Here is a 288,358-nt window from a genome sequence, read left to right on the forward strand (position 1 = left end):
CCTGCTGAAAGGGAAGCGTGTGGCCCTGGCTTTGCTCCTCCACCTTTTCCTGCAATCAGAGGTCCATTGTTTCCAGTGGATAGTAGGGGTCCATTCATGAGAAGAGAACGTCCTTTTCCTCCACCTCCTCCAGGAAGCATGTATGGAGCTCCTCAAAATTATTATCTCCCAAGGGATTTCCCTGTGCAGCCACCACCTCCATCTGGGTTCCTGTCACCTCCGTGGGAACAACACCGAAGGATGATGATTCCCCCACCAGGCCACCCATGTTCTGATCCAGCTCTTCTTCCACAAAGGCAAGACGGATTTGATCCTGATCCTGGTGGACCGTCTGGCCCAGCAGAGCTCAGAAGTTTTAACCTGGCTTCTTTGGATAAAGTGGATGGGCCAAAGCCCTCACAAACGGAATCCAGCAGAAATGATACCAAAGACGACCTTGGTGATGTAAATGTGCCTCATTCATCTGTGCCTGCTGAAAGGGAAGCAAGTGGCCCTGGCTTTGCTCCTCCACCTTTTCCTGCAATCAGAGGTCCATTGTTTCCAGTGGATAGGAGGGGTCCATTCATGAGAAGAGAACCTCCTTTTCCTCCACCTCCTCCAGGAAGCATGTATGCAGCTCCTCAAAATTATTTTCTACCAAGGGATTTCTCTGTCCAGCCACCACCTCCATTTGCAATGAGAAATGTCTATTCACTGAGGGGATTTCCTCCTTATGTTCCTCTAGGAGCTGGATTGTCACCTCCACCCCCACATTCTGAAAGTAGGGGTGAGTTCCCTTCAGGGTCGATTCCGTGCTCAAATGAGCCTGCTCCTGAAATCCAGAAGCACAGCAAGAAACCTGATGATATTTTTGGTCTCTCTTCATAAATAGTTTTGACTTATCTTTCATTTTCAGTTTAAGTAACTACAATTTTTGCTCAAATTGAAGCTTAATGGAATTATAATTCTCAGGATACTATTTTGTAAATAAAGATGATTTAAATATGAATTTCGTGAGTAAATTATTTCCATTTTATTTTATCCTAGATTGTATAATTATTTTAATTTGATTAACTAACCCATTATTACATAAACAATAATGGGAAATTTATTTAGGTAATCTTGCAGTTGGGGATGTTTTAAACTCCAAGGGCTGTGTCTTTATGCCAAGAACTGTATTTACTACGGTTGTAGACAAATGTGAAAGTAACTTTATGCTTAATTAAATTTTCATTGATTTAAAGACTTGCTTGGTATTGATAATAATAATAAAATCAGCTAGGTTTTTAATTAAAAAAATCACAATGTACCCCATAAATATGTACAGTTATTAGGTGTCCGTTAAAAATAATAATAATCTTTTAAAATTACCAAAAGAAATTGTGGATCTAAGACCCTTCAAGACCCTCTATTTATAAAAACTTGCTGTCGATGGATATTTTTATGCTCTTAAAACATGAAATCTAAGCCTCTGTCCATGCTGCAATGAAAAAGTCTGTGGTGAGAAGATATGATAAGAAGATGAAGCATATTATTAACCAGTGTTTATGTGTTTCATAGACCTTTACTATCTAGAAAGAAACCTGTAAGGAGGGTATAATGATGCTTCTATGGTTCTAATTTAAATTTTTTATGAATAGAAAACAGTGAGCACTGTATACAGGTAAAAAGCCATATAACATCCTGCATATATGGGTATCTGAGAACTTCAAAATGTTTGTGGAAAAATAGAATTGAAAGATAATATGAATCTTCCCTGAGCTTTGTGAAGTGCCGCCGTACATGGAGATGTGTGTATTATATAATTATGCATGTGTGTGTGTAATTGACAGTTAACGTCTTTCTGATGATAAAAATAATACATTACTGCTAAGTTTTGCTTGAAATATCTGAAGAATATGCACCAGTCAATCTTTAGGTTAAAATTAAGGATGATTTCCATGTGACCGCAACGTTAAGAACTTTAATCCTTGGGGAAAAAAAAATCATTCAACTCTATAGCGCCTATATGGGTGGTATGCATTAACAAAATAAATGAGATTTTCTTCTCAGTTTTTGCAAAAAAAAAAAATTTTTTTTTTTTGTAAAATAGGGGAAATTCTCTAGAAAATTCTTTGATATTTCTTATCTAGAAAATAATTTGGTAAGTCTCCTATTTATGCCTTAGAAAAAAGACAGTATGTGGCATTACACTCTGGTGCTTTGTACTCTGTCAGTGCAGCTAAGCTGGGAATTAATTACATTTTCCACAGTTTCCTTCCGTCTCTTCTTCCAGATTAGAATTGGCCAAGAAAGAAACTTGCAGAATATTGGAAACTGGAAATGAGGCAGTGGCCATAACCATCTGCAGATCTTTTCTCAGGCAGATTCAGAGACAGACAGAAGAAGAGGCCGGGCCCATGTGGGTAAAAACCTCCAGCCGAGTCTGTGAAGTGACGTATCCCGAGGTTGTCCTGAGGGGAGTGCTTCCGTTTTTCTTTGTTCACGGGTGTTCTCCTCAAACCAAAGCCATTTTTCTGGAAATTTTCTTCTCTAAAGCTTCTTGGCCTTTAAAAAGCTAGTATTTGTCAGTTGAGTTTTGGTGCAGCACCAAAGACCCTCCACAGTCATCTGAAGTGGCTGCTGAAGCACTTCTTCTGCAGTTAGTGTCTCTGTGAAGCTCAACTTGCTTCACATCCTTCCACCAAAGCAACGTGTTGCCACAGATTCCTGCAGCAGCAGGTAGGAGAGTCCAGCTGCTTCTGAGGAGCGTCAGCGCTGCAGCGGCCTCCTCAGCGCTCCAGCGCTCCCGCTCCGCTGCAGCCTCTGCCCCGCTAGAGCCGCTGCCCGCGTGCTCCCGATCCCACTGCAGCGTCGGCCCATTGGAGCTGCTGCCGCCAGCTCCCGCTCCCTATGCAGCCCCCCTTTCCAGCCTCTGCCCCTTTCCAGCCGCTGCCCCGCTGCAGCCGCTGCATGCACGCTCCCGCTCCTGCTCCCGCTGCAGCCTCTGCCCCGTTCGAGCTGCTGCCGTGCGCTCCCGATCGCGCTGCAGCCTCTGCCTGGCTCGAGCCGCTGCCCTGGCGCTCCCGATCCCGCTGCAGCCTCTGCCCTGTTTGAGCCGCTGCCCGCGCCCTCCCGATCCCGCTGCAGCCCGTGCCCCTCTCGAGCTTCTGCCCCTCTCGAGCAGCTTCCCCCACGCTCACGCGCCCGCTCCCGCCTCCGCCTTTGCCCAGCTCCAGCTATTGCCCGCGCCCTCCTGCTCCGGCTCCAGCCTCTGCTCCGCTACAGCTGCTGCCCGCTTGCTTCCGATCCCGCTGCAGCGTTTGCCCTGCTGGAGCCGCTGCCCGCGCTCACGATCCCGCTGCAGCCTCTGCCTCTCTAGAGCGGCTGCCCGCGCGCTCCCGCTCAGGCTGCAGCCTCTGCCCAGCTGGAGCCACTGCCCGCGCGTTCCCGATCCCGCTGCAGCCTCTGCCCCGCTCGAGCAGCTGCCCGCACGCTCCCGATCTGGCTGCAGCCTCTGCACCGCTTGAGCCGCTGCCCCCGCGCTCCCGATCTGGCTGCAGCCTCTGCCCTGCTCGAGCCGCTGCCTGCGCGCTCCCGATCCCGCTGCAGCCTCTGCCTGGCTGGAGCCGCCGCCCGTGCGCTCCCGCTCCCCCTGCAGGCTCTGCCTGGCTAGAGCCGCTGCCCAACCGCTCCTGATCCCGCAGCAGCCTCTGCCCCGCTCGAGCCGCTGCCGCTGCCTGCGCGCTCCCGATCGCGCTGCAGCCTCTGCACCGCTCGAGCTTCTGCCCGCACGCTAGCGCTCCAGCTCCCGCTGCAGTCTTTGCCCAGCTCGAGCTGTTTCCCACCCCCTCCTGCTCCCGCCCCACCGCAGCCTTGGCCCAGCTCCAGCTGTTGCCCACGCCCTCCCGCTCCCGCTGCAGCCTCTGCCCTGCTGCAGCCGCTGCCCTGGCTCTCCCGATCACGCTGCAGCCTCTGCCCCTCTCGAGCCTCTGCCCCTCTCCCGCCGCTGCCCCCACACTCACGCTCCCGCTCCCGCCTCCGCCTTGGCCCAGCTCCAGCTGTTGCCCGAGCCCTACTGCTCCCGCTCCAGCCTCTGCTCCGCTAGAGCTGCTGCCCGCTTGCTCCCGATCCCGCTGCAGCTTTTGCCCTGCTGGAGCCGCTGCCCGTGCTCACGATCCCGCTGCAGCCCCTGCCTCGCTCCAGCGGCTGCCCGCACGCTCCCGATCTCGCTGCAGCCTCTCCCCGCCTGGAGCCGCTGCCCGCGCGCTCCAGAACCCGCTGCAGCCTCTGCCTCACTGGAGCCACTGCCCGCGCGCTCCCGATCTCGCTGCAGCCTCTGCCCTGCTCGAGCCGCTGCCTGCGCGCTCCCGATCCTGCTGCAGCCTCTGCCCGGCTGGAGCCGCTGCCCGTGTGCTCCTGCTCCCCCTGCAGGCTCTGCCCGGCTCGAGCTGCTCCCCACCCGCTCCTGATCCCACAGCAGCCTCTGCCCCGCTTGAGCCGCTGCCTGCGCGCTCCCGATCGCGCTGCAGCCTCTGCACCGCTCGAGGCGCTGCGTGCGCGTTCCCGATCCCGCCGCAACCTCTGCCCCGCTCGAGCTTCTGCCCGCACGCTAGCGCTCCAGCTCACGCAGCAGTCTTTGCCCAGCTCGAGCTGTTTCCCACTCCCTCCTGCTCCCGCCCCACCGCAGCCTTTGCCCCGCTCCAGCTGTTGCCCACGCCCTCCCGCTCCCGCTGCAGCCTCTGCCCTGCTGCAGCCGCTGCCCTGGCTCTCCCGATCACGCTGCAGCCTCTGCCCCTCTCGAGCCTCTGCCCCTCTCCCGCCGCTGCCCCCACACTCACGCTCCCGCTCCCGCCTCCGCCTTGGCCCAGCTCCAGCTGTTGCCCGAGCCCTCCTGCTCCCGCTCCAGCCTCTGCTCCGCTAGAGCTGCTGCCCGCTTGCTCCCGATCCCGCTGCAGCTTTTGCCTTGCTGGAGCCGCTGTCCGTGCTCACGATCCCGCTGCAGCCCCTGCCTCGCTCCAGCGGCTGCCCGCACGCTCCCGATCTCGCTGCAGCCTCTGCCCGCCTGGAGCCGCTGCCCGCGCGCTCCAGAACCCGCTGCAGCCTCTGCCTCACTGGAGCCACTGCCCCTGTGCTGCCGCTCCCCCTGCAGGCTCTACCCGGCTCGAGCCGCTCCCCACCCGCTCCTGATCCCACAGCAGCCTCTGCCCCGCTCGAGCGGCTGCCTGCGCGCTCCCGATCGCGCTGCAGCCTCTGCACCGCTCGAGGCACTGCCTGCGCGTTCCCGATCCCGCCGCAACCTCTGCCCTGCTCGAGCTTCTGCCCGCACGCTAGCGCTCCAGCTCACGCAGCAGTCTTTGCCCAGCTCCAGCTGTTGCCCACGCCCTCCCGCTCCCGCTGCAGCCTCTGCCCCGCTAGAGCCGCTGCCCGCCCACTCCCGATCTAGCTGCAGCCTCTGCCCCTCTCGAGCCTCTGCCCCTCTCCCGCCGCTGCCCCGACGCTCACGCTCCCGCTCCCGCCTCCGCCTTTGCTCAGCTCCAGCTGTTGCCTGCACCCTCCTGCTCCCGCTCCAGCCTCTGTCCCGCTCGATCCGCTGCCTGCGCACTCCCGATCGCGCTGCAGCCTCTGCACCGCTCAGCCGCTGTCCCCGCTCTCCCGATCTGGCCGCAGCCTCTGGCCTGCTCGAGCCGCTGCCTGCGCGCTCCCGATCCCCCTGCAGGCTCTGCCCGGCTCCGGCCGCTGCCCGCCCGCTCCTGATCCCGCTGCAGCCTCTGCCCCGCTTGAGCCGCTGCCCGCGTGCTCCCGCTCCCGCCACAGCCTCTCCCCAGCCAGTGCACCTAAAAGGAGGGCGGAGGTTCTGGATCCCAGGGAAAGAGAGCGAGAAAGCGGAATGACACGGGGTCTTGAGGCTGCACTTTCCTGTCCCTCAGCTCAGGTCCCGTTGCGCTGTCCGAACACCTGTGTTTAAATCTGCTCTGCTATCTAGAAACCTGCAGACCTCTATTTCCATGTCAGGGTAGAGAGGACCGTCTCATTCTTTTTTTAAAGCTGCATCAATTATGATTTTACCATCATGTATTTACCCCGTGCCCCACGGGTGGACACTCAGGTTGTGTCCAGGTTGTGCTGTCCTACACAATGCTGCAGTGAGCATCCTGGTGTCCTTCAGAGATTTCTCTGGGTTTGGGCCTAGAGGTGACACTGATGGGACAAAGAATATCCACATGGAAAATACTGAAAGATAGGACCAGATTATCTTCCAAAGGCTGCAGTTTTATTGCTACCAAGAGTATGTGAGGCAATTTTAAATTGAGTTGAATTGTGGATGTGTTGAGTCTAATCAAAATTCTAGTGTTGGTCTCTTCATTGTCTGAGGTATTGCGTCAGGCCTCTGGAGACAGGTGCGTGCATGAGATGACTCCTGGCTTCCAGCTGTCTACACCATGTGTAACATGGCTGTCGGATGACTCTGGCGGCCTGCGGTCCCACAGTCAACTTTGTCATTCTCTTCTCCCCATTAAAATACAGATTGAGTACCCCTTATCCAAAATGCTTGGAAAGTATTTTGGATTTAGGATGTTTTCAGATTTGGGAATATTTGGAGAATACACTTGCAGAATGCTCCAATGAGCATTTCCTTTGAGTGTCATGTTAGCATTCAAAAAGTTTAGGAGTTTGGATTTTTGGATTAGAGACTCTTAACCTGTATATAAATATCCCAGACATTCTGTTTTCTACTATTCTTGGAGTTTCAGGTCCTCAAAGGAGCACAAAAATATTTTGCCAAACCACAGTTCTAATTTGTGATGTTTAAGATGTGGCTTTTGTATTTGCAAACTCGAATTGTTGTGCCAGACGCTCCAGCCTTGCCACCCAGCAAAAGGCCCCATGGAAGATTCTGCCAAAGAAATGCCAGATGGGCCAAGGCATCCAAGGTCTCAGGTGACTGGCCAGGGCAGCTCCAGTTGGCCGAGTTGTGCTAAGAGAGGGTCGCCTGGTGGGCGAGAGCCTGCCCATGCTACCCGAAGGGACAAGCAGTGTGAGTTAACATTTATTTATCGAGCTATGAGTATCAACGGGGAAGCGTGTTATACGCTTTACAAGGATCAACCAAGAGACAGGACTTGTTGCTTATCTACCTGAGGGCTGAGAAACTAGGATGCAGAGACTGGATGTGGGCTGCATAGCAAAGGCAATACTTACCCAAAGGAGTCAACGTATGATGGTGGCATTTCAGGACATAACTGAGTTCTCTGGAGTCAGCCTGAGGCCCTGCTCTGGGTGGTGGTGGCCAGTGTCCCTCCCCACCCTCTGGGCCTCCCATCTTACCTCCTAGCACCTTGTCTCTCTGAGCCTAAATGCCAGGGACCAAACCAGGAGGCTGGCAGCCAGCCTGGTCCACACCATGGGCCCCTCCTCCATGGTCCCAAATCCTTCCTTGCACTTTCTGGACAAAGCATGGAGCAGTTAGCTTCCAACCCTCGTACAAACACTGATGATCACAGCCCCATGTGGGGAGGGAGGCCGGTGTGTGCCGTGAGATGACCCCGCCCAGCCCCTGACCCCTGCCCACATTGATGCTGCATTTAGAGAAGAGATGGCCTGACCCCTCACCCACACCAAGGGTACCAAGGAGTCAAGTGTTGAGGTTAGAGGCGGGGATATCAGGGAGGTGAGCTGAGACCAGAGGGTGAGGTGAGATGCCCTCGTTCACATCAAGCCAGAGGAAGAGGGCTTTAAAGAGAGCTTTAGGCTTTGAGGTGTCCTCCGCAGGTGGAGAAATCCAGTGGACTGATGCCTCACCCCCACCCCCACCCCAAAGTCTAGAGGGCAAGAGACAGGCTGGCTGCTTTGATGGCGGAGCTGAGGAGAGGGCCGACGGCCCAGGTGAGGGCCTCGTGTGAGAGAGTCGGCGTGGAATCTCACAGGCCCAGTCCCAGGAGGCAGCCTGGGCAGTGAACAGATGCAGGCCAAGAGAAGGTGGGGCTGCCGCTACCCGTCAGGGGCTCCTTGGTTCTCTGAGGCCCACACAAAATATTCTAGTCAGGGGGACAGTGGGGACCATGTCCGGGCTCTGAAGACCCTTGGAGATGCCGATGAGAGAAAGAGGCGTAGCTTTCAACCTCCGCCAAGCCCAGAGCACAGTTCAGCTGGAGGCTGACCACGCCTGCTGCCCGGCCGAGGCTTCCCACCCCACCAGGCCGGGGCAGCAGGAGCGGCCTCCACTTCAAAGCAGGGGACTTGACGATGACGTCAGGCCCTTTTTATTGTTGGGCCTGGACGTGAGCCGAGCGGTGCTGTGTGACGTGAAGTGGTGGAGACCACGGGTATTTCCCTACCAAGAAGCAGCCTGGTCCTGTCAGGTTTCCATCTGGCCGTGGGAGGACTGGCCAGCAGAAGAGGTTTCAAGGGCCAGAGGTGGACACAAATAAAGCTGCTTTAAGTGGTTTCCAGTTCCACAGCTGTGCTGGCTCAGTGTCCTGGTGACATCCCTGAGTTCTGTGGCATCCAGAGGAGGGCTTTGGGGGGGCAACAGGTGTTTATTGACCTTCTTTAAAGAGCGGGCACCACGTGCATGGTGAGACGCACCCCCCTCCCAGAGGGGCCTTGGTCTCAGGCAGGGGCTCTTGGTGGGGCAGGGCCCAAACCCCGAGGGGGAATTTCTCTGTCTCTGCCCCTCAGCCAGGCCCAACAGTAGAAAGGGCCTGAGGGAAAGGTACGGAAGAGCTCCACCTGCCGGCTTGGGGTCCTGGGGAGGAGGGATTGAACTTGGGCCTGGAGTGGAGGGGGTCATGAGGAAGGTCCAGGAGACCCCAAGACTTGTGGGTGGGGCTTGCCAAGCCCCTCTCCTGCCTGGGATGAGAGTATAAGACCCTGGTAAGTTAACGCGTCTCATCACCGCCGCCTCCAGTGTGAAGTGCTCAGTAACTGCAACATAAGGAAACGCAGCCTTCATCCAGACTTGAAACGATTCCTTCCCTTTCCACTTCCAAACTGCCCTGCCCTCGGGCTCCTGCCACCGTGGGAGGAAAAGCACAGTTCCAACCCATCAGGCTCAAGCTCGTAGCTAACAGGGCAGGCACTCCTGCAGCCTTCCGCCCCTTTTCTGGGTCTGATAGCTGCCAGAGACTCTTGCAAAACTGACTCTCTCTTGGGGAGTTTGCTAATGGCCACGTGCCCACAGCACGGCCACCGCTGAGGCCCATGCAAGGAGCCTACTCAGGCGTCCTCGGTCCCCATTCCCTCCTGCCTGGGAAAGGACCCAGTGGCAGAGGGGGGTCATGGCAGGGGGCAGGAACATTCACATCTGTGTTGCATGAGGGGAACCCTCCAGGTTGGCTGCTGCAGTGGGAGGTTCCCAAGGCCCCGGGGCCTGGGGGGCCCAGTGGGCAGGGCAGTCGTCCTGACCTGTTTGGTTGCACAGCTTGTTAACTTCGAAGAAAGCACCTCTGAGCAGTGGGAGGGTGACTCACCAGAGGGCAGCACTGGTTTGGGGGTGGGCTTCTCTGGTCCTACCTTTTCAGTTCACACAGTAAGGAAGGCCAGGCCTGTCCTGGGCAGTGTGATCAGCAAGTCTCCAAGCTGACGTATGAAACATGGGTGTGTCATCGGTTGGGGTGCATCTTGACCGCCATGCTCGCTTTGGGATGAAAGGAACAGGCTTTATGTCCCGGCTTTGTCACTTTCTAGCCTGTGACTTGGGCAAACCCTTTTACTTTTCTGGGTCTCACTGTCATCATCCATAGAGTGAGATAAAGACACCTTCCTCCCAAGTCCACCGTGAAGACTCAAAACGCTCAGCGCGTCCCCGCTCCTGGAAGTGTGCTGGGAGCCAAAGGAGCAGGGCTGTCCTGGCCTTGAAAGGCCGAGGGGCTCCTGGGGAGCTGTGCCCTGACCTGAGGCTTGCCCCCCCTTTCCCCAGGGGGCAGGGTGGGCTGGGAGCTTGGGCCAGACACCTGGGCAGCTGCCTCCCCTCTGGAACAGTCCTCATTTTATTCCCCTGGGGTCCTGAAAGTTGGAACTAACTGGCTGGCTAAAAAAACAAAAAAGAAAAGGCAAAGGGCGAGCAAGCGCTTTGTGCGTGCTGCAAGGCAGGGTGTGTCTCAGGGATCTGTTTCCATGGGAACCAGCGGCACAGGCTGGCTCCTATGGGCACCAAAAAGAGAAACTTGGCAGAGGTTTCAGGCACCTGAAGTGGGATTCATGCCAGGGATACAAGGATGGTTCAACATATGAAAGTCAATAAAGGTGATACAATAAATGTAACGGTCATGTGGCCAGTATGAATCTGGCCATCACAGCTTGGGTATGAACGGTGACAATCAGCCTTGCATCCCGTGAATATTCATAACCAATAAAACTGGGGGGAAAAAAGAATAAATGGGTACAGGAGATCTTATTGGTGTGGTGAAAATGTTCTAAAACTGATTTGTGGTGATGGCTGCACAACTTGATGAACTTACTAGAACTCATTGAATTGCATACCTGAAATGGGTGGATTACAAGGTATATAAAATATTCCTCAATAAAGTGTTTTTTAAACAAAGAGCATTTCACTGACATCCAGCAGATCCTGAAATACAACACACTTCTGCCACTAAATAGCTAAACAGCCCTGGACAAGTAGTGCACTTACTGTAGACCTTTGCTTCATTACCTATAAAGAAAGCGTTGGGCCAGCTGAAGCCCAGAGTGTCTCAGGCCTCTTCCCATTGCCACATTCTACGGCTATTTTGGCAAAGTTAGTCCAAAGAAAACACTTTTGTTCCTTGGCAGATATCTAAGGAAGGATGCTCCTCTGAAAGAAATTAAAATCGCAAAATTTCCTTTAAAAAATTGCCAAAGGAAAAGTTGATCTCCTAGAAGTAGCAGAATAGTGGTCACTAGAGGCTGGGAAGGGTAGGGCGAGGAGGGGAAAGGCAGAGGTTACAGATACAAAGTTGCAGCTGGACAGGAGGAACTATTTGTACTGATCTACAGCTTTGTAAGGTGGCTAGAGTCAGCACGCATTTATTAGATAATTTCAAATAGCTAAAAGAGAGGATTTTGAATTTTCCCAGCACAAAGAAATGACAAATATTTGAGTGATGAGTATGCTGATTACCCAGATTTCATCATTATAAACATGGATTCAAATCCAGCGGTGGCCCGGCCAAAACCAAGCCGAGGTGGGGGTGGCTAGGACAGCGTGTGTCACAGGCTCGCGCGGGGCAGGCTCCGGAACCGCGTGGCGGAAGTGACGTCACAAAGGGGCCTGGTTACCATGGTGCGCGTGGGGGACGCCTGAGGCCGGTGGGCGCCAGTGCTCCCCGGCTCCCCTCAAGGCCGGCTGCGCTGTGTCTGCTGCTGTCGCCGGGGCCGGTTCGCGTTCCCGACAGAACGCAGAGCTGTCTCAGCTGCTGGTGGTGGCCCGGCCAGGCCGTGGCTACTGTGGCCACAGCCGGAGCAGCCTCGGGGGCGCCATGGAGGTGCCCGGGGCTGCCCCTCAGCCGTACTTGGGGCTGGTCCTGGGAAAGCTGTGCAGGACTGTGGCAGCATTGCCTGAAGACCTGAGACCGGGCCCTGGTTTTCCGTGGGAACTGGTGACATGTGCGGCTCTTACTGGATTTTTGATTCTCTTGTTTTTGTGGAGAAGTGTTCGATCGGTGAGAAGCCGGCTTTATGTAAGAAGAGAGAAAAAGCTTGCTGAAAAGCTTTCTGGACTAATTGAAGAAAAATGTAAACTACTTGACAAACTTTGCGTTGTTCAAGAGGAGTATGAAGGCTTGGAGTCAGCTGTGAAGGATGCCAGCTTTGAGAAGGGGTCAACAGAAGCACAAAGCTTGGAGGCAACCTATGAAAAGCTGAGCAGCTCCAAATCTAAACTTGAGGATGAAATAGTCTTTCTAGCAAAAGAATTAAAGGAACAGAAATCTAAACATTGTGAGCAAGATGAATTGATGGCGGATATTTCAAAAAGGATACAGTCCCTAGAAGATGAATCGAAATCCATCCAGTCACAAGTAGCTGAAGCCAAACTAATCTGCAAAATATTTCAAATGAATGAAGAACGTCTGAAGGTGGCAATAAAAGACGCCTTGAATGAAAATTCCCAACTTCAGGAAAGCCAGAAACAGCTTTTACAAGAAGCGGAAGTATTGAAAGAACAAGTGAGTGAACTTAATAAACAGAAAATAATATTTGAAAACTCCAAAGTCCAGGCAGAACGAGTTCTGAGTGATAAAGAAAATCACATCAAGTCTCTGGCTGAACGCTTGCTCAAGATGACAGACTGGGCTGCTGTGCTTGGAGAAGACATGATGGCTGATGACTTGGAATTGCAGATGAAGAGTGAATCACAAAAGGGTGCTCGCTTAGATGATCTGCCAAAAGGAGCTTTGAAGAAACTGATTCACACTGCTAAGTTAAATGCTTCTTTCAAAACCCTAGAAGGAGAAAGAAACCAAATTTACACTGAGTTGTCTGAAGTAGATAAAACAAAGGAAGAGCTTATAGAGCATATTACAAATCTCCAGACTGAACAAGCATCTTTACAGTCAGAAAACACACAGTTGGAAAGTGAAAATCAGAAGCTTCGGCAGAAACTTAAAGGAATGACTGAACTGTATCAAGAAAATGGAATGAAACTCCACAGGAAGTTAATAGCAGAGGAAAAGGACCGGTTAGAGAAGGAGGAGAAACTTTCCAAAGTAGAAGAGAAGATGAGCCATGCAGCTGAGGAACTGGAGACCTACAGAAGGAGAGCCAGAGATGCAGAAGAAGAATTGGAGAGAAGCGTTCGTTCTTATCAAGGGCAGATGACTTCCTATGAGAAAGAAGCGCACGGCAGCTGGGTGGCAGCTGAGACTGCTGAAAGACACCTCAGGTATTTAAGGAAAGTAAATGTTTCCAAGAGACAAAAATTAGCTGAAAAAGAGTTTAAATTTGAACTTTTCAAAAAAGATCCATATGTAGTTGATGTTCCAAAGACAGCATTTGGCGGAGAGCATTCCCCATGTGGTGCCTCACCAGTGGGTCGACCTTCATCCGAAACGAGAGCTTTTCTCTCTCCACTCAGACTCGCACCTTTGACTCCAGGGCGAGGAGGAGGAAGAGGCTCAAGAGGCCCAGAGAATACTCTGGATCACCAGATGACCAATGAAAGAGGAGAATCGGGCTGTGATAGGTTAACCGATTCTCATGGAGCACCATGTGGGTACCTGTCACCTCCGTGGGAACAGCACCGGAGGATGAGGATCCCTCCACCAGGCCACCCATGTTCTGATCCAGCTCTTCTTCCACGAAGGCAAGACGGATTTGATTCTAATCCTGGTGGACCGTCTGGCCCAGCAGAACTCAGAAGTTTTAACCTGGCTTCTTTGGATAAAGTGGATGGGCCAAAGCCCTCACAAACGGAATCCAGCAGAAATGATACCAAAGACGACCTTGGTAATGTAAATGTGCCTCATTCATCTGTGCCTGCTGAAAGGGAAGCGTGTGGCCCTGGCTTTGCTCCTCCACCTTTTCCTGCAATCAGAGGTCCATTGTTTCCAGTGGATAGTAGGGGTCCATTCATGAGAAGAGAACGTCCTTTTCCTCCACCTCCTCCAGGAAGCATGTATGGAGCTCCTCAAAATTATTATCTCCCAAGGGATTTCCCTGTGCAGCCACCACCTCCATCTGGGTTCCTGTCACCTCCGTGGGAACAACACCGAAGGATGATGATTCCCCCACCAGGCCACCCATGTTCTGATCCAGCTCTTCTTCCACAAAGGCAAGACGGATTTGATCCTGATCCTGGTGGACCGTCTGGCCCAGCAGAGCTCAGAAGTTTTAACCTGGCTTCTTTGGATAAAGTGGATGGGCCAAAGCCCTCACAAACGGAATCCAGCAGAAATGATACCAAAGACGACCTTGGTGATGTAAATGTGCCTCATTCATCTGTGCCTGCTGAAAGGGAAGCAAGTGGCCCTGGCTTTGCTCCTCCACCTTTTCCTGCAATCAGAGGTCCATTGTTTCCAGTGGATAGGAGGGGTCCATTCATGAGAAGAGAACCTCCTTTTCCTCCACCTCCTCCAGGAAGCATGTATGCAGCTCCTCAAAATTATTTTCTACCAAGGGATTTCTCTGTCCAGCCACCACCTCCATTTGCAATGAGAAATGTCTATTCACTGAGGGGATTTCCTCCTTATGTTCCTCTAGGAGCTGGATTGTCACCTCCACCCCCACATTCTGAAAGTAGGGGTGAGTTCCCTTCAGGGTCGATTCCGTGCTCAAATGAGCCTGCTCCTGAAATCCAGAAGCACAGCAAGAAACCTGATGATATTTTTGGTCTCTCTTCATAAATAGTTTTGACTTATCTTTCATTTTCAGTTTAAGTAACTACAATTTTTGCTCAAATTGAAGCTTAATGGAATTATAATTCTCAGGATACTATTTTGTAAATAAAGATGATTTAAATATGAATTTCGTGAGTAAATTATTTCCATTTTATTTTATCCTAGATTGTATAATTATTTTAATTTGATTAACTAACCCATTATTACATAAACAATAATGGGAAATTTATTTAGGTAATCTTGCAGTTGGGGATGTTTTAAACTCCAAGGGCTGTGTCTTTATGCCAAGAACTGTATTTACTACGGTTGTAGACAAATGTGAAAGTAACTTTATGCTTAATTAAATTTTCATTGATTTAAAGACTTGCTTGGTATTGATAATAATAATAAAATCAGCTAGGTTTTTAATTAAAAAAATCACAATGTACCCCATAAATATGTACAGTTATTAGGTGTCCGTTAAAAATAATAATAATCTTTTAAAATTACCAAAAGAAATTGTGGATCTAAGACCCTTCAAGACCCTCTATTTATAAAAACTTGCTGTCGATGGATATTTTTATGCTCTTAAAACATGAAATCTAAGCCTCTGTCCATGCTGCAATGAAAAAGTCTGTGGTGAGAAGATATGATAAGAAGATGAAGCATATTATTAACCAGTGTTTATGTGTTTCATAGACCTTTACTATCTAGAAAGAAACCTGTAAGGAGGGTATAATGATGCTTCTATGGTTCTAATTTAAATTTTTTATGAATAGAAAACAGTGAGCACTGTATACAGGTAAAAAGCCATATAACATCCTGCATATATGGGTATCTGAGAACTTCAAAATGTTTGTGGAAAAATAGAATTGAAAGATAATATGAATCTTCCCTGAGCTTTGTGAAGTGCCGCCGTACATGGAGATGTGTGTATTATATAATTATGCATGTGTGTGTGTAATTGACAGTTAACGTCTTTCTGATGATAAAAATAATACATTACTGCTAAGTTTTGCTTGAAATATCTGAAGAATATGCACCAGTCAATCTTTAGGTTAAAATTAAGGATGATTTCCATGTGACCGCAACGTTAAGAACTTTAATCCTTGGGGAAAAAAAAATCATTCAACTCTATAGCGCCTATATGGGTGGTATGCATTAACAAAATAAATGAGATTTTCTTCTCAGTTTTTGCAAAAAAAAAAAATTTTTTTTTTTTGTAAAATAGGGGAAATTCTCTAGAAAATTCTTTGATATTTCTTATCTAGAAAATAATTTGGTAAGTCTCCTATTTATGCCTTAGAAAAAAGACAGTATGTGGCATTACACTCTGGTGCTTTGTACTCTGTCAGTGCAGCTAAGCTGGGAATTAATTACATTTTCCACAGTTTCCTTCCGTCTCTTCTTCCAGATTAGAATTGGCCAAGAAAGAAACTTGCAGAATATTGGAAACTGGAAATGAGGCAGTGGCCATAACCATCTGCAGATCTTTTCTCAGGCAGATTCAGAGACAGACAGAAGAAGAGGCCGGGCCCATGTGGGTAAAAACCTCCAGCCGAGTCTGTGAAGTGACGTATCCCGAGGTTGTCCTGAGGGGAGTGCTTCCGTTTTTCTTTGTTCACGGGTGTTCTCCTCAAACCAAAGCCATTTTTCTGGAAATTTTCTTCTCTAAAGCTTCTTGGCCTTTAAAAAGCTAGTATTTGTCAGTTGAGTTTTGGTGCAGCACCAAAGACCCTCCACAGTCATCTGAAGTGGCTGCTGAAGCACTTCTTCTGCAGTTAGTGTCTCTGTGAAGCTCAACTTGCTTCACATCCTTCCACCAAAGCAACGTGTTGCCACAGATTCCTGCAGCAGCAGGTAGGAGAGTCCAGCTGCTTCTGAGGAGCGTCAGCGCTGCAGCGGCCTCCTCAGCGCTCCAGCGCTCCCGCTCCGCTGCAGCCTCTGCCCCGCTAGAGCCGCTGCCCGCGTGCTCCCGATCCCACTGCAGCGTCGGCCCATTGGAGCTGCTGCCGCCAGCTCCCGCTCCCTATGCAGCCCCCCTTTCCAGCCTCTGCCCCTTTCCAGCCGCTGCCCCGCTGCAGCCGCTGCATGCACGCTCCCGCTCCTGCTCCCGCTGCAGCCTCTGCCCCGTTCGAGCTGCTGCCGTGCGCTCCCGATCGCGCTGCAGCCTCTGCCTGGCTCGAGCCGCTGCCCTGGCGCTCCCGATCCCGCTGCAGCCTCTGCCCTGTTTGAGCCGCTGCCCGCGCCCTCCCGATCCCGCTGCAGCCCGTGCCCCTCTCGAGCTTCTGCCCCTCTCGAGCAGCTTCCCCCCCGCTCACGCGCCCGCTCCCGCCTCCGCCTTTGCCCAGCTCCAGCTATTGCCCGCGCCCTCCTGCTCCGGCTCCAGCCTCTGCTCCGCTACAGCTGCTGCCCGCTTGCTTCCGATCCCGCTGCAGCGTTTGCCCTGCTGGAGCCGCTGCCCGCGCTCACGATCCCGCTGCAGCCTCTGCCTCTCTAGAGCGGCTGCCCGCGCGCTCCCGCTCAGGCTGCAGCCTCTGCCCAGCTGGAGCCACTGCCCGCGCGTTCCCGATCCCGCTGCAGCCTCTGCCCCGCTCGAGCAGCTGCCCGCACGCTCCCGATCTGGCTGCAGCCTCTGCACCGCTTGAGCCGCTGCCCCCGCGCTCCCGATCTGGCTGCAGCCTCTGCCCTGCTCGAGCCGCTGCCTGCGCGCTCCCGATCCCGCTGCAGCCTCTGCCTGGCTGGAGCCGCCGCCCGTGCGCTCCCGCTCCCCCTGCAGGCTCTGCCTGGCTAGAGCCGCTGCCCAACCGCTCCTGATCCCGCAGCAGCCTCTGCCCCGCTCGAGCCGCTGCCGCTGCCTGCGCGCTCCCGATCGCGCTGCAGCCTCTGCACCGCTCGAGCTTCTGCCCGCACGCTAGCGCTCCAGCTCCCGCTGCAGTCTTTGCCCAGCTCGAGCTGTTTCCCACCCCCTCCTGCTCCCGCCCCACCGCAGCCTTTGCCCAGCTCCAGCTGTTGCCCACGCCCTCCCGCTCCCGCTGCAGCCTCTGCCCCGCTAGAGCCGCTGCCCGCTCACTCCCGATCACGCTGCAGCCTCTGCCCCTCTCGAGCCTCTGCCCCTCTCCCGCCGCTGCCCCCACACTCACGCTCCCGCTCCCGCCTCCGCCTTGGCCCAGCTCCAGCTGTTGCCCGAGCCCTCCTGCTCCCGCTCCAGCCTCTGCTCCGCTAGAGCTGCTGCCCGCTTGCTCCCGATCCCGCTGCAGCTTTTGCCCTGCTGGAGCCGCTGCCCGTGCTCACGATCCCGCTGCAGCCCCTGCCTCGCTCCAGCGGCTGCCCGCACGCTCCCGATCTCGCTGCAGCCTCTGCCCGCCTGGAGCCGCTGCCCGCGCGCTCCAGAACCCGCTGCAGCCTCTGCCTCACTGGAGCCACTGCCCGCGCGCTCCCGATCTCGCTGCAGCCTCTGCCCTGCTCGAGCCGCTGCCTGCGCGCTCCCGATCCTGCTGCAGCCTCTGCCCGGCTGGAGCCGCTGCCCGTGTGCTCCCGCTCCCCCTGCAGGCTCTGCCCGGCTCGAGCCGCTCCCCACCCGCTCCTGATCCCACAGCAGCCTCTGCCCCGCTCGAGCCGCTGCCCGCGCGCTCCCGATCGCGCTGCAGCCCCTGCACCGCTCGAGGCGCTGCCTGCGCGTTCCCGATCCCGCCGCAACCTCTGCCCTGCTCGAGCTTCTGCCCGCACGCTAGCGCTCCAGCTCACGCAGCAGTCTTTGCCCAGCTCGAGCTGTTTCCCACTCCCTCCTGCTCCCGCCCCACCGCAGCCTTTGCCCAGCTCCAGCTGTTGCCCACGCCCTCCCGCTCCCGCTGCAGCCTCTGCCCCGCTAGAGCCGCTGCCCGCTCACTCCCGATCTAGCTGCAGCCTCTGCCCCTCTCGAGCCTCTGCCCCTCTCCCGCCGCTGCCCCGACGCTCACGCTCCCGCTCCCGCCTCCGCCTTTGCCCAGCTCCAGCTGTTGCCTGCGCCCTCCTGCTCCGGCTCCAGCCTCTGTCCCGCTCGATCCGCTGCCTGCGCACTCCCGATCGCGCTGCAGCCTCTGCACCGCTCAGCCGCTGTCCCCGCTCTCCCGATCTGGCCGCAGCCTCTGGCCTGCTCGAGCCGCTGCCTGCGCGCTCCGGATCCCCCTGCAGGCTCTGCCCGGCTCCGGCCGCTGCCCGCCCGCTCCTGATCCCGCTGCAGCCTCTGCCCCGCTTGAGCCGCTGCCCGCGTGCTCCCGCTCCCGCCACAGCCTCTCCCCAGCCAGTGCACCTAAAAGGAGGGCGGAGGTTCTGGATCCCAGGGAAAGAGAGCGAGAAAGCGGAATGACACGGGGTCTTGAGGCTGCACTTTCCTGTCCCTCAGCTCAGGTCCCGTTGCGCTGTCCGAACACCTGTGTTTAAATCTGCTCTGCTATCTAGAAACCTGCAGACCTCTATTTCCATGTCAGGGTAGAGAGGACCGTCTCATTCTTTTTTAAAGCTGCATCAATTATGATTTTACCATCATGTATTTACCCCGTGCCCCACGGGTGGACACTCAGGTTGTGTCCAGGTTGTGCTGTCCTACACAATGCTGCAGTGAGCATCCTGGTGTCCTTCAGAGATTTCTCTGGGTTTGGGCCTAGAGGTGACACTGATGGGACAAAGAATATCCACATGGAAAATACTGAAAGATAGGACCAGATTATCTTCCAAAGGCTGCAGTTTTATTGCTACCAAGAGTATGTGAGGCAATTTTAAATTGAGTTGAATTGTGGATGTGTTGAGTCTAATCAAAATTCTAGTGTTGGTCTCTTCATTGTCTGAGGTATTGCGTCAGGCCTCTGGAGACAGGTGCGTGCATGAGATGACTCCTGGCTTCCAGCTGTCTACACCATGTGTAACATGGCTGTCGGATGACTCTGGCGGCCTGCGGTCCCACAGTCAACTTTGTCATTCTCTTCTCCCCATTAAAATACAGATTGAGTACCCCTTATCCAAAATGCTTGGAAAGTATTTTGGATTTAGGATGTTTTCAGATTTGGGAATATTTGGAGAATACATTTGCAGAATGCTCCAATGAGCATTTCCTTTGAGTGTCATGTTAGCACTCAAAAAGTTTAGGAGTTTGGATTTTTGGATTAGAGACTCTTAACCTGTATATAAATATCCCAGACATTCTGTTTTCTACTATTCTTGGAGTTTCAGGTCCTCAAAGGAGCACAAAAATATTTTGCCAAACCACAGTTCTAATTTGTGATGTTTAAGATGTGGCTTTTGTATTTGCAAACTCGAATTGTTGTGCCAGACGCTCCAGCCTTGCCACCCAGCAAAAGGCCCCATGGAAGATTCTGCCAAAGAAATGCCAGATGGGCCAAGGCATCCAAGGTCTCAGGTGACTGGCCAGGGCAGCTCCAGTTGGCCGAGTTGTGCTAAGAGAGGGTCGCCTGGTGGGCGAGAGCCTGCCCATGCTACCCGAAGGGACAAGCAGTGTGAGTTAACATTTATTTATCGAGCTATGAGTATCAACGGGGAAGCGTGTTATACGCTTTACAAGGATCAACCAAGAGACAGGACTTGTTGCTTATCTACCTGAGGGCTGAGAAACTAGGATGCAGAGACTGGATGTGGGCTGCATAGCAAAGGCAATACTTACCCAAAGGAGTCAACGTATGATGGTGGCATTTCAGGACATAACTGAGTTCTCTGGAGTCAGCCTGAGGCCCTGCTCTGGGTGGTGGTGGCCAGTGTCCCTCCCCACCCTCTGGGCCTCCCATCTTACCTCCTAGCACCCTGTCTCTCTGAGCCTAAATGCTAGGGACCAAACCAGGAGGCTGGCAGCCAGCCTGGTCCACACCATGGGCCCCTCCTCCATGGTTCCAAATCCTTCCTTGCACTTTCTGGACAAAGCATGGAGCAGTTAGCTTCCAACCCTCGTACAAACACTGATGATCACAGCCCCATGTGGGGAGGGAGGCCGGTGTGTGCCGTGAGATGACCCCGCCCAGCCCCTGACCCCTGCCCACATTGATGCCGCATTTAGAGAAGAGATGGCCTGACCCCTCACCCACACCAAGGGTACCAAGGAGTCAAGTGTTGAGGTTAGAGGCGGGGATATCAGGGAGGTGAGCTGAGACCAGAGGGTGAGGTGAGATGCCCTCGTTCACATCAAGCCAGAGGAAGAGGGCTTTAAAGAGAGCTTTAGGCTTTGAGGTGTCCTCCGCAGGTGGAGAAATCCAGTGGACTGATGCCTCACCCCCACCCCCACCCCAAAGTCTAGAGGGCAAGAGACAGGCTGGCTGCTTTGATGGCGGAGCTGAGGAGAGGGCCGACGGCCCAGGTGAGGGCCTCGTGTGAGAGAGTCGGCGTGGAATCTCACAGGCCCAGTCCCAGGAGGCAGCCTGGGCAGTGAACAGATGCAGGCCAAGAGAAGGTGGGGCTGCCGCTACCCGTCAGGGGCTCCTTGGTTCTCTGAGGCCCACACAAAATATTCTAGTCAGGGGGACAGTGGGGACCATGTCCGGGCTCTGAAGACCCTTGGAGATGCCGATGAGAGAAAGAGGCGTAGCTTTCAACCTCCGCCAAGCCCAGAGCACAGTTCAGCTGGAGGCTGACCACGCCTGCTGCCCGGCCGAGGCTTCCCACCCCACCAGGCCGGGGCAGCAGGAGCGGCCTCCACTTCAAAGCAGGGGACTTGACGATGACGTCAGGCCCTTTTTATTGTTGGGCCTGGACGTGAGCCGAGCGGTGCTGTGTGACGTGAAGTGGTGGAGACCACGGGTATTTCCCTACCAAGAAGCAGCCTGGGCCTGTCAGGTTTCCATCTGGCCGTGGGAGGACTGGCCAGCAGAAGAGGTTTCAAGGGCCAGAGGTGGACACAAATAAAGCTGCTTTAAGTGGTTTCCAGTTCCACAGCTGTGCTGGCTCAGTGTCCTGGTGACATCCCTGAGTTCTGTGGCATCCAGAGGAGGGCTTTGGGGGGGCAACAGGTGTTTATTGACCTTCTTTAAAGAGCGGGCACCACGTGCATGGTGAGACGCACCCCCCTCCCAGAGGGGCCTTGGTCTCAGGCAGGGGCTCTTGGTGGGGCAGGGCCCAAACCCCGAGGGGGAATTTCTCTGTCTCTGCCCCTCAGCCAGGCCCAACAGTAGAAAGGGCCTGAGGGAAAGGTACGGAAGAGCTCCACCTGCCGGCTTGGGGTCCTGGGGAGGAGGGATTGAACTTGGGCCTGGAGTGGAGGGGGTCATGAGGAAGGTCCAGGAGACCCCAAGACTTGTGGGTGGGGCTTGCCAAGCCCCTCTCCTGCCTGGGATGAGAGTATGAGACCCTGGTCAGCTAACGCGTCTCATCACCGCCGCCTCCAGTGTGAAGTGCTCAGTAACTGCAACATAAGGAAACGCAGCCTTCATCCAGACTTGAAACGATTCCTTCCCTTTCCACTTCCAAACTGCCCTGCCCTCGGGCTCCTGCCACCGTGGGAGGAAAAGCACAGTTCCAACCCATCAGGCTCAAGCTCGTAGCTAACAGGGCAGGCACTCCTGCAGCCTTCCGCCCCTTTTCTGGGTCTGATAGCTGCCAGAGACTCTTGCAAAACTGACTCTCTCTTGGGGAGTTTGCTAATGGCCACGTGCCCACAGCACGGCCACCGCTGAGGCCCATGCAAGGAGCCTACTCAGGCGTCCTCGGTCCCCATTCCCTCCTGCCTGGGAAAGGACCCAGTGGCAGAGGGGGGTCATGGCAGGGGGCAGGAACATTCACATCTGTGTTGCATGAGGGGAACCCTCCAGGTTGGCTGCTGCAGTGGGAGGTTCCCAAGGCCCCGGGGCCTGGGGGGCCCAGTGGGCAGGGCAGTCGTCCTGACCTGTTTGGTTGCACAGCTTGTTAACTTCGAAGAAAGCACCTCTGAGCAGTGGGAGGGTGACTCACCAGAGGGCAGCACTGGTTTGGGGGTGGGCTTCTCTGGTCCTACCTTTTCAGTTCACACAGTAAGGAAGGCCAGGCCTGTCCTGGGCAGTGTGATCAGCAAGTCTCCAAGCTGACGTATGAAACATGGGTGTGTCATCGGTTGGGGTGCATCTTGACCGCCATGCTCGCTTTGGGATGAAAGGAACAGGCTTTATGTCCCGGCTTTGTCACTTTCTAGCCTGTGACTTGGGCAAACCCTTTTACTTTTCTGGGTCTCACTGTCATCATCCATAGAGTGAGATAAAGACACCTTCCTCCCAAGTCCACCGTGAAGACTCAAAACGCTCAGCGCGTCCCTGCTCCTGGAAGTGTGCTGGGAGCCAAAGGAGCAGGGCTGTCCTGGCCTTGAAAGGCCGAGGGGCTCCTGGGGAGCTGTGCCCTGACCTGAGGCTTGCCCCCCCTTTCCCCAGGGGGCAGGGTGGGCTGGGAGCTTGGGCCAGACACCTGGGCAGCTGCCTCCCCTCTGGAACAGTCCTCATTTTATTCCCCTGGGGTCCTGAAAGTTGGAACTAACTGGCTGGCTAAAAAAACAAAAAAGAAAAGGCAAAGGGCGAGCAAGCGCTTTGTGCGTGCTGCAAGGCAGGGTGTGTCTCAGGGATCTGTTTCCATGGGAACCAGCGGCACAGGCTGGCTCCTATGGGCACCAAAAAGAGAAACTTGGCAGAGGTTTCAGGCACCTGAAGTGGGATTCATGCCAGGGATACAAGGATGGTTCAACATATGAAAGTCAATAAAGGTGATACAATAAATGTAACGGTCATGTGGCCAGTATGAATCTGGCCATCACAGCTTGGGTATGAACGGTGACAATCAGCCTTGCATCCCGTGAATATTCATAACCAATAAAACTGGGGGGAAAAAAGAATAAATGGGTACAGGAGATCTTATTGGTGTGGTGAAAATGTTCTAAAACTGATTTGTGGTGATGGCTGCACAACTTGATGAACTTACTAGAACTCATTGAATTGCATACCTGAAATGGGTGGATTACAAGGTATATAAAATATTCCTCAATAAAGTGTTTTTTAAACAAAGAGCATTTCACTGACATCCAGCAGATCCCGAAATACAACACACTTCTGCCACTAAATAGCTAAACAGCCCTGGACAAGTAGTGCACTTACTGTAGACCTTTGCTTCATTACCTATAAAGAAAGCGTTGGGCCAGCTGAAGCCCAGAGTGTCTCAGGCCTCTTCCCATTGCCACATTCTACGGCTATTTTGGCAAAGTTAGTCCAAAGAAAACACTTTTGTTCCTTGGCAGATATCTAAGGAAGGATGCTCCTCTGAAAGAAATTAAAATCGCAAAATTTCCTTTAAAAAACTGCCAAAGGAAAAGTTGATCTCCTAGAAGTAGCAGAATAGTGGTCACTAGAGGCTGGGAAGGGTAGGGCGAGGAGGGGAAAGGCAGAGGTTACAGATACAAAGTTGCAGCTGGACAGGAGGAACTATTTGTACTGATCTACAGCTTTGTAAGGTGGCTAGAGTCAGCACGCATTTATTAGATAATTTCAAATAGCTAAAAGAGAGGATTTTGAATTTTCCCAGCACAAAGAAATGACAAATATTTGAGTGATGAGTATGCTGATTACCCAGATTTCATCATTATAAACATGGATTCAAATCCAGCGGTGGCCCGGCCAAAACCAAGCCGAGGTGGGGGTGGCTAGGACAACGTGTGCCACAGGCTCGCGGGGGGGCAGGCTCCGGAACCGCGTGGCGGAAGTGACGTCACAAAGGGGCCTGGTTACCATGGTGCGCGTGGGGGACGCCTGAGGCCGGTGGGCGCCAGTGCTCCCCGGCTCCCCTCAAGGCCGGCTGCGCTGTGTCTGCTGCTGTCGCCGGGGCCGGTTCGCGTTCCCGACAGAACGCAGAGCTGTCTCAGCTGCTGGTGGTGGCCCGGCCAGGCCGTGGCTACTGTGGCCACAGCCGGAGCAGCCTCGGGGGCGCCATGGAGGTGCCCGGGGCTGCCCCTCAGCCGTACTTGGGGCTGGTCCTGGGAAAGCTGTGCAGGACTGTGGCAGCATTGCCTGAAGACCTGAGACCGGGCCCTGGTTTTCCGTGGGAACTGGTGACATGTGCGGCTCTTACTGGATTTTTGATTCTCTTGTTTTTGTGGAGAAGTGTTCGATCGGTGAGAAGCCGGCTTTATGTAAGAAGAGAGAAAAAGCTTGCTGAAAAGCTTTCTGGACTAATTGAAGAAAAATGTAAACTACTTGACAAACTTTGCGTTGTTCAAGAGGAGTATGAAGGCTTGGAGTCAGCTGTGAAGGATGCCAGCTTTGAGAAGGGGTCAACAGAAGCACAAAGCTTGGAGGCAACCTATGAAAAGCTGAGCAGCTCCAAATCTAAACTTGAGGATGAAATAGTCTTTCTAGCAAAAGAATTAAAGGAACAGAAATCTAAACATTGTGAGCAAGATGAATTGATGGCGGATATTTCAAAAAGGATACAGTCCCTAGAAGATGAATCGAAATCCATCCAGTCACAAGTAGCTGAAGCCAAACTAATCTGCAAAATATTTCAAATGAATGAAGAACGTCTGAAGGTGGCAATAAAAGACGCCTTGAATGAAAATTCCCAACTTCAGGAAAGCCAGAAACAGCTTTTACAAGAAGCGGAAGTATTGAAAGAACAAGTGAGTGAACTTAATAAACAGAAAATAATATTTGAAAACTCCAAAGTCCAGGCAGAACGAGTTCTGAGTGATAAAGAAAATCACATCAAGTCTCTGGCTGAACGCTTGCTCAAGATGACAGACTGGGCTGCTGTGCTTGGAGAAGACATGATGGCTGATGACTTGGAATTGCAGATGAAGAGTGAATCACAAAAGGGTGCTCGCTTAGATGATCTGCCAAAAGGAGCTTTGAAGAAACTGATTCACACTGCTAAGTTAAATGCTTCTTTCAAAACCCTAGAAGGAGAAAGAAACCAAATTTACACTGAGTTGTCTGAAGTAGATAAAACAAAGGAAGAGCTTATAGAGCATATTACAAATCTCCAGACTGAACAAGCATCTTTACAGTCAGAAAACACACAGTTGGAAAGTGAAAATCAGAAGCTTCGGCAGAAACTTAAAGGAATGACTGAACTGTATCAAGAAAATGGAATGAAACTCCACAGGAAGTTAATAGCAGAGGAAAAGGACCGGTTAGAGAAGGAGGAGAAACTTTCCAAAGTAGAAGAGAAGATGAGCCATGCAGCTGAGGAACTGGAGACCTACAGAAGGAGAGCCAGAGATGCAGAAGAAGAATTGGAGAGAAGCGTTCGTTCTTATCAAGGGCAGATGACTTCCTATGAGAAAGAAGCGCACGGCAGCTGGGTGGCAGCTGAGACTGCTGAAAGACACCTCAGGTATTTAAGGAAAGTAAATGTTTCCAAGAGACAAAAATTAGCTGAAAAAGAGTTTAAATTTGAACTTTTCAAAAAAGATCCATATGTAGTTGATGTTCCAAAGACAGCATTTGGCGGAGAGCATTCCCCATGTGGTGCCTCACCAGTGGGTCGACCTTCATCCGAAACGAGAGCTTTTCTCTCTCCACTCAGACTCGCACCTTTGACTCCAGGGCGAGGAGGAGGAAGAGGCTCAAGAGGCCCAGAGAATACTCTGGATCACCAGATGACCAATGAAAGAGGAGAATCGGGCTGTGATAGGTTAACCGATTCTCATGGAGCACCATCTGGGTACCTGTCACCTCCGTGGGAACAGCACCGGAGGATGAGGATCCCTCCACCAGGCCACCCATGTTCTGATCCAGCTCTTCTTCCACGAAGGCAAGACGGATTTGATTCTAATCCTGGTGGACCGTCTGGCCCAGCAGAACTCAGAAGTTTTAACCTGGCTTCTTTGGATAAAGTGGATGGGCCAAAGCCCTCACAAACGGAATCCAGCAGAAATGATACCAAAGACGACCTTGGTAATGTAAATGTGCCTCATTCATCTGTGCCTGCTGAAAGGGAAGCGTGTGGCCCTGGCTTTGCTCCTCCACCTTTTCCTGCAATCAGAGGTCCATTGTTTCCAGTGGATAGTAGGGGTCCATTCATGAGAAGAGAACGTCCTTTTCCTCCACCTCCTCCAGGAAGCATGTATGGAGCTCCTCAAAATTATTATCTCCCAAGGGATTTCCCTGTGCAGCCACCACCTCCATCTGGGTTCCTGTCACCTCCGTGGGAACAACACCGAAGGATGATGATTCCCCCACCAGGCCACCCATGTTCTGATCCAGCTCTTCTTCCACAAAGGCAAGACGGATTTGATCCTGATCCTGGTGGACCGTCTGGCCCAGCAGAGCTCAGAAGTTTTAACCTGGCTTCTTTGGATAAAGTGGATGGGCCAAAGCCCTCACAAACGGAATCCAGCAGAAATGATACCAAAGACGACCTTGGTGATGTAAATGTGCCTCATTCATCTGTGCCTGCTGAAAGGGAAGCAAGTGGCCCTGGCTTTGCTCCTCCACCTTTTCCTGCAATCAGAGGTCCATTGTTTCCAGTGGATAGGAGGGGTCCATTCATGAGAAGAGAACCTCCTTTTCCTCCACCTCCTCCAGGAAGCATGTATGCAGCTCCTCAAAATTATTTTCTACCAAGGGATTTCTCTGTCCAGCCACCACCTCCATTTGCAATGAGAAATGTCTATTCACTGAGGGGATTTCCTCCTTATGTTCCTCTAGGAGCTGGATTGTCACCTCCACCCCCACATTCTGAAAGTAGGGGTGAGTTCCCTTCAGGGTCGATTCCGTGCTCAAATGAGCCTGCTCCTGAAATCCAGAAGCACAGCAAGAAACCTGATGATATTTTTGGTCTCTCTTCATAAATAGTTTTGACTTATCTTTCATTTTCAGTTTAAGTAACTACAATTTTTGCTCAAATTGAAGCTTAATGGAATTATAATTCTCAGGATACTATTTTGTAAATAAAGATGATTTAAATATGAATTTCGTGAGTAAATTATTTCCATTTTATTTTATCCTAGATTGTATAATTATTTTAATTTGATTAACTAACCCATTATTACATAAACAATAATGGGAAATTTATTTAGGTAATCTTGCAGTTGGGGATGTTTTAAACTCCAAGGGCTGTGTCTTTATGCCAAGAACTGTATTTACTACGGTTGTAGACAAATGTGAAAGTAACTTTATGCTTAATTAAATTTTCATTGATTTAAAGACTTGCTTGGTATTGATAATAATAATAAAATCAGCTAGGTTTTTAATTAAAAAAATCACAATGTACCCCATAAATATGTACAGTTATTAGGTGTCCGTTAAAAATAATAATAATCTTTTAAAATTACCAAAAGAAATTGTGGATCTAAGACCCTTCAAGACCCTCTATTTATAAAAACTTGCTGTCGATGGATATTTTTATGCTCTTAAAACATGAAATCTAAGCCTCTGTCCATGCTGCAATGAAAAAGTCTGTGGTGAGAAGATATGATAAGAAGATGAAGCATATTATTAACCAGTGTTTATGTGTTTCATAGACCTTTACTATCTAGAAAGAAACCTGTAAGGAGGGTATAATGATGCTTCTATGGTTCTAATTTAAATTTTTTATGAATAGAAAACAGTGAGCACTGTATACAGGTAAAAAGCCATATAACATCCTGCATATATGGGTATCTGAGAACTTCAAAATGTTTGTGGAAAAATAGAATTGAAAGATAATATGAATCTTCCCTGAGCTTTGTGAAGTGCCGCCGTACATGGAGATGTGTGTATTATATAATTATGCATGTGTGTGTGTAATTGACAGTTAACGTCTTTCTGATGATAAAAATAATACATTACTGCTAAGTTTTGCTTGAAATATCTGAAGAATATGCACCAGTCAATCTTTAGGTTAAAATTAAGGATGATTTCCATGTGACCGCAACGTTAAGAACTTTAATCCTTGGGGAAAAAAAAATCATTCAACTCTATAGCGCCTATATGGGTGGTATGCATTAACAAAATAAATGAGATTTTCTTCTCAGTTTTTGCAAAAAAAAAAAATTTTTTTTTTTTGTAAAATAGGGGAAATTCTCTAGAAAATTCTTTGATATTTCTTATCTAGAAAATAATTTGGTAAGTCTCCTATTTATGCCTTAGAAAAAAGACAGTATGTGGCATTACACTCTGGTGCTTTGTACTCTGTCAGTGCAGCTAAGCTGGGAATTAATTACATTTTCCACAGTTTCCTTCCGTCTCTTCTTCCAGATTAGAATTGGCCAAGAAAGAAACTTGCAGAATATTGGAAACTGGAAATGAGGCAGTGGCCATAACCATCTGCAGATCTTTTCTCAGGCAGATTCAGAGACAGACAGAAGAAGAGGCCGGGCCCATGTGGGTAAAAACCTCCAGCCGAGTCTGTGAAGTGACGTATCCCGAGGTTGTCCTGAGGGGAGTGCTTCCGTTTTTCTTTGTTCACGGGTGTTCTCCTCAAACCAAAGCCATTTTTCTGGAAATTTTCTTCTCTAAAGCTTCTTGGCCTTTAAAAAGCTAGTATTTGTCAGTTGAGTTTTGGTGCAGCACCAAAGACCCTCCACAGTCATCTGAAGTGGCTGCTGAAGCACTTCTTCTGCAGTTAGTGTCTCTGTGAAGCTCAACTTGCTTCACATCCTTCCACCAAAGCAACGTGTTGCCACAGATTCCTGCAGCAGCAGGTAGGAGAGTCCAGCTGCTTCTGAGGAGCGTCAGCGCTGCAGCGGCCTCCTCAGCGCTCCAGCGCTCCCGCTCCGCTGCAGCCTCTGCCCCGCTAGAGCCGCTGCCCGCGTGCTCCCGATCCCACTGCAGCGTCGGCCCATTGGAGCTGCTGCCGCCAGCTCCCGCTCCCTATGCAGCCCCCCTTTCCAGCCTCTGCCCCTTTCCAGCCGCTGCCCCGCTGCAGCCGCTGCATGCACGCTCCCGCTCCTGCTCCCGCTGCAGCCTCTGCCCCGTTCGAGCTGCTGCCGTGCGCTCCCGATCGCGCTGCAGCCTCTGCCTGGCTCGAGCCGCTGCCCTGGCGCTCCCGATCCCGCTGCAGCCTCTGCCCTGTTTGAGCCGCTGCCCGCGCCCTCCCGATCCCGCTGCAGCCCGTGCCCCTCTCGAGCTTCTGCCCCTCTCGAGCAGCTTCCCCCCCGCTCACGCGCCCGCTCCCGCCTCCGCCTTTGCCCAGCTCCAGCTATTGCCCGCGCCCTCCTGCTCCGGCTCCAGCCTCTGCTCCGCTACAGCTGCTGCCCGCTTGCTTCCGATCCCGCTGCAGCGTTTGCCCTGCTGGAGCCGCTGCCCGCGCTCACGATCCCGCTGCAGCCTCTGCCTCTCTAGAGCGGCTGCCCGCGCGCTCCCGCTCAGGCTGCAGCCTCTGCCCAGCTGGAGCCACTGCCCGCGCGTTCCCGATCCCGCTGCAGCCTCTGCCCCGCTCGAGCAGCTGCCCGCACGCTCCCGATCTGGCTGCAGCCTCTGCACCGCTTGAGCCGCTGCCCCCGCGCTCCCGATCTGGCTGCAGCCTCTGCCCTGCTCGAGCCGCTGCCTGCGCGCTCCCGATCCCGCTGCAGCCTCTGCCTGGCTGGAGCCGCCGCCCGTGCGCTCCCGCTCCCCCTGCAGGCTCTGCCTGGCTAGAGCCGCTGCCCAACCGCTCCTGATCCCGCAGCAGCCTCTGCCCCGCTCGAGCCGCTGCCGCTGCCTGCGCGCTCCCGATCGCGCTGCAGCCTCTGCACCGCTCGAGCTTCTGCCCGCACGCTAGCGCTCCAGCTCCCGCTGCAGTCTTTGCCCAGCTCGAGCTGTTTCCCACCCCCTCCTGCTCCCGCCCCACCGCAGCCTTTGCCCAGCTCCAGCTGTTGCCCACGCCCTCCCGCTCCCGCTGCAGCCTCTGCCCCGCTAGAGCCGCTGCCCGCTCACTCCCGATCACGCTGCAGCCTCTGCCCCTCTCGAGCCTCTGCCCCTCTCCCGCCGCTGCCCCCACACTCACGCTCCCGCTCCCGCCTCCGCCTTGGCCCAGCTCCAGCTGTTGCCCGAGCCCTCCTGCTCCCGCTCCAGCCTCTGCTCCGCTAGAGCTGCTGCCCGCTTGCTCCCGATCCCGCTGCAGCTTTTGCCCTGCTGGAGCCGCTGCCCGTGCTCAGGATCCCGCTGCAGCCCCTGCCTCGCTCCAGCGGCTGCCCGCACGCTCCCGATCTCGCTGCAGCCTCTGCCCGCCTGGAGCCGCTGCCCGCGCGCTCCAGAACCCGCTGCAGCCTCTGCCTCACTGGAGCCACTGCCCGCGCGCTCCCGATCTCGCTGCAGCCTCTGCCCTGCTCGAGCCGCTGCCTGCGCGCTCCCGATCCTGCTGCAGCCTCTGCCCGGCTGGAGCCGCTGCCCGTGTGCTCCCGCTCCCCCTGCAGGCTCTGCCCGGCTCGAGCCGCTCCCCACCCGCTCCTGATCCCACAGCAGCCTCTGCCCCGCTCGAGCCGCTGCCCGCGCGCTCCCGATCGCGCTGCAGCCCCTGCACCGCTCGAGGCGCTGCCTGCGCGTTCCCGATCCCGCCGCAACCTCTGCCCTGCTCGAGCTTCTGCCCGCACGCTAGCGCTCCAGCTCACGCAGCAGTCTTTGCCCAGCTCGAGCTGTTTCCCACTCCCTCCTGCTCCCGCCCCACCGCAGCCTTTGCCCAGCTCCAGCTGTTGCCCACGCCCTCCCGCTCCCGCTGCAGCCTCTGCCCCGCTAGAGCCGCTGCCCGCTCACTCCCGATCTAGCTGCAGCCTCTGCCCCTCTCGAGCCTCTGCCCCTCTCCCGCCGCTGCCCCGACGCTCACGCTCCCGCTCCCGCCTCCGCCTTTGCCCAGCTCCAGCTGTTGCCTGCGCCCTCCTGCTCCGGCTCCAGCCTCTGTCCCGCTCGATCCGCTGCCTGCGCACTCCCGATCGCGCTGCAGCCTCTGCACCGCTCAGCCGCTGTCCCCGCTCTCCCGATCTGGCCGCAGCCTCTGGCCTGCTCGAGCCGCTGCCTGCGCGCTCCCGATCCCCCTGCAGGCTCTGCCCGGCTCCGGCCGCTGCCCGCCCGCTCCTGATCCCGCTGCAGCCTCTGCCCCGCTTGAGCCGCTGCCCGCGTGCTCCCGCTCCCGCCACAGCCTCTCCCCAGCCAGTGCACCTAAAAGGAGGGCGGAGGTTCTGGATCCCAGGGAAAGAGAGCGAGAAAGCGGAATGACACGGGGTCTTGAGGCTGCACTTTCCTGTCCCTCAGCTCAGGTCCCGTTGCGCTGTCCGAACACCTGTGTTTAAATCTGCTCTGCTATCTAGAAACCTGCAGACCTCTATTTCCATGTCAGGGTAGAGAGGACCGTCTCATTCTTTTTTAAAGCTGCATCAATTATGATTTTACCATCATGTATTTACCCCGTGCCCCACGGGTGGACACTCAGGTTGTGTCCAGGTTGTGCTGTCCTACACAATGCTGCAGTGAGCATCCTGGTGTCCTTCAGAGATTTCTCTGGGTTTGGGCCTAGAGGTGACACTGATGGGACAAAGAATATCCACATGGAAAATACTGAAAGATAGGACCAGATTATCTTCCAAAGGCTGCAGTTTTATTGCTACCAAGAGTATGTGAGGCAATTTTAAATTGAGTTGAATTGTGGATGTGTTGAGTCTAATCAAAATTCTAGTGTTGGTCTCTTCATTGTCTGAGGTATTGCGTCAGGCCTCTGGAGACAGGTGCGTGCATGAGATGACTCCTGGCTTCCAGCTGTCTACACCATGTGTAACATGGCTGTCGGATGACTCTGGCGGCCTGCGGTCCCACAGTCAACTTTGTCATTCTCTTCTCCCCATTAAAATACAGATTGAGTACCCCTTATCCAAAATGCTTGGAAAGTATTTTGGATTTAGGATGTTTTCAGATTTGGGAATATTTGGAGAATACATTTGCAGAATGCTCCAATGAGCATTTCCTTTGAGTGTCATGTTAGCACTCAAAAAGTTTAGGAGTTTGGATTTTTGGATTAGAGACTCTTAACCTGTATATAAATATCCCAGACATTCTGTTTTCTACTATTCTTGGAGTTTCAGGTCCTCAAAGGAGCACAAAAATATTTTGCCAAACCACAGTTCTAATTTGTGATGTTTAAGATGTGGCTTTTGTATTTGCAAACTCGAATTGTTGTGCCAGACGCTCCAGCCTTGCCACCCAGCAAAAGGCCCCATGGAAGATTCTGCCAAAGAAATGCCAGATGGGCCAAGGCATCCAAGGTCTCAGGTGACTGGCCAGGGCAGCTCCAGTTGGCCGAGTTGTGCTAAGAGAGGGTCGCCTGGTGGGCGAGAGCCTGCCCATGCTACCCGAAGGGACAAGCAGTGTGAGTTAACATTTATTTATCGAGCTATGAGTATCAACGGGGAAGCGTGTTATACGCTTTACAAGGATCAACCAAGAGACAGGACTTGTTGCTTATCTACCTGAGGGCTGAGAAACTAGGATGCAGAGACTGGATGTGGGCTGCATAGCAAAGGCAATACTTACCCAAAGGAGTCAACGTATGATGGTGGCATTTCAGGACATAACTGAGTTCTCTGGAGTCAGCCTGAGGCCCTGCTCTGGGTGGTGGTGGCCAGTGTCCCTCCCCACCCTCTGGGCCTCCCATCTTACCTCCTAGCACCCTGTCTCTCTGAGCCTAAATGCCAGGGACCAAACCAGGAGGCTGGCAGCCAGCCTGGTCCACACCATGGGCCCCTCCTCCATGGTTCCAAATCCTTCCTTGCACTTTCTGGACAAAGCATGGAGCAGTTAGCTTCCAACCCTCGTACAAACACTGATGATCACAGCCCCATGTGGGGAGGGAGGCCGGTGTGTGCCGTGAGATGACCCCGCCCAGCCCCTGACCCCTGCCCACATTGATGCCGCATTTAGAGAAGAGATGGCCTGACCCCTCACCCACACCAAGGGTACCAAGGAGTCAAGTGTTGAGGTTAGAGGCGGGGATATCAGGGAGGTGAGCTGAGACCAGAGGGTGAGGTGAGATGCCCTCGTTCACATCAAGCCAGAGGAAGAGGGCTTTAAAGAGAGCTTTAGGCTTTGAGGTGTCCTCCGCAGGTGGAGAAATCCAGTGGACTGATGCCTCACCCCCACCCCCACCCCAAAGTCTAGAGGGCAAGAGACAGGCTGGCTGCTTTGATGGCGGAGCTGAGGAGAGGGCCGACGGCCCAGGTGAGGGCCTCGTGTGAGAGAGTCGGCGTGGAATCTCACAGGCCCAGTCCCAGGAGGCAGCCTGGGCAGTGAACAGATGCAGGCCAAGAGAAGGTGGGGCTGCCGCTACCCGTCAGGGGCTCCTTGGTTCTCTGAGGCCCACACAAAATATTCTAGTCAGGGGGACAGTGGGGACCATGTCCGGGCTCTGAAGACCCTTGGAGATGCCGATGAGAGAAAGAGGCGTAGCTTTCAACCTCCGCCAAGCCCAGAGCACAGTTCAGCTGGAGGCTGACCACGCCTGCTGCCCGGCCGAGGCTTCCCACCCCACCAGGCCGGGGCAGCAGGAGCGGCCTCCACTTCAAAGCAGGGGACTTGACGATGACGTCAGGCCCTTTTTATTGTTGGGCCTGGACGTGAGCCGAGCGGTGCTGTGTGACGTGAAGTGGTGGAGACCACGGGTATTTCCCTACCAAGAAGCAGCCTGGGCCTGTCAGGTTTCCATCTGGCCGTGGGAGGACTGGCCAGCAGAAGAGGTTTCAAGGGCCAGAGGTGGACACAAATAAAGCTGCTTTAAGTGGTTTCCAGTTCCACAGCTGTGCTGGCTCAGTGTCCTGGTGACATCCCTGAGTTCTGTGGCATCCAGAGGAGGGCTTTGGGGGGGCAACAGGTGTTTATTGACCTTCTTTAAAGAGCGGGCACCACGTGCATGGTGAGACGCACCCCCCTCCCAGAGGGGCCTTGGTCTCAGGCAGGGGCTCTTGGTGGGGCAGGGCCCAAACCCCGAGGGGGAATTTCTCTGTCTCTGCCCCTCAGCCAGGCCCAACAGTAGAAAGGGCCTGAGGGAAAGGTACGGAAGAGCTCCACCTGCCGGCTTGGGGTCCTGGGGAGGAGGGATTGAACTTGGGCCTGGAGTGGAGGGGGTCATGAGGAAGGTCCAGGAGACCCCAAGACTTGTGGGTGGGGCTTGCCAAGCCCCTCTCCTGCCTGGGATGAGAGTATGAGACCCTGGTCAGCTAACGCGTCTCATCACCGCCGCCTCCAGTGTGAAGTGCTCAGTAACTGCAACATAAGGAAACGCAGCCTTCATCCAGACTTGAAACGATTCCTTCCCTTTCCACTTCCAAACTGCCCTGCCCTCGGGCTCCTGCCACCGTGGGAGGAAAAGCACAGTTCCAACCCATCAGGCTCAAGCTCGTAGCTAACAGGGCAGGCACTCCTGCAGCCTTCCGCCCCTTTTCTGGGTCTGATAGCTGCCAGAGACTCTTGCAAAACTGACTCTCTCTTGGGGAGTTTGCTAATGGCCACGTGCCCACAGCACGGCCACCGCTGAGGCCCATGCAAGGAGCCTACTCAGGCGTCCTCGGTCCCCATTCCCTCCTGCCTGGGAAAGGACCCAGTGGCAGAGGGGGGTCATGGCAGGGGGCAGGAACATTCACATCTGTGTTGCATGAGGGGAACCCTCCAGGTTGGCTGCTGCAGTGGGAGGTTCCCAAGGCCCCGGGGCCTGGGGGGCCCAGTGGGCAGGGCAGTCGTCCTGACCTGTTTGGTTGCACAGCTTGTTAACTTCGAAGAAAGCACCTCTGAGCAGTGGGAGGGTGACTCACCAGAGGGCAGCACTGGTTTGGGGGTGGGCTTCTCTGGTCCTACCTTTTCAGTTCACACAGTAAGGAAGGCCAGGCCTGTCCTGGGCAGTGTGATCAGCAAGTCTCCAAGCTGACGTATGAAACATGGGTGTGTCATCGGTTGGGGTGCATCTTGACCGCCATGCTCGCTTTGGGATGAAAGGAACAGGCTTTATGTCCCGGCTTTGTCACTTTCTAGCCTGTGACTTGGGCAAACCCTTTTACTTTTCTGGGTCTCACTGTCATCATCCATAGAGTGAGATAAAGACACCTTCCTCCCAAGTCCACCGTGAAGACTCAAAACGCTCAGCGCGTCCCTGCTCCTGGAAGTGTGCTGGGAGCCAAAGGAGCAGGGCTGTCCTGGCCTTGAAAGGCCGAGGGGCTCCTGGGGAGCTGTGCCCTGACCTGAGGCTTGCCCCCCCTTTCCCCAGGGGGCAGGGTGGGCTGGGAGCTTGGGCCAGACACCTGGGCAGCTGCCTCCCCTCTGGAACAGTCCTCATTTTATTCCCCTGGGGTCCTGAAAGTTGGAACTAACTGGCTGGCTAAAAAAACAAAAAAGAAAAGGCAAAGGGCGAGCAAGCGCTTTGTGCGTGCTGCAAGGCAGGGTGTGTCTCAGGGATCTGTTTCCATGGGAACCAGCGGCACAGGCTGGCTCCTATGGGCACCAAAAAGAGAAACTTGGCAGAGGTTTCAGGCACCTGAAGTGGGATTCATGCCAGGGATACAAGGATGGTTCAACATATGAAAGTCAATAAAGGTGATACAATAAATGTAACGGTCATGTGGCCAGTATGAATCTGGCCATCACAGCTTGGGTATGAACGGTGACAATCAGCCTTGCATCCCGTGAATATTCATAACCAATAAAACTGGGGGGAAAAAAGAATAAATGGGTACAGGAGATCTTATTGGTGTGGTGAAAATGTTCTAAAACTGATTTGTGGTGATGGCTGCACAACTTGATGAACTTACTAGAACTCATTGAATTGCATACCTGAAATGGGTGGATTACAAGGTATCTAAAATATTCCTCAATAAAGTGTTTTTTAAACAAAGAGCATTTCACTGACATCCAGCAGATCCCGAAATACAACACACTTCTGCCACTAAATAGCTAAACAGCCCTGGACAAGTAGTGCACTTACTGTAGACCTTTGCTTCATTACCTATAAAGAAAGCGTTGGGCCAGCTGAAGCCCAGAGTGTCTCAGGCCTCTTCCCATTGCCACATTCTACGGCTATTTTGGCAAAGTTAGTCCAAAGAAAACACTTTTGTTCCTTGGCAGATATCTAAGGAAGGATGCTCCTCTGAAAGAAATTAAAATCGCAAAATTTCCTTTAAAAAACTGCCAAAGGAAAAGTTGATCTCCTAGAAGTAGCAGAATAGTGGTCACTAGAGGCTGGGAAGGGTAGGGCGAGGAGGGGAAAGGCAGAGGTTACAGATACAAAGTTGCAGCTGGACAGGAGGAACTATTTGTACTGATCTACAGCTTTGTAAGGTGGCTAGAGTCAGCACACATTTATTAGATAATTTCAAATAGCTAAAAGAGAGGATTTTGAATTTTCCCAGCACAAAGAAATGACAAATATTTGAGTGATGAGTATGCTGATTACCCAGATTTCATCATTATAAACATGGATTCAAATCCAGCGGTGGCCCGGCCAAAACCAAGCCGAGGTGGGGGTGGCTAGGACAACGTGTGCCACAGGCTCGCGGGGGGGCAGGCTCCGGAACCGCGTGGCGGAAGTGACGTCACAAAGGGGCCTGGTTACCATGGTGCGCGTGGGGGACGCCTGAGGCCGGTGGGCGCCAGTGCTCCCCGGCTCCCCTCAAGGCCGGCTGCGCTGTGTCTGCTGCTGTCGCCGGGGCCGGTTCGCGTTCCCGACAGAACGCAGAGCTGTCTCAGCTGCTGGTGGTGGCCCGGCCAGGCCGTGGCTACTGTGGCCACAGCCGGAGCAGCCTCGGGGGCGCCATGGAGGTGCCCGGGGCTGCCCCTCAGCCGTACTTGGGGCTGGTCCTGGGAAAGCTGTGCAGGACTGTGGCAGCATTGCCTGAAGACCTGAGACCGGGCCCTGGTTTTCCGTGGGAACTGGTGACATGTGCGGCTCTTACTGGATTTTTGATTCTCTTGTTTTTGTGGAGAAGTGTTCGATCGGTGAGAAGCCGGCTTTATGTAAGAAGAGAGAAAAAGCTTGCTGAAAAGCTTTCTGGACTAATTGAAGAAAAATGTAAACTACTTGACAAACTTTGCGTTGTTCAAGAGGAGTATGAAGGCTTGGAGTCAGCTGTGAAGGATGCCAGCTTTGAGAAGGGGTCAACAGAAGCACAAAGCTTGGAGGCAACCTATGAAAAGCTGAGCAGCTCCAAATCTAAACTTGAGGATGAAATAGTCTTTCTAGCAAAAGAATTAAAGGAACAGAAATCTAAACATTGTGAGCAAGATGAATTGATGGCGGATATTTCAAAAAGGATACAGTCCCTAGAAGATGAATCGAAATCCATCCAGTCACAAGTAGCTGAAGCCAAACTAATCTGCAAAATATTTCAAATGAATGAAGAACGTCTGAAGGTGGCAATAAAAGACGCCTTGAATGAAAATTCCCAACTTCAGGAAAGCCAGAAACAGCTTTTACAAGAAGCGGAAGTATTGAAAGAACAAGTGAGTGAACTTAATAAACAGAAAATAATATTTGAAAACTCCAAAGTCCAGGCAGAACGAGTTCTGAGTGATAAAGAAAATCACATCAAGTCTCTGGCTGAACGCTTGCTCAAGATGACAGACTGGGCTGCTGTGCTTGGAGAAGACATGATGGCTGATGACTTGGAATTGCAGATGAAGAGTGAATCACAAAAGGGTGCTCGCTTAGATGATCTGCCAAAAGGAGCTTTGAAGAAAATGATTCACACTGCTAAGTTAAATGCTTCTTTCAAAACCCTAGAAGGAGAAAGAAACCAAATTTACACTGAGTTGTCTGAAGTAGATAAAACAAAGGAAGAGCTTATAGAGCATATTACAAATCTCCAGACTGAACAAGCATCTTTACAGTCAGAAAACACACAGTTGGAAAGTGAAAATCAGAAGCTTCGGCAGAAACTTAAAGGAATGACTGAACTGTATCAAGAAAATGGAATGAAACTCCACAGGAAGTTAATAGCAGAGGAAAAGGACCGGTTAGAGAAGGAGGAGAAACTTTCCAAAGTAGAGAGAAGATGAGCCATGCAGCTGAGGAACTGGAGACCTACAGAAGGAGAGCCAGAGATGCAGAAGAAGAATTGGAGAGAAGCGTTCGTTCTTATCAAGGGCAGATGACTTCCTATGAGAAAGAAGCGCATGGCAGCTGGGTGGCAGCTGAGACTGCTGAAAGACACCTCAGGTATTTAAGGAAAGTAAATGTTTCCAAGAGACAAAAATTAGCTGAAAAAGAGTTTAAATTTGAACTTTTCAAAAAAGATCCATATGTAGTTGATGTTCCAAAGACAGCATTTGGCGGAGAGCATTCCCCATGTGGTGCCTCACCAGTGGGTCGACCTTCATCCGAAACGAGAGCTTTTCTCTCTCCACTCAGACTCGCACCTTTGACTCCAGGGCGAGGAGGAGGAAGAGGCTCAAGAGGCCCAGAGAATACTCTGGATCACCAGATGACCAATGAAAGAGGAGAATCGGGCTGTGATAGGTTAACCGATTCTCATGGAGCACCATCTGGGTACCTGTCACCTCCGTGGGAACAGCACCGGAGGATGAGGATCCCTCCACCAGGCCACCCATGTTCTGATCCAGCTCTTCTTCCACGAAGGCAAGACGGATTTGATTCTAATCCTGGTGGACCGTCTGGCCCAGCAGAACTCAGAAGTTTTAACCTGGCTTCTTTGGATAAAGTGGATGGGCCAAAGCCCTCACAAACGGAATCCAGCAGAAATGATACCAAAGACGACCTTGGTAATGTAAATGTGCCTCATTCATCGGTGCCTGCTGAAAGGGAAGCCTGTGGCCCTGGCTTTGCTCCTCCACCTTTTCCTGCAATCAGAGGTCCATTGTTTCCAGTGGATAGGAGGGGTCCATTCATGAGAAGAGAACCTCCTTTTCCTCCACCTCCTCCAGGAAGCATGTATGGAGCTCCTCAAAATTATTATCTCCCAAGGGATTTCCCTGTGTAGCCACCACCTCCGTCTGGGTTCCTGTCACCTCCGTGGGAACAACACCGAAGGATGATGATTCCCCCACCAGGCCACCCATGTTCTGATCCAGCTCTTCTTCCACAAAGGCAAGACGGATTTGATCCTGATCCTGGTGGACCGTCTGGCCCAGCAGAACTCAGAAGTTTTAACCTGGCTTCTTTGGACAAAGTGGATGGGCCAAAGCCCTCACAAACGGAATCCAGCAGAAATGAAACCAAAGACGACCTTGGTAATGTAAATGTGCCTCATTCATCTGTGCCTGCTGAAAGGGAAGCAAGTGGCCCTGGCTTTGCTCCTCCACCTTTTCCTGCAATCAGAGGTCCATTGTTTCCAGTGGATAGGAGGGGTCCATTCATGAGAAGAGAACCTCTTTTTCCTCCACCTCCTCCAGGAAGCATGTATGGAGCTCCTCAAAATTATTTTCTACCAAGGGATTTCTCTGTCCAGCCACCACCTCCATTTGCAATGAGAAATGTCTATTCACTGAGGGGATTTCCTCCTTATGTTCCTCTAGGAGCTGGATTGTCACCTCCACCCCCACATTCTGAAAGTAGGGGTGAGTTCCCTTCAGGGTCGATTCCGTGCTCAAATGAGCCTGCTCCTGAAATCCAGAAGCACAGCAAGAAACCTGATGATATTTTTGGTCTCTCTTCATAAATAGTTTTGACTTATCTTTCATTTTCAGTTTAAGTAACTACAATTTTTGCTCAAATTGAAGCTTAATGGAATTATAATTCTCAGGATACTATTTTGTAAATAAAGATGATTTAAATATGAATTTCGTGAGTAAATTATTTCCATTTTATTTTATCCTAGATTGTATAATTATTTTAATTTGATTGACTAACCCACTATTACATAAACAATAATGGGAAATTTATTTAGGTTATCTTGCAGTTGGGGATGTTTTAAACTCCAAGGGCTGTGTCTTTATGCCAAGGACTGTATTTACTACGGTTGTAGACAAATGTGAAAGTAACTTTATGCTTAATTAAATTTTCATTGATTTAAAGACTTGCTTGGTATTGATAATAATAATAAAATCAGCTAGGTTTTTAATTAAAAAAATCACAATGTACCCCATAAATATGTACAGTTATTAGGTGTCCGTTAAAAATAATAATAATCTTTTAAAATTACCAAAGGAAATTGTGGATCTAAGACCCTTCAAGACCCTCTATTCATAAAAACTTGCTGTCGATGGATATTTTTATGCTCTTAAAACATGAAATCTAAGCCTCTGTCCATGCTGCAATGAAAAAGTCTGTGGTGAGAAGATATGATAAGAAGATGAAGCATATTATTAACCAGTGTTTATGTGTTTCATAGACCTTTACTATCTAGAAAGAAACCTGTAAGGAGGGTATAATGATGCTTCTATGGTTCTAATTTAAATTTTTTATGAATAGAAAACAGTGAGCACTGTATACAGGTAAAAAGCCATATAACATCCTGCATATATGGGTATCTGAGAACTTCAAAATGTTTGTGGAAAAATAGAATTGAAAGATAATATGAATCTTCCCTGAGCTTTGTGAAGTGCCGCCGTACATGGAGATGTGTGTATTATATAATTATGCATGTGTGTGTGTAATTGACAGTTAACGTCTTTCTGATGATAAAAATAATACATTACTGCTAAGTTTTGCTTGAAATATCTGAAGAATATGCACCAGTCAATCTTTAGGTTAAAATTAAGGATGATTTCCATGTGACCGCAACGTTAAGAACTTTAATCCTTGGGGAAAAAAAAATCATTCAACTCTATAGCGCCTATATGGGTGGTATGCATTAACAAAATAAATGAGATTTTCTTCTCAGTTTTTGCAAAAAAAAAAAAATTTTTTTTGTAAAATAGGGGAAATTCTCTAGAAAATTCTTTGATATTTCTTATCTAGAAAATAATTTGGTAAGTCTCCTATTTATGCCTTAGAAAAAAGACAGTATGTGGCATTACACTCTGGTGCTTTGTACTCTGTCAGTGCAGCTAAGCTGGGAATTAATTACATTTTCCACAGTTTCCTTCCGTCTCTTCTTCCAGATTAGAATTGGCCAAGAAAGAAACTTGCAGAATATTGGAAACTGGAAATGAGGCAGTGGCCATAACCATCTGCAGATCTTTTCTCAGGCAGATTCAGAGACAGACAGAAGAAGAGGCCGGGCCCATGTGGGTAAAAACCTCCAGCCGAGTCTGTGAAGTGACGTATCCCGAGGTTGTCCTGAGGGGAGTGCTTCCGTTTTTCTTTGTTCACGGATGTTCTCCTCAAACCAAAGCCATTTTTCTGGAAATTTTCTTCTCTAAAGCTTCTTGGCCTTTAAAAACCTAGTATTTGTCAGTTGAGTTTTGGTGCAGCATCAAAGACCCTCCACAGTCATCTGAAGTGGCTGCTGAAGCACTTCTTCTGCAGTTAGTGTCTCTGTGACGCTCAACTTGCTTCACGTTCTTCCACCAAAGCAACGTGTTGCCACAGATTCCTGCAGCAGCAGGTAGGAGAGTCCAGCTGCTTCTGAGGAGCGTCAGCGCTGCAGCGGCCTCCTCAGCGCTCCAGCGCTCCCGCTCCGCTGCAGCCTCTGCCCCGCTAGAGCCGCTGCCCGCGTGCTCCCGATCCCACTGCAGCGTCGGCCCATTGGAGCTGCTGCCGCCAGCTCCCGCTCCCTATGCAGCCCCCCTTTCCAGCCTCTGCCCCTTTCCAGCCGCTGCCCCGCTGCAGCCGCTGCATGCACGCTCCCGCTCCTGCTCCCGCTGCAGCCTCCGCCCCGTTCGAGCTGCTGCCGTGCGCTCCCAATCGCGCTGCAGCCTCTGCCTGGCTTGAGCCGCTGCCCTGGCGCTCCCGATCCCGCTGCAGCCCGTGCCCCTCTCGAGCTTCTGCCCCTCTCGAGCAGCTTCCCCCCCCCCACTCACGCGCCCGCTCCCGCCTCCGCCTTTGCCCAGCTCCAGCTATTGCCCGCGCCCTCCTGCTCCGGCTCCAGCCTCTGCTCCGATACAGCTGCTGCCCGCTTGCTTCCGATCCCGCTGCAGCGTTTGCCCTGCTGGAGCCGCTGCCCGCGCTCACGATCCCGCTGCAGCCTCTGCCTCTCTAGAGCGGCTGCCCGCGCGCTCCCGCTCAGGCTGCAGCCTCTGCCCAGCTGGAGCCACTGCCCGCGCGTTCCCGATCCCGCTGCAGCCTTTGCCCCGCTCGAGCAGCTGCCCGCACGCTCCCGATCTGGCTGCAGCCTCTGCACCGCTTGAGCCGCTGCCCCCGCGCTCCCGATCTGGCTGCAGCCTCTGCCCTGCTCGAGCCGCTGCCTGCGCGCTCCCGATCCCGCTGCAGCCTCTGCCTGGCTGGAGCCGCCGCCCGTGCGCTCCCGCTCCCCCTGCAGGCTCTGCCCGGCTCGAGCCGCTGCCCACCCGCTCCTGATCCCGCAGCAGCCTCTGCCCCGCTCGAGCTTCTGCCCGCACGCTAGCGCTCCAGCTCCCGCTGCAGTCTTTGCTCAGCTTGAGCTGTTTCCTACCCCTTCCTGCTCCCGCCCCACCGCAGCCTTTGCCCAGCTCCAGCTGTTGCCCACGCCCTCCCGCTCCCGCTGCAGCCGCTGCCCTGCTGCAGCCGCTGCCCTGGCTCTCCCGATCACGCTGCAGCCTCTGCCCCTCTCGAGCCTCTGCCCCTCTCCCGCCGCTGCCCCCACACTCACGCTCCCGCTCCCGCCTCCGCCTTGGCCCAGCTCCAGCTGTTGCCCGAGCCCTCCTGCTCCCGCTCCAGCCTCTGCTCCGCTAGAGCTGCTGCCCGCTTGCTCCCGATCCCGCTGCAGCTTTTGCCCTGCTGGAGCCGCTGCCCGTGCTCACGATCCCGCTGCAGCCCCTGCCTCGCTCCAGCGGCTGCCCGCACGCTCCGGATCTCGCTGCAGCCTCAGCCCGGCTGGAGCCGCTCCCCGCGCGCTCCGGAACCCGCTTCAGCCTCTGTCCTGCTGGAGCCACTGCCCCCGCGTTCCCGATCCCGCTGCAGCCTCTGCACCGCTCAGCCGCTGCCCCTGCTCTCCCTATCTGGCTTAAGCCTCTGCCCCACTGGAGCCACTGCCCGCGCGCTCCCGATCTCACTGCAGCCTCTGCCCTGCTCGAGCCTCTCCCTGCGCGCTCCTGATCCCCCTGCAGCCTATGCCCGGCTGGAGCTGATGCCCGTGCTCTCCCGCTCCCCCTGCAGGCTCTGCCCACTCCAGCCGCTGCCCGCCGACTCCTGATCCCGCTGCAGCCTCTGCCCCGCTCCAGTCACTGCATGCGCGCTGCGGATCCCACTGCAACCTCTGTCCCTCTGGAGCCGCTGCTCGCGCGCTGCCGATCCCACTGCAGCGTCTGCACCGTTCGAGCCGCTGCCCGCGCCCTCCCGATCCCGCTGCAGCCTCTGCTCCTCTGGAGCCTGTGCCCCTCTCGAGCCGCTTCCCCCACGCTTACGCTCCCGCTCCCGCCTCCGCCTTTTCCCAGCTCCAGCTGTTGCCCGCGCCCTCCTGCTCCCGCTCCAGCCTCTGCTCCGCTACAGCTGCTGCCCGCTTGCTCCGGATCCCGCTGCAGCTTTTGCCCTGCTGAAGCCGCTGCCCGCGCTCACGGTCCCGCTGCAGCCTCTGCCTCTCTCGAGCGGCTGCCTGCGCGCTCCCGCTCAGGCTGCAGCCTCTGCCCAGCTGGAGCCACTGCCCGCGCGTTCCCGATCCCGCTGCAGCCTCTGCCCCACTCGAGCAGCTGCCCACATGCTCCCAATCGCGCTGCAGCCTCTGCCCGGCTGGAGCCGCTGCCCGCGCTCTCCGGAACGCGCTGCTGCCTGAGCCCTACTGGTGCCGCTGCCCGCGCGCTCCCGATCCCTCTGCAGCCTCTGTCCCGTTTAAGCAGCTGCCTGCACTCTCCCGATCCCGCTGCAGCCTCTGCCCCACTCCAGCCACTGCATGCGCGCTCCCGATCCCACTGCTACCTCTGTCCCTCTAGAGCCGCTCCCGCGCGCTCCTGATCCCACTGCAGCCTCTCCCCCGTTGGAGCCACTGCACGCACGCTCCTGCTCCTGCTCCCGCTGCAGCCTCTGCCCCGTTCAAGCTGCTGCCCGCGCGCTCCCGCTCCCGCCGCAGTCTTTGCCCAGCTCCAGCTGTTGCCCAAGCTCTCATGCTCCCGCTCCCCACCGCCGCCTTTGAACAGCTACAGCTGTTGCCCGCGCCCTCCCGCTCCTGCTGCAGCCTCTGCCCTGCTAGACCCGCTGCCCGCGCACTCCCCATCCCGCTGCAGCCTCTGCCCCGTTCCAGCTGCTGCCCGCCCGCTCCCTATCCCACAGCTGCCTCTGCCCTACTCAAACTGCTGCCCGCACGCTTCCGCTCCCGCTCCTGCGCAGCCACTGCCCGTTGCGCTCCCGCTCCCGCTGCCGCGGCAGCCTCTGCCCAGCTCCATGCGCTGCCCGCGCGTTCCCGCACCCTCTCCCGCCGCAGCCTCTGCCCCGTTCGAGCCGCTGTTCGAGCGCTCCCGATCCCGCTGCAGCCTCTGCCCGGCTGGAGCCTCTGTCCACGCCCTCACTCTCCCGCTGCAGCCTCTGCCTGACTCAAGCCGCTGTCCGCGAGCTCCCGGTCCCGCCGTAGCCTCTGCCCCGCTCGAGCTGCGGCCCGCACGCTCACGCTCCCGCTCCCGCCGCAGCCTTTGCCCAGCTCCAGGTGTTGCCTGCGCCCTCGCGCTCCCACTCCCTCGCAGCCTCTGCCCCGCTGGAGCCGGTGCCAGCGCGCTCCCGCTCCCGATGCAGCCGCTGCCCCGTTCCACTCGCTGCCCGGGCGGTCTGGATCCCGCTGCAGCCTATGTCCCGCTCGAGCCGCTGCCCCCACGCTCGTGCTCCGGCTCCTGCCTCCGCCTTTGCCCAGCTCCAGCTGTTGCCTGCGCCCTCCCGCTCCGGGTCTAGCCTCTGTCCCGCTAGAGCTGCTACCCGCTTGCTCCCGATCCCGCTGCAGCCTCTGCCCTGCTCCAGTCACTGCCCGCGCGCTCCTGATTCCGCTGCAGCCTCTGGCTCACTGGAGCGGCTGCCCGAGTGCTAGCGCTCCCGCCACAGCTTCTCCCCAGCCAGTGCGCCTAAAAGGAGGGCGGAGGTTCTGGATCCCAGGGAAAGAGAGCGAGAAAGCGGAATGACACGGGGTCTTGAGGCTGCACTTTCCTGTCCCTCAGCTCAGGTCCCGTCACGCTGTCCGAACACCTGTGTTTAAATCTGCTCTGATATCCAGAAACCTGCAGACCTCTATTTCCATGTCAGGGTAGAGAGGACCGTCTCATTCTTTTTTAAAGCTGCATCAATTATGATTTTACCATCATGTATTTACCCCGTGCCCCACGGGTGGACACTCAGGTTGTGTCCAGGTTGTGCTGTCCTACACAATGCTGCAGTGAGCATCCTGGTGTCCTTCAGAGATTTCTCTGGGTTTGGGCCTAGAGGTGACACTGATGGGACAAAGAATATCCACATGGAAAATACTGAAAGATAGGACCAGATTATCTTCCAAAGGCTGCGGTTTTATTGCTACCAAGACTATGTGAGGCAATTTTAAATTGAGGTGAATTGTGGATGTGTTGAGTCTAATCTAAATTCTAGTGTTCATCTCTTCATTGTCTGAGGTATTGCGTCAGGCCTCTGGAGACAGGTGCGTGCATGAGATGACTCCTGGCTTCCAGCTGTCTACACCATGTGTAACATGGCTGTCGGATGACTCTGGCAGCCTGCGGTCCCACTGTCAACTTTGTCATTCTCTTCTCCCCATTAAAATACAGATTGAGTACCCCTTATCCAAAATGCTTGGAAAGTATTTTGGATTTAGGATGTTTTCAGATTTGGGAATATTTGGAGAATACATTTGCAGAATGCTCCAATGAGCATTTCCTTTGAGTGTCATGTTAGCACTCAAAAAGTTTAGGAGTTTGGATTTTTGGATTAGAGACTCTTAACCTGTATATAAATATCCCAGACATTCTGTTTTCTACTATTCTTGGAGTTTCAGGTCCTCAAAGGAGCACAAAAATATTTTGCCAAACCACAGTTCTAATTTGTGATGTTTAAGATGTGGCTTTTGTATTTGCAAACTCTAATGCCAAGTTTTATGATGTTTCTTGGGTCTAGGGTCCAGACCTCTGGACAAGCAGTTGAGAGCGTTAAGAATGCTCCAAGAAGAAGCTTGTGTCAGGGCCTCTGTCAGCCGGCACTGAGGACTTGAGAGTGGGGGATCCACTGGCCCTGTTCTTTGGAAAGTCACAGTCTAATGTGGCTAGGGCCAGAGGAATACTGGGGATGTCCATTTGTTTCGATGCTGGAACTTGGGAATTTCTCAGAGTCAGAACATTGTTAGATTGTAGCTGACGTGGCAGTTAGTTCTTGGCCCAGTCCAGGGGGGCCATGGAATCATCGGTTGTTCATGTTGGAGGGGACTCTTGGGGTCAACTTGCCCATTTGTAAAGGAGGAAACAAAGGCTCAGGGAAAAGTGGCTTGCTTGGGTTCACCAGGCTTGGAGTGGTAAAGCTAAGATGAGACCTCTGGTCTTCAGATCCCCAGAGCAGTCATTTCCAATGTGTGACTTTGGAGTAAATGACGTAAATTTATTGTCTAAGAGTTCTGGAGACCAGAAGTTCAAGATCATGGTGTTGGTAGGATGAGTTTCTTCTGAGGGCTGTGAGGGAAGGATCTGTTCTGGGCTTCCCTTCTTGGCTTGTAGATGGTGTCCTGTGTCCTCACCTACTGTTCACTCTGTACCTGTTTGTCTCCAAATTCCCACTTTTTATAAGGAGGCCAAGCTGTAATGAATTAGGGCCCCCATTTTAACTAAATTATCCTTGTAAAGCCCTTATCTCCAAATCCAGTCACATTCTGAGGTACTAGGGATGGGGGTGACACAATTCACCCCAAGTGGAGAATGTTACAGAGTAAGAGTAAGAACAAGAACTTGCATGTGTGTTAAATTTAAATAGAAGTCTCTACCTCTGCCCTCAATTGGAAAGTCATTTCTCGAGAAGTGCTGGATCTCCAAGCCCAGCATGGTGGGTTGTCATCCAGTAGGATCTCAGAGAGTTTGTGCTGAATACATGGGCAGAAATGAAGAGACATGAAATCAAAACCCTTGGGACTGGAAGAGACCCCTAAGGCATTTGGTCTAACCACCTTCTTATATGTGGCTTCCTTCCACGTTGTTGCATTCAAGTGCTCAGAGAAAGTGTAAACCGAAGGAATGCAAGGGATCGGTGGGCTTGTGGTTTTTCTTGTGTATGTCACCAGCAGTGGGAAAGGAGAGGGCAGAAAGATTTTTGCACATTCTCTTGTTAATTAGTCCCACAAACCTGCAAGGGACAGCATATTTCAAGGGCCTTGTCAGACTCCGTGCCCCTGCCTGTGTAATAACCATCTAGCAGGGCTTTCACTCCTAGAAGGAAACACAGCACGGTGGGCAGAGAGTCCCAGGGCCCTCCACGACAGCTGTTCCTGTCTTCTCTTATGCGTATCCACCAGCTAAAATCATGACAGTATGTTGATTTTTTTTTAAAAAAATCACATGAGAACAAAGCATGTTTTTGATATGGGCAATTCTGTAAAGGCTCTTTAATTATTTTGAGAACATTTAAATATTTCAAGAGCATCTCTTCCCAGGTCTAGGCATTAAGACAATTATAGTACTGCTTTGTGCTATGTCCACCATGTGACATTATTAAGGGGCACTGTCAACCTCTTAGATTAGTTTCCTCAACCTTAAAAAAAATTGTATATTGGAAAAAGGATTGTTGACTATGCATGTAGAAAGTTTCCTTCTTTCCCTCTTCCCTTGGGACGTTCTGGGGTGATGTGTTATGACCATTTGCTTTGAGGGATGGGCGGAAAGTTTTGATGCCTCTTGATGCCTTGAGTCCTGATGCCCTTGGGTGGCAGAGCTCCTGGGAGCCCTTCCTCACCCCACTTGCATGCTCCAACCACTTCTAGAACATGGGCAGTGAAAAGTAAAAGATGAAAGGTAGGTGAGTTTTGCGAATGCTCCCAGTTACTTTTGTATCACAAAGAGGTTTAGGGCTTTCCTGTACTCTCAATAATAATAATACCATCGCTAAATTTATTGAGCACATACGAAGATCAACTCACAGTGAATTGAAGACTTATACAGAAGACAGAAAACTTAAGTCTACGAGAAGAAAACATAGGGAAAAGCTTCTTGGCATTGGTTTGACCAAAGATTTTTTTGGAAATGACCCCAAAACACAGGCAACAAAAACAAAAATAGGCAAATGAGATTGCATCAAATGAAAAAGCTTCTGCAGAGCAAAGGAAATAATCAACAGAGTGAAGAGACAACCTGTGGAACAGGAGAAAATACTTGTGAACCATACATCTGACAAGGGGTTACTACTCAAAATATATAAGGAGCTCAAACAACTCAATAGTAAGAAAATAAATAACCCAATTAAAAAATAGACAAAGGGCCTGAACAGACATTTCTTAAAAGAAGACGTACATATGGCCAACAGGTATATGAAAAACTGCTCAACATCATTAATCATTTGGGAAATGCAAATTAAAACCACAATGAGATATCACCTCACACCTGTTGGAATGGCTATTATCAAAAAGACAAGAGATAGCAAGTGTTGGTGAGGATATGGAAGAAAGGGAATGCTTGTGCATTGTGGGTGGGACTCTAACTAGCACAGCCACTATAAGCAGCAGTGTGGAGATTCCTCAAAAACTTGAAATAGAACTATCGTATGATCCAGTAATTTCACTTTTGGTTGTATATCCAAAGAAAATGAAATCAGTATATTGAAGAGGTATTTGTACTTCCATGTTCATTGCAGCATTATTCACAGTAGCCAAGATATGGAAGCAACCTAAGTGTCCATTGACAGATGAATATATAGGGAAATGTGGTATATACACAAAGGATTACTAGTCAGCCTTTAAAAAGAAGGAAATCCTGTTGTTGGTGACACCGTGGATAACTATAGAGGACATTTTGCTAAATGAAATAAGCCAGGCACAAAAAGACAAATACTGCACAATCTTACTTACATGTGGAATCTGAAAAAGTTGGCCTTGTAGGAGCAGAGAGAAGAAAGTGGTCTTGGAAGGCTGGGGGTTGGGGGCAGAGTAGCGAGATGTTAGTCAGAGGATACTGTTGGGAAAATAGAATAGTTTGGTCAGGGCCCTTGCCTCGGGTCCAGCTGGGTGTGGTTCAGCATCCTTTGTAAGCAAATTGTGTGTGTGTGTGTGTGTGTGGAGTTAGTGCGCATGTGCACCAATGAATCCTTTTAGTTTTGTTGCTATTCTTGTGTTCTTGAGACAGAGAGAGAGAGACAGAGACAGAGAGAGTTAGTTTTGTGAAGCAGGTGGGCGGGCATCGGCCTTGGGCATCTGCCCCGCACAGCCATGCTTTCCAACCTATGGCTCCAAGGACCTTTTGGCTGGTTACCTAGCTCATAGACCTGCGTGAAGGTGTCTGGTGACCCAGCCCGGCATATGAAGGATTTGTGACCCAGTCTGGACAATGGGCTTGAGGGGTCTGTGAGCTCCAGACCCAGCCCTAGCTCAACAATCGGCCCAGTCGGCAGGATTACCGGCAGGTAAAAGAGCACGACAACTAGCGTGGTCGCCTAGCTTTACAATTGGCATCACGAACAGGATTAAGAGCTAGACAATGGATGCTGTGAGGATTCCAGGCCACAGCCGTGGCACAACAGATACCAAATTTCAGTTAGGAGAAATAAGATCAGGAACTCTATTGTACAATATGGTGACTATAGTTAACAACAATGTATGGTGTTCTTGAAAATTGCAAGTAGATTTTAAGTGTTCTCGCCACACACACAAAAAGGTAAGTATGTGAGGAAATGATATGTTAAGTAGCTTGATTTAGCATTTCATAATATACACATATATCAAAACATAGTGTTGTATACCATAAATATATGCAATTTTTTTATTAGCTAAAAAATGTATTGAGCATGTACTCTGTGCCAGATCTTCTTTTTAGTGTATTAACTATCTTGTTCTTAATGATATCCCCACTATTTGGCACTATTATTTTCCCACTTCTCCATATGAAGAAATGGGGGCATACAGATGTCAAGTAACTTGCCCAAAGTCACCAGAAGAGGGGTGGGAGAGATGAGATTCAAAGGGGGTGTCCTGGACCCAGAGTTTGTGCTCTGACCACTTGGCTGTCCGTCCTTTGAGGGGCCATGTTTTGATGAAGTCAGTGCTTCCTCCCAGGGCAGCAGGGAATGTGTGGGTGTGTTTGGGTTTTCATTGTGAATGAGGGTGCTGCTGGCATTTGCTGCTTCTCATGGGCATGAGGTGGTCACCCAGTGAATACTGTCCTGCCCCAAATGCCAATGGCCTGGCTGAGAAACACCGGTCGTGTCTTATCCTGTCTCAGGTGGCCTGTGTATGGGGGAGCTCCCATAATGACATCCCTGCAATACATGTTCACGCAGATAGTTTCTTTTTCTCTCTCTCTTCTTTCCCTCCCTCTCTTTCTCCGTATTTCTTTCCTTTTTCTCTCTTCTCTGAGAGAAGAGGTGAAACGCACATAACATACAGTTAGCCACTTCGTACAATTCAGTGACATTTAGTGTATACACCATGTTGTGGAGCCATCACTTCTATCTAGTCCAAAACTTTTTTCATCACCCCAGAAAAACACCCTGTGCCCATGAACTAATCACTCTCTAGTCCCCTTCACTTAATCCCCTGGCAACCACTGATCTGCTTTCAGTCTCAATGGCTTTGCCTATTCTGGACATTTCATATAGAATGTTACAATAGGTGACCTTTTGTGTCTGGCTTCTTTCACTTGGGGTAATGTTTGTGAGGTTCATTCAAGTTGTAGCAATTCGACAACTACCAACTACCATGTAATATCAGTACTTTGTTTCTTTTTGTGGTTGGATGACATTACATGTATGCATATATCAGGCAGATAATTTCCTATTTTGTAAATATAGGTGTTGTCCTGCTAAATTCATGCAGTCCCATCTAGTTTGTTTTCTACCTGGCCATGTGGGGAGGTGGCAGTGGGCCTGGGCATTTTGGCTGCAGAACCCTACTTTTTCTTCTGGAAGATGTTCCTTTTTCTTAAGCAGTCAGTCACAATGACCACTCTGATTTATTGTCCAAAACTGTGCTACTTTTCCACTAACTTCCATTATGAAGTAAGAATGCAAGTGTTGGAAAAAACCCCAAGTTCAGAGACTTGGTGAGGAAGGCTGGACGGTGGTCAGCGGGTGCTGCTGGGCCTCTAGGGGTCACAGAACCCCATTTTACCAGGACAGAAGCGTAGCGGTAGGACAGATGCGCCACTCACAGCACTTTGCCCCCTTCTTTTAAAATCACCCACAGTTTCTGTGTCCCCTCCCAAGGCTTTAGGAATTTTTCCTAGCCCTTAGGATTTCACCCACCTGCTTTCCCATGTAGTTAGTGGCTTCTGCAGCAGCTGTGTCACTCTGAGGATGACTCACGCTCTCTGAACGCATCCTCAGTGGGTACTCAGGGACCTGTTGCAGCACCTTTATCACTTCCAGGATTTGGTGAGTCCAATTCGGGGAGAACAAGTAATGCCCAGACTTTGGATTTTTTTCTTTATGTCCGTGTAGCAGCAAACTACAAATGAGCATGTGTGATTCCCCCTTGTGAAGACCTTTAATAATTTAGCAGTCGAGAATGATTATGGGGAACATTAGCTCAAAGAGAAAATAAATATATAATTGCTCTCTTAGTTTGGAGATAAAACGGTACTTCAGAAAGTTTGTGGAAAAATAGAGTTAAAAGATAATATGAATCTTTCCATGAAATTTTTGAAGTATCCTGATATAAGGACGTTTTGTTTGGGATGTATATGCTCTTTCAAACAAATGTGAAGGAGAAACATTGAAGATAGAACACTTAAACCTTCGGAAGCACTGGAAGGGTTTGAGAGAGAGGGGCGAGATTCCGGTTAATGCTGGGTAGTGCATGGCCGTCAGGTAGAAAAGAGGTCTTTACAGTCCCGTTCTTCCACGTTCCTTCGAAAAGCCAGGTCTTTGGGGAGAAGGAAGTGGGGACCTCCGATGTTGATGCATTGTGACAGTGCCCTTCCCCCTCCCACGTGGCTGTCCTACTTGGCTGGCATCAGTGAAGTCCCATGTAGGGCAGCAGATGGGCACCCCCTAGCTTACTCCATGGTGTCCTCTTGGGGGTAATAGCACCCAGTAGTTTTAGGAGACTCTCCTTCCCCTGGGTATGGTTGGGTGCTGCCTCTGGGGTCCCTCAGGTGCTGACCTTGTCATGAACGTGACCCCATTCCAACCCCCATCCTGCTTCCTGCCCCTGCTCAGCCTGCAGCCCATGAACCAACTGGTACCTGCTCAGGGTACACACACACACACAGACAGAGACAGACAGACAGACACACACACAAAGACAGACAGACACACACAGAGAGAGAGAGAGAGACAGACAGACAGACACACACACAAATACAGACAGACACACAGATAGAGACAGACAGAAACACACACAGAGAGAGAGAGAGAGACACACACACAGATCTCAAGTGAAATGAGTAAAACACTTGCTTGTAAGAAGCAGAGACCCTGTGTTCCTTGTTCACCGTCATGGGACTCTAGGTCCCAGAAATGTTATTGGTGGCATGATTTTTAATTCATTTAACAGTTAAAGATGGTAACAGTGAAGTTTAAGAAAAGAATCATTCTGGTGAAAACTGTAGAGAGGACAGGTGGTTAAGAGGTGGGATCTGCAGGTTTTGATAATGCTGAATTCTGTTTACTAATGTAATGTGAGAAGTCCACTTAGAGAAGATGGTGGAGTGGTCACACTTGCCTTGACTTCCTCATCAGGAGCAGTTGTAGTGAAGGAGGTCCTGGCCTCATATCGTGCCCCCCTCCCAGCATTACCTAGCTTTCCACTTGGACACACGCCCCTCTCTCACAGGTTGTGTGATTTGGGGAAAGCCAGCCAGTCACCTCGCCATAGGGGTTGTCTCATAACCCCTAGAGGAAGCCACTCCAGGCATGGCAGCCCTCTGGCCATGGGAGTTGGTTCAGGAATAGTCAAGGAGATGTGAGGGGTTTTTGGGTACTCCTGGGAAAGATGCTTTCTTGCTTATTTGAGAGATCTGTCGGAGGGGCACACCTCTCATTTTGGACAGGGTGGAGTTTGAATGTGAAGCTAGCCCTGGTGTCACCATGAAGGAAGCCAGCCCGAGGATGAATTGACCCACAGAGGCAGAGCAGAGAGCCACTAAGCTTTGAGGACATCCTTGAGCCACAGAGTCAAACCTTTCCTGAAGCCTGCCCCAAATCTGGCCTCCCCAACTCCTTAAGGTAGTACGTCTCCTTTACCATTCAGGTAAATGGAACTTGGTTTTCTGTTGCTTGCAACCAAAAGCACCCAGTTAGCATAAGTAGCCACTCCTGTTTCAGTTGCAGAGTCAAAAATGCTCACACTGGCTTCAGGTGCAGAGGCTGGAATCCAGGTGCTGGGGTGACGCTGTCAGGAATCCCCAGCTCTGCTCTCCTCATGCTCAGACAGCTCCTGTCCCTCTCATGGCCTTCAGAGCTCCAGGTGCATGTCCAACAGCTCAGAAACCATGTAGGAGGAGTGTGACCCTCTTTGCTTTCCAGCCTGGCCCAGGCCACCCTCACTGACCCAGCTGGCCATTGCCCTTCCTTGAAGTGGTCACTGGGGCCAGGGACAAGGATTGGCCCTGTCCAGTTGGTGTCTTCTGAGGCAGGGTCACCAACCAGAACCACGTGGTTTGGGGTGAGGGAGTGGGTGACTGCTGAAGAATAACTGGGGTGATGTAGCTCAGAGAAGGGACAACAGAGGCTGGGCAGACAAAAGCTTTGCCTAATGTTCTGGATCAGTGCAGTGACTGAAGGGGAGGAGAACCCAGGAAGCACAGGTCGGGCATTTCTGCCTTAAGTGGGAAGTTGGGTGAGTTCCTTCCCTTGCTGTGAGTTTGATCGGAAGATTGGCAATACCTTTGCATTTCTGCGTAGAGACTTGCTGCCTGATTCCAAAAGAAAATGTTACCTATGTAAGGGACCAATGTCTGGGTAAAGAGATTAGGGGTCATTGACGCCTATTCCTCACTGCTTCTGGAGATGGCTGCAAGTCTGAGAAATCTGGGCCTGTTTTCTAACTAAGGCTAGTCTCAGAAAATTGAGCAACTGTTGGGCATCTGCCTCGCAGTTGGAGCTGTGCAGTCACCTCTGCCCCCTTCTCTCTCCTCAGGGGTCAAGAGTCTCCTGCAACCTCCTGTTAGTGCGCATAATTTTTATTTACCTTTTTGCACTGAGTTTTGATAGTACCTCTTCTTACAAGTTACTTCTCTGCATACTCTACCTTACAACATCAAGGCTGACCACATTTGCACCCCATTCTCTCTCTCGAGTTGAGAAAGGTTCCTGACAAGATTGTGACTGTGGCCGTAAACAAATAGTGCAGGAGACTCTGATGGCCACCCTTTGCTTCATAATCATGCCCGTGTGTAACACATGCAAACCTCTCTCTTTCTTCTGACACTGTCTGTGGACTTACTGTGAGTGTTCGGACATCATGGGAGACCCAGGCCCTCAGTTTCTCTCCCCACCCACTCTTGGCAGCCGTGGGAGGGTACTTGACTCAATCTTTTCTTGGCCCTTCAGTGATCTCAGGCCCCATAGTCCAGATTGTAATTGGCCCCTGAGGAATTCACCATATCCATCTTCCCATTTACTTGGAAATGGAGAAGTAAGTGGACAAGTGGCTCTCAGGACCCACTGTGGGACCCTGGTTCCTGACACACTGCCTGACTCACAGAGGGGTCTTCCTCTACATACAGTACCTGTCAAATGGCTCTCTTCTAAAAGATGACGATCTGGCACCGTAGACCCCTGCAGAATTTGTGCACCCTAATCTTCCACCAAGGACATCCTTTGGGTGACTGACCATGTCACACTTATACTACAGTGGGAAGCAAGGAGTCCCACAAGCCAGCAGACTCAGCCATCCCATGGGCAGAGCACAGGCATAGGGGGAGTCAAGGCCTGGTTACATCCATTGCCACAGGACTGGGCGACCCGCCCACACATTTAACTGTTGGAGCTACACCCCCATTTCTGCTTTCTCAGCTAACTTCTTGTGTGCCATTCCAGCTGCAGCACCTCCTAAATGCACCCCACAAGAGATAACCTTCCTTGTTTTGAGCACTGTCTCATTTCTTAGCTAATCACTGTCCTGGAGGTTGGACCACTGTGATGGCCTGAGTTCATCAGGAGTCGCCCCTGGGGTGGCAGTGGAGCAACTCAGAATCCTGGCAGAGGAGGAGCAGCCACTAGAAGTCTCTGCCCTGCACACCTTTACCTAGGAAGAAACATTTTTGCACTTGCTTACAGTTTGTATTTTTGTCTTAGGAGATTGTCTGTGTTCATATCCTCTGCTCATTTGGCCCTATTCCTCCCTTCGTTTCCTGCCTTCTCCCTTCCAACCTTTTCCACCTTACATTCCCCCGCCCCTCATCCCTCCCATCCTGGGACATCTTCTCTGCCCACAGACACCTGCTTCTTAGCATGTCCTTGTGCAGAGCAATTAGGTTCTCACTCTGCCTTCTTGCCACCCTGCAGCTCATCCTGAGAGAACCAAGTAAAGGTAGTTGGTAAGCCAAAGGCTTTCCATTGCAGAAAACCACCATGTCATTCCCCGGGGAAGCGACAACAGCCCTGGCCCCTTGAGCTTTAATGGTGATGTGTAACATTTTTCCATGTGCCACTATGCACTGGGACCCTCCTGCCCTTCTGTCTTCTATGGCACACTCTGAGCTCTTTGAGAACAGGAATGGCCCAGCTTATGTTGAATTCTTAGTGCTTAGCCACGGGGTCGGCCCCTTTTGACCCTATTTTAACATGTGGTTGAAAAGCAGAATCTGGGTGCATCACAGGAATTCCTATTCCATCTAGCTTTGGGGCATCGAAGGTTCCTGGGATGGGGACAGCAGGTGACAACTCGCTTCCTCCCGCCCTGCGCTGAGCTGACTCCTGGAACCCTGCGCTCGGGTCCTGACCCCGCGTGTTGAGAGGGGCGGGGCGGGGGCCGCAGCCGACGTGGGGCCGCAGCCGACGTGGGGCCGCAGCCGACGTGGGGCCGCAGCCGACGTGGGGCCGCAGCCGACGTGGGGCCGCGCGCGCGCGCGCGCGGACGGACGGGCAGAGGCGGCGGCGGCTCCCGGAGGTGGTGGCTTCACTTTCCAGGACTCAGGAGCGGCCAGGGCGGTAGCCGCGGGCAGCGGGCTCGGGAGTCGGAGCTACAAGGCCGGGCGCGGCAGCGGCGGCTCTGAGGGTGAGTCCGGGCGGGCGTGGCGGGGCGCTCGGGTGCGGTGTGCGTGGGTCCGGCTTTCGGTGACGAGACGGTCGGCGGGGACGTTCTGTTTCGGGGCCCCTCGCGCTTCAGCCGCCGTCTCTGCCCTGGCGACGTGTGGAGCCCGCGACATGCGCGGACACCCGTCCCTCCCTCAGGAGCGCGCTCGGCCGCACCCGCGCCCCGGCCGCGGGCGTCCTCCTCGCAGGCGTCCCTCGCACCCCGACCTGCTCTCCCCGCCGCCGGCTCTGCCGACACCGCAGGCGCCGGCTTCTCCCCTTGCAGGCCCCTCGGCGCCGGCTTCCCCGCGCCGCCTCCCGCGAGCCTCCTGCCCCCGGTTCTCGCCCTTTCTATCCCTCCCCCTCCCGTCCCCTGCTGCCTGCTCCCTCCCGGCCTCCTTCCCTCTCCTACCCCTTCCGCTCTCAGTTCCCCATCCTTCTCTTCCCTCCAGCCCCTTCCCTCTCCCAGCCGCATCCTGGAACTCAGTCTCTGCAAAAGTGCGGGATAAATGTCGCCGTGGAAAGTGCCCGGCTGGCTCTGTCGCTGCTCTCCCGACGGCGTGGTTGCTGCACATGGAGTCTCTCCTGGAGAGCGCCGGGTCCGGCTGCGCCGCGTCCCAGTGGCGGCCCGGGGAAGACCTTGCGGGGTCTATTTATATATGTCCTGGTGTGTGTGTGGGGGGGGGGGTTGTGTTGGTCTTTTGTGATGCCTGGCGCTTGTGACAGTTGGGAACCGAAGCCCATTTCTCTCTGGTCTCTTCCCTGCAGCCCCCACCGGCCTGGTTTGGAACTGGATTCTGTCTGTTCTCTGCCTCCCCCGCCCCCCTCCTCTCCTAACGTTTTGATCCCTTTGACCGTTACTATTTCTAACGAAGATAAAGCGCGGCTTCGCGTGTGGGTGTGGGTGTGGGTGTGGGTGTTCGTGTTCTCCCCACGACCAGCCACAAATGTCCGATTCATCTTCTCTCGATGAAGCTAAGCCCGCCTTAGAAAGACCATCCCGTGGTCGCTGGCTGTTGTTCCTAGTTGCATGTTTTCAGGATTCTTCGTTTTGTGCTGTGTTTCCTGGAGAGTTTACTCAGATGTTTTTATACGAAAGGAAGTGCTAGGAGTTACCCCCACATGATCTCGCGGTTCGGAAAGATTTTTTAGCTCTTCTTAGTTTTAATCCCTGACCCTTTAAAACGTATGTTTCTGAGTATGTGATGATTCAGCCTGGACCTTGGGAATCTAAATATTTGTCTTTCCTCAGACGGTTTGGATACTCCGTGGCTCTGGAGCTTTGTATGCGGGAGGATGCAGAAGATGAAGGCTTTCATATGTAATGCGTATCCCATGCTGTCTCCCCCAGGACACAGCGCCCTTTCCTCCCAAATCTGGTGTTTCACTGTTATTTCCCGCATAAATAGCTTTACAGTTAAAAGCTGAATATTGCTGGATGTTGTGCACATAAGTTGTTTTGCTTTACGTTTTAGAGATTAGAAAAGTGAGGAGGAAGACAGCAAGATACAGATGACAGAGTCAAAAGTTTTCCTGTTATAAAAGCCCAAACGAGCACTTCCTTTTGCAGTTTTATACGATCTAAGGCTTATCTGCATCGTAATCTGGATTTATGGAGTGACTATATTTGCTTTTATGTCATCAGTGATATTTATGGCCAGGGCATTTCATTTTTATGGAACATGTGAGTTTCATTCATTCTGTGTGGCTGATTTCTGGGACTGTAATTACAACATAGAGCACATAGCTAATACAGCTTAGACAATTCGTGTTGAAGGAACAGTATTTGAACTCATACCTTACTATTTTATGTTTAGAAACTAGGTTTTACTTTGAATATGAAGTAAAAACATTAATTTATATATCTCAGTATCTTTCAAACTATCATTGGAGAGTGGCCCTGTGTTTATAATCCTGAGATTTGTTTATCTTCCCTCTATATTAGATAATTACTGTTTAGAAATTAATTTTAAAATGTTAATTTAGAAGATAATGTTTAAAGAGTTTTAATTCAGGAACTTTTCTTCATTTATATTTTCGAGAAAACACCAGTTTGTACTTATAACTAATTAAAATTATTTATAGGCTACTTTTTCTTCATAATAATCTGTCGCTCTGGAGTGGAACAATCATTTTTTTTCACACTTTTTCTGTAATTGGGCATTCAAAAAACAAAACCAGCACAAATTCCCTTTGTTTTTGATATTTGAAAAATACATATGAAAACTTTATTTCTAAAAGCTTCTATAGTGGTTATCAGCGGCCTCAGATGAATTTATCATTTGTAGTTGAAGATTTGGATGAGATAAGTCATCTTAGGTTAAGAGTGGTAATACGTTTTTCTTGATTTTGAAACTATCGAAATTATGCTTCCATGTGGGCATTTTTAATAGTATTTTTAGTAGTTCTGTAGTGAGACTAATTTTTACTTTATTCTTCCTCTGGTGCTCTGGAGTAGTTTATGAAATTGGGTTTCAGATTATGGTTCACATTACATCATTGGGTAGTCTTTTAAGTAATTGTGTCATCACAGCGTTTTTAGATTGTATGAGGATGTAAGTGCACATTTATAATGAGAAGAATGTGTAACTTTATAACTAATGGGACACAAAGCTGAAGCTCTAGGCATAGTTTATTAAATTATGGTGTATTAAACTGAAGCTGCAACCTCAGTATAAAAAAACTTTATTTCATTTAAGCTCCTATATATTTGTCATGTAATGGATTGCTTCTGGTTTAAGATGTACACAATGATTCCTCAGTCATTTCACATTTCTTAAACTATTGCTGGCAGCATTTTGCTGTATATGAAAACCTTTCCCTGAGAATTGTTCTTTCTCACTCTCACGCACATGTGCTTTAACACATTTTGAGGTACATACCTACATGGTTTTAAACCTCTGATAAATTTTAACTGAAAGGAGTAAGGTGAGAAAAGCCAATGTTGCATCCTGGAATGAGAATTTAAAGTGAAATAGAAATGAAAAAAAAGCAAAAAATATGTTAGGACTTTTAGAGCTAAATGTGAAACATACCGATATTAAATTTCAGTATTCTATGAAGTGACTTTCGTGCTCATAAAAGATGTCGCAGCTGTGGAGACTGATGCTGTCCATTCGCAGCATAGGTAGAAACGTCTTCAGATTTCCCATCAGTGTGTTTCAGAGCTGTTTGGGGCCGACCTATTTTTGTCTGGCATGGGGGAAGGGAGCCGTAGGGGTTTAGAGGGTGTTGGTATGCGTGGTGTCTCGGTGAAGGCATTCAGTATTTGCTGTTGACTCTTCACCTCTCTTCACCTCTCTTCACTGCCTTGTGTCTGAAACTCTTTCGTATGTTTTGTCTAGTTTTATTTGTTTAGGTGGGAGGGTAAATCATCTGGCTGTTGATACTTTATCTTGGCTGGAAGCAGACGTTTCCTTCATCCTTTTTTACTGAAGACTTTTTTCAAAGCCTGCGCTTTATCTGCCTTGCCATGTCAGATGTGTCAGCAGGCGCTCCGGTGCGTGTGCAGATGGAGCCAGTACAGAATGTGGAAACATGTATGACTTACCACGCCTTTGTTCAGAGCTGTGCTCCTTGTTGCCATTGCCAACTTGAACCTGTTTTTAGGGTTTTAAGTAATGCTCTGTTTGGGGTACGTAGTATTCTTTTCCTGCTTGTACTATGGGAAGCTTCACACTGGCTTAGGGAAGGGTGTGAGTGGACTGAAGCAAGATTCTCCTTAAGGGACCCTCTGGCAAGTCAGAAAATGAAGACAGAGCGTGATGCCTGCCCTACTTACCTTCTCCCTTTGCTCCAGGAATGACTTAAGCTTGGAAAGAGCCAATCTTAGAAAGTCATGGGTCTGGATTGGTATGTAGCAAACAGGAGGAAACGACCATGATGCCAAGGTCAGTGCTTTGTGGTGCCTCTGACCCAGGAGAAGGCAGTTGAACCAGGAAGGCTTTAGTTCTTCAGGCACTCACTCGTAGGCCTTCCTGCACAACTTCCATTGGTGGAAGCAGCCTGAGCAGGAGATTGGCAGTGACCGTAGAGCAGCAAGGAGGGGAGCCGCAAGCAGGGACAGAGGGAGGTGGAGCATGTGTGTTTCCAGGAAGGTCATTTTGAATTCTTTTTTTCCCCCAAATTAATTTATTATTATTATTACATTCTAAGATGTTGTGGAGCAGTTGGGGGAGATTGGGAGAGGGGAAAGGGAAAGGGATAGGATGGGAGGAGGAGGAGGGAGGGAGGGGGCGTGGTCAAGGCCCATGGCACCCACCTCATTCTAGCAGGGGAGCTCAGGGGGCCTCTGGTGGCAGCATGGTCCTGGCTGGACTGGATGTGGACTTTGGGGGAAACATGGTGTGGCTGAGGCCCCCCCACCCCAGCTTGGGAGCCTGGGCACATCCGGTGTTGCTGGGCTGGATGAGGGCTTGAGGGGACAGTGCTCAGGCCCTGGGCCCTCCCCTTCCTGGCTTGGGAACCCTTGGGAGTTGGGGGTTTCTGGTCCTTCTAGGTTTTCTAGGTGTTCTTTGGTGGTGGTAGACTGTTACTGGTTAATATCAGAACTTTGGTGTGTGGGTTTTTTGTGTTTTCTTTCAGTTCTGTGTTGGATTATTAGCTGCCCCCACCACTTAAACTCTGAACTGGAAATTTTGGTTGTCCTTTAGTTACTTCTAAAATGGGGGAACTTCCTGTGAGAACCAGCACTTGAGCCCTGTGGTTGAGCTAAATTGCTGCTTTGCTGCTGGTTCTCTGGGGAAGGCTTTCTGTGCAGCTCACCTTTTTTTTTTTTTTTTTTTAAACTTTTATTTTGTCGATATACATTGTGGTTGATTATTGTTGCCCCTTACCAAAACCTGCCTCCCTCCTCCCTCTCCTCCCTCCCCCCTAACAATGTCCTTTCTGTTTGCTTGTCATATCAACTTCAAGTAATTGTGGTTGTTATATCCCCCCCCCCCCGGGTTTTTTTTGTGTGTGTGTGTGTGTGAATTTATGTATTAATTTTTAGCTCCCACCAATAAGTGAGAACATGTGGTATTTCTCTTTCTGTGCCTGACTCATTTCACTTAATATAATTCTCTCCAGGTCCATCCATGTTGTTGCAAACGGCAGTATTTCATTCGTTTTTATAGCTGAGTAGTATTCCATTGTGTAGATGTACCACATTTTCCGTATCCACTCATCCGATGATGGACATTTGGGTTGGTTCCAACTCTTGGCTATTGTAAAGAGTGCTGCAGTGAACATTGGGGAACAGGTATACCTTTGACTTGATGATTTCCATTTCTCTGGGTATATTCCCAACAGTGGGATAGCTGAGTCATATGGTAGATCTATCTGCAATTGTTTGAGGAACCTCCATACCATTTTCCATAGAGGCTGCACCATTTTGCAGTCCCACCAACAATGTATGAGAGTTCCTTTTTCTCCACAACCTCGCCAGCATTTATCGTTCAGAGTCTTTTGGATTTTAGCCATCCTAACTGGGGTTAGATGGTATCTCAGTGTGGTTTTGATTTGCATTTCCCGGATGCTGAGTGATGTTGAGCATTTTTTCATATGTCTGTTGGCCATTTGTATGTCTTCCTTAGAGAAATGCCTACTTAGCTCTTTTGCCCATTTTTTAATTGAGTTGCTTGTTTTTTTCTTGTAAAGTTGCTTGAGTTCCTTATATATTCTGGATATTAATCCTTTGTCAGATGTATATTTTGCAAATATTTTCTCCCACTCTGTTGGTTGTCTTTTAACTCTGTTAATTGTTTTTTTTGCTGTGCAGACGCTCTTTAGTTTGATATAATCCCATTTGTTTATTTTTCCTTTGGTTGCCCGTGCTTTTGCGGTCATATTCATGAAGTCTGTGTCCAGTTCTATTTCCTGAAGTGTTTCTCCTATGTTTTCTTTAAGAAGTTTTATTGTTTCAGGGTGTATATTTAAATCCTTAATCCATTTTGAGTTGATTTTAGTATATGGTGAGAGGTATGGAGCTAGTTTCATTCTCCTGCATATGGATATCCAGTTATCCCAGCACCATTTGCTGAAGAGGCAGTCTCTTCCCCAGTGAATAGGCTTGGTGCCTTTATCAAAGATTAGATGGCTGTAGGTGTGTGGGTTGATTTCTGGATTCTCTATTCTATTCCATTGATCAGTGTGTCTGTTTTTATGCCAGTACCATACTGTTTTGGTTATTATAGCTTTGTAGTATAGCTTAAAGTCGGGTAATGTTATGCCTCCAGCTTTATTTTTTTTGCTCAGAATTGCTTTGGCTACGCGTGGTCTTTTATTATTCCATATAAATGTCTGGATAGTTCTTTCCATTTCTGAGAAAAATATCTTTGGAATTTTGATGGGGATTGCATTGAATTTGTATATCACTTTGGGTAGTATGGACATTTTCACTATGTTGATTCTTCCAATCCAAGAGCATGGGATATCTTTCCATCTTCTTGTAGCCTCTCTAATTTCTCTCAGCAGTGGTTTGTAGTTCTTATTATAGAGATTTTTCACCTCCTTGGTTAACTCAATTCCTAAGTATTTCATTTTTTTGGTGGCTATTGTAAATGGGCAGGCTTTCTTGATTTCTCGTTCGTGCAGCTCAACTTTTAATGGTTGACCTTGTATGTACTTTCAGGTCTTGTGAGGTATCCAGTACACTTGGGTTGTGTGGAAACTCTGGTCTGGGCCTGAGACTGTTCAGCACCCCCTGCAGTTCTGTATTCCTGACCAGTCTCCACTGGGTGGTCTTGCAGTGATTGGAGGGTAGATCAGCTGTCCTTGTTTTCTCCCAGTGTTCCCGAAGTGGGCCTGTCTCCCCCACTGTCCGCACTCCAAACACTTCCCATGGGGCGGGCCACGCATTGGTCCCTCTGGCGTGGCGGTAACTCACCAGCCTCTGAGTGGCTCCTTTTTTCAGTTGTCTGTGGCCCCTCACTCCTATATGGGTCCAAGGGAACCCTGTCAGTGGTCTTGCTGTCCTGGGGGCCACCAAAGCCCTCTTCTCCCCTGCTGCCTCCAAGCAACTTCATCCAAAGGGCATAGCTGCAGCTTTGTGTGGTCCCCAGGGCCTGCCTCATAATGTTCGGCGCAGTCCTTTCTTTCTCTCATCGTGGCTTCTGCCACCTTCGTGGTCTCTCCTCCTCTTCCCCTGAGCTCTCACGGTCCCAGGTTGGCAGTCATTGCTTCTTAATAGTTGTAAATTGGTGGACTGTGAGAGGGTGATGCTGGGGACCATCTATTCTGCCATCTTGATCAGAAGTCTCATTTTGAATTCTTATAGGGCTAACTCCTCTATTCTAAACTTTTGTCTTGCTCCCTCTGGGGTTGTGGGCCCAGGGCCAGTTTGAGAGGTGTGACCTGTGCTACTTCAGTGAGAACCTCCCTGTTGCACAAAGCATGGGTCTCACACACCCGGTGATGTAGGCACTCAGGCAGCATCTGAGTCATCAGATTTTTCTCAGAGATCTTACACTTTGCTTTTCTAACCAATGTTGATTTTCTCTTTTCCTGGACATCCTCTCTTCTTTCTCAGTTTAATCCTGCTTTCCTCTCATTCTCATGCTACCTGGAAATCTTCTTTAACCAGACTCTTTGCAGGCAGTTTGTCATGCGTGTGCCACAAGGAATGGAATGCCGTTGCTGGCTGGTGGTTTCTTTCCTGGGTGTGTGTGAAAGAAAGGTGGAGACTGGTCAGCCCTCGTCATTTCAGCAGACCTGTGTCACCATCTCCTTCCTTAACTGACCCCCCATCCGCCCCTCACACAAACTGTGTTTCTTCCTCTGCTCGTCTTATTTTAATAAAGGAAATGGCTAGGGGAGGAGCTGAGTCTGAAATAACCTGCTGAGTGATGTTTTGTTACTGGGGTCTGTTGGACTCCCCTTAACCTCTTTGGGTTAGTGGATTCTCACTAAGTGCCATCTCAGAGCAGCACTGCTGGCCTGTATTCCTGTATTTAGTAATGTGTCCATGGCCGCGCAGAGCTGTGGGGTTGTTCGACGTAAACCTTTTCTGGCCTTCAGTGGGCCAGATAATTTGTATTTGCAAATGTTTTCTAGAAAGGAAACAGCCTTTCCTAGTAATTAGTTGAAGTGTGAGTATCAGTCAATTCCATTTTTTTGTCCCACTTTTACAGATGAGCACATTGAGGCTGAAGGAAGTGGAGTGAATTGCCCAAGGTCACAGTGGGGGAGTGGAGCTGGGCTGCGCCCTCTGCTTGCTGCACTCTCTGTGCTGCCTCCCACATTCATCTTCACCTTTTATATTTCATGTAGTTCTTGCATAGCCATGAGTCCCCTTAAAGTCTCCAGATCTTGGCACGAGGATAAAGTGACCATGTATATCCTCCTGCTCCTGGAGGGACTGGGGACTTGTATTCCTCGTGTTATTGTGTGTGTGTGTGTGTGTGGAAAGTGAATTCATGCATGTCATTCAAAAGCCACACATTTTATTTTTATTTTTTCTTAAGGATGAAGAGTGAGGAAGAAATCAAACTGGAGATAAATATGCTGAAGAAATATTCTCATCATAGGAATATTGCAACATCTTATGGTGCTTTCATTAAAAAGAGCCCCCCAGAACATGATGACCAACTCTGGGTAGGTGGGTATTTTCTGAGCATTTTTTGGGCTTTCCTCTGGGGTTGCACTATAAGGACTTTCTAAGTGGTGGGAGAGAAAAGCAAAGAGGGGTCAGTAGCTGGTAGATTCTAAAGGCTTCCTTGGCCTTTATCTCTCAGTTGAAAATACATCAAATGTTTATTTTAATGTTGATTTTGCGTTGCATGGATAAAAGGTTAACTTAATGTTTCAGGAATAAAATGGCATCTTGTAGAAGGAATATGACCTAACTGTAAGGTAATTAGGAACTGGAAAGCAATACAATAAAAACATTATTTATGGGAACTAATTAATATGAAAGCTCAGTAAATTTAATTTTTCTCTACTACCTGGAAGTGAGAGATAGATGTTATTAAGAAAACAGACTTCTGTCAGTAATTTGTTAATAATATTAATAATACTAGTTAATTAAAAATAGTATATTCCGGGGAAATTTCTGGAATTGACATGTTCAACCTTATGGTTTTTTGAACATATTTATATTCGAGGTGATGACACTTAGATACTGTCAGATCTGTGGTTATTACATTAGTTATGCTCAATGTATTGGATTTATAAAGCAGGAAGATAGATACTTTTCTAATGGTTTTCTTTTAAAGGCCCTTCCAGAAAATGTTTGCAAAATTGAGAAAGTAGAAGGGAAAAAAAGTTACCCTTATTTCTATTGCCCAAATCCAATCATAGTTAAAATTTTAGAATAGTTCAATTCAGTTCATTTTCTAGGTAATTTATAAATACAACGATGCTTCAAAAAGTTCGTGGAAAGATTCATATTATTTTTTAAGTCTGTTTTTCCATGAAGTTTTGAAGTACCCTCACTGAGTCGTGATCATATTGTTCAAACATTTAGATATTGTCAATATTGCATTTTAAAAAATGCGTAACTGCTTACAAATAGCGTTCTTTCTTTTGCGTTAAACCCAGTCAATGTATAATAGTTTGAGGATCATAATATGTGAAAAATAGAACATCCCTGAGGCAAAGTCAGAAAGAATGGTAGGGTGTATTTGAGTCAGATTTCTCATTATCGGGCAGTGACGAGGTACACATGGTCCTCCCTTGCCCGTCTGCTTGTGAAAGAGCGCGAGCACTCAGGAACCGCCGCACTGGGAGCTTCTGCAGAACTTCAGACACTCTGAATCTCCTGGGCCAAATGTGCACTGTGAATACAATGGACTGGGAAATGAGCTTCAGTAATTTGGATGCCTCCCAAATGATCACATGCCCAGGCCTTTAGGAAAGGGGAAGGTGGGGGATTAGACTGTTTTTTCCTAACTTTTCTTGGATGTACACTGAAATCTGGGATGTGTTAGTCACAACGTGTCTTGTCTCCCTGTAGCTTGTTATGGAGTTCTGTGGAATGGGATCGACCACAGACTTTGTGAAGAACACCAGGGGGCACACGTTCAGAGAAGACTGGATCGCACCCATCTCCAGGGAGATCCTGAGGGTAAGGAGAGTGCACAGCTGCACTGTGCCTGCCTGTGTTTTGTGCTTCCGTTTTCATTTTCCTACCCCCAGTATTTCTGTGCATCAGTTACACCTGTACAGATATTTTCTTTTTGACAGTTGTGGGCTCTGTGTAGCTAGGCAAGTTGTTAAGCTACATCATGGTTTGACTCTGGTGGATATCTAAAGGTAGATTTGAACAAGAATACTTTTTCTGTGTTTCCATGAATTTATCTTCCAGGTCATCATGACATACCTAATGACAACTTTTCTTTGGAATTAAAAAGTGTAAAAGAGTAGAGGGGAAGAGAAATAATCTCTAACTACTGTTTTAATAGGAATCCTGTGTATAAGCTTATAAATCAATACTAATGGTGCCAAATACTGATTTTCAAAATTAACTTCTGGACTTTCGCATTAGGTGTTAGAATCTGTTGCAGTGTTTATGAAGAAAAGTTTTAATGTTTAATGTTGTTGACAGCCAATTGAAAAGCTAGCTAACTATCCTAGAGTAAGTTTCTGAACTGCTGTTTTAGCGCCTTTCTAATAAATAGTTCCTTTCAGTAGTGAAGCCATCCTGACAGTTCAGGCGGAACGTTTTTCGGGTTTCGTATTTCAAAGGTGCATGTGAGTTTCCGGTTGTTCTGTTTCTTTTGTTCTGCCATCACAGTTTTTCTTTCTACTTCAGCCCGAAATTACACACTTAAATTGCTTGATTGCATTTTATTTACCTAGCACATTTTATAAATAAAGACTACGGAATTAAACTGAAGTCCAATTCTTATGCTTCTCTCACTAATATAAAAAATCTTGTGAGTCATTTTATTTTTTATTTATAGGTAAAGTTACCCCACTTTTTATATTTAAAACTCATAGAGGGCTGCGGGTTTTAAAATTGCCATCTAGAATTCCTAGAGAAATGTTTAATTTCTTTTTATTTAGATATTTTAAAGAGACACTTCCCTTTAAAAGACTAGTTGTGGGGCGGGGTATAGGGTGGTGGGAGAACATCTTTTTATAATCACACGCAAGCATCATTATTAAAATATCAGGTTCTCATCTTTTATGCTTATTATTGGAAGCAGAGCCTGAAAGTGGGAAACTAAGCATCCTTCCCTGTACTACTACAAAGGAAGAATTCAGTAAATGGGCACATGTATTTATCATGTTAGTAACTAAAACAGCCTGGCAGGCAGGATAGAACAGTGGTTAAGAGGTTCCGCACTTTATTAAGCCAGACTTAGGTGTGAGTCCTGCCTCTGCCACTTATCTGCTGCCCACCCTGTAGTGTTTACCTTTTTCTTAGGACTTATTTTTCTCATCACATTTTAGATACTACTCCTGTGAAATTACTGTTGTCAGAAGAGTTAAGTGAGCTTAGTGTACACGAATCATTTAATGTAATGAGGGTACAGAGCTAGCTCTCAGTAACTATTAGTTGTCATTATTCTGTTTTAACACACACACACAGACACACACACACACACACACACACACATGCTTTTCTTGTATATAATTTCAGTATCTGATTTTTCATGAAGAGAACTAGCTTTTTAACATAATGTCCTAGATTTTAAATGGATTTCGGCTTTCAAAGGCATTAAAGATAATTTCCATGTTTTTGTATACCCAGGCAAGGATTATTAACTTATTATTAATATCATATGCAATATGTATATTTAAACCTTTTGCTATCATTGATGTTGGGCAAGATTTATAAGAAGCCTGGGTGGTTGAGGCCCTGAGTCAACTTGAGTATGGTAGGTGAATGGACATCTTTTTGAGATGTAGCAAATCTTTTTGAGATGCAGCAAATCTTTTCCACCTCAGTAGCATCTGGATCAAGAGCTTCCTTCACCTACGTTTCATGTAAAATGGGACTTTTTCCTATAACTAAAGATTAAATTAACTAGAAACAAACAGATGCCTCAGAGAGAGTTAAGTATTTTTCACTAGTGTGTGTTTATTATTGGAGTTACTAAGAGTTGGTTTTGGTAAAGGGAAAGCAAGATGGTAAGATGGAAGTGAGGTCTCACAGGAAGGGAAGGCAGCCGCCCCCACGAGGATTACCTGGGGCATCAAAAACAGTTGTGGGTGGCTCTTTCGGTAGCAGTAAAACCTTTGCTCATTTCTCAGTAGATGTTAGATTTAGACACTATGTTAAGATCCTCAAAAGGGTGAGGGTTGTGAGCACGTAAGCCTCAGATCAGTAGAAATGCTGTCTTGGGCCAGGACACTGAAATCCTCTGGACCAAAAGGTTTACCAGCAAAGCCAGCCTGTTCCTTCCGGCGCACTTCCCTGTTCACATTCTACAGAGCAGTTTTCTCGTTGTGGTAGAAGCCAACATTTCATATTGAGTACGGGAACTTAGAGCTTGCCACAACCAATAGTGGGAGACAGTCTTGACTGCTCCTTTGCTCTGTCTACAAATGAAAGAGTTCCAGGAAACAATTCTTGAGCTTTTCAGCATTGACTCTTTTGTCCTAGGATGAGGTATTTACTGAGTATTTGGACTTGACATTCCTGCTAAGGAGGCATAATTGTGGCCTAACTTCTGGCATGGGAGTAGTGGAGCACACACACACTACCAGGCACTTCTTACAGGAAAACGTATGCACCTTTTAGAATAATCATAACTCGAGCTAACATTGTTGTAGAGCTGTTAGACACACTTAAGAGGGTTTCTGTAGTGATCCTTTAGAAGTATGGACAGGGAAATTGACATCGTTTCATACATTTACTGCTGGTAATGAGCAACACTGCATGTGGGCCACATTTGTTTGAGAAGATGTGGGTGCTCATGTTTGTTGCTAAGATAATCCTGTAAAAGTGTAAGAAGGTTTGTGCAAGTTAGAGAACAAAAATGAAATGAAGTAATAGAAGTAGGAATGACAAAAGAATTAGGGAAGGTCCATTTTTTTGTCTTTTCTTTTGCTGTTTGAACTTATGCCATGCTGAAAGGAAGGACCTTCTTCTCAACTGTAGCACTTCCTAACTACAGCACCGTGTGTTTTTAGTGCTTTTCCCCCTAGTCAGTGCTTTGTGGTATAACACTGCATGTCCTGTGTTGTGAAAAATAGCCATCCAATAAGCTCTACTCTTTTACAGGCAGACTAGTAAATGAATATCAGAAACCTCCTGTGTTAGAAAAATTAGTGTTGTAGAGCAGCTACTGTATTTAACTCATATCCTACAAAGTAATGATAACAACAGTAAAACTCCACAAGAAAAGTTAAGCAGGAAAATCAAATAAACCCTTCCTTCTAATCTGCCCTTTTTGGATTGAGACATTTCAGAGTAAGCAGGTTGCTGTGTCTTAAGGAGGCACGCTATAGATTTGGCTTCTCTAGCTAAGAATAGAACAAGTAAATGAGTTGTGAAAATGAGGAATTGCTGTCTTTTGGACCATATTTGGATGCAACATGTGTTTTTCTTCTTCCACCACCTCTCAGGAGAGACAGGCTCTTGGGCCTCATTCCAGATAGAAGGTCATCACAACGTGCTATATGCCCAGTAGGGTTTGTTTCCTTGGGAAAGAAAGATAGTTTATTTGAACACAAGGCTCTTTTGACAGCAGAATCCTTTTACGCTTTGGTGGAGGCGGGATTGATCAGCACTTAGCAGTTTGTCGCTATGCAGTGGGAAGACTAGCCAGTGTTGCAGAGGCAGATTTTAAACCCCTCTCTAGCCCTTTGCTTTCCCCCTGAGATGTGTCTAATTCAAATATGCCCACGGGGTCACCCACTGAAAGATAGATGTTTAGCGTGGGAAAGGAACCACCCTGTGTAGAAATAGCACAAATTATAGCAGAGGAACTGCAGGTGGTAATCTAAAGTGTCATAAGGCACAGCTAGAAAGTGGTAATGTTGCTCACACGGGGAACCTAACCCTGTTGGAATTATGGGGAGTTGGGGTGGGGGGGCTTCTTTCATTGTGCGTGGTTAATATTGGTGATGTCTCGCTGGGAATGTACTAAGAATAAATTTTATGTTCTAAATGTGAATTCACAGAAACTTTTGGCCCATGTATGCACTCTGTTATAAAAGGTGTGTTCCTGGCTGTTTACCCTTACAGCAACAAAGAACTAAAGTTTAGATCTGTCTTTCCTATTCAGGGACTGACACATCCTCACATTCATCATGTGATTCTCCGGGATATCAAGGGCCAGAATGTACTGCTGACCGAGAATGCAGAGGTGAAACTTGGTATGTGACAGACTTGCAGCATGATCTCATACTTGCCCTGGCACAAACCATTGACACTCAGTGCACCCACCTTTTCTATTTCTACTCCACGCAGGAATGTGGGAAGTGGGCTAATTGCTTAGCCTGGCTCCAACTTCCCTTCTCCCGTGCTTCTGTCTGTTGCTCTGTTCTCTGTATAGCCGCCAGACTGATTTTAAAAATCAGACGATATCACTTTCCTGCTTAACAACACTTACTGGCTTTTTATTTTACTTTGGATAAAATCTACAGTTCATACCCTGGCCCATAAAAAGCCAGATAGGATCTGGCCCCTGTTGACTTTCCTACCTCATTTTGTGTCCCTCTTCCTGTCTTTGTCATGTCTTTTTTTTTTTTTTTTAACTTCTTGGAACTTGCTTCAGGGCCTTTGTATGTACTGTTCCCCATTGGGGAACACTTGGCCTGTTTTGAAGTTCCAGTTTTTTCGTCATTTTCGGGGGCCTTCTCTGACCCTCTGATCTGTCTTGGAACCCCTGCTTGTTTCTTACGTAGAATCGTTCACAACTTACCATTATATGGTTATTTATTGACTTGTATTTCTGTCTCCTTTAACAGAATATAACTTCTAGAAGTGCACTGACCAGAATTCTTATCCAGCACTACACTACTAGTGTAGTGCCTTGAGTTCAGTAGGTGCTCGATAAATTTCTGTGTGGGTAGGTCATTGCAGCCCATTGTGTCTTCCCAAAGATGATTTTATGATGGTTATTTTGTATTTCCCATTTCCCTTAGCTGAGTTTTGTTCCCATTTCACTTTCATGTAATGATTCTGTCAAAATTTTAAACAGAATTATGGTCAAAGGGGGTCATGAATTTGAACTACAATGTATATTGAGAAGTTAAAATAAAAAAACAAAATTTTAAACAGAATTAGCGTTTATTTTTTTTCCAGTAAGCCATCACACACAAAATATTTCTTTATACTTGTTCTTAAAAGGATCTGGTCCATCTTTCTTTCAAAAACCTTAGGTATAGTAATTGTACTTTAAACATAAAATCTTCATCATTTCCTTCTTACATACTGTCTGCATTGATTGGTCATTTGTGGAGGAATAGTCTGCCCAGTTGGAAACTTCCAAAGCACTAAAGTTGTTCTCATACCTAACGACTCAGTGTGTTCCCTGCACTGACCTCACGGTGCTGGTCCTGTGATAGTCCCTGTCATCACTTAGCGATTGGTTGCTGTTGTCATCCATGTTGCTGGTAAGCTTGCTTAGGTTTTATCGGCTGACTGCATGGCCTGTGCATCTCTGTCTCAAGAGGACCATTCAATGAGCTCACCCCCAGCAGGTTGTGTGCTGCGCATGTTCTATGCACAGAAACAGAGTCTGTGACCCCTGTGAATCATCTCAGCAGTTCACGAGTCCTTTTGCCTGACCTCTTCCACCTTTGTAATTTTCTGCTGGGGTAATGCCAGTGTGTGCAGTGCTGATGTTGGCAGGTACTGAACTGGCAAACATTCCGTTAGAGATCGTGGGTTTCCTGACAACTCTGCTGCCCATCCTTGAACTTTCCTCAAGACCACCACCACCATTAAATTTGGTTGGGTGTAGAAGTTCTGAAAAATCGGCAGAAGTTCCAATTGCTTCTGGGGTACTCTTTGTGTATTTGCAATTTAGCATGATTCTGTTTATTTAACGTAGTACCATGTTCTCTCCCAGAAAACCTTTGTGGGTTTCTTTGTATGGTTAATAGGCTGCTTAAGTAGCCAAGTCCAGCGGGTCTCAGTCAGTTCTCCTGAACTACAGGCTTTTTAGGACTTGATCTTGTTTGTGGCAGGTGTGTTCTCTGAGAGCACTGAAGATCTCCATTCATTGAAAAGGCCTTCTGCTGCTGGTCACTGTTTGGGGAGCTCAGGGAGGCAGCTGGGTCCAGGCCTCCCAGGAGCTTCCAGACTGGTAGAGGGTTTTGCAGTCTTGGTGGCTCTGCTCTGGAAGGGGCACTCCTTTCCTGTGTTGCCTGCCTTGAGGAGAATCACATATTCATGAAGCACTGCTGTTTCCGTTTACTATGAAGACACCTCCTCCTCACATTTTTTTCTTTTATATCTGGTTTGTTAATTAATTGCATTCCACTTTTCTTTCTCTTTCTCCTGCAGTTGATTTTGGTGTGAGCGCTCAGCTAGACAGGACAGTTGGGCAGAGAAATACATTCAGAAGCACCCCCTTCTGGATGGCTCCTGAGGTCATTGCCTGTGACGAGAACCCAGATGCCACCTATGACTACAGAGTAAGAGGGACCTGCCGGTGGGCCTTTGCTGAGACACTGACTTCCGAGGGACGCGGGCTTTGTTTACAAATCGCACACTTTTTATCCATACTTACTTTCTCAGTGAGGAAGACATGGGCACCCTATTGTGGGTGCAAATTATGCAGGACAGTGTTTAGATGCCGTCTTTTTTGTCTGTTTGCATCAGCTTTGTTCTCATCTCTAAAGAATACTCTGGTTTCAGGGCAGTCTGGGCCACTTTGTTGTGCTTAGATCTTTTCATCATGAGTAAAATGCTTCTGCATATGTTTGCTGTCCTTTTTAACTTGAAGAATATATTAGAATCAATTATTTGTTCTTTTAAAAATATTGTCAGAACGTATAGTAGTAGCTCCATCTATGTGGAATTTTTGAGTATTCTTGTTAAAGGGCTTTATAGCTTTGATTCTGTACACGAATATGTTTAAATTATTAGAGTGACCTCTAGGGACTTGAATCAGTAATGCACTTTTTTGATCCAGATGTAAAAACCATGTTCGATAATCGGACTCAGGTTGACTATGCTTACAAAAAACTGTTTAAAAAATAATTAAACCCTTACTTGTAATTAAATGAGCCAGAGTGGTTAGTGTACCTGTTAATGATTTTCAGAATTGAGTTCATGTCTCAACAGTCTCCCAGTGTATTTATTAGAAGTATGTGATTAATGAGGCTTAATTTAAGGCTATAGTGCAGAGAAATTTTTATTTTTTGTTTTTATATGCTGAAGTGTTTAAAAATAGATTATAGACTTTGTGACTTTCCATTCTTTAATATAACATTACATATCTCTAAAATTTGAAAACATTTTCCAACACACTCAAAATATTATCATACCTCAATAAATAAGAATATTTCCTTAATACAACGTCCGTAATGAGACCTTGCTGTTTTGTTTAAGCTAATATCCAGTACAGGAAAAAGCAATGTATTTGGTTGTTTGGCCAATCAGTCTCTTTTAATCTAGAACCTCCCACTCACAACACCCCCCCCCCCCCCGTTTGTTTTCATGAGGCTGACTTGCTGAAGAGGCTGGGCCTGTTGTAAAATGTTCTACCCTCTACATTTGTCTGAGTACTTCTCTGTAGTGTCATTTAGCTTGTTTCCTGTGAACTGGGAAGGCTCAGTTAGTATTAAGGGAAACCTTCTCAGCAAGATCCCCTCACAGGAAATGGGGGTGTCTCGTGTTGCCTTACACCCCAGGGTATGTGCAGCCCTGATTATGCCACCACTGCCACTGCCACTTTGGGTTGCTGGGTTAAGGTGGTAAACACCTTTGCACTTGTATAGCATAGAAAATTTCAGAAAAATAAGGGAGATATTTGTAGGCCTGTTCTTATTCTTGTATTCAAACATGTGTCTGAACTTTGTAACCTAATTATAGGTTATTTAGAAAATACTTACACTGAGCAACTTTAAGTCTTAGCAGTTGGAACTTCTAAAATTAAAAGAGAAAAATATCTACATAGCCTGCTTTTTAAAAAGCCATTAGTTTTAAATTTGGACTTTTATATGAAAATGTGGAGTATAAGTAATAGTCACTCTTGAAAATTATGTTCTGTGAATTGACTGAGTCTTAAAGTATCTCAGTATCGAAGAGTAAAGGGAAATGGAACCTTTTAACGTAAATTCTGCTGTGGATTCTTTTCTGTCTGATGTTGACGTTCATTGGCACTGGTGTGGAGACGTGGATAAGGCTCAAAGGGAGCAGTAGGGAAGCCCACCTTGCCTTCTGCCCGCAGTGTACACGGGGTCACCACTTTCTTTATATGTCATGAACTTTTTTTATGCATATGGCAGGTTGTGTACAGTTGGTGAGGCTCACTTCACTGTTCTTTCTCTTTTCTGTAGGTTTGAAATTTCTAATGAAAGTTTGAGAAAAAATAAATACTTTAAATTAGGCATATTTAGCTAGAAGCTTGCTTTCTACATAGTTCCCTTAAAAGAAGACTTTGTCATATAGACAGGTGTCTTTCCAACAAAGCCCAAGCATCTGTCTCTATACAATTGTTGTTCTAGAATTTTACCTTACATTTGAAAAAATGCTCATCATAAGCAGACTGTTATGTTTTTTACTGTTGTGGGATTTGATCTATATACAACATTTTTGACTTTTTTGGTCTTTTCTATCAAAAACTGACCTTCCTATGAAACTTGAAAGTACTCTACCAAACCGTTTTATAAAACTGATATTGTGGCTATTTGTTGATAGTTAAAATAAAGAACTCGTCATTCTTTCCTGTTTCCTTCCCATCTTCCTTTTTTCCTTTTTTGCCTTACTCTCTTTTCTCTATTCATGCACTAGGATTTGACTGCACTGGCCAAAGAGCTTCGAGCAGTGGAAGATGTGCGGCCACCTCAGAGCATGACGGATTACTCCTCGTCCAGTGAGGAGTCGGGGATGACAGACGAGGAGGACGAAGCTGTGGAACAGGAAGGGGCTGGTGAGTCCACCTCTGGACCCGAGGACACCAGAGCAACGTCAGTCCAGGGCGTATCTTAGAGAGGGTGTAACCCACTGAGCCTTCTTTCCACTGGGAGCCAGAACGTTTTCTCTAAGCCTGTCACTTGACTCCACAAGCATTTACGATTTAGTTGTCACATATTCAGCAGCAGACAGTCCTTGTGTTGTCCCCTTCTCTTCATTTGTGTGTGTGCATATCAGTGTCTTCCTCAGCAGCCCACTGCTTGCTTTACTTTTTCCCTTTGCTTTGAGAATATGCTAAAAGGATATTTCACTTTGGTATAACTACTTGAATTAACCATAAACATTTATTCTTTTTGCTCAAAAACAGACTGCACTGGAAGGCAATTATTTGTTGAAGGGAAAAAGCTGAGCACTTGCTTTCCTTGAGAAATCTTTATACCTGTAGCCTCATCTCATGACTTCGTTAAGGTGAAAAGTCTAAACGATATTCTCAGCTCATGGATTAGGGTCCTTTACTTCTGGATTTTGTCTCCATAGGTCATCTCTGAATTGGAGCAATGAAAACGGAGCCTGTGAAAACCATGATCGTCCATGACAATGTAGAGAGTGAACTGGCCATGACCCCATCCAAGGAGGGCACTCTGATCGTCCGCCAGGTACCTTTGTCTTTTCTCTGTTGTCAGAGGCTGAGCTTCTCCTGTAGTCATTAACCCACTTGCTCATTCACTCACTCATGCTGTGTCTACATCACCATCTGTTTTCGTGTTAACAGGAGCCGAGGGGCGAGTGCCCAGGGACAGGGAGGCAGGTGTGTGCTGCATGCCCAGAAGGTAGCGCCAAGTCTTCCACCCCACATTGCTGCTCCTCTGCATGTCTGCGGCAGCCCTCACGCAAGCACCACGCTGAGTCTCACGGTCTCTGTCTGAGTGGTAGACGAGCCACAGGGCATCCTTAAACAGCCATGTGAGGGTGGAAGCAGGCATGAAGGCTGTGGCAGAGTGGCCACAGTGGCCCTGCTGGGAGTGCTCAGCTGTGAGCATCTGCAGTGCTACATCAGGAGTAGATGGGCAGACAGGACAAGACTCGTCACAGCCCCGCAGACTCGGAGAGCATTAGTCTCTCTTCTGTGTTCCAAAATGCTAGTCTCCTCACTTGTTGAATAATTAAATGTATGCCACCCAGATGTGCTTAGTCTGGATTGCTAAGTTTTATGACTGTCTGTTCATTTCTTATCTTACGCTTCATTAAAAGATACGGTTCTTATTTCAGTAGAACAGGGCACCAGCTAGTGTTTTGGCCTTTGCCCGGAGTGTATTTCATGCCATGGCAATGCATTCAGATGGAAAGTAAGAACATGGAAAAGACTGGGATTCAAAGAAGCCACAGGGTACTTTCCAGAGCTCTAGACAGAAAGAAAAGAAAAAGAGTAGTGGTTTTGGTCACAGAAGTTAGTGTGATAGATAAACCGATTAAACTCTCAGTGCTTCAGTCATGCAGCTACCAAACTTTGAATTCTGTTGGCTCAACTTAGATGTTTGGCAAGGAAGCGTGAGCAATTCAGGCTATTTTTTTTGGTTTTTCCTTGGTAATTTAACAGAGTTTGAAAAGTCACACAGCGCCTTAAACAAAAGCAGTTATCAGCAGATCGTAGGCAATTTCAGCAGTGCTTGAGCGAGGCAAGTGTGCCTGTTTTTTCTGCAGAGTACAGTTGACCAAAAGCGTTCCAGCCATCATGACAGCAATGGCTTTGCTGGTCGCATTCACCTCTTGCCATATCTGTTACAGCAAAACCATTCCTCCTCCACTTCCTCCACTTCCTCCTCCTCATTCTCCAGCCAGCTGACACCCCCCATGTCCCCACAGACACCCCAGGACAAGCTCACTGCTAATGAGGTATGTCTCGCACCACAGCTGGCTGCTTTCCTGGGGTTAGACCAGCACTGCCTAGGAGCTAGTTTGCAAAAGAGACCTTTCCAACACCCTCACCCCTTTCCTACCCACCCTGCTGTCTTCTGTCACTTCCCCTTCTCCCCAATCCCCAAGTAACATGTTTCAGATCTGCATACAAATCCCCTAACCCTAGGTCAATTTCCCTCCAACTAGCCAGTTCATTGTTTACTTTTCTGTAGATGAGTGTAGTTGCACGGCTTTCTTCAGTTTATTTTTTAAAATCCTAAGTAAAATGATTGCTCTGTTCTCAGACCCATTTGGCATGAAATTCTTGAAATCATTTGTGGAATTTGCCTTTTTCATTCTTTTTATCCAATAAATAAAATGTAGGAAAATTTATTTAAGCAGACTTTGCCTTTGTGGGCATACTTGTTATCCTGTACAGGAATCTCTTTCAATCAGGGCTGGATTTTTATTTCCCTTCTTTTTGGGGGGGCGGTTGTTGGTTGGTTGGTTACTCTTACTTGTTTTTCACCAAGGCTGTCAAAATAATTTCTTTCCTTGAAATTTGCAATCACTCAGAGTTAGAGGAGCAGCCAAATGCTTTTTGGGGAGACCTAGAAAATCAGGATGTTGAGCAAGAAGGACAAAGGTCTGAGCCTGCTTTTAATTTAAAATTTCCTGTGGGAAATTCTATGTGCTTGTTCAAAGGCTTGGCTGTGGTGCTCTGTCAGGGCCTGGCTGGGTGATTGTTTGCTCAAGTTCGGTGACAGAGCACACCATGAACACCCTGTACTTAATTAAGCAGGGGTTTGACTTCACAGGAAGCTTGGTTTAAATGCCTCTAACAGTTGAGGGAGGTTGACATGCAGCTTCAGCCAATCTTGTTAATATAAGTACTTAGTTGACTGCGCACTCCTACTTTAGTTCTCTTGTTAGGAAGAATCAGAAAAATCCTCTCCTGAGGAGCAGGAGCAAGTCAGCTGCATCCTGGGTAGGCTTGGCATAGGATTGCCAGCGGCTAGGTTGGCCACTGGCTCATAGGACAGGGAGGGGATCCTGCCAAGTGGCAGATGTGTCAGGCAGGGAGCTGAGGAGGGTGTGGGCTTTACGGCATGGTGACTTTCAGGTGTGTATGGAGGGAGTGAAATGGTACAGGACAAAAGCACTTGATTGGACTTGTTCTTTTTTTCTTCTGAGATTTATATATCTGCCTACACTCACATTCCTCTTTAAATTCATAATTTAAATTTTGCTCCATTTTGCTGTAATGTACAGTATTTTACTATAACCTGTTACTCACTAAAATGGAAATTTTATTTACTTTTCTGTTTGTTTTGTTTTTATTTTTTTTATTTTTCATGTTTACAACAAAACATTTATTTTATATAACTGAATCATCAGATATGCAACATCCTGCAATAAAAACTTAATGGACCCAACTCTACCTTCTGAATGGACCAATTTTATGATCCTCCTGGAAAGCTTTGTGTTGGGTTTAGTTTTTTTTTTCTTTTCACACTGATTTTATTTTATTTATTTTAATTTTTTTTAACTTTTATTGTTTTGTTTTTAATTGTCATTACATTTCCACTTAACAATTTGTTTCACTTCCTTCATGTTTTTTTGTCTTAAGTTACATTAGTAACCAAACACTAGTGATCCTAAAAGATCAAAAGGGTACACCTTAGTTTGTCATTTGCACCTTTCACTAATGAACCCCTGTGTGGTACGGGATTAATGGTGATGCACCTAAAACAATGGCAGCCAAAGCTTCTGTAGCTTTCTGGCAAGAGGCTTAATTTAAAATAAATAAAATTAAATTAAGATTTCCCAATATCCAACATAGATTAATTGGGCTATTTTGGGTAGGACATCAAATTCAGAAATTGGTGAATTGGGACCAAGACATTTGAGACCTCCTTTAGGAGTTTTTATTCTGATTATTTATTTCATTAAATCTAAGAGCTTGAAGTGTAGATTTTATTGGGAGCTCGCAGCATCGCTGTCCTAGGTGAGCGACATCTCTGAAGGAGGTGTGGCTCCTGCAGTGTTCCAAGTGGGGCAACCTGCCAGGGGAGTGCTGGGCCCATGTGGAGGCCCCCTGCAGGGCATTTTTAGGGAGTGATGCAGGAGGGCTTTGTACTGGGAAGTAGTGCAGTATAGAAGTGGATTGAAATGTTTTTTTATGTTCATGTTTAAAATGTCATTTGTATTAATGAAATTGAAATTTACGTTGCAGACTCAGTCCGCTAGTAGCACACTCCAGAAACACAAATCTTCCTCCTCCTTTGATCTTGTATAGACCCCAGATTCCTGTAGATTTCTCCATCTAGTGGGAAAACAGTGACTTCTGTGGGTAAGTACAGTAGCAACAGGAAATCAGGGGCCGTCCCCTGGTTTACTTGGGAGAGTATGGTGTTGGTAACACCAAGGCCGTGGGTTCGGATCCCATATAGAGATGGCCGGTTCCCTCACTTCAGAGAGTGTGGTGCCGACAACACCAAGTCAAGGGTCAAGATCCCCTTACTGGTCATCTTTTTTAAAAAAAAAAAAAGAAAGAAAGCAGCTGACAAACAGGACTCAGTCACGTTGCATTGCTCTTTCAATGGCTTAGGCACGGCATGATGGTTGTTCACAGGTGCAGGCCTTGGCTAGAGAAACCTTACATCCCACTGGCATTGCCTAACTTGCAATGAGCTGCATCGTCAATGACCTATTTCCATATACATCTCTTACAGATTTCTTCTCCTTGACAAAGTGTCAGTTATGGCATATGAGTATTTACCTGAGGAATAGTGGGGAGGGGGACAGGCATGGTATGTGTGTGTACAGAAAATAATTTCAAGTGTACTGTGTTTCAATAGGATTTTCCTGTGTTGGAATTAGACTGGAAGCCATAAAGCAAGAACCTACCCAGAAGGGCTCAGTGGTCAGTGTGAATCCAACCAACACAAGGCCACAGAGTGACACCGCAGAGATTCATAAATAGAAGAAGAGGTTTAACTCTGAGATTCTGTGTGCTGCCTTTTGGGGTAGGTGTCTTGCTGCTACTCTGACTCTTTTCATTTTTATTCTGAAGTGTGGGTTAGTCTTTTAGAGAAGTACTACCTTGAATAGTTGGGGGATTTTGTGAAGGGTTGGTGAGAGACAGGATGGGAGACTTCTGTGATGCCCACCCTCATGCCTCTTGCTGTCGGCTCAGCGGTGCATGAATAGAATGGTGTGGTACGTGTGTGTGCTTGCACCTGTGTCTGTAGTCAGATGTTGGAGGAGGAGAGTAAAAAGATGGGTCAGAGAGTTGGTCCATACAGGGAGAATGAAGAAGTACACTGAGATGCTTTTCTTTAAATGTTTCCATTTCACTTTTTCTTGCCTTTTGTGACTTTGGCATAACATCTAAATTAAAAGCTGTCTGCAGTTGACCAAAGAATCGGCAGAAAGGGACAGTTGAGCTGACTTTGCCTGTTGAAGACCTGTGGTTTTTGTGTAGCATCTTCCAAACTTAAGACACCATGGGAGGGTGTTGATAGAATTCTGCCTTCTTGCATCCTGAAGCTTGCCTTTCTGTCTTCCCTGCCCTTTGCCTTCCTCGCTCCCAGACAGACCCTGCTCCTTTCTTCGTATATTTTGGATACAAGGCTTTGATCAGATACATGTTTTGCAAATATTTTCTCCCAATCTGTGGCTTATCTGTTTATTTTCTTTAACAGTGAGTGTCTCTTGCAGAACAGAAGTTTAAAATTTTAAAGAAGTCCAACTTACCAGTTTTTTATTTCATGGATTGTGCTTTTGGTGTAGTATCTAAAATGTCATTGCCAAATCTGAGGTCGCATAGATTTCCTCCCGTGTTGTATCCCAGAAACTTTATAGATTTGCATTCTACATTTAGGTCTACAGTCTGTTTGAGTTGATTTTTGTGAGTTTAGAAGTCTGTATATAAATTCATTTTCTTTTGCATGTGGATATCTAATTGTTCTAGCAGCATTTCTTGAAAAGATTGTCCTTTCTCCATTGAATTGCCTTTGCTCCCTTGTCAAAGATTAGTTCACTGCATTTGTGTGGGTCTCTCTCTGGTCTCTCTGTTTTGATACATTGATCTGTTTGTCTGTTCTTTTGAAGTCAGGTCCTATCAATCTTCCAACTTTTTTTTTTTTTTTTCAATATTGTATTGTCTATGTTGAGTCTTTGGCCTCTTTACATAAACTTTAGAGTCAGTTTATTGATATGAAAGAAAATAACTTGCTGCAATTTTGATTGGAAGTGCATTGATCACGTTGGGAAGAAATGATAATCTTGAGTCTTCCTCTCTGCGAACATGGAATATCTTTCTGTTTATTTAATTCTTTGTTTTCTTTCATCAGAGTTTTGTAGTTTTCAAGTAGATCTTGAAAGGGCTTTTTTTGTTAAACTTATACTGATTTTGGCTTTTTTAGTGCTAATGTAAATAGCATTGTGTTTTTAATTTCAAATTCTAACTGTTTGTTCCTGGTATATAGGAAAGGGATTGACTTTTATATATTAGGCTTGCGTCCGGCAGCTTCATTATAATTGCTTATTAGTTCCAGGAGTTTTATTGCTCATTCTTTGAGATTTTCTGCCAAGGCAATCATGTCTTCTGCGAACAGAGATAGTTTTATTTTTTTCCTCTCAGTCCTTCTACCTTTTATTTATTTGTTTATTTTCTTGTCTTATGCATTAGCTTAGGAGACCCAGTATGATCTTTCATAGGAGTTGTGAGAGGGGACATCTTTCCCTTATTTCCAATCTTAGGGGAAAATCATTTTGATTCTCACCATTAGGTATGGTGTTAGCTAGCTGTAAGTTTTTTGTAGATGTTCTTTATCACATTGGGGCAATTCCTCTCTATTCCTATTTTCCTGGGAGTTTTTATCATGACTGGGTGTTGGGTTTTGTCAGACACTTTTTCTGCATCTGTTGATATGATTGTAGGATTTTTCTTCTCTGTCTTGTTGATGTGAGTGTCTGGCTGCTTTTGCTCAGTATCATTTTGTTGTTGCTTGTAGCCATAGTTTGCTCTTCATTCCTATTAATGAGGACAGCACAGTTATTCATTCATTCTACTGTTGACATAGACATTTATGTTGTTTCCCTTTTGGGGCTGTTATGAATAATGCTGCTGTGAACATTCCCATTCATGGATTTGGGGGCTCATACACATTCATTTGTATTAGGAGAGAAATTGCAGGATCATATGTAGGGTACGCACGTGTCCTAGAAATGTTCTAACAGTTTATCACACTAGCTTACAAAGTTTCTAGTTGCTCCACATCTTGCCTACCTTTGATATGGTCAGTATTTTAGGTATTCTAACAGGTGCATGAAATTGTATCTCTTTATGGTTTTAGTATGCATTCACTGTTCAGTATGCAAAGCAAGCACTTTTTAAAAATGTATCTGTGAGATCACTTCTTTTGTGAAGTGCCTGTTCCAGTGACTTGCCACTTTTTCTATTGGGTTATCTCTCTATTTGATTTATAGGCATTATTTCATATTCTAGATGTGAATCCTTTGTCAGCTTTTTAAGTGCCACACATCTCCAGTTTGTGACTGGCCTTTCTCTAGATTCCTGCATTGGGTGATTAATGTAACCCTTCTGTGCTTATCTTTCTAATGGGATATAGCAGCTACTCTAGAGGGTTTTGAGAAGGTGGCATGATACATGTGAAAGCATCTTATAAGCTCTCTTGCTTGTATTGTTGTGCAGGTTTTTGTATTTCTTTCTGGATTATCGATCCTATCCATCTACATAAGTGTGAGTTCATTATTCTTTTAAAACCTTTCCTTCTAGCCTGGGCCAGCACTCAGTGATAATTTTGTAGGGGTTTCAATAGTCCACATGAATAGCCTGAATTGATTTTCCATTAAAACTTTGATACTAAATGGTTGCCTCAGGGGAAATAATATTTACCATTGTAGAAGTTTCTTTTGGTTACTGTTGTTATGAATGATGATATCTGCTTTTGAATCTGCATGTAACATATATGTATTTATTTGATAGGCGTAAAGGATAAGTTATGTGTCTACTATTTGTCCTGGTTAAGAAATAAAATACTTCACCATGATCTAGAAGTTGAGAAGAAGCAGGGATGGACAACTGTAGGGGATTTGGAAGGATGTGTACACTATAAAGTTGGTAAGTTCAAGGAGGGTCCTAAGTGTTTGTTTTTCCAGTGTCTAATTAGGGTAGTTTAAAATCCATGTGTTCTTTGACGCTTATATTAGTAAACTTGTTTCTGAAACATGTGACTCTTTTCTGGTATTCTGTTTCTAAGGCATCTTCTATTCTTAAGGTCTCATCTAGACATTGCCTGTGTGCACGTATAAGCATAACATCGTTGTTCCTGCAGCTTCCTCTGTCTTCAGTCTCCCTGACACCATTCATCTTGCAAAAGAGTCTTTTCACCCTTCTCTTTTGACAGTCCACTCTCTTCTCCTCTGTAAAATGTGGTGCAAAGTAATCTCTCTTTAAGGAAGCCTTGTCAAATGAAAGCCAGCTGACCTGAACTCCTTGTTTACACACCAGGCTTATTCTCCATTTAGAGGACTGTGGGTCCTTGGCAATCACTGATAGAACATTTGAGAGTTCGACCCAAAGCATTACATAGCTTGTCATTTTGAATTAGGTGCACTCTGCAAAGCTACTGTGCTCTTACTAGTAAATGACTGCAGCTGGCCAGTCAGTGTTTCCTGGCAACTATCTATCTATCTATCTATCTATCTATCTATCTATCTATCTATTTTTTCTTTTGGCATGCATGCAGTGATTCTCATGAACAATCTTACAGAAACAAAATCAAAACAAATTTCCTATTGAAAAAATCAAAATACTGGTTCTAATGTTGGAAATAAAGGGGAAATAATGGACCTTAGCCAAATAAAAGCTTTATGGGAAAGATGTTGTATCGTAGTTGAATTTGTAAGAGCTACTGAATGTTGATTTCTGCATGCATGTTTTCCTTTTTCTGTGTTTATGAAGTATGTACTATAGTTAGTTCCTCTGCTCCCAGGATATTATAATCCTTGACATTGTCTTGTTTATGACGTCTGTCTTCAATCCTCAGCTCACTGACTAATAATAATTATGGGAGCAACCTCAGTATTTGGAATGATTCTGAGTGATACTGGAAAGTAGTACTATCTCCTTGGGATTTGGGGGTTAGGATTTTCTGTGTTGTGTTTCTGTGAAGTATTTGTATTTGTTGAGGTATAGCTAAAATTATCTAAGGCTAAATTTAATGGACCATCTCATAACAGCTGAAATGTACATGATTAGAGGATTCCACAGAGGAAGCTAGAGGTGAGTGTGTTAGATTGTGTGTACTGGGCTTTTCATCAGCACAAAACTGTCATTCTTACAGAATGAATCCCAAGTATTTCCTGGAGGTAAGCATGGGTAATAGCGTCTATTCATTATCTTTGTGGTTACCACCAAGAACCGGGTGCTATTTAAATGTATATTTTGATTAATAAAATTAAGTAAACCTTAGAATTTAGTTCCTCAGTGGCACTAGGACATTCTAAGTGCCCAGCAGCCACATTTGTATATTGGCAATTATATCAGTAGTGCAGACATAAAGCATTTCCATTATCATGGAAAATTCTATTAAACAGCACTGGTTTGGACAACCTCTTACAATCCTTTATTTCTTAATATTAATGCCAGTGATTTATTTGAATGACAATATGTGGAATTTAACAAGGAGAGTTTTCAAGTTTACGAGTCATCTCACACACAAAGAATCAAGTAGCAGTGTGAAGTTAGAGAGCTTACGAAGGAACCAGTGGATTTGCATGTAAGCCACGTGTGGTCAGGGATCCTCGGAGTGGCTGTTTTGATTAGCAGAGTTGCCTGGCTGTGAAGGAACTGAAACAGCTGTGGAAAGGAAACAGTTTTTGTTGTTGTTTTTTTAAGTGGTTGAAATGAGATTTATTTTATTACTGCACGTCTGGTGCAGAACGTTTTGTAGCATCCTAGAAATGACTGACTTTGTATGTCAGGAAGAGGTCTGGAGTGATACTTGGACTTGTGCACCGACATTTATTTCTCCTGATAGAATTTCCTGACTATTTTGTTGTCACCTTCTGTGTTCCTCTGTCTTTGTGAGGCCCGTGCAGGACTTGGGGAAAGCTGCACAGAAGACCTTGACCTCTTTTCTGTGGTTCAGGAGCCTCTTGGCTGATTGGTTCTGCCATTGTTCTTTTGAAGTAATGTTGAGCCCTTGAGACATTAGGATGATATGCCTGGTGTTGTCCTTGACTATCAACACTTGGCATGTATGAGGGCTATGAACATTAATGACAGTACTCATTGATGGTGTCCAGCATGTTTGAGTTGAGCCCAGTACAACATCAAAAGAGATGGGAACAGCATGGAGCATACATTAAAGAATTGGGAACGGAAACTGTGTGACTTGATCTCTCTCTGCATTTTTTCCACTGCTAGTTTAGATGAATCAATAGAAGGCATATTTATATAGTTTATAGAAGACAACTTAAACAATTTAGAATTCCTGTTGGTAGTGACCTGTGCTTCTTGCTTTTTATGTTTTTTTCCCCCAGTAAAATATGAAAGAATCAAATTTCTGGTAATTGCTTTGAAGAGTTCTGTGGAAATCTATGCGTGGGCACCCAAGCCATGTCACAAATTTATGGCTTTAAGGTAAGAACATCAAGTGCATTTAAAAGTAGTATCAGCCATGCAACTGTGACCAAGAGCCAGGGAGTAAGTTTAAAGAGTCTATATAGTTCAAATCCATAATATGAAAGCTAATGATAATATAAGAGCTAGTGTAGCATCTAACTTTATCATAAGAGGTCATTTTTAGTGTAATAAGCTTAGTTAACTGCTTTCCAAGCCCTCAGAGTGTCAAAGGGAGTGAGCTGGATGTTGGGCAGACACTTTGATTGATGTGCCAATATGGTAACACAGGAAAAGACAAAACAACAACACTTCCACTCTCCATTTAAAAAGCAGACCTTCACAGTAAGTCGTGGATTTGTATCAAGATTTAGATGTGTTTTTGATAACAAAAAAGTGTCCAACAACAGGCAGTTTTAAGGTGTACCTATTCAGTAGAGTACTAGTTAAAAATTAAATTACAGAAATTCTTAATGATATACATTAAATGGAAAAAGCAAGTTAAAAGTATGTGTAATATGATACCATGTTTGTTTAAATTAAGAAACTGTACATAACATCCAAACTAACGTATAAACTCAGATGGTTTTGCCATTTTGCCTGTACACAGTTTTAGGAAAGGAAGTGAATGGACACTTTGTTTTAAAATTAGGATTGTTTCCATTTGTGACTTTACACATACACGTGTAATTGTGGTTGTAAACCTACCTCACTTTGATTGGTGGTTAGGTTTCTAAAGAGTTGCAAATAAAACAATTTTTTAAGTAAAATTAGTGGTCTTTAATGTGTTTAAGTAAAGTTCTTTAGCAGATCTCCCTGCAAACCTATAGAAAATAGCAGTCATTTTCTGTGGGTATTTTAAATGTCTTTTTGATAATTTTAAATGTGTACTAAATACAACTTTATGAAATTCTTAAGTAAAATTGACATTACTCTGACATCGAATATTACAAATAACTTAATTACATCATTTCTAATACTAAAGATAAAACCTTAGTCATAGCTCCTAGGGCCATTTTAGTGCAGGGCAAAAAATTAAGAATTTTTCATCCAAAATTCTTATTTTTTTAATTTAAATTCTTGTTTGGTTATTTTTAGAAATAGTTTGAGTATGTCTTATTGAAAGGATAAGTTTGAGTTACTCAGAAAATTTACATTTTTGTATTGCTTATTGCTTGATTCACCAGTAAAGCAGGATAAATGGGCTTACTGTACTTATTTTAAAAAATAAACCTAAGTATATTGAAGAAAGGTAATTGGTTCTCAAATTACATTAACCTCTGAGATCTGGACTTAATATTGTTTATGTCCCGGGTAGCATAGTAATTACTTTTACAAATATTACCTTATTTAAAGCTACAGTCAGCCTTCTATATTTGTGGATTTACTCAACCAACCATGGATAGAAAATATTTGAAAAAAATTACATCTGTACCAAACACATACAGACTTTTTTTCTTGTCATTATTGCCTGAGCAATATAGTATACAACTATTTACATGGTATTTACATTGTGTTAGGTATTATAAGTAATCTAGAGGTGATTTAAAGTGTACGGGAGGATGCTACACCATTTTATATCAGGGACTCGGGCATCCTTGTATTTTGGTAACTGGGAGGTCCTGGAAGCCGTCCCTTATGGATACCAAGGGACAACTATATTCTGTTTCGTCATCATCCCAGTCTTGTGGGCTGTGGATGTTGATATTAATGAAAACCTGCGGCTGTCCGGTATAGCTGGATATAGCTACAGCTATCACAGTATGTTACCGCCTTTCATCACCTGTCTGTATGGTCAAAAATTAATTCAGAAGCCTTTGTAGCTCAAGTAGTTACTAGGACGGTAACACTGATAGAATTCTCAGTGTGCGACTCCTCCTCTTGCTCTGATGCCTGCATGTGCGAAGTTGAATGGTATGCTGTAGAAAGTCCAGTTGTTTTATTTTATATGTTTTTCTGACCAAGACATACAATAAGATAATAAGTGACAGAGCAGAATTCTTAGGCTGGATAGGGGAGATATGGGACATAACTTCTGGGAGGAGTGTCTTCCTGATGCTAATTAACAGTCAAAAGCATAGTAAAGACTAATTTTATAACATATCTTTTGCCTTATGGTTGTTGGCAGTGTGGTTCAGTAATCGAATAGCTGAGTCTAGCTTGATCCAGCTTGTCTAGTGTGATCTGTGAGAAATAAGTTCAGCTTCATCATACTGCTTTTTTCTTGGTGACTTCTTTGTAGTCATTTGGAGAATTGGTACATAAGCCATTACTGGTGGATCTCACGGTGGAGGAAGGTCAGAGGTTGAAAGTGATCTATGGATCCTGTGCTGGACTTCATGCTGTTGATGTGGATTTAGGATCACACATAAGAAAGAACCCACACCCTGTGGTTGATTGACTGGCTTCATTTTGTTTGGACTTTTTTCTTTACTGTGCTTAGTGAGGCAACATAAGCAGGGATTCTTCATTTCCCCTTGGTGTGGGGGTGAGTATTTAAATGATGTGTCATTTCCAATAGCTCCATGCTGTGAGACCAGTGGAAATCCACTCTCCCCACTCTGTGAAGCCCTCCTGAGAACCTCTTAGCCCCTGCTTTGACTAACATGGGATGGATTTGGGGCAGGTGCTGGCAGGCCAGAACACCCGTGGGGTGGGAGTGATTCTCAAATGGAGCCCACTGTCCAGATATGTTTCAGGGGCCTCAGAAAATGAGTCAGAGTATAAAGGTAGACTGGGGATGTATGTCGTATGGCTGTTCCAAAACATTATCTAATTGCTGTATTTATCGTCAGGGATATGGTACGGGTGCATTCACCAAGACAGTCTTACTGAGCACTTTCACAGGGCTGGACATAGCCACAAACCTGCTTTTCTGCACTTTGTTCCTCTTTTCTAGATCCAATGTAGCATCAAACCCCATGCGGACATCATCCTCCCCAACACGGATGAGATGGAGCTTCTGGTGTGCTATGAAGATGAGGGGGTTTATGTGAATATATGTGGAAGGATCACCAAGGATGTGGTTCTGCAGTGGGGAGAGGTGCCCACATCTGTAGGTATGTAGAACTCAGGCAGTGTTTGTGAAAGTGGAGCCTTCTCTAAGACTGCATATATTTATCATACTAATTTTACCTGTGGTTTAACTCTTCTGGTCATTTAGCAGAGTGGTTGGCAATAGATAGTGGAAAGTTCAGTTGCAGACCATGGAAATAGTTATTGGTCTATTTTAGAACAAAATCCAATTATTTTATATTTTTTAAAACTCAACAGTCTCTCATTTAATTTAACTTAAGATATCTGGAGAAAACAGGACAGGTGTTTTTGCTGACCAATCTGTGGAAAGGAAAGGGAGACAGAAAGGGAAGCGATTTGCTCTTGGGAGTGGCAGGGCCACAGCCAGGCACACAGCCTCATACACAGTCTTCTGCTATGCATTTGAGAATAAGGGCTGATGTTTGAAATTTTCATAGGTTTACATTCATATCCCAAAACTATTTTTGTTTTATTACAATTAAGTCACGTCTGTCCACTCATCATTTCTTTTTTTTTTTAGCTTATACATTTTATTGTATTTATAAACCTAGCAAACATAAATCACTTTTTTTTTCTTTTTTTTTTTTTTAATTTTATTTTGTCGACATACATTGTGGCTGATTATTGCTCCCCATCACCAAAACCTCCCTCCCTTCTCCCTCCCCCCCTCGCCCCCAACAATGTCCTTTCTGTTTGCTTGTCGTATCAACTTCAAGTAATTGTGGTTGTTATATCTTCTCCCCTCCCCCCGGTTTTGTGTGTGTGTGTGTGTGTGTGTGTGTGTGTGTGTGTGTGTGAATTTATATATTAATTTTTAGCTCCCACCAATAAGTGAGAACATGTGGTATTTCTCTTTCTGTGCCTGACTTGTTTCACTTAATATAATTCTCTCGAGGTCCATCCATGTTGTTGCAAATGGCAGTATTTCATTCGTTTTTATAGCTGAGTAGTATTCCATTGTGTAGATGTACCACATTTTCCGTATCCACTCATCTGATGATGGACATTTGGGCTGGTTCCAACTCTTGGCTATTGTAAAGAGTGCTGCGAGGAACATTGGGGAACAGGTATACCTTCGACTTGATGATTTCCATTCCTCTGGGTATATTCCCAACAGTGGGATAGCTGGGTCGTATGGTAGATCTATCTGCAATTGTTTGAGGAACCTCCATACCATTTTCCATAGAGGCTGCACCATTTTGCAGTCCCACCAACAATGTATGAGAGTTCCTTTTTCTCCGCAACCTCGCCAGCATTTATCGTTCAGAGTCTTTTGGATTTTAGCCATCCTAACTGGGGTTAGATGGTATCTCAGTGTGGTTTTGATTTGCATTTCCCGGATGCTGAGTGATGTTGAGCATTTTTTCATATGCCTGTTGGCCATTTGTATATCTTCCTTAGAGAAATGCCTACTTAGCTCTTTTGCCCATTTTTTAATTGGGTTGCTTGTTTTCTTCTTGTAGAGTTGTTTGAGTTCCTTATATATTCTGGATATTAATCCTTTGTCAGATGTATATTTTGCAAATATTTTCTCCCACTCTGTTGGTTGTCTTTTAACTCTGTTAATTGTTTCTTTTGCTGTGCAGAAGCTTTTTAGTTTGATATAATCCCATTTGTTTATTTTTCCTTTGGTTGCCCGTTCTTTTGGGGTCGTATTCATGAAGTCTGTGCCCAGTCCTATTTCCTGAAGTGTTTCTCCTATGTTTTCTTTAAGAAGTTTTATTGTTTCAGGGTGTATATTTAAATCCTTAATCCATTTTGAGTTGATTTTAGTATACGGTGAGAGGTATGGATCTAGTTTCATTCTCCTGCATATGGATATCCAGTTATCCCAGCACCATTTGCTGAAGAGGCAGTCCCTTCCCCAGTGAATAGGCTTGGTGCCTTTGTCAAAGATCAGATGGCAGTAAGTGTGTGGGTTGATTTCTGGATTCTCTATTCTATTCCATTGGTCAGTGTGTCTGTTTTTATGCCAGTACCATACTGTTTTGGTTATTATAGCTTTGTAGTATAGCTTAAAGTCAGGTAGTGTTATGCCTCCAGCTTTATTTTTTTTGCTGAGCATTGCTTTGGCTATGCGTGGTCTTTTATTGTTCCATATAAATGACTGGATAGTTCTTTCCATTTCTGAGAAAAATGTCTTTGGAATTTTGATGGGGATTGCATTGAATTTGTATATCACTTTGGGTAGTATGGACATTTTCACTATGTTGATTCTTCCAATCCAAGAGCATGGGATATCTTTCCATCTTCTTGTATCCTCTCTCGTTTCTCTCAGCAGTGGTTTGTAGTTCTTATTATAGAGATTTTTCACCTCCTTGGTTAACTCAATTCCTAAGTATTTTATTTTTTTGGTGGCTATTGTAAATGGGCAGGCTTTCTTGATTTCTCGTTCTGCATGTTCACTATTGGAGAAAAGAAATGCTACAGATTTTTGTGTGTTGATTTTGTATCCTGCTACTGTGCTGAAATCATTTATCAATTCCAACAGTTTTTTTGTAGAGGTTTTGGGCTGTTCGATATATAGGATCATGTCATCTGCAGACAAGGACAGTTTGACTTCATCTTTTCCAATCTGGATGCCCTTTATTTCCTTCTCTTCTCTGATTGCTCTGGCTAGTATTTCCAACACTATGTTGAATAGGAGTGGTGAGAGTGGGCATCCTTGTCTAGTTCCTGTTCTTAAAGGAAAAGCTTTCAGCTTTTCCCCATTCAGGATGATATTGGCAGTGGGTTTGGCATATATGGCTTTAATTATGTTGAGATACTTTCCGTCTATACCTAACTTATAGAGGGTCTTTGTCATGAATGAGTGCTGAACTTTATCAAATGCTTTTTCAGCATCTATAGAGATGATCATATGGTCCTTGTGTTTGAGTTTATTAATATGGTGTATCACATTTATTGATTTGTGTATGTTGAACCAACCTTGCATCTCTGGGATGAATCCCACTTGATCGTGATGAATAATTTTTCGTATGTGTTGCTGTATTCTGTTTGCTAGTATTTTAGTGAGGATTTTTGCATCTATATTCATCAAGGATATCGGCCTGTAGTTTTCTTTTTTGGTTGTATCTTTACCTGGTTTTGGTATCAGGATGATGTTTGCTTCATAGAATGAGTTTGGGAGATTTGCGTCTGTTTCAATCTTTTGGAATAGTTTGTAAAGAATCGGTGTCAATTCCTCTTTGAATGTTTGGTAAAATTCTGCTGTGAATCCATCTGGTCCTGGGCTTTTCTTTGTTGGGAGCCTTCTGATAACAGCTTCAATCTCCTTTATTGTTATTGGTCTGTTCAAATTTTCTACGTCTTCATGGTTCAGTTTTGGGAGCTTGTGTGTGTCCAGAAATTTATCCATTTCTTCCAGATTTTCAAATTTGTTGGCATATAGTTGTTTATAGTAGTCTCGAATGATTCCTTGTATTTCAGATGAATCAGTTGTAATATCGCCTTTTTCATTTCTAATTTTTGTTATTTGAGTCTTCTCTAATGGTTTGTCAAATGCTAATGGTTTGTCAATTTTAATTATCTTTTCAAAAAACCAACTTTTTGATTCGTTGATCTTTTGAGTTGTTTTTTGGTTTTTAATTTCATTCAGTTCTGCTCTGATCTTAATGATTTCTTTCCGTCTGCTAACTTTAGGTTTGGATTGTTCTTGTTTTTCTAGTTCTTTAAGGTGAAGTGTTAGGTTGTTCACTTGCCATCTTTCCATTCTTCTGAAGTGAGCGTTTAATGCAATAAATTTCCCCCTCAATACTGCTTTTGCAGTATCCCACAGGTTTTGGTATGATGTATCATTGTTTTCATTAGTTTCAAGAAATTTTTTGATTTCCTGCTTGATTTCTTCTTGGACCCATATGTCATTAAGTAGAATGCTGTTTAATTTCCATGTGTTTGTATAGTTTCCAGAGTTTCGTTTGTTATTAATTTCTAGTTTTAATCCATTGTGGTCTGAGAAGATACATGGGATAATTCCAGTTTTTTTGAATTTATTGAGACTTGATTTGTGACCTAATATGTGATCTATCCTGGAGAATGATCCATGTGCTGATGAGAAGAATGAATATTCTGAAGTTGTTGGGTGGAATGTTCTGTAGATATCTGCCAATTCCAATTGGTCTAGAGTCTTGTTTAGATCTTGTGTTTCTCTACTGATTCTTTGCCTAGATGATCTGTCTAATATTGACAGTGGGGTGTTCAGGTCCCCTGCTATTATGGTATTAGTGTCTATTTCCTTCTTTAGGTCTAATAGAGTTTGTTTTATAAATCTGGCTGCTCCAACATTGGGTGCATACATATTTATGATTGTTATGTCTTCTTGATGGATCAGTCCTTTTATCATTAAGTAGTGTCCCTCATTGTCTCTTTTTATGGTTTTTAGTTTAAAGTCTATTTTGTCAGATATAAGAATAGCTACTCCAGCTCGTTTTTCTTTTCTGTTTGCATGGTAAATCTTTTTCCATCCTTTCACTCTTAGTCTGTGTGAATCTTTATGGGTGAGGTGGGTCTCTTGTAGGCAGCATATAGTTGGGTCCTCCTTTTTGATCCAGTCAGCCAGTCTGTGTCTTTTGACTGGGGAATTTAAGCCTTTTACATTAAGAGTTGTTATTGAAAGGTGTTGATTTATTCTTAGCATTTTATTGGTTGTTTGGTTGTCTTAGGTGTCTTTTGTTCCTTGCTTTCTGATTTACTGTTTGGTTTCTGTGTTTGTTGGTTCCTTAGGTTGTAGATAGTGTTTTTGTTTGCTTGTTTTCTCTTTATGAAGGCCATTTTTATTATACTAGTGGGTATTGATTTTTCTTGGGTTTTTATGGCAGTGGTAGTTATTTTTCAGGAACCAAACCCAGTACTCCCTTGAGGATTTCTTGTAAGGGTGGTCGTGTGGTAGTGAACTCCCGCAGTTTTTGTTTGTCTGAGAAATCTACTATTTGCCCTTCATTTCGGAAGGATAGCCTTGCAGGGTAGAGTATTCTTGGCTGGCAATCTTTGTCTTTTAGTATTTTGAAAATATCATCCAATTCCTTTCTAGCTTTTAGGGTTTGTGATGAAAAGTCTGATGTTAGCCTGATTGGCGCTCCCTTATAGGTGATTTGATGCTTCTCTCTTGCAGCTTTTAAGATTCTCTCTTTGTCTCAGAGTTTTGCCAGTTTGACTATGACATGTCTTGGAGAAGGCCTTTTTGGGTTGAATACGTTTGGAGATCGTTGAGCTTCTCGGATCTGAAGATCTGTGACTTTTCCTATACCTGGGAAGTTTTCTGCCACTATTTTTTTGAATATGTTTTCAATGGAATCTCCATTTTCCTCCCCTTCTGGAATACCCATGACTCAGATATTTGAGCGCTTAAGGTTATCTGATATCTCTCTCAGATTTTCTTCAATGTCCTTGATTCTTTTTTCTTTCTTTTTGTCTGCTTGTGTTATTTCAAACAGCCCATCTTCAAGTTCAGAGGTTCTCTCTTCAACTTCGACAAGCCTGCTGGTTAAACTCTCCGTTGTGTTTTTTATTTCGCTGAATAACTTCTTCAGTTCAGCAAGTTCTGCTACATTTTTTTTCAGGACATTGATTTCTTTGTACATTTCCTCTTTCAGATCCTGTATACTTTTCCTCATTTCATCATGATGTCTAGCTGAGTTTTCTTGTATCTCATTCAGTTTCCTTAGAATTATCACTCGAAATTCCTTGTCAGTCATTTCAAGGGCTTCTTGTTCTATAGGATCTAGAGTTTGAGATTTATTAACTTTTGGTGGTGTACTTTCTTGATTTTTTGTATTTCTGCTGTCTTTGTTTTTGATGTTTATTCATTGTGGCAGGGGGTTTCACAGTCCACCGGTTTGAGACTAATGACTAACTAGGATGTTGCTGTGGTTGCCAATTTCATATGGCTACCTCCGTGGCTGCTCAGTTGACCTCTAGTGCCTTGTGTGTGTGGTTGCCTCGGGTCTTGGGCTTCTCCAGGGAGCCACCTTTCTGGTCAGCTTGGACTCTGCTGGGCTGGTGGATCACGTACCACAGGGTGTGTGATCGCTGTTGAACTTTCACTTCCTGTGCAGGACTTCTCCCTGTTCCTGTGCTCTGGCCGAGGCTGTTGGGTCGTGCAGTGGCGACCCCACAGGGTGTGTGGTTTCTGTCGAGTCTCCGCCTCCCTGGCCGCACGTTTCCCCACTCTGTGCACACTGTGCTGGGCTGGGGCGTGTCTTCTGCAATCCTCGTCTATCAGCTGGGCCTTCCAGACCCTGCTTGGCACCGCCTCGCCCAGGAAGTCTACCAGGTTTCTGCTAGGCACAGACCACCGGTCGCTCTGGGTGCCTTTGTAGCACTGTGTAGATCTTTCTCAGGACTTGTTCACCTTTGTATCCCCCCGGTATAAACCGAGTCTAGCGTCCGCCTGCAGCCAGCTCTCCAGCAGGTTCAAGCGGACCTGGGAACTCTCCTACCACACTATTCCCAACCAGAAATTGGTTAGGCTTTTTTTCCGAACTGGTGGCTGCAGAGATGGTATCTGCCTCCCAGTAACAGGAAGTTTACTGGGGGCCGGAGTCCAGGGTGTGGTGGAGTGACAGTCGGCCCGCCCGTACTTCCTTGCCCTCCCGACACTGGCCAGGGATGCCCCACGCCACCAACCCGCCAGAGAACCGCAGAGGGAGTGGGAGGGGAGGCCGGCCCGCAGGCTCCGGAAAGCCCCCCAAACAGAGCTGGGCCAGGGGTCACTCACAGGACTGTGCCAGGTCGGGTGCTCACTCTCTCTCTCTGGTTTGCCACTTTCCCTGTTCTCGGCCGCTGCCGCCTCAGGCTGTTTAGTCGCGGCGCGGCTCGGGCGCTCCCAGGAATCTTCTTTAATGCCGGCCTGAAACCTCGAATCCTGAATAGGGCAGCTGGCTGCCTTCAGCGCGGCCCCGGCCTCTGGGATCCTGTCTGCATCCACAGCAGCCCTGGCGCCGTGTTCCCTGTTTCGAGACTCGCTTTTGCAGCTACGAAACAGTTCTTTTCCTGCTCCACACTTCAAAGCTGTTGCCTGTAAATGGGGCAGCCTCTCCTGCCGGGGGCAAAGTGGCGTTCAGCCCCCACGACCGGCCACCAGCAGCGGTCCTCCCTTAAGAGATGGCAAGAGGAAGGTCCACAAGTTTCCCGGCTGCCTGAGGCCCAGTGGCCGCCTTTTCCACCTCAGCTACTCCGCGCCAACCGCCGCAGCCACCGCCATCTTGAAAACCCACTCATCATTTCTTCTTAGTGCCTTCTCTCATGACTGGATTGATGAAAATACATGCACTAATAAACTAAACTCAGTGGGTCATTTTTCAAGACAAGTATGTAAGGCCTGAGGGAAATTAATAGATTCAACCATTGATTAAGATTACCACTTTCCAGGATAGACTAGGCAATTAGGAAGGCAAAGTTTCTTCAAAACAAAAATCGTCAAATGCTAGCCATTTAGGTGTGTGTGTTTGTGGGTGGGTGGGTGGGAGTGCGGGTGTGACATAAGTACATCTTTTCAAGGCTGTTTCCTTGTCTTGAATGATTTGCTTTTTTTTTTCCTCCCGAAAGCATGTACTCAATCCAATCAGACAATGGTCTGGGGCGAAAAGGCTATAGAGATCCACTCTGTGGAAAGTGGCCACTTGGATGTGTGTTTATGCACAAAAGGGCTCAAAGACTAAAATTCCTAAGTGAACGCAATGACAAGGTAATGGTTACCTTCTGGCTTCTTTTTAGTTCTGCTATCTTTTAGCAGTGGTTTATTTTCCATGGAGTTTGGTGATGAATTTCCTTGGAGTTTGGATAGATTCTGAAATAAATTCATCCAGGAACTTTTAGACATCACTTTTATGCATGTTTGTTGGGATTGGAGTGCATTTTAGTTTGTTTTTTATTGTGAGGGGATGGAAGTATTTGTGTCTATAGAAATCGTCATATGTTTGCTTTCATGGATTATTTTTTAACCCTATTAGGTGACCTGTCTAGGCTGTATTTGGTTTGGGGATAGTGAAGTTTAAAGCTGCCGATTTAGTTGGATGGGATTCTTTTATGAGTGGAAGGAACCACTCATGCAGTTGGGTGAGTTAAAGATTCTTCTGTGATGTGTATCACAAAGATAACACTTGTTAGACTGCTTTTTGAGCAGTGAAATAGCTTCCTGGTTTGCACATCAGAAATGTTAAACAGTACAATTCATTTTGTGCAAAAGCACCACAGCTTCTGCACCTCGCTAGGGTGTCAAAGCCCCTTTCCTTTTCAGAACTGGCCACAACATCCCTATCTGCTCTGGTGGTGACTCTCTCTTGGAGAGTCCCTCTCAAACCAGCCTGGTTGTGGAACAGATCGATAGCCCAGGGTACTGGCCCATCCCGGCCTGCTGTGGGAAGGACATTGAGGGTGGAACTGACCTTTTCCAAATCCAGCCTTCCCCCGTTTTGTCTAGTAGGATGAAGGCATGTCTCACCACCTAAGGCAATGCACTGCGGCCCTAGAAACTTGCCTCTTAAGGATATTTCCACCTCTTGCCTCATATTGAGATATAGCAAACATTTTAGCACCCAACCTGCAGGCTGACTTCTCAGATTAAACTCACAAACTCAATGTGAGAAAGAAGAGAGCCTCACATCTCCTTGACAGCCAGCCGGTCCTGCTGCTGCACAACCACACACTAAACGCAAACGGCACATCACCACCAGCCCACTGTCTCCTGCAGTCCTGTGCCTTATTTGTGAATGGGGTTTATGGTTTTTTCCTATATAGTATCTCCCAAATCTGTTAACTTGAAAATCTGTTCAACTCAGGCCTAATCCAGGGTTTTGTCAGCTTTTTGGCTTATGCTTTTTTCTGAGTATATTTAATGTAGCCTTAACTATAACATTCTTTGAACTTCAGGCTTTTCAGTATTTTTATCATGTACGACATCATGTCCCTTAACATCATTACTAAAAGGCACACAATAAAGCATATTGCTTTACCTATAGAGTCACATGAAGAAATTAATACATTTTTTACCTAATATTTTAAAAAGAGAGAAATGAGTTGCTGAGGAGTCTTCCCTGTTGCTCATTGCATTTTTCAAATATGTTTCTTTTAGAGGGTGTTAACAGTGGAAGTGGAAAGAAATTACCCAATTTCAGAGACATCATATTTTTTTTCCTTTGAGTTTTCTCAATATGGCAATGTATGAGGAATTACCCAGTTAATAATCTTTAGTTATTATAAAACATGCTCCTGATTGTCACTTCTTACAAATAATAAATTATCATCCTAGAGTTTCTTTCAAAAAGGTTCTTTGGGGTCTACATTTCTGGCACGTGGCAGTGTAGAGTGTTGTGGTGGCTTAAGTTTTCTGGCTGGGGACCACAGGAAGCCCTGCTCCCATGGAAGGTACCCTGTGGCTGTAGTAACTGCATTCTGTTCTCTTGTTTTGGCAGGTGTTCTTTGTCTCTGTTCGGTCTGGTGGCAGCAGTCATGTTTATTTCATGACTTTAGGCAGGACTTCTCTTCTGAGCTGGTAGAAGCAGTGTGATCCAGGATTGCTGGCCTCCAGGGTCTTCAAGGTCCTGAGAACTTGGAATTCCTTGCAACTGGAACTCAGCTGCACTGGTACAGCCAGGACAGCTGTGTGTGCAGACGTCACGTACTGGGTTCTCTCTCTCCCTTCCTTCCTGCTCTTCTTTTACCAGTTTATGCCTGTTCTCTTCTTTTCTTTACTCAAAAATAAATCAAGGCTACAGTGCAGCTGATGCTGTTCAGATTCTACCATCAGGTGCTATAAGTCTTTGGGATTGAGCTTCAGACTGGGAAGCAGACACTTTCCTGCAGCTCCAGAATTCCTCATCTCTGAATGACTGTCTTATGGGTGTCTGAAGGTGGCAACAGTGAACATGCTGTTGGTTTTACTGGCAGTGGGCACAAGGAGGTGAAAAGTGGTGGTATAAGGAGCAGTCTGATGAAGCAGAGAGCAGATTTAATATAGTAACATTAACAATGTATTTAACTGACATTCCTTTTTTTGTAATGTGACCATATGTGGACAAAAGAAGGTGCAGGTTTAAGAAGTTAATATTTATCAAATGTGAAAGACAGTTACTAGGATAACTTCTGTGGGTGGGGCTAGGGAGGTGGAGTGGGATAGGTTAAAGGGTCTCATTTTGTTTCTCTGGATTTTGGGGGGTGGGGGGGTGGATCGTTGCCTAGAACCCAGTCATTTTTCTGTGTACCCGGTTTTGCCTAAATCATGAGCAAATCATTCTAAAAAAAGAAAAAGAAAATATGTGCAGTTTGTATAATGGCCAGAACTTTGTCATGTGACAGTAGTAGCACTGCCTCAGTTAAAGGTTTAATTTTTGTTTAAACCTTGAAGTGCAGCAACAGTTTTAGCACAGTCTGCACTTGCAGAAGAGAAAAACCCCTCAATCCACATGTTTATTTTTTTGGCCTACTCATTGTCTTTAATGCATTGAGAGGTGATTTAGTTTATGTGTTTTTGGAGGAAACCATTAACATTTAATTTAATCTTAATACCAAAACTATCAGATTGAAGTTTGACTATTATTTTGTCAGAAGCCTCAGCAGGCCCAAGAAAACTGTCCGTGAAAGTGGGAAATAGTCCTACGGCTAATGCAGTCTGCTTTCTAAGGATAGAAAGCAGAACTCTTCAGTATCACCAGATGCAGCATTAGTGGTTGATGGGGCCATTTCAGCCTACGACACAAGAGATCTCATTGTTCTTAACTGGGGTTTGGTTGCAGACAGGTGGTCACGTTAGAATAGTCACACAAACTGTTCAGCATTGCAGGAACCTTTTCTTGGGGGTGGGGGTATTTCCCTTTTCTAAAAATGCAATGCACTAAACTTATAAGAATGTAGTTAATTCTGCTTATTCATAAAAATGGCATCTTTCTGTGTTTTAGGTGTAATATCAAAGCCCTGGCTTTTCTTGTTTTCTCACTTGCTCTCTTGTTCTCTGTTTTTTAAACTGGTTTTACTTTATGGATATGTTCGTGACATTTGTAATAAATGTCATGAGTAATAACTTGGTTCACAGCTTTGTGGTCATTTCCTCTAAGGGTATAGATGTCTTGGTGAGGAGATGTCTTTGTGAGGAGTGGTGCTTGCTTCTGCTGTCTTACTTTCCTCTTGCTGACTTCTCAGTGGGAATGTTGTGCAGCAGCTGCCTTAGGCTTTGTTCACCAAACAGAAGCTGGGTGTTTCGTGGGCTTAGTCTTCTCCCACTGTGGTTAATTTTCTTTTATAGCATGAAAATGGGAATTTTCCTCTATTTTCCCCCCTAAAATATGACATTCATTAGTACCTATTTGCCAAGGCTTTGCCAGCTTCTGCATCCCTTTTGGCTTCCATTCTGACCATGTCATTCTCTTACTCTTGGTTCAGCATTTTCACTAAAGGCTTTCCTTTGAACTTCAAAAATCTAGAAAGAAATACAGACACTCAACAAATGCCGGAAGAACAGCTGGTCGTACGCTCCCATACAGACAAAATCAGCTAAGAAAGCCTTACTTTCTTTTGGAGGGACAAAGAGATGGAAAAGGATTTTCCGTTTGTGTGACTTTGGAGTAATGCTAATGGCCAAAGCAGAAAGAACTGGTTCTTTTTTGCTAGTTTGTAGTTACCCTAGAGAAGGTTGAGAGTTGATCGCACCTTTGGAAAGGATTTGAGATAGACTGGGTTTCCTCACCCCTGGACTGTAGTCAGAACCAAGTTCCTGCTGGCCATTTCCTATCCATGTTTAGGCTTTTCATAAGATGAAATGCACCACAGTGAACACACAGGTGCACATATCAAAAGAATAAAGAACAGCTTGGCTAATTGCAGCTCCTCCTTGGCTTTGGAGAGCAGCAAAAGGTGGGTAGGTGTCTTTGAAGAAATTCCAAATGTCCAATGCCAATAAGGGAGAAGTGACAGAAGATGTGGTGTTGTGGTCCTAGATTATGCACAGACTGGAAGCCGATGTCTATAAGTCAAGCAGCAAATAATAGAAATGGTGTTTCATTGGAATTACTGAGTATTTAAGAACTTGACAAAAAATGGCTTTCCCTTAAGAGGGTGTGGTAATGGGACCTTGGGCGCAGGTCAGATCGGGCTGTCCTGCTTGCACTGTGCCAGGCACCCAGTGGGTCTTCTCTTGATGACTGCATTGCTGGGCTTAATCCACTGAAGCTGGACAGCTGTTTGTCCTTCTGGGTGGGCCCCTGGTGTGTCCTTTCCTTAACTGTCCTATCCTCTTTCCCTTCTTGACTTCAATATCTTGTAAACCAAGACTGTTGCTACAGCTTGATGCAGGTACCCAGTGAGGTTTCTCCATAAAAGGCTATAAGCTGTTGAAATTTTAGGTTCTTCTAGGGAAGGAATGATTTTTTTCCCTTCTACAGGGTAGTGACTTCACAGCAGTGCCAATATGGCAAAATTACAACAGAAAGCAGTGTTAAGATGATGCCATTAAATGTGGAACATTGGACTGTTGCAGGAGTGCTGTACACAGCAACACAAATATGTCTCTAGGTTTAGTCAAGGCTTTAATGATTAATACCTTTCTGTATTTAAATGAGAGTAGCCCTTTTCTCTATTGAGTTCTGTGTTTTGACTTTTTTCTCACGCACGTAGTGTTGGAGAAAATGTTTATGAAAACAGTTTCCTTACACTCATGTGCATCACATATTTATGGTTTATTTTAGTGATTTTTTTTATGGGTTATTTAGGTTTTTGTCTTAGTTGTAGCACAGTTATGGTGATTCATAATCCCTAATTTTCCAATTATAAATGCTAAATAGTAATATAATGACAAACTGCATCAGATATACCAATTATAAAGCTGCAAAGCAGACTAGTGGCAAGTACACCCCCCCTTTTTTTTCAGTGCTAACTTGTCTACTGTGTGAAAACCACTATTGTCATCCTCCCCCACCCCCTTTTCTTTTCTTAAATAAAAGTTAAAAATGACACCTGTTTTATGTGGCATGAGTTTCAGTGTTTTCTTCCTGTGAGGATCCATATTTTAGACACACCTCCTGCCCTGAGCCACCCGAGCCTGAGTGGGCTCCCACAGCCCGCTGTCTCAGACAACAGGAGCTTGCCCAAGGGATACCCAGGCATAGGTTATGAAAGTAGCCAGCGTTTGTCCAAAGGTCTCAGAGATGAAATGGGTGATGAGCTCTTTATTGCCATGTTCCTGAAGCCAAAATGGAGTAAAGCTCATCCTTCAGGAAGAGTTAAGGTTGGATTTTCTCAAGTCTAAATTGGATCAAAAAGCAAAATAGCATGATATCTGTACCTAATAGGACAACTAAAGTGGCTCTTTCTCAATTTGGCACAGAAATACTAACTTGGCCTAGTTATTGGAGCTCCTTCAGTGTAAAGTCATTGTGCCTAAGTGCTGGGGTGCCCCATGTATCCCCCATATGTCTAGTCAGTGTGATCCCCATTTGACAGATCTGGGGCCACCTTGCCAAAGCCTCCAGGGCTGCCCGTGCTCCATCATCATCAGTTAAACGTAAGTCCACTAACTCGTTTGTGCTTCGTATTAGATGCATGTCCTTTATTTCTCCTAAGTGAAAATGAAATTGTAAATTCCTAGGCCACCTGATGAGTAAGTTTTTTCCTTTTCCTACTTGCTGTTTATTGTAGCTGGTGGGTGATTAGGAATAAAAGTCTGGTGGAGTTTTCTTCAGACTGTCATTTATGTCTTCTACTCCAACTTTCTCCTTCACTGGCTGAGACTTCACTTAATGGAAGCAAGGATCACATCAGCCCCTCTAGCCAACACCAGCGCTGTGTTTGGGCATCACATTCAAAGAAGCAGTAAAACTGCTTCTTTCTCAGCCATCTGTCACTTAAAAAAAATGCCCATGCTTCACCTTAGAAGTAGTTGGAGTATTTTAAAGAGTAAAATCGTTAAGGAACTGAAAGTTGGGAATAGGATAGAAGAAGAAATGTGTGCTCACATATTAGGTTCTCATACCTGACCTACCTCTGTCTTCATCTCAGGGTTAATCATATTTTATCCGTGATTCAAAACCTTCCCAAAAATGTCGCATCTTTGCCTGTGCCCTGCCTAACTTCTCTGTGCATATCGAACTCTATTCCCTAATGGCTTTGCATAGTATTATCTTGTTCACTATTTTCTGTCAGGTACAGGGGCTGCATATGAGCTGAGATTGTTCTTAGATTTAATAACCATTTATTAAATTTGACTTCTGCTCTGCTCTTCTTCTCCAAAAAACTACCAAACATTGTGCTGTACAGAGCAGGCCCTCAGATTCTCTGGTCGTTTGCTTAAGTAGCATGAAAGAAAAACTCTGGTGTTAATCCAAGGGAAAACGAGCCCTCCTATGCTGTGTGGGACCAGGGAGGAAGGGCTGTGGTCTAGCCAGGCCCCAGGAGGGGTGCGGAGCTCTACCACGCTGGGCATGAGGCCACCTTGTCCTATGACAGGCCCATGATACTCACCAGTCCCCAGCTGTGGCTTGGTTGCTGTAGCAACACTGCAGGACCCTGATTCCTAAGTCCAATCCTAGTTTGCTTGGTTCTAGGCAATTTGAACTAGATGTTGCAGCACAAAGTGATAAAAAAAAAAAATCTTCATTTCTATTTTGGTCTAAGGCGTGAAGTTCTGGTAGTGTATTGCCAGAAGCTCTGTGGAGGGATGTGTATGAACCTTGAGTGAAGCAGTCCTGCTGCTTCCTTACATTTGTTTAGACATAAGATATAACTACAGCCATTAGAAACGAGTGTTAAACAACTCCCCAATAAGTGATCCTGAATACATCCTTTATTCAGTTTTAACAGCTTTATTGATATACTCACATACCATGCAATTAACTCTTTTAAAGTACACAGTGCAAGGGGCCTCCCCTGGCTCACTTGGATGAGTGTGGTGCTGATAACACCAAGGCCATGGGTTCGGATCCCTATATAGGGATGGCCGGTGTGCTCAGTGGCTGTGCGTGGTGTGGACACCGTGCTGAGGGTTCCGATCCCCTTACCGGTCCAAAAAATAAAATAAAACAAAAAATAGAGTACACAGTTCAGTGGCCCTTAGGGTTCTGCATTCCTCACTAACACAAGTTTTAAACATTTTTATTACTCTGAGAGGACATCACACACCCCTTTGATGTTACCCTCCAATTACCCCCTCACCCCCAAAGCTTTACTCTGGTCCTTTGTGACTGGCTTCTGTCACTTAGCATAATGTTTTTTGTTCACTCATATTATAGCATTTATCAGTACATCACTTCTTTTCATTGGCACCCTAGGCTCTTAATGTGTGTCACTGGTGCCTTCCTTCAGCTTTAGGGCCAACTACCTCACCAACAGCCAGCTAGGTCTGCAGCCTCAGACAAAAGCCACGGAGTTAACCTTTCACAATTCAGGGGAAACAGCCCAAAGAGCCACCCCAGAAATGGATTCCTATTGAGGTGTGTTTTGGGTTTGAGCTCTTAGAAACCCAATGATCCCCTTCCCCTGATGGAATGGAGGCCCATTCTGGAAGTACAGCTGCCGTTCCTGCAGACTGTGCTGCCTGCGTGAGAGTGAGCCTCCAGCCCATAGCTGCAATCCGGCTACTCAGGTTGTCCCTCCAGCAAGTGTGCTGTCCCTCAAGAAGGGACATAGAACTGGCCGTGCTGAGATGGGGTCCTCTTCTCATCCTGGCAATTACATGGAACTATCTTGTTTCAAAAAGGCTGTGTCTTGTCAGCCCCTCATGTGTTTCTTACTGGCATCAAGGATATTTCCTCAGTGCTGCCTCCTGGAAGGCCTAGTTGTCCCCTGACCTTCCTTTGCAGGGTACATCATTGAGTAAGTGTGGGCACTAGTAAACTTCTGGGAACTTGGTGACATTCTGATCAGTCTAACAAGTTGAGCAAACGCTGTGTGCTTAGCTCAGTCTGAAGGTATGGTGCCCCTCTGGGGAAATGCGGAGGAGTTGGCTAAAATGTAACTTGGAACAGTGCTTAGTGCATTCCAGATGTTAAAGCAGAGCCTTTAGTAACAGTGCATATGAAAGAAATTTACACTCTTTAGCTACAACAACATGTAGCTACCAGAAAAGCTGGTGTGAGTTTGGACTGTGGATATAGTTTTGAAATGAGAGAACTTGATGCCCCCACTGTGGTCACATCACACGTGGATGCACTCCTAGTGGGGTCTGCAACAGCCTTGTCAAGAGGAGCCCAGCTGGAAAGGGCCCAAAAGCTAGGTCCAATAAAGACTGGTTGAAAGAAAGGGTAACAAAAATAATTGTTAGAAGTAATGTGAACCTCAGATCTTTCAACTGAGCAATGCGTCCTGCTTTGGGGTTAGTAACGATGCTGATGGCAGTAGGGTTTTGTGTCTGTTTTTTGTGCACCGGGCGCTGTGCTCAGGGCTTTTGTGCATGTCCCCTCAGACTGTAGAAGAGGAGACTTGGGGTCCCATTTGTTGTCTTAAATTTATTTGGAGAGACATTAAAATGCAGGTAGAGTTAGGAAAAGTAGGTTGTGTGTACAGGGGACAGAATGCCTGCAGTATGAACAGGACAATCAGAATTGTCCAAGGGGATGAAATGGGCAACTTCAGAGTTTGGCCAGGCCCGTGCCTGTCAAGGTGGCCTTTGTTGGGATATAGAGGACCTCAGGTCCCTTCGGTGCCCTCCAGCATCTGCCTGCCTTGGGGTGGGTGGGGCTAGGTATGTACCAGCGTGGCAAATAGTCCATGAGCCACTAGGAACACTTTTGAACCCATGTAAAGAATGGCTCTGCTATCCTTAGTAACAATGTACTTTTGAGCAAACAGGTGTTCAGGTACCAGTCTGCAGAGTTTCTGTGGGTGCAGCAGAAGTGCAGTTGGCAGTGGCAGAGGATGGAACTTTCTGCAGGACCCGTAGGTGTGTCTCACCACTCCATTCCCTCCTTCTCTGGGGCCTCTCCGTGGAATGATCACCACTCTTGATTCCTCCTTCCCAGTAATGCGGCCAGCTCCCTCGTGAACCTACAGCAACCAAGTTAGGAATTCTGCAGACCTTCCCACCACAGGAAATGGGCAAGCCCTGCTGGATCTGAGATCAGACAAAGTTGTTCCATCTGTCTGGCCCTGGAGAGCTTTCTACATTTAGTCGACCCTTGAGGTTGCTAAAGAGAAATGACTGCCTGTTCCCAGACCCAGGTCTGTCTCAGATTTTCAGTCTTACTTAAACATGGCATGCCAATATATAAAGCTTATTAAAGAAACATTGATGTGGATTTTAGGTCCAAAGTCATAACATTCTTCAAAGGTCAAGTACTGAGAACAGATACTGCATTGCTATTGGAGTTTATGGATATCGTCTGTCAAATGTCATTGTCAAATTTCTTATTTTTTGTTTTTAGTTCTTTGATGCCCATAGGCATATGATCACAATTTTAAAACAGTTACCCTTGCAAGATAACTTAAAATGTATATGAAGGCAGCAATCTTGGAATTATTTTTTAGTGATTCAGAGTTATCTCAAGAAGTCAACATGCAACACAAGCTGTCATTTTTGTTGGTCTGTAATGTAGATCTATACATTTAATTGTGCAATTTAGAGTTTTTAAATATATTTCACAATATTATTTCAGCATGTAATCAATATTTTTTTGAAAAATGGGATAGTTTACATTCTTTTTTTCATACTAAGATTTTGAAATGTGTATATTTCACACAGCGCATCTCAGTCACCGCGAGCCACATTTTCAGCACTAGATAGCCACGTGTGGCTAGTGGCTTTATATACAAAGTATTTTTAAAAGTTCATGGAAAGGTTTGTATTATCTTTTTTTTTTTTTTTTTTTTTTTTTTTTGACAGCTGGCTGCTATGGGGATCCAAACCCTTGATCTTAGTGTCATCAGCACTGAGTTCTACCAACTGAGATAACTGGCCATCCCCCCACATTATCTTTCTATTTTATTTTTCCATGAACTTTTTGAAGTATCCTTGTACATTATCGTGATTAATCTCCACGTAGTGTCTTTTGAGATAAGCATTTTTGTCTACCTCTTCCCAAGCTCACAAAAGTTAAGTAACCTGCAGGAGTCATTCTACAATTTATTAATGAGGAGCCAGAATTATGACCTTGTTTGCTAATCTCCAAAGGCTATTTTTTCCATACCTCAGTGCATATAATTTTGATTGGTTTAAGGGAGTTTTAAAAACACTCATTTTTCTGAGTTAAAGGCTTACAGAATAACTGAGACACAGTTCCACTCCAATCTCAGCTGGGATACGAGCCTGGGGTGGGGTGGGATTCTGATCCATCTCATTCATTCACATTTTCATCAAGAAACCTTGATTTTAGAAAATGGGTTTTTCCTCCCATTTACAAAGATTTGTCCCTTGGCTTTATTAAAACAAACATGAGAGAGACAAAGATAGGCAGAGGACATAATTTGCAAATCACAGGGGGTTTAATCTGGTGGTCCTGGAGCCTAAGGAGACCTCACTCTTCCCTGTGGGACTGACGTGGCATGTTTTAACACTGAAAGTCTCCCTGCCACATTATTAGTTTACTAAAGGCCATGAGGAAGGATATCAACTGGGATTTTTTTCACATATCCCACAAGGAGTCAAGTGCTGTAGGATCTGTGCAGCTGGGTGTTTTCCTGAGGCACGTAGGTGTTTTAGACAGAATGCCCTGTCCTGTGTGGGGGACAGTGCTCAGTCAGGAACCTCTGAGTCTCTGGATGGGAGCGAACTAGGGCCCATCCTGCTGGGAAATGAAGTTGTCGGGGACTTCTTGTAGTTTGAGGAAAACCCGTTCCACCATTACGTCCAGACACAGGTTTCTGCTGTTGTGTAAGCTGTAAAAGAAGGAATGGAACAAAGACCCATGTGGTAGAAACTGAGAAGTGGAGCGGTAGCCAGTAGCTGTGTAACCTGGAGTGCTCATGGTGTGTTCACATATGATGTGGTCACTGAGCAACAAAATTTTGAGTGTCACATTCTCAAATCACTCTACTGTTTCCATAATTCAGGTTCTCTCCTTAGAGTCCAAGTGAGAATCTTCCTGGTATTGAAATACAATTCTGTTGTCTTAATTTATAATCTTAATTCTAGAAAGCTAGTTGCAGGTGTTTTTACCACATCATTTACGTGGAAGCCATCGTTTTGAGTTGGGAGTAACATAAGAGAGTGCTTAGCCTGGAATCTGCCAGAAGTAATGGCTTCTTATCATGTGGGATTGAACCTTACACAACATTCCTCCAACATAGGAAATCAAGTTCAGTTTTCTGAGAGCCTACTTTTTAACCTACATAAAGTAAGCGTAAAACGTCTGCATCAAATTAAGTGTATATGATTTTATGCACTGAAGCGTTTATCCATTCAATAAATATCTATGAAGTACCATACTTTGTACAATCCCCTGTGTTACATGCTGAGGTTATTGTACAGAGTGAGGGAAGACGATCGGATTTTAGTTCAGATTTCAAAAGGAAGTTCCCAAGATGTGGTGCATCAAGAACCCTGTGGACCACCGAGAAGAGTCCAGCACAGGCTCAGGTGAGGAGGGGCTGTGCAGCCTTTCCAGGTGTCACCAAGCCTTGAGAATTCATCAGATCCCCTCAATGGTTGGTGAAAACAGGGGGCTGGGCCTCACCCTCCGAGTGAGCTCCTGATTCTAAAGATCTGAGGTGAGACCGGGCAATTTGCCCTTCTAACAAATTTCCAGGTGGTGCAGATGCTGCTGGTCAGGGGACCACATTGTTCCATAGAAATCATTAGCAAAATACGACAATTAAGGACATTGGAAAATGTGTTAAGATAAGGCAAGTTCAAAATCATAGAATCAACACCCAGCAGAGAGAGTTCAGGCCAGAGTGGAGAGAGGCTGTCACTTGCTCACACTTCCTAAACCTCATTGGAAAATTCCTTAGCGAGATGGAATCAGAGACTGATGCCCAGATCTGTTGTCTGTCATTATTGATATAATGTATGTTTCACACTTTCAGCTGTGAGAAATACTAGAACAGCTTGTATTGATTCTTCTCACCCGAGCCAGCCCTCCCAGGGGCAGTGACAGATTTTGCATTTCAGAGTCAAAACAAGGCACCTGGAAGACAACTTCACTGCCAAGACTTCTGTTTAAGAGTCCAGGTCCTCTGGGGAAGTTTGGTGGGGAGAGAAAAAGAGGCATCTGTTATGGACCTGTTATGCTCCCTGCCTCCCCACCCCAACCAAATTCATATGTTGAAGCCTTGACCCCCAGTGTGACTGTATCTGCAGATAGGACCTTCAAAGTGGTAATTAGGTTAAATGAGGTCATAAGGGTTGGGCCCTAATCCAATAGGACTGGTGTCATAAGTAGAGGAAGAGACAATAGGATGTGTATGTACAGAAGAAAGACCACATGAAGACACAGTGAGAAGGCGGCTGTCTGCAAGCCAAGGAGAGGCTTTAGAGAAACCAACCCTGCTGGCACCTTGGTCTTGGATGTCCAGTTTCCTGAACAGTTACAAAAAGAGTTTTTGTTGCTTAAGCTACCCAGTCTATGGTAGTTTGTTATGGCAGCCAGAGCAGAATGACACAGGGTCCAACCAAGGTGAGAGAGTGGGCCTCCTGAAGCTGGTGAAGGGGATGGGTTCAGAAGAGGAGTTCTGCAGGTGCAGACTCGGCTAGCGCCCACCAGGTGGCAGGACCTCTGAAGAGGTGAGGTGTCATGAAAATGTGTGGTCACAGGAGGCAGAGCCCCAGGTGACAGATCCCATAGGCTGGAATAGTGAATGTTCCTGTGGACTGAAGAGTGCAGACCTGCCTCCTGCTTTCAGTTGACTCATAAGCCACAAAGGTTCTGGGACAGTCCTACAGAGAAGCAGCCATCCCCAAACATGATGGAGATTGAATTTGTCAACATTTTAACCAGAGGGGGCTTGGATCAGATTGGATCCGATTGCTTAAAATAATGTGCCACTCTTGCCCTAATGGAGCAAATTCATGTCTACTACAGAATGTGTAAGAAAATAGTGGCTAAGCTTATACTTTTTAAAAACATTTCATTATGGAAAAACTTAAATATATACAGAATTAACAAAAAGAATGGACCCTTATGTATCCATCACCCTGCTTCAACTATTATCAATTTATAGCCATCTTTTAAATCTGTTTTCCCATTCACTTTCCTCATGGATTATTTTGAAGCAATTCCCAGACATTACATCCTTTTATCAATAAATGTTTCAGTATCCGTCTCCAAATCTACCAAACCATTATCCCACCATAAAAAACTAACAAAAATTCCTTAATTTCATCAAGTATTCATTCGGTATTCAGATGTCCCTGTTCAGCTCACAGTGTTTCTTTCTTTTTTTTTTTTTTTAACGGTGTGTTTGGACCAAGATCTAAATAAGTTTAGCACATTGTAATTGGTTGATACATCCCTCTTTTTTAAAGTATTGTCAGGATTATTGATGCCCAAATGGCCCCAGCTTTGGCCAGTGGTCTCTTCAAGTTGGCTCTTGGGTATTTTAGTTGGCTCTTGGATAGTGGTCTTTGCTTGTTTTCTTGCGTTCAGGCATGACACGTTCCAAGTTCATTTTGTGTATTGCCTCCCGGGCCTGGAATCAGCCGTTTCTCCAGGACTTGGGATTCTTTTCATGGGAAATCATATTTGGGGACCACAGTCTGGTGGTGGTTTTGCTCACTGCTACAAAGGTGGCCGTTTTTCTGGGTCTTTTCAATGTAAAGAGGATTTTTTTAAGTGATAGAAAACGCATCGTGGATTTATACTGAAATTCAGAATGATAGGGTATTTCTTTAACCTCTTTAGTATCATCATCTGCCTCTCTTTCTCTTACCTCAACAGTCCCATTGCCAATAACACCAACAGTATCATTCATTTGCCAGGATACCCATACCACAGGTTCAGAATAATATCACAATGATCACTAGTAATGTGATTACTGAAAACAATTTAAGGTTTGTTTGGGAGTAGGTTTTGTTTTGTTTTTTTGTCCTTAGAGTGGTTATGCTACCAGCTTGGTATTTCATTTTGCTTTACATTTTTAGGGATTGCTTTTAGTTTTATAATTGTATAAAATATCACCTTGTTCTAAAGTCAAATCTACAAAACAAAATCTAGTCAAAGAATTTAAGCTTCCTTCCCTCCATCAGTGTCTTCCTTATCACTGTAACTATTTTATGAGTTTTCATTTATTCTTCCATTTTAGAAAAATATATAAGCAAATGTGTTTGTATATTTGTATTCACTCTTTGCCGACCTCACTTTCCCCGCATGCTTTATTTAATAATATATTCCAGAGATAACTCCATAGCCACACAGAAAGATACTTTGCATTTTTTTCACAACTTTTTTGAGGTACAATTTTCATACCCTAAAATTCGTCCATCCGAAAGGTCCGGTGAGTGAGTGTCAGTCTGTTTATGCAGTAATGCAGCTGTTGCCCCAATCCATTTTAGAGCATTCAGTACCCTGGAGAGCCCCTTCTGCCTCTTTGCAGCTGGTCCTTGCTCCCACCCTGGTCCCACTGCTGCTGACAGCCGCATAGGTCCCACTGGGTGGCCCTCCTGACAGGTGTTTGTCTGGTCTTTCCAGTCATTCTAGTCTTTTGATACTTACATGATCCTCCAATTAATAACCTTGTGCACATGTCTTGATTGAATTTTTGCCACCATATCTTTGGAATAGACTCTTGAAAGCATTTCTGGGTCAAATGGTAAATGAATATGTAATTTCTCTAAATGATGCCCAGTCTCCCTCTGACGAAGTCATACTATTTCTCATTCCCAGCAAAAGTGTAGGAGAGTTTCCCCACAGCCTCGCCAACAGAATGTATTAAACTTACAAATTGTATCTCAATATTGTTTTTATTTGCATTTCTCTTATTGTCAAGGATGTTGAGCATTTTTCCACACACTTAAGAGCCATTTGTATTTCTTTTCCTGTAAGGTATCTGCTCCTATCTCTTGCCCACTTTTGTACTCTTTTCTTTACTATTCTCAGGAACTCTATATGTTAGTGATAGTATTTTGTGTGTCATAAGGTACAAATATTTCCCCCAGTTTATTTTCCATTTTACTTTTCTAAAATTACTTTTTACACTGGGTAAAACAAATTTTATTTGTATGTAGTCAACAATCATGCTTTCCCTTATTTCATCTAGATTTTGAGTCCAAAAAAGTGTTCCAATCCTGATTTTAGAGGAATTTGCTCATATTTGCTTCTAGTATTTAGTTTCTTTTCTCCTGCTCCTTTTTTAAATGTTTCATTTTCTGATGTGTCTGGATTGATTCTCATATACAGTGTGAGCAATAAATCTGATGTTATCTTTTCCGTATGATTATCTTGATATCCCTTAACACATTAAAAAGCTCATCTTATCCCTGCTGATTTGAGGTGACATCTTTATCATATAATAAATTTGTATGTGTAATTTGGGACTATTTATGGATCCTCTGTTTTGTTCCATTTGTCTGTCAGTCATGCACAAATACCTCATTAATTTAATAGGGACTTTAAAATATGTTAAAATGCTTTTTTTGTTTATCAATTTAAGTACTTGTTAACTCCCTGTTAAGAAAAACAAGGCTTTGGCTAATTTACTTCTCATTTCTTATTCTTTTCTCCAACTTTTCAGAATTATATATTTTCACTCTTCTGTTGGTTAAATTTCAATTAAAGGTTAGTTCTTCAGCAACTTTTAAAAATCAACTTTATTGAAGAATAATTTACATAGAATAAAACGTAACCGGGCAAGCGAGTATGTGAGCTCTGACCCGGCTGGCTCCGTGGGCGCTGGAGGCCGCCTCTTCCGAGATGGCCACACAGTCCGTCGTGCTGGCGGGGTGTGCATATCGAGCCCCGATACAGACAGTTTCCCCAGCTGACTAGATCACAGGTGATTCGGGCTGAGGTCTACTGTGCAACCATGTGGTTCTGGATTCTCTGACGCTTTGGGCATGACTCAGATGCTGTGCTGGGTCACTTTCCTTATCCAGATCCTTCCCAGTGGACAGGTGAAGAATTAGGTATCCTTCCTGATGATGAAGACCGAAATTGTAGACTCAACTCTTTATAAGAGCCAGGTGAGAATTTCAAGAAATTACAGACTTCATATTGTAAATTAAACTTGTAAATTTAAGAATGAGGAAAAAAAAGAATAAAATGTAACCATTTAAAATGTACATTTTGATGAGTTTTGACAAAATTACCTGTGTAAATACCAGGACTATCAAAATAAACAACACATGAACTTTTTTTTAGTAGTACCACTGTAGCTTCCTGCTCTAGCCTGAACTGGTTTCTGTCTAGGTCTACTGGTCAGATCTCATTCTGGGACTTCCCTTCCATAATCACTGTTCCATAGGATTAGATTTCAGATGCTTTCTGGATTTCATTTCCTTCTCTTTTTTGTTTTCCTTCCTTATTTTCTTGAAGCACATCCTTGAGTAACTTCCTCAGAAAGCGCATATGGGAAGAAAACGTTAGGTCCTCTGTCTCTGGAAATGTTTATATTCATCCCATGTCTCATAATTGATTGATAATTTGCCAGGGAATAAAATTCCATAGTAACATAAATTTCAGTCAGAATTGTGAAGATATTGTTCCATTATCTCTGTCACTTTGTTGTTGCTGATGTGAGGACTTAGTACTTGAAAGTTTCCCTTTCTGGAAGCATCTTGGATTTTTCTTTTATCTTTGGTGTTTGGAATACTTTGAGTTTATTTCAGATTCATTTATTCAATATTTTTTTTCAATTATTCTAGTTGACATTTAGTAGTCCCTCTCAATCTGAAGTCTGATGATCTATTATTTTGTTCCCTAATTTCACTAACTCTGGCATGGCAGGAATTCATTTGTTGGATGTTCTACCTAGAGGATTCACTCTGTCTCATTTTTTCTCTTTATCTTTTTGATTAAAGTTTTTGACTTTCTGTTTCTGCTTGTTTACTGAAAAATCTTGACTTTGACTTTCAGCCCCTTTACTGATTAGTTTTTCATTTTGGCAATCATTTCTTAATTTTCTTAAGTTCAGGCAAGGGCATCAGAATAGTATGTTCCAGACCACTGAGAACAATTAGAAACATATGACTTTCTCCCGGATTTATATTTTGTGAATGATTTTCACTCAGTTCCTGCTTCAGTGATAGAAACGGCAATCAACAAAACCCCATCTTCTTCTATATCTGAAACATAACGTTATTTCTAAATTGTCTGAATATTTTGATTTTAATAATAATTATACACTACCAAATGAACATAGTCAGTCCAAAGGGATATACGCACACATAAAACTCAGGGACCTCTGGGTTTTTCTTTTTCCTTAAACAAGCAAGCAATCAAAGCAACAGAAAAACTTTATGCCCCATGAGAGGAAGGCAGTGAGTCATTATCCTAAAACTGTAGATGTGGATACAGAGGCAGAGAGGAGTCATCAGAATTTGCCTTTCCAAGGCCATAAGTAAAACCAATTCTTGAGAGCTAAATAGTGCCTACATCTCTTATTGGACTCTGTCCACATAACAACAGAAATCCAAATTGTGAAGGGTCTTTCCCAGAGTAGCCAGTAGGTCTAAGATTTTGTGGAATCACTGTAGCTCTCCTGTTTTTCTCTGAGACACTGGTGCTGTTTTGTTTTGGGTGGTTTTTTTTTTTTTTTTTTTTTTTTGGTAGCTGTCTGGTAAGGGGATCTAAACCCTTGACCTTGGTGTTGTCAGCAAGAGACACTGGTGCTGTTAAGGTGAGAGGTGGTGGGATTTAGAGAGTAGACTGGAACTTGCCCTTTCAGATAGTAGAAGCCATAATGGAGTTGTTTTCCCCAAGGCTATTTGTTGATCTAGACACAGGCTGTCCACAGCTTCCCAAGCCTGTGATGTGCCTGAAGCTCCTGCCTGAAATGTGTGGCTGTTAAGGCCCCCAGTGGTCCTGGTGGCTCTGTCAGACTTGAGAGAGACTTTTCACCACTGAAATGGCCTCTTTGAGTGCTCTTCCAGTATTGTTCAAAATTCAGTGTGGTCTGATCTCCCCCACTCTCTTGAGTGACAGCCTGCTTTGGAGATTGGTGGAGTGTAGAACTGGCATCCCAGGAATGTCTTGGGTATTCCATGAGGGGTTTTCCCAACAGGCCCCAGGCAGGCAGAGCAGCAGATGGAGTGTCCTCCTGAGTGTTGAGAAAGACCTGGTTCCTTTTCTCTACTCACCCCTGGGAGTGAGTGAGCTGCACAGGGCTCCCTTCCTTCTCCTGGCTCTGGTCCACTGACCAGCCAATGTCCTCTACCAGAAGCCCCAAAGAACTTGTCCTTTTTATCTTCAGTTTCACAAAGCTGACACGATGCCGTGAGCACCTCTCCTGACCTTAAGCCACCTGCTGAAAGAGACATCAGCCCTAGGAGGGACTCTGCTACAACGAAGTGGAGGATGAGATTCTGGACACTTTCCTATGCTTCCCTCATGCGTTTCTTGCTCTCATGAAGGCTGTACTTTGCACTTCTCTTCTTGGAAACAGCAGGAGGTAGAGCTAGAACTGCCAACTGAATTCCATGTTAGAATTACCATTCCTATACAAGAGGCCACCACTAAGGCAGGTATGTGGAAAACTTAAGTCTTCAGCCTGGAGTGTCAGCTTCAGCCTGCAGGGAAGCCCCCTGAGTACTTCCTCACCTCTTTGGATGCCTGGCACTCTGATCATTTCGATTTTAAAGCAATGTAGGTAGTTAAGCGCTCAGGCTCTGAAGTCAAAGCACTTTTAGCTGTGAGATCTTGGGCAAATTAATTATCATTCCTAAGCTGAAATTTACCAATCGATAAGATTGGGTAATTTATCTATCTCATAGAATGTTCATGAGGATTAAATGAGATAATGTATGGAAAATTCTTAGCTTAGTGCTTGTTTTATAATAAGAGCTTGATCTCTATGAGCCATAATTATTTAGGCTGAACTATATGCACTGATAAAAGAGAACGTACATTGATTAAATTACATGAAGAGTTGTAAGTAGCTGATATCCGAGACTTTTCTGAGAGGTTGTTTGATAGAGGATACTTGGAGGGACTAGGGATAGGATGTGACAGAAACAGAGAACACTGAAAAGCGTGATCACAACTCTACCCGGACATGTTTCTTTCCAGAATCCCTCAATCAAAAGCAAAACTAGAGATAAGGTCTAGATCTAGATTCACATTTTTCCATCGGAGCACAACCGCATCTTGCTTATTTTTGTGTTATTTTCTCAAAATTATTTCACTTTCCTTCTTTGGGGAAAGTTACCCTGGTGTGTAATTCTAATTTTGACTTATTCCCAAAGAGACATGAATTTACAGGTCCTGCCTCTGTGTGTATCATGATGGGCAGCCAGTGAAGAAAAAGGATATTTGCTGGGGAAAACTCAATGGTGTTTCATTCCTCAGCTTGGAATTTATTTCCTGTAAGAGATCTTCCCTTCAATAAAGTGATTTTCTTAACTTATGGATATTAACTAGAGAAATAAGTGTTTCAGCATTTTCAGTATGGAAAAAAATAGTTTCCAGTATGTTTCACAGCATTCCAAAACTAGGCAAAGTAATCTTTTTTTAATAAAGTCAATGATTGTGTTAGTGTTATATAAGGCTTTCACAAGTATATCTCATGCACAAATAAAGCAAGTGGTTTCTCACAGTTTTTGATTTTTTTTTCCCTACTAAACTCTGTCAAGTATCTTATTTCTTTTTTTTTTTTTTAAGTCTTTTTTGTGCCTGGTACTCAGCCAGTGAGTGCACCGGCCATTCCTATATAGGATCCGAACCCGCGGCGGGAGCGTTGCTGCGCTCCCAGTGCTGCACTCTCCCGAGTGCGCCACGGGGTCGGCCCAAGTATCTTATTTCTAACTCCTCCTGAGAAAACCCAGCAGTGCAGACAGAAGACTTCATTTTAGGACATCAGTCACTGTTCATTGTTAATGGGCCCATAAGCCAGTCACTCCCACAATTAGCAAATGGCATGTCCTTTTATCTGTGTACAATAATTGACTTAATAAATTCTTTTTCTTTCTGTGACTCTAATAAGCTTCCAAGCCAGGGATACTCAAGTAAGTATGGCAGTTAGAAATCAGATGCCCAGCTTTCTTCAAGATAGGGTTTACTCAACAAAGAGACTAAAACCATGTTGTAGATGGAACCAAGACAGTCGCGACTGTCGGTTTCCAGACATGGTAATGCAGACCTCAAATCAAACTAAGTGGTCCTAAAATCAAGCTATTTATTCTGTGTTCTAAGAAATCAGTCTTGGATAGAACAGTAATAGCCAGCATTTATAGAGTGCTTATTACATGCAAAAAGCATGATTCAAAATGCTTCACCTACATAAATGCCAGTATCACCCCATCTTAAATGAATGGAAACAGGTTGAGAGAGATTGAGTAACAAGTCCATGGTTTCCCTTCTTCCAGGGAAGACATTAGAAGCCAGATTTGTCTTGGTTCATTAACACTGACCTAAACTCCCTCCTTGAGCAGAATTGGGAATTTAATAAGGGACTCAGATCTGCACATGGTTTTCTTTCTCACTTGGGAAAGATCCAATAGGAAGAAACAGAGAAGCTCCATCCTGCCAAAAAACAACATTGTTTAAAATGTGCTAATACAGTAGAAGCTGCTGTCATTTTGAAAGTCTGCTTTTATAAACTTAAAAGATGATCTGAAAGTCAGATAATGAACATGTTCGATAATTTGAGCCATTACTTTTTTTTTTTTTTTTTGAGGATTCACAAAATGTTTTGTGACTGGTTTTAAACTGAGTTTTTTTTTTTTTTTTGAATTTCAGTTATGTGTTGTTTCCAAAGAACTTTTTTCTTGGTTCCCTAGGGAGTCCCTAACCAGACAATCTCCACAGCCCTGGGCACGTTGAAACACTGAACTGTGCTGTTTACTCATGATGGAAATAGAAACCAACAATCCCACTGAAAGGGTGGCAGGGTATAGGGAGAATGACTTCGACTATTAAAACATTGACATAATATTTAAAAAGCAACTTACATTCCTGGCAAGTACTATGCCATTAATTGAAAACTTACTATGCTCAGCGTTTTACTAAGAAATCTATACAAACATTTAAAAATTTAATTCTTATAGATAACCTTATTCAGTAGTTATTATGACTATTATCACCTGTACAGATGAGGAAAGTGAGTCGCAGAAAAGTTTTCACCCAGGACACAAGCCAAGTAAGTGGCCATATCGTTTAGAGCTGTCTGAACCAAAAACCACTAACTCCTGTCCACCAAACTGCGGTAATGGCCTTGTAGCTGTTGTAAAGAATACACTTAGTAACCAAAAAAAAAAAAAAAAAAAAAGAATATGCCCTTTGCCACCATCATTTGAATTCTAAATATCACTTTACCAGACTGGGTAATATTTTAGGTCTCATTTATCAGCTGCCCCAAAGTTCCTTTCAGTTTTGCTTGATGTTGAAGTGGTAACTCAAGCTAACAGTGACTGTAGCCAAATCATTCATATTCAAGAGTGTGTGTCTTTGGTCAAGTAGAGTGAAATGAGAATGTGAGTTATCCTTTAATCTTTTTAAAAAAATTTAATATTTCTATTCCCATTGTATTTTTTCTTTGAGCTAGTGGAAATACTGGAAATAGAGCCAGTTAGAAACTTTTAAAATTAGGGGTCACCTAGAACCATGGCTCTGGACCAGTTTAAAAGGAAGGAAGGCTCCTCAGTCTTTCATTTATTTTGCTTCATCACAGGAATTTTTTTGGATAACTAAGAGCAAGTGAAACTGACTCTGGGTTTCGCTGGTGTACTTTTTCACTGGTGAAAGCTGCCTTTGTTTTGAGTTTGTGCTTGTCCTGGACCTGGTTCAGGAGTCAGCTCTATTATCTAACTGTGCCATCTTTAAAAGGGTTTGTGTATATTGGAGCAGGGGGGATGTCACTGAAGTTCTCAATGTAGAAGTGAAAAACCAACCACTCAGAAAGAAGAAAGGAGGACAAATGTTCTGTCCTCCAAAAAGGGGATATTCCTAAAAGGAGAGGACAAAAGGACAGGTCCTTAACCAACGATACACCCATTGGAGAGTCACACAGAGCGGGGTAGCTCAAACCAGCATCCTCTGAGCATGGGTTTGGCAAGCAATGCTTGTGCTGCCGCACCCACTCCCCTGGAGTGGAATTCCAAGTTCTGAATTTAGACGGTACAGCTGGAATTTCTGCAGCTTCATGAACTCCATGACACATAGAGTTTCAGGCAACTCTCTGGTAAAAATATTTGAGCAAATATTACAACAATGAAAATGAAAATTTGAAAAGTAAACTACATCTGTGGTGAATTTGGGTAATTAAAATTTTCCAGGCAGAAAGAAAAGAAAATATTTGGGGGGTACCTCAAAAGAGGGTTAGTTAGTTTCTTAATGACTTGAGGTAGGATGAATTTGCTGGAGGAGAAAATGGACTACTGTCATTAAATCACAATGCTAAGCCTCTCCTCATATTTAGGGTGGACTCAGGAAACTTTCATACATAGGAAGGCAATTTTACACTGGGGAAATTATTTGAAAGGCTTAGTGTACTGTTCAGAGTTCTCTTCTAGCCTTTAAGCTCTCAGAATGCCAGACATAAGAAAAGCCCTGGAAAAATGTCACTCCATCACTGTGCCCTAGCAAGTCCTAAGATGTTTGTGTCTTAGAGCAGTGATTAAATCTTGGTTTAGCACTACAGGCTCAGTTCTTATGGCTTCTGAACCATCTCCAGGATTGCAGTGAGTGTAGTTTACCTTGCAGCAAATGCCTTCTCAGTCGGCACTGGCCACCTGTCTGGGGATGACCCTACAGTGTCCTCCTTCAGCAGAGCAACATATAAGAATTCAGAATCAGAAGGTGTGGGTTGGATTACTAGCTCCATGAATTAGTAGTTTTATGATATTGACCAAGCCCTTTGACCTCTCAAGTCAGTTCCATATCATTAAATTGGAGATAAGGACATGTACTCCACCTACATCATGAAATGGTTGTAAGACTTGATAGGTCATGAGTTTAGTAAACTCTTCAGTATTGAGTCCTGTGTCCATTTTGAGTGAACAGAGCATTTTTGTGCCAATGAAAGAACTTGACGAGGAAATACAAGTGGTTGAGAGCTGAAATACAAGCGTAAAATAGAGCTGAATTTTAATCCTATTCCTTAGCTCTGTAAGACCTTATTTAGAAAATTTGTTTAGCCCTTCTAAGCATCAGCAGAAGGTTTGGCATATACTTCAGTGCACAATATACTTTAGCTCTTACCCTAGTGATGGTTTTAGATAGTTTTGTAGTTAACGGTTGAGAAAAGAAGAGGCTTAAAGCCATCTAGGCCCTGTGAAGTCTGCAAAACTTGTCAGGCCCAGAGAGACATGAGCATGGGGGCTTCAGTCACATGCCCTTGCCCATGTCTGGGATAACTGCTAAAAGGCATGTTTCTAGTTGACAGGCTGCCATTACCACCAGGTATAGATCATCCCAGTGTTGTAGCAAGTTGTACAATGTGACCCTCATTCATTATTACAAATTCCCTGGAATTTATGACCCAACGAGAAATGTATAACCAATTAGCAGTTTGTTTCTTTAGTGAACCAGTGTAAATTCTTGCTGAACCACTTTGGAACCTGCCCTCAACTGCTCCCTTTCTTCTTTTAAAAATCAGCTCGTAACTGCTGCCAAAAAGAGTATGTACTAGGGGGAAACTGGGTAGGCGTCTTCTAGGCTGCAGTCCTAAAATCTGGCCCAAGTAAACTCTTTGTTTTATAGTTTTGCCTAAGTTTTCTTAGGTTGACAAAGTGTGTTAAAGAAACAGTTATTCAATGACACCTGTTAAAGCACTGTAAGGCAGACTTTATGCAGGACCATCGTGATAGGTAAAGAGACCACAGCAATGTGATTTTGCAGTGTGCGTGTGTTGGGGAGGGAGGGAGATTGGGTTCAACTCCGAATACAGCATGGGCAAGTGAGAATTCATAGCCAAGGAGCAGGGTGAGGGTCAGTGGATAGAAAATTACCAAGAGGAAACATTAGGGGTAAGGGAAATTCTGGCTAAACCAACCTAACAAGATTTTTACTAAATATAGGCCAGGGTGGAGGGTGAGGAACCTGATCAGATATTGAGGGTGAGAGGTCCTTGCCAAACTGACTTGACAGGATTCTTTACTAAAACAGATTTTACAAGGGAGTGCACAGATGGGCCCAGGAGAAGGTTTAGGAGCCTGGTGAGTGTTTGGTCAAGCATGGAGTATTTGTCAGGTGTGGACTGTGGAGTCGGACTGCTTAGATCCTGTGAAAAGATATTTTTAAAAAGTTAAAATCACGACTCTCGAATATAAAATGAACACTTGTTGATGATTATATTCAGCTTATTAATTAATCAGGGAACCAATATGATGTTTCAGCCAGTTTAAAGGAAAATTTAAAAATCATTTATAGGCACTCAGGAATGCTAAAGTGAACTTAGAAATAGATGAGGGGAAAAGCTTTCTGCATGATGGAAGAGGAAATAAACTGTCTCTCCACCTTACAGAATCCAGTTGCATGACTACAGACAATAATTATTTGCAACACTCAGTTTTCTACAATTTACAGAGTTGTAATTAGCTAAAAGACGTCAAAGCAATTGAAAGACAATAAAAGCCTAAAACAGCAGTGGTTGGATGGAGCAGATTGTTAATCTAGAAGTTAGAGAAAGTGAAATTATTTTGCACCATAATATTGTGAAATTTCACATTTGCTAAAATTGATGGGAAATACTACCACCTCAGAAAGTTCCTCTTCCTCTGGCAAAGGAAATAATCCTCATCTAGATTATTGCCTAGTGTTCAAATTTGTATCTCATTCAAATTTGATTACTTCATGCTTTCAATAGATTTGACACTTTAAAAATCCGCATAGTATATGACCCAACTAATTCCCTTTAATCTAAAATCAAGAGTTGCCTTCATTTAATTATTACCAACTTTGTCAACAAATTCCTTGGGATGCGGTTTGTTTTAGTTGTCTGTTTAAATATCCTTTTTACCCCATGAATAATCTCCCGAGTGACCCCGTGCTGCGGCCACCCCTCCCTCACAGGCAACCCAGAACCCCTAAGCATGCCCTCCATGTTCATTTTAGGCTGGTTCCATCCAGGTGACAATTTTTCCAAGTACTGAGGGAAAACCAGTCTAAATTATACTTCCTATGCCATAATGACCTCCAAAATGGACAACCCCAGTGGAGGGTTTAGCCCTGGGTTTCATTTAAGCCAACCAAGTGTTAGAAAGCACAACCCTGTTCCAAGCCTCCACAAGGCCCCTGGTGGCGGCTCCTCCCCACCTCAGATCTGGGATGGGAGCCAGACCATCACCAGCCCCTCAGTCAAAAACATCTGTGAGGGCAGGGGGCCAGGTCAGCTGGTTAGCACCACAGTCCAGAGTTCATCCCGGTACCAACAGCCTCCAAAAAACAGAAACAAAACAAAAAAACAAACAACTGGGGTGCAGCGGCCTCTTCATTTAGGGAGGTCACATTCGGGTTAGCCACATCCCCTAGTGACTGCTGTTTCATTTTCAAGGAAAATGTGGTTATTTACACAATGGAATACTACTCAGTCATAAAAAGGAATGAAATTCTGCCATTTGCAGCAATAGGGATGGAGTTAGAGAAAGTTATGTTAAGTGAAATAAGCCAGACACAGAAAAATACTGCATGTCCTCACTCATAAGTGGGAGCTGAAAAAATAAAATAAACAAATAAAATATATGACAATCACAATAATACATCGAACTTTCAAAAGAAGAGAACAGAACTGAGGCTTTCAGAGTGGGAAAGGGAGAAGGGAAGGAGGTAAGAGAGGACCTGGTAAAGGGCCACTAAAGTTGATTACATTGTATAATGTTAAATATACCGATTATCCTGATTCGAGCACATATATTGTACACAGGTATTGATAGTCAATGCTGTATCCCAGAGATATGTACAATCAACCATGTTCCAGTTTTTAAAAATGAAATAGAGAGAGACAGTCTCCCATCACATTGTATCCTCTTTTGTGGTTTTCTTTTTTCCTCTCTCTCTCTGCCCCGCATCTCCAGTTCTTCCTCGCGCTCTCGTCCATCCACTAGAACATGCACTTTATCAGGGCACAGACCATGAGGCTTTGCCTGCTTTGCATCCAATTTAGGGTGCCCACTTGTTCAATGAGTGGTAGAAGATGACAATAAAATCAGAAAGGCCAGTCTGGGGTGTTTGTCACAGCATCGCTAAATGGCCACGTGGCGCCACCTGCTGAGTGTCTGCAGCTGGGACCCATGCCTTCTGCTGCTTTGGCTTCTGTGCTCCCCTGATGGCCTCAGTCAGCAGAGCTCTGCAGAGGCCCTATCAGGTGCTGGCACTGTGCCAGGCCCTCCACTCCAGAGAGGGCCACGGCGGCACCTTCTGGGACATGGCTATTGTAAGAGTTGCAAGATGCAGACCTTTTATTTTCACACAGAATGAGATAGGGCCTACCTGTTATTCAGTCAGGAAGCTTTGTGGGCATTTTGACAGCTGTGAAACAGAAAAGTTGGAAAACTGGAAAGGGAACTGGTTTTCAAGCATGGAGAATGAGAGGAAATTTCCTGCTATTGTACACCCATCTGCCCCCAATAAAGTGTTTGGTTTTGTGGATTTATTTCAATGAACATATACTGAACACCTAGTAGGAAGACCCATAGTCTTCTCAAAATCCCAAGCATCTCTTTTAGAAATGTCTCAGGAACATCTGTGCCCTTGTACTGTGATACATGAAATAAAATCAGAGAGGATAACATCAAAGCAGGCCCGGTATATCCTAACGTCACAAGCTTTCTCTTAGTTTTAGGGGATCCAACTTCCTTAGGGGAGAAGGTTTAGTGGTTGCTGTTGTTGAAGTAACTTACTCTATCAGGTGTTTACTGGGAAAGGCTGCATGATTCTCCCCTTGTTTGGAGCCCTGGCTTTTCCTCACCCCTGTATTGTGGCCAGTCAAGTTTCTAGGATGCAGCCAACTAGACGGAAGAGCAATAGAGCATGACCCTGCAGGAATGGCCTTGCCACCATGAGGAAGCCCAGCTAGAGAATGTGCCCTGCTATGAGTCACCAGCAGCAGGGCACATGCAACTGACAAGTGCAGGGGACAAGGAATTACATACCTACACCCTGGAATGGAGACATGTATTACCAGGCCCTTCAAGACCAAAAACATCCCATCCCAACTTATTGACCATTTTTTTGAAATGCACAAAACATATATGTAAGACAAGAAATTTCCTGTTGTCATTACCAAAGTAAAAACTCAAATTCAAGCCTATAATTCTTCACTGGCACCCCTTGGAATACTTCATGTGTGGCATCGCCAGTGTTGGCGGGAGTCATGACTGGTATGACCTTTCTGGAGGGGCATTTATTTAGAAGGATGCCTCAGACATCTTAGCCTGGAAATTTTTTTCCAGTAATTTATTCAAGGCAAATTATCAAACGAATGCACTTTGTTTGCGAAGTAACCAACTGGAAACAACCTAAACATCCACGTGATGGTTCACTTTATGTGTCACCTTGACTGGGCTGAAGGATGCCCAGATTAAGCATTATTTCTGGGTGTGTCTGTGAGGGCGCTTCTGGGTGCGATTGCATTTGAATGGGTGGACTGAGTAAGCAGATGGCCTCCCACAGTGTGAGGGGTACCATGCATCCAATCTGCTGAGGGCCCAAACGGAACGAAAAAGCAGAGGAAGGAGGAGTGTGCTCCTTTTTTTTTTCTTTTTTACCCGCCTGCCTCACAAACTGCTTCAGCTGAGATGTCTCGTCTCATCCTCCACCTTCAGACTGGGATTGACGTCAATAGCTCCTCTGGTCCTCAGGGCCTTGGACTCCGGCTGAAGAAATACACCACTGGCCTTCCCGGGTCTCCAGCATGCAGACAGCAGACTGTGGGGCTTCTCAGCCTCCAGAGTCATGTGAGACAATTCTCTATTTTATATATATATATATATGTGCCACATAAAAAATATATAATCTCCTATTGGTTCTGTTTCTCTGGAAAACTCTAACACAATCCATAAATGTAGGATGGATTAAATACATTAGATATGTATTGCAAGATCCAATCTATGTGAATATACACCAAAAGGATAATGTTTTTAATAATTTTTTAATAGTTTCCTGTTTTTATGGATTTTCCCAATAAGCAAATAATTGGGGGTGCTGGGGACTCATTCTTATTTTGAAAACAAAACAAAATACCTCCTTCCCTGGCTTTATCCTGCTCTTCAGAATACCCACTATTCCTTTTTTCACAGGCAAACTTGTTCAAATGTCTGAGGGTTGGGGTTTTTTTTTTTTTTTTCTTTTAATCTTAACTAGTTTATTTTCAACCTTTTTCTGGAGAAAACTTCAAACATTTGCAAAAGTAGAAAAAATAGGACTATAAATGCCCATGAGCCTTATTCATGGCCAGTCTTGTTTCACCAGCTCCCCTGCCTTCCACCTCTCCCTGCACAGGACCGTTTTGAAGAAAACCTCAGACATCCATCCACAAATGTTTCAGTATATCACCTCTAAAACATAAATATGCTTTTGGAAATATAACAATGCTATCATTATCATACCTAGAAATTTAACAGTAATGCTACAATATCATGAAATATCCAGTCAGTGATAAATTTCCCTAGGGCCATGTCTTACAAATGCCTTACCCCTGGGTGGGTTACCTAATCTCTTACGTACTTAATGTCTTCATTTTTAAAATGGAGAGAGCTTGTTGGTTAACCAACTCAGTTGGGTAGAGCACCACCTTGTTTGACCAAGGTCAAGGTTCAGAACCCCATACTGGCCAACCACCAAAAAACCAAACATGTAAAATGGAGAAAACATAGGATAATCAAGAGTATTAATTAATATATTTAAAGAGCTTGGCATAGAGCCTGGCATGTTGTAAATGCACTTAACCAGCAGAATCGGATCATTTGTGACGTTACACACTTTTTCATTCATTAGGCATTTGCATAAAGTAGCCTTTAATTTGTCAAAGGCCTGTTCATATTCTTTGACCCTTTTTCTAGTGGGTAATAAAGACAGCAGCCTTTGTCTTTCATGTTGATTCTCTGCATTTTCCCAGTTCGTTCTATGCTTTTTCATTTTACTTATGATTATATTAAAATGTGTCATTCCTCCCTTCTCTTTGTTCTGATCCAATATAATACACATCTATGTTTTCTACATTTCTGTGGTTTCATTTTTAAAATTTAGTTCATATAAACTTTGAGTTACTCTTTACATGAGCCCTATCTCTATTCTTTCACTAAAAAAGCAAAAATATAATCATTCCCTAAATTCATGAGCTTATTATATATTTTATAGGATCAGGTTTGTTTGTTTTTGAGGTAGAACCATTTGATAAATTAACTTGGTTACATAAAGTAGCCTAGGACTTACCATATTCACAGTAGTGACAATAACTGGTTTTTGTGTAGGGCTCAAACTACTTTTCACACATGCATTTAATCCTTACAAAAATGTTGTCAAGGAAGTATTATCCCACTTGGCTTCTGGACATGAAACATTGTGGCCCACAGAGATCAGACACCTTGAACCCAGGTTCTCTGACTGCAAAGCCTCCCCTGACTCTGCCATGCTTCCCTTTCCTCACCTGCAAAGTGGAAATTCTCAGAGCACCTGCCTCACGGAGCTGATAACGCATTCATGTGCACAAAGCATGGAGAAGAATATCAAATGCTGTAAGTGCCACTAAATGTTGTCTGTCACCCTCATTACCATTAATGCAGTAAGAAGTGCAAAATAATTATAGTAAAAATAGTGGTATAGGAAATGCAATAATAATTATCATTACAATATGTTCATTGAGGTATTGCTAGGTGCCAATAAGCATTTTGTGTGCAAGTTATCCTCCAGTGTAGGTACTTTTATTATCCTCTTTTTATGGGTGAAGAAACTGAGGCACAGCATTTGTGACTTGCCTGCGGGGTTGAGAAGCGAACCGGTTAGCTAGCGTACTCTATGAGCAAGTGGTGGAGTTGTGATTGGAGTCCAGGCAGTCTGACTCCTGGGCCACCTTTCTGGGGTCACTATGACTAGAGTGCGCTCGTGTGTGTACGTAGTGAGTAGGGCCTGCTGGTCCCATGCGTGACTGTTGGACAGACTGCTGCAGTCTCGGAAGCCCAAGAGTTAGGATCACAGTGACAGAAACTGGCACTGTCTCAGCCTCCTCCACAAGCTAAGAAGAAGAAAGATACTCTTGGCCTGAAGTTGGAGACCCCGAGAAGCTGGTGAGTGTCCCCTGGCATGCCTGCCCACCTGCCATATATCGGGCTGCCTGGCTCTGTGAGTGCGGGACGGGCAGCATTTCCTCAGTTGCCACTTGGGGGCACCACGGCGCCGCGGGAGGCTGGAGTCGCTGCTTTTTGCCAAGCTAAGATGGGAACTGCAGTTTCTGTGGTGTCTCAAGGGAGGAAATGCTTTTCTCTTTCTCCAGGCTCTTCTCCCACAAGGCTGCTTTCTTCTTCTCTTGATGTCATCCTTTTACACAGGCAGGAAGCTGTGTTCATGTAAATCTTTGCTGTTGGGAAGGTTTATACTACCCTGTGGTCAATTAAAACACAAACAGAGCTAATTGACCTGGAAGTTAGATAACTAAAAGAACAGCCTAATAAGTTCTTGATAAGCCTTGTTGATTAGAGAAAGGAAAATAACGGGACTGACTGAGTGACCAGGCTTCCTGGGAAGCCTGGTTTTCCAAACTGCATTGAAACACATAAGTTGGTCATTAAAACAAGTTGTTGTGCTGTGACTGGCATTTGAAAAGTTGAACTTTTTCATTCTGTGGATGTGCGCATGTATACTGAGTTGCAAAGTAAAATCTATTTCTTCCTGTACCTTGCAGTCAAAGAATTATGAAAGCCATTGGTAGCGGGTGTCAGCATTTCAGCTAACACCTGGGAGTCCAACTTCTCCACTCCTGCCTCTGTCCATGCGTGGTGTGGTCTGGTACATGAGAGAGAACGAAAACCTGAACACACTGGGCGATGTGTTGAAAAGTCATCTACCCTCTGCCAAGCCTCCCCACTTAGACATGTTTCTGTTTTCCAGAAAGATGCTCACTAGAGTGGTGGTGGTGGCTGGGGGTGGGAAGTAAATCTTGACAACAACAAAGAGAAGAGAGAATTAGGGGGACAGAAGGGGGTTGGAAAGGCTGTGGGGACTACAACACTCACCAGGTCGTGAAGCTCTGGTCTCCAGGTCTTGCAGGTAAGGAACAACAATAAATCCAGCAAAATGGTACATGTCAGTGACTCAGACAGAGAAAAATACATCCAATGAGTTAGTAAAAAAGCTATGACACTTTACCCCCACGTTTTTCTATAACTACAGCCACAATTTGGGTTTTGCCCAAATTTTCAGTTGACAACCCTGCCAGAAAAGTATAATTAAGTTGAAAAATATCTGAATGACAAGCTGATCATTTGAATGTAGTAGAAGTAGGTTTTTATTTTCGGGATTGAGAAAAATGTTTGTGATTTTCACATGGGTGCTAACAAGTAATTTTGTGGTTTATGTTTCTCAGCTGAGAAGAAAATTTATGTCATGGACTTGTGATATTTACAAGAGTTACAGTTTCATTTTTCATTGTAGAAAGACAGGGGAAAGGGCATGAGCCATCAGGCACAGGCTTCCACATGAGGCTCAGCCCACCAGGACCACGGTGATGCCCCCGGCTCTCACCCACAGGCCCCACAGCAATGTCTCAGCTGTCACCCACTGTGACCCATGAGCATAGCCCACAGTTGTCACCCATCTCAGCCCACAGTGATACCCCCTACCAGCTCTTCTCTAAACTGAGCTCAACTGGGTGTCCAGAATTCCAATTGCAGCCTCACAGTACCCTGGAAATAGACGGTGTGTGTGGAAGAGGAGACACAGAGCAAAACAAGGCATTTTCAACCAAATGTTTCAGTGCAGCAGGTCTTAACCATGCATGAAAGGACAATTCTTTCTGGAGCCCAGTTCTGGGCCTGAAATCAGAAAAGATGCACTGTCTCCCTTACTGCAGGTTCTGATTCTCTTTTGTTATTGTTTCTAGGTGGCTAGGCCAGGGCATGAAAGGTGATCAGCAACTGCCTCCTTTCATAGAGAGCCTCCAAGGACAGGTGGATTTGGAGGACAGCAGCCAGGACTCTGAAGTCCTCCCCAAGTGGAGAGTCTCTCTCCTCGGACAGCCTGAGCCTGGTGCGTCCTTGTGTTAAGGCAGCGGCAGCATTCCTCAGCTGCTCCCTGGGTACAGGAGCGGAGGGGACGTTGCACAGAGTTCTCATCCCTCAAGGGCCCCAGAGTAATTCCACTTGAGATGTGAGGCCTCTGGCAATTCAGACCCGATGTTCCACAGCTCTGAGAGCCAGGGTCAGCCCCAGGAGCTCATTCCAGGCGTGGTAGATTTGTCACCTGTAGGACAGGCTCTGTTCTAAGAAGGAAACCAGGGAGGAATTTTCTACTTTCTTCATTTTCCAGACAGCCGTGGATTAATCAACCATCAAACCAACGAAACCAACCCAAGCAAACATGTGCTGAAAGAAAGTTTATAAATACACAGCGGAATCAAGAGCTGAGGAAAGGTTGACTGGGACACAGCAGGAAGCTGTTGGAGTTGCTGAGGGGTCCCCACAGGAGCAAGAGGCACCCAAGCCATGGCCCCCCACTCCCCAATCCTCACGTTGGTCGGACTACGTTGGCCTCACTACATCACGGGGTCTGACAAGCACTTTCTTGTGTATCTTCATCTCAGTTGGTCTTCTGGAAAAAGACCGTATCCTCCAGACCCTTTATTTGATGTGACTCAGTCTCCCCTCAGGCTTTTCCCATGGACAGACTCAGAGTGGTTGAGGGTAGTGACCAAGGGAAGCAGGACTTGTGACTAACTCAGTCACTGTAGGAAGGTGAACTGGAAAGTCACCAATGGTCCCAGCACCTGTCTTTCCCCTTTTCTGTCACCCCCACCTCCAGGTCAGCCCCCACCCCATCAAGTTTCCCATCAGCTCTGGGTCCACCTCCAAGGACTGGAACCAAGACCCCAGGACATGAGGCTCAGCTAGTGAAACAGGAGATAATTAATGGCAGCCTTCAGTTTTCACATAAACTGCCTCTTTGTCCATTCGCCATTGAACACCTAAACCTTCTTTCTTAGGCAAATTTGGCCAGGGATGGACAAAGTATGGTGACCCTTCCCGGTCCTCCCACAGCCACAGACCACCCTGCTGTTGTCCCAATTGCCCAAGCCCCACGGGTGCCACACCATGGGCCACATTTTCTGACATGTAAACCGTCCTCCGTAGAACCCTGTGTCCCACTCCCAAGGGGCCCAAATGCTCTCTCTACCCCAAGCTCAGCGAGTGTTCATGAGTGTTCGGGAGCCAGTAGGTTAGTGAGGGCCTTCTAGAGAGGCATTCTTCCCTGAAGAAGTAGCTCTGGTCAAACGAATGCAAGCTCTCTCATAAGTGCATAACTGCAAGTTTCAGGGGTGCACAGCCCGCAGGCGCCACTGCATGTTGCAGAGCCGTCAGTGGGTGACGCGCCCCTAGCCAGCCTCCCGCCTGCCTGCTGTGCAGTTGGAGGGTGCGCGCTTCTGCAGCTGGACTGCAGAGGGTGGATACCTTTGGGGTGGCATGTGGTATCTCACTTTTTTCCAAAACCTGGTCTTTATGCACTGTGACTGCTCTGTGAAGTCCCCACTCCGCTGGATGGCCCCGTGCTTCTGTCTGATGTACTGGATTGACTCTGGCATGGTCATATAGTCTTCAGTTTTCCCCAGTTCAATCAGAATGGCTTTCATCCCGTCCTGGATGAGGGCATTGTAGACTGCGATTTGTTCTTCTGGCATGTTCTTCAATAGGCCAAAGCTCACCCCCCATGCGGGGTCTATGATGACCATCAGCCTCCTGCACAGCTTAGTGTTTTCATCGATGACATTGGCCACAGCTAGAAAGAAAGAAAACAGATTCAGAAGATCTCATGAGTAACACAGCCCGGGTCACAATGCTACTGAGAATATTAGAAATGGCACTGAGAAGAAAAAATAGACTTTAAGATGAACAGGACTTAGGGATGGATTAACAAAAGTGTGGGGGGGTTTTGTTTTCGTTTTTGTTTGTTTAATTAATCACCTCCTCTGTGAAGCCTTTCTGCTTTTCCCTAAAGAATCAGTTCTTTATGGTCATGAGTCACTTTTTTTTTTTGTAGTTTATTGGTATGTCACCTTCCCCAGCAAACAAGTATCTTATCGTGCCTAACTTTGTATTTCCAGACTAGCTGTACGTCTGGTATATGGTAGATGATCAACATGTTTTTTTTTTTTAAAGTAGGTTTTAAAAGGCTAGAGAAAATGTAATTAGCTCAGATATTGTGTTAATCTTGTATTTGTGTTTTCCTCTTGTTCTTTATAGCTATTTAAATGACCAGGATCTATGCAACTGACTTGGAAACCTACTGATTGCTTGGGAAGGGAGGGGAGGGTTCTTTAAACACCCATCGCTGCAAACACTCTTTGGCCTGCAATTGCCTCCTGTAGAATATAAGAATAGACTGCAACCTCTAAGGACAGAGTCTTCTTGATTGGCTTATTTTTGTATCCCTAGTGCCTAGAATAGTAGCCAGCACATAGAGTACTCAATAAATATTTGCTGAAGAAGTGAGTGAGTAACATTTCCTAGTGACTAAAAAAGGATGTTTATTTCAGATTTCAGCCATTTTACTGTACTTTTCCGTTTTACGGGGAGAGAACAGAGGACAGGAGGGAACTTCTGGGTTGGGCGTCCAATGTGTGCTAAGCTCCATACTTTCCCTTCTCAGATTTTCTCATCCAGGTCGCTCAGCTGAGTCGGGGAAGTTTTCTTATTCCCATTTTACAGATGAGACAACTGAGGTTCAGAGATGTCCATTGAATTGCCCAAAGCTATGCTCCTGTTAAATGGGAGAAGTAAATTTAAAAATCTCTCATTTTATTTAGGTGGGGAAGGAGCGAGGGGGGTTGAGGTTTATAAAATCACCTTTAAACATGACCTGATTTAAATATTCAAACTGATAGAGAACACTCTGCAGTTAGTCTCAGTGACATGAGGGCAAATGACCACTAGTCTCTTTTTGGTCTTTTGGCCAAGACCACATCACGGGCCATTGTTCATGTGCATGGATTAAGTACATCCTTACTCTAAAGTGAGACTCACACGACTGCCCCCGCGAATGCCAGTCACGGTGGTGCAGGAATGAGCTGCGTGGAGAAGGGAGCCTGCAGGCTCTGGTCACAGCCTGCCTGAGGTTCCACGGGGAAGGCGAGCAGAGTTGCCGCTCTTTGTAGAGTGAAGGAAGAGAGAGGTTCTTTTTTATTATTATTATTTTTATACCTCACTTAGTACACAACTTGTCCGGGGAACTCATCCCTGCCAAATATGAATAACTTATATCTGCACTGCTGCTCCAGCACCTCGGGCAGGATCTTCAACACCAGCGTGTCCACATCGTGACTCGCTTTCACTTTGAGGCTTTGGGTAAAAGATGTATGCATCATACAGCTTCCCGTCTGAAAAGGAAGTGGGGCAAGCTCAAGGAATCATTCCCACCAAATTCTCTCACGTGAGCAAGGGGAGAACCCGAGGTGCTGCCATGATGTGCTTTTGGCTTGGGTTCAGTGACTTCAGAGTGCCCTGCTGGCTGGTGCCAGGCACTGCCACGCTATGACATCTCACTCTCACAAATCATCCTGCAAGGTTTCATCCCCACTACACAAGAATGGAGGTGAGACTGGGAAGGTTGCACCATTTCCACCATTCCTAATTCCATCCCAAGTCTTGATTCTAAGCCCACTGCTCCTGTGATGTGGCTGGTAATGAGAATTAAGAGCAGCAGACTCCACCCATGTTACCCTTGGTGGGGCCTGTGCACAGAGTTCTTCCCTAACTGCACCAGGCAAAACAGGCCTAATCCCTCCTAATTTAGACCCACTAGTGAATTCCATCACTGCAATTGTGCAGAATTGTGTAATACAGAGAACGAGCATCTGAGCAGACCCTAGGGATCTGCCATGCCATTCTGAGAAGTCAAGCATGACAGCACGTCACCACCGTCACAATGAGCAGTATTGAGCAACCACTAAAAACAGTCTCTGTGCTCACCAGTGCAAGGATGCACAAGACCCGGGATCTAACTGGGCAGACCTTTCACATGCACAGAGCAAAAACAGCATAAGGCACCACAAGACTGCAACGGCTAAGTGAACAGCAGAGACAGGAAGAAAGGAAACTCCCTACTGTCTGGAGTTCCTAAAAAACTTCAAAATGGTGTGCAAGAGCTCCTGGATTTTAAAGGGTGAGGAGGGTTTAGAAGGAAGTGTGGGTCTGAGAGTGAAGGGTGAGCAGGCACGAAGAGGGCCTTCCCAGGAGTTCTGTGAATGACACACTTCAGCAGGGCAAGAGGGCTTGCATGGGAGGACAGGGACTGTGGGCGTCGCATTGGAAAATGTGATTTCAAGGTCCGGGCCACTTGGAAAGTCACAGCCAACCTAATGGGGAACCCAAGAGGGGAGCTTTCTTTTCTATCCCTTTTCATGGGAGTTTGTTTGATGAACGGGCTTGGAGATGGGGTGCTTTGAAGATTAACAAGAGAAGGCAAAATCTTGCTTTTCTCTAGTTGTCTAAGTGACAATAGTTAACACGTATACTGAACTTTACAGTTTACATGTTACCTTTTCTCATTCCATCAGTTCTCACACCAACCTCTGCCAACCTTCAGGTTTCTGCTCTTGGCCATCCTGTGAAGAATGATAATGCACAAGCATACGCACATACGTGCACACCTGTGCACACACGTGTACACATGCGGTCGTGTGCACACGTGTCCCCGTGTGCACAGTCCTACACACGCAGTCATGCATATGCATGCACGTGTACATGTGATTGCACACACACATGCACACATATACACTCTTTCTCTGCCTTCCCACCCTCTGTGATGAAAGGAAGCCATGTGAGAGTGGGGACTTGGGCTCCCTGCTCTGTTCTCAGCACCTAGAGCAGGAGCTGGTGCAGAAGAGGTCTCAATCAGCACTTGCCAAATGTCTGCATAAAGCTTGATTTTACAGAGGCCCAAAGAGGTTATAACAATGTTGGGGACAGGTCAATTTCAGCTTTAAAAGTGGAATCATAGGGCAGGTATAAAAGGAATGATTAACTCTGTGTCTAGAGTTGGCAAAAACCCAACACAACTAAAAATCCTTGTGGAATCTTGTAGGTCACTGGTCTGGACCACCACTCAAACAAGTGGATATTTTTCTGTATTAAATTTAAAGTCATACATTTGACTTTCCAAAGCCAGAGGATTGTAGAATAGAAAAAATTTTTAAAAAGAAACATTTCATAGAGTTCTTATGTTTCTGAACTTTTAGGGAATCAAATTTTTCTGTTTAAACATTTGGTCGTATTTCTCCCTTTGCTTCTGATAAGGGTTTGGTCGTGCTGGTGCTCCGTTCACCACAGAGAGAAGCCTCCCCAGCAAAGCGGTATTTCCTGGCCTCGTAACTACAGTGAACATCCAGGTTCATTGCCACTTCTGTCTCAAGCCCTGCCACTGGTAACTCTTTTCTCTCAATCTGTATCTTTTTTTTTCCCCACTGCCTCTGATTATGAAACAAACACACCACTTTTACTAGGTTATTCTCTCTTTTGCTAGTGTCCCATGTTCCCTGTCTGTAAGCAGGGTGTCTAGGACACAGGCACTTTTGGACATCCAAACTCAGGAGAAGGGATCTGGGTAGCGAGAATGTCTCACACCTTTCAAAAACTCAAAATATAAAAATATCCCCAATTTTGGGGTCATCTTTTCCCCCCCTTTCTTTCTGACTAAGCATTTGAATAGAGATACGACTTGCTGACTTGTCCTCAAAATGCAGAGTTTTCCCTCACCTTCACATGACCGGGGTGTCATTTCCTGAAATACAGCAAAAGAGCAGTGGGAGCTTTTGCCTTTCGCAGGCAACAGCAGCCGGCACTTCCCGGCTTTGCCTGTCATGATCACTTGTGAGGAGCACGGCTGCATCCTCGGAGTGTGATAAGCAACCCGAGGCCAGCAAGGCTGCAGGAGCTCTCTGAAGTCTCCCAGCTGGTAAATGCACAGCCTTGATCTCAGCCCAGGGCCAGGGTCCCTCTGGTGTGGCTAAAATAGGAATTAGGAGCAGGAACGTCTCAGAGCTTGTCCCTCATGGGTCCTGTGCAACTGCGTCAGACTGTATTTTCCAAAAACAGCTCCAGCAATGTTTCTAGTCCCACACATTCTTTCAGAACTTTACCACACCCCCACAAAGAGGCAGGATCTGTTTCTTCTCCTTAAAATTGGGTAGGCCTCTGCAGCTGCCCCGACAAATAGAATGTGGAGGAGTTGACCTAGAAATTAAGATGTTAGGTTATAAAAAATCCATGGCTTTTGCCTGGCTCTCTTGCTCTTGAGACACATGTTCTTGGAAGCCAGCCACTGTGCTGCAAGGAAGCCTGAAGCAGGCCACACAGAGAGGTCGCGTCAGGAGGCCCCTGTGGAGAGGGGCTGAGGCCACCAAAGACAGCCAAAATCAACTGCCGCTCCTCCAGCTGAGACCCCAGACATCCCGGAGCTGAGACAGGCCGTCCCCGCTGTGCCTGTCCACACTCCTGGCCCACACACCCCATTAGCAGTGCTTGTTTTGTGCCACCGAGTTTTGAGGTAATTTGCTTCCCAGCTGTAGTAACTAGAACAGTAACTGAGGAGATAACAATGAACAGCAACAAGTAACAACGTGCTGGACACCTCCCACTGTCTTTCACCAAGAAGATTCCAGAAGTGCAGACCTACTAGCGAGCGTTCTGAGGAAACTGGGCCCTGCGGCAGACGCTTGCACAGCACGTCTCTGTAACGCTGAGGTGACAGTTACCCAGGTCCTGGCCAAGTCCCTTTATTTTCTGAGCATACCACCAACCCTCCTCCAGTGTCTAAGCATGTGCATTTGCCTTTACTGGCTGTTGGCTTAAGATACAAAGGCTCATTTGAATAAGTCAGTATTTATGAAGGACTACCTAAAGATCATTCAATTCCCTGCTTTCTCTTGATATGATATTGTTAAATTTTAGACCTGACCAAACCAGACTGGTGGGAAAATCAAACAGATTCAATCTGGCCTTCCTGTAAATGTTTTTACTGAATTGCATAAGGTTTGGCTTTTAGCCTCAACATGCATTAGAGACAGTAGAAGAAAAGCCACATTAAACATGTTATTACATTTGCCACGGGAATGTTAAGGCAGACAGGGTTTCTTACATCATCCTGTTTTAAAATAACTCCCTACAAAAAATCTCCCTTGAAACTAGCCCCGGAAAATCCATGTTCTTTCATGAGCAACTGGAAAGTTTCTGTGAACAGCACACGATGGATCTTGTAATCGCCTTTCTTTTAGCTTTGAAAGCAAATTCACCTCTAAACCCATCCAAGATTTGTCGTTAACTCCCCCTGATTTATTTCACCATTTTACCTTTTTTCCCCTTTGTTCACTGTACCTATTTTGTTTTTATTTTATTTTAACACTCACTTGTACATATTTGTGGGGTACAGTGTGTTGCTTCAACTGTGCTGTTTTTAATCTGTCTGTTCTACAGGTGCATTCTCCATAAGCCTATTTGGAATAAGGTGAGGCACATGCAGATCTCTCCAGTGCATTTTTAAGCTGAGCTTTCCGTTCTTGTGCACACCTGCACACCTGGCAGGACAATCATAAAAGTGCCTCGGATTTGAATGAGTATATACAGAATCTGCCGACTTCAGCCAGGCCTGTCAATGGCTCTGACTAAAACTGTGTCACACACACCTAACTATTTATTAGTGGTCTTATCAAGCTTAATCCAGCTGGTGGCATAAATGACTTATCACAAGAGGGACATAATGTCTCTCTCCCCCTCATTTGTATCTGCCGTCCATTACTCGGTGTGCTCCCAGATAACTCAGGAAACATCCTCGAGGGAAACAAAGCTGTAAACAGGATCTGAGACTTATCTGGGAGTCTCATCACCAGCTCATTGTCAAAGCCAACACTCAGCGGGAAGGGATGTGATTACAGGGTAGTTCTCATGGAGTGAACTGTAGAGAATTAAATCACAAAGTGCACACATTTCTGAGTTTAAACAAACAAGGAGGACCACTGGCTGCATGTCAGCTCCGATCTCCAAATGCTCAGCCCTGGGTTCAGAATTCGAGCTGCAGCCTAGTCTCAGCAGAGAGTGAGGCTCCCTGAGCAGCTCACGTGCCTAGCTCCTCCCGCTCAGGGTGAGTCACTATTTTTTCTCTTCCTGCTGTGCCGACCACGCACTCTGCACATCACGGCTGCAGTCACACTCCTGGGAGGGGTGTGAGTCACTGAGGGAGACACACCGTGGGGCCAGAACACCATGCAAAGTGACACAGTCCTCCAATAGTCGAAGAACAGAAAACAGCAGAACCATTCACATGTGTGTCAGGAAAAATAAGTGCGGGTGGACTGAATTGTCTTTTCAAATGGATGCAGGCAGGAGGACAGTCATGGGTGGGCTCAGACAGGGCAGCCGCTGCAGTGACCACAGCCAAAAATTGAAAGCCCTCATCCAGTCAGGCCATCTGCAGTGCTTGCAGGACTTCAGTTGTGCTGCATATGCAAGGCTTGATTGAATTTTGCCATCAAAATGGAGTTTGGTGCTCTCTACATGGCTCAAGGGTTGCTAATTTTGAATTCTGAAATTTAACTTAGAATCAAGTCTGAGTTAGGACATCCGTGTTTTATAAAACATGTGGACAACTTATGCTGTGTATTTAGTGTGCAAAGCAGGCCCTCAGTGTAAATGGTGCTCTTCTGTGTGTCAGTTACTCATAAAACTCGCCCAAACACCCAGTTCTGCCCTTTTCCTCCTCTTGTCACTGCATGTCTCTGGACTTGAAAGGTATAAATTTGTGCATCTCCATGCTTGTCAGCTGCACAGATTTCTTTTGACCTTATGTTAATATTTCCATCCAAATAGCACAAAGATTTACAACTACAATGGTGGAAAATGCCTGTCCCCCAGAGTGTCAGAGTCACAAAGAAGATTTCTGTGTCAAATAGCGCTGGCAGGACACAGACACCACAGACTAAAACCCCAGAGTAGAGTGGTGGGGGGGCAGCTTGCTTTGACCTCCAGGCAAGCAGCGGAGCCCCCATGCCCCGGCCCCTGCTGAGTGCTTTCCGGCACAGAGCTCAGCTCAGTCACTTGCCAGCTCTCGGCGAGGTGGGATTCGCTTGATTTCTTCTTCGGTTTTTCCTTTTTCTTTACTTCCTTCCTTCCCTTTTCTTTTGTTCCTTCCTCCCTCTGTCTCTCCTTTCATCCCTCCTTCCCTCCCTCCCTTCCTTCCTCCCTGCCTTTATTCCTGTCTTCTTTTCTATAGTTTAGAATTAGAAGAAAATTAAATATCTTTCTAAGTTCATACGGGGAGAAGCAGAAAACTCACACTCAGACTTAGGTTCATCTCTCTCTCTACCGAGGACAGGGCCTAGAGATCCGCACCCACAGGGTGCCACAGGGTGCATCACTCCCCATAACACAAAGCGCCGCTGTGCTGAGCACACATCATGATGCAGAGACCTGGCTCTATGAGGAATTTTCCTCTTTTGCAAACACTGACGGATGTGAGGGCCTTTCTAATACGGTTGCAGTGGGACCCTGAGGATGACCTGCTCCTGCTACTTGTCACTAGGACCTGGAAGCCTTATTTGATGGAAGGACACTGATGAGCACAGACAGATCTTTTCTCTGAAGCATAAGTAGTTCCAGGGCATTCCTTCCTCTAAATTTGCAACAGCATGAAAGGTAAGCTAGTAAAATACGACAAAGTGTGTTAAAGTGGTTATACGGGTGAGCAGGTAACAAATTTGAGGCGTTTTTTAGTGATTACACACACTTACCTTCTATGGTCCCAGTAGAACGGAAGGCACTGCGGTACCAAAGAACAATGTCGATCTTGAAAATGTTGTAGACGCACACAGCAGACACAGCCACAAGTGCCAAGGCACCAAGCCCTCCTACCAAGTAAGCTCGAAAATATGGAGCTACAAATGACAGCAAAATAATAAGAATACAGAGTCAAGTATATCCTCTACTAATACAGATCACATTCTAAATGCCAAATGGAAATATATAAACGTCAATAAGGGCACTGCTTAAATGTTTCTTTAAAGTTAAGTAATAGGCTTGGGCGTAGAGTAATCTGATCTGGACTGTGAATTTTAGGAAAGAGATGGGTTCTTGGGAACCCAGGAGAGGAAAATTCCTCAGCGCGCTGGATACTGATAGCTGGTCCCAGCTGCATGAGGACCGCTTTGCAAACCCACATATCTGGGTTCTGCTACCTGCAAGCCTTATGTGACAACACTAGACTCTCCAGGGGCCCAGCCCAAATAAGTTTACTGGGAGGTTCCCCAGGTGGTTCTGTTGCATGTTGGCGATTGCAACACTGTTACTGTTCCGACTGGTTCCCGGCCACTCAACACTGAGCAGCAAGGCTCCCATCACAAATAAAGGGCCATCAGCTGTCTTTCCTGGAAGCCACTGCTGCTGGCTCCACAAGACTGGCCGAGAGCCAGAGCGTCGCCCAACCCTCCCCGTGACAGAGGAGCCTGAGAGACATGGCCTCGGGCAGGGCGTGTGCACCCCTCTGTGCCCGAGGATCGTGGTGCCGGGCGATGATGAGCACAGCACGAGTGGCGGGCAGAGCCCAAGGAGCAGAACCAGTTCCTCTGGCACTGCAAGTCTGCAAAACACGCTTCTACCTGTCCAAGAAGAGGAACCGCCCAACCGCCTGCGTGCCACAGCCCAGACCCTGCCCCGATGCAGGAGCCTCCAGGGTGGAGAGAGCTGGAAAAGAGGAAGGAGGAGGGAGGAAGAGAGAAACCCCCATCCTCGGAACCCACCTCGCACACCGCTTCCTCCATCAGCCCTTCCTGGGCCTCCCTCCTCACCAGAGGTGGGCGAGGAGGGGAAGGACAGGGGTCCTTTCTTCTCACCCCCAGAACACTTTTATTTTTAAAATGCTCATTAAGAGCTTATCACAACAGGCCCTAAGCCATACCATGCTGTAGGCATCTCAAGGCCCAACACTTCCTATTTGTTATTGTGTGTCTCTAAATACTTCACACAATAAAGCCAACAACTGAAACCACATTCGGTACCCCCCCAAACTAAGTCCTGCTGCAGCCAGGTGAACTGCTCTCTACGTGGGTGCCTGATCGAATCCTGACCACTTTTTAGAACTTCTGGCTCCCAACCATGAGAGACCCCCCACCCCCTTGCTCTTTCCCAGCTTGTGATTCCTTCTTGGAGCAAAAATGCCACTTCTTCCTTTGGGAGGATCCAGGTCAGGCAAGTTTTAGTGTATATTTTAGAGATCTTGGTAGTGAAAACTGTCATGATAGGAAGATCATGCCCACAACATTTATGGGATTCTAAAAGCCCCTGGCAATAGACAGGAGAGATGGTCTGAAATTTCTGGGTTGATCATTCCTTGCATTCAGGAGTGTTGATACCTTCTGCTCTGTAAATGAGTTTAAAGATGATTAAATCAAATCAGGACATTGATGAATAAATTCAAAGGGAATAGGGGCTTTGAAATAGAAATAAATAGAAAATTCACTGTTGACATATATACCAGATGCCCTGGCATATATATAAAGGAGGTATTTGCCAGCTGAGTCCATATGGCTACCCCCAGCCTCCAACTGAGACAGTAGGTGAGAACAAGTAATCAAAGGAAATTCACAGAGGGGTACATCTGATCTAAACAACTTTCTAGTGATCCATTTCAGACAAACCAAATAAAATTCAAATCTGGATGTGTCTTCAACAAAAACAAGGAGGTCAAACGGAGAAGCTGGAACCATAACTCTGCCCCCAAGAAAACCAACAAGAGGCTTGAGTTTAGAGGATGATGTTCCTGAGAACTCAGGGCAAATAAAACAAAGCTCACAGGACCAAACACACTGCATGTGAGATTGGAAGTGAGTGTCGGTAGGAACAGAGATGAATTTAGTAAGCACAGCTTCTTAATCAGCCTAAAACAAAGCGAACAAAGGACCCCTCCCTCCTTGCACATGATTGACAGGTATTAGCTGGTGACAGCATAGTGCCTCGGAGCCAGGACGTGGTCTCAGAATCCTTCTGAACACAGATACCAGTAAGTCTGTACTGGCATGGAAATCTGCATTGGCCAACTTCAGTCTAGGTTAACAAACCAAGAGCTCCAACTTCTAGGTTGAGGCAGATTTCAGTTGTAACCACTTCAGGTCTTGTGGAATCTCCAAGGCTTTACACAATCAGCTTCCCCTCCTTTCCCTGGGGTGGACCCAGAATCACTCCCTCCGGGCTGAGCCAGGTTGCATTTCAGATGGAAGCTACTGCGGAGCGAGAGGGGAGGAGAGGCCAGCCGATCCTGCCCTGCTCCCTGGGTGAAAAATGATCCTGTCCTCACCGGCCTACCACACACTGCTGCAAAGGCCTCAAAGTCCCTTCCTTCATCAAAACACGGGGCCCACAGAGACCTGCCTTTGTCTCTGCTCCGATCCTCTGGTCTGCAGGGAAAATGAGAGAGAGAACTAAGAAATGAGTGGGATCAGGTAGACCAGGGAGACCCGGAAAGCCAAGCCAGGGCTTCCAGTTCATCCCAGGGATAAGCATGTGTCACTAATGTCCAGGCAGGGGTGGCAGGGTGATAGCCACCCGGGGAGAAGATGACTCTACAATGGTCACCAGAATATATTGGACTAGAAAAAATCCTCAAGGCAAAGAAACCACTAAAAAAATTGATATAATCCTCCAAATGGCACCTAATAATGTTAAGAACCAGGATAATACTAATAAAAATAAGCACTTTTTAAAGAATTCACGAAATGTCAGGCTGTGTGCTTGGTTTATAAAAGTATCTCATCAGAGTCTCTCACACACTGCTAGCCCTAGCAGTAAATATTGGTAAATCACACTGGAGAACAGTATGGCATTATTTAGAAAAGCTAATGACAGGCTCTCATCTGGAAATTCTACTCCGAATGATGTATCACAGAGGGACGCACATACTTGGATACCAGGACACACATACAGAAATTTTCATAGCAGCATTATTTGTTAAAAGTCCCAAACTGGGAACAATGCCAATAACCATATATTTATAGTAGAATGGATACATCGCGACCTAGTCATTCAACAGAACAGGACTCAGCAATGAAGATGAATGGACTATAGTTACCTGCAGCATCATCGATGCGCCAACATACCCCACACACCTGAGCAAAGAAGCAGACATAAAAGGAAACCTCCTGTATAAGCTCTTAACGCTCAAAAACAGGCCAAACTAAACTATTCTTAGGGATATCAGTGCAGATGGAAAAGCAAAGAAATGACTTTTTATTAGTTGTTATGTGATCCATATATTCTGTGTGTCCTTTACTATATGTATGTTATATTCCACAATTTAAAAAAAAGAAAAGAAAATCCCAGTTGTTTCTCAGAACAATGCTTGAAGTAAGGTAGTGTTATGATCCTCATTTACAGATGAGGAAACGCAGGCACAGACAGGCTGCGTAACAGTTCTGAGTTCACACGGCTCACACATGGCAAAGCCAGGATCTGATCCTAAAAACCTGGACCCTAAAGGCGTGGGTTGGAACCACTCTGCCACCTCGCTTGCTAGGGGGAGCAGGCGGGGACGGCTGCAGCAGTCAGGCCCTGCGTAGGAAGGCTGTTCAGACCTCGGCAACTGCAACTGGGTGGAGGCACGAGGGAAGCAGAAGAGGGCATCAGAGCGACCCCAGATTCTGAGCCTGGATAATGTGGAAGATATGGGGGTACCAGGAACAAACATGAAAAAAAACAGGAAGAGAACCCAGAGGTTTGAGAGGATAATATGCTTCCAATCTTTAGCCCAATGTGCCCGCAGTCCAGTACACAGCTGCGAATGCAGGCTGCCACGTGGGAAGAGAGAAGAGAGCTGGAGATCTGGAATTTGCACCTGCACAGGGTTGACAGTGATACCATAAAAGGAAGGGAGATTAATGGGGATGAGGATGCAGAAAGAAAACAGCACCGATGCTGGGACTTCAAGAATCACTGTGAGGTGCCATAGAGAAAGATGGGATGCACGCAATTGACTGGGGGAAAGTGATGGAAAGTGACTCTCCATGACAAGGAGAAGCCAGGGAGAAGAGCAAAAGTGGACAGTGGTGGCAGATGAGCCCAAGGCTCCTTCCACATGACGCAACCCAAGAGGATTCCCCACGGGTCCGGGGTGAGGAGAGGAGGGGCTGTGCTCACTCACAGTCCGGGCAGCTGGAGACAGAGTGACCTTGGCCCCCAGATCACAGAAGCAAGGTGAGAACGTGCACACCTGGAAATGCTGGATGCCATGGACATCTCCTTAATAGCCCCTGTTCTAAGGGAGGTGACGGACACTTATGTGGTTATGAGCTGAGCATGAGCAAAAACACATGTGCTGGCTCCTGTGGCAACCACTATATTTTGTATTAAGTTCTAGAAAAACATTTCTGATGGGACTTTAGCTAGATGCATGTGAACGTGGGTTTAACTGATCTTTAAGGGACACTAGCAAATACAGGCCCTCTCTCGCACATAATTAGCCACACACACAAAAATGATATTAATAGAATCAAGAAAAAAAACTGTCTTGGTCAACCACATGGCATTTTACAAGGTAGTTCATACACTTCCCCTGGAATGTTATGAATTTAAAGTTGTTCTGAAGATTCTGATTTTACCCTTAACTGTCTATTCTCCAGCTTTATTACCTCTAATGGATAAGCTCTGAACAGTGTTAGGAGTGTAGTCTGTGTACACACAGTGAGTTTGAAGCTCTCTTGCTCAAATGTTGGAATTCAGCCTCATAGATAATTTTACAAAGTTACATGGTAAAAGTCTACATAAGCATTTATTTGTACATCCAACTATCTATAATAAATCATCTAAAAGGTGAAAATCACAAGCAAATGGTTGTAAAAGTTGAGCAATCAGGCTTAATAGCTTCTTAGAATTTTGATGTTTAAAATTTCCATGTACATTTATATGGCATTTTCTAAGTATACTGCAATAAAATCATAGCCTTACTCTGAGAACATTATCAGACACCACATCAGCTTTTCCCCAGATTTCATATTTAGTGTCTCTATTCAATACCACCCTGCTGCCTCACAAGGAGCGTTTAATACCATTTCTTTCCTGTGTTTCCTGGCCATCGTTTTGAACACACTGTATCCCACTGGAACCTCACCTGGGAGTTCTAACATGATGTATGCTGCAGACACTCCAGCACGGCACGTGAAAGGAAGGCCGTAATCCTCCATTCTTACTTCTAAGAAGGTTATGTTTACTGTGCATGAAGTGTGTTCCTGAAAAGCAGCACAGCTTCTATAAAAGAAAAAAGCTGATCATTAACCCATGAGTATTCACCCACATAAAATATTTACCCAACACATTTCATAATCCTTTTTCTGGAGATCGAATTTTTTCCTAGAATACACTTTGGACCATCATTTTATGCTGCAAATATTTCACTGAGTGGCCCTTTGATGTGTGTAGATTGTGAGGTTGCAAATTTGCACTTTCTTCCAGACAGTGACAAGGAAGGGGGGCTCTGTTACTACAGACGCCCTCCACGGCCCTGAGAGACTTCCCTGTCCAATCTCCACATACAGTAACTCTTCTACACTGGAAGGGCCAGCACAAGTTCTTCAGCCTTCTGACTTTGTTAACCTTCTTTCTAGACCACTAATGATTATGCACTATCTCCCCCAGAAGTCCCAGGTGGGTGATTGTTTTGCTGTCTAAGCCTTGAAGGCCCAGGCTCATGATATGACTGGATGTCTATGGGACTAGTTTTCAGCAATAGCTGAAAAAAATGGATCTTACTGCTCTGAGGCATACTTTGTGTTTTGTTCCCTAACTAGGTTTTAGGAAGACTGATAACACGAACATGTCACACTGCTTTCAACCAGACGCCTGGCCATGCACAGGCCTGAGAAGTTCTTTGAAAGATGAAGCCAGTGGGAGGGATAAGGAGGCAGTGAGAAGTGTCTAAAAAAGGCAGTAGTAACACCAAATTATTTTAGATGGAGAAATTCTTGCTAGTTTTTAGAGAATCCAGAAAAGCAAAACACCTACTCCAATCCCTCTCTGATTCGTTTGGATTCATTGTAGTAAGTATCTGCCAAAGTGTCATTGACTGTCCAGCACTGTCGATTTGTGTTGTCCCTGTGTCCGTTATGTTGCAGTCCATGACAAGGGTGGAGCCTGTAAAACCCAAATTCATAAATATTAAATGAAAGTTCTACAAATTTTCAAATTTGTTATCACTTTGCTTTTGAGGCTTGATTATCTTTTGATTACCAGCAATACCCCCCTGGGTCAATGTTAATCTCTTTTCTTCTCTCCCTGGACAGAGATCATGAGGGACAAGTGGCCTTCCGGGGAATCTGCTGTAAAGGGATTCGCATATGCCGACAAATATCACCAGCTTCTGATGAGTGTTTTCCTCAACATCTGGCAACAAATACTACTTCTACTCCTAGCAACATTGGCAAAGAACTTGACAGTTTACAAAGTATTTTCTGTACATTTTCTCCTTCAGTTTTCACATCTTCAATACAATCCTACAATGCAGGAAAAGGGGAGGAGTATTACCCTCATGTTACAGATGAGAAAATTGAAGTTCAGATACATTGAGGGACTTGCCCAAGATCACGCATTAATTAGAGGAAGAAGTGAGATGTGGACTCTAGGTTCCTAATCCCAAGCGCAGTGGTATTTCTACTTCATCAGGTATGACCCTTCCACCCTTATCCTGCCTCCACACATATTCACAAATTATATTTAATAAATCTAGATTTTCACAATTTTTCCCCATGAGCCTAGTAAATCCTAAGTTTCAAGGAGTGTTATTTATTCAAGGTGATTTTTTAAAAACTTCTTGTGAAATATAAGAGGTATAGTGAAAAGTATAGAATATAAGTGTAAAGTTAATGGATTATTATAAAGCAAACATCTACACCACCTTGGCTCCATCAAGACGATGGACATTGCCAGAACCCAGGAGCCTCTGCACACTCCTTTCCTACTTCCACTGCTCAGCAGTTCGTGAGAGTCATCCACGCTGCTGCACGTACTTACACTTCATTCAGATAATGGAACGTACTGCTGTTTATCTCTTCTGCTGCTATATACACACTTGAATTGTTTCTGGTATTTGCCTAGAATGCATAAGGCTCCTGTGAATGCTCTCATGCACTCTGCACATGTGCACACATTTAATGTATACATACCTGTATACTTGATGGGTAGACAAACCTATCCACCAGTAACACTGGTAGATGACAGATTATGCATATTTTCAACTTCAAACTGGTTCCTAAAGAGGTTGTACCAATTTACACTTCCACTGGCCATGTACAAGTGCTCCTGTTACTTTACACACTCAACAGTACTTGGTACTGCCAGTCTGTTTTGTTTTACCCACCCTGATGTGTACGGTGGTATCACACTATAAATTTAATTTTCATTTCCTCAGATTGCACCTGGGCAAGCACCTTTTCATATTTTTCCTGGCCATGGGGACAGCCTTTGTTGTAAACTGTCTGTCCAAGTCATCTGTCTGTCCTTCTAGTAGGTTGTCTTTTCCTTATTACTTTGAAGGAGTTTTTCATAGATTCTGGATATGATACCTTTGTTTGCTTTTTTCACATATTTTCTTCCATTCTATGGCTTGTCTTTTCATTCCTTTAATGTTGTCTTTTAATAAACAGAAATTCTTATTTTGAATAAGACCTACTTAGCAAGTTTTTCCCTCTCCAGTAGTGCTTTGTATGTCTGGATTTATATATATATCTTTTCTTACCTTAAAATTGTGGAAGTGTTTTTCTAGAAATGTACTGTTTTGACTTTCCTATTTAGGTCTGCAATCCACTGGAAGTTACAGTTGTCCCTCAATATTCATCTTCCACAGATACCAAAATCCATGGATGCTCAGGTCTCTGATATAAAATGGTGTAGTGTTTGTATATAACCTACGCACATCCTCCCGTATACTTGAAATCATCTCTGGATTACTTGGAATAACTGACACAGTGTAAATGTGATGTAAATACTTGTCATCCTGTATTGTTTAGGGTATAATGAGAAGGAAAAAAGTATGTACATTTTCAGTGCAGTCACAACCATCCATTTATTTTTCAAACATTTTTGATCTGTAGTTGGTTGAATCTGCAGATGTGAGACCCGCATACACCAAGGGCCGACTGTATTTTTACAAACGGTGTGAAAAAGGGGTCAGGTTTCATTTCACTCAAGATTACATCCAATTGTCCAGGACCCTTTATTGAAAAGATCACACTTCCCCTACTTCTCTGTTCTGTCTTGGCCAAAATCAAGTCTGTATGTGGGTCCAGGTCTAGACCTGCAGTTCTGTTTCGTTATCTATCCTTGAACCAGCAGTAGACTATTTAAATTATGGTAACTTTGGGCCGACCCCGTGGCTCCCTCAGGAGAGTGTGGTGCTGGGAGCACAGCGGTGCTCTCGCCGCGGGTTCGGATCCTATATAGGGATGGCCGGTGCGCTCACTGGCTGAGCGTGGTGCGGACGACACCAAGCCCGGGGTTGCGATCCCCTTACCAGTCACAGAAAAGAAATAAAAATAAAAATAAATTATCATAACTTTCTGATGGATCTTTAAATCTGGTAGTACAAGTCCTTCCATCTAATTCTTCCTCATTAAAAGCATCGTGACTATATTCAGTCTTTGCATTTGCTTATCAGTGTTATGATCAGCTTATCAAATCTGCAGTAACTACAATCTGTTGAGGTCCCCACTATCGTCGTCTTCAACACAAAGGGAAAATGTTCAACAGTTCAGTACCAGACGTGATGTTTCTGTAGGTGTAAAAAAAAAAAGACATTTAAAAAATCAGATTACAGATTCCTAGTCTTAGAAGAGTTTAAGAATTTCTTCCATTACTAGTTTTATGAGTTTATTTTTTGAAAAATAATACATTCCTGAATCAATTTTTCTAAATAACTTTTCAGTGTCTGTTGAGAGGTAGATGTATTATTTTTCTCCTTTAGTTTGTTGATGTGGAATAAAAGAATGAACTTTCTAACATGAAACAGCTTCACGTTCCTGGAATTAATCCGATTAAGTCACAATGTATTATCCTTTATGTATGTTGTTGAAATCAATTTGCTAATAATTAGCTTAGAATTTCTTCGGTAATGGGCCACAATAATCAACCACATTGTATATCGACAAAATAAAATTAAGGAAAAAAAAAAAAAGAATTTCTCATCTGTTTATGAGATTGGCCTGAAATTTTCTTTGTGATAATGTCCTTGTTGGGCATCGATGTCAAGGTTTTTCTGACCTAATAAAATGAGTTAAAAACCCTTTCCCCTTTTGCTACTCTTGGAAATAATTTGTTTAAAATTGATATTTGTTCACTACATATTTTGTAGAAATTACCAGTAAAGTCAATTGGATCTGGGATTTTGTTTGGGAGAAGATTTTAAATTTATTTAATAGCTGTATGACTATGCGGAATTTTATATCTTCCTGTGTTAGAGTCTATATGCTGATTTTTAGAAATCTGTTCATTTCTTCTAAATTTTCAAATTGTTGAGAACTAAGTTTTCCAGAATGTTCTTTTATGAGCTTTTTTCAAATAAAATTATTTCTTTTTTTTCATAATCTTTTTAATGCCTGCATGCTCTGCATTGATGGCTCCTTCTAACTTCAGTATGTGCCTTCTCTCTCAATCAGTCATGCAAAGATTTTTAAATATTGTTCCATTTTTCAAATAACCAACTTCTGGCTTCATGAATCATGTGATTGTATGTTCATTTTCTATTTCATTATTTTCTGTTATTACTTTTTTTAAAACCTTATTTCTTCTGTTTTCTTTGGATTTATTTTGTTTCTCATTTTTTATCTTCTAGAAGTAAGCTCTTAGTTCACAGATATTCAACCACTTTTCTTTTCTAATTTAGGCTATAAACTTTGCTCTAAGCAAATCTTTGCCTATCCCATCGATTTTGATGTAATCCTTTCATTAATATTCACTTTCAAAATGCTTTCTAATTTTATTGTGATTTCTATTTTAATCTATGGGCTACTGAGTTTTTTATTTAGTTGGTTTTTAAACCTATGTGGTTATTCAAGTTATCTTTTTAATATTTAACTGTATTTTGGTCTGAGAATATATATTCTATATGATTTCAATCTGTTGGATTTTGTCGAGACTAGCTTCATATGCGTATGGTCAATTTTATTAAGCATTTCATTTGTGGTTGAAGAGACTGTACAATCTGTAGTAGTTGGGCATTAGGCTCTATATATGAACATCAGGTTATTTATTAGGCATATTTTGTTAGTCATGACAGGGCATTTTGTTTGCTTGTTCTATAAGTTACTGTGAAAACTATGTCAACAAATTTCATTATTACTGTGGATTTATCAATTTCTCCCTGTAATTCTAAATTCTCTCTGTATATGTGTTTTAAGGCCATGTTATGTATCTACAAGTTCAAAATTGAACTTTTCATCGTAATGAAATATCTCTGTTTAATGATGCTTTTGCTTTAAAATGCACATTAATATTAGTATAATTATACTGACATTATTTTGGTTATTGTTTATTCTGTATTATTTCCTACCCTATCATCTTCAAGCATCTTGTAAATAGTACAGAGATTTTTTTTTTAAATTTAGTATGACAATCTTTTTATTTGGATCATTTAGTCCATTTTGTTACTAGTGATATATGTATGTTTAAATCAACTCATGTATTTTTGATGTGTTGCATTGGTCCTATATTTATCTTTTCCTTCATGCCTTTTTTGTTTGTTTTTTGGATTCCTTCTCACCTAGTTTTTGATTTTTTTATTCCTTTAACTCTGTATTTTTAAAATTACTATTCTTTTATGGTTACCCTAAGCATTATAAATATATATCCTTGGACTTCTCAAAGTCTGATATTATTGATATTTTTACCCTTTTCTCAGATAATGCACAGTCCTTAGAACTCAATTACATTTACCCTTTTCCCAGCCAATGGTCAAATGCTGTTGTGTACCTTAATTTCATATATATTTTAAATCCATAAACAATCATTATTATTGCTTCATGTAGTCAAGATTCATTTAGTTTTACTCACATATTTACAGCAATATTTGCTTTTCCCTTCCTTCCTGCATAGATGATTAATCATCTGGAAGCATCTCCCTTCTGCCTGAAGAATATTCTAGTATTTTCTTTAGTGTATGACTATAATTGGCAAATATTGTCATTTTCACTGGTTATAAAATTAGGAGGGCTTTTCCTCTCAATATGTAGCCTTTATTGTTTCTGTTAAAAATTCAACCAGCAATTTTATTTTTGCACACAGAAGGCATTTTTCTTTTTTTCTCTACTTTTAAGATTATTTTCAGTTTTGGTTTTTTACAGTTTCACTGTGGTGTATCTAGGTATAGTTTTATATTTATTTATCCTGCTTGGGTTTCTTTGGCTTTCAGAGTGTTTGGATTAACGTCTTCTGTCAGTTTGGAACATTCTCAGCGTTATCTCAAATAATCTTTCCTCTACCCCCATTTACTCTTGTCTCTTATATGTGATTATACACGTTAGGTCTCTGTATCCTCTTTCTTTTAATCTCATCTCTATATTTCCTATTCTTTGTATCTCTGTGCTTAATCCCAGGTATTATCTCCTATATTTTACTTCATTAATTCTCTTTTCAAATATGTCATATGCTACTAAAACCTCATTGAGTTTTTGGTTTTGGTTATTGTATTTATTAGTTCTGGACATTTTATTTGTTCCTTTTCAAATCTGGTATGCTGCTATTTATAGTTTCCAGTTCTTTTTTGAAAATATCAATCAGGTCTTTTCCTTCCTTGAACACAGTAGGCACAATTTCTTTGAAAATACGTTATCTGATATTTCTATATCTGGAGTCCTGTGGACCCGTTTCTGCTGTATATGGTTTACCATCTAGAATTTACTGAGTCAAAAGTCTGACATATTTTTTAAGGTCCTGAATACATATTTGCATTGTCCTCCATACCAATCTAGTTATTTATTTATCTATTTAACAACTATTTACTGAAATTTACTGTGGTCTAGGCACTGCTCTCAGCGCTGGTGATAGAGCAGGGAACCAAACAGACAAAAAGCCTGTTCTTAAGGAGCATAGATTCAAACAGAATTAGAGATACAAAAAAACGTTTAAAATATGTGAGATAGTGATAAGTGCTTTCATGAATAATGAGAAAGTTAAGCAAATGAGGCATGATGGGGAGAGCGAGGCGTGTATTTTAATGCAGTGGTCGGGGCCCTGACGGAAGTGAGGGAACAAACCATGTGGCAGCTGGGGAAGAGCATTCCCAGCAGAGGGATCAGCCAGTCCCCAGACCCTGAGGTGGAGCTGTCCCCGAGGCATTCAAGGAATGGCAAGCAGTCCAATGCAGTCAAAGCAGAAAGGCTGAAGGGAGAGGGATAAAAATGAACTGGTAGGAGAAGCAAACCATGGAGGGTCATGCTGGGCATGGTGAGGACTCAGAATTCCATTCTGAGTGATATGGGAAAACTTTGGAGAGTCTTAAGCACACATTTTAAAGGAATTGCTCATATTCATTACCAGTAATGTATTAGAACACCATATCACCCTTGCTAATATTTGGTATTTTATATATATTTTTTAATCCTTACCAATTTCATAGACGAATATTTTTTAATGTCTTTCTTTTATTGCAAATGAACATTTTTTTTCTTATTTTGTTGGGGGTTTTTCCTTCTGTAAATTATTTGCCTCATTTAAGTTGTTCATTTTTCTTGATTTGTTTATATGTTTACATATAAGTGGTATTACCCATTTTCTGTCATCTCTGTTTCAAACATTCTCTGCTAGCTTATCATTTACATTTTAACTTTACCATTTTTCATACATACAAACATTTATATTTTTTATGCTGGTCTAATTTTTCTATCTTTTCATTTTGATGCCTTCCACTGATTTTATGCTTAGAATGTACAGCATTCTGGTATTTAATAATTTTATAATTCTTACAGTTGCATAAGTAAATCCATTTCAATTTAGTAATTACATGAAATAAATACATCAGTGTATGTGAAAAGAACAAAGTCCTCATTAAGTTAATTACTTCAATAATGGTGTCTTAAGTGCATCTCTGAAAAGGGAGTTTGGTGCTTTAGAGCAAGCATGATGCTGAGGCTGCCCAATGGAAGGGCAGATATTTGCCCACAGACATGAACTATAGTAATTGTGTCCCATGTGAAAACAGGCTTTATGCAGCCTAGAGGAATAATTATCAAAGCCAAAGAAAGCTTGTTGACATCAAGACACTGGCTCAGAGTAATTTAGAGGCAGCACCAGACACCAGCCTGTCTGGGAGTCTTTTGTGTTTCACTCAAGTTGGTTGCAAGACATTCCATGGATATTTTCAAAATGAACATGTGCCTGAAACCAAAACATTTTATGGGCTATGTTGAATTTTACACTGCATGATTCTTAATAACATGAGTGGATATCTGTACTAGTTTTAAATTTTTAAATGGATGTTATAGTTTTTATTTTTTAAATTTTGAATTGTTATTTTTAAATTTTTTCTGTGGTTTATGCAAAGATTTATTTATTTATTTGTTGAATCACAATTGATTATACATATATATATATATTTTTTTTCTGTCCTTTTTTGTGACCGGTAAGGGGATCACAACCCTTGGCTTGGTGTCATCCACACTGTGCTCAGCCAGTGAGCGCACCGGCCATCCCTATACAGGATCCGAACCCACGGTGAGAGCGCCACTGCGCTCCCAGTGCTGCACTCTCCCGAGTGAGCCATGGGGTCAGCCCGATTATACATATTTTGGGGGTGCAAAGTTGACATATGTTGATCAAATCGATATTATTAGCATTTATATTATTACAAATCATATTTATTCTTTTAATTAATTAATTAATTAATTAATTTTTAATTTTAATTTATCAATATACAATGTAGATGATTTTTGTGTCCCTTTACAGATTCCTTTTTCCCCCGTCCCTCTCCCCCTCCCACCCATCAACATCATATCTGTTCATTTGTCTTAACTAGCTCAAGGCATTGTTGTGATTGTTGTGTCTTCTTCCCCACCCCCCATTTGTTTGCATATTTATTTATTTTTAGCTCCTACAAATAAGTGAGAACATGGTATTTCTTTTTCTCTGCCTGACTTATTTCACTTAATATAATTTTTTCTAAGTCCATCCATGTTCTGAGCAAAAAAAATTAAGCTAGAGGCATAATACTATGAGTTTAAACTATACTACAAAGCTATAATAACCAAAACAGCATGGTACCAGCATAAAAATAGACACATGGATCAATGGAATAGAATAGAGCAGCCAGAAATCAACCCATACACCTACAGCCATCTGATCTTTGACAAAGGCACCAAGTCTACACACTGGGGAAGCGACTGCCTCTTCAGCAAATGGTGTGGGGAAAACTGGATATCCATATTCAGGAGAATGAAACTAGACCTGTACCTCTCACTGTATACCAAATCAACTCAAAATGGATTAAAGAATTAAACACACACCCTGAAACAATAAAACTCCTTAAAGAAAACATAGGGGAGACACTCAGGGAGGAGGGTTGGGTACAGACCTCATGAATATAACCTCAAAAGCACAGACAACCAAAAGAAAAATAAACAAATGGGATTATATCAAACTAAAAAGCTTCTGCACATCAAAAGAAACATTAACAGAGTGAAAAGACAACCAACAGAGTGAGAGAAAATATTTGCAAAATATACTTCTGACAAAGGATTAATATCCTGAATATACAAGGAACTCAAACAACTTTACAGCAAAAAAGCAAGAAACCTAATTTAAAAAATGGGCAAAGGAGCTGAACAGACATTTCTCAAAGGAAGATAAATGAATGGCCAACAGACACATGAAAAAATGCTCAACATCACTCAGCATTTGGTAAATGCAAATCAAAACCACACTGAGATACCATCCCACTCCAGTTAGGATGGCTAAAATCCAAAAGACTGAGAATGATAAATGCTAGCAAAGTTGCAGAGAAAAAAGGAACCCTCATACGCTGTTGGTGGGACTGCAAAATGGTGCAGCCTTTATGGAAAATGGTATGGAGGTTCCTCAGACAATTACAGATAGATCTACCATATGACCCAGCTTTCCCCCACAGAGGAATGGAAATCATCATGTTGAAGGGATACCAGTACTCCAATGTTTACTGCAGCACTATTTACAACAGCCAAGAGTTGGAACCAGCCAAATGTCTATCATCAGATGAGTGGATAAGGAAACTGTGGTATATTTAGACAATGGAATACTACTCTGCTATAAAAAAAGACTATAGATTTTAAAGCATAGTACTGACAAACGATTAAACAATGAAGATTGAATTCTGATGCTCCTTCCAAAAGAAAGTGCATTCTGAGTTTAGAAAACATAAAAATGTTTTCATGGCACTCTTGTGCTTTTGTTTTTATATATACTTCTTTAGCTCATCAAAATTTAATTTCATTTCTGATGTGATCTAAGGAAGAAACTACATTTTCTCCAAATTTAATGAGTTATACTAACATATTTATTATATCTCCCTTTCCCTATACATCTTTAAATGCCACAAATCTTTTTTACTAAATTCTTGTAAATTTTAGGAATTATGCTAATTTGTTTATTTGATTTCTGTTGTTCTTTTACTTTCAGTCCTCTATTCATATGCAAACACCAGTATTTACTTGTTCTAGCCTACATTATACTTTAATATTTACAAGAAAAGGTCTCTATTTCTTCTATTCAATTTTTTTTGGCCATTTCTAGCATTTTTGAGATAAATTTTAGAAATTCTTTGACAAGGTCCAGGACATTCAATGAAATTTAATTGGTATTATATTAAATTTATGTATTAACCAAGGAGAAATAACATTTTTAATATTTTGCTCCCATTTAAGAACATTATATGGAATTTCATTAAAACATGTCTTTTTTCATGTCCTACCCTTAAAATGTTGTAATTTTTTTAAAATGTAGGCAAGACTTTCAAATTTCTTATTCAGTTTATTTCTTAATATTTTGTTATTTTTATTGCAGTTATTAACACCATTCCCCAATTACATAATATATGATTATTTCGGGCATGTAAAAATGCTATTAGGTTTGAAAGTTTATTCTGTATTGAAATAACCTTATTAAACAATTGCTAGTAGTGGTGATTTTCTAGATAATTTTCTTAAAATTTCTAAGTAAATATGCATAGATCATTTAAAATAATTTTATGTTTATCTGTCTCCTTCCAAGATTTACATCTCTTGCCTTTTAATTACCTAAATACATTGACTAAAATTTCCAAAGACAGGAGCAAGGAAGAAAGTCAAGAGAAATATAACAAGTAAACTTGTCTTTCTAGGTATTTACAAAATCCACAAGAGTATTCACAAATGAGTGATAAGTAGACAATTATCCTTTATTACAGGCATTATTATTTCCTTGAAAATTTAGAAGAACTCTCCTTGAAACATATAGGCCTAGTTCTCCTTACCAGTTTTTTTTTTTTTTAATAAGCTTTCACATTTTTAAGTCTTTTTTATCTGGATTGCTCTGCATTTAGGGGATTAGATTTTGTGGAAGTTTATTTATCTTCTCCTCCCTCCACCTCCACCCCCACCTCAGCTTAAATATCTGGCAACTTATTATTCAGAAGCAACTCTGGCACTTATTATTCATTTTGGTTTTCTCTTTTAATAAATTTATCATTTTCTACTTTTATTTTTGTTGTTTAGCTACTCTTTTAAAATAACTAAATGGTTAATTTATGTATTTTAATTATATCTACACTTATTAATAATAACGATGAGATTTAAAGATATAAACATGTCTAGAGTGCAGCGTTAGTCACATGCCATAAAGTTTGATATGAAGAATCCTCACTATCGTTATTTTGTAAGTATACTATAACTGTAGCTTTGGTTTAATCTCTAACCAAAAAATCAAATAACTACAATATGGGTTTGTTGTTTAATCTTTCTTTTTAAAAAATTGTTGATGGAGTCTGGATGTGTTGTCCCCACCAAAGCACATGTGGAAATCTGCTCTCCAGTGTGGCAGTGCTGGAAAATTATTGGGTCATGGGGGCAGATCCCTCATGGATGGATTCATGCTCTCCCTGGGGGACGGGGGGTTAATGAGTGAGTTCTCGCTCTATTAGTTCCCACAAGAGCTGGTTGCTTAAAGGACCCTGGCACATCTCTCTCTCTCTCTCTCTCTCTCTCTCTCTCTCCCCCCTCCCTCCCTCTCTCTCTCCCCCCTCCCTCCCTCTCTCTCTCTCTCTCTCTCTCTTCCTCTCTCTATGTGATCTGTTTGTACCCGCTGGCTGCCTGCCACCTTCTACATAGAAACAGCCTGAGGCACGTGACAGATGCAACTGTCCCAGAATCATAAGCCAAATACATCTCTTTTCCTTTTAAGTTACCCAGTCTCAGGTATTTCTGTTATAGCAACACAAACAGACTAAAACAATTGTTAAAACTAAATAAAACTCATATATACTTATGGGTACCATGTGATGTTTTGATATGTTTACATTGTGGAATGATTAAATCAACCTCATTAACAAATCCGTCACCCACATACTTAATGAGTAAAATTCTTTGTTTTGACTTTAATTATAAATTTCTAGATATACTGCATTATGATTATACCATGTGGTCTATATAATTTCCTCTTTGGGGATTCTGTTTTTCACAGATATTTATGACACTGATCTTTTAAGTACATTATTCTTATCATATTGCTCAAATCTTGTAGATTCTTATTTGCCTAGTAAATCCTGTCAAAGCCAGAGTGTGTTAGTTTCCCACTGCAACTGAAACCATTGTGTTGTCTTACTGTTCTGTCAATGTATGTCTGAGCCTTTAGCTTGACATATTTTGATGCACTGCTATTTGACACATAAAAATTTCTATTTGGGGAGGTGTTGTAATTTGTATTAATATAAATGATCCAATTTGTCATTTAACCTTTTTGTCCTTGAAAAATATATTATGAGATCGAAAGTTTAGTATCACCAACCTGACTGTTTGCATTAAGTTTTGCAAGTGATATCTTGCTTATGCATTAATTTTTAACTTCTAGGTCATGCTTTTTAAGATATATGCCTTTTAAGGAGAACATATGATTGGGTTTTAGTATTCAACTCAATCTGAGCATCTTTTAATGGAGACTTTGTTTAATTTCCTTTTCTTGTCTTCAAAAGGTACTCAACATGTCTTTAGTTTACTGGTGATTACCTCTAAATTTTAAAAAATAATTTGAGCCCTTTTTCTCTTCTTAGGCCACAAACTGAAGCAATGTTTGTTGATCCTTTCTGATGTAAATTAAGGAACATAACATGATAATTTCTCCTCCTCTAAAACACTTTTCAGTGTAAGATAATATAATCCAACCTTCCTGATCAACAGTATTTATTAGTAGTTTTATATTATGTATTGTCTTTTTCAGGAATTATTTTCACACTGCTATTGCCTTTGCATGAACGGATTTACAATAACCATTTACACCCACAGTGCCCATTGCCAGACCTCTGATGCCACAACTTCCCCAAGAGTTCTCTTGCTTTTTTAATTTTGTTGTCTCTCCTGATGAGCATGGGTATATCCAAAGCTAGAAACTGGATGTGTATGGGATTTGTCTTCAACCATGAAATTCAAAATACTCACTAGAGTATGTGGACATAATGAACTCTTCCCTTGGTAGTTTCAATGACTTTACTCACCAAGTGGTACTTCAGTTGATTTGTCTTTTGGATAAGTGATTGTAGGGATTCTCCTTCCATCTCCAGATCTTTTTGCTCATAAATCATTCCAATAGAAAGTTGCATTAGAATCACATAGGATACATTCCCAAGTTCTTTAATGCAATAGCATGAAGAAAGCACAACACAGAGCAGACCCTTCAAAAACACTGGTCAAGAAAAAACAAAACCAATGGCGTGACAAAATACCACTCCATATATGCACATTTTTCAACAAGAAATAATTGAATTGCTAAAGAGAAAAGAACTAGAAGCTGAGCTAGCAGGAGAGTTCACTTTGGCCATTATATATTTGACATAAATACAAACTAATGAGATGTATAACAAAATCTCATTACTTAAAAATCTGAATACATGTTTCAAGAAGTGTCTACAAGGAAAGCTGTGGCCTAGGTCCTAGGTAGAGAGAACTACTGACCCTAATGCTCTGTCTTCAATCCACCCTTCCCTCCTCCAACCCTGCTTCTCACATTCTTTTACGTCCTTCCCCTTCTGTTATTCTTCAACTCTTTCATTCCATCACCCACTTTATGACTGTCACTTTGTACTGGCTCTCTGGACTCCTTGCCATTAGTCTTTCTCCACTTCTTTCCTTTTCTGTTTGCCCACCAAAATTTATCAATTACCTACTTAATCCCATATTCTCCTATACATTTGCAGTGGGATGTGGAAAAGTTATAAAATGGAAGCCAGGAAAAATGCAAGAACACATGTCCTATATGATGGCAATAACATTTGTGCCTTCCACAAACTATTTAAATTCAGCATGTCCCAAACAGAAGTTACTTAATGTACCACCACACACTAGATCACACACATGTAAAATGTGGAAGTCATTTTAGGAAACAGCTTTTTCTCTCACCCTCTTCAGCTTCTCAATTCCCAAGTCCAGCTAATTTTACCTCCTAACATTTCTCGGTCTATGCCTCTTGCTTCACTCCTAAGCCTTCTATTTTCTAGTCTCTACTCCTCCTAAGCAATCTCATTCACACTCACCTCTTCAATTACCATATACAGGCCAATGACTTTGAAAGTCTTACCTCCAGGCCTTCCTCTAAGCTCCGGACCCATATAGGCCATGGTCAGCTCAACATTTCCACATGGGCATCTCAAAGTCACTTCATACTCAGCATAGGAATGACCAAGCTCATGATCTCACTCCGAGATCTGGTTTTTCTCCAGAGCTATCTTATTTCATTGGATAGCATCATAATCTGGTCAGTCGCGTATGCCAAGAGGCCTAGTTTCCTTGACCCGCCATATTCCTTACTCTCCATATTCAATCCAATACTAAGACCTGTGGGGCTTACCTCCTAAGATGCCTTGAACCCATCCATATCTCTCCATCTTCAGTGTCAGCATGTTCCCTGAGCCTACCTGATGTCTCACCTGCACTTCTGCACCTGCCTCCTAATCACTACTCCCGTTCGTGTATGGATCATTCTGTGCACAGTAGCCAGACAGCTGCTTCAGAAATGAAAATCATGCCATGCTACTCTCTTGCTCTCAACCTCTCTGGCTGATTGTCATTGTTCTTAGAACAAACCCACACCTTCCCACTTTGGATTTCAGGATTCCGTCTGATCTTGGCCCTTGAGTACTTCTCCAACCTCATCGCCTACTGTGACCTCCCTCACTCAGCATCCCTCCAGCCCAACTTGCCTGCTTTCCATCCTTCAGACACACCATGGTCCTTCTTGTTCTAGAGCCTTCACTTCTGCCACTTCCACAGTCTGGAAAAACCACGCCCATTCCATCAAACAGTTAATGCTTCCTGACTGTCAGCATCACTGTTATCAGGGACGTTTACCTGAGCCACTGCCTTCTCAATGGTCCTGGTCTGTTTGAGCTCATATTTTCCTTTCCTTCACTGCCTTAGTCTTCTTGGTAATTACACATCTCATTAGTGGATTATCTGATTAATTGCTGCCTCCCCTCCCTCTCAGGCTTAAACTTCATCAGAACAATAGCGATGGCTGTTTTCCTCACTGTCATGTTCTCTCTGCCTGGCACAGGAACCGGCCTTGCTCGGCACTCAGTAAAATGTCACTAAATGACCATCTGAAGATGAAATGCCCCAGCCTCCACCCCAGCTCAGACTAGCAGCACTCTTCTGGATACTGCGGCAGCCTCCTGTGTGGTCTCCAGGCCTTGAGACCTTCTTCAACATTGGCTTCAACCATTGTCAAGACTGATCGCTCCCATCCCAATGCAGCCTTGTCACTGTGCACTTGCACCCGGACAAGGGCCCTTCAGCAGCCATGTGGTAAGGCTCAAGTATAAGTGGCCTCCTTGACCTTGCCGCTGTTTAACTCTACAGCCTCAGCTCCCACTGCTCCTCATCTTGTTCTTACTTGTGCGCTAATGAAATTGGCTTTAGATCCAACATAAACCATGACATCTTCTGACACTTCTACACTTTGACTTATGCTGTCCTCTCTGCCTAGAACCCCCCACACACACTTTCTTGACTTCTACAAACCCTACTCATCCTTGAAAATTCATCTGAGAATTCATTTCCTCTCGGAATCCTTCAGTCACTTGCCTCCGTTGTGACTCCTGATTTTTTTTCTCACTCCCCAGACACTGTCTATAACTCTGTCCTTAGCACTGGTGTTAAAATGGTCCATTTATATCTCTCCATTCACTACTACCAGGCTGAGAGTTTCTCAATAGAAGGAACAAGTATTTCATCTTTGAATTATCATTTTTGACATTGGCAGGTGTCATTATCTAACATAACCTTTGGCATATAACTCATCATAAATAAATGCTTATTGAACTGGCATAAAATATAGACTATTGTACCTAGTGACTTCTTGAGGTATTTTTTATTTTACCTTAGAAATTTCACCTTTCAAAAAGTTCCCTCATCTACCAATGTAAGCCGAAAGTGTTATGATAGTCAATCACTTGGTTAATAAGTAGATCTGTGCCTAGTCTAGGCCAGGCACTGGGCTAGGTGCCAGGGATTCAACAGTGAACAAGATGAGGAACATGCTTATTTTCAGAAAGAGAACAGTCAGCAGAAAACCCAAGAGCATAAAAATCATAATACCTAATGCAATTAATTTTCTTGATTAAGGGCTCTTAGCAAACAAAATTAAAATCAAAGACCACCGAAAAACATTTAAATCAAATGAGCAATTGCAGCAAAGAACACTGGAGGATGAGAGGAAGAGGACCCAAGTGGGTAGCACAGGGCTGGAGCAGGGAGTCGTTGGGCCCTATGGGTGAAGGGCCCTGGCCTGGATCTGCCTGCAGCCTGTCTCAGGGGCGGCAGGGATCCACCCATGCTGAGCAGATCCCCGAAGGAGGCCACACCATCAAGAGACAGCTTGAGTGGGTCTGACAGAAGTTGGAGACAAACGGGCCGAGCCCGTGGCGCACTCGGGAGAGTGCGGCGCTGGGAGCGCGGCGAGGCTCCTGCCGCGGGTTCGGATCCTATATAGGAATGGCCGGTGCACTCACTGGCTGAGTGCCGGTCACGAAAACGACAAAAAAAAAAAAAAAAAAGTTGGAGACAAACGTGAAGGTGTAAGTTGAAGAAATATCCAGCCTTTAGTCCTTTCGATCTAGATGAATAAATGTAGAAAACAACTCTCTACTGAAGAAAATGCAGAAACGACATAGCAGGGGTTCCTTGTCCGGTGTGTATAAAAGGCAAAATGCTTGTCTGGTCACTGAAGGCCCGAGTTCTGGCCCTGTTTCTGAAACTAGCCAGCTTTGTGAACTTCAGTAAGTTGCTCCCCTCCTGGGCCTCTGTAAAATAATGGCTTGAGCTGAACTATTTTTAGGGTTTCTTCCATCCCTAAGATTCTGCTTTCAAACCTCGAGGGCATATGTTCAAGAGAACTGGCTACTCTGGGTCAAGAACTAAAGTCCCACGAGCAGTTGCTTATGCTGGCACCAGTCCAGAGCCCCTGACGTCTGCAGAGCCAGAGGCAGGGAGAGCAATGCTGAGAATGTCTGCCATTCACCGAACGCCTGCACCTTGTCAGGCACCGACCTACTCTCCAGACATGCTCTCATTGAATTTTCACAAGTAAACCAAGAGCTCTGAGAATTCTGTTTTTGCAGAGAGAAAACTGAGCTCCTCACGCCCTTCTGCCTCACTCTGTGTACCTGATTCTAACAGTGGCAGGGTGGAGAGCCTGCTAACATTCAGGAAAATCAAGATCAGGATCGCTTCTGCGCAAAGCCAGCCAGCTCACACAAAGCACAAGGAAGGCCCGGTGACAGACACGAGCACACTTACTGATGTTCACAGTGATGCCGTTTAAAACCACGTACTGTTTCCCCATGTGCGTCAGTCTGGCTCGACATGCATAGTTCCCTCCGTCCTCGGCTGACGCATTCTGCACCAAAAGCTTTTTTTCCCGAGAAGTAAACCGCTCCCCTTCAATCTCTTTACAGTCCTAAAGAGAAAAATTTTTTTTAAAAACACCAAAATTCAATCCAATGGATATTTGGGGGTACTAGTTACACCCCTAGTCAGCACCATCCCATGAACTGTGGGAGACACAATAGGCCTGTGTGGTCCCTAGACCTTAGGTAATTTACAGTCTAGCTGTAAGATAATAGGTAGGTAGGTAGGTAGAGCTACGGACTGTTCCCCCAAACTCGCTGAAGCTTAACTCCCACTGTAACTGCTGAGGGTGGAAAATCCTGTTATGAATCGGTGGTTAGATCGTGAGGACCATGCCGTGGTGAGTGGATTAATCCATTTGATGGCTTAATGGTGGTCATGGGCATGGTTCTGACGGCTTTAAAAGGTGAGCACATGAGAAGTTCTGTCTCTTGCTCCTGCCTTTCTCACAATGTGATACCCTGTGTCATTGAAGCCACCACCAAAGAAGGCCCTCACCAGATGTGTTCCCCGGATTTGGACTCCCAGCCTCTGACACTATAAGCAATAAATATTTTCTTTACAAATTACCCAGTTTCAGGTATTTATGTTATAAGCAACAGAAATGGACTAATACAGATAGACAGACAGACAGACAGATAGACAGATATACATAGCAGGAATTCCTTGCCCAGTCTCTCTGTGTGCATCCACATGATTTGACAAAGAATATTTTACAGGCTAAAATGAGTGACACAAACATTAAGTCTAATAGGAACTGAGAGGACAGAGGCCTATGCAGGCTGGAAGTAAGACTTCCTGGAGGAGTATTGCGCCTGGGTCATGAAGGATTTTGGCAAGAGGCCATGAACAGGCAGGAATGTCTTCCACCTACAGGGGCCCGTCTCTCCCAGTGGACCCCCATCTAGTGGCGCCAAGCCCCTTTGCCAAGGCTGCAAGTCCAGGTGAATAGTGACTGCTCCTCTGTGTTACAGGCTGTTACATCTTCTCCACCAATCAGAGGTTGGACTTTACCAAAATCCAAAGTAACTCTTCACCAACATCCTATTTGGAGGCCTGAACAATAGTCAAAGAATGCCAGCCAGGCTTAGGGAGAGCAGATGTCACAGAACTTCTCACGTCACCCATGCCTCCACTGCAACAGGGAACAACCTCACACCCAGCCAACTGAAGAACAGCTAGTCTCAGGAAGGCCTTTCTCTCTTGTCATCCTCAGCAGCCACCCAGAGGACAAGCCTCACCATCCTGCAGCCCTGTGAGAGACCCTGGCCATTTAATGTAATAGATAAAACAAACATGTAAACCCCTAACTAAATAAAGATGTAATTGCCCAGGTACTGAGCTCTCTCATCACCTGGTCAATCACGGTTCAGAGCCATACTTCATTCTCCACCATGGAACAGTGTGAATGGATCCACCTTGCAGGGTGAAACTCAACAAATAAAGCCAGAATGAACCTTTGTTTATTTACAATGTGAAATATGGCTTCCTAGAAGTCTTACATTATTTCCCTATAAATACCTTATATGGGAAACCACATCACAATCAGACAATTGTTTACCAAATAGAATGGGAGTTGCTAGTGAGTCAGAGCGGTGAAGGCATCAGACTAATAAAACGTGGTGTCTCCTTCTTTAGAGAACAGGCAAACACGAATTGGGCCTCTTGTTCTATGTCCGGCTGCTGAGCAGTCTTCTTTCTGGTCAACTCATTGTTTCTTTCAAGATATGCAAATATTTAATCATATTAACATTAATCTGGACTGCCTCTATTCTGATCCACCTGGAGCATTATTTTACATTTTAAATTCTCAGCAAGCCTTGATTTTTATTTTAGAATTTTAAGGTGACATTATACTAACAAGATTTAAAATTAAAATATTAATAATAATAGCTGCTAACATGTGAATATGTCTTTATATTTTAGACACGAAGAAGAACAACCCCGACTCAGCATGTACAATGTTTCAGAGACACAAAACAGCAACGTGCATTCTGGCTAAGATGCAGTGGGTATAGGAGAGTGACGGAGATAAAACTGCTGAGCAGTCAGAGGCCGTCACAGAAAACCAGGAAAAGAGAATGAACATCTGAAGCTCTCAGAGCGAGGGAAAATGATGATCAGATTTGCAAAGCAAGACCAGAAGATGACCAGAGCTGCAAGCACGGCGAACCACAAGTTCTAAGACCCAAATATAGAGGATGAAAATCCAGTGACGATTACGAAGGAAAAGACAGAAAAAATTAAATAAGATAAACAGAGACAAACAATGAGTGAGTCTCAGAAGGAAACGAGGAGGGAGTTCCAGCTGACGGGAGCGTCCCGCAGTGTCGGAGGCCACCAGGGATCACCATCAGGATTAAAAGTGAACGTTGGTTTGGCAACTGGAGAGCCGGAAGTAACCCCATCAAGTGCGGAGGCAACACAATGGCAGGGACAGGAAACCAGTGCATTGAGCAGGAACTTAGGATTATTGCTTTTCCAGGTGTGGATACTTCATCACCTACAGGAATGGATGTTCTGATACCGAACCTTTTCCTCCATAACCCCCTCAATCTCAAGGACCACCTCTACCCTCAGTTTCAATTCTCCCTGGACTTTGTTATTATCCAGAATTACTATGTCTCAAAATTCCTAAAATCAAATATACTACTTTCTCATCATAATTCCCTATTATTCCAGCTCTTTGATTCCTTTATTTAAACTAAATAGCATATAGTTTTTATTTATTTAAGTCCTTATTATGTACCTATGATGAGCTTATTACTAAGTCCTTATTATGTATCTATTTAGTGAATAAATGATCTATTACTGAATAGATTATATTATTTAATACTCAAAACAATGCTATGAGGCCATATCTCTCAGTCTGGATTTAGTTGCAGGAAACAAAACCATTCTAGCTATTTTATGCAGAAAAGGATTCGGGACAGGATATTAGGTGCTTCACAAAGGCCATGGATGTACTCGAGGAGTAGCATCTAGGCCAGAACCGCACAGCACAACCAGCTGGCTGTGAGAGCTGCTGCCTCTACCACAGCCACGAAAGTGGGGAATCCAGGCTGAATGCACCACCTGCAATTCAGAGATGAGGAGTTGCACTTAAGCACTAGAGTGTGTCAAGTCATTCCCTCCAGTAGAGCCACAGCAACAAATACATCAGCTCCCAACAAGCTTAAAACTGAACCCTGGAACACCACTGCCAAAATTCCCATGTCTCCAGCCCATGCTTTCCAGTAGAAAAAGCAGGAAGATCCACCATCCTCACCTTCACCTTTCAGCGATGCCAGCTGGAGAACCTGATCCACATCTAGAACCTTAGCTGCAGGCAACTCTGGAAAGTGTAGGGTGCTTTTGATAGTTTGCTCTTGCATTCTAGCTTGACAGCCTCTATAGGATGAAGACGCTCACCATGGACAGTGAGTATCTGCCCACTGTGTCTATCATAGCTTTCTATCTGAACTTTCTCTCCATGCAGCCCACTTCTCTGTCTTAGCTTGGATCAGCCCACTTAACTCCTCTATTTCCTCCTAATTACCAGTTTCCTTCAGGCGTCATTTCCTTTCCTATCCTTCCTGGCCTCGTGTGTCCATTACTTTAACCACTTCAACTCTATAACCCTTTGTCCTTCCAGCATATGGACCCTGGAATACTCCCACCCTATGTCAGTCTGTCTTCCCACCCCTACACTCCTACCACCAGGTGAGCACTACAGGAGGTAACTACATGAATATGTGTCCTGGCACCACTGCCATTGTATGGCTTTCACCTTGGACATTCCTTGCATGTCCTTCACCTCTCTCTCCAGCCTATGTTACTCTTTCAACTTTTCCCCATAACATCTTGCAGTTAACGGAGGAAAAAGGGGCCACCAGGCATGAGTTCCCCCTTCCTCTTCTCCTTTTCTGTCATTTTATCAGTTCTGTCTATACACTCTCTTAAATGAGCCCGACTTCTTAACCAAATTCCTAAAGTAGCCTAAATGGTCGACATGCCACTGTTCCTAAGCCCTTCCAGTTTATTTACCATGGTGCCTACAGAAAAATTTTCCTAAAATGTAAATTTGATCATGTCACTATCCTGATGGTGTGATTAGATGTTGAAATACTTAAAGGGGAAAGGGCTGTGTTTAGGTTAGCATACAAGGTCTCTGTTTTCTAGCATCACCTTGCCCCACTCATACATGTACCCTAAACTCCAAGCAGTGTCCCCAAGCACCATTCTCTCTCTCACTAATGCTTCTGCACATGCTACAAGGACTCTCTTTCATTATTAAATCCCCAGAGCCTTGCACAGCACCAGGCAGATAAAAGGCTCCAAATACTTGAAGAATTGATTCTAACCCTCTCGTTTTTCAGATGAAAACACTGACACCCAAAGAGTGAACCAAGGTCTGAGAACTAGTGAGTGGCAAAAACACAGAAGGTCTACCTTTTCCCCAGTGTTCATCGCAGCACTCTTTACAACAGCCAAGAGTTGGAACCAGCCCAAATGTCCATCATCGGATGAGTGGATACAGAAACTGTGGTATATCTACACAATGGAATACTACTCAGCTATAAAAAAGAATGAAATACTGCCATTTGCAACAACATGGATGGACCTTGAGAGAATTATATTAAGTGAAACAAGTCAGGCACAGAAAGAGAAATATCACATGTTCTCACTTATTGGTGGGAGCCAAAAATAAATAAATAAATTCACACACACACACACACACACACACACACACACACACACACACACACAAAGAAACCGGGGGTGGGGGGAAGAAGACATAACAACTACAATTCCTTGAAGTTGATACAACAAGCAAACAGAAAGGACATTGTTGGGTGGGAGGGGGGAGAGGGAGGAAGGAGGGAGGTTTCGGTAATGGGCCACAATAATCAACCACATTGTATATCGACAAAATAAAATTTTTTTAAAAAAGAAGTATAAAGTATTGTTATTATAATGAAAAAAAAATTTGATGCCCACTTCGGATTGTTAATCACAGCTGGGAGTTCAGCTTCAAGTCCTACAGAAATAGAAATTTACACTGGATAATAATAAATGATTCAAACACTTCCTATGTTGCTAATGAACACCTGGTTCTCAAAGTCTGGTAATACTGGAATAGAAGAGAATATTTTTTTGTCCTTAGGCTAGTAATCCTGAGGCTTGACAAGCCTTCTGAAGTCATGTAAACTAAATCCTCATTTTATAAGTGAGCAAATGAAGACAACACATCTGGGATTTGACACTGATTAGAGGCTGAGTAGACTCTGAAAATCTGCCTTTCTATGAATGTCAAGTGCTTTTGTACCTATGACAATGGGTCCAGGTCAGGAGGAAAAAACTGTCAGAAATGTCCTACTGTCAAGACTGTAAAGAGTCATAATACTGGTGCCAGAAGGTGATGGTTTTGAGGCTGTGAGGTGGAAGATGCCTGAGGTGTGGAGTCTGAAGAACATACACAGAGGAGTGTGTGACAGCATGTCCAGAGAAGTCCAAAGCTGGGCTTGAAAAGTGAGTGATGCCAAAGTCAAAGCCAACAGAGACTGCGGAAACTGAGGCCTGGCAATCAATACCCTCTGAAGGGAACAAGAGTCTTTTTAATAGTTAAATTGTAATCAGAGCCAATGCTAACAAGAGGAAAATGAGGTAGGGCATGTGAGGTGCATGTCACACATCCTGACACAGCAGGTGTTGAAAGAATGCTTGTCACTGTAATTTTTTTCATTGGCCCAATAGTTGAAAGAAATATGGAAAATATTGGAAAGTAGAAGGAACTTGGTGGGTATTCATCTATTCAGTACATATTCACTAGACATCTGTGCAGTGGTTTTAATGTATCCCCTAAGAAACATGTGTTGGAAGCTTAATCCCCAGGGCAACGATGTTGAAAGGTGGAACCTTTAAGAGGTGATTAGGCTACAAGGGCTCCACCCTCATGAATAGATTAAGGTCATTATTGTGAGAGTGGGTTTGTTATAAAAAGATGAGTTTGGTGTCCTCTTGCTCTCTCGCTTGCTTTCTCTTTGCCCTTCTGCCATGGGAAGATGCAGCAAGAAGGCCCTTGCCAGATGATGGCCCCTTGATCTTGAGCTTCCCAGCCTCCAGAACTGTGAGAAATAAATTTCTGTTCATTATAAATTACCCAGTATGTGGTATTCTATGTTAGCAACACAAAATGGACTAATACAATTTCCTCAGTGCCAGGTATTATACTCACAGGTGCAGAAGGCAGTGGTGGTAGCTATAAAATCTATAAAGATGCCTTTGAAAAGTTCATCAAGATGAGCTTTTCATTAATGGCAAACTAGATGTTTAGAACTAAGTATTGTACTTAGAACAACCAGAAAAGGTGAACTAATAAAAACAAACAAACAAAAACAAGCAAAAAAAAAAAAAAAACCCACCTTCTGGTTGAAGACACTGGAAAATTATTACAATAGTGAGACATTGTGAGGCCAAAATCCAGCAGAAGAGGGACTCAGTCATGTGAACCTGGCATGAGAATCTGCTTTCCTTCTATAATCATCTGCTGATTCTGAAGGTGATGCCTGACAGACTGATAATACAGTGCTTTCAACAGAGTTATGGGCTTAGGGGACAAAAAATTAGAAAGCCACAGAGTCTGTTTGAACCACTGAAGTAACAGCCCTAAGAAAGACTGAATCAGTCCTAGCTTCACTGAATGAATTAAAGTAATCCAGTACACCTAGCCTGTCAGAAGCAAAAGCAAATCTCTTCCTGAGTATTACGATGCACAGAGCCTCAAATGAATGCTACTCAAGCAAAAACAACCAACTATACGAGGAGATAAGGCAATGTGATGTCAACCTAAAAGAAATGACAGACAAGCAAAGAAACCAAGTAATGGAATTATCAACATGGACTCTAAAATAATTGTATTTAATTTGGCCAAGAAATTAAAATACGAGATTAAGAAATTCAACAATGTACATCAACTATAAAAAAGGACAAATAAGAATTCTAGACTTGAAAACTACAATAACTAAAATTAAGGAATGACGATGAGTTTAATGAAATGTCTGATAGATCTGAAGATAAAAGTAGTAAATTGGAAAACGGTTCAGAAGAAAGTATTCCATTAAACATATGCACATGTGCTGAAAAATAACTCAAAATAAAGAGAATGCATATGAAATATAGGAAATATATATTTTTAAAAAGATCAAGCATGCATTAAATTGAAGTACCAAAAGGAGATGAAAAATAGAATAACATAAAAGCAATATTGAAAGAACTAGTGACTGAGAAAATAATGATGAGGGAAGAAAGACATCAAGCCATAATTTTTAAAAGCACAGGTGGAATATATACTAAGAAATCTGTATCTCAACTCACCATAGCAAAACCAACTAGAATCCATAGACAAGGAAAAAACTTTAAAAGTATTCAGAGATAAAGGCTATTACCTTCAAAGGAGCAAAAATAAGAGAGATGGTTTGATTTACTGCTCATATGGAATACCGGAAGCCATAAGACAATACGATATGTTCATAGTGCTGAAAGAAAGTACATGCCAACCCATAAAAGATATCTTACAAAAATTAAGGTAAATAAAAACTTTTCAGACAAACAAAATGAAATAATCCATAAGAAAATTCACACTAAGGAAATTTTGGAGGGATATAAGGCAGAAAAAAAATTATTCAAGAAAGATGCTCAGAGATACAGGGCAGAATGCAGGGCAAGGCAAAGGTTAAATATGTGAATAAATGTAAAAGAGGGTAGACTGAGGACAGCAACAATAAAGTCTCATCATGCCTACAGTATCGGAGAATTAAAATCATTAACCACAATAGCATGTAAGCCAGACGATTGATATACAGAGTTAAAAAAATTCTAAGAATCATTCTTTATTTAGGAAGTGTTAAAGGTACTAATTTATATTAGACTTTGACAAGTCAAGAATAAATGTTTTTCTTTCTATAGTAACCAGTAAAATAATGGTTTGAAATGCATACTATCAAGTTAACAGCAAAATAATAATAATGAATACTTAGTTAATTCAAAAGGTAAGGAAAAAGGAGGAAAAGAATATAGAGAAGTTATGATAAACAGAAAATAAATATTAAAATGATAAGTTTAAACCTAAGCACATCAGTAATCCCATTAAATATATTGACCAATATTCCTAGTGGAGTAAAAATTGCCAGCTTACAATTTTAAAAAATGCAAATATATGCTACTTATAACAGAATCGCCCTAAAATATAAAAATGTAAAAAGTTGATGAAAGTAAAAGATAGTAAAAAAGGATGGAGCATGTAAGCTCCTACCACAAGAAGACTAATGTAGCTATATTAGTACCAAAGAAAAGTAAATTTTAAGGCATAAAGCCTTAAGAAAAAGAGAGGTATTCTTTATTATACTAAAAAGTTGCATAAAATAATTTTAAAAATTTCTGTAAGTAATAATATAATTTCAAAAATATAACACAAACATTGATGAAATCAAAAGAAGAAATAGAAAAATCACACTGGGTTACTTTAATGTCTCTAAGTGACTAAAAGAAAAAGGAAAAAAAGTAAATAGGTAGTGTTGAATAATACAGCTAACAAACCCAAACTGTAGTATTTACATTCTTTTGAGGACACATGGAGCATTTATAAAAGTTGACCATATGCTGGGCATGAAGCCATTCTCACCAAATTTCAAAACATTAAAATTTGTTGTCATAGAGTTGTTTATAATAGTCTCTAATGATTCTTAGTATTTCTGTGGTATCAGTTGTAATATCTCCCTTTTCATTTATAGTTTTTGTTATTTGGGTCTTCTCTCTTCTCTTTTTAGTTAACATAGCTAATGGTTTGTCTATTTTATTTATCTTCTCAAAAAACCAACTTTTTGTTTTGTTGATCTTTTCTATTGTTTTTTGTGGTCTCTATTTCATTTAGTTCTGCTCTGATCTTAATTATTTCTTTCCATCTACTATCTTTAGATTTGGATTATTGTTGTTTTTCAAGTTCTTTGAGGCATAGTGTTAGGTTGTCTGGAAGATATGGATGTTTCTAGATATAGACAAACTACCAAGACTGAACCAAGAAGAGATAAAAAACCTGAAAAGACAAATAACAAGCAAGGAGATGGAAGTGGTAATTAGCAATCGTCCAACAAAGAAAAGTCCAGGTCTGGATGGCTTTACAGCTGAATTCTACCAAACTTTTAAAGAGGAGTTAATACCAATTCCCCTCAAACTATTCCAAACAGTTGACACAGAAGCTACTCTCCCAAACTCATTCTATGAGGCCAACATAACTCTGACACCAAAACCAGATAAAGATACAACAAAAAAAGAAAATTACAGGCCAGTATCCTTGATGAACCTAGACACAAAAATCCTCAACAAAATATTAGAAATCAGTATACAGCAACATATTAAAAAAATTATACACCATGATCAGGTGGGATTCATCCCAGGGATGCAAGGATGGCTCAACATACGAAAGTCAATAAATGTGATACATCATATCAACAAACTCAAGAATAAAGATCATATGATTATCTCAATAGATGCTGATAAAGCATTTGACAAAATTCAACATCCCTTCATGATAAAGACTCTCAACAAATTAGGTATAGAAGGAAAATATCTCAACACAATAAAAACGATTTATGACAAGCCCACCACCAGTATTATTCTGAATGGGAAAAAACTGAGGTCCTTTCCCTTAAGAACAGGAATAAGAGAAGGATGCCCACTCTCACCACTTCTATTTAACATAGTACTGGAGGTACTAGCCAGAGCAATCAGGTAAGAGAAAGAAATAAAGCAAATCCAGAGGGGAAAAGATGAAGTCAAACTTTCTTTATTTGCAGATGACATGATAGTATATACAGAAAAACCTAAAGACTCTATCAAAAAACTCCTAGAGCTGGTTAATAACTTCAGTAATGTTGCAGGATACAAAACAAATGCCCCCCAATCCATTGCATTTACATACTCAAATAATGAACTAACACAAAGAGAAATAAAAAATGAATCCCATTTACAATTTTCATGAAAAAAATACCTAGGGATCAATTTAACCAAGAAGGTGAAAGACCTCTACAATGAGAACTACAAACCATTTCTGAAAGAAATTAAAGAAGACACAAAAAGTTGGAAAGATATTCCATGCTCTTGGATTGGAAGAATTAACATTGTTAAAACATCCATACTAACCAAAGCGACCTACAGATTCAATGCAATCCCCATCAAAATACCAATGACATTCTTAACAGAAATGTAAAAAAAATCTTATCTTTCATATGGAATAACAAAAAACTCTGAATAGCCAAAGCAATTCTGAGCAAATAAAATAAAGCCAGAATCATAACACTACCTGACTTCAAAATATACTACAAAGCTGTTGTAACCAAAACAACATGGTACTGGTATAAAAATAGACATTCAGACTAGTGGAGTAGAATTGAGAACCTAGAAATCACTCCTCAGGCTTACAGCCATCTGATATTGGACAAAGGCAACAAAAATCTACATTGGAGAAGAGACTGCCTCATCAATAAGTGGTGCTGGGAATACTGGATATCCATATGTGGAAGAATGAAACTAGATACGGATCTCTCACCATACACTAAAATCAACTCAAAGTGGATTAAAGACTTAAGTATAAGACCCAAAATTGTAAAATTATTAAGGGATAATATAGGTGAAACACTTCAGCAACTAGGTCTGGACACAGCCTTTATGAACATAAGCCTGAAGGCACAGGCAACAAAAGAAAAAATAAACAAATGGGACTATATCAAACTAAAAAGGTTCTGCACAGCAAAGGAAACAATCAACAGAGTGAAATGACAACTATAGAGTGGGAGAAAAATTTTGCTAACTATGCATCCGACAAAGGATTAATATCTATAATATACAAGGAATGCAAGCAATTATGCATTAAAAAAACAAATAACCCAATTAAAAAATGGGCAAAGGAGCTGAATAGACATTTTTCAAAGGAAGACATACAAATGGCCAACAGGTACATGAAAAAATGCTCAACATCACTAGTCATCAGGGAAATGCAAATTAAAGCTGCATTGAGATACCACCTCACCCCAGTTAGACTGGCTATAATCAAGAAGATGGTGAATAACAAATGCTGGCAAGGGTGTGGAGAGAAGGAAACACTCCTACACTGTTGGTTGGACTGTAAATTAGTACAACCAATATGGAATACAGTATGGAGTTTTCACAAACAACTACAGATAGATCTTCCATACAATCCAGCAATCCCACTTCTGGGTATCTAACTGGAGGAATGGAAATCATGTTGTAGGGATACCTGCACTCCTGTTGCTTTGCCCCCCACAGATTTGTCATCCCACTTCCCCTGGGTGATGGAGATGCAAAGGATTACTCAAAGCCCATCTCTTCTGAGCAGTGAAAAGCCCTGAAGTGGTTAACTTCCCCAGAACCCTCAAGTGAGAGGCATCCCTTCCTTGGGAAATTAACCCCAAATTGGGGTTCTCTTCCTGCATTTATCTTCCAGACCAGGAAGTTACAGGAAGAGAACATAGGTAGGGCTATAGTTTAACAATATAGGCTGGTAACTTTCAGTGAAACAAGTCAGATGACATTCCATTAGACAATTAAGTGATCCACCAAAAAAAGCTTGATCTAGCAAATATTTCTTCTCCCTCCAGCAATTTTCCAGTATCTTTACATATCAATCAGTAACTAGTCTGTCTTTGAGCCAGCAACCTTGCTGTGTTAGAATTCTTTATCTTACACCAGAGACGTATAGCCTGAGGAAAATTTCCTGTCCTTTGCGAGGTCAATATTTGAAACTGCAAGGCTTTGGAAAACCAGGCCCTGTGAAGTACATTTGCTTTAAGAATCCTCTACACACTCCCATGTTCATTGCAGCTGTTTATGATAGCCAAGACATGGAACCAACCTAAATGTAAATCAGTGGATGATTGGAATAGGAATCTGTGGTGTATATGCACCATGGAATACTACTCTGCCATATAAAAGAATGAAATTCTCCCATTTGCAACAACATGGATGAGCTTGGAGAAACTTATGTTGAGTGAAATAAGCAAAGCTCGGAGGGATAAATACCACATGTATTCACTCATATGTGGGAGCTAAGAGAGAAAGAAGGAAGGAAAGAAAGACCACAGTAGTGCATTTGTCTTGCAGAGGGAGAGAACATTCCTTGTGTTACAAAGTGGAGGGGGGGGAGAGAGAAGGGGTGGGAGGTTGGGGATAACTGGGTGGGGAACACAGGGTACAAATGTGATTTGTGGTAATGGGTTTGCTGCCAGTATGAATCTGGCCCTCACATCATGGGCACGAGGGGTGACAATCAGCTTCGTATCTCAGAAATATTCATAAAAAACCCCACAAATACACATTTTTCATAATCCCACCACAAGTTTTGTTCATTATGCTCTTTTGTGATTAAAGATAAAATTATCATGTTCAATTTTATGGAATAAAAAAGAAAAATGCGGATTTAAAAACAAACATTAAAATTCAATAGAGTATGTTCTCTGTCAAAGTGCAATTAAGCTTCATACCACAAACAGCAAAGTAACTTAAAACAAAACAAAACTACATTTGCAAATTAAGCAACCTTTCAAAATCAAGAAGAAATCAAATTGACCATTAGGAAATATTTTGAATTGAATGGTGGTGAGAATATATCAAAAACCTGTAGAAAGCAGCTACAACTGAGCTTAAAGGAAAATTGCAACTTTAAATGCATATATTATAAAAGAAGAATGGCTCATAATTAATGATCAAAGAATCAATCTCATAAAGTTAAAAAAATAAGCGCAAATTAAAACCAAAGAACATGTAGAGAAAAAAAAAAACTAGATGATATCAGAAAGTAATGAAACAGAGAACAAGCTAATTACAAAACGAGATTAACAAAGCCAAAACTTAGCATTTTGAAAAGACTAATAATGCTGATAAATCCCTGGAAAGAGTAATCAACAAAACACAAGAGAAAATGGAAGTATATGACAGGGAAAGTGAAAAAAGAGACACCACTAAAAATCCTACAAATAATAAAGACAATAAGAGTATATTTTGAATAATATCACCTCAATAATTTGAAAATTAGTAGATGAAGCAGAAATTGTAAAACAAGTACAGCATGCTAAATCTGCTACAAGAATCGAAAATCTGAATAGTCCTACAGCTATGAAAGACACTGACTCTGTAATTAAACACCCTCCCTCAGAAAGAATTCCAGTCCCAGCTGGCTTCACTACTAAACTCTTAAAGCATATAAAAGAAGAAATAAAACTAATCTTCAACATTTCTAGAAAAAAGAAAAGTAAGACTTTTTTCCCCAACTTATATTATAAGGCCAGCATATCCTTCATACCAAAATCTGACAGGATATAAGAAACAAAAATTGCAAACCAATATTACTTATGATATAGATGCAAAAATCTTAAACGATATATTAGCAAACCAAATCTGGCAATGTATAAAAAGGGTTACTCACCAAATTGGGTTATTCCAGGAATGCAATATTTATGTAACATTTAAAAAGTAATCCTTTTTATTCAGCACATTAACAGAATAAAAAGAAAAATTATATGAAAATTCAAAAGGCATTTTGCAAAACCTAAGATCAATGCATAATAAAAGTCCAAGCAAGCTAGAAAAATTTTCTAATTGGATAAAGGAAACTTATTAAAATCTTAAATCAAACATCACATTTAATGGAAAAATGTTAAAAGCATTTTCTTTGGTGAAATGACACAAAGATGATGTTATCACCACTCCTGAAATGGCAATAACATTGGAGTAGAGTAATAACACTGGAGTGGTGGTAACTTCTGGAGTGTTCTGGAGTTCCTACCTAGTGTAATAAGGAAGTAAAAAAACATAAAAGTCATAACAATAAGAAAGCAAAAAACTAAAACTGTCATTAATCTGCAAACAACACGACTATATGTGGAAAATCCAAAAGAATCTACAAATCAATCATTAGGATAAACAAACAAATTTACCAAGATTCCTAGATACGAGGACAATGTACAAAAATAAATTGTGTTTCTTTAAACCAGCAACAAAAAGAATATAAAAATAAAAAAACATACTATTGCAAAAGTATCTAAAAATATCAGTTTCCCAGGAATAAGTTTAATAGTGTATAAGTGAGATAACCACTCAGCAAATTATAAAATGTAGTGGGTTAGAAATCTTGATTCTCCTTTGATCTTAGAATAGGATTTTTAGGTAATGCATGAATGAGCCAAAAGGCTCTTGATTAGGGGACGAAAGTCCACAGATAAGTTTAGCAAAAGCCATCTAATCAATTTTAATCACTGTTTAGAGGTGGCATTGTGTACTTTGACTGTTTCAGGTTGCTGGTTTCATTCTGGCTTGAATGACTATTGACTAACCTACCAATTGTTCTTTAGATATGTCAAGAAAACTGCTTGAATGATGTTTAAATATGCTATAGAAATCACTGTAGCAAGTATGCAGAAAAGAAAATGTTTGCTAAGATCAAGCTTTTGTTGGTGAATCACTTAAATTGCCTTATGAAATGTCATCTGGCTTGTTTTACTGAATGTTACCAGCCTATATTGTTAAACTATAACCCCACCTATTTTCTGTTCCTGTAACTTCCTGGTCAGGAAAAAAAAATGCAGGAAGAGAACCCCAATTTGTGGTTAATTTGCCAAATGAAAGGAATGCCTCTATCTTGAGGGTTCTGGGAGATTAACCACTTCGGGGCTTCTCACTTCTCAGAAGAGATGGGCTTTGAGTAATCTTTTGTGGCTCCATCACCCAGGGGAAGAGGGGTGACAAGTCCATGGTAGACAAAGCAACAATAAAACATTGTTGTGAGAAATTTTAAAAAATAAAGTGGTGGGATATATCATGTTTGATTTGAAAGACTCCAAATTGCAAAGATATCAATCTTTGCTAAATTTATTAATAGTTATACTGCAATCACAATTAAAATATAAAATACTGGTTTTTTGAAAATTGACATGCTGATTCTTTTTTTTTTTTTTTTTAATATGACTGGTAAGAGGATCTCATCCCTTGGCTTGGTGTTGTCAGCACCAGGCTCTCCAAAGTGAGCTAACCAACCATCCCTATATAAGGATCCAAACCTGTGACCTTGTTGTTATCAGCACCACACTCTCCCAAGGGAGCCACGGACCGGTCCTCTGATTCTAAAATTTATGAAAATTAGAGGGCTATATAAAAATAAGATAACCTCAAAGGAGAGGGACAACATGGGAAAAGTAATTGCACCATGTATAAAGACTGACCTATAAATTTCAGTTCAAATCCAATGAAGGTTCTGGTGGTCTTTTTGTGAAAACTGACAAGTTAATTGTAAAGTTATATGTAAAATGCAATGGATTAGAATAGTCAAGGCAATAATTAGGAAAAAGCAAAAGCTAATGGGCTTATACGAACTTCTAAGACTTATTTAATGCCATAATAATTAACAAGGAAAAACAAATAGAATGATAAAACACTACAGAGTTCAGAAACAAATCCACACACAAAAAGCAATTGACTTAAATCAGTGGTGGCATGAAAAGCAATGTGGAAAGAATATGTGAACTATAAATCCACATGGCAAACATTAAATTTGACCCTATCTAATACCACACACACAATCAATGGAAAAGGAAAAAACAATGAAACTTCTAGAATATAATATAGGAAAATATCTTGTTATCTTGGGGTAGGAAAATATTCTTGAGCAAGTCACAGAAAGCACTAACCACAGAGGAAAAAATTAATAAATTAGACTACATTATAATGAAGTTTGAGACCTCATCATAGGAGTAAAAAGGCAAGCCACTGCCCAGAAAAACATATTCACAACACATGTAACCAACAATTACTAATATCTAGATACAGAAAGAACTACTGTAAATCAATAAGAAATAGATAAGACAAGAGGCCATGGACCAAATTTGGCTCACTGCCTGTTTTTGTAAATAAAATGTTAGTGGAACACACCCACACTCATTCGTATCCATATTGTCTGCAACTGCTTTTGCACTACCAAAACAGAGCTGAGTGGTTCAACCAGAGATCATCTGGCCTACAATGCCTAAAATATTTACTATTTGGCTCTTTACAGAAAAAGTTTGAAAACCTCTGGACAAGACAACCAGATAGAAAAGTAGACAAATACTTTCACATGTACTCTGCAGAAAAAATTACACAAAGACACACATCCAATGACCAATAAGCAAGCATAAAGGAGATAGATATTATCATTAACAGGAATATGTTAATTGAAGCCAAAATGAGACAATTACTCAGTCATCTGAATGCCAAAAATTAAAAAGATTAAAAATACCATGTGTTATCAGATACAGGAGCAAAAACAACTCTTGAACACTGCTGCTGGAACTGTAAATTGGCACACCAATTTGAAAAATGTTTTGGCATATTATACTTACTTCAAACTGTTAAGACATACCCCAACAGATAAACAAAAATGGACTCTCTGTGGCTGCAAAGAGACACTTTAAAACTACCAAACAGAACCAAACAGCCATCCAGAATAGGGGTTAGACATATATTCCCATTCTTACAAAATATGTATTTGTTGTTAATCATCATGAGATTTTTCTTTCCTGTAACCAAGCAGGGACCGACTCCTAGAAGATAATGTCAGATCAGCTGCAGCTGGAAAATTTCCTTGCTGGCCTTCAGACAGCCCACTTGGTGCCAATCATCAACCCCTCCCTCTCATTCTCAGGGCCCAGTGCAGCTCCAACTGGACAGAAGGTTGGCTTCAGGGACATCTTCTCTTGATTAGCCCTCCAAACCCCAACCAGCTTTGGTCAGTTTGTTGAGTCTGTGCACAGACCAACTTTGATGTCCTCTAGTTACCTCTTGCCATTAAGAGTCGAATTTCACCTCATTTTAATACTAAATCTCCACCCCAAAATGAAGATAGGACATATGTTATATCTATGTTTACTCATTGCACATGTTCATGACCTCCCTCATCAATTCGTAGAATTTCCCTGAACCTGCTGAATATATATACATGCATACGTAAAGCTGACTCTGCAAGGCGTAAAAATTGGTTCTTGCAGCCCCAGGCCTACCCATGTCTAAGCCCCATAAGAGCCCATCCACTGACCAAGTGGGCATCCAGGTGAGTGCCAGTCCAGCACACTGATACTGACACAGCCACAGGCCTGCCCACACCTGAGCCCTGGAGGGGCCTGCCCACTGACCAAGTGGGCACCCAGGTGAGTGCCAGTTCCATGCACTGACACAGACACAGCAGCAGGTCCATACCTGAGCCCCAGAGGGGTCTACCCACTGAACAAGTGGGCACCCAGGTGAGCTCCATCCCATGCACTAACCCCAGTGCAGCCATCAGCTGATGCTGAGCCCCAGAGAAGCCAGCCCACTGACCAAACAGGAGCCGAGGCAGCCCATTTCACACTCACCTGCATTGATACAAGAGTCACATAAAGAGTCTACAAATAGAGGAGGAAGTCTTTCTCCTCATAGCCCACTCCAGAGTAACAGAAGAAACAAGCGTCCTACCAGATGACCAAATAGCAACAAATAATATTAGAATTACAAATAAACAAGAAGATAAGATGTCACTGAATGAATATGGTAATTCTCAACTACCAGACCCCATAGACCAGGAGACACTTGAGTTGTCTGAAAAGGAATCCTGAGCTACGATCTTAAGAAAACTCAAAGAGATAAGAGAAGAATCAACTAGAGAATACAATGAAACAAGAAAAACTCCATGTCATGAAGGAAGAAATTTACAGAGATACATACCTTAAAAAGAAATGAACAGAACTCCTAAAAAGGAAGGATTCACTCAATGAAAGAAAGAACAGAAAGCTTGAGCAGCATGCTACAGCAAGCAGAAGAAAGAATTTCAGACCTTTTTGAAATAATCTAGGCAGGCAAAAAAAAAAAAAAAAGGAAAAAAAGAATTTTAAAAAATGAAGAAAGTTTAAGAGAGCTAGAGGACAACATCAATTGCACAAACATCCAAATCATGGGTGTTTCAGAAGGGGAGGAGAAAAGAAAAAGCACTGAAAACCTATCCAAAGAAATAGTAACAGAAAACTTCCCAGGTGTAGGGAGATATGTAAACCCTTTAGATCTAGGAAACCCACAGATCCCCAGACAGATGACAACCAAAAAGATCCTCTCCAAGACATATTATAGTCAAACTGGCAAAACTCAAAGACAAAGAGAGAATTCTAAAAGAAGCAAGAGAAAAGCATCATCACCTATAAGGGAGCCCCATCAGATTAACAGCAGACTTCTCAACTGAAACCTTACAGGCCAGAAGAAAATGAGATAATATATTCAAAATACTAAAAGAAAAAAATTGCCAGCCAAGAATTCCATATCCAGCAAGGTTACCCTTCAGAAATGAGAGAGAAATAGCATATTTCCCAGACAAATAAAAATTATGGGAGTTCACTACCATGTGACCAGCTTTGCAAGAATTCTCAAAGGAGGCCTGCATCTGGAATCTGGAAAACAATAATCACTATCACAGATTTACAAGAGAGAGCAAAACTCACCATTAGAACCAAAATGCAAACAAGAAAGAGAAGCTAAATCATGTTACCTCAAAAACCCAAGTAGCACTGAAGATGAAAAATAAAAGGGGAAGAAAAGAACAAATGTCATTCCAAATGGGGGAATTTCATTCTTTTTTATGGCAGAGTAGTTTTCCATGGTGTATATATACCACATTTTCCTTACCCAATTGTCCATCAATGGATATTTAGGTTGGTTCCATATCTTGGCTATTGTGAACAGATAAGGGATGAACATGGGAGTGCAGGTATCCCTTTGACATGATGATTTCCATTCCTCTGGGTATATACCCAGAAGTGGGATTGCTGTATTGTATGGAAGATCTATCTGTAGTTGTTTGAGAAACCTCCATACTGTTTTCCATAGTGATTGTACTAATTTACAGTACCACCAGCAGTGTAGGAGTGTTCCCTTCTCTCCACACCCTCACCAGCATTTGTTTACTCTCCATCATTTTGATTATGGCCAGTCTAATTATGGCCAGTGATATCTCAATGTGGTTTTAATTTGCATGAGCTTGGAGAAACTTATGTTGAGTGAAATAAGCAAAGCACAGAGAGATACCACATGGATTCACTCATAAGTGGGAGCTAAAAGAGAAAGAAGGAAGGAAAGAAAAATCACAGTGGCGCATTGGACTTGCAGAGGGAGAGAGCATACCTGGGGATTTAAAGTAGAGTGGGGGAAAAGGGGATGCAGAGTGATGTCAGGAATAATTGGGTGCAGGAGACAAGGTATAATCGCAATTTGAGGTAATGGACATGCTGTCAGTATGGATTTGGCCATCACATCTTGGGCATGAGTGGTGACAATCAGCTTTGTATTCCATGAATATTCATAACCTATAACAAATAAATAAAGAAAAAGAAAAAAAGGAAAAAAAGAAAACAACAAATGATATTTAAATCATCTAAACAAAAAGCAATATAATGACAGGAGTAAAGCAATACTTGTCAATAACAACCCTAAATGTAAACGGATTAAACTCCCCATTGAAATGACACAGACTGACTGATTGGATTAAAAAGCTGGGCCCAATGATATGCTGTCTTCAAGAGACTCACCTCACCTGTAAAGTCACACACAGACTAAAAGTGACTAAAAGTGAAGGGATGGAAAAAGACATACCATGCAAATGGAAAGCAAAAACGAGCAGGAGTAGCTATTCTCATATTGGATAAAACAGACTTCACACCAAAAACCATAAAAAGAGACAAAGAAGACCATTATGTAATCAAAAAGGGATCTGTCCAGTTAGAAGACATAACAATCATAAATACATATGCACCCAACCCTGGAGCATCCAGATATGTAAAGCAAACACTCTTAGACCTAAAAATAAAAGATAGACTCTAATATGATCATAGTTGGTGACCTGAACATCCCTCTCTTAGCATTGGACAGATCTCCCAGGCAACAAATCAACAAAGAAACATAGGATTTAAACTAAATCTAAGACCAATTGGACCTGGCAGACATCTATAGAACATTTCATCAAACAACTAGAGAATACATATTCTGCTTATTGGCACATGGAAGATTCTCCAGGATAGACCACATATTAGGTCACAAATCAAGTCTCAGAAAATTTTAAAAAACTGAAATCACTCCAAGTATCTTTTTAGACCGCAATGGATTAAAACTGGAAATCAATAACAAGAAAAATTCTGGAAACCACTCAAGTGCACAGAAACTAAACAACAGACTCCTGAATGACCTATGGGCCAAGAAGAAATTAAACAGGAAATTGAAAAATTTCTTGAAACTAAAGAAGATAAAAATATATCATACCAAAACCGGTGGGATACTGCAAAAGCAGTAATAAGAGGGAAGTTTATTGCAATAAACGTTTACATCAAAAGAATGGAAAAACTTCAAATAAATGACCTAACACCATGCCACAAGGAACTAGAAAAACAACAGCAATCCAATCCTAAAAGTAGTAGATAGAAAGAAATAATTAAGATCATGGCAAAACTAAATGAAATAGAGACCAAAAAGTAGTACAAAAGATCATTGACACAAAAAGTTGGTTTTTTGAGAAGATAAACAAAATATAGAAAGAAATAATTAAGATCAGGGAAGAACTAAATGAAATAGAGACCAAAAAAATTGTATAAAAGATCATTGAAACAAAAAGTTGGTTTTTTGAGGAGTAAATAAAATAGGCGAACCATTAGCTAGGTTAACAACAACAACAAAGACCCAAATAATAAAAATCAGAAATGAAAAGGGAGACATTACAACCGATACCACAGAAATATGAAGGATCATTAGAGATTATTAAAAACAACTGTACACCAACAAATATGAAAACCTGTAGAAAATGGATAAATTTCTGAACACATAAAAACTACCAAGACTGAACCAAGAAGAAATAGAGGACCTGAACAGATCAACAACAAGCAATGAGACTGAAACAGTAACCAGCAATCTTCCAACAAAGAAAAGCCCAGGACTGGATGGCTTTATAGCTGAATTCTATCACACCTTTAAAGAAGAATTAATACCACTTCTCTTCAAACTTTTCAAAAAATTAAAACAGAAGACATTCTCCCAAACTCATTTGAGGCCAGCATCACCCTGATACCAAAACCAGATAAAGAAACAACAAAAAAGAAAATTACAGGCCAATATACTTGGTCAACATAGATGCAAAACTCTACAAAATATCAGCAATCAGAATACAGCAACATATAAAAAAAATTATACACCATGATCAAGTGAGATTCATCCCAGGGATGCAGGGTTGTTTCAACATATGCAAGTCAATAAATGTGATATACCACATCAACAAATCCAAGGATAAAAATCATATAAGTATCTCAATAGATGCAGAAAAAGGATTAGACAAATTCAATGTCGCTTCATGATAGAAACTCTCAGCAAATTAGGTATAGAAGGAAATTATCTCAACACAATAAAAGCCATTTACGACAAACCAATCACCAATATCATCCTGAATGGGAAAAAACTGAAAGCTTTTCCTTTAAGAACATAAACAAGACAAGGATGCCCACTCTGACCACTCCTATTTATCATAGTAGTGCAAGTACTAGCCAGAGCAATCAGGCAAGAGAAAGAAATAAAGGGCATCCAGATTGGAAATAATGAAGTCACACTGTTCTTGTTTGCAGACAACGTGGTTTTAATTTAGAAAAACCTACAGACTCCACCAAAAAACTCTTAAAGCTGATTAACAATCTCAGTAATGTTGCAGGATACAAAATCAATACCCCAAAATCAGCAGCATTTTTATATGCCAGTAACAAACCAGCAGAAAACGAAATCAAGAAAGCAAGCTCATTTACAATAGTCACCAAAAAAATAAAATACCTAAGAATCAATTTAACCAAGGAGGTGAAAGATGTTTACATGAGAATTACGAATCATTACTGAAAGAAATTAAATAGTATACAAAAAGGTGGAAAGACATACCATACTCTTGGATGGAAAGAACTGACATTCTGAAAATGTACATTCTACAATGCAATCCCCATAAAAATACTAATGACATTCTTCACAGAAATAGAAAAACAATCCTAACATTCATATGGAACAACAAAAGACCGCAAGCAGCCAAAGCAATCCTGAGCAAAAAAAATAAAGCCAGAGATGTAACACTATCTTACTTCAAATTATATTACAAAGCTATTGTAACCAAAACAACATGGTACTGGCATAAAAACAGACACTCTTATCAATGGAGCAGAACAGAAATCCCAGGAATCAACCCACATACTTACAGCCAGCTGGTCTTTGACAAAGGCAATAAGAACATACATTCGGGAAAAGACTACCTCTTCAATAAATGGTCCTGACAAAGTTGGACATCCATATGCACAAAAATGAAACTAGACCTTTGCCTCTCACCATATACCAAAATCAATTCAAAACTGATTAAAGACTTAAATATAAGACCCAAAACCATAAAATTACTAAAGGAAAAATAGGGGAAACACTCCAGGAAGTAGGACTGGGCAAAGACTTTATGATTAAGACCCCAAAAGCACAAACAACAAAATAAAAAATAAAGAAATGTGATTATATCAAATTAAAAAGCTTCTGCACAGCAAAGGAAACAATCAACAGAGCAGAAAGATAACCTATGGAATGGGAGAAAATATCTGCAAACTATAAATCTGACAAGGGATGATTAATATCCAAAATATACAAAGAACTCAAATGACTCTACAGTAAAAACACAAATAATCCAATTAAAAAATGGGCAAAGGAGGTGAATAGACATTTTTCAAAGGAAGAATGGACAGCAGGTGCATGAAAAAAATGCTCAGCATCACTAGTCATCAGAGAAATGACAATCAAAACCACGACGAGATATCATCTCACCCCGGTTAGACTGGCCATTATTAAAAAGACTGAGGATAACAAACGCTGGTGAGGATGTGGGGAAAGGGAAACTCTTCTGTACTGTGGGTGGGACCGTAAACTAGCACAGCCATTATGGAAAACAGTATAGAGATTCCTCAAACAACTACAAATAGAACTACCATATATGATCCAGCAATCCCACTACTCGGTATATATCCACAGGAATGGAAATCATCATGTCAAAGGGACACCTGCACTCCCATGTTCATTGCAGCTCTATTTACAATAGCCAAGATATGGGACCAACCTAAGTATGCATTGACAGACCACTGGATAAGGAAAATGGGTATATAGACACAATGGAATACTACTCAGCCATAAAAATGAATGAAATTCTGTCATTTGCAGCAACCTGGATGTGTCTGGAGAAAATTATGTTGAATGAAATAAGCCAGGCAAGGAAAGAGAAATACTGCATGTTCTCACTTATAACTGGGTGTTAGAAGGAAGGAAGGAAAGAAGGGAAAGAAAAGAAGGAAGGAAGAAAGAAAGAGAGATCATAACAATACATTGAACTTTCAGAAGGAGAGACCAAACCTAAGGATGCTACAGATGGGGAGCAGAGAAGGAGGGGGTTTGGAGAGTGATGGGTCGGGTAAAGGGAATAAAGAAAAATCATGATTTGTAATAATGAATATGCTTATAATAAATAATAAAAATTTTTTAAAAATTGCTTCTTTCTCCGTTCCTCAGAGGCTGTGTTCCCGATCTACAGATTGTCTTTTCTCTGGAAATAAAGTGTTCCTTTCTTTCCTCTCAGATCTAATGGTCATTTGTTAAAAGAAGGTATTCCCTATGATCCAGCCATTTCACTCTTACATAAAATGCCCCACAAAATTGCATGCACCAAAAGATACATGTAATAATGTTCAGACCAGCTTTACTTCTAATACCCTCAAATTAGGAACAACTAAAAAATCTGAAGATAATAATGAAATACTGCACAGCAATGAAAATGAATGAATTAGAGCTACATGCAAAAACACTGATGCTTCTCACAGGTTTAGTTACTATTGAGCCAAGGAAGTAGACACAAAATACTACACACAATATGATTCAAATTTTTAAAGTTTCAAAAAATGGCAAATATAATCTATGTTAGTGTAAGTCAGGTGGATGGTTATCTTTGGGAATCAGGGTTATCTTTGAGAATTGCAGTTTTTGCCAAATGGCAGAGATGGGCCTTCAGAGGTGCTGGTAACGTTTTCATTCTTGACCTTGATGGGAAGGGGTAATTAAAAGGTGTGTTCGCTTTCTGATAATCCAACAAGCTCATGCATTTATGATTTGTGCATTTTCATGTATATGTCATACTTCATTAAAAATATTTTCTTAATGCATGCCCAGCATTGGTACCCAGGATATATAGATACATAAAATCAACTATATGTCAGCAAGAAAATGGTAAGAAAAATGAGAAAAAGAAGTATAGCAAAAAGAATGAGTGGGCAGTCCAGAAGGGATTCAGAAATGGCCAATAAACATATGGAAAAAAGATGGGAAAAGGTGGTCAATCTCATTAATAATTAAGGAAAAGCAAACTAAAACAATGATACAGTAACATTTTATACCCACCAAATTGTTAAAATTAATTAATTAATTAATTAATTAATTAATTAAAGTCTTCCAGTACAAAAAGGCCTACACAAGGCTATAGGGAATTTAGAATATTACTGGCGAGAGAATAAACTGACATAAAATTTTGTATAGCAATTTGGCAACATCAATAAAGTTGAATACTTCAGTCGTACGCATACCCTAAATCTAGCTGTCCTAGGGCTAGTAGTCATGTACACTAGAAAACATCACACTCTGGTAAATGTACATCAACAGCCATGTATAGGAACATTCACTTTCCACATTCCTTGTGGAAGAGGAAAACAAAAACAAATGAACATGAAACATATCACTGAAAGGATCAAAAAAGGTAAAAGTTGGCTTTTTGAAAAACCAACAGAACTGAGAAATTTCTGATATAACTAATTAAAAGAAGGAGAGAGAACCAATATATTGGAATAAGGACTAAAGATGGCTCTTACTGCAGAAGCAGATATTAAAAGAGAAGAGATAATCTGTAATTATTGAACCATGAACATGTAGTACCCACTCAAACAAACAAATTAATGTGAAAAAAACAGAGATAGGCTAAAAAGTAAGATAATGAGGGGAAGGTGGAGGTTTTATCCAAATGATAAAACATGAGAAAGCCATAATAACCAAAAATTTTAAAATAAATAATTGGCAGGGTAACATCACGGGCTGTTAGCTAACAAATCTATCATAGGCACACAAATCTCTTTATCAATTCTGCCTTAAAAGGTACAACTTAAGGTAGAAAAAGACAAGGGGGTTTTAAAGAAGAGGAGGAAAAATATCAATAGGAAGACTTTTTAAAAATTTTACCTTATACCACTTTACTGAATCCAAAACACAACTCTTCGGGAAGTTCAGATGGCACATAAGAAAGCCATCTTGTCCAACATGTAATATTTGTTCATACACGTCTGATAAATCTGATAGACTGCTTCTTGAAATGTCACACCAGTATTCTTTTAAAACAGGTTTACATGTATTCTGTAACAGCCGTCTGTATTCCTGCAAGAAAATGGCAGATGGGAACCTCATAAACCCTTCAGCAATCACAAAATCAAACGATTCAGCTTATCTTCACATCTTTTCAAATCATATTCAAGGCCCTGTGCAAACCCTCTGCTTCAAACAAAACAATATGCATCTGACAAATCATTCATTACAAAAGACAAATGGGATTTATGCAGTGGAGAAACTGGACGACAGCTTAACCAAGTGGTTAAACTGAATATCGCCAGTTCGGGGCAAGTGGGCGCCGTGTGCCTCTGAGCGTCACTCTGGAGAGAACGCAAAGCACTTACGCAGCGTTCTAGCCAACAAGGTACAGCCTGGACCTGACCACGAGGACGTGCCTGACAAACCTAAGTGAAGGGTGTAATGTAAACCAATTGCCTGTGTTCCTTGAAAACGTCAGTGTCATGAAAAACGAAGACGGAGGAACTATTCCAGATTAAAAGAGATGGAAGATTCATGGCAACCAAATGCAATGTGTGATCCTGGATTGGATTCTCTACCGGAAAGGAAAGAAAAGGGTTTAAAATGTCATTAATGAAACCATTGATAAGATTAGAATATAAACTATAAGTTAGATAAAAGTATTATGCGACGGCTAAATTTTCTGAATTTGATAACTATACTGTGTTTATGTAAGAAATGTATAAATATCCACTGAAAAGATGCAGGAAATATACATTGAAATATGAAGAGGTAAAGGGGTGTGATGCACACAACTGTAATGACTTAGAAAAGGTGGTTTAGAAAATATTGTGTGTAATACACACACACACACAGAGAAAATTATAAAGTAAATATGGGGAAATGGTCTTTAAAATGAGGAATCTAGATAAAGGATAGACAAGAGTTCTTTACGCTATTTCGCAAATTTTATTTACATTTGAAATTTCTTCAAAGTAAAAAGTAAAATGATACCGTTTACTAAATTCGTATCATATCTGGATGTTAAAGATTTGGGAGGATTCATGTTCATTTTCTTGCACGACAGACAGTCTCAAAGCTCAAAGGTGACATCTGGGGCCGAGCATCGGAGCACTAGGACCCGACACTTGCTGTTCCCCGTCCCGCGAGCTTCCCTCGGGCCATCCCGGCGGAGTCGTCAGCGACGCGCGGGTGTCCGGCGGCCCGCGGGACGTCGCACGGGGCTGGCAGAGCGGGGCGGGGAGGCCCGCGGACGCACCCACGTACCTGCTCCGACCCAGAGGGGAAGAGCGAGGGACGCCCCGCACAGCAGCCAGGACGGCGCCCCCATCTCGGCTGCACGGAGGGCGGCGGGAGGGCGCGGCGGGGCGGCCTCCGCGTTCCCTTCCTCGGAGCCGTCTGTCCTCCCGCCCCTGTGACTCGGCGCCCGGCCTGCGGCTTCCAGGACGGGGAGCTCAGACCCACCCGGCCGCGAGGCGGAGGCGGCGTCCGGCGGCCGCAGCGCCCCCGTCTGGCCTCCCTGCGCGTCTCCGGCCTCGGGGCTGCCGGGCCTGGCCGTGGAAAGGGAGGCCCCCAGCGGCTCCCCCGGAGAAGCCGGCTCAGGCCCGCCGGGCGAGGACGGCGGGGACCACGGAGGGGACCGAGCGCCTCCACCCGAAGGTAGAGGTCGCCCAGCCGGTCCGGGGGCCGCCCGCGAGTCTCGGGCCTCCCGGTGGCGCACGTCTTTGTCACCGGCTTTCGTCAGCGCCCCGCCCGCGCTTGGCTCAGCCCAGACCCGGCATCCACCGACGGGAGAGGCTGGAGCGGGCAGAGCCGGTGCAGAGCGGACATCCCGGCAGGACCCGAGCGTGCCCGGCCACCGCATCGCCTGCCTGGCACTTCCTCGCCACCGTGGGCGGGACAGACCTGGCTCCACCAGGGGACCGTGGCAAGGAACGTGGCATCCCTCTAGGAAGTGGGTTGAAAGTCTTTTTGCCTGATTGGCAGCTAACGAGTCCCTCATCACCAGGATTTTCTGATTAGTTCTATTCCGAGTTGTCCCTACAAACAAACTGTTCATTCGTTTCCAAATCCCGTTTGAGCAGCTTTTACACGCCTTGCATTGGCCTATATGGAACCCCCCCAAAATGGAAGCCGTCCCAAATGGCTTCTAAGGCACATTATTAATCCGCCTGAGTCACGTGCATTCACTCCTGTGGGTCAAACAGCCCACGGTGATGGTGTTAGTCTGTTTCTGTTATGACAAACTGCTGGGAACTGGGTAATTTACAAAAACAAAACTTATTGCTTACGTTTCAGAGGCTGGGAGTCCAAAGTCCAGGGAACACATTTGGGGAAGGCCTTGGTGGTGGCCACCGTGACCCAGGAGTCTCACATGTCAGAAAATGGCGAAGCAGAGGGAGCGACTAACCTCTCATGTGCTCTTCTTTTAAAGCCCTCAGAACCACGCCCTGACCACCATTATCAGTCCACTCACTACTGCACGGTCCTGCAATCTAATCACCTCTTCAAGGCCCCACCTTTCGATTACGGTAATAGGATTCCCGCCCTCCACAGTTACAAGAGAGATTAAGTTTGGGGGACGTTCAACCCAAGGCAGTGATCTTCAACTACCGAAGACTATTTCTGCCTAAGAGTTCCCGATAGCACCATATCAACGGGGACCTGTCACCCTGGCCATCAGGAGACACCCCAGAGATATCCCACAGGGCACTGAGACGTAGGAAAGGATATAAAATGTAATCTCCATTCAACAGATGTTTGGCCAAACTATTCCTGGCTGCCTTTGTGGAATTAGAGACAGGGACCCGGTCAAAGGAGCAGAGAGAAATGCAGGAACGGCACTGGCAGCAAAGCTTCCTCCGACCGGTGGTGAGCCTGTCGACATCACTGCCTTAGAAGTTAAAAAGAAGAATTTTTAAACATTTACCCTCTTAATTATTTTAAACAACAATAAACCCAGTATATGTTAACAAAAATGTCATACATTTTATGAAAAATAACTATACTTTCTAAAACAGACTTATTGACAAAAGTGGCGTGGTTCTTCATGTTTGCAAATCTCTTTAAAGTCTAGTGTAATAGGAGGTGGCTGGATTCGTGTATCTGCTTTTGCACTAAATATCTTATCATGTAATGTATCACTTAGTCGCCAAAAAAGTTCACCATACACTAGTGGGAGAATGAGAATAAAAAATCCAGTAAGGTCTTAATATTATCAAGAAAACAGTTTTGATTTCACAGATCTCTTTGAAGGGTCTGTCAGGGATGCTTAGGGCTCCCACACCTTAAAGACCTCTTTGTTATGCTATAGATGGAGATCTTCACTACTTTACTGCTTTCCTCTAACATCAGCACGTGAGGTTCCTCTGTACATGTACACTTTTCAGGGTTTATGTCCCCAGCCAAAACACAACAGAGGTATTACTATAGAAAATGTCATGTGATTCACATACAGAACTATTGCTGTGAGCAGTGTTGAATGTGATTTCTAAATCTTTTTCTTTATGGTATCTTTATTCACTTCCACCTCATGAATAGATCTGCATTTATGTCCTATCTTATTTCTATAGTTTGAGGACTGACATGTGCACCAAGTCCATTTGATACAGCTGCACCAAAGCTTATGGAGTTAAGACGGGCCATCACAGACCCCTTGCAGTGCCTTACTCTTATGAAACATTTCTGACACTGCAGTTTGCTAGTGATTCTGTGGACCTGACTGACACACACTTCCAGGGGTGGTCTCTATGTCAAATGTGTTTCCTCATACATGGAGAACAAACCATCTGGCTTTGAAGGCAGAACTGACTTGGAGATTGTAAAATCTGCGATTAAAAACAACATAACATTACTGCAGATTCTCAATTACCTTGAAAAGTTGGAGAAACTGGATTGCATTGTTTGCTAAGGAGAAAGAGGAAAGAAGAAATTCAAACTAAACTTATTTGCAGAGGTCCCAGGTAGACAAGTTCAGGTTTGCTGTTATGGCCATGAAATGCTGCGTTATGCTGATACTTCCTGAATTTAATCACTTCATTTTTCCTCTCTGCTTTTCACTTTTGAAATTTTCTTCTAAAATGTGCATCATGCAATATTTAAGAACTAAATAATTCATAACAAGTCATAATTCATGTAAGCAAGACCCAACCTCAGAAATAGTAAGTACCAAGCTTCCTGTACGTATCCCTCCTACACCCCAAACTCACTATCCTAAATTTGGTGCTTATCATTTGCTGTGTATGTGTGTGTGTATTCCTTAAGCAATTTAAGGTATTCTTGTGTAGGTGTTTTTTAGTGTTCATATAAATAGTACTGTACTGTATACTTAAGTAACTTGCCCTTTTTTCACTCAATGTTATATTCATGACATTAAAACCTTTTGAGAAGTGTTCTATTTAATTCAAGGTCACTACTGTATAGTACTCTATTGCATGAATATACTCCAATTTATGTGTCCATCTCCTTTGGACATTGTGGTTGTTCTAAATTTGTATTTTCCTCTTCAAAGCAGTGAGGCTGTGAAGATTCTTGTAATGTCCTCTTGTGTGTATTTGACAGATTGTGCAGTGAGTGGGACTGCAGGATCATTGGGTAGGTGCACCTTCAACTGTATCAGAAAATCCCTGATTTTTTTTCCCACAGTAATATCCTTCAGAGGATAAGGATTTTGTTGCTTCACACTCTTGGCAATATTTTGTCATTTCAGACTTTTAAATTTTGCCTGTTTTGAAGTTGGATGGTGTAAAAGCTATCTTGTGATTTTATTTCAGATTCCCCTAATTACTAGTGAAGTGGACTGTTTGCCTAGGCTCACTAGCCACTTGTGTGTATTCCATGTGAAGTTCCTTGTCCTGTGTTTCTCCCTTTTAACCACTCAATTCCTTGCCTTCCTCTCATCGATTTATAGAGAACTCATTAAATTCTACCTCTGCCGTCTCATGTGGTTATCTTCAAAGGGAAGCACAAATATATTTCACCATCTTCTCCCTGCCGCAGTGTTCAAATCCCAGCAGCACCCCTTATCTATAAGACAGGGAGGTTACACCCACTTCTCAGAGGTAACAGCTATGAAATTTGCATAGCAGAGTCTGTGACATGTAACACATGCTCAATAAGCAAAAGGTCTTTATCATCATCTTCCACCAGCTGCTCCTTGTCTCATTCTTTCCCATTTGCAGGTTATTTTTTGCAATGGAACTATTCTTAGTCATTTATACCGTTAGTCACTAGCCTTGGGTAATTGACTCTTCCAATGGTTTACGCTTTTTATGAAGTAAATCAACTTCCTTTAGAGATTCATTACCTCCTTCTGACAGCAGGCAAAAAGCCACATATCTGTGTGTAATGGAGAATTGTGGAATTCTGATGGAATGAATTTTACCTTCAATCCTTTTGATCCTCAGACTAGGATGTGATGCATATTCAGAAGAGCAGCAGGGCAATAATTTTTATTAAAGATTTTGTGTACAAATGTACATTTTACATAATACGTAGTGCTTGTTATTTGTTTTAACTAAATATGTGATGACTTCCCGTTGGACATAACCTAAAGATAAAGTTTCCCAGAGACAGTGATGCGGAAATGAGTTCACTTGGGATGGGCCCAAAATCTAGTATTATTAGGCTGGGGTGGGGGCTGGGTGTTCTACTAGGATCTTTATACCCTTAAAGCCCTTCAGTTCTCATGTTTCCTCCCCACGAGGCTTGAGAATGTATAGCAGGTAGACTTCTACTGTCAGAATGAAGTGAATTTCTGGAATTGGAAGAAGCAGCAGGGGAGACTGGAAGGTGGTACTAAAAGCACGTGGTTTCCTGCAGTCCCAGGCCTGATCTCTCCCTCAAGTGCCACACGTTAGTTCATTCACTCACTCATCAGCTATTTATACAGGTCCCACCATGTGCCAGGTGAGGTTCTGAGTGCTGGAAACACCACTGGAGAGAAGACAGACCCTCTTAGAGATGACAGTCCTTCTAGTGTCTGGTAAATAAGAACATTTAAAAGGATGATTTCAGGTTGATGAGAGTCATGGAAGATATCACATAGGGTGAAGTGATAGAGAGGGTGCTGGGGAAGGCCTCACTACACGAGTGACAGTACAGCTGAGGGCCGAGTGATGGCAAGGAGCCCAGCAAGTGACATCTGGGGGATGAGCTCTCTCTGTGGAGGGAACAGCTAGTGCAAAATCTCTGAAGGAGGAAAGCGTTTGGAATTTCAAAATAACAGAAATGAAGCCCGTATGACCAGAATACAGCAAAGAAGGGAGAGATAAAGGGTAAATGAGGTCACAGAGGTAGGCAGGGACCAGACCATAAAGGAGCCTGCAGGCAAACATAAGAAGGTTGGCTTTTATTCTAGGTGAAATTAGAAACAATTAGAAGATTTAAAGCAGGTAAGATACAATCTTATTTACATTTTTAAAATGTCACTGATCACTAAAATGGCTAAAATTATAAAGACTGTCAATACCAAGTATTGATAAGGATGTGGAGTGACTGGAACTCTCGCATACTGCAGGTGGGAGTATAAATTGTTACAGCTACTTAGTAAAAATGTTTGGTAGTATCTGATAAAGCTAACTTAGAAAACTCACTTCAAGGGATACCCCAAATAGAAATGCATACATGTGTTCACCAAAAGAGACGTTTGCTAGAATTTTCCTAGCAGCAGTATTCATAATAGCCAAAACCTCAAAATTGCCAAAACATCCATCAACGATAGAATGGATAAAACAGGTGTGGTAGAGTCACACAGTGGAATCCTAGGCAGCCATGAGAAAGAACTATGTGCAAACACAGGCAACAATATTGATGAATCTCATAGATGAATCTCACAAATATAGAAGAAAATATAAAAAAATAGAAAGAAAGGAGAGCATACTACATGATTCTATTAACCCAAAGTTCAAAAACAGGCAAAATGAATCTATGCTGCTGAATGTCAGCGTCGTGGTTTCCCTTGAGGCTGGGGCAGTGGGTGACTGGGAGGTGGGTTTTGGTGGGGGGTGGAGGGGCAGGGGGCAGATGCTCTGGGCTGGGCATCTTCCTCTCCTGATCTGGGTGCTGGCAGCATGGGTATGTTCTATCTGTGAAACTTCATAGAGCTGCTCACTAATAATATGTGCTCTTTTCTAAATGTAGGTCACACTTCAATAAAAAGTCAAAGAAAATTCACTCTGGATGTCGTGTGAAGAATTGGCTATGAGGGGTGGGTTGGATGGCAAGAGGAGAAATGTGGTCCCAATTAGGAGGCTGCTGGGTAGAAGAGGAAGAGGTGATCTGGCGGTCTAGGCCAAGGACAGTGGAGACAAGATCATGGAGGCCCATTTGAGGTCCTTTTGAACATCTCACTGTTCTTTCTAAGTTTCAATCTAGGTAAAATCAAATTCAGAGAATCACACCATCACAGGGTTGGAATAGACCCTAAGGCCTGGCCATCTCTTGGGTAGAGTAATAAGCACTCTTCTATACACGGCGCACTGCCTGGTGCAGTAATCAACACTTTTAATTCCTCACAATGACTTTTAATGGCTTTTATGTTAACACACACACGCACACACACACGTTCATTCAGCTTATGCCTAAGGGAACTTTTTCCCTCCAAGGCAGCCTACTCCAAACTCTAGCAAATCAGTCCTTAAGGAAATCTCATCCTTATGGCTTCACTTAGAGATTCTTGTTATACCCTTTGAGTCTGTAGAAAGAAGAATCTGGTTTTCCACACTGCCGTGCAACTCATGTTGCTGAAGTTCCTCAGACAATGCTTCTCTCCAGACCACGTACACAGAGTCAGAGGCTCCAACAGGCCTCAAGGCCACTCACCTGCCAACTAGTGTCGCCTGGCCTCCGAAGCCTGGGAAACAGGGACCCTCATCCTGCTGTTCTACAGGTGCGACTTGTGCTAACATAACCTGCGGTCTGGTTGGGTTTGCACACATTGGTTTTGGTTTGGTTTTGCTCTCACACTGCACACTCACTTGTTCTGGGGTTACGTCGTGAGGCTCCCTCCCACAAGAGTGTCCTTACTTGCCACTCGTGCAGAAAAGGGCAGTTTACTCACTCCAGCTGGCCAGCGACCATCTCTCAAGGAGCAGAACGGCCCTGGACTTTGGTCTTCTGTGGTTTTAAAAGCAAAAACCACATCCCGTTAGTACACAGGTTTGTTCAGGTGCACAAAGCAAGCTAGGGAGCTAGGTCACAGAGGCCGAGAATGAGCCGTTCGAGCAATCAAGCATACAAGTCTTCATTGTGTGTGGTTCCTGTTCCCATGTCATAGTTCACTGTGTGTGGCTCCTGTTTCTATGCAATTGTTTTTGTTTCTATGAGAAGGTCAATGGTTTCTCATGCAGAAGGGAGGGGGTGGTCTGCAGGTCAGACGGGGTAAAATGGAGTTACTTAGGTTAAGCAAGCAATTCTACAGAAGCAGATAGCGGACGTTATGAGGGTGTAGGGAGCTCTATTTCATGAGTTCTTGTCTCTCCTAAAACCCGACCCCATGTCCTCCCTCAAATTCCAAAACATGGGGGAAATATTTTTGCTCTCCACGTGACTTTTAGATTGTTTTAAAAGTGCTAACCATGAGCCTAACATTACAAAGAAAATTGGAAAGTAAGGAAAAACGTAAATCTGTTTCAGAGGGAAGAGTGTGAAAAGAAAGTTGTTCGGGAAAGAAACTCACATGATAGAGGGTTTTACATCCCTGGCTGAAATGTTTGGACTTATCATTGGGAGTAGGTGGCTATTGTAGTCTCTTGGTTCAGTGAACATTAGGCATAAAGAAACAGGCTGACTGGGCACTGTTGGGCAGCAGAATTAGGAAGAGGTAAAAGTTAGACAGGGAGGCCATGAGGAAGCTGGCGTAGTGATCCCCCTGTGAGTTGACTGTGTTAGAAATGTTTTTGAAAACTAAACTAGAAAAAAAACCCTTTCTGTTATTGAAGCAATCTTGATTTGAGCGAATGTAGAAATTTCTGAAACATGTAAGGAAGAAAAAAGTCACCCATAATCTCACAACCTAAAGATAATTAATATTGTATTGTCTTTTTATGGGTGTAACTGAGATTATATAATAAATGTAGCTTAATATGCTAACATTTTTAAACAGCACAGATATTTGCCTACATTACTATTATTTGAAATATGATCTATAAGTGCTTATTAAGTCTATTAAATGGATGGTCCATAATTTAGCTTTTCTAGTTTGGTTGGATATCTAGATTATTTCCACTTTTTAGCAATCAGTAGTCAAAATGAAATAGTCATCCTCACCCAAATATCTTTGTCTGCCTCCCTGATCATTTGCTTGGCATAGATTCAGAAGAGACATTTGCTCTTCTCTTGCACAAGCACTGTGTGGCACTGAGAATGCTCACTTTTAAATCATTGCCAAGTAGACAGACAAAAAGGACATCCTTTGCAATGAGCATTTGTTTGCCAATTAAATATTAATGCGGTTGAAAGTTTTGCATAACAGTGACTGCTCCTGGGGGGCAGCCCTTGCCCCCAGATTCATCACAACCCTCTTTAGTTAGCAAGTGGGTGGAGATTTGAGCCCAGGTGTTCCAACTCGCAGATGCTTTTTAATGAACTACTGTTACCAGATAAACATTGTTTAGGGATAAATGTGAGACCATGCATTTGTGATAAGGAAAGTGTAAGCGCAGGTGAGAAAATGTAGCTTAGTGGCAACAAAAGTGAAAAAGTATTTAGGGTGTTATTGTGTAGTAACTGAAATAGAGCTCCGTACACTCTCATAACCTCCGCTCTGTGCTTCTGTAGAATTGCTTGCTTAACGTCAGTAACTCCGTTTTACCCCGTCTGACCTGCAGACTACCCCCCCGCCCCACCCCGCATGAGAAACTGTTGACCTCATAGAAACAAAAAACGTTGCATAGAAACAGGAGCCACACACAGTGAACTATGACATGGGAACAGGAACCACACACAATGAAGACTTGTATGCTTGATTGCTCGAACGGCTCATTCTCGGCCTCTGTGACCTAGCTCCCTAGCTTGCTTTGTGCACCTGAACAAACCCGTGTGCCAATGGGATGTGGTTTTTGCCTTTAAAAACCCCAGAAGACCAAGGCCGGGGGCCGTTCTCCTTTGGTTGCTCCTTGAGAGATGGTCGCTGGCCAGCTGGACTGAGTACTGCCCTTTTCTGCACGAGTGGCGTGTGAGTGCGTTCTTGTGCGAGGGAGCCTCACAGCACTCAGAAGCGATCGAGTACAGTGTGGACGGCAGTATCACGGAATATCATCTAACCATAAGACGTGTTCAAGCAGATGGCTGCTGTCCACAGCCTCCAAGGCCAACGAGAAGCTGGAGTGAGTCTCAGGCAAAGCAGGACAAGTGATGCACGATGGCTGAGGAGAGACCACGGAGTGGCAGCCACAGCAGGGTTCACCGCACGGGCAAGAGCAGAAGTGGGTTTGCACATGGGCCGCGCCACGCGCAATGCGCTCGCACTGCAGACGCCCGAGGAACCTCAACCTCAGGACTTGTTGAATAGAAAGGAAAAGCAGCGCAGTCCGCGGCACGGCCTTAGTGCAGCCCTCCCAGACGCAGAAGCGTAAACCAAAGGACGCTCGGGATCACCTCCAGGTCAAGGTCCCAAGAAAGACAAGCTTCGGCGCAGCTCTAGAGAACTCAACAGGATCCTATGAGTCCAGAGTCAAGCGGTTGGACCAGGCTCAACTGGTCTGACCACTGCAAATTTTACAGACGGCTGTGTTAATGTTTGTGGTTCAGATTTAAGGTGAACGTATCAGATTTACGTGGTTTAATCAGCCAAGCCTTCTTCAGGAGAAACCTGAGCAACATGTGGTAAGACGAGCATGTTTTTGTTTTGAAAGATTAATACTCATTTTAAATAGTATCATGTATTTCCTGTAATGCTTCCTTTCCCCAAACCTCACACAATCTCTCTCTCTCTCTCTCTCTCTCTCTCTCTCTCACACACACACACACACACATTGGTTGTAAAATAAATATTACATCAAAAAAAGGCCTTCTCACCTGTCCCCTCTTGAGCATTTTTTCATGTGTACTCTACTTTATGAATTCTTGCCACCGAAGTGATTCATTCATGCGTTTTGTTTTAGTAGAAGGGGAACAATTTTCCCCTTTCCAACCCCAAATCTTTCTCTCCCCACCTGCTAGCCTGTCTGTGGCCTCCACATGAAGCCAACCTCTCCACACTCCCAGAATCTCCGCTCAAAGGTGAGAAGATTTTCTTTTGATAAATTAGCCTGAGGAAATCACTGATTTTATAATTGTATAAATAGTAGGGAAACCTACTATATCAAAGATAGCAAATCAGATCCTGACTTGCTAAAATTGGATTCAGTAGCAGCTATTATAGTATTTAAAAGTTAACATCAAAATTATATTCCCTCTCCCTCTGCACCTAAAATCCCAGAGCTTGAGAAAGATACATTTTAGATAAATGATTTTTTTTGTTTGTTTTATCTGTACTGATCAAGTGGTAAAATTAAGAAAATGTATTTCTTACATTTTATATTTCGGGATTCTAGCCCACGTACTGGACAGAGGCTTTCCACATATAAACACCTTGTAACACAGGAAGTCCTATTTTACGGATGTGGAAACTGGGATTCAAAATAACCAGGTGCTTTGCTCTAACTTCAAAACTGACAGTGCAGGAACTTATACCCAGGTCTTTTTCCCAGATGGCATTCCTATTAAGAAATAATTTCAGAGACCATTCAAATTAAAAAGCTATTTTGCATTTACTCAGGAGAAGAGAGGGAAAAAATATGACTTTTAAATGGCAATTAGCATTGATTTTTATAATAGTTTGCTTTAAAACACATTCACTGGTAAAATAACCAAAACAGGGTGGAAAGCTGTTTGAATTCTTCTGGTAAGAAATTATGGATAGGCAAGTTTTCTGCATAGCCTATTCCTACATTTTTCTAAATTTGTGCATTTTGAATTTTTATTGAAGGATTTATTGAAACACCCCTCAGGAATATGTTACAAAAGTCTCTGTCTTGATTGAGACCACCAGCCATCCTTCCAGGTCTGGGGCTGGTGGAGAGACTGCAGCTGAGCAGGGCTCCTGGCCTCTGCACTGCATAACTTTATCTCGACCTTGTCTAATGTTGTTTTTAGGATCCCTTGGTGTCAGTTGCGGCTTCTTGTCTTTACAGCTCCTCTCTACACATTCTATTTGAAGATTCTAATAGGTCTTGAGAGAACCAAGTTTATTCATAGAATTGCTACTATGAAGCTACCATTTTCTGAGGACCTGCTATATGCTAGGCACTATGCTGGTCATAATAATCTTTCCAATCTTTACACAACTCTGAGTTAGGTATCATACCTGTTTTACAATCGAGTATGCCGGAGCTCAGTCAGTCTAGGGTTTCACACCAGGTAGATGGTGAAGGCAGCATTTATAGTGGCCTCTCTCAGACTCCAAACTGATCTGCCACCTCCCTGCCACCTCCCTGTCTCCCCAGGTACTGACAGAGCAGCCTGCCCACTGGAACTGCTGTGAGGTCAGAACAAGGAGACACTGACCAGCTGTGGAGGGCTCTCTGACCTTCAGAGTTTACCAGCTTTAGAGCTTGCATTTGGGACACCCAGTTCTTCAATTCTGCCCACCTCCTGGGTCAAAGGAGAAAATAAATGGAAGCCTTTTGTAAAACGTAAAGGTCTATATAAATATTGCCCTTATCATCTTTTGGACAGGTAAAGGGTTAATAATAATAAGATATTTGAATCCATTTTCGAATCAAGCGAACAGTTGGATAGAGCTGAGGCCACATGCTGGGAGTCAGGGCTCAGTGTTCGACCAGTGGCTTCTAAGCTCCACTCCGCTCCTCCTCCCCCTGCCCCCAAAGAACTTTCTGCAGAAGAGGTCCTCACCCTACATCAGGCCTGGGAGTCTGCAGGTAAGCTGTGGGGAGGGCAGGCAAAGAAAGAGATTTTCAGTGATAATACTCAATACAAGGCTTGACAACTTTATTGGAAAACAAGTATAGTCCGTTGATCAATGATGCATGCTGTATGTAAATTTGGTGTTTTAATATATAAAAATATTTGGTGTCTGCTGCAGAATTTTACAAACAAGTTAAAAACAACAACCCTTCATCATCAACCAGTACAAATATAATTCATAAAAAATCATTAAAAAATGGCTCAATACCTTTTCTTTTATCACAAATAAAAAAGGCAGAAGAAAGAAAATATAAATTCTGCTAAACCAGTTTTAACAACTGATAATTAAATACTTTGTTGCATTTGCAAAATCTTCTTCAGCACTTAGGCTAACTTAAAAAATACCATCAGAAAGTGCAATAAAATCTAATTAATGGGGAAGGCATAAAAGAAAGAGCTTAAAAAAAGATTTGGGGGGAGGGACAATAAGTCAAAGGAAGTTCACCGGGGTGTGGGGGACACACTAGGAATGCAGCTTCTTCCTCTGTAATCCTCCCCTTGGGACATGGGGATTGACCTTGCACTTTCCTGTGGGGGATCCTCTCCACCCAGCCTTATCCCTTGAGTCTGGCCACTCCCTAAATTCCAGGTGCCATGCTACTTATAATTCTTAGTCGATCCCCCCACCTTCTCCCAAGTGTTGTTTCAGAATTGGCTTGCCTTCTTGGCACTATGCCTGCCAAAATATTTTTCTAGATGACAGACTAAAAATCATCAGAAAAATTAAAATTTTAAATATTAGGCCTTTTAGGGTGTGACAATACCTCTAATTCTGGCAGTAGTCTCTGTGTGCTGCCAAATGAAAACTAGGCCTTTTCTTTTAGAACAGCTACTCAATGCTGTCAAATCAGACCCAGGAGAAAACAGGTAGAAAGGAAAGAGTCAAAACTTTGAACTGTGTGATTCTGTCTAGCTCTGATTACTTTAGGGGAGAAAAATTCTCCCAAATAAAAGTTTGTGTTCACCCATAATATTAGATATGAAAAATGTAAAAACCAGAAGGCCCATCCACATTCATAAGACTTTTAAAACGGTGCATGTGTCCTGTAAAAAGTGGCACATAAACTTGGCTTTGCGGTTTTTCGCATTTCTCAAATTATCCTGAGGACCGTGATCAAATTTTAAAAATACATTTTTTCTATACCAAAAAAACCAATTTGCTTTCGTTTTTATAATTGACTATGAAATATTTATGTTTAGGAAAATAATATAAAAGTAGGAAAGTTCTTATAAAATATAAACAATTTTTGTAAATTTAAGCACTCAAAAGTTTGGAATTGGGTTTCTTAAATAAAAGTGTTCCTAGACTGAGTCACCTCCTAGAAGATTATCATTTCGTGTCACAAAAGTGCCAAGGTGGGAGTCAGGGGGACAGTTATTGACCTGAAACTGAGTATTCAGAGCATTGGACAAGAAGCCAGAAATGGAGATTCAAGTCCAAGGTCCAACAGAAGATTGTGATTTTTCTTTTTAAATAGGTCACTTTCTTTCTCTCTAAAATTAGAACAATTGAGAAAATGAAACAACATAATCTGAGACATTTTTCAACAGTGAAGCGCCATGCAAATATGTGTCCTGTGTGCAAATGACGTGTGGCGGCAGCGAGGGACAGAGAGAGACGCACAGCCCGTCAGGGGCGCAGGTTCGGGCTGCAGAGGGGACAGCCGCCCCCACGCGACCGGAGTCTCCGAGGGAACGTCTCTCGGGGACCGTGCAGTTGGGACACATTTAGAACGTCAGTATCTTGCGGGCAGCTGGGGAAAGCGCGGCCGGAGATCCGGTCGGAGGCGGCGGGGGCGGGCGCCAGGGCCGAGGCTGACCCCGGAGTCCACGAGGCAGGACAGCAGGGGAGGGGACAGGTGGAGGAGTCGGGGTGGGGTGACAGCGGAGGGGTGACCCGCGGAGGGAGGACTCGGGCGGCACGGTCCAGAACAGGAGCCCCTCGCAGGCCTGCGGCAGAGGCAGGACTCGACGGTGTCCTACGGGGGACGGCCGTGGCCGGCTGTGGCAGCCGGGGAGGAGCCACCCGCAGCCGTCCTTGCAAGGAAGCGAGGGGCTGCTCCAGCAGCGGCTGTGTTGCTTTGAAGGCTCTGTCCTGCAGAAAGACAAGGTGATTTCCAAACCTCGGGATCCTGGAGAACCCCTTTGCTCACCGAGGTGACACTTTCCAAGGTCTATGAAATGCAACGTGGTCTTCCAAAACTGGGCGTTGGCTGCCGATGCCTATGGAAATGCAAGCGAATGGCAATTGTCCGAGGACACATCCATCTCCCTCTGTGAGGTGTCGGTCTCACTGCACTGCCCTGGAGAGCCACTCCAGGGCCAGGGACTCTACAGAGTCCCCAGACACAGCCCTGGCTGTCTGAGTGCTTTTTCTCAGCAGTTCAAACATTCAGCTGGGGCATTTATCAACCTTTTTAAAGGCCTTCCCAGGCCCTCTGCTCTGAATTGCCCTGGGCTGCTATTGGCAGCACATCCTGCTCCCTTAACGATCTGATTCCAGGTGACCTTGGGGATAACAGACTAGACAGGTACATTTTATGACTGCAGAGGTCAGCAGAAGGCACGGCCCAGCCACAATGCCACAGGACAGCACGACCCAAAGAACTCTGGGCCGAGCTTCTCTGCTACCCCAGAGGCACGTGAACCTCTCTTTGCAGTTTCTCCTTAGAGTCCGGTACAGTGTCCTGGGACAGTAACTGGTGTTTGGATGAAGGTGACCGCCGCTGGACTGGCATGTGGTACCTGACGTTTTTCCAGAACCTTGTCTTTGCAGACTGCGGTCCCTCTGTAAAATCTCCTGACCAACGGATGGCCCCATGTTTCCGCTTAATGAACTGAATGGATTCTGGCATTTTCGCATAGTCTTGGATCTTCTCCAGCTCAAGCAGGACAACTTTAATTCCGTCCTGCACGAGAGCATTATACATGGCTATTTGCTCTTCTGAGGAGCTGCCCAGCCAGCTGAAGCCTGAAATTTCTCTGACCAAAATGATAATCAGCCTTCTGCTTTTCTTTACGTTTTCATTAGTGACCTTAACAATGTCTGAAAAACACGAAGCACAACACAGTAAGTAAAAATTTCAATTTATAATCATTACCTCCAGAACCAAAACCTCACAGGGTTCTTCCCCACCCATCCCCTATTGCTTCAAATGCTTGTTTCTTGCCTTCCTTAAGATTAAAGGAGTTTCCCATTTTATAGAACAGCTCAAGAATTGGCCCACAAAAGTCAAATATATCATTAAGAACTCAGAAAACTTTCAGTCAAAAATTTTAAAACTTTTTGTTAAATCGTTGATCTATTCCACTCCAATTTTATTATAATTATTGGATCTAATTAGTCATTAAGTTTTCCAAAACTAAACAAAAATTAATTATTGCTCCAACAATAAGAGAAGTGAGTACTTTGCATTCAATAAATGTGAAAATCATCATCAAACACCACTAAAAAGGTTCTTAAAATTGTCAAATATGTGTACTGATGCCATAGTCTTTGGAAAGATGGAACCCAAACTTTGGCAATTACTTTTACAGTAAGCCTTTTCTTTTATTCCATTACATACATACCTTCCCCTACATAGTCATCCCTTCCATAAATAAACAGCTTGTATCCACACTGTCTTTCCAAGACCTCAGGCAAGACTTTAAACACAAAAATATCTGAGTTAGAGGTGGACCCTTCCCCAAGGGTCTTTGGATATAGTATATATGCATCATAGGTCTTTCCATCTGAAGCTAAGGGGAAAACGTAATATATTTAGAACCAAAAGGAAAAATAAAAAATCTGATAAAGTCAATATCAAACATGCATTTCTTAATGAATTAATATTTTTTGCACAATGGCACAATTAAAGCAGCAATACGAAAAGTATAATGCCTTTTTAAAGCATTTCTCTCTTACAAGGTTTCTATTTACTGTGTTTTACTATAAAGTTGTCCTTATATTGTGTTTGATGGCCACCTCACATACTGCCAGTATGGAACTATCCTGTTCTCACCTTCTTCCCCCAATGCCTCAGTCTTAAATTCTACCCATTCTTCCTTTCATATATTATTGTGGTATTAGTTTTTTGCAAGGTTTAAACAGAAAAAAAAGAGAAAGCCTCCCCAATGCATGAAAATCTAATCACTTCTTTCATTTGAAGGCAGATTGTGGAGGGATCTATGTCCTAACCAGTGCAGAGGAGTCCTCAACAATGGCTTCTGAATAAATGAATTTATAAACAGATGCTCTAAACACCTGTTTATCCTACCAATATGAATGCTAAAGTAACTTAGAAAACAATGATATTCAACCTAGCCAGTTATAAAACTATAATCACATGTTAGAATAACTACTATTCTTGTATATGCATCTTTCATTTTGAAACTATTCCCTCTCTCCAACAAGAAAATATCACATTGAATATAAAATTATACCTTTTTTCATGAGGAAATCATAGCAAGAATCCCTGTACCAAAGAACAATGTCAACCTTGAAGATTTTATAGATGAAAACAGAGCATGTAATTACGATTATTAATGTGACAAACACACCAATCGTATGCTCCTGGAAATCAGGGACTACAGCAGAAAAGAGAGGAAAAAATATTAGAACCAAAACAAAATAAAAATTTGAGCATAGCAAATTGAACATTTGCATCCCAGAGAAACCATATTTGGGATTGGCCTGCATTCAGACAGTACTAACTATTCATTATTATCACTTAATAATGGATACCAATGTACAAAGCAATCTAGCATGAATACTATATAAAATTAAGGTGCGTTGTATTAAATTTCTACCTACATAGCATAATGCACAATAACACAGAAAAAATACCAAAAACCATACTACAGAGCCCTCCACAGTAAAACAAGTAAAAGCCAAAATCACTCAAAAGTGTACAAAAGTTCACCGAGGTAGGAGAGTCAGTTGGGAAAAGCCAAAGCTGGGCGAAAGGAAAGATGAGGATTTAGAGAATGTTTCACATTTCCACGTTCTTCTGGCCTCTCTGCAATTATTCATCAATAATTACAGAGCAGAAAGGAGAGAGGGAAAAGGTGGGGGTGGGGAAGGCGAGGTGGAGGGGGCTGGAGAAGAAGAAAAAAGAAAAAAGAAGAAGAAAGTGACTTCTAAATGTCAGGGACCATGAAGGCATCCAAAAAAGAAAATCTAAAAGCTTTACTATTTTACTTTTCCAATTTAGATCTTTGATCCATCTGGAGTTAATTTTGGTGTGAAGTAGAAATCATCATATATCATTTTCCAGACCAGTATCAACTGGCCCAACTGATAGCTCACATTTACAGTCTTAATTACTGTAGCTTCATACAAGATCATGACATCTGTAATATAAATCCTCCAGATTTACTCTTCTTGGTCCTTTACATTTCCATATGACTTTTAGAATAAATCTGCCCATTTATTATACATGTGCCCACAGATCCCATACAAACACACAGCCACACTTGCACAAACACTGTTGAGATTTTGATGGGAATTGTTTTAGATCTATAAGGAGAAATAACATCTTTATTAAATTTAGTCTTTCAATCTATGAACATTGTATACCCCTCCATCTATTTAGGTCTTTTCCAATTTATCTCAAAAATGTTTTTTTAGTTTGTTTTACAGAGGTCTTGAACAGCTTTTGCTAGATTTATTTTTAAGTATTTGATGATTTTTAATGCTATCATAAATGTTATCTTTTAAATTTAATCTCTATTTTTATGTTCTTGGTATTTAGATATACACAGAAATTATACACACACACACACACACACACACACATTCACACACACACACACACACACACACACACACACACGATCTCCCTAATTAATCTTGCTAAATTCATTTACTAATTCTAATAGTTTGTCTGTAGGTCCTTTTATATATTTTTCCGTGTACATACAAGGGGTCTTCAAAGAGTTCATGGAAAGATTTGTATTATATTTTAATTCTGTTTTTCCTCAAACTTTTTGAAGTCCTTTCATATTTATAAATACTCTATTTTTTTTTTTTTTTTTTTTTGTCTTTTTCGTGACCGGTACTCAGTGAGTGAGTGCACCGGCCATCCCTGTATAGGATCCGAACCCGCGGCGGGAGCGTCGCCGCACTCCCGGCGCCACACTCTCCTGAGTGCGCCACAGGCTCGGCCCAAATACTCTATTTTTAATTCAACTACCAATTACCTTAAAATGTTTCATGAATATTTTTAATACCATGTTTGATTTTACCAATTCATGAAGATCAATAACTTCTGACATCCTCTTTGGAAAGTGGATATTTAGGTTTCCCCTTTCTATCCATCATGTAGTCATTTACTTAAAAATATTTATTGGGTATCTATATTGTACCAGACTTAAGTTTCTGCTACCTCTAGAAATAGAACAATAAGTAGAATAAATGGTTGGCACCATCACAGAATTTATAGTCAAATAAAGAAAACTGGGTGATTAATACTGTGTTGGGGACACATGGTGCTACGGAAGTATATTACAGAGCTCCTAACCACATCTGTTTGGGCAGAGAGCTGGTTTAAGGGCAGGAAGCAGGACAGGAAATCTTTCTAGAAGAAGAGATAATTCAGCTGAGAAGTGTAAGAGGAACAGAAGTTACCCAGGTGAAGAAGTAAAGAGTGTTCCAGGTAGAGGAAATAGCATTGCAGACCTCAAGGTCATGGCATCTTACCACAGTAAAACAAAATTGCCCTTCAGAGAAACAGTTTGTTGCTTACCTGGATGTATTAATTGGATATATGCTACATTCATAGCATATGTGTTCTTGGCTAAACAGACAAATGGATATAGATAAAATCTACTTTGAACTTCTGAAATATTAACCATTGTGATGACTGTACTTCTTTTTTTATTTGAAGGATTTTCCAGACTGTTCAAGAGAGAGTAAATAAAGTTTTGTAAGTAAATTGCATCAACCGCAAGTAAGACAGGAATACCTGGTTTATTTCTTTACTATCACGTAAATTGCAGCTGAAATAATCACCCACACCAATCACAGGCATAACAATCAGGCTTCTGGCAACACCAATCTGAGGTTTTATAGCCCCAAGACCATTATCAGTAGTAGACTCAGAAGCAGAGAAATCAAATTAAAATTACCAGCTTCCAAGAAGAAAAATATGAACACATACATTTTGATCACCATGGGGCACAGAGAAGAATATATTGAACAAGAGTAGGTTGGGGCAGATGACAAAGGGCTTTGCAGGTGATGTGAAGGAGAGAGAATAGGAAGCCAGTAAATCCTGCTCCTACAGAGACAGAGCAGAAAGCCAGCAGAGGCTTTGGAGCAGTGGATGCCTGATTCTTGACCCCGCTTAATGAGTCTTTTCTAAACTACTTAAAAAACATGAAGAGAAATTCAGGATAATTGTTTCATTGGAATGTTGCAACATTTATAACTGAATTTTAGAGAAAGGCTTCTAAGTGGTCTAGAATTTGTACCAACCACGATGGCATGTATTTTTTTTCTTAAATGTATAAGATCTTATAAATCCTGTTTAGCTTAGCAAAACTCAAAATGGACAACAAAGGGTTACAACCAATCATCTACCTACCAACCTTTGTTAACAGATTAAACATCAAGGTTGTATAAAATGTAACATGAAATTTAATCAAAAATTGGCTGGCTCTTCGCATACTTACGTTTTATAATCTTCCACCAGCACCGGATTATATTCATCAATGAAGGACCCGTTCCACTTCCAATAGACAGAGTCTTTCAACTGGCCGGTGACATTGCAGATCAATTGTATCTGGGATCCTGCAAAGCAATGTATTTTTAATCATAACATTAATTGACTTTTATTCTGATCTAGGTATCTATTTAGAATAATAAATGGCTATTAACAAAAATGTTCAATTATAGAAAAGCATAAAGAAAAAAGAAAATTGCCCTTAAGCCCATCATCCCGAGATAACCACTACAAGTGACTTTATATATCTCATTCCTTATCTTTTTCTGTGAACATATGCAATTTTTTAATGGGGTCATATTGCCTAGCATTTTGTAATTACTGTGGATTATGAATTTTGGCTCACATGATTAGTCTTCCAAAACAGACCGTTTCATGCCTGCTTAGTATTCTATAGTACAGATAAACATGATTAACTATTTTCCTATTGCTGAAGACAATTTGTTTCTAATTTTTCATTATGATAACTAATATACCAACAAACATTCTTGCTTATCAGTGTTTGTCATATCCAGAAGTATTACTTTGAATAAAAACCTGGAAGTAGAATTGAACTAAAAGAGATTTTTAAAAAAGGAGATTTTAAAGGAGATTTTAAAAGCCAAGCCCCCCTCTCTTAAGTGAGGCTATACCAGTCTACACTCTGTCCAGTAGTGTTATGTTAGCACCATTTTCCCCCCAAACCTCCAGATAACGGGTGTTTTTGGTTAGTCATTGCAGATTGCAAGAAGCAAAAAAACCCATTTAAATTTCATCTGTACTTTTTCAGTTCATGATGAATTAACATGTTTTTCATAAGCTGAAAACTGACCTCATTGGCCTTTCTTTTAAGAACTGCTTGCTATGCCTGCTGTCCATATTTAATGTATCCTCATGTTCACCTTACTGACACGTACGAGCTCTTTATTCATCAAGGATGTTAACTGTCTGTCATACATGAAAATATTCCAAATATTTTTCAGTTTGTTGCTTTCAGGTTTTACTTGTTTATAAAAATTCTTTGAGATAGATCTTTTTATTTTTTATTTGGTCAAATTTATAAGTTTTTTCTTTATCTCATCTGTTTTCACAATAACAGATAAATTATCTGTTTTCCAAAAGCCCTCTCAATCACCAAATGAGGAAGATATCCCTGTATGTTTTCTTTCAGGCATATCATGTTTCCATTGTTTCATTGCCTTGACTGTGTTCATTAATCAATCTATCTAGATTATTATATTACATATATTAGTCTGTATTAGGAGGGAGAGCTTCAATAATGTTTTTATCCAACTAGTTGATTGATCATTCCGGAACCATTGATTGATAATAATCTTCCTCTTCACTAATTTGTAATGCTGCCTTTATCATAAAATAATTCTCACTTATTTCAGACTTTCTTGCCTGATCTAAATGTGCATACTGATGCCAAAAGTACAACACTCTTTTAATTATTAAAGTGTGAGAGTAAACACTAATAATATTATCTAATACATCTCATCATTTTATTCTCTACAGTGAATTTCAGAATAACTTGCCAATTTCTAGACATGCATGTTTTTATTGGAATTCCATTAAATCTATAAATGAATTTCTAGTTTTCCATATAGGAAAAACATATGCATCTATATTACATTTTTCCTTATATTGGCATTTCTAAAGATTTTAATTATTACCCTTTGGAGCCTTTTTAGACATTTTCCCTCTAATTGCCTCCTTTCCTATAAAGTTTTAGTCCCATGGATATATAGTATATCTGTTGATGCAGATTTTTTTCACCATCAAGAACCATTTTCTCCCCGTTGGAGACAATATTGCCCTTACCCCCAAGACTGCATGCTTTAAATCTTAGTTTTTCTGAAATTTATACTTCAGAGTTTTGTGTTTTCTGGATTTTTTCCCCCTCTTATAAATCTCACATTTAAAAAATTTTTGCTAAGATATTTTATAGACATTTCTAAGACATTTACCTTTAAAAATGGAATCTCTTTTCCCATTATATTTTCTAGCTGGTTATTGCTAAACAAATCTATTATTTTAGAAAATTAGTTTTTTATATCTGGCAGATTAATAAAATATTAACTTTAATTTTTCCCAGTAATTCTGTTGGGATTTGTAGGCAGACAATTATGTGATCTGAGAATAATAGTAAAGTATTTTTTCCCTTGCAGTATGCATGTGTTGTTTTTTCTTCTATTGTATTGGAGGGCCCTTCTGGACCACGTTATGCAGCGCTGTTCATGGGATCTTTGTTTTGCTCTTCACTTCAGTGAAAAGGTCCATAGTGTTTCACCATTAAGAACATTAGTGATTTTTGGTTTGCACTGACGTTATTTGTTAAGTTAAGGAAGTGTCCCTCAATTCCTATTTTTCTGTCATTTTATTGGTAATTCATATTGAATCTTATCAAATGCCTGTTTGATACCCTTCAGGATAATCCTACAACAGGGTGATATTAGCTTCTGATCCATTGTCAGTATGTTATATTAAAACAATTGTTTCCTAATATAAAGCTATTTTTAGATCTGGAGATGAGTTTTTAGATTTGGAGATGAATGTAGCCTTCATTCAGAGCTCTCAATTTATACACTTGCAGAGCAAGCATTCTCAACAGGGGCTGTGGCCAACAGGGCAAAAAGTGGTTTTGGGGGAGGCGAGCAAGAAAATCTTAGATATTACAAGGATTTGTGGCTCTCTAAAGGGCTATAGTACATCAACAGATATACAATATAGCTGTGGGACTGAAATTCTGAAAGAGGGGAGAGGATTAGGGGAACAAAATGTCTTTTTAGGATTTTAAGGGGAATGATTTAAAAAACAAAAAGAGGTTGAGAAACATGGCTCTAGATTCTATTGAATCATATTTAACTTTGAGTTTTGACATCTTTGTTTATATCTAATGATGCCTTTCTGTTCTTCCACCGTGAATAACAACTTGGCCAAGTACAGAGTTCACAGGTCACAAACATGTGCCTTCTAGTCTCTGTACAGTTGTTCACTGTATTCATGAAGTTCCTGTTACAGAAGAGAATTCCAAGGCCAGCCGGATTTTTGACCCTCTGATACAAGAATCTGTTTTTATGTATGGACAATGATTTCCAATAAAACTTTCAGCAATGATGGAAATGTTTATATTTGTACCTTTTAATGTGGTACTCACTGGTCCCATGTGGCTTTTAAGCCCTTGAAATATGATTAATGTGACTGAGGAACAAACTTTAAATTTAACTAAATTAATTAATTGTCTTAATTTACTTTTATGGTGTACACAGCTACATGTGGCTAGTAGCTACTGTATTGAACAGTGCGGGTCTAGACACTTTTGGGTTCCTAATTCTTGAAATTAAACATTTGTGCTAACTTGGAAAAGTATTTTTCTAGAATAACTACCATCCTTTTTAGACTCTAGTCATATTCTTCTGACTAAAATCTTAGTTATGATTTTAAGAAATCCATTCTGTATCAGTGAAATAAATTACATTTCCCATTCCTAGGCCTTTTGAACTTGGCCTTTGGCTGGTGTTTTCATGGATAGTACATGTCCATAGGAAAGTAAGGATGGCAAAATCAGACATGGCTAGATTTTTACCATAGAGGCGAGAAACAAAAACAAAAAATTAAGATATAATTTGTGTCACTTTCCCTCTAATTATAGATATATTCAATAAATGGCTTAGGTTATGTGAAGTCAAGGTACAATATATCTAAATCTTGAGTGCAAAATAATGATTTCAGCATATTCTTATTGGAACTCTCTTTTTGGGGGGTGGGGGTTGTGCAGCTAGCTGGTGCAGAGATCTGAACTCTTCACTTACCCAAGACCACTTCCATCGTCTCATTAGCTGGACTCACAATCACAGGCCTCGTGGGTCTATTTTCCTCTGGAAGAAAAATAACCACAGGGCTTCTCAGTCTGTTATAATCAGAATCTCAAGTGGTAACAACACTTAGCAAATACACTAAGTGGCATCTGGCCAGATATTCCCCTGAGTACTCACGAGTGGCAGGAGACAGGAGGTGAGAAGGAGGAAGCAGACATAGACGCTGCAGCAAACCGTGAGCTCCGCTGCAAAGCTGGACCCTCCTGAACCCACAGAGCGTGGTGCTGCAGAAACACACACGCATCACCAGGACCTGGGTCTCCACACAAGCACCTCTCTCAAAGGAAGTCAGGAAAAGCAAGGGGTAGGGGAAAGGCGCTTCCCTGAACTGGGCATTAACAACCAGAAAGACCAGTCAGTGCTAGACCTGCTTGTATGTTGTAACTTTGGTGATGGCCCAACAGTGATACCTGTAGAGTTAAGGAAGAATGCCAAGCAATTTGGTATAATTTATTAAAATAGGCAAAAAGCATCAAGGAGCCCCAGAAATTAATCTGACTCTTATTTATAAGAAAATTGGCTTCAAGGGTTGGTCTGTGGCCAAGAAGAAACTATGAGAAACTAAGAACTTGAATGCCCAGAATTCCACCAGTCAGAACAAACAAACAAACAGTAACCACCACGAGGACAGGATATTATCTCTTTTGTTCCTTAATGTGTATAGTGGATGCTCAATACATAGTTTTGAATCCAGAAATGAACAAAAAACACTAAGCATCATTGGGGTGGGCCTTGGGAAGAAAACAAAATATTATCTTACCCCTGGAGAGAGTATATTGTCTCTACAAATGGGATCAGAAAAAGAATATTTAAAACTTATTTGACCTATTTTTAAAATTCCCCAGCGCCCAGTTCTCCCTAGAATTCTTCTTGCTGGTTTGGTTGCTGTGTCGCAAGAAAGACATACCAGAGCTACACAAGGACCGGGAACAGGCTGCTAAAACTCAAGAAGGTGGTTGTGACACAAAGACCATTGAAAATTAGGATTCACTGATGCTTGTGGGACCAAGGCAAGGAATTAATTTTTATTCAAAAAAATGAATCTTTGAAAAAGTAAATTATTATAGAATTGGGAAAATGTAGTTATATATAGGGTGATCATATTCTGGGTTTGCCAAAAACTGTCCCAATTTATACCTGTTGTCTCAGCATAATTACTTACAAAAAAGTTCTGGTTAGAATAATTCTCATATTACTAAAAGCTTACAAAATCCTGATGTTGACAGAAAGGTTGAGCATTCTGCCCATCCCCAGGTAATTTTTAGGAGTATATTTTGTTTCATTTTGTCATAAAATAGCTTTTAATACAAAACATGGTTAATACAGAATTGAAAGCCCGAGGAAAATTAACAGGAACAATCATCATACAGCTATTAATTGCACACCTGTTTTGCACCAAGTGCTGCTTTGCGCAGGCACATGAGCAGAAGCTTAGCATACCCCATCTCTAATCTTCCCAGCAGTCTTGACAGGTCACGTCATCATCTTACAGAGGAGGAAACGGCTTAGAGAGGTTAAGTAACTGAGCTAACTTGGGATGAACAGGAGGCAGATTCTGTGACTGTAACTTATTCCAAAGCCCGTTCGTGTTCACCCCATTCCTGATAAGGATCCTTGTTGCTAGGCACTCAGACTCCCCAAGTGCAGGCTCTCAGAATGTTGCCACGGACTAGCCAGAGGGAGCCCCAGAGCTCTCCGGATGAACCGTCTGTAGCCATGTCAAAGAACAAGCATTCTAGATCGGTTGGAAAACATAGCTTATAATGTCTGTATTTAATCAGCACTGCGTCTGAACCAGAAACGAAAAACAAAAAATACATAGTATTTAGCCACAAAAAAACTAAACTAAAGCCAGGTGACCTTTGTGGAATCATTGAGCTTCTCTTGGATATACGTCCTCTATGGACAATGAAAGTAATATTAGAATTACTTTAAACTTCTTGGGTTGGAGCTAAGACTCACCCATAGTAACAAATCCTATTACCCGGGTGATGTTATACCGCTTTCCCAAGTATGTGTAAGATGCGTGACAAGTATAGTTCCCTTCATGCTCTTTCGTCACATTCCTCATGATGAGTTGATTTGTGACTCCACTGAAGTGCACATTGTCAAGAAACAGAGGTTTGCAATCCTAGATAAAAGGAGAGAAAAGAAGCATTGCAAATCAATTAATAACTTTCCTAATCTACAAAAAGAACTCCGTGTTTTCACATTAGCAAATGTTATATTTTTAAAAAGTTACTAGAAAGGTTCCTTGAATACAGTTTTAAAATGTATTTTTTGGCAAAAGTTAATTATATTCCTATGTTATTAAATTTTCATGCTTATGAGCCTCGCAGTATGAAGCAAGTGAAGATAAATTTATTTTGCAAGGAAAACATGTTTGAGGCAAGAATGTTAACACTATAGTTTCTTATCAAGACTGTAATTCCTTTCGTCACTGATATTATTTATTTTACATTTATTAACCTCTACAAGATGATTGCCCATTCAAGTCTCACCAGACTAGGTAGATCAAAAGTACCAAAACATGATGCGCTCCATGGTATGCTAGTCAACCCGCTTTTCAGACATTTACAGAAACTACCAGGTTATTTGAGGACCACTTAATCTTTAATAAAACACAAAATAATAGGTTTTACAATAGTTATCTCTTCAATACCTTATATGTATCATCAGTCTTCTCTTTAAACATTTTTTATTTCTACTATGACTTTTCTCAACTGTACCTTATTAAGTTAAACAACAACAAAAAGTAAGATTTCAGTTAAGCTTCAAATTAAATGAATGCAGTCTTACAATTCTTATTAGATTCCCTATTAAGTTTCACCACTAAAGAGAAAACAATATGCAAAATTTAAAAAGTACTTTGCACACTCACTTTATTGTTCATAACAAAAAACTGTCTTATTTTCTGGAAAAGCAAAATACCATGTTTAAAATAAAATTACCTTATACCACTGTATTTTGGGTAACTCATTATTTTCATCTTTAAAAAAATACAAATAAGGGCATACAAGTCTTCCATCTCCTGCAATGGGTAGTTTCTGTGTAAATATAGCTTGTGTATTGTAGCATAAGTTAGGCTCATTCTCCACAAATTTTGCAGTTATTTTAATTTTGAGGCAGTAAGATGAATTTCTAAAATAAAGTAAAATAGGTAAATTAAGCATTATGAAAATACTTTTCTGTCCTTAACTACTGCAGGTACCCAGAACATGTCTGTAACTTATTAATTCCTGTCTTACCTTACAGCACAATAGTAATGTCCCGAATCCTCTACCTCAGCAGGAACAAACCAAAGTTTATCCTCATGCTGATGAATCCTGGTATCTTGTTTTGTAGATATAGGTGTCTTGCTGTCATTTTTATACCAAATTATAGTGCCATTCTTTTCATTTGGGTTAAGAGGACAGGAACGAACATCAATTTCCTTTGCAGATGAAACTGAAATTACGTGTTCTTCACGTTCCTCACATTTATCTTTAAAAGGGAGAAATGGGAAGCAATTTCCATAAAACATCTGCTAATGTTTCCTAATGTCATGAATATACATAAAAAATCAATTATTAAATATATTAATTCATATTATATATAAAAACTTTATAGCTTTGTGATTAAGAGCATTATCTTGGAAGTCCAAAAAATTTATATTCAAGCCCAGCTTTGTCACTTACTGCATGCTGTGCCCTTGGGCAAGTTATTTAAACTTTCTCACCCCCTCTTTACTCATCTAAAAAGTGGAGATAATGTACAGAAAGACATTCACTTCAGTACATGGAGTAACAGGGACTGGGTTTAGCACCCCCCCCCACCACCACCCTGAACAACTAACAAATGGGCAAAGTATATGAAACGACACTGTTCAAGACACTGAACATCAGGGAACAAAATACAGAAATCCCAGAAGGTGAAAAACAAAGGAGAGAAGCCCTAGAGCTATGGAAATTATTGTCCAAACTGCTGCAAGGCTGTAACATTGCAGAGAGAAAAACACAGGCAAAGCCCCATGTTCTCCCTGAGTTGAGGAGCTGGAGCTGGGAATTTGGACAGACCAAGAGTTTTGAGGGCAGAGTGCTCAAGTGGTTAGAGCGGCATGAAGAGCGAGGGAGCTTGGAGATCTACCAAGAGCCTGCCCCCCATTTTCAGCTGAGTACCAATCAGTGTAAGAACGTAAGAAAACTACTCAAGGCTAGAGTGATAACTGCCAAACCTATTAGAGGGGATAATACCAGGACCACACACGATGCTGGGAATAGCTACAGTCCCAACAGCCAGAATGGAAAACCTCATTAATCACGGGGCATCAGATACAATACCCAGAAGGGTTCTGACTCATAGTTAAAGAAATTAGACTTAAAATAAACATTTTCTGATCCCAATAAAGCTTAAAAGCGAGACCTGAAAGGGTCACACCATTTCCAAGTAACAGCCGTGTGGCAGAACAAAGCTCAAGAACATTTTTAACAATATAAAAACATCCAGGACCCAACAATATGGTAAAATCGACAATGTCTAGCATCTAAGAAAAAATCATTAGGCATGCAAAGAAACAGTAATATATATATAACCAATAATGAGGAAGAAAAAATCAGTCAACTGAAACTGACTCAGAAATGGCATAGAAGATAGGTTCAGTGGACAAGAAAATTAAAATAGTTATTACTAGTGCATTCCATTTGTTCAAGATGCTACAGAAAAGATCAAACACATTGAGTAGAGACATAAAAGAGATTTTTAAAAATTAAATGAGATGAAAACTACAATGTTGAGTTTAAAAATGCACTAGATGGGATTAATGGTAGATTTGACACTGCAGAAATAAAAAAGATTAACACACATGAAGAAACAGCATTAGAAACTATCCAAAATAAAGTACAGAGAGAAAAACAGCAGAACAAAATATGGGGCATTAGTTAGCTGTGAACAACTTTTACACATGTTGTATGAATCACTGAAAAAAAGAAGTAAGGAAAGCAGAAAATATTCGAAGAAATACAGGCTGAAAATTTTCAAAATGATATTAAAATGATGTACGCACAGGCTCCCAAATCACAATAAACCCCAAGCAAAAGAAACATGAAGAAAACTACACCAAACAAATAATAAATTGTTTAAAACCAGTGACAAAGAGAAAATCTTATAAGTAGCCAGAGAAAAATGACAGAATTATTACAGAGAAACAAAGACAAAAACGATGCAGATTTCTTTCCAGAAACAATACCAGCCAGGAGACAGTGGTACGATACCCTTAAAGAACTGAAAGAAAAAAATTGTCAACCTAAAATTCTACATCCAGTGGAAATATCTTTCAAAATGAAAAAAAAAAAAATGAATTTTTTCACATTTATAAAGTTGTAAGAAGTCATCACCAGTAGACCTGCACTACAAGAAATATGTAAGGAAGACCTTCAGAAATAAGGAAAATATTGTCAGATGAAAAATGAGTCTACACAAATGAATAAATAGCACCAGAAATGTTAACTGCATGGGTAATTATAAAATAATTTTTATTATTATTTAAATATCTTTAAGGAGAACTAAATGTTTAATGCAAAAGTAATAATGTACTGCAAGGTTTATAACATAGAAAAATAAGGCACATAAAAATAATAGGGCAAAGTTCAAGAAAGAAGTGGATGTATATTGTTTTCAGTATTTTATACTACATGTGAAATTCTATGGTGTCACTTGAAGGTAGACAACAATCGCTTAAAGATGAATATTCAAGCCTTAGAGCAGTCATTTACAAGAAACAAAAACAAAAAACCATGAACACAACAAACAGTTATGACTAACAAGCCAACAAAGGAGATAAAATTAATCATAAAAATTCTCAATTAATCCAAAAGGCATCACAATGCTTGGCCTCATAGAATAAGTTTCGAAGAATTCCTTCCTCTTTGGTTTTTTGAAATAGTTTGAGAAGAATTGGTGTTAGCTCTTCATTAATGTTAGGTAGAACTCAACAGCGAAGCCATCTAGTCCTAGGTTTTTCTTCAATAGAAGACCAATTATTGACTCTAATTACTAATTCAATCTTGTTACTTGTTAACCATCTGTTCAGGTTTTCTGTCTCTTCTTGGTTCAGTCTTGGTAGGTTATATGTGTACAGAAACGTATCTATTTCCTCTATGTTTTCTAATTTGTTGGCATATAGTTATTCATAACAGTCGCTAATGATTCTTTGTATTTTTGTGGCATCAGTTGTAACATCTTTTTCATTTCAGATTTTATTTGGGTCTTTTGTTTTCTTAGTCTAGCTAATGTAATGGTTTGTCAGTTTTGTTTATCTTTTCAAAAAACCAACTTTTTGTTTCATCGATCTTTTGAATCATTTTCCTGGTCTCTGTTTCATTTAGTTCTGCTCTTGCAAACTATTCATCCAACAAGAGATTAATCTTCATAATATACAAAGAACTCAAACAACTCAATAGTAAAAACAAACACAAAAACCCACAAATAATCCTTTTTTAAAATAGGCAAATGACCTGAATAGACATTTCATAAAAGAAAACATAGAAATGGCTAACAGCTATATGAAAAAATGCTCAATATCACTAATCATCAGGGAAATGCAAATCAAAACTACAATGAGATATCATCTCACTCCAATTAGAATAACTATTATCAAAAAGAAACAACAAAGACTAGTAAGGATGTGGAGAAAAGAGGACTCTTCTACATTTTTGATGGAATTGTAAATTAGTACAGCCATTATGGGAAACAGTATGGACATCCCTCAAAAAACTAAAAATAGAACTACCATATGATCCTGCAATCCCACTACTGGGTATTTATCCAAAGGAAAGGAAATCAGTATACCAAGCGATACCTGCACCCTCATGTTTATTACAGCACTACTTACAATAGCCAAGACATAGAAACAAAGTGTCCATCAACAGACAAATGGATAAAGAAAATGTGGTATATATTATACACAAAGGAAGAAAGAATGAAATCATGTCATTCACGGCAAAATGGATGAGCCTGAAAGACATTATGTCAGGCACAAAAAGATAAATACTGCATGTTCTCACTCATATGGGGGAGTTAAAAAAAAAAAAAGTGAGCTCATAGAATAAGAGAGTAGAATTACGGTTAATAGAGGCTGGAAAGAAGAGAGGGTCGGGGGAGAGGGAGAGGTTGGTTAATGGATACAGAATTACATCTAGAAAGGAAAAATAAGTTCTAGTATTTGATAGTAGTGTTAGCCATCTAAAATTAACAGTAATTTATTATATATTTTCAAATGGAAGAGGGTTCAAATGTTCTCATCACAAAGAAATGATGTATTTTTGTGGTGATGGATATGCTAATTAGCATGATTTGATCATCACACAGTGTATACATGTATTGAAATATCACTCTGTACCCCATAAATATGTACAATCATTACATGTCAATTAAACAAAAATTAAAAAATAAATAAAATCTACCTACTTTAAAAAAATTATAAATAAAATCCAAAAGGCAGGAAAAAAAAAAGAAAGAAAGAGAGAAAAATAACAGGATTGATGGGACAAATAGAAAACAAAATAGCAAGATCCTAGAATTATACCCAAATATATTAATAATCACATTAAAATTTTAAATAGTCTAAATATCCCAATTAAAAGGCACAGATAGTCAAATTACATAAAGAAAGACCCAACTAAATAGTACCTAACATACTGTGTTAGTCTGTTTTTGTGTTGCTGTAACTGACTGCCTGAGACTGGGTAATTTGTAAAGAAAAAAGGTTGATTTGGCTCATGATTCTGGGACAGCTGCATCTGGCACAGTCCTCAGGCTGCTTCTACTCATGGCTGAAAGGGGCAGGGCAGCCAATGGGTACAAGGAGATCACGTGGCGAGAGGAAGGAAGCAAGAGAGAGAGACAGGGGAGGTGCCAAGCTCCTTTTAACAGCCAGCTCTCATGGAAACAAATAGAGCGAGAACTCACTCACTAGCTCCCCAACCAAGGAAGGTGTTAATCTATTCATGAGGGATCTTCCTGCATGAATCAAACACCTCCTAACTCTGCCACATTGGGAATCAGATTTCAACACGTGCTTTGGTGGACAATATATCCAAACTATATCACGTAGACACTCATACAGACAACTTAAATATAATGACACAAATAGGTTAAAAATGAAAGAAGAGAAAAAAATAAGTGAGGATACTTCAAAAAGTTCATGGATAAATAGAATTAAAAGTCAATATGAATCTTTTCATGAACTTTTTGAAGTACCCTCATACCATGACAACATTAAATAAAAGAAAGCTTGATTAATTAGCTTTACTTAGCCATTTCAGAAGATATACATATATTAAAACATCATGCTGTACACCACATGTATATACAATTTTTGTCAATTATACCTTAATAAAAATAAATTAATAAAAAGCCTGAGTTAATATTATGTTACTATCAGTCAAACTGTGAAATGCTTCACAGTTATTACCGGGGAGAAAAAGAGTCATTTTAAAATGATAAAAGTAGTCATTCCTGAAGAGAAACACAATAATGCTAAATGTTTATGCATCTATTAACAGTCGCTTCAAGATACATGAAGCAAAAACTGATAGACCTGAAAGAACTAGAGATACCCACAAGTACAGTCAGAGATTTCAACACCCCACTTGCAATGATTGATAAAACAAGTAGAATAATTACGTGGATAATCAGTAATGATATAGAAGATTTGAAGAGCACTATCAACCAACTTGACATAATTGACATTTGCAAAAAATTCTACTCAACAACAGCATAGTATACACTCTTTTTAAAGCACTCACAAAAAACTTACCAAGATACACCATATTCTTCCCCATAAAGCAAGACTCAATAAATCTAAAGGGATTCAAATTAGACAAAGCATACTCTCTAATGACAATGAGTTAAATTAGAAGTCAGTGACAAAGATACATAGGAAATTCCCATATATTTGAAAACTAACACTCTTCTAAATAACCTGTGAATCACAGAAGAAATCAAAAGGGAGATGATAAAGTATACTTTCCTGAATGATAAGGAAAACACAACATATCAAAACTTGTGGCATTCAATGAAAGCACTACTTAGAGGAAAACTGATAGCATTAAATGCCTATAAAAGAAAAACAAATCTGTTTGATGACTTCAGCTTCCACCTTAAGAAACTAGAAAAAGAACAAATTACATCCACAGTAAGCAGTGTTCTATGCCTGGTCCAAAATTTATAAAGGTAACTGAGTGATGACACAGAGATGCTAATGCCATTGAAAGAAGATTTTTATTACTTACATTTCTGAGAGAAGAGGTATGCCATGTCACACAAGTCCACATGAAGAATCATGAGGTTTTGTTAGGAGGCAGAAGAAGGAACAAGGGGAATGCCTAAGCCAAAACCTTTATTGGGATTTCCATGGAAAAGGCAAGGCGGGGCAGCATAAACAGCTTGGGATTGGCCAGTATGAATGATTTTAGCAGGCTTAGGGCATGGAGGCTGTCTCTAGTTGTCTGCTACCTGGCCCTGGGTTGATTTAGGGTGAGGGTAGTATTGGCTTGGAGTGTGAGAATTAGGTAAGAAGGTAAGTGGGGGCACAGGCCTGGATGAGGCAGTCTGCACGTGAGAGGCATGCTCCAGGCAAGCTGTTCACACCTCTAGGAAATACGAAGCCCTCGGAGGAGCAGTCTCTTCCCAGGTATGAAGACCCCCCAAAGCGGAAAAACATCATAATACACAGCAAATAAAAATCATGATTAATATAGCAGTAAAGGTTAGAAGGTGGTAAATAATTTGGATGAGAGAGGAAATCAGTAAAACAGAAAACAGAAATTTGAGAAAAAAGTCAAAGATACCAAAGCTACTTCTTTCATAAAATTAATAAATCATAAATTTGATTTATTTATAAATTTATAAATAATAAATTTAAATGAAATCATAAAATCAATAAGATTAAAAGATTTTTAAGGGATAAGAAGAGAATATTAGGAACAATTTTATGCCAATAAATTTAACAACATAAATGAAATGGGAAAATTTTTTGAAAGAGACTAATAAAGCTCCCTCAAGAAGAAATAGATAACCTGAATTTCCCTGTATCTACTAAAGAAACTGGATTTGTAGTTAAAACCCTTCCAACAAAGAAAATTTCAGGCTCAGATGGCCACACTGGCATACTCTACCAAGAATTTATCAAATAAATCATACCAATTTTACACAAACTCTTCCACAAAATTGAAGAGGAAGTAAAACTTCCCAATTTACTCTGTGAGGTCAGCATTATTCTAACACCAAAACCAAAGACATTACAAGAAAAGAAAACCACAAACCAATCTCCACCATAAACATAAGTGCAAAATTTCTTTAAAATATTTTACCAAATTGAATTCTATAATATATAAAAAAAGGATAATACATTATGAAGTAAGGTGTATTTTAGGAATGCAAAGTTTAATTCACATTCAAAAATATCTATCAATATAATTCCACATATTAAGAGATTTTAAAACAAAAATGATAAAATAACCTCAATAGATGCAGAAAAAAGCATTTAACAAAATTGAACATCCATTCCTGATAAAAACTCAGAAAACTAGAAATAAAAGAGAACATTCTGAACCTGATAAAGGACAGCTATGAAAAACTTACAACTAATATATCTAATAAGATTAGGCACAAGGCAAGAATGTCTGCTATAACTGCTCCTATTCAACATTGGATTGGTGGATCTAGCTAGTGCATTAAAGCAAGAAGAAGAAATAAATGGTATCCAGATTGAAAAAGAAAAGTAAAATGTTTTTAATTGTATACAACATGATCATCTGTGTAGAAAATGCTATGGAATCTATGAAGACCTACAAACACCAAGAAGTTGTAGGATATGATATAAATATGCAAAATTAAAGGTGTTTGCATATAACGGCAAAATTTTTTTTAACTGAATTAAAAAAAATTTACAATAGTTTGGGTGTTTTTTCTGGCTGAATAGAGGTGGTCAGTTCTTACCTCTAATGCAAAGAAATTCCAGAGTAACAAGTAGATTGTCACCTGTATAATAGTGTGTTTCAGAGAAAATGATGGGATCCAACAAAACAGTGAGGAAAACCTCCCAAGATCTGGAAACTCAAGGTGTCAACATAGAAAGACAGGAAGCCCCCAATGAAGACCTGCATGGAGACTGGCGAGACCTGCACTGCTGAGACAAGGTAGGCAAGGGGGTCTGCCATCAGCACTCCCACCACAGACACCTGTAATTCAAGCTGCAAGATAACTGCATGGCCCTCATGGACAGTAAGCCCAGCATGGAGAGAGCTCCTGGGAGCCCACAAGACTGCATTTTTCCAGAGGAGAGGTATACGCTGAGTTCCCCCAGCCCCCTCAGTCCTGGGCTGCTTCTGGACATTGCCATTTTGGGATAGGAGCCAGGACATGAAGAGAACCTCACACCCTTACGAAGAGGGTGCTGGGAGTGTGCCAGGCCCTCCTGCATACACACAGTACCATGAATCTCTGGGAAACTTGCCTGGATCCAGGCCCACCTTCCTCTGGGAGCTCAGAGTCCTGTCCAACTCAACAAACCAATCAGAGCATCCCAACCTGGTGGAGAGGATTCGGGGAGTGAGTTGGCACCACTTGGGTGCATCCAGCCCTGTCCATCTCTGGCAAGCTTGCCTAGATCCATGCCCACCTCCCCCCTAGGAACTCAGAGTCCTGCCTGATTCAGCAAGCCTGCACACCCCAGCAGAGAGGGTGCAGGGAGTACACTGGCCACTCTGGGGTACACACACCCCTCTGTGAACCCAGTGAACTTGCCTAGATCCAAGCCAACCTCCTCCTTCACCCAGCCCCCAAACTCAGAACTCAGAGACCCACCTGACACAACAAGCCTGCCTGCCCCAGGAGAGAGGGTTTAGGGAGTGCACTAGCCACCCTGAAGTGCATGCACCTCATGCATCTCTGACCCATCTTCACCTTCCACACGTGAGGGTGTGGAGAATGAGCTGACACCTCCCAAGTACATGCAGAACCATGTATCTGGTAAACCTGCATAGATCCACATACTCTAGAGTGGGAGAGCTCCAGAGAGCCTGGCTACCTCACTCAGGGACTCAGAAAAGTGCCCTAGCATTTCTCCCAGGGGTTTGCAACCTGCTCAGTAACCCAGCAACTCCACCCATGTTAGTGAAGAAACAGCCCACTGCTACAACACCTACTCCAGAATTTGAAGCCACAAAGATGATTCCAGTGACCTCATACAGGGTCAGTCACCTCGGCTTAGGAAGCACTGAGTGCACCAGCACACCCCCAAGGTGTTTGAGGCCCCATTCAGAGCCACAACAGCCCTGCCCAGTGTCAACCACCTCAACAAGAAACTGCCGAAGGCCCCACTGCCTAGGCCATGAAGGCACTCACAATTTCAAGATTTAATACAGGTAAAAAAGTCACACAAAGACTATACTACAGCACTTACCCAAAACCAATCCTAAAATGCCCAAACTGACTGTCAATATAGAACACTTCTACAGGTAAGTTTCTCCCTTCAAAAACTACTCTCAAAATTAAAAGAAGCAATTACACTACCAGATTTCCAGACGTCAATGCAGATATATGAGAAGTATAATAAAACAGGGAACAATAACACCACCAAAAGAAGACAATAATTCTCCAATACCAGACCCCAAACAACAGGAAACTAATGAAATGCTTGAAGAGAAATTCTAACTTTATGGAAACTCAACATGATATAAGAAAAAATACATTGAAATCACAATGAAGTCAGAAAAACAATCCAGGACATGAATGAGAGAAATTCAACAAGAGATAGAAATCTTACAAGAACCAAGCAGAAATCTTGGACCTGAAGAACTCATTCAATGAAATAAAATATACAACTGAGAGCTTAAATAACAGGCTAGAACAAACAGAAGAAAGATTTTCTGAACTTGAAGACAAGCTTTTTGAATTAACCCAGTTGAACAACAACAAAAAAAATTTTTTTAAATGAAGAAAGCCTATGAGAGCTATCAACCTTAAGTATACAAACATCTGTATTATGGGTGTACTGGGCAAGGAAAAGGAAAAAAAAGGCATTAAAAGCCTATTTAATGAAATAATAGCTAAAAACTTCCCCAGTATTCAGAGAGATATGTCCTCCCAGATCCAAGATGCTTAAAAATCCCCAAACAGGTTCAACCAAAAAAAGGTTCTCTCCGAGGCATATTATAGTCAAATTGTCAAAAGTCAAACACAAAAAAATAATTCTAAAAATAGCAAGAGAAAAGCATCAAGTTACCTATAAGAGAATTCTCATCAGCCTAACAGCAAACTTCTCAACAGAAATCTTACTGGCCAGGAAAGAGTGGGATGACATATTCAAAGTGATTTAAAAAACTTCCAACCAAGAATACTATTCCCAGCAAAGCTATCCTTCAGAAATAAAGGAGAAATAGTGTCTTTCCCAGACAAACAAAAACTATGTGAATTCCTCACCACAAGTATGGCCCTACAAGAAATATTCAAGGGAGTCCTACATGTAAAATCAAAAGAGCAATAACTATCAACATGAATACATGAGAAATATTAAAAACAAAGAGTAGAACAGATAAGGAAATGAGAGGAGAAAGAAACTGTATCTCATCAATACACAAAAAAATCAAACAATAAAAAATAAAAAGGAAAGAAATGAACAAAAGAAATATATAACAACCATAGAGAAATTAATAAAAAGGCAATTCCTTTCAATAAAAACCCTGAATGTAAATGGATCATATTCCCCACTTAAAAGATATAGACTGGCTGAATGGATTAAAAAACTTGATCCAAGTATACGCTGCCTGCAAGAAACTCACTTCACCAGTAAAGACACACATAGAGTTAACACTGAAGGGATGGAAAAAGATATTCCACAAAAATGGAAACCAAAAATGAGCAGGAGTTCCTATACTTATATAGGATAAAATAGATTTTAAACCAAGCACTATAAAAAGAGACAAAGAAGAACATTAAATAATGATAAAGGTATTAATGCAGCAAGAAGATATAACAATCATAAATGTATATGCACCCAACATCAGAACACCAAGATATATAATGCAAATGTTGTTAGATCTCAATAAATGTTATCGGAGCCCAATAAAATGATAGTAGGGGACTTCAATAACCCTCTCTCAGCACTGGACAGATCATCAAGACAAAAAATTAGGAGAGAAATATCAGATTTAAACTGCATGTAAGATCAAATAGACCTGACAGACATTTACAGAACATTTCATCAAACAACAGCAGAATATACATTCTTCTCATCAGAACACAGACCATTTTCCAGGACAGACCACATGTTAGGCCACATATCAAGTCTGAACAAATTCAAAAAGACTGAAATCATATCAATTATTATTTCAGGCCACACGGAATAAAACTAGAAATCAAAAACAAGCAAAACTTTGGAAAATATACAAATACAAAGAAATTAAACAACATGCTCCTGAAAGAAGAAATAAAGCAGGAAATGAAAAAAAATTATTGAAAGAAGTGAAAATACAAGCACAACATTCACAAACCTATGGAGGGAAGATTATTGCAGTAAGTACTTATATTAAAAAAAATTGAAAGATCCCAAATAAACAATCTAACATTACACCTCAAGGAACTGGAAAATAAAGAACAATACAATGCCAAAATTAGCATAAGGAAAGAAATAAGGATCATAGCAAAACTAAACAAAATGGAGACCAAAAAAAATGATATAAAAGATCAATGGAACAAAAAGTTGCTTTTCAGAGAAGACAAACAAAATTGACAAACCATTAGCTATACTACTAAAGAAAAGAACAGAGAAGACCTAAATATCAAAATCAGAAATGAAAAAGGAGACATTACAACTGATTCCACAGAAATACAGAGAATCATTAGAGACTTTCATGAACAACTACACAACAACAAATTTGAAAATCTAGAGGAAATGGATAGATATCTGGACTCATACAACTTACCAAGACTGAACCAAGAAGAAATAGAAAACCTGAGCAGACCAATAATGAGTAAGAATATTGAATCAGTAATCAACAGTCTACCAAAAAACAAAAGCCTGGGACCAGATTACTTCACTGCTGAATTCTACCAAACATTTAAAGAAGATTTAATATGATTTTTTCTCTAACTATTCAAAAATATTGAAGCAGAGGGTATTCTCCCAAACCCATTCTATGAGGCTAGCATTACCCTGATACCAAAATGAAAGACACACAAAGAAGACCACAGACCAATATTCTTGATAAACTTAGGTGCAAAAATTCTCAAGAAATACTATCAAACAGAATCCAAAGAGCCCATCAAAAAGATTATACACCATGATCAAATGGGATTCATCCAGGGATGCAAAAATGGTTCAACATTCACAAATCAAGAAATGTGATACACCACCACATCAACAGAATGATAGACAAAAAATATCTCAATAGACACAGAAAAAACTGTGAATTTGATAAAATTCAACATCTCTTAATGACAAAAAATCTCTCAACAAATTAGATACAGAAGGAATGTATCTCAACACAATAAAAGCCATATATGACAAACCCAGAGCTAACACCATCCTGAACAGGAAAAAGGTTAAAGATTTTCCACTAAGAACATGAAGAAGACAAGGATACTCACTCTCACCACTCCTATTTAACATGGTACTGGAAGTTCTAGACAGAGCAATTAGGTGAGAGAAAGGAATAAAGGACATCCAAATTTGAAAAGAGTGAGTCAAATTGTCTCTGTTTGCAGCTAACATGATCTTGTATATAGAAAAATCTAAAGACTCCCCCATAAAACTCTTAGAGCTGATAAATTCAGTAAAGTTGCAGGATATAAAATTAGCATACAAAAGCAGTATCATTTCTATACACCAACAATGAACTAGCAAAAAAAGAAATCAAGAAAGCAATCCCATTTATGATAGCTACCCCCAAAATAAAATACCTACAAATAAATCTAACCAAGGAGGTGAAAGAGCTCTGCAATGAAAACTACAAAACACTGATGAAAGAAATTAAAGAGGACACCCAAAAACATAGAAAGACCTTCCCTGTTCATAAATTGGTAGAATTCATGTTGTAAAAGTGTATATACTAAACAAAGCAATTTCTATCAAAATAATGATGACATTTTTCACAGAAGTAGAAAAACAATCCTAACATTTATTTGAAGCAATAAAAGACCCCAAATAGCCAAAGCAATCCTGAACAAAAATAAAACATAAACAAATAAAGCTGGCGGCATTAGAATACCTGACTTCAAATTATACTACAAAGCTATAGTAAACAAAATAGTATGGTACTGGCATAAAAACAGACATTTGGAAGCCAGGAAAGGCCTTCCCACTTCCCAAGCCTAGGTGAGCACCAGCCCTGCCAGCACAGGCTGCCACTGCCACTGGCAGCCCATACCACACAAGCCCCAGAGAGGCCCACCCACCACCCAAGCTGAAGCCCACATGATTGCTGGCCTAGCCCACACACACCTCCACGATTGCTGCCACTGGCCCATGACACCCAATCCCCACAGAAATCTGCCCACAGCCCGAGTGGGAGCACAGGTGAGCACCAGACCTACCCATGTGTGCTGCCACTACCACAACTGGCCCACACCACCTTAGCCCTACAGACCACCCAACACCCAACTGGGAGCCCAGGTGAGTGCCATGCCCTGCCTGTGAATGCTACTGCGACCACCAGCCCACACCACCAGAGCCCCAGAGAGGCCCTCGCACTGCCTGAACAGGAGCCAAGGAAGCTCACTGCACACTTAACTTCACTGATACAAGAAGATTCACCAGAAGAACCTGTAAATAGAGGAGGAAGTCCTTCCCTCATAGCCCACTCCAGAGTAACAGAAGAAACAAGTGCCCTACAAGATGACCAAACATCAATGAAAAAATACCAGAATTACAAATAAATAAGAAATATGACACCACTGAAGGAATATGGTAATTTTCAAGTACCAGACTCCATAGAGCAGGAAACCCTTGAGATGTCTGAAAAGGAATTCTGAGCACTGATCTTAAAAAATCTCAAAGAGATAAGAGAAGAATCAATTAAATAACACAATGAAACAAGAAAAAATATCCAAGATATGAAGGAGGAAAGTTACAAAGAGATTAATACCTTAAAAAGCAATATAGCAAAACTCCTAGAACTGAAAAATATACTTAATGAAAGAAAAAAAAAAAAACAGAAAGCTTGAGCAGCAGTCTAGAGCAAGCAAGCAGAAGAATTTCAGACTTTGAAGATGGTCTTTTTGAAATAAACCAGGCAGACAAAAAAAAAAAAAGGAAAAAAGAATTTTAAAAAATGAAAACAATCTAAGAGAGCTAGCAGACAATCTTAATCACACATACATCCAAATCTTGAGTATTCCAGAAGTGGAGGAGAAAGGAAAAGGTATGGAAAACCCATTCAAGGAAATAATAATAGAAAAATTCTCAGGTATAGGGAGAGATGAAGACCTCCAGATCCAGGAAGCCCAAAGATTCCCAAAAAGATTCAATCCAAAAAGATCCTCTCCAAGACACATTATAGTCAAGCTGGCAAAAGTTGAAGACAAAGAGACAATTCTAAAAGCAGCAAGAGAAAAGGGTCAAGTCACCTATAAGAAGCCCCCATCAGACTAACAGTAAAGTTATCAACTGCAATTTTACAGTCCAGAAGGAAATGGAATGATATATTCAAAATACGGAAAGAAAAAAATTTCCAGCCAAAAATTCTATACTAACAAGGTGATCCTTCAGAAATGAGGGAGATATAGTGTATCTCCCAGACAAACAAAAATTATGGGAGCTCACTACCACCTGGCCAGCTCCACAAGAAATTCTCAAAGGAGTCCTATTCCTAGAATCTGAAAAACAAAAATCACTGTCACCAATTAACAAGAAAGCAAAATCCACTGTTAAAACCAAAATGCAAATGAAAAAGAAGCTAAATCATGTCATCTCAAAAATCCAACTAACACTGAAGATGAAAAATAAAAGGGGAAGGAAGATATTTAAAACATCTAAACAAAAAGCAATATAATGACAGGAGTAAAGCAATACTTGTCAATAACAACCCTGAATGTAAATGAATTAAACTTCCCATTCAAAAGACACAGATTGACTGGATTAAAAAGCTAGACCAAACTATATGCTGTCTTCGAGACACACCTCCCCTATAAAGTCACAAACAGACTAAAATGAAGGGATGGAAAAAGATATACCATGCAAATGGAAACCAAAAATGAGCAGGTGTAGCTATTCTTATATTGGATAATACAGACTTTAAACCAAAAACCATAAAAAGAGACAAAGAAGGCCCATATATAATAATAAAAGTATCCATCCAGTTAGAAGACATAACAGTCATAAATATGTATACACCCAACCTTGGAACACCTAGATATGTAAAGCAAAAGCTCTTAGAACTAAAAAGACAGATAGACCCTAATATGATAATAGTGGGTACCTGAACACCCCTGTCTTAGCATTAAACAGATCTTCCAGGCAACAAGTCAACAAAGAAACACAGGATTTAAACTACACCTTAGATCAATTAAACCTGACAGAAATCTACAGAACATTTGGTCAAACAACTGGAGAATAGATATTCTGCTCATCAGCACATGGAACATTTTCCAGGATAGACCATATGTTAGGTCAAAAATCAAGTCTCAGCAAACTTAAAAAACTGAAATCATTCCAAGTATTTTTTCAGATCACAACGGATTAAAACTGGAAATCAATAACAAGCAAACCACTGAAAACTATTCAAGTACATGGAAAGTAAACAACAGACTCTGGAATGACCTATGGGTCTAAGAATAAATTAAACAGGAAATTAAAAAATTTCTTGAAACTAACAAAAATAAAGACACATCATACCAAAACCTGTGGGATACTAAAAAAGCAGTACTAAAAGAGAAGTTTGTTGCAAAAAAACACTTACATCAAAAGAATGGAAAGACTCCAAATAAATGACCTATCACTATGCCTCAAAGAACTAGAAAAACAACAACGATCCAATCCTAAAAGTAATAGATGGAAAGAAATAATCAAGATCAAGGCAAAACTAAATGAAATAGAGGCCAAAAAAATGATATAAAAGATCAATGAAACAAAAAGTTGGTTTTTTGAGAAGATGAATAAAATGGACAAACCATTTGCTAGGTTAACAAAAAAAAAATAAAATAAAGAAGAGAGAAACCCAAATAACAACAAACAGAAGTGAAAGGGAGACATTACAACTGATACCACAAAAATATAAAGAATCATTACAGATTATTATAAACAACTGTATGCCAAAAAATATGAAAACCTGTAGGAAAGGGATAAATTTCTGGACACATATAAAGTACAAAGTCTGAAACAAGAAGAAATACAAAATGTGAAAAGACCAACAACACGGAAGATTGAAGAAGTAATCAACAGTCTTCCAACAAAGAAAAGCCCAGGGCCAGATGGCATTCCTGCTGATTTCTATCAAACTTTTAAAGAAGAATTAATACCACTCCTCTTCAAACTATTCCAAAAAATTGAAAGAGAATCCCTTCTTGCAAACTCATTCTATGAGGCCAGCATCTCCCTGATACCAAAGCCAGATAGAGATACAACAGAAAAAGAAAATTACAGGCCAACATCCTTGATGAACATAGATGCAAAAATCATCAATAAAATATTAGCAACCAGATTACAACACCAGATCAAAAAAAATTAGACACCATGATCAAGTGAGTTTCATCCCAGAGATGCAAGGATGATTCAACATATGCAAGACAATAAATGTGATACACTGCGTCAGTTAAATCAAGGACAAATACCATATGATTATCTCAATAGATGCAGAAAAAGCATTCAACAAAATTCACCATCCCTTCATGATAAACACTCAGCAAATTAAGTATAGAAGAAAATTATCTCAACACAATAAAAGCCATTTGTGACAAGCCCACCACCAGTATCATCGTGAATGAGAACAGGAACAAGACAAGGATGCCCACTCTCACCTCTCCTATTTAACGTTGTATTGGAAGTAGTAGCCAGAGCAATCAGGCAAGAGAAAGAAATAAAGGGCACATAGACTGGAAAAGATGAAGTCAAACTATCCTTGTTTGCAGATGACATGATCTTATATACAGAAAAAACTAGAGACTCTATCAAAAAACTCTTAGAGCTGATTAACAATTTCAGTAATGCTGCAGGATACAAAATCAACACCCCAAAATCAGCAACATTCTTATACTCCAGTAACAAACTAGCAGAAAATTAAATCAAGAAAGCAAGCCCATTTTCAATAGTCAACAAAAAAATAAAATGTGAGGGAATCAATTTAACCAAGGAGGTGAAAGATCTCTAAAATGAGAACTACAAAACACTACAGAAAGAAATTAAAGAGGATACAAAAGGTGGAAAAACATACCATGCTCTTGGATGGGAAGAATTAACTGTGAAAATGTTCATTCTACCCAAAGCAATCTACAGATTCAATGCAATCCCCCCAAAATGCAAATGACATTCTTCACAGAAATAGAAAATACAATCCTAATATTTATATGGAACAACAAAAGACTGCAAATAGCCAAAGCAATCCTGAGAAGAAAAAAAAAAAAAAAAAAAGCTGGACCATAACACTACCTGACTTCAAATTTTATTACAAAGCTATTACAATAGCCAAAATATGGAACCAACCTATGTGTGGTAAATATACACAATAGAATACCACTCTGTCATAAAAAAGATTAATTCTGCCATTTGCAGCAACATGGATGAATCTGTAGAAAATTATGTTAAGTGAAATAAGCCAAACAAGATAATATAAATACTGCATGTTCTCATTCATAACTGGGTACTAGGAAGGAAGGAAGGAAAGAAAGAAAAAACAGAAGAGAGAGAGAGAGAGAGAGAGAGAGAGAGAGAGAGAGAGAGAGAGAGAGAGAGAGAGAGAAGAAAGAAAGAAAGAAAGAAAGAAAGAAAGAAAGAAAGAAAGAAAGAAAGAAAGAAAGAAAGAAAGAAAGAAAGAAAGAAAGAGAAACCACAACAATACATTGAACTTTCAGAAGGAGAGAACAAACCTAAGGATACCAGAGATGGGGAGAGGGAGGGACGGGTTTGGAGAGTGATAGGTTGGGTAAAGGGCATAAAGAAAAATTATGATTTGCAAGAATGAATATGATAATAATGAAAAATTAAAAATTAAAAAGCAATATCAAAAATAAAATAAAACAAAAATAGACAATTGGACCACTGGAACAGAATAGATAACCCAGAAATAAATCCACATACTTATAGGCAACTGATCTTTGACAAAGGTGCTAAAATCATACATTGGGGAAAGGACAGCCTCCTCAACAAATGGTGCTAGGAAAACTGGACATCCAAGTGTAGAAGAATGAAACTAAACTCCTATCTCTCACCATATACAAAAATCAACTAAAAATGAATCAAAGACTTAAATGTCAGACTTAAAACTATAAAACTGTTAGAAGAAAACACAGGGGAAATGCTCCAGGACATAGGACTAGATAAAGATTTTATGAATAAGATCTCAAAAGCACAGGCAACAAAAGCAAAAATAAACAAGTGGGATTTTATCAAACTAAAAATCTTCTGCACAGCAAAGAAAACAATCCATGTAGCAACATGGATGAACCTGGAGAAAGTTATGTTAAATGAAATAAGCCAGGCACAGAAATACCACATGTTCTCAATCATATGTGGGACTTAAAAAAGAGAAGAAAACAACAATAAAAAAGCAAATAAATATACTACTAATAATAATTGAATTGTTAAAAGGAAAATAATTTACAATAGCACCAAAATATATGAAAAATTAAGGATAAATCTGACAAATGATGTGTAATACCAGTACAATGAAAACTACAAAATGTTACTTCAACAAACTAAACAAGACCAAAATATGGAGACTTCAAAAATTTTTTGGAAAGATAGAATTAAAAAATATGAATCTTTCCATGAACTTTTTGAAAACTGCTTATACTATGTTCATGGATCAAACTTGATACTGTTGAAATTTCAGTTCTCTCCAAATTTATTTAAATTTACTTCAATCCCAATCAAAATCTGATCAGGGTTTTTCACACAAATTAACAAGCTGATTCTAAAATTTATATAGAATTACCTAAAACAACTTTGATTAAAAAAAAAGTTGGAGGAGTTACACTGCCTTATTTCAAGACTAATTATAAAGCAAAAGCAATTAAGAACGTATACTATTTGCATAAAGATAAGTAGGTCACTAGAACAGAATAGAAATTCCAGAAATAAGTTTCACAAATATATTCAACTTATTTTTGACAAAGGTACAAAAGAAATTCAGTAGAGAAAAGACAGTCTTTTCAACAAATTGGATATCCCTGTCCACAAAAGAATTTTGGGGGCAGGATTTCCAAAATGGTGGAGTGAGTGTCTCTATAAATCATACCTCCTTAAAAGCAGGTTTTGTGGCTTTGTAATTTAAACTACTCCCATCCCCCTCTTCCCAGCTCCACAATACCCATGGAAACTAGCAGCTTTGCAAACACAGTAGGCTTCATGAAAGGCAGCAGGCTTGCAAGAACAGACCAGGTTTGAAGCTCCTCAAAAAGTCCCATTCCCAGTTCAATGCCACTCTTTGACCTGATCTGTGGTTCCTGGAAATCTCATTCATAGGGTGATGGTGTTATTTACCTAACTAAGGGCTCCACAGGAAAAGCCCCATCCCTGGGGTATTTGTTGAAAAACTCAGTGTCAATTGTTGAACATTACAGCTGTCTGAGGCTACCATACCAGTTGGGGCAAATGAGAGCCATAGCCTATAAGGGGCTTTAAAAAGCTCTGACACATTCCTAGGTAATTTAGAATGGTGCACATGTATACAGGGATGTGCACATGCCCATAAAAGAGCACAGAAGGCACCAGTCTCTCACTTCTGAATGACTCTCAGGTCATACACAAGCAGGAAGTGAAGGCTAAGGTAGAGTTGTAAACAGTCTAAGTGTTGAAGGCATGCCCAACACACACAGAGTCCCTCATCAAAGGGTAGAAAACTTATTGGGTCAAGGAATTTAAGGGAATCTCTGGCCAATCATTAGCTGACCGTTAAATTATCAAAGCAGTGACTTCAGTGGCCATACACTACAGAAAATACAGACTTTACAGGATTAGCCCAGGAAAGTCATTAAACAAATAAACAGAAGCAGCAGCAACAATCACCACAATAAAAAATCGGTAATCAGAAAAGACCTGTGTGTGTTGAGGGGAGCATCTGATTTCTAGGGTTGCAACATCATATTACCTAAAATGTCCAATTTTCAAAAAAATCTTACAAAACATGCCAAGAAACATGAAAATATGATGTTAAACTTAGTAAATAAAGACTTTAAATAAGCTGCCACAAATATCTTTAAAGAACTAAAGAAAACTAAGTCTAAAGAATTAAAGGAAAGTATGACAACAATTTCTCATGAAGTAGAGAATATCAATAAGAAGAAATCACCAAAGAAACCAAGTAGACATCATGGAGTAGAAAAGTCCAATAACTAAAACGAAAAATTAATTGAAGGGTATCAACAGCAGATTTGAACTAGCAAAGGAAAGAATTGGTAAACTTTAAGATAGGTCAACTAATTATTTGGGGGGAAAAAAATCAAGAAAATTAAACAGAACCTCAAAGACTTGTGTGGCTTTGTCATGCACGCGAACACATGCATAAAGGAGTCTCAGAAGGAGAAGAAAAAAAGAAGGGGTCAGGAAAAATATTGGAAGAAATAATGGCCAAATATTTCCCAAATTTGATGAAAAACATTCATCTACATAGCTAGAAGCTCGAAGAGTTACAGGTAGGATAAACTAAATGAGATATACACCTAGATACATCATAGTCAAAATACAGAAAGACAAAGAGTGTGTATTGAACGCAGTAAGCGATATATGCCTCATTCAGATTAACAGTTGGCTCTCAGAACCCACAGAGGCCAGAAGGCAGTGGGATGACATATTCAAAAGGCTGAAAAAACCCCACAAAACCTGTCAACCAAGAATTCTATATCTGGCAAAACTGTCCTTCAAAAATGAAAGATAAATGAAGACATTCACAGATGAACATTAACCAAGAGAATTCATAATGAACAGACCTGCCTTACAAAAACTCTTAAAGGGATTTCTTCAGGCTGAAATAAAGAACCTAGACAGTAACTTGAATCCACATAAAGAAATAAGAAACACCAGTAAAGGAAACTATACAGGTAAATATACTTTTTTGAAAAATAAGTATTTTTGGCTTGTAACTTCTCTTTTTTTAAAAAAAATAACTCCATAAAACAATGTCTATAAGTCAATCAAAAGGGGTCATAGAACCACATGCAAAATTTAAAACTATAAATCATCTAGAGGGAAACAGGAGAAAATTTTTGTGGCCTATAATCAGGCAAAGATTTTTTAGATATAATACCAAAAGCACAATCCATAAAAGAAATAAAAAAGAATAAATTGGACTTCATCAAAATTAAGCATTCTATTTTCTGAAAGACACCAGAAGCGAATGAAAAGAGAAACCACATTCTCAGAGAAGATATTTACAAATCACATTGCTATGGTTTGGATGTTTGTCCCTCCAAAGCTCATTTTGGAATTTGATCCTCAACGTGGCGGTTTTGGGAGGTGGGGCCTAGTGGGAGCTGTTGGCATCATGGGAGCAAATCTCTCATGAATGATGAATGCCCTCCCTCAGGGGTGATTGAGTTCTTGCTCTCTCAGCACCCTTGAGAACTGGTTGTTCAAAAGAGCACCCTGGCACCCTCCTCCGTCCCCTTCTCTTGCTTTCTCTCTTACCATGTGATCTCCTTGCACACGCTGGCTCCCCTTCCACTTTCCACCATGACTGAAAGCAGCCTGAGGCCCTCACCAGATGCAGCTGCCCCATACTGGACTTCCAGCCACCAGAATTATGAGCCAAATAAATATCTTCCTTTATAAATTACCCAGTCTCTGGTATTCTGTTATAGCAACACAAAATGGACTAATACACACATATATGATAAAGGTCTTCTATTCAGAATGTATAAAGAATTCTCAAAAGTCAACAATAAGAAAGCAAATAACCCAATAAAAAATGAGTAAAAGATTTAGAAATTTCATCAAAGATATATGGATAGCAAATAGGCACATGAAAAGAGGCTCAATATCATTAACAAAATTCAAATTAAAACCACAATCAGATACCACTATACACCTATTAGAAGGATTAAAATTTAAAAGATTTACAATAGCAAGATCCTTAGAAAGGTCTGGAAGGTTCTACGCAATCAACCCTCTACCATCCCCCCATTATCCAAATAACCTTGCTCTTTATGACTTCCCTCACCTCTCACTATGCTCCAGCCACAGTGATAGTTTAGTTCCTGGAATATGCCAGGTACTCTTGGCCTTGGGGCCTTCACACACGCAGCCTACATATTTCTGCCCTTCCACCTAGTGTCTGTATAGCTCCCAGCTCCCTCCTCCTCCTCCAGATTCAGCTCAAAAGTCAACTTCTTGGTGAGGCCTTTCCTGGCCACACTATCAGAAATTTAACCTTCTGCCCATTCTAATCCCAAAACTTTATACCCTTCATTCCTGTTTATTTCCTCCCTACACTTACCATCACGTGACATAAAATATATTTTCTTATCTAACGCATTGCTTCTCCCCTCTGTGAGATATAAGCCCACGCAGGCAGGCACTTCTCTCTGGATTATTCACTGCTATGGTCCCAGAAGCTAGTAACTGGCACACAGTAAGGGCTCAATAAATTTGTAGTAAGGGAGGAAAAGGGAAAAGAGAAAATGAAGAATAGCAAGAGAAAACAAAAACTGTCTCTTCACGGTTTCTAGATGTGGGTTCATAACGACTACGTGTAATAACACCTTTTCAAAATGAAAGCCAGGATTTCCCGCATCACATTCTTCATCAACAACCAAGTGGGAAGAGGCCTGAACTAGACATTGGAGACCTAGATTTTAGCTCTTGATCCAAAACTAACTACATGACTTCTGGGCCCTTAACCTCACTGGGCCTCAGTTTCTCAATCTGTAAGTGAAAGAATAAGAGGTAAAGATGCCAACAGGAACTTCCAGCAGTTCAGTTCACCAACCAGAAGGCTCTGTGTCCTGGGATTCAACAGAAACAGGTAAGAAAAATGCCTCTGCTAGGGGAGGTACTTTGTGTATTCCAAAGCACAGATTTTCTTAGCAGATAAGAACACAAGGAAATGCTTCACTTACCAGCCTCCAGACAAGAAATCAGCAGAGCTATGAAACAAACAAGTCTGAGTAACACTTTCATATTCTCCTAGGAAAATAGAGGAACAGAAACAAGACAAAAAAAAAATGTTACTATCCAGCAAATCTCTAAAATAAAAAACAGTGACACCCCACCTGTCCCCACCCCACCCAAAAGCCACACTGATGAATTAGTCTGTGACATCACTAATATTATTGCGTTTGGCTTCTGGTAAGAAAATGGAGGGAAGGGGAGGGACGAAGATTTTTCACAGAATTGGGGATAAACTCAACAACTTAAGATTAAAAAAAACTTCCATCTTCTGCTCCAACATACATCACTTGAATTCCCCCCAAATCTAGTCTCCATCCAAGGTAGACTATTCACTAGACCCCAGATCATCTTCCTCTGCTTGTGTCAGTCTGTTCCCCTCCTGGAATATACCCTGCTGCAAGGAACCACTTGCAAAAGTCCACCCATACTTCGAGGTCAGCTCAAAGGTCATGCCTTCATTTTATAATGCAAGACACTAAATTATTTGTACAATATGGTAGAGAAACACACCCCCAAAAGACTGAAAGAAATCATAATAATATATCAAAATTGGGTTGGTCCTTGTGGTTGGGTGGTTTTCCCTTCTCTGGGGCTTTCTATACTTTCTAAAATTTCTACAATGAGCATATATTAATCTTAAGACAAAAGAAAAAGGAGAAAACATCTCAGCCCCTCTGAGTGGTTTAAAAGGCCACACCAACAAAGCATCAGCTACAACAGGCATTGGTCAGTGATAGGGCTCCATATTAACTGAGGTCCTGATGACTTCTTAGTTTATTTACATAAGGCTTTGTCCACACACATGGTGAGGATGGAATCAGATTAGGAACTTGCCCAATACAGCAAGTCTAGAAGAAATACACACCCATCCCTTTATCTACAACAGTCACTAAAATAGTATCAAATGTAAAAGAGAAACACACACACACACACACCCTTTGATTTTGCCTGCCTTTCTAAACTCTCAAGCCCAAATAAAGTTAATGTTCAATATAGCCTCTTTTTCTTTCTGAATGTTCCTGTTACACGTTTCTGAATGGGGACCTCACAATGACATACAAGTTCCAGTCCCGTATCTCCAGCTAACTTTTGCACAAATCCACTCAAGGGCACCTAGTACCTCAAACTCAATAGGTGCCAAAAGCCAAATTCATTCTCGCCTCACCAAACTTACGTTCCCCCATGCTCCTCACTGCAGTGACGGGCACAGCACTGCTCCAAATCTATGTGGCACACTCCCAACAAGAGACATGGGATCGATGACCCCAAGGCCGTCACCTGCAGAGCTGCTCTCTCCCCAAGCCCTGGCCAGTCTGTCTCCTTAGATCATCGTCAAGGCCACCCAGTTCGCTCACAGCCACTGTTGATGCTGGTTTAGCTCAAGCAATCTCCAGCTCTTTCCTGCATTCATTATGGCAAAAGGCTCCTATTGGTCTCTCTGATCATGGATTTACATCTTCCAATCAGTCCAGAGATCCTACAAACCATTACAAAATGATCTGTTCAAAACACCTTCATTGGCTTCCCAGTGGGCCCAGAAATAATTCATACTCCCTAACAAAGCATACAGGTTCTGCTCCAGGACCTCCCAAACCCCTTGCCTGGCTTCCTCTCCTGGACCCCCAGCAACCTGTGTGCATCCTGCCATAGCCCCGCGCACCCTTTCCTGCAGCTACCCCAGGACAGGAAACTTCACAAGGGCAGGAACTCATCTCTGCACCCACAGATCCAGCACAACGCTTGAAATGTAGAGGCCCTTAATACAGTCTCATGGAATGAATTAAAAAATGAACTCAAGACATAGGTGTCTGCCCCCAGCCCCCACACTTGACCTTGGGGGCAATGTCCAGAGTAGACCATGTAATTCCATGCTTTGAAAAAAATCTGCCTTTTAATTTTTCCAAGAGATTAAATTTACCTATATTCTTACCTGTGGCTCTAAATAAGTAGATATGCAAGCATGAAATATTTTAGCATAACAGTCTCTAATAACGTGCTCATTTGAATATTAGCTGGAAAATGTGCTATTTAAGGAGTTATATTAAAAGGTAAAAGAAATGTTACAATGTGCTTTTAAAAGGAATACAGAAAAATAGAAGATTTTCTAAGCATGCGAGACACACTCACTCGCAGTCTCTTCACGTCACCTCCACTATCAGGATGACTATCCCCAAGCCCGGCTCAAGCCTTAAAACCCACCTCAGAGCGGTAACACTGCGTTCCTTGAATATCCTGTAATTCTGACGCTTCATTCACATAAATTGGCCCTCTCCCAAATTAGCCCAGATTAGTTGTATTATTACCATATTTACCTCTAAACTATATTCAGATGATAAAATAAAACAGAAGCCTTTGAAGACTTGCCAACTGACTTATCACCTCTTTTTGTGACTGCATGGAAGTGTGTTGTAAGTCTTTATGCTAAAGATAAAGAAAATAAAGGGTTAAAATGCTCTTCAATTACTAGTTCCAGGCCAATCAGTTCCTCAGGTTAGCTCATCAACAACAAAGCAGGGACATTATGAAATCAACTGAACACTGCCAGCTGTTAGTTCATTTAATTACAAGATCTGGCTTGTCTGATTATTAATCAGGCCGAGGACAAGAAATGGCAGATGCCAGACTGAAGTTTATACAGAGAGTGTCTCGAGACATAATTCCAAGTTAATTGGGTACGGACAATGTTTAATCATCACCAGTCCAAGGCTGGTGGCCTGCCACCACAAGGCAGGGTGATCTCGGACATGGTTCCTGCCTGGGCTCCAGTTTCCTCACCTGCACAAGGCAGCAATGAGTCGGATGACCTCAGATGCCTTCCTTCTCTAACAGAGTATGAAAGAGGGGGACAAGACCACGGGCCCAGGTTCCACTTCTGCCCCAGAACTGCTCAGGGAAGGAACAAGGAGGTGGGAGTGACCCCTTCCCCTCAGCAGTGGCCTATATGAATTCATGTCAGTGTCTGGGACCCTGGGGCAAGGGGTCAGCACTGAGCCTTGAGGTGGGCATTAAGGGTCACATGACCTAAGGCAGTGAGGACATCAGAAGGGAAGGAGGAAAAGGATGCACCCAGGATTAATCCAAACACAGCCCAACACAACCCAACACAAACTCCATCATGCCCTCAAAAAACACAGAAATTTCCAGGTGGAGCCAACCCTGACTGGCTTTCATAGTGCTAGTAGCTGAAAAGTTGTCCAAGTCAGGAAGTCCCGCAACAGAGATAGCATGTTGGAGAAAAGCTCAGCCTTCCTGCCTCAGTTTCCTCATTTGACAAAATGTAGACCACGACACAGTATTTCATTGGCAATTGCTATGAGGATGAAATTACCTGCTACATGGAAAGGGCTTAGAACACTGTCTGCCAAATGGTCACTCTCAAATGCTAGCTCCTATAAATCTCCCCATGCTCTGATGACAAATATAAATTCTGGTAAAATGTTCTCAGTTATGCAGTCGTTTCTGTATTCTCTCACGGCTGCAGTCAGCAACTGCATATTGCACATCTCCTACACACCGGCATCTGCCCTCGGCCCTGGAAACAAAAGTAGGAACAACAACCCACGGCCTGGCTCCAGAAGCTCAGCAGCCACAGGGAAAATGGGTGTGTCCCCTAGGTTATACTGTGATGTGGGAGTGTCCCCGGGAAGAGCTGTGCCTGGGACAGGCGGGAAGACAGGACCCTGACTCAGCCTGGAGGGCAGGAGGAACGGATGAAGTAACATCACAGTCTGGGGCATGAACCAAAGGCGGGTGCCGAGAGGTGCAGCCGAGAGGCTAACAGTGTCCATGACATGAGGAGTCTTGCGGAGGAGCTGGGACTGTAATTTGCATGTGGCAGAAAGGTTTTAAGTCATGGGGTGGGTGTGGTTAGAGTTTCATTTTTCATAGACATTTTGGCATCTGTGTGGGACATAAACTGTAGGCAAGAGAGGAGGTAAGAGAGAGGATGTGGGATGGGTCCCCAGCAAAAAAAGGCTGGCAGTCAGGGCATATCTGAGGACACTTAGGAACAGAGAGGGTGAAGCGTGACTGGCTGGGCCTGAGTCACTGAGGTGGAGGCCAGGGAGGGCCAGGCCCTGATCAGGAGGGAAGGTTTGGGTACCCACAGAGAACTTGGAAGAGAGGCTTGGGGACGTCACCTACAGCACCACTAGGCAGTCCTGTCTCCAGAAAAAAACAAGAATTTGAATGTGCTGGAATTGGAGAGAGTTCCAACACCGCATTGGGAACCATCGTTTCACAGGTCACAGCTGTCACACAGCTAAGGGGACCCTGGACAGTGGGTGGGCAGTTGCTCCTACCATGGTGGCAGACTCCTTCAAAAATATGGTAAAACCAGAGCTGCCCCAAATTTCTTTTCCACAAATGCCAACAAATATAAAATATTTTCTCATATAATGGCAGACATCCCAGGTCCCCTGGAGCTGAGGGTGGAGGACTTCAGCTGTTACGAGAGAAGGCTGGGGGGACCTGGGTGACCCAGCCCCCTTGCCTCAGACAAGGCCTTTCCTTGTAGGAAGGGATCCTGCTTCTCAGAAGGGAGTCACCCTCTTTAAGGGGCGTGTCCAGCTGGGGAGAGAAGAGAACACTCAGGTGAGGCCGGAGTGAAGAGGGCAAGGTCACCGATAGCATCTCGAGAGGTGCCAAAAGGTTCTAAATGCTCATGAAAAGGAGTCAAATGTTTAAAAGGGCCACGTTCCACAGTCTTTGGGGACAGAACGCTTTCAGGAAATCAAGCCGTGGGAGTGAGGAATACAAAGAGCTTGGCACCACGAGCTGTTTGGTTGCCACGTGCACCCCCTGCACCTCCTCTGGGCACGTCGCTGCTCAGAGCACGTGGCAAGAAGAGCCTCGCCAGACAGAGATGCGCTGATGCCTGGAAAAACGAACAGGCCCTTTTCAAGAACAGGCGTGCTCGCTCTCCCTTTACCCAGCATGTTCACACACCTGCACCCCACCTTACCTCATCTAAAATAGCTTCAGAAAAGCTGAGTGGAAATAGATATTTCACCATTCATTCACCTGTTTTTGCAGTTTTCTTTCAGTATTTTGGAGTCTATTTTTTTTTTCATGCCTGAATCATTGCCTTGAGCCTTTGGAAAGCTTGTAAGACCCAAGCATATAAGGGCTTTTAGTGCCTTTTGATAACAACTTGACTAAGCATCTTAGCCTAAACATACTAACTCCTGACCTGTCATTCACTGTAAACTCACAGGACAGTGCCCACCGTTAAGCTATCAGCAGCACAGCGGCTCATCAGCACGAGTGGATCACAGTGCAAGGTCCAGGAGAAAACTCGCACATGCTCCTGTTCCCCGTCCCAGTGCAGTGCCCTCTCAACCCCGAGTGTGCCCCAGAAGTGACTGCTGCTGAAGGGAACTCTGTAGAGAAAGTTCCAGGGAAATCAGCAGAATGGGGAAAGGGGAGAAGAGCAGGCTGGATGGATGAATTCACGTGGAAGGCCCAGGAAGCCTCTTGCAGAGCTCTGACTATTTCCTCTCTCTCTTCTTCTCTGTCCCAGAAACTTCCTTTAAGAAGCTTTTATGCTCACTGTGTCTACTTCTCGTCCACTGCTCAGCTTCCGTGCCCAGAGCTCCCGTGAAATGCACTGCCCCACACCACCCCGCCTAGCTCTCCATGCAAAGGACCCCTCAGTTTCCATCTCACTGGACACTGTGCAGCACCCGCCCCGACCCCCAGCCCCCTGGGAGGAGGATCAGCCCCACCCACTCCCCTGCTTTCACCTCCCAGCTTGCTCCTCCTCCTCCTCCTCGGCAGCCTCTTCTCCTGCCTGAGCTCTGCACCATTCTGCCTCCGGGCTGCCTCTACGGTGCTCCCAGGTCTGTGGTCCAATGCTTCTGGTGCTGGTCTGTGGGTCTGGGACTTCTGACCAGCTCTGAGCTGATTCTGCTCAGAAGCTTCTCCCAGGGCCAAAAAAGTCCCCTTCCAGGAAGAACTGACTTCATCCAACAGTGCCTTCCTGTCACCGTGAGACATTCCATACCCAGTGTTGGCACAGGAAAAGTGGCAGTGGGGACAGAGGGGCTGTCACAAGAACTCAGATGCCTTCCTCAAGGCCTAAGGCCCATTTTCCTGCTTTGGGGACACATCACATCCATTAAACACCTTCTTATTCTTGAGGAATTTCCCACAACCCTGAGGAATTCCCTTCTTATTCCTGAGGAATTCCCCCACATTGTGAATCCTGCCTTCCAGGATAGAAGCCAGGCACAGGCAAGGTGGCGTGCATCAGACGAACCCCAGACAATGTCAGAACATCCTGTGGGTCCACTTCTGGGAGAGTGGCTGCAGAGGCACCCAGCACTAGGGGAAGCTGGTCCTGGCACCTGTGCTCAGTGTCCAAGCACAGGCTGCACTGTCCTGCACTGGGACCTGCACGGAGCAGACCCACCATGTCGTTTGTGCTATATCTAGCCATGTTAATCTCCAAGCTTCTCTTTCCAGCCTTCATCCACCTCCATCCTATATTGGGAGGGGCCCTGAGTGTGCACACAGTAGATAGCCCAGTACACAGGTGCAAGTCCATGGCCCTCCATACGGTCCGGGACACTCTGCAAACCAGCTGGGCAGAGTGGCAGCGGAGTCCATGGGATGACCCAGGAAAGAAGACCACGGATGCCCTGGAATCAGGGCCAGGCTGTTTGGGGAGGGAATTCCAGGGATCCCCAGGACTCGAGGCATGGTTAAGAAGAGGGGGTGCTGGTGGCACAGGTTCCAAGTGGGCACATCCTCTCAGCCTTGCGAACTCCTCGCCATGCCAAGGGATGTGGCTGGCCGAGTTGCAGAGTGGAGCCCTGCAAAGTACAGGGTGTGGGTCTAAAGGAAGTTCTGTAGCAGCCGAACCTCTGCAGAAACCCAAGAAGAGCGAGCGGACAGCAGTAGTTGAGTCCTTCCTCCATGGACCTGAAGTAGCCGAGCCCCAAATCTAATATCTGTAAGGAAAGCCTAACCATACTCTCCACATGTCTACCTTACACCAGTGCGCTCTTCCGTCTTCCTGTGGAGTGCCTCGTAACTACATTTTCAGCGTCATTTAGTGCAACCTCTCATCCCAAACATTAATCAATATGTGTGTGAGTGCATGTGTAGATTTGATGTAATGGAGAAATACTCAGAGAATTAGGCTCCAACTAATTTGGCCATAACTGGGAAGTGACTACAGATGAGTCCCTGGAAAAAGCAAAGGCTAAAGCAGGATCTTTAGCTTAGGGAATGTCACAGCCTACATGTTCTACTGAAAATCAGTAGAAACATCTATGGGGAATGGGCGATGGTGCTGGAACTAAGCCCATAATTCCCTCTTTGTTATAAGGATTTAAACGGCCATTAAACAGTCCCCAATGTTGTTAAGACCAAAGACGTTGGTTGGAAAGAGAAGGCAAAAAGGAAGTTATTAGAAAGCCATAGAACTTTAGAATTCTGTACTTACACAAGTCCTTGCTTCTTAAACAGCAATCCACAACTTCCCAAGGAGTAGCTATAGACAAGCAGGGAACCCAGTACCTTTCTTCCTGGGTATTGATTTGACCCGCAGATTTTCGGGGGGGGGGGGTTATTATTTTTATATTAGAACAAACACAGCTGTATTATGAAGGAGAAAGAAAAATCTCCAAGATCTGTCTAAGATAAAACATAAGGCACCAAAGATATGTCCCTTAAGGCGAGCTGCTTTGGAGTGCAGGCTGAGCATTTGCTTTTCATGTCTCAAGAGGAGTCCGTGGACATCAGAATCCAAGAGGCACTGTCCTAAGCTAACGTTCGTAGTCATCTCTCTTATGCAATCCCATTTATGAGAAGTGAACTCCATCCACAGGGCAAGACAGACAAAGCAACCTGACCCTAACCACCACGGAGTCCACCCAGGTTGGGCCACACTCAAGTTGAGGAAGAAAATGTGGAGACAACCTCACAGGGGCATGGGGACCACCAACGTGTGCTCCAAATGTGATACGACCATTTCTATCCTGTAGAGATTAGTACACACCCTGTCACATGCAGACATCCCACAAACCCAACTGTGAGTTCAGTGTGGTTACATTATTTCCTCCAGAGAAACAGCTGTACCAAACTATGAGCAAACAAACCACTCCCACCACAGGGGACTGAACTTGTGGTGCGGGTCATTTCAAGAGACAGCCTAAAACTTGCTCTTCTCACCTCTCTTATAGGGACCTTTGGGAGAAAATTCCCACTTGTCTTTGTACCAAGGATAAAATAAATTTCTCCTGACTTTGCTTTCATCTCGAAGACACTGACAGCTGTGTCCTGCCAGGTTTCCTCTCTCCCACTGCCTGCAAGAAAGCATGTTTGTGTTGTCAACCTTGGCTACACATCAAAATCACCTGGGGAGCTTCAAAAATACCAGGGCCTGGCACAACCCCAAAGATGCTAGTTTGTTCCCTTTGCATCCAGTCCTGGCATCTCTCAGCATGTACATCCCTCGGGCAAGGCTGAGGTGCAGGGAGGGCTGGGACACCAGCTTACCTCTTCATTTGCAGCCCCACTCGGGCAACTGTGCAAGCATCTGGGTGGTCGAGGTTTACATTTTACACATTTTCTAGCCTCATTTCCACTTCATCTCCACTCCTGTTTTTCTTTCATCTCCCTTTTAATATATGGCATCTTGTAAATCTTTTCTGGAACAGATAGGAATGGAAAAAGTGTCTCTATGACTGTGCCACAAGTGCACCTGTGGACGTGCATGAAGAGGAAACAGTGCAGAATCCAAAAGTATGCAGATGATCAGGGCCTCACGGAACCCCAGCCCCTTTCAACATGGTGAGACAGCTCAGTGCCGGGGCTCTCTACGTTCTCCCACAAGCTAGGCATGGCCAGGAGTCTGCAGCAGCATAGTCATGGGCAGTGAGTCACAAGTGCTCCTGACAACATCTCTGCGTGAACATGGCAAGTTGACAGTGGATCCCTCATGTAGCATAAGAATATGCTCTGTAAGTCCCCACCCCCTACGCTACGGTAGTTGTCCAGCTTTGCCCCATTGATCGATGAGACACTTCCTCCACAACGTCTCTGCTTGCAGGTGACACCCACCTCCCACTCATGCATCCATCCTCGGTTTTCCATCTGCCCTGGGCCACAGGCACAGCAGAGCCACTGCGGGTATCGTGGCACCCCTGCTGTTATTTTGGGAACCACAGAGCTGCATCTGTCTATACCTATCATTTCATCTTCTCAAGTGGAGACACTGGATGGTCTCCAAGCAGCCGGTCTACCCACGTCCCATCCAAAGGATACACTTCAAAGAACCCCTTTGTGAAGAGAGACTGCCGACATCCTCTGACTTACCAAGAGGACTCACGTCCACAAGAAAACAGGGATTTTCATTTGCTTTATTTACTGCTCTATCCCCAGCACTTGCCACAATAGACAGTTCAATAAACACTGGTTTAACAAAAAAGTTAATCAGTATTAAGCAGCGTTCCTCCAATGGTGAAGGATTTACTCCAAAGATGTTATCTGTTTCAGAACCATAAAGAAAATCTTGATGCCACGTTAAGCCATTCAGTGTGTATTAGCAGAACCCATTGGAAAGGGGGGGGGGGGCGGAGAGCTTGGTCCTGCCCTGCCAAGGTCATGTGAGAATTCAGATCTAACGTCCTTTCTTTAACTGCATGGAGGCCACCTGAGGGCAAACAGGTATAGGCAATGCTTCACAGGAAGAATGGCAGCTACCAACAGAGACTGAAAATAAATCAGGGTTCCACACCCTTCCCCCATCAAATCCCATCCCAAAGGCTCCATGTATTTGTCTAGCCCAAGAGTTAATGTAGGATATGAATACAGACTATTAAATGAAATATCAAATAGGATATTAAGAAATTAGAAGGCATTAAGGGAGAAAAAGATGCCAATAGCTGCTTGGTAAACTCCATGGGGAAAGGGGCAGCAAGCGTCTCCAGCACCACCTGGCTTCCTTAGCTTGTCCATGGTCACCGAGTTCCACTGCACACATTCCCCTTCCAGAAACAGCACAGAGCCACGGTGATCCAGCATCACGTTCCAAAGACAGATGGGCCTTTTCTCCGGGACATCCCTTGCCTCAGTTCCTATAATGTGGCGCTGAAACCGTGGGAGGGTGCCCATTTGACGAATGTCCCTGGCACCCAGGAAACACTGTGGAGAGCTGGCCCTGGCAGCAATTAGCATCTGCAGACCTCCCCCTCCTGGCAGTGCAGGGGACAAACCCTGGCAGGCAGGGGCTGCCGGGAGCCATCATGAGGGAAAGTAGAAGACACAGGTTTGAGGTCCAGAGGTGGACTCTGGGTGCCAGTCCTCTAACAAGTTAGTCACCTGTCTAAGCTTCTGCTTCCTGTGCTGTAAAACAAGGGTGACAATAGCACCTTCCCCACAAGGCTGCTGGCAGGATAAAAGAGCGGTAGGAGGAAAGGACCTTATAAACTGTAAAGTGCTGGACATGCTGCCTGTAAACAACGTCTTCTTGGTGTCTACCCGTCTGCAGCTACATTGCCCAGCATCATCCTTTATCTGGAGGGGCAGGTTACCCACGACAGTGGCTTAGGACATCTATCCCTTAGTTTGTTAGGAAACTGACGCTCCTGAGCCTAAGCCCCTGCCAGGGACACTCCTGAAGCAGATGAACGTGGCCAGACTGAAGCACCTGGAAGCAGTTTCCGCAGGGGACACACACCCTGAACAACCCTCCAGAACGACTGGCAAGTCTCCCCAAAGGACCCGAACAGCCTTCACTCCTGCTTCACGAAGGAAAAACGCCGCTTTGAGCGCCATCGCCTTCCCGCACGGCAAACCCTGAGTCGTGATTTAGTGTCATTTAGGAAGGACGCTCACGGCGCACCGCAGATCCGGGAGCCCGCGCGGGTGTCCAGGTCACCGTGCGCCCCCGCCCGACCCCTCCCCAGGACGCCCCAGCGTCCTCCTACCTGGGCCGGCCCAGCCGGGCGGGGCGGGAGCCCCGGGAGCCGAGCGAGGCCGGCGCCGCCACCGCTCGGGCCCGGCCGCGCTCCCAGGCGGCTCCTCCCGGCCGGCGCCGCGCGCTCCCGGGCGGCTCCGGGCTCCGGACACGAGCGGCCCCCGCCCTCGCGGCCGGGAACTGCGGGGCGCGGCTCGGGCTCCGGCCCAGCCGCCGCGGGGGCGGGTCGCGGGCGGAGACACCAGGCGGGGCCGGCGCGCAGGCGGCGGCCGACCTCGGAGGCGAGCGAGCTGGCCCGGCGCCCCCCACGGCCCCCTCCGGACGCCGCCCCGCCCCGGGCGTCTGCGCGGTCCCGGCGCCCCTGCCGGTGGTCCCGCCGGTGCCAGGACGCTGGCGGCTGCCCTGCGCTCCCGAAGCACCGCCCAGCTCCTGTGGGGACGGCGGCTGCGGCCACCTGGTCATCGCGTCCCGGCTCTACCACCCAAGGCGAACTGCGCTGCGACCCGCCGGGCAGCAGATCCCCAGGCGAACGCTCAGGTCTGTGCCCAGCGCGGCCCCTGAGCCGGGTGGCTGGCCCGGACACCCTCCAACCGGCTCTGTGAACTTGGACGAGTCGCTAACTTCCTCGTACCTCCCTTTCCTCTTCTGCAAGAAGGAGTCGTAACAGCGCCCACCGCATGGAGTGCTTGAGAAGAAGCAATGAGCTAATACGTGTGCAACAGTGCCAGGCACATAGCTGACACCTCGCAAGCGTGGCCTGCTGGTGTCATTGCTATGCGCCCAGATGTAAAAGCAGTGGACGGTCTTGATACCAGACTCTGGGCCGGGCCGGGTGCTCTTTTAAACTTAGAATCCTCTCACTCCTCCTCCCAGCTCACTTTGCAAATGAGAATTCACAGTTACAGAAATGCAAGGAAGGCCAAGGTCATACAGCAAGTCCCTGGCGGGGTCACATCTAGGACTCCGTGGGGGAGGAAGGACGCTGTGGTCCGGCAGCAGCTCGCCCCGGCTCCGAGCCCAACAGCCGCCCAACAGCTTGGGAACTTGAAAGTGGCCCATGCCTTCCACCCTGGCGCCGCCAGCCAGTGTGTGACTGGACTCCCTGCCCTGCCAGTTTTGAGGCCTTCCTGGGCCATCCTCTGAGGAGATGCTGAATAGATGGTGATTGCTTCCTTCCTTCCAGGACACACCTCCCCTTCCTGCATCCCTTCAGGCTGGGCAGGCTTTGATTTCCCTAACCCGCCCTGTGACATGCCCCTTCAGAAACTGTAGAATTCAGGTAACCTGAGCCTCCGCTGCCTCCACAGCTCCAGGCTGAAGGAAAACGTAAAGCAATGAACAGCAATAACTCATCAGCCCTGAAAGCCGTCTTGCGGCCTGGCATGATGACAGTTTCTCACTTCTTTATTTTATCTGGTTCCAGAAGCTTGCATGTTTCCTTTTTCTCAGTGGAGCAGGCTTAGATCTGGGGCCAGTGGCGTGGACTAATGAGAATACATTAACTGCCCCATCGCTCAGTATTCCTTATACAGCGGTGGCTCTCATAGCCTTGACTCTGTCGGAATCACGGGGAGATCTTACACCCTCATGCCCAGATCAGAGCTGAGACCCAAATGTCAGTATTTTTAAAGTTCCCAGGGGGATTCCAACATGCAGCTAGGGTTGCGAACTCCTCTAAGTGATGCTGTTACTCTGAATCCTCCACCTGAAGCCACTTCAACAAGTGCATCCAGGTGGCATTTTTACTGAAAGCTGAAGCAGTGGGGCTGCTAGAGGCTAAAGAACACAGCTGAAGCCCTTAGTTGGTGAACATAAACTCATCTTGCCACTTACGGAATAAGCGTGTTTTAGATGTTTACAAGTAGAAAGTGAAATTGATTTGTGCAATAATGTAGAAGTAAAAACTATGCTTTTATTTTAAAATGTCAACCCTTCCCACCCACCCTTATCCCGTGTCTTGCTAGAAACAAGGACCTCTAGACCCAGGTAGGACTCTCAACAACCCACCTATTACAGACATGGGATTTAAAGACCTCCCCTTCTCACCATATAACCTCTAATGTCTCTCCTGGGACCTTGAAGTCCCCTTCTCTCTCCCGCCTCCATGCTGAGCACTTTCCCTGACTCTCCCTTTCCCTTTGCTTCCTTTCCTTGGATAGCCTGTGTGTCCACCTGCCTCAGTTCACCCCTGGGTTGGAGGCTCACATGAGGTGGAGACTGTCACCCCTACATTTCTCTCAGCTCTCTGCTTTTGCATGACACAGGTGCTCTGAACAAATCAGTATGCTTTGGCATAAGACACTGCTTACACTGATGCTGTGCACTTAAGATGCAATCCAGTGGCTTACACCCTGGACAAAAGCTTATGAGAAACAGAAATAGCACCCATAACCTCTGGACACCCTTTGGAGTATCTCTCACACCAACCTCCCAATTCTGAAACACCTATCATTGAGGAGACTTCGCTGTCTGCCACCCACTCCCAGGCCACCTTCCTTAAAAGAGACCTTGTTCCCTGAGGATTTTCAGTGTATCTCCACCTGTCAAGCTGCTCAGGTCCCAGGACCCTCTTTGGGAGAAGTCTGTAATAATGCACATGGAACAAAATCACGTTAACCAATACATCATGATCTAATGCCTGAGAAAATAAAACATTCCTCATGGTCCATCTGGCCAGGTAACATTTTGAAGGATTTTCCATCATAAACATCAACACTACGTTTGAAAGTTTGAAAGAGGAAGCATTTTTGTGCTTGTCGCCTTGAACTTCCAAGGCCAAGTGTTGTAGAACTTAGGCCACAGAGCTTGTATCGTAAACCATGGAGCAGAGAAGAGTGTACGGTAACGTAAAGCTATTTTTGCCACACGAAGGAGCAGATCTGACCAGCAGATGGAAGGGCAGAAGCAGAGGGAGGAGGCTGGCATTTGTTAGAGCCTGGAAGGCTTCTGAGAGGTGGCCCAGAACCCATTCAAGAGAAACCCTGGAATCCTCCAGATGGAGATGGGTAGGAAGTCCTGGAGGAAAGAATCACTTGGCTTTGCAGGATGTAGCCCTGGACGCCACCAGTGTCATAGCAAAGCCCTGTGAACAGCACAGCCTGAACCAAGGATTGGCCCTGACAGCAGTGTCCAGGTAAAGCAGCCAGGTGTCACCAGACCCTAGAAGGGGCTGTGAAGGGGCTGAGAGGGCCAGCACCTGGAAAGACCCCTGCAACTGAGGCTGGCAGGACAAGCATGGTCTCAGCTAAAGTCAGGAAGACCAGAGGATGACCTGGAGACCAGAACCCCTCCCAGGACACCAGGACAACCCTTAATCACTTCTGTCCCCTTTACCCCCACCACCCCAAAGAACCTCAATTACCCTGCAAAGAAGAAAAGGAGGGCTTGGAGGGGAAAGAATTCTGAATAGATTATGTCATTGCCCCCAAAGAGACTGAATCTTGAACCAGCAGAGATAAAACTATTCTGAATTGGTGAGATTTTTTTCTGCCACCAGATGGAAATGGGAATTCGTAAGTGAAGTTTCAATTGCAGAGAAATAAAATTACATTTTGCACACAGGGCCTCTGTGATTTGTAACTTGCTTTGCCTACTTCTGTTATCCATGGGACTGCCAGTAATCTCTCACAGAACCACAAGGAAGATTTAAAACCACTGTCCTAGATGGTCTTCCTGCTGCAGCCCAGGGTTTTGGTTCCTCCCACACATTTTCCACCTACTGACCTCAAATAAGCACTTTCTTAGCTGTAGCTCTCATTGCCTCCGGTCACTGCAGCCTCTCAGTTTTAATCGGCTCAACACTCTCCCTTTCTCTAAGCAGTAACTTGTAGGCTTCTAGGATCATCTTTCTATTCAAGGTCTGCTGATTTTGTAAGACCTTTATCAAGCAGAAAGCCACATGTGAGCTACAGGTGAGAGCTGGTGAGAAAGTTTCACATACATCGCAAGACTGTCACAGGCAAGAAACCATTTCTTAACCTCCTTTCTAAGAGGAGGAAGAAAAGACGTGGCAGGCAGACTGGCAACTCTTTGTTCTCATTGCAGCTTTAATCTTGCTCAGTGAAGGCAAATAACTCAGAGGCTTTTTGTACCTGGTTTTCCCCATGTTAACACAGACACAGCATAGCAAGTTTCAGAAGCTGATAGACTTGGTAACTTCCACGTATGCTGCACCTGACAGAACCAGATTGGTAGCCTCTCTCTGTCTGTCTCTCTCATGACGATGATTAGTTTAGCACATAAAACTTAAAGCATAAATAACTGAATTGTCTATCGCCACCCAAAGACGGCACTTACCAGCTTCCCCACCTACCCAACCTTTGTGCTCAGCCATAACTCCAGACATGTAACAAAAGTGCAGCCCCCTTTAAAACTGTTTTTGGATTTAATACTCTCTTCCCTGTAATTCTATATAGTCCCACCATTTTCGGTTCCTTGCAAGTTTCTATAACTGGTCTCTAAGTTTTGACACTCTTCCTTTTCCACAAGCACTTTCCAAAATCTAGACTTTGGTGTTGGAGCCTTTCAAACTTTTTACCCTTTTGAAATAGTGGCAATTTATGTTCTCTAGGTGGTTTCCTTTTAATATGATCACTGCAGTAAGTTAAGGATGGCTGCTAATTCTTTGCTCCTCATCTAATTTAGGGGTGAAGGCTCATTTCCCTCCTGTTGAATAGGGGCTGGCTTCAGTGACTCGCTCAACCGATCTCAACCCATAGAATGAGGTAGAATTGACTTACTGGAACTTCTGACCTCAATCATAAGAAACCTTTCAGGTTCTTCCTGAGCCTCTTGGAACACTCACTGTTGGTGTCCAGAGCTGCCAGGTAAGAAGCCTTACTATCCTGAGATTGCCATATGGTTAGAAAGCCCAAGCCACATGGAGGCCATGTGTAGTAGGCACACCAGTCCATGGCCCCAGCTGTCAGCAGAAACAACTCCAGCCCTGGAGTGCACCATTTTGCATGTTAGGCCAGTCACCTCTAGTCTGTGGCTATCTGGCTGCATCCACATGAGGGGCCCCAAATGAGAACCACCCAGCTGAGCCCCATCAACCCACAAAATCATGAGAGATAACAATGCATTGTTGTTTTAAGTCAGAGTTTCAGGGTGGATTGTCGCACAATAATAGACAAGCAAACAATGACTGTGCTCAGGAATGTGTTATGGTTCTCCATGGCCTGTCCTGCATCGTATAAAGTCAGCCTAGCAGGTAAGGCCTCAGAATGACAACAACACCTCTCCTCCCTTCTCCAGCACCACCTCTGAACACTGTTCAGTTACAGAGGGCTTTTTAAAGATTTTTATAATGATGATCTCACCAGCAAACAAAGGAAAAATGAGAGTTATGAGATGGTCAAATAGGCGTAGTTTTGAATACACTGTTTTGAGTAAAAGATGTACCTATAACTACACACTCTTAAGTAAATGCTAACCACCAGAATGATTTAGTTAGTAGTGTCATTATCCGATGATTTTCTAAGAATTAGTGCAACCGGTGAGGACTGAGTCTCCACTATCAAAAATACCTGGTGGAAGAGTGAAGGGCAGGCCACTGCTTCCATTAAGCAGAAGAAAAATTTGCTCAGACTGAGTGCCTCTTTCATTGAATCATTTCCCTAATGTCCAAAGATTATTTCTCTCGTCTTTCTCCAGAACAAACAGCTTGGCAACAGCCCAGCAGCAGGTGAACTGCTGTCCAACAATAACCAGCTAGCCATGCCTGCCTGAGGGAGGACGGGAGCTGGGAGATTCTGTCTTGGGTCCAAGGGCTGGGAGCAGAGGCTGCAGCGCCTGCGATTTCTTCTTTGCCTCTGGCGATCTCATAAGTAAATCACTGTCTTAAGAGCCTAGATGGCAGGTGCTGAGCTGTTCCCACCCGGGAAGTGTTAGACCTGCTGTGAGCTCAGCTTATGGTCTAGAACACAAGATGGTACAGTCGTTGGAGAAGGCCACTGGGTCTTGAGTCCTCCTGAGAGTGACCTCAATTCCCCAGTAATGGCATAAAAGGCTCAAGATCAAGACTCGACCAGACTTTGGACAGGGGACCCAGGGGGCCCCCTGAGTGTGACTTACACATGGGCTCTCAGGAAGTGGCTACAAATATTTCCTCTTTTATTCCTCTAGATCTTTGCTATCCAGTACATGTAGCCTCTAGAAACATGTGGCTATTTAAATTATTTAAAATTATGTGAAACGAAAAATTCAGTTCCTCAGTTGCACTAGCCACGTTTCAAGGGCTCAATAGCCACACACTGCTAGTGGCTGACACATTGGACAGAGCAGACATAGGACATTTCATCACTGCAAAATACTCTGTTGGACATTGCTGCTTAAAGCCTAGACACTTCAAGGTCTCTGGGGCAAAGGCCCTTCTCTGGAAAGCAGGTCTTCATCCAAAATGGACAAGCTGCTCATTTTAAATCTCTACCTGAGCAAAAATCTTCTTCACACCCTTCTCTTTCCTTTCAATCAACCATGTCACCATCATTCTGTCTGTCTTTCATGGCTCAGCTAAATCCTGCCTACTCACACATTCCCTCTATATTTTAGGTACTCAGTTTGCATATTATTATACTCACTCTACGTTCATTCATATAACACTTGGTAAATACATGGTTTCGTGTCTACATTTTTATTTCTCTAGTAAAAATAAATGTAAGATCTTCAGAGATAGGAACCCATGTATTTTTGAGGAGTGGGGAATCTCTCCATCCCCTGTCCCCAAACACTCAATATATGACCAGATCGATATCCAGAATGTCAGAAGTAATCAACAGACCAGCTATGGAGAAGGCTGTAAAGGTTTTTTATTGTAAGCATTACCCCAAACTTCTGCTGCCCCATAGTGATTTCTAGGAGAGACAACACTGGTCTCCAGTCACAGGGTCACAAAATCAGCAACAGAGTATTTATTACCTTTTGATTAAAAAAAAAAAACCCAAAGATTTAAAATACAATTACCTTGGCAAATGAAATTGTAAAATCTTATCATCCTCTACATTTTTGTCATTCCTTTTTTGTTTATACTCTAAGAAAAAAAAATCATTTATGGGGCTTTGCTCTGTTCTTTGATGTGTTAACTGTGTGCATGTTAAGTAACTTGGCAATTTGCTAACTAAACCTGGACACACACAAAAAAATGGCACAAAGAAACAGAATCAAAGAGAAGGTACCCATGGAGAAGGGGTGCAGGTGTGTACCCAGAATGTACGCTTTCCTAAGAGCATGAGGAATAGATCCCAGCACATCAAAATTTGAATTCAGAGGGAAGTCAAAAGTTTACTAGGATGAGAGTTTTTTCCTGTGCCATCTCAGGAAAAGGAGAGAATCTCAGGAAGAAAATGGTGACTAAGAAGGTATTGAGTGCTTTTTCTGCTTTCTCTCTTATGTGTGTGCAAGTAGAAATGCAGGTACCCAGAGGACCTAGTAAAAGCCAGCAATCTGGGGAAGATCCTGAAATGGACTCTGCAGAGAAGGTAACCTGAGCCAGGGAGGGGAGGGGCAGAGAAAAGCAGCAGCAGGGCCAGGCACACTGCGGCTTTGGGGCGGGACAGTCTCCCCCACCCCCACCACCTCACACGCAGACTCTGCACATGTTTTGTCAGAGTGATCCCTACATTTGAAGAGTATTTTTTAAAATTTCAACTTCTGAGTGTTCATTGCTAGTATATAGATATACAACTGATTTTTGTATGTTGATCTTGTAATCTGCAAAACTCACTTATTAGGTAAAGTAGCTTTTTTATAGATTCCATAGGATTTTCTACATCGACCACCATGTTGTCTGCAAATAAAGACAATTTCCTTTCCAATCTAGATGTATTTTATTTCTTTTTCTTGACTTTTTTGTACCAGCTACACCCTTTAGTACAGTGTTGAATAGAAGTGGGGAAAGTGGATATGCTGTTCCTGATCTTAGGGGGAAGGCTTTTGTTAAGCATGATGTGAGCTGTAGGTCCTTTGTAAATGCCCTCTATTAGGCTGAGGAAGTTTCTTTCTATTCCTAATTTGCTGAATTTTCCTCAGGGATAGATGTCGGTTTTGGTCAAATCTTTTTTCTGCATCTATTGAGCTAATCATATGGTTTTCCTTTTTTAGTTTTATTAATACGATGAATTTCATTTATTAATTTTCCAATGCTTAGCTCACCTTGCGTTCTTGAAATAAAACCTACTTGGCCATGATGTATTAGCCTTTGTATACATTGCTAGTATTTTGTTTAGAATTTTTATGCCTATGTTCATGAGGAATATTGGCCTGTACTTTTCTTGCAGTGTCCCGTCTGGTTTTGATATCCGGGTAATGCTAGCCTCTGAGTTGGGAAGAGCTCTCGGTTAAGAAGGATGCACTCCACTGCAATTTTCTCGAAGAGTTTGGGTAGAATTGACATTACATCTTCCTTAAGTGCTTGGTAGAATTCACCAGTGAAATTATTGGAGCCTGAAGTTTTCTTTGTGGAAGGTTTTTAACTACAAATTCAATTTCTTTAATAGAAGGCTATTCAGGTTATCCATTTCTTCTTGAATGAAGCTGATAAATCGTGTCTTTCAAAAAAATTGTTCATTTCATTGAAGTGCCAATGTTTTGTGTGTAATTTTATTCATAATATTCTCTTATTATCCTTTTACTATTTGTAGTACCGTGTGGTGATACCACCTAGTACCTGCTATTGATATTTCTGTATTCTCTCTCTTTTATCCCTATCAGTCTGGCTAGAGGTTTATCAATTTTATTGATCTTCTCAAAGTATCAGCTTTAGTGTCATTCATTTTTCTCTATTGTATTTGTTTCCTATTTAATTGCTTTGCACTTTAAACATTGTTATTTCTTACCTTTTGCTTGTTTGGGTGTAATTTGCTTTTCTTTTTCTAGTTACTTAAGGTGGAGGTTAAAGTCATCGATCTGACAGTTTTCTTTTTTTTAAATGGCATTTAGTGCTAAAAATTTCTTTATTAGTGATATTGTATCAGTCCACGTATAAGAACCCTACAATACTGGAGTTTCCTTTCACCTGCCTGACCTTGGTGATATTTTGTCATTCGTTTTACTTTCATGTACGTTGTAAACCTCAGACTACATTATTATTGCTTCTACTCAAAGTCAGATTTCTTTAAAAAAAATTTAAACAATAATTCATCATTTCTGGTTGTTCTTTATTCCTTTGGATAGATCTAGATCTTCATATAGTATTGTTTTCCTTTGGCCTGAAAGATTTCCTTTAATATTTTTTAGTGCAAGTCTGCTGGTGATGAATTTAGCTTTTGTATGTTTGAAAGGATTTTATTTTGCCTTTGTTTCTGAAAGGTATTTTCAGTGTGTATAGAATTCTTGGTTGACAATTTGTTTTCTTTTAATATGTTAAAAATAATGCTCCAAAGTCATCTAGCTTCCATGGTTTCTGGGGGAAATCTGCTGTTATCCTTATCTCCTTGTTCCTCTGTGGGTGTCTTTTTTTCTCTGGCTGCTTTTTTTTTGAATTAATTAATTTTTTATTGAAACGTAGTTTGTTGTATGTACCTTTGATTGAATATCAATACCTGTGTGCAATATGTGATGTTCAAATCAGGGTAATTAGTATATTCTTCATCATACGATGTAATTGATTTTCATGGCCCTTTACCAGTTCCTCCCTTCCCCATCCTCCTCTCTCCCTTTCCCACCTTTGGTAACCTCAGTTCTGTTCTCTTCTCTTGAAAGTTTAACATATTATTGTGATTGTTCTATCTTTCTTTTTTTATTTATTTGTTTATTTTTATTTTTTGCTTCCACATATAAGTGAGGACATGCAGTATTTCTCTTTCTGTCCTTGGCTATCTCACTTAACAAAATTTTCTCTAAGTTCATCCATGTTGCTGCAAATGATAGTATTTCATTCTTTTTTATGTCAGAGAAGTGTTTCATTGTATAAATATATCATATTTTCCTTATCCAGTCACCCAGCGATGGATATTTACATTGGTTCCAACTCTTGGCTATTGTGAATAGAGCTGCGATAAACATGGGAGTGCAGGTGTCCCTTCAACATGATGATTTCCATTCCTTTCGGGATATACCCAGCGTGGGATTGCTGGATTTTATGGCAGTTCTATCTGTAGTTGTTTGGGAAACTTCCATACCATTTTCCATAATGGCTACACCAATTTACAGTCCCACTGACAGGGTAGGAGGGGTCCCCCATCTCTGCATCCTCACCAGCACTTGTTATTCTCTGTCTTTTTGATAGTAGCCCATCTAACTGGGGTAAGACGATATCTCAATGTGGTTTTTATTCACATTTCCCTAATGCTGAGTGATGTTGAGCATTTTTTCATTTCCTTTGAGAAATGCCTATTCAGCTCCTTTGCCCATTGTATAATCAGGTTCTTTCTTTTTTTCCTAGTTAGTTGTTTGAGTTCCTTGTATATTCTGGATATTAATCTTTTGTCAGATGCCTAGTTTGCAAATATTTTCTCTGACTCTGTGGGTTGTGTTTTCATTCTGTTAATTTTTATTTTGCTGTGCAGAAGCTTTTTAGTTTGATATAATCCCGTTTGTTTATTTTTCCTTTTGTTGCCTGTGCTTTTGGGGTTGTATTCATGAAGACTTTGCCCACTCCTACTTCCTGAAGTGTTTCCCCTATGTTTTTTTTTTTAGGGGTTTTATAGTTTCAGGTCTTATATTTAAGTCTTTAATCCATTTTGAGTTGATTTTGGTATATGGTGAGAGGTAAGGGTCTAGTCTCTTTCTTCTATATTTTAATGTCTAGTTTTCCCAGAACCGTGTATCAAAGAGGTGATCTTTTCCCCAATGCATGTTCTGGCTGCTTTTAAGATTTTTTTACTTTATCACTAGTTTTAAGCCATTGATTATGATGAAACTTGGTGTATTTTTCTTCTTATTTCCTGGGGTTCATTGAACTTCTTGGATCTGTGGGTTTAAAATTTTTATTCAACTTGGGAAAGTTGTGGCTATTATTTCTTCCAGCATGTTTTCTGCCACCTTCTCCTTCCTCTTGCAGACTTTAGTTACATGCGTATTTGGCTACTTGATATTGTTCTTTATTTTCTTTTCCTCCTTTGTGTTTCGTTGTGATGGTTTCTACTGCTATGTCCTTAGATTAATTAATTTATTCTTCTGCAATATCTAATCTGCTGTTAATCTTATCCAATATATTTTTCACCTCAGACATTGCAGTTTTCATCTCTAGAAGTTGGATGTAGGTATGTTTATACATCTTCCACTTCTCAAGTTACCTCTTTAAAAATATGAAATACAGTTATAATAATTGTTTTAATGTCCTTGGCTGCTAATTTTAACATCTGTGCTAGTTCTTGGTTGGTTTTGACTGGTTGATTTTCCTATTTATTATTTTCCTTGCTTCTTCGCGCACCTGGTAATTTTTGGTTGGGTGCCAAACATTGTGGATTTTAACTTGTTGGATGCTCGGTATTGTAGTGTTCTGGAATGCATTTGAGTTCTTTGAAATACAGTCGTGTGCTGCATAATGACAATGCAGTCAACAACAAACCACATCACATATATAGTGGTGGTCCCATAAGATAATAATGGAGCTGAAAAATTCCCATTGCCTGGTGATGTCGTAGCTGTCGTTACGTCATAGTGCAATGCATTACTCATGTGGGAGCAGCATGTCATTTCATATAGCCTAGGTGTGTAGTTGGCTATCCCAGCTAGGTTTGTGTAAGTACACTCTGGGATGTTCACAACAACAAAACAACCTAACAAAGCATTTCTCAGAATATATCCCCGTCTTAAGTGAGGCATGACTGTAATTTGATTCCTTTGGACTTGCCTGTAACACTTGTTAGCCAGGACCACAGCAGCAATCAGTCTAAGGTTTGTCTTGCCCCACTGCTGAAGCTTCAACCTTCTGAATTCTCTACCAAATTCCTGAGAATTATGAGATTTTCCAGTCTGGCTGGTGGGAACAGGAATTATTTCTGGTCTTGTCCACTATTTCGTCTACTCCTTTAGGTGCCTCCTATTCTGGCCTTGGGTAGCTCTCTCACATGCTGAATTATTAAGTGGCACCCTCTGAAGATCTCTGAAGTTCTCCCCCTCTGCAGCTGTCTCCTTTCCTGTGAACTGTAGCTGCCTGGTCTCCCCTGGCTCTCAGCTCTGTCTCATCAACTCAGGAAGTTCGCTGAGCTCTCCCTATGCCATGGCCTGGAAACTCTCTCATCTCATTTGTTTTCTGTCTCTCAGGGATCACTGCCCTTCATTGGTTGCCATCTAGAGCCTTCAAAACTTTGATTGCATGTATTTCATGCAGCTATTTGGTTGTTCCTGGTGATAAGGTAATTCCAGGCCCTAATTCCTCAATCTTGACTGGCAGCAGGAATCTGCTAACATAGTTTCTGAAGTTCATCGGTGAACATGCCTGAGATTCTTTACACGTCAAAAAATGTTTCTTTTAATTTTGATTGGAAATGTTTATAACACTTAAAACATAACCCAGGATTAATAAATGTTAGCCAAGACCAAGAGTTCTGAGTAAGTGGGTAAACTGTGAATGATGTTAAGTAAAGGACAGTCTGGCAGTTAGCGAGTTCTGCAGTAGAGAGATCAGTTATGAGGCACCACCCTGGATGGAAAAACTTCCAAAATTGTGCCACCAGAAATGGAAAGAAAAAAATGGTTGTGAAGGAAGAAGGAAGGAAGGAAGGAAGGAAGGAGGGAAGGAAGGAAGGAAGGAAGGAAGGAAGGAAGGAAGGAAGGAAGGAAGGAAAACCCTGAGGAACCCAATCCACTATCTCCTGGTTGCCAAACCCAAGAATTTTGAGGGACGAATCATTAGCAATTGTGATTGGCTGAACACAGGCATTAGGAGAGATGAATTGAAAGGGGATTCTGATAATGTTTAAGAAAATTGTTAGAGAAAAATATATACAGCACTATATTAGTGGTTCTCAAAGCCCCTGAGATCTTTTTGGAGGGTCCTCAAAGTCAAAACTACTTTTGTAATGATTCAAAGATGGTATGTGTCTTTATCATGCACATCCTGTCATGCATATAAAGTGGAGTTTTCCAGAGGCTATATGATGTATAATATCTCAATGACTGAAAGCAGAAGCAGATATGAGAACTCAATTATCTTCTGTTGAGCTAAACATTAAGGAGATTTAAAACAATGCCACTCTCCTAGGGTTTTTTGTTTGTTTTTAAAATAAAATGCAATTTTTTTTTAAATAAAAGAGAGGTTATTTATGTTAACAGGTAGTTTATTGGTATTTTTAAATGATCAATAAAAATTTATTTCTTAAATTTCTGTTTTAATTTCTAATATGGTTAATATCAATAGTGTTAACCATGTAGTCAAAAGTTCTTCAAAGTTTTCAATAATTTATAAGAATGTAAAGTGGTTCTTAGACCAAAAGTTTGAGAGCTTCCGTTCTACATAAAGCTTCTTCTGCAGCCCTATACAGACTGCTGTGTAGTTCATGGCAGTATCGTCCTAGGAGCAGGGACAAAGAGCAGACCAAGAGCTCAGAAGACAGTGTCACCGTGAACATCAGCTGCTTCACCTGTTACTTAGACTTTGAAAGGATATTTCACAGAACACCTGCCCCTATGAGCCTCACCCATAAGGAACTGTGTGTCCCAAGTCATCACTGAGATTTCAACTGCTCTTTTAGGCAGCACAATTCCCACCTGGAATATCCCAGAGGGTATACAACATGGCCTGTGCCATTTCCAATTGACTTCAGCACAGCTTTCTTGACTGTTCATCTGACCCAGGCCCAATAATTTATCGTTTATGTAGGAAGGAAATGTATATGTATCAAGCACCTGCTGTGTGTCTGACCGTGAGTTAGACACTTTAGTAGAACATCATAATTGAATGTTTTAATACCACACATGGTATTGTTGCCCTTGTTTCATAGACAGAAACAGACGTCCCAGAGAGGTTAAGAAACTTGCCCAAGACTGCACAGTGAATGAAATAACTGAACTGGGATTCAACGCACTCTCCAAAGCTGATGGTCTTTCCCACTGTTCCACCGTTGACCACTGCAGCGGTGTCATGGTTTGCAAAGTAAAAAACACCCTAAAATATGTGAGAGCTATAGGTTTGCTTTCTAGACCTAGAGGGAGTGTAGCATGGGGGACTACTAGTGTAGACAATGGTTCCCAACCACTTCAGATTGAATCCCAGCTCGGATCCCAGCTCTACCATGTCCTAGCCATGTGGTACTGAGCAAGTCACTGAACTTCTCTGGCATCTCAGTTTCCTCGATGGTAAAACGATGTTATTAATAGTCCCCACCTTATTGGGTTGCTGAATAAGTTAGCTTGTAGAAAGCACTTAAACACTGTTGGACACACAGTCAACAGTGGAGGTGATCCTTGTCTGCCATCCATTTGCCATATGGGGTAATTCACTCAGGGCCTTTGAATCTACAAACTGAATGTAATGATATCTTCCCAGTTACACCAAAGAGTTACTGGAAAATCATAGATAATTAGTGAACCTGACAGTATTTTTAACTGAATAATACTATGCAAATAAGAAAATATTTCTGGAGTTTTATTAGGCATAAGCTGATAGTACAATGTCATTTTGGAATAAGGAGTCTTCCGGTAAAGAGTAGGCCACTATTTCTGGCTAAGAGTACACACCAGTCACCACAGCTGATAATTTCTCATTCCAAAAACACCAACCAAAACCACATTTAAAAAGAAGGGTATTTCTGCAGAAACACTCAAGTCTAAAGTAACCAAGTGTGAAATTTGTAAATAACTTGATCTCTGTGTGATAGGAAAACACACTTAGCTAATATTGGGGACATCTATCAGGAACTGAAATCTGAACAGTACTCAAAGCTGATAAAGGGCTTAAAGGAAACAAAAGATTGACCTGCCATGAGAAGTTTCACAAGACTTTTTAACATAAACTCTGAAATTTAATTATTGCCATTACCAAAGTCGTTCTGTTTCTCTCCATTTTTCATTGTTAAAAAGTTTTATCTGAGCTTGAATCATTTCCTGTCTTGACAATTGCAATATGTCTTCCTCATCCCTCTTACACTACTAAAGTCCAAACCACCATTGTCAAGGAAATTCCTTCCCTCACCGCCAAATAGGTGTCCCAAGCAGAGATGTCACACTGCGCATGTGCACACGCACGTCCCTACCTTTTCTAAAGTCCCTCCTGCGCTTCACAGTATGTGTCTCCATCTAACCTACTGTGTATGTTCCTTCTCGATCTTCTTTATTAACTGTCTATCCCCATGAGAATGTAAGCTCCATGAGGGGAGGGTTTCGGTCTGTTTTATTCACTGTTGTATTACCATTGTCTTGAAGAAAGCCTGGCATGGGGTAAATGCATTTAGGTTTTTATGGAATGAACGAATGGATTACTTAACTCTGCCCTTTAAAAGTCCTTGTACTTGATTTCAGTATTTTTCAATCTCTTCCATTCATTTTTTCTCTTCTCTGCCCCCACTCTTTTCCACAACCAGTTTTAGTTCTCTAAGCCATCTTTGTTTTCTGTCACTGTGCATTGTTCATGAATATGCAGGTGTTATTTTTAGGTCAACTTACTACCTGTCTTGGATCCTTCTGAAGGTAGGTAGGGAGCCAACTCAGCCAATGGGAATTCAGAGGATTGAGACCTAAAGCAAAGTGTCTCTCACCCTTGACAAAGTAGGGGACCAGACCATGCCAGTTAGCAGAGCAGAGAATGGAGAACGCTGAAGTCTGGGTTACCAGGCAACGACCTCCAGGACTGCCACTCCCACAGGCCCAGAAGAGAGATTTGCACAGCAGCTGAGAACAGCTGCTCCAATTCACAGTTGTCTTCTAGGCTGACAAATGGACCTCTGCATTTAAAGGGCCGGGAAGAGAACTGACACTATTTGACACTACTCACTGAAACACGGCTCCTCCAAACCCTGGCTGGATAGCCACGGGCCCAGGGTATGGCAAAGGAACCTGGTGAATCCCACAGAAGGGAGGCTTGGATTGTGGACCCCATACCTGGCTATGCAGCAAGGTCTCCTGGACATTCCAAAGCCCTACCTCAGCAGAACCTCTACAGGCAGTGTCTGGGAGTCTATATGTTTAAAGAGCTACCAACTGCTCCTCAGACCAATACTTGGTAACCAGAAGGCCTAGAAGATCTGTAGGGGCCTTTCTAATGCTGTGACTATGGGATAGAAGGTCTTCATGGGGGTGAGACATGCCCTAGGGGAGTTTTATATAAAGGTAGGGGTATTTTTGGTTGTTTATGTTCAGGAGGGTATTTATTTAGTGGGCAGAAGTTGGGACTAATAGACAGTCTGCAATACCCAGGACAGCACGCCACAACAAATTGTCCCCCATCCTAAAATCTTTCAAATATCCCATCGGACCTGAAGTTAGGTAAAAATCTGAGTCTGGAGCCTAAGATTGTCACATAAACACAAAGTATTTTTTGCACAGTTTTAATATGTATTGAATTTTCCAGAAATGCAGCTACCATGTAAATCAAGAGGAAGTTGAACTTGATTTTTCTGTAAGTTTATAAAAGATGTTTCATCCTGGGGGAAAAAAACACATCACTGATGGCTGTGCCACTCATGGGATTCGAATCTCCGGAGGGGCAAAGACTGTTCCAGTTTGTTTTCACCTGCCCCCTTACAGACCTCTCTGTGTAGCTGCAAGCATCTGGCAGCTTCTTTGTGTCCTTCTAGTTCAGCAATGTCCATACATATATCTATGGAACCAGATATGGAATAACTTTTAAGGGTAATATATTTAAATTTTTAACGTCATGTATAGGTAGCTTATGTTATAAATGAACCTTATTTTAGCACAATAAAGGGTATGTTATAGAATATGTATTAAGAAAAAGAGCATTAAGTCTGCTGAAGTTCAGAACCACTGATCTAAGCCTTTTAATTCATTCCTCAGAACAAAGCTACTGGTTGGAGATGAAGACACCATTTTCTTCTAATTGTCCTGATTGTCTATCTGTTCACCCTTGATTTGATCTTGTTTCTCATCCGGGGTTTATTTAGCAATAAGTCTTCTAGGGAGAACCACTCAAATTCTACATCTATTGCATCCCAACCATCAACAGAAAAGAGGTTTCTTTTCATGGATAGGCCCCTGGGAGATTATGCATTACAGACCCTTTCAACTTTGCTTTTGAAGTACAGATAACTAGAGCTTGTTTTTATTAATGTGACCCCTGCTTTGAAATATTGCACCAAGACCACAAGGAGGGCTTGACTGCCATGTCAGCTGCACCCCCACCCCAGTAGTAAGTGCCACATGGCTTAACACTGTGTGCTTCTCTCTCCCTTTCAATCATCCCTCTTATTCCCACTGTCCCACCTATATGCCACAGTGTATATTCTGACTGCTAAGTGTGACTTCATTCTGAACATACCTTTGTGAGCACCCTCAGCCCATGCTAGAAATTCTTCCCTTCACTTCCTCAGGAAGCTCTCGGTCCAAGAAACAATGATACGGTTCTCAAAGTTATCAAGAGCTATGACCAAGGAGAAGAAGAGACATTGTGCCAGGAAAATCCAAGCTACCGGCACTAAGAATTATTTCTGATGCAGACATGATGAAGAAAGTTGCATGAGGAAATCCTCTACTGTGGTTTTCCTACCAAGACATTCTGCAGAGAGAAGACAGCATATGCTAAACAACCGATGGGTTCTCTAGAGTTGTGTAGCAGCCAAGCAGAGAGCTTCCCAACCAACAGTCTCAAGAGCCACAAGGTGGCCACTATGTCATCTCCTGACCACCTTTGTCTAACCTTTCCCTCCTTGAGAAGAGTGGGGGTAGCCATCTGAGGACTTAGGTGGTCTCACCCAATACACCCCCTTTTCTTTCCCTCTTCCCCTTTCTCCTCTCCTCTTCGTCCTCCTGTTTGCCATCTCCTTCACTGTCCCTTCCAAGTCTTATTCCTTGCTCACTGTCAACCAAGGGGACCCATACGTATCACTGGACCGTATTCCTATATTCTCTTGGAATGGCACTAGTGGACATTACTGTAAATTACAATGTTTTATTGTTGTATATATGTAAAGTATCACATCGATATAATTCAGAACTATTTCCCCTAGCTCTTTCATTCACCACTGATATTTATGATAAATTTTTCTTTGATTGACTCAAGTTTGTTTTAAGCATAGAACTCTGGGAATACCTCATTCCAAAGAAGCTAAATATATCTATAAGAAAACTCAGCTTGCTTCTCAAAGTGGGCTTCACGATACTTTTCCCTAAAAGATACAAAAACCATTTCACATGTAATCAGGACGGCATGGTATTTGGTACAGCTGTGACTAAATGTCATTGATTTATAAAATTTTAGCATTAAAGTATATCATCCTTTGAATCAACACATGTTGGACTGGAATGCAATGCCATCTTAAGGAAATAGAGTGAATATACTGTGCTCAGTCTTTCTCTGTTTATATAGATGTCTTTGCGTTGATGTCTACTCAGTGTATAGTATACCTCTATTTCTTAGGAAACTAAACCAATTTCCCTTACCCCCACCTCCAGTCTACAGGTGTGGGTCTAAAAGATGTCTTTGGCCATGACTGAATGAGCCAACTAGACCCAAAACCAGATTATTCACATTCTCTCTTCCAAGAACTTCGCACCAAAACTGAAATGCACAGTGCTAACTCCCATGTGCTACAAATGCAGTAAAAACAAACTAAGTATTATTAACTTTGAACTCCAGTTTGGAGGTGAAGGGGGGCTATGTTTCCCTCCATATAAACCAGAGAAGCAAAGAAAGCCAGTTTTCAGAGACAGTAAAAAGCAAGGAGCGTAGATCTGAAATGAAGAAAGATTCCTTCAGACTCACAGACAACCTCCTTGGTTAGTCCCAGCCCTTCAGGAAGCCTGGCTGCGTCCTTGCTCTTGGGTTCCAGGAAGCACTTCAGAATATTGACTATGACTTTTTGCTTGAGCAAAGCTAGCCCATACCTGGTCCTGGCACCTGCAATTGCCAGCTCCTGTTGTGTATAATCATCAGCTCCTGAGTGCCCCTCAATACTTTTTTCTTAGATTCAGTTGTTATTGCAAGATTTGGCACTTTTTAAATTTCATGTCCATTTATTCATTATTGTGTGTGTGTGTGTGTGTGTGTGTGTGTGTGTATGAGAGAGAGAGCAAAAGAGAGAGAGACGTTACACTGAATCTCTGACCTCATCACAGAAATTTCAAAAGAAAGGCATTGTTTGAGGCCAAATTGTTTCTAGAAAGGACATCTGGTTGACCTCAATGTGTCCTGCAAGATAGACCTTAACCTGTGGGCTAATTTATCCCTAAGGCCTGAATCTCAGCCAGACAGACTCAGAAATTCAGACTTCTCAGTGTTTCACACTCATAATGGTCTCATGAGACAGATGCTTTAGTCCAGAATGGAATTATGACTTAGCTCAAAATAAAACCTATAAGTGTCAAAAGGCCAGACTATTCTTATTTACTGACCATGTTTTCTTCTTCCAGGAAGGCCAGGCCTCTGTGAGATGGACACTTCTTTCTTTAGCTATATTTCAAGATATAGCATGGAAACTGGACTATTGTCTTAAGGTTATCCAGTACCATTTGTATTGATTCAAAGTGTGATCTTATGTACTGGGAATTATATTTTTGAATATATGAAACCCCCTGGGGTAGGCTGGGAGATGGCAGTCCCCTCAGGGAAGGTGGTGCTTGTTGAGTCCTGGTTCTGGCAGGGCCCAGGAGCTGCAGCCACACACCTGCAGGAGCTGCTTCCAGCAGAGTTGGGGGGAGTTCCAAGAGTTCCTGGGCCCTGAAGAGGGGGATATGATGAGGCTGTTGAAAGGACCAGTGAACCAGAAGAGGCCTGGAGAGGAAACAGGAGGCCTGAGTCTAGAAGCTTCATATCTGTGGGCAAAGCCCATGGTTATCAGCACTGGGCAGCTTCATGCCCCAAACCCCTGGAGAGACACAATAGACACACTAGACACAAAAGACAGTGGACAGGATGAAGCACAGACCCAGAGACAGGGATGATCACCACTGGCCAAGCAGGATGAGACATCTCACCAGGGGCAGCTCCACGATGCCTGCAGGACACTAGGTCCACTTGAGGGCCAGAGAGGAGCAAGGGAAGAAACCTGGAAAGCTCTTTGCCAAGACTCGCTGAGATTTAAAGTCAACTTGACAGATAATAGTACCTGTATTTGGCTAAAAACCTTGACTTGGACCAAACATGCTGGAACTCTTTTACTCTTACATTTAATCATGAAATTTTATTGAGTCTATACTACATACCAGGTAGTTCTAGGTACTTGAGGTGTATCTGGAAACATACCATACAAAATCCCTACCCACATGGAGCTTACAGGGTGTTGGCAGATGACAAATGATGAACATAATAAAGGAGGGAGTTCACAACTTGGAAGAAGGTGAACGTCAGACAGTGAGACAAAACACAAAACACAGTTTTCTTCTAAACAATCCAGATTAGCTAGATAAAGAGCACTGAGCAAGCCCCTACTTGCCCTTTACTTCAACCTTGGAAGTCAAACCTGCCATGCAGGGTGCCCCACTGCCTCCGGAATAACGTCCAGATCATGCTGCCAAGTGCTCCAGACCTTCCTCCATCTCCCTAGACCGTACCTTTTTGAACAGTTCTCTCTGCGTGCCCTCGAGGCATCGGTGCTTATTACCTATCAGTGTCCTTGTGAGTTTCCCCATCTCTCCCTCTTTCTGTGCTCATCAGTTTCCTCTGCCCAGCTCCAGCTCCCCTCCTCCCCCTCCTCATGCCTCAAGACCCATCCCAATGCTGTGGCACTTCTTCCTGAGGGGGCTCTAGGACCCCCCACCCTCCATCTAGGGGAAACAGGCAACCATCACCCTCTCCTCTGAAACCTTGTGATTCTCGATCTCCCCTCTCTGATGGCCCTTGGTGACCCCTAGTCCGGGTTGCTCGAGTTCTTCCTGCCCCTGCTGCCCAGTGAAGATGCTTAAGGCAAGGCGCTATCTCTGACTGACTGTAGCTTGGGCAGGGCAGCTGTTTAAATATTTGCCAAGTGAATGAGAGTGGCTGTGTTGACACTACTTATGCCCACGGTGCCTAAGAAAATTGAAGGCGCACGTACAAGGTAGAGAGCCGTTTATAACTTCCAGGGACAAGGCTTTCTGGGAAATAGACTGAAATTTCCCCAGCAGGCGGCATTTGGCAATTACCCTGGACAGCCTTGGTCTAGCCAGCTTCTTGTTTACTTGGGTAATTTGCTGACTTAATGGCTGTCTACTTGCCGGGCCAATGGTTCTCAAACCACTGCACAGTATAGCCACCTGGGGAGTTTGAAAAACCCAGACCTGTCACATCAGAACTTCTGGGGCTGGGGTCCAGGCATCAGTATTCTCAAGGCTCCCCAGGTGAGTCAATATGCAGCCAGGATGGACAACCCCTGTCCTATATAACAGAGAGTGATTATATTCAGCAGCAGTCTGTCCTGTCTGCATGTAACTGAGTGGGTTCTTAAGGCAGCAATGCCCATTTTTGACAGTGACCTGGAAGACTAGGGCCAGGCAGGGAAGAGTTCAACTCCAGGGGCTTATTCGCACACACCAGGTTTGGCCAGAACAATATTTTACAATCTAGACATAAGTTCTAGACTAAAGGTAGTGCCTGCCTCCACCCCAACCCACAGGGTTTTTCACTTTCCTGTGAACCTAGTTTCTATATGTTATGTCACATTACCTTACCATATTTTTTGATTTCGACTGTGAAAAAAGATTTAGAGAGTTCTGATCTTGCGGTTAAATAAATCTCAGAAGTTAAGGTCGATGATAAATATTCAAGCACATTGAGCGATACTGGCTGTAATTTCCCACATTATCACAATAGCAAAAGTGTAACCTCCCTTCTCCCTGTGAGTCAGCTCAGGAACCCACTGCATTAACCTAGAGAAACACTTAAACCTTGAGGGAAACTTACTCAAAGAAGTAGTCATGGCAAGTTCACATGCGATTTTTTTTAAATCAACCAGGTTTCAGCACACTTTCTACTACTGCTGATCATAATCATATATTTTCCCTCCAGGAAAGAAATCTTGTGAATCTCTGAAGCATATGGTTTTACAGATCATTCTCTAACAGATGGATGATACTATTTGTGAAACCAGATTTCTCCCACCTACTTCAGGCAGAGTGTGTTTAACCATTCCAGAGAAATATCTACAAAGTCCCTATCATACTTGAATTTGTACTTTCTTGGTATATGCTCATATATTTCATTTGTATTTATTTTGGCTTAAATAATATCCACTGATCACTTCAGAGGCTAGGAAAATCACACTTGCACATAATACCTTTTTTAAAAACGAGCTTACAGGGCCGAGCCTGTGGCGCACTTGGTAGAGTGCTGCGCTGGCAGCGCAGCGACGCTCCCGCCGCGGGTTCGGATCCTATATGGGACTGACCAGTGCACTCACTGGCTGAGTGCCAGTCACGAAAAAACGACAAAAAAAAAAAAAAAAAAAAAAAAAACGAGCTTACAGATGATGTGTCAATCCAGACGGTACCTCTCAGAGGTGGAAGGAAGCTTGAATCATGTGCTTAGTGTGAATGGACTGTGAAAACACTTCAGTGCACAAATATGGCTACTTCAACTAAACCCTAAATGAACTTAGTTAGCCCTTCGTATCTGTGGGTTCCACATCCTTGGATTCAACCAATCACGGATTGAAAATATTTGAAAAGAATTGTCCATACTGAACACGTACAGACTTGTTTTTTGTCATTATTTCCTAAATGATACAGCATAACAACTATTTACCCAGCATTTACATTGTATTAGGTATTATAAGTAATCTAGAGATGAATTAAAGGACACATGAGGATGTGCGTGGGTTAAAAGCAAATACTATGCCATTTTGTATCAAGAACATGAGCAAACCAGATTTTGGTATCTGTGGTAACAGATCCATCCCCCAAGGATGCTGAGGGATGACTGCATTCCATAAACTAGTGCTTCCCTTCCTCAGGTCCCCTTTTCATTTCAGCTTAATGGCATGGAAAGAGGTTTGGGAGTCCAACAGACCCATGGTTCAAATCCTGATTCTGTTATTTATTTGCTACGAGCTGAAGAAACTCACCTACATCTCTAAGCCTGTTTCCTTAGGTTCAAACTGAAAATACAAAACCTGTGTAGGGAACACAGGTAATGTCTGAAAAGCTCGCAGGCATCACAGGGGGGAGATGAGCGAATGCCGGCCCTGGTTCATTCCTGAGCTGCCTGGCGAGGTGGTGCCTGGGCAGGAGGCTGAGTGCTGTCGCTACAGCCTCCAAGATCCGACAGCTCTCGTCAGCCTAGAGCACGCAGGGGAGGTCAAGGGGCCACCAAATAAAATCGGAGGCCATAAAAAGTCTAAGAATAGTTGCTCCAGGATCTCCAGTCAAGTTCCACCCTCTCACTAAGCCTGGAAATGGAGTCAGCGAAGCCACATCAACCTTTGGGGGACATAATCATGGCTTTGGAACATGTGAGTTTTGTGGCCCATTTTGGAATATGTTATTGATGTAAGTGACTGAGCAGCTCCAGTCATCAAGAGCTCAGACAAGAAGGGACTCATCGGCTAGGCTCAGCATCTTCAGAAAAAGACGGGGGATAACTTAGAAGTGTGTTCACATCTAATAATTTCCCTTCAAATGAAAAAAGAACACAAACTTCCACAAGGACACACTGTGCCATCACCCGGGTCTACAGTAATGTCACCATTAGTCATCGATTCAGGGAACATGCAGATATAAACTTGCTAAATCCTTAATGAAATTTCAGTCTTTAAAGCTGCCACATCATTGTCATGGGTTGATTGAACAGTGTCTTAGCTCGGGCTGCTATAACAAATCACCATAGATGGGGTGGCTTCAACAACAAACTTTTATTCCTCACAGTTCTAGAGGCTGGAAGTCTTAAGATCAAGGTGCCAACTGCTTCCTGGCTGTGGTCAGCTGATGTTTCATTGTGTCCTCGCATGGCTAAAAGAGGGCTGGCTAGCTATCTGGTCTCTTCCTGCAGGGGCTCTAATCCCATTCATGTGACTCCACCCTGTAACCTAATTACCTCCCAAAGAACTCACCTCCTAACACCATCACTGGGATTAGGGTTTCAACATATGAGTTTTGGGGGGACACACACTTTTATTCCATTGCACACAGATAAGGAAAAACTAAAAGCCTAAAATCTCTGAATCCTAAAATATTTATTTTGATTGTAATTAGCACAGACATATTTCAAATTTTATAAATATGTTTCTGGGCTTTTCTTTTGTAAACATTCTTTTTGCTGCCTCTTCTCTCCGGCATTATCACTTGACAGCCTCAGGCCACGATGAGTCTGACTGGGGAGATTCCGTCTTGGCTGAGCACCTGCAATTCACCTGCAAAGTCCCTTCTTCTCAGAAGCAGGCCCCGCCCTCCTTTCCCGGGACCAGCTGGGGAAGCCGGCTGAAGTGTTAGCTGACCTTGCAGTCTTCCCATGTCCCACGCAGATGTTCCTGCTTCCATGGGCACCTGATCCAGTAGCACCTCCTCAGGGCCTGCAGTTCCTGAAACCTTCATCCCAAACACCACCCCACCACATGCACACACACGCTTTCACCCCTCTCTTCTCTGGACACAAATGACCATTTATGGCAGTTTTGCCTTAGACATACCTTGTCCCCTATATTTTGCCTCAGTCCCCTATATTTCTTCACAAGATGGAAGAATCTCTGGGCTTAGAGCCATCTGGAACCTAAGACTGTGGTCCAGCCCATACCCCTTCTACAGGGCCCCGCCAACACTCCAGATTCATAAGCAAAACAGCTGCATATAGTAATGGAACCAGATGATGCACAGTGTAGAGAAACCCTTTGCTCACCTTCTGCAGATGGCAGGGCTTACTAGGAATTTTGTTCTGTTATGGAATGCAGAGGCCGAGGCCTCAGCATGCAGGGGCAGGGGGTGTGGTCCCAGCTCCACCCTTTGTCCACTCAGTAGTCCTGAGGAAAGCTCTCGGTTCTTCACCTCTGATGTTAGAGCAATAACCCAACTTACTCCTGTAGAAAAGGATGTCAGAGAAGCTCCACTTGCAGCCCTCCCCTGGGCCTCCAGTCCTGGAGAACTCCCCAGCACCAAGCATGCCCCAAGGCAGATGTACCAGTGGCCCACTCTGGAAGGCCAGAGTTCTGATCTGGAACCCAGACGTGGCTGGGCCATCTTCCCTGTCCCTTCCTGTCTTCCTTTTGATTGTCAATATTTGATTCTGTCTTGCAACTATTCTGAATTTTCTTCATCTTTGTATTTCCTTTCCACCTCCTCTTCCTCTCACCATCGCGGCACCTAGCACAGGGTTTAGCATGGACCAGACATGCAGTAATAATCTGACCAGATGATCAGTCAATTTAGTAATGCATGAGATGATGAATGAGCTCACCTTGGTAAACTGAGTTATATTTTGGGGAGAAATAGAATGTATTTTTGTAAGATGTCTTCATGGCCATATTTAAACAAAGCTTTTATTTATCACTTGCCTCACACTGAAGACAGTCCTGGGCAAGAGATGCAGTGTCCCAGGTGCCAGCCTTGTACCGACTGTCACCCCGTCATGATCTCTTGTGGCAGATACAATAAAGTTCATTAGGTGCTTCTGCATAGGAACCATGATTTTCTAATATCATCAGCATGAGCATCTATAGTCTACAAGGTAAGAGTTTACAGACTCCAGCAGCCTATTCTCAGCTCATGACCAAAGCCTACCTGAAACTCATGAGAAAACCCCAATTCCTTATCCTGACCTCAAATGCCCACCATGATCTACCTTCTGCCTGTCTCCAGCTCACCTGGCACCTCCCTCCCACTCCCTTCACCAGCTACATATAGACTTTCTTCCTGCTCCTCCAGCAGGGCATGTCTGCTGCTGTGCCCTCTGCCCAGCTCCTTCTCAGGCCTCAAACCTCATCCCTTTGCCCAGAGGAGTCCTGATCACCAGGCCAACATCCCTCGGGGCTCAGCTTCTTCATCACTGTCTCAGCAACCCACCAGTCTCTTTCCTCATGCTTATCACCATGCCCATGCATGTGGCTGCCTGTTGGTTCTGTGCATCCCTTGCAGGGAGTGGCCAGGCCCCCCTCACCCACTAGGCATCCCATGCTGGACACACAGCGAGACCTCAAAAAACAATCATTAGATGAGTAAAAGTTATGATCACAAATGGTTTTAAACCAACTGACCATGTGCTCAACCTTAGTCATAGAAAGGGTTTACAAACACAGAATTCACCTCTTTCCCCTTTAAACTACCAAAGTTTAGTAAAAAGCAGCTTGCTAGCACATGGCGTTAACCAGCATGCAGGAAAACATTCTCTCAAACATTCTTGGCAAAGATGTTAATTGGGATAAGCTGGTAGGGAGTGGGTGGACAATTTTGAAATATATATCAAAATCTCAAATGCACATAGTCTTTGACCTGGCAATTCCACTTTCAGGAATTTAGTTAAAAGATACACTTACTTGCACTTCTGCAAAATGACATCGGTGGACTGTTATTCATTGCAACATTGGTTGCTGTTAGTACAAGACTGCAAACAACCTAAATGCCCACCAAGAATTAAAAATGCAGCTATTAGATGCAGACATGGAACAAGGTAAAGAACAGTGTACATCATTACATTATCATTGAAAGAGGTGGAAAGAAATACAAGAAGCTATTAACAAGAGTTAACTATAGGTAAGAAGGAGGGGCAGGGAAGAGAGGGGGACTTCATGGAACAGCCTTTTAAATTGCGTTATCTATTCAAAGGTAAACCATGTGTCATCTACCCGCCAAATTTAAAAATTCCAAAATCTAAGGGAAAAGTTTAACCAAACAATAAGTAAAATTCCATTTTAAATTATATTCTTGTCCTCATTTTACAACTGGAATAGCTAAGCAAAGAGAAGCTGCCCAGCAGAGAACGGAGCGGGCCTCCACTCCTATGCTAGAACTCACCGGGCTCCATCCCAGCCTCCTGGAGACATTCCCTGGACTTCCTGATGCAGATTACGGGGGCTCAATGTGTATGACATATAAGGAAACGTCTCCATATATTTTTAACAGCCATAATGAATAGGTTGATGTGATAAATTGAATGGTCCTGCCAGGGAGGCTCTGTCCTGAAAATCAAATCCAGGTTGCATTTTACATTGTCCCAAGTAGACTCAGAGAGGCTGAGGCTGAGCCCCACCTTTGACTTGGTGGAAGCCCTGACTTGGCTGAGTTTCCAGGCTGAACACCCCCAAATACAGCAGAACTGGACCCTCAGCAGCTTTGGGTGGAAGAACCAAGCGCATGCGCACTCAACTGCCCCGGCCGGTGTGGCGTGTGGGCTCAGCGGATGGGTCCCTCCACTGGCTGTCAGCTTGGGGCCACTTACTGGACTGCTCAGAGTCTCAGCCTGTCTGGCCCTAGAGCCGGAATAATGATATCAACCATGCAAGGTTGTGAGAAAGATTAGACGTAATATATGTAAAGAACCCAGAACTGTGCGTGCTCCTTGGGGGGACTTGATAGGTGGTAACTATATACTCAAGTAAACAGCACAAACATCAGTAGCAGCCCTAAAACCACATGTCACTGTCTCTAAAGTGCAGTCAGACCTACCCTCACCAATCCCTGGGCTCCAGAGTGTGACTGCATCATAAATCCCAGCTCTATACTAACTCCTGGTGTGACTTTGGGCAAATCAGTTCTCTGTGCCTGAGTTTCCTAATCTGCAAAGTAAGATAATAATGATGACTTCATACGTGAGGTACTGAGAACCAGGTCTCACACACAGTAGGGGCCCTACCACATATTGGCGGTCATTATTTTTCTTCAGTACCAAGTTCAGACCATTGCTAAACATCCATTTAGTCCTGAGTTTTACAGCCAAGCATTGAGTGGGGTCAGAGTGAAAACCTGCCACCCCTTTATTTTTCTTCAGTACCAAGTTCAGACCATTGCTAAACATCCATTTAGTCCTGAGTTTTACAGCCAAGCACTGAGTGGGGTCAGAGTGAAAACCTGCCACCCCTTAAAGCTTTTCATGTTCATGCCAAGTCCATGAGATGAGACTCGCACATGCAAAGACTGTGGTCTCCATTTTTCTGGTTCTACCCTTGGCTTGCACTCATTTGCTTCATATCTACAAAGACCTTTAAAGATTTACTCAGTAGAAACCAAAATGTGCCCAAACTAAACAAAACAAAAAATCAATCTGCCCTAAAAAGGCTCCTTTTGGGTTGATTTTTTAAATCTCCTGTAATTCCTTTTTGGAATATTTCTTTCTCTACAGAAACATTTGTTGAGATGCCACTGGGGGTCAGACACCAAACCAAGCCCTGGAGAGAGAAACACACACGACACCAGCCCATCTCTGAGGAGCTCTTGGTCCACCAAGGACCTAAGCAAAGCAAGCGGATGCTGACCACACCATAGGAGAGGATGGCACGTTGTCCTGACAAGCAACGGCAGAGACCAGCTTAATCTGAAGTCTGAGCACATGGCTGGGACACGCAGGATGCAGCTGTTGAATCTGAGAATGAAAAGATGTGCACGCACACACACGCGCGCGCGCACACACACACACACACACACTTTCCAAGTTTAGAATTAGAAGACACTGTCAAAACTTCAGCACGCAGCTCTCTAGAAACTATATATTTCAGAAAGTGAGACTGTGCATAAACTTTATAGTAACAACGATAATAACAGCATTTTGCATTTCTACTTTTTTTCTATTCAAAAAACTTTGCTCTCTCTTATCTTTTTATTTTCCCAGTACAAGCTTGTGGGGTGGACAGGACAGGCCTCTCTAAGTTGTGTAGCTAAGAAGGAGACAGAATCATAAAGACGGAGGTTCGCCCCTGCTGTTCAATTGGTAACAGTCGGAGCAAAAGCATCTGATTCCCCCACACTCTCAGCAGACTTTCTGAGAGGCGTCAAATGAGGTCAAAGTCCTCAGAAATCAGGTTGGCAGAAGTTACTGTAAGAGGTGATTGCTTTGGAAATGAGTAATCAAAAAAGATGACAAGCTGAACCCAAAAAGAACAGGAAAGTAGAAGGTTTTACAAGAGTTTCCTGAAAGTGAATTACGACAAAAAAATAGCCTTTGTAATGATCAGATTAGCACACTTTTAACAACAACAACAACAAAAAAAATGGTAAAACCTGATTCTGGTGAGAGTATGTCAGAAAATGGTATTTATATGGTGCTGGTGGGCATATAAATTAATTTACCTGCAGGGATGAAGAGCTTTAAAAATGTCCGTGCCCTTTGACCCCACAATTCCAACTCCGGAAATTTATCCCAAGGAAATACTTATGAAGTATTTCCAAGTATATGCAAAGGTTTAGCTGCAAGAATATTAGTTTTAGTATTGTTAATAATGGAAAAGAAAACAATCAAGTATCTGCCAGTGGGATCTAATAAATATCTATGCAATGTGATTGAAGAGCTTTTCTAAAAAGAAATTCATTACCATGGCAAGATGCTCACAATGTATTGCTGAGAGGTGAAAGCAGGTAATAGCATGCACAGCACAAGTATGTTTCTTCAAAATGTAAATGCATTCAGAGGAAAATATACCCACCAGAACATTAAGTGTTTATCTGCCAGTGATGAGCTTTTATTTTTCATCTTTTAAAATTATCTACATGGGGCCGACCCCGTGGCGCACTCCGGAGAGTGCAGCGCTGGGAGCGCAGTGCCGCTCCCACCGCGGGTTTGGATCCTATGTAGGAATGGCCGGTGCACTCACTGGCTGAGTGCCGGTCACGAAAAAGACAAAAAAAAAAAAAAAAAAAAAAAAAAAAATTTAAATTATCTACATGTATTTTTTAAAAATTTTTATTTTGACAATCAGCATGAGCTGTGTGTGTAAATTTTTAAAGGACATAGTTTAGAAGTGTATCTTCACCATTTCTCGATCATGCCTGTCAGGTTTTTCTCCTAAGTAAACTAACAGGCTTGTACCCAACAGGGGTTTGTGGGCTCAAAAATTAACAACTGCATCTTGGGTTCAGAAAGGCCATAGAAATTTTTAAAAACTCATCATCACTGTTAAGACCAAATTCAACTCAGTAGGTGCTCCCAGCTGTTTGCAGGCGACCTTGTCTTCCTTTTCCCAACATATCAACACATTCACAGTGAACACAAACCCTTGGCACCTAGCAGCACATTACTGCTCTCCAGGAGCCTTCGGGGTGAATGTTGTGACCGTCCACTCCAGGTGGCCACTGGCTGCACCTGCCGAAGCATCCTTCCCCACCGTCCAGCTCTTCACACCCTCCCAAACATGCTACCAGCTAGCGTTTTGTATAAGAGCAGTAAGGAGTTATAAACTGAATTGAGTTGAATGCTAAACCACATTTTGCTCTCCTTTTTGTTTTATTATTTCCTTTCTTTAATTTTTCAGTTTCTGTCCCGTTTTCTTAATATTAATAAGAATTATGGAGGGCAGGGGTGTTCAATGAGAAATACAGGGCATTGTTAACAAGCCCTCTCGAAGTGCGTATCTTCTCTGTGGCCAGAGGTGTAACATTTGCAAAGCCTTTGGGGAAAAAATGCTCATGTTTTTAAGGTTATATTTTAAGCCCTTACTAAAGGAAGCATATGCAAGTCTTGCCAATACAATGTATTGTAACTTTAAATGCAACCAGTGGAAGCCTGTTAATAATAACGCAATGTCTTTAGTCAAACATTGGGTGAGGTTATGACCGTCTGAAACTGTAGAAGCTTAATGGAAAGTGATAAAATAACTCAATTCTAACATCAAAAACAACATTACAAAGGGCCTTCATTTACAGTGCCTTTCACTTCACAAACCTCACATCTTACCCAACATCGCATAACTTTTTATGGCTTCTAAGTAGAACACAGTTATACAATATATTTCTCATATATTTCATCATTACTTGTCCATAGAATGAAGCACGGGTAGTCACAGGTGAGCTCTCAATCTGTCTCGCACACACATCTTAAGGTTAAATGTGCCTACAGAGGCACATAACTCCAAGAAATTCTTAAAATCCTGTTTCAACAAACAACATATCTTTTATCAGATCCCATTTGTCCCTCCTAAATACCTCACCAATGTGTAAGTAAACCTGGAAAAGGAGGAAAAACAAGAACCCCAAAGTGTGATTAATCATCTTACCGTGTCTGTTCCTCCCCCGGGGACACGTGGGAACGGGGCCTCCTCGGAGCTTCTAACTCTCAGGGTTTCTTCCCCCGAATGAAGCTGCTGAGCTGCTGCTGGTTATTAGACATGAAGTGCGTCTCGGAGTCAGGCCGGGAGACAGCTGCTCATTCTGTCTTCCTTTTCCACCACACGAGTGACAGCTCACATCTTGTCAGACAACCCAGCGGGTGGGAAGGCTCAGGCGCGGGAGAAAGTGGGCTCTTGGGGACGCCTGTGTCAGACTGTTAGGGCTTTAATCCCTCTGCAGTGACACATCTGGGGAACTAGGAACAGGAAACTCAGAGCCGGGCAGACAGCCAGAATCATTTAGCCAACGTGCCAAGCGCTTGCGAAACACCAACGCCCCCTCTGCACGTTAACCTCTAGTGTGTCACAAGCTGCCTCTCTCCTCAGATGACTGCGAGGTAAGCCTGCGCCGGGCTGTGACAGTGTTGCCATCTCAGAGGCTTGACCAGCCAGGGCCAGGACGAGGGCTCGTGCCCCTACCTCTCTGCCAGCCTCCCAGTCCTTCTTAGAGCAATCTGGTGGTGTCATAGTTCTGCTCATGCTCCAGCCTCTGGCACCCACTCATACAGCCCGATCCACCCACGAGAGATGGCGCTGCCAGGTCACTGCCCCTATTTCTCTAGGAGTCCCTGCTGTGCCCAGCATTCAGATGAGCACTGTCAGTGTAACACAGAATCCAGCCTGTCACAGCACTGCTGAGAAACCTGCACCATGGGGAAGAAGATGGCCAAGCCTCCTCCTGTGGCATTCTAGGTCCCGGATCACCTGCCAAGCACATCTGCCCAGTGCTGTTCCCACTACTCTTCCCAAGAACCCTGTGCACGATCTGGATGGGCCTCCGTGGCCCTTTGCACTCAGCACTCGGCAGCCCCTCTTCTGCCCCATCCCTCCTGATCCACCACGCGCCACCTCCTGCCTGCCCCGCTCCCATCCTCCCGTCCTCATCCCCGTTCACTTGATCACATGCCCCCCTGCACCCTGGGGTGACTGTCGCTGCTGAACCTCCGCCTTCTCTCTGTGATGGTAGTGGAGATAGTGAGAGGGCACTTACAGGTGCTGGACATTCTTCCAGGAATCTTAAATTTTTTAGAATCCTTTTTACAGATGAGGAAACTGATTAAGTACCTTCCCCCAGATCTGCTAGCCAGGCGGGGACGGAGCCCGGGTGGTCCCGATGTTCTCTAGGACCCAGTGCACTTTGTTTGGGAACCGGGCTTATCTACTCAGGAACCGTGCAAGTTCCTAGCAGCCGTGGCCTCCCACTGCTTCGTATCCTTTCCAGAGGGTGACCCGGATTGCTTTCCTGTTCTAGGCAATTAGCAAGCAGCCATGATTAACTGGCAGGTTAATGAGCTTTAATGGAGAAAGCTCATGTTCCAATTTAGCCATGGACAGAGTTTCCAACATTAACAATAAGCAGAGTGGTCTTGAGGTTCGAGGCCACTTTCCTGTCATGGTTTTGCTGACATTCTTAACCTATCTAGAATGTGAACGTTCAGGTCTAGGCCACCTGGAGAATCGACACAGTGCTGAAGCCAGAACGTCACTGAAACACCTGAGAAGACTCTCAAAGGTTGGGCGGACCGTCCGCCCTTCCTCCAGCGCAGAGCAGCCATGAAGCTCGGCTGGGACTGACTCTACCCCAGCTCCAGGGCTGCCCCCTGCTCTGAGCCAGCTGGGGTAACCGTGCTCTCCTCTCTAACGAGACCAAGGGATGGCAATGCCCAGGGCAAAGCCCGTCTGCACATGGCATCCTCCTGGCCATCGTGATGGGCTCAGGGCCAGTCCAGTCAGAGCAAGACTTAGGGCTCATGCTCGACAGTGGAGGGGATCCAGCCCCTCAAGAGAGCTGCTCTCAGCACCCTTCTTAACACAAGGAGGGAAACAAGCTTGAGGATGAAGACACACCCAAGGGAGGGGCTTCCAGAGAGCTATAGAGAAAGTTCTAGAAAGTGTTCCAACCCATATTACCTCTGGACTGCTCAGGGATGGAAGCCAATACATTCTATTTTTTTAAACCAGGACAGTCAAGTCAGGTTTTCAATGATCTGCAGCCAAAAGCGTCCTGACACCCACAGCAGAGGTCAATGGCAACAGGAGAACCCGAGGGACGGGCATCACAGAGGAAGGGGTCTGACCTACTTTCTTCCGGGCAGCAGCGGCCTCCAGCTCCTCCCTGTCCTCCTCCTCCGGCTCCTCCCTGTCCTCCTCCTCCAGCTCCTCCCTGTCCTCCTCCTCCAGCTCCTCCCTGTCCTCCTCCTCCAGCTCCTCCCTGTCCTCCTCCTCCAGCCTGTAGGTTTCAGACGGATGCCTCCTTGTAGCCCCCAGGCAGGGGTGGGGTGCGCTGAGACACCCGTGTCTTCCAGAACTGCTGGCCAGGACGACCGACCGATGCTGAAGGGGCTTCGTCAGAAGATGCGTCTGGCCTCCCACTGGGGCCAAGCCCCCTTCCAGGCTCTTTGGGAGAGAGGAGAGAGAGAGAGGGAGAGAGAGAGAGAGAGGAGAGAGGGAGGTCAGGAAGACCCACCCTTGGCTGGAACAGCTTCCTCTAGGAGACAGGCAGGCCGTGGAGGAACCCGACAGGCTTAACCCACCGCAGGTGTCTGCACCGAAACAGGAGTTTGTTAGTTCGATTTTCCTTTAATCAGTTGAGCTCATTATCTTTCCTGAACAATGGAGAAGAGGGATTTTATTTTGACGATTTTTCTGGCCGGTTCCACTCCAGACAATTTCTTCTCTCTTCCTCTTTCCAACTTCTCAACGAGGAGAAAAGTGCCTGGAATCCTTCCTGTTTAGTTAACACGTGTGAACACACACACACGTGCTCTCTTGCCTGGGTCTTTTCAGCTTGTCAGTTCACTCAGAGTTCAGAGAAAACAAATAGACATAGTTGGCAACAAAAATTCAGTACCAGAAGTTCATGGCAAATCTTCCAAAACTCCAGGGGTCTTTGTGAATGCTGGAGCGTAGCATTCAGTGAGCGGAGCCTAGAGCTTTTAATACTCAAATTATCAGAAGTTGTAATTATAACACAATTTTATCAGTAATTCAGTCTTTGCAGAGCTCCAGAGTGTCTATATTTATACATAAAAGGTCAGAAATAACTCAGATAGTTTCCCAGAATATTTTTATGGAAAAGTTCACACATTCACTATTGACTTGCATTTAAGAATACCTTTAATGTGGTTGTAATTCATGTGTTTCCTACACCTCACAGCTGATGAGAAAGAATACGAAGAAGGATGTACAATATGTGTGTACTTGTGTGCATCTGAAAAAAAATGTATAGTCTACATCTTTGCCACCCAAAGTGTGGCCCCTGGGCCAGGAGCATCAGCAAGGAACATATTAGAAATGCAGAATCTCAGGCCCCACCCCAGAATGACTGAATCAGAATCTGCACTTTACTGAGACCTCCAGGTGACTTGTGTGCACATTAGTTTTGCAGGAATGCCAATCAAAATAATTTCTAAAGTGCCTTTCAGTGACACATTCTGTTATTTTAACCTCCGTCCCTTTGCACTGGAAAAATTGCCATGGCATGACTGATGGCCGCCTTGTAACCCTTGCGGTCAGGCCCTAGGAGAATGGGGCTTGATTGCATGCCTACTTATTTCATTCCTGTTCCAGGCAATGACACTTAAACAATTCAGATCATCTCCAAGATTCACCCAGACTACCAAACCACATTGTGTCTTCCAGCTTCCTACCAAGCCTCTGAGGAGAACACCACTCCTGCATACTCCAGCCCTCCAGACAGACAGCTTCCACATCCTTACTGCGTTTGAAGGATTTTGTAAGCACAGATTAGGGAACAGGAAAGATTCTGGATGAATTTTTACAGGATCATCTTTTAGCACTTAATGAAGCTGTGATTGCTAAAAGCAAGCATGAACTGACCAAGAGCAAGCCAAGTCTGGCAAAGCTCATTTAATCTTTTGCTTGACTGAGTTTTTAGATGGGAAGATTAGGCAGAACACTGTGGACTTTGTGAATCAGGACATCATGAAAGCATTTGCAAATATCTGAATTGGAAGCAAAATGAAGAATGTGGCTAGTAGAGTTGGGTACATTCATAAATGCCCATAATCTGTGATAAACGGGTCAATCTGAAGAGTAGGCTTTAGCGAAAAGCCTTGGCTTGGCACCTGGTTGCATCCTGGCTCACATGTGTGTAGCTGACCTGTCCTCCTAGGAAAGAGGCATCCAGGCTGGGTGTAGACATGGTCATATCAGGTTTAGGTTGTGGAGAGTCCAGAGCAGAGGGATGCAGGAAGGAGGAGAGAGTAGACAGGAACAAATACATTTTCCTAGAAAAGCAAAGTCAAGGTTAGGAAGCAGAACTGGGATCTTGAAGTCAGAAAAATTGTCAAGTGAGCATTGGCAACAGGAAGCAGATGGTTTGCAGGTGGATCCTGGTAATATCCCTGCAGGCCATGGATGCAGGAAAGGAGCATGCCTCAAGGCTGCGCCAGGGGGTGGGGAGGGATCTGGGAAGTGCAGACCAGATTCCTACAGGAGAAGCTGCAAGCTGCCCGCATTCTAGGACACCTGGAGTTCAAACGGACTGCACATTCACTGAGAAAGCAAATCAGGATCCCAAAAGATCCCATTAGGACGGAACCATAGGCCAAATCTAACACCGTGAAACTTAACACAGACAAATCTAAAATCCCATTCTTACTTCCCAAACCTAATTTTGTAAGTACAGGACAGGGGGCACAAAAAAGTAAAAGCAGTGTTGGAAAACAAAACCACACAAATGTGGGGTCTTGAATGACAAAGACGTCCACCATGAATCGTGTGTGCAAGAGTCACATGCTAATCTGCGTGGTGGAAGCGTGACCTCGAATACTAGGGAGGGTGGTCACTCTCGAGACTGTCCTCCAGACAGTGTGTGCCACGCCTTCTCCCCTCAGGGCACAGAGAGAAAAGAACAGCCAGGCCGACCAGCTGGGCTCTCCCACTAGCCCACGGGGGATTGATACCTGCTCACCTAGAAGCCATCAAGGTAGCCTACCCCAGAGGTGAAACCAGGACAATGGGGTAGAAAGTGCAGGAGGCTGATGTAAGAGAGGTCTTTACAGAGCTCAGCAATGAAATGGGCCAAATCCAAAGATGGCGAGTTTGCCCCGTCCCTGAAGTACTCAGACAATGGCCATTCACATGGGCTTGAACACCTAATGGGTATCGCTCCTGCCATCTCTTCCAGGCCCTCTGATTCGGGGGTTCAATTTTGGGGTTCTTTTGTTTTGTTCTGCCCTCCTGACAAATCAATATCCTAGGCAGGGCATTTTCTCATAATTCACATTTTGTAATAGGAAACTGAGGCTAGTGTGGACTAATCCAAGTCTAGAATTTGGATGTACAAATCCCAACATCTTTTCTCTACTCCCCTATCACAGCACCTAGCTGCACATTTCTGTGAACTTTGGGTGCCACTTTTAGTACTCCTGGTGAATACGGAAGTTACTATGTTATTCTGTTTAATAAGGTAAGACAGTATATTACCTGTATTCATCACATGCCAAGTTCTAAGTATGAGTCACACCCCAATAAATGTGTCTGACCTCTTGTGCCATTAGACGCTAGGTGTAACCATTTTGTCTTCAGCCAGTCTCCGACACAGGTTAACTATGGTCACTAAATCTGTACGAGGGTTCAAAAGGTTCTCATTAGTACAGATTTTAAAAAGACTTTTATCTCAAAAATATATAACCAAAATACAGAAGATACAGAAAATAGAGAAAGTAAAACAGATTTCAGTCATTCATGATCTTGCCATCTAATCCCCATCAATGTTAGCATTTTCAAATGTCTCCATTTCTTTTGACTTAAAATGTTGCAAGTAGTTTTTTTTATGCTGTTCTATCTCTTCCATAATCATCATTTTTAGTGCCATGTTCTATGCCATTAAATAGGGATTCGATAAAACAATCTATTCTAGAATTTTTGGCTGTTGGATGTTGTCTGGCTTCTCAGTAGTGTCACTTGCAAGTTGCCTGGATATTGCCACAGCTACAGATGACCTCCTATCCTGACACATTTCCCCTTCGTCACAGTCTCAGCTCTCTTTATGACTTTTGTTTTACATTTAAAAAGAAAAAAGATTTTTATCCACACACTACATTTTAAATGTCTGGAAAGAGAGACACCCCACAGTTTTTACAGTGGTTATTTGGGAAGGAAGGAATTATTTTCTTCTTTATTCTTTTCTATATGTCGTAAATATTTTACCAAAATTATGCATTATTTCTAATGAAAAACTTTAAAAATCTATGGACTATGAAATTAAGGGCTCAGTCACTGCAACTCAAACACTCATGTGCTCCTGTCCCTTCTGCCCTTCTGCAGCTGTACTCAGGGGGCTGCAACGACCATTGCATCTGATACCAGCAAATCAAAAGATTGTGTATTAGCTTGATTTGCTCAATTTCAAAAGCCATTATCATCAGATGCCTTGGGGGGAATATGTGTGTATGTGTGTGTGTGTCCAGAAAATGGCATTTTTATGTCTGTTATACCTATCTGCTCATAGCAAATAGCAAAAAACACATTCATTTTCCAGTTAATTGCAAACATGGTCTCAGCTGTAGAAATCACAAAAATAAAAAGCTCCTTAAATGTGCCTGGTGGTTAACAGAAGGCTCGTGAGGCGGCACCTCTGCTCAGTTGCTTGCTCAGTCACTCCATTTCAAACCCTGTCATTCTTTTGTGACAAATAAGTTCTCCTTAAAACATCAGCTCAATGTCTTTTCTGCACCTGCTGTTCCCTCAGTGTGGAGGAATCCTAACAGGATCATGTTCCCTTAAGTAATTCTGACATTAAAATGAATCTTTTGGACAAAGAAAAAATCATGGTACTTGGCCACATGTTGCAGGATAAATCTCTACCCATTGAAGAGAGAGCTCAAGCTGCCCAGAAAATTGGACTGTTAGCCCTCACAAGGATCAGTGCAACCAAGCAGGCAGGCCTTGCCACCACTGGACTCCATCGCCAGCCCAGCTGAGTGCACGCCAACCAGAGAGGCACCCCACCGGAGAGGCCCAAGATCCACAGAGACCACACACCCTGCAGTGCCAGTGCGTGACAAAGCAGGTAGGCCTCACCACTGCTGGACTCCATCCCCAGCCCAGCCAAGTGTGCACCAACCAGAGAGGCGCCTCCCCAGAGAGGCCCAAGACCTGAAGTGACCATGCACCCGAGGTGCCAGTGGGCAACTGAGCAGACACTGAGGCAGCCGTGCCAAATGGGCAGCCCCAGCAGCATCTTAGCCAGACAATAGTTTTGAACCAGTAGACCATGAAATCCCTTGCCACAATGACTAAACATCAAAGGAAACATACCAGAAATATGAAAAATCAAGAAAGTACACCACCAAAGGGTAATAACTCTCAAGCTCTAGATCCTATAGAACAAGAAGCCCTTGAAATGTCTGACAAGGAATTTCAAGTGATAATTCTAAGGAAACTAAATGAGATACAAGGAAACTCAGCTAGACAACATGATGAAATGAGGAAAAGTATACATGACCTGAAAGAAGAAATGTACAATGAAATCAATGACCTGAAAAAGAATGTAGCAGAGCTTGCTGAACTGAATTCATGCAATGAAATAAAAAAC

The 288,358-nt window shown here is 43.3% G+C and overlaps 4 protein-coding genes and 3 pseudogenes across 8 annotated transcripts in view; 5 read left to right on the forward strand and 2 right to left on the reverse strand.

The window, feature by feature from the left end:
* The window catches only part of LOC134362716 (melanoma inhibitory activity protein 2-like), a gene marked incomplete at both ends in the record, with an annotated part of 1,977 nt that extends 1,887 nt beyond the window's left edge, over positions 1–90 (forward strand). The window contains one exon of the mRNA XM_063077927.1: positions 1–90. This exon is cut by the window's left edge and continues 1,887 nt beyond it. Coding sequence (XP_062933997.1) covers positions 1–90 — 90 coding nt within the window.
* Positions 91–24,279: 24,189 nt separating this feature from the next.
* LOC134362715 (melanoma inhibitory activity protein 2-like) lies at positions 24,280–26,256 on the forward strand (the record flags this gene model as incomplete). Its single annotated transcript, XM_063077926.1, has 1 exon — positions 24,280–26,256. A coding segment is annotated over one exon (1,977 nt), but the record flags the coding sequence as incomplete, so codon positions are not given.
* A 10,774-nt stretch (positions 26,257–37,030) lies between these two features.
* Positions 37,031–45,017, forward strand: LOC134362649 (cTAGE family member 2-like; annotated as a pseudogene).
* A 19,893-nt stretch (positions 45,018–64,910) lies between these two features.
* Positions 64,911–98,575, forward strand: LOC134362650 (mitogen-activated protein kinase kinase kinase kinase 4-like; annotated as a pseudogene).
* A 14,150-nt stretch (positions 98,576–112,725) lies between these two features.
* Positions 112,726–113,041, forward strand: LOC134362651 (NADH dehydrogenase [ubiquinone] 1 beta subcomplex subunit 2, mitochondrial-like; annotated as a pseudogene).
* A 17,499-nt stretch (positions 113,042–130,540) lies between these two features.
* IL1RL2 (interleukin 1 receptor like 2) lies at positions 130,541–188,941 on the reverse strand. Its single transcript, XM_063077828.1, is given in 13 exon segments — positions 130,541–130,941; positions 132,186–132,271; positions 132,375–132,485; positions 132,487–132,538; positions 138,941–139,084; positions 144,304–144,440; positions 145,194–145,284; positions 145,287–145,322; positions 157,888–157,962; positions 162,185–162,344; positions 187,655–187,812; positions 187,815–187,846; positions 188,898–188,941. Coding segments are annotated over 13 exon segments (1,527 nt in total).
* An 11,851-nt stretch (positions 188,942–200,792) lies between these two features.
* Positions 200,793–280,925, reverse strand: IL1R1 (interleukin 1 receptor type 1). 5 transcript variants are annotated; one of them, XM_063078570.1, is made up of 12 exons: positions 249,540–249,625; positions 247,108–247,259; positions 238,551–238,617; positions 215,555–215,789; positions 215,258–215,447; positions 214,269–214,437; positions 212,241–212,306; positions 208,397–208,514; positions 207,469–207,620; positions 205,166–205,309; positions 204,314–204,481; positions 200,793–203,789 (listed from the first exon to the last, which is right to left on the reverse strand). In XM_063078570.1, exons 3-12 carry the CDS (start codon positions 238,609–238,611, stop codon positions 203,371–203,373), a joined length of 1,722 nt encoding a protein of 573 aa, XP_062934640.1. In that variant the 5' UTR covers positions 238,612–238,617; positions 247,108–247,259; positions 249,540–249,625; the 3' UTR covers positions 200,793–203,370. The 5 variants fall into 5 exon arrangements, with proteins under 5 accessions (XP_062934640.1, XP_062934643.1, XP_062934639.1 ...); XM_063078573.1 differs by lacking the exons at positions 247,108–247,259; positions 249,540–249,625 and adding an exon at positions 280,684–280,925 and having other exon boundaries at positions 204,314–204,388; XM_063078569.1 differs by lacking the exons at positions 247,108–247,259; positions 249,540–249,625 and adding an exon at positions 280,684–280,925.
* Positions 280,926–288,358: the final 7,433 nt, after the last annotated feature.

The sequence above is a fragment of the Cynocephalus volans genome, chromosome 14, assembly GCF_027409185.1.
Source record: "Cynocephalus volans isolate mCynVol1 chromosome 14, mCynVol1.pri, whole genome shotgun sequence".
Lineage (NCBI taxonomy): Eukaryota > Metazoa > Chordata > Mammalia > Dermoptera > Cynocephalidae > Cynocephalus > Cynocephalus volans.

What these genes read in the sequence shown, in the direction of transcription:
- IL1R1 (XM_063078569.1), bottom strand. Translation starts at nt 238,611, where the DNA reads ATGAAAGTGTTACTCAGACTTGTTTGTTTCATAGCTCTGCTGATTTCT. An exon ending in TGATTTCCTCATGAAAAAAG is followed by an intron (nt 204,482 to 205,165) that starts GTATAATTTTAT and finishes TTTTCCCCTTAG; the next exon opens with CTTCAGATGGAAAGACCTAT. An exon ending in GGATGACTATGTAGGGGAAG is followed by an intron (nt 203,790 to 204,313) that starts GTATGTATGTAA and finishes CGTGTTTTTCAG; the next exon opens with ACATTGTTAAGGTCACTAAT.